The sequence below is a fragment of the Parasteatoda tepidariorum genome, chromosome 8 (assembly GCF_982258835.1).
Source record: "Parasteatoda tepidariorum strain Cologne lab strain chromosome 8, Ptep-v5.0, whole genome shotgun sequence".
Classification (NCBI taxonomy): Eukaryota; Metazoa; Arthropoda; class Arachnida; order Araneae; family Theridiidae; genus Parasteatoda; species Parasteatoda tepidariorum.
In genome coordinates, this window is record NC_141762.1 from 30,000,439 (window position 1) to 30,239,721 (window position 239,283).

At 29.1% G+C, this 239,283-nt stretch overlaps 3 protein-coding genes and 1 long non-coding RNA gene across 6 annotated transcripts; 1 reads left to right on the forward strand and 3 right to left on the reverse strand.

The window, feature by feature from the left end:
* The first annotated feature begins 39,508 nt into the window (after positions 1–39,508).
* LOC107447262 (uncharacterized) lies at positions 39,509–204,425 on the forward strand. Of its 3 annotated transcripts, none has more exons than XR_002376563.4 (4): positions 39,509–40,634; positions 107,710–107,799; positions 197,480–197,573; positions 204,104–204,425. It is a non-coding gene; the product is annotated as an uncharacterized LOC107447262 (long non-coding RNA). The 3 variants fall into 3 exon arrangements; XR_002376562.4 differs by having other exon boundaries at positions 197,485–197,573; XR_015428691.1 differs by lacking the exon at positions 39,509–40,634 and having other exon boundaries at positions 107,654–107,799.
* On the reverse strand, positions 55,239–93,676 carry LOC107441033 (N-acetylneuraminate lyase). Its single transcript, XM_043050258.3, has 12 exons — positions 93,592–93,676; positions 83,978–84,110; positions 80,903–80,958; positions 80,713–80,783; positions 78,847–78,934; positions 74,526–74,583; positions 64,209–64,284; positions 61,054–61,146; positions 59,667–59,812; positions 58,121–58,252; positions 55,729–55,768; positions 55,239–55,639 (listed from the first exon to the last, which is right to left on the reverse strand). The coding sequence occupies exons 2-12, from the start codon at positions 83,999–84,001 to the stop codon at positions 55,482–55,484; spliced, it is 942 nt and encodes a 313-aa protein (XP_042906192.1). The 5' UTR covers positions 84,002–84,110; positions 93,592–93,676; the 3' UTR covers positions 55,239–55,481.
* Positions 123,322–167,764, reverse strand: LOC107441035 (uncharacterized). Its single transcript, XM_043050255.3, has 3 exons — positions 167,681–167,764; positions 149,707–150,688; positions 123,322–125,782 (listed from the first exon to the last, which is right to left on the reverse strand). Exons 2-3 carry the CDS (start codon positions 150,686–150,688, stop codon positions 125,322–125,324), a joined length of 1,443 nt encoding a protein of 480 aa, XP_042906189.2. The 5' UTR covers positions 167,681–167,764; the 3' UTR covers positions 123,322–125,321.
* Tom70 (translocase of outer membrane 70) lies at positions 202,151–219,463 on the reverse strand. The gene is made up of 11 exons (XM_016062136.4): positions 219,175–219,463; positions 215,855–216,028; positions 214,955–215,081; positions 212,175–212,284; positions 211,895–212,025; positions 209,810–210,014; positions 207,957–208,091; positions 207,093–207,317; positions 205,715–205,812; positions 204,421–204,543; positions 202,151–202,656 (listed from the first exon to the last, which is right to left on the reverse strand). Exons 1-11 carry the CDS (start codon positions 219,418–219,420, stop codon positions 202,509–202,511), a joined length of 1,722 nt encoding a protein of 573 aa, XP_015917622.2. The 5' UTR covers positions 219,421–219,463; the 3' UTR covers positions 202,151–202,508.
* Between the last annotated feature and the right edge of the window lie 19,820 nt (positions 219,464–239,283).

The window sequence follows — 239,283 nt, forward strand, 5'->3', positions numbered from 1 at the left end:
ATAAATGCATGCAAATAAGAACTACAATTTTGAAAACCAGATTCCGCTAAACTGCTACCTTATATGAAGGGAAAAATTACCAAATTAATAATTTTAATTCCGCGTATTTCGATTTTCTTTCCAGGATTATGCTTTTTTTACTAGAAAGGTCATTACCATACAATACGATTAATTTTACCAAATTTTTTTTCACCATACAAAAAAAAGATTTAAACTGATTCTTGATTTATAAAAGTATAATTGGGTAAAATTGAATACAACACATTTTTTAATGTCTTAAATATAAAAAAATTTCAATAGAGTCGCAAAAACCAGAAATAAAAAATAAAAATTTCATATCCTTTGAATACCCATATTTCAAAAGAAAAATAAGTCACTTGGATTCTCATGAAACATTAAGGATAAGAAACTTGAACTCAAATCCGGATATCCATCCGGGATATTGCTCAACCCTTGATATTTACTGGAAAAGTTTTTATTTTCCTTTGCTTTTGAAAAACCAAATCACTGTCGTATACACTTTGACACCCAAAACCAAATAAATCCAGGCTACGGATAGTGTTTTTTTTTCTAAAAATATCACACAGAAGCAAGTTATGTGAGAAAAAAGAACTTTTTGATATCTTTCGTATATAATTGGACATGGCAGTGGGTTTGTATTTTTGACCACTAGGAAAACAAACATATATTTCATATTCTCTTTTGGATCTATCTGAAACTTCTATTTTTAATAATTTGTTTTGAAAAGATTCTGAATATTTTCAGATCAAGGATCCTATATACTACAAAAAACTCTTATTTTAATATTCAAATTAATTATGAGTCCCTGATACAAAATATTAGAATAATCATTTCTTTTCATATATGATGGAAAAAATAACTTTATTTATTAGAAATATACGATGCATACTTGCAAACGGTATTTTTTTGGAACTTCTTTTCAATCAAATTGCGATACAAGCTTAAAATTTGCTCATTATTTTAAAAGAAGTTAATAATTATTATTAAATCTCAAAATATTAGAATATTTTGTTTAACTGGTCAAAATTATTAGAATGTAACACGATAATATTTGTTTTTAATAGTTTTACGAGTAGCTCTTTAGAAATTTAGATTAATTGCAGACGATTATTTTAAAAATACTTTTTTTTCGTATTTTATGTTTGGAATTTGTTTAAAAATGAGACGTTTACTTGATGTTCCAGAATCAATAAAACTACGAGCTAAGAACGAACATCAACACGGAAGACACAAATAATCGAAGACTATAGTTTAAAAAAAATCTTTTCCGGAGTGTACGATGTTTGGATCGGAGAAGAAAAGAAAAAAGAATTAATATTTCTAAATCGGCAACATTAAGACGTCTTCATAAATTTAAGTTTCAATCTCTAGTTCTTAAAACAAAATTATTTATGACTGTAAAACAAAAGCTTGCAAGAATTAGATAGGGCAAAACAAGATTTTCAAAGGAACTTGGAGGATTGGAAAAAGGTATTAATTAATGGCGAAAGAAGTAGTACTGTGCATCTTATGGCAATGAGATTATTCATAATAATGTTCTTTGATTTTGAATGCATTATTCGAGTTTGGAGAATGAAACAAGAAGCATTTATTAAATGCGTGCTGGATTGAATGTTCTGTAAATTTGCCTGAATGTTCTGTAAAATTTGCAATCAGTGTGATCGTATAGAGTTATGATAGTAGAAAGAGCGAAATTGACCTGGATAGGTATGCATCCTCAAAGAAAAAGTTAATTCAGAGATTTATAAAGATATTCTCGAGTGCTTCAAGATTTCTTGATCTGAAGACTTGTGTGAGGATGATTTTATTATCTAACAACTTCCCATCATACATCAAAATCAACTAAAATCTGCCTGGAACAACGCAAAATTACAGTGGCCAGCTAATTCCCCAGATATTAATCCAATTGGAAATTCATGGGGTATTGTAAAGAAAAACTGCAAGAAGTTGTTTCTACAAACCAATCTAAGCAAATGCAGAGCATTAAGTCTTTGATCTAATCTAACCAAAAATGAACCCAAAAACTTGTTTATTATTTACAAAATGATTTATATGATGTGGTCTAAGCTGAAGGTGGTGTTACATAATATTAAGTAGCATTATTTCTCAATTTATAATTGAATTTCAGTGTTTATAATGAAATATTGCAATAGTTTAGACCACATAAATTCTATTCTAATATTTTTATTTTTTCAAAACTGAATTGTATAATTATCCTATAATCTATTTTGATTTTTTTAATGTTGAAACATATTCTGAAATAAGTAGGCATGATTCGTTAAATTTATTATTTATTTTAACTAAACAAAAAACAAATTAATAAAGTAAAATGCTTTTTGATGCCAAATTCATAAATCATTTTAATACTTTGAATCGAAGCTAAAAAACCATGAGCGTAAGATAAATTTTGCAGTGATATTTAATTTTTCATTAATTACAAAATTTAAAACCTTGTTAATTAAAAAATTGAGCAAATTTTAAATAATTTAGGAGAACAGTTTTGTTAGGTCAAAGCCTCATCTCATGATTGACAAACGATGTTACATTGTTCATCACGCATTCTCTCCATCTACCTCTTCTACCTCACCCATTACTCATTTAAGCAGTTTGACCTTGTTAATTTCCAATTTAGTCCATAAAGTTCATCTCTTTATATATGCTGATTATTTCATCTTTATATCTTCCGGTTTTTTACTTTGAAGGCTTCAAGAATTTTCTAGATGTAAACAAACGAAAAACGTAACAGTATTTCTCAAGAAATATTTAAACGATTATTCTGTAACTTAGGATATATTTAAATCATGCGATTTTTCATACTTATCAATAAGATTTGAGGCGTTCAAAGGTTTTAGAAACGGACAGTAATTTTAGAAAGGAAACAAGTATTTTTTAAACTCCCTATGACAGAAAATAAGTAATAAGCTTGTAACTTATATAAATTACTTTTATTATTATTACGAATAACTGCAGGAAATTTCGTAAACTTCTCTTAAATATTTATGGATATGTAGACATTTCTATAAAATACTTGTTCATTTTTGTTTTTTCTTAGTTTAAAGTTTTTTTGCTATAAATTTGAAAACATTCGATGAAGTTAGAAAACAAATTGGAGCAATTTAAAATTAATAATAAAACTTTTGTTTTAAAATTTAAAAAATTCATTAAAAACTGCGCAAGATATGAGCATTTAAAATAGTTCTTTTATTCTACGAATGCGCGAAAGAAATTATTATTATTATTTCATAATTTTGTAGTGAAACGTATTTGGCAACTAATGAAAAAAAGTTTAATTTCAATATCTTAAAAATCTAAAAAATGTCAAGAAATTTTCTAAGTAGCTTTTGTACTTTTTAAAAGAAGGATCAATATGACCAGGGGTTTCACACAAATTTCATTTGTAGCTTGCAAATTTCACTATCCTTATTAACCGGACACCAAGATGAAATGAATTTGTGAAAAGCCCATTATCGTTTTGAGCTTTCTTTGGTGACTATTTTTTTTAAGTAAAAGTTGTTCATGCTCAAAAAATTGAGAAGTATCAATGTTGTTTTGTGATAAAATATTGAATTTCCACACTTTGTGAATCCAACCCCTCTTCAGACAGTACTCACTTTTAAATTAAAACTAAATAGAATTGTACTCTTCGATTTAAAAAATAATAAAAATACGATGAAAATTTAATATTTAGTGCATCTTTTTTATGGTTTGATACGTTTGCCTGAACTGTTATGAGACTTGAAGAAAATAAACTTCAGTTTGCTTTATGATTTCTTTATTTAAATAAATAGCTAATAAAATGTCATTATTTATTTTAAATCTCATGTAAAATAAATATTCATCATCTTTTTCATACTTATTCAGGAAACATTCTATACCTAGTGATCAAACGTTTTTAATAAAAATTAAACCTTCTGCTCGCTTCTCCCACCTACTCAAATGATCGATGAAATCATTTTTCCTTTGAACCATTAATTGATTAACATGAAGAGTAAATATCATTCTATTAAAAGATCTCGAAAATTGTGATTGCATTGGCACAAATTTGGTTTCACAAATTAAATTCCCGATTCTATACTGATTAAATTTATTCCTAATCATCTTGTTCGGCTACAATATAAAAATTTTATCCACAAATTTGTTTTTTACTCACTTAAATTTTAGCTACTAAAGAACTTTTTTTTCTTTCGTCCTAGAGATGATTTTGCAACTTAGCAGGACGATTATTCATAATAATGTCCTCTGATTTGGAATGCATTATTTTAGTTGTATAGGTTGGCTTAACACAGTTTTCACAAAATTAATAATTAAGGTGACATGTCTTACTTACTCACAGGGGAAAAAATCTGGTAAAATTACTGAACTGTGTGCTAATGATAATTCTGATAAAAAAGAGAAAAAATCATAGTTTTCATTAATAAAATCGAAACATGTAATATTTAAGCCATTCATTTGACAATTTTTTAATTCAATGGTAAAGGTTTACCGGAAATCCAAGTTTTTAAACTTATAGTTCTTAGTGCCGCACATGTAGTAAGAAATACAAAACTGAAATGCAAATTTAACCGAATGAATGGTTTTTATGGCATTCTTTGAAATATCATTGAAAAATTACCAAATTTTACCACATTTACCAAATGTCATCACATTTCATGAAACTATATTTTATTGCGAATTTTACATAAATCCTTACTAAAGTGCTTTGGTAAAAATTACCTAGCTTTTTAGGGTTCCTATAGAGCCAGAAACACAGTATATTTTCCATATTCTGGTAATTTTGACTAGGTTTTTTTCCCGCTGCTATGTAATAATTATAAAACTGTTTATATATGTTTATAATTAAATGCTGCCTATAAGGTAATAGCAAAGGATAATTTTAATCTGCAATTCGAGAAGAAAACGATCACTGATACACAGATATGTGAACTATGACCTCAGCGCCAGATGAAAATAAGATGGAGAGTAAAAATCGAGCTAATTCTCTAATCATAAATTAGAATGTTAATTAGCATGAAGTTAATAAAAAACATAGCCGTATCGCACGTCAAATTTTCTTAAATATAATTCTTTATCTCTTACGTCTTTTACTTAACTTACATTTATTATTTGTTTGCGTATTTCATTGTAACCGAGATGTATTTGCTTTCATATAACTGGCAATTTTGATGCATAATTAGTTCTTTTTTATGTTCTACACGGCTTCGTGTCAATCTTTGTATTAAGTACGAAATATATGTGAATGTGTCACTTAAGAGAATTGATAATTGACCGGTTAGGCTTACTCGAAATAGAATAGTACGATTGCTAAAGTAAACAAATGCGATTATTCAACTACCAATCAGGATAGACGTCCCCACACTTCTCATCAGGATAAGGTATACCATTTTATAATAAATAAATACCAATTTTAGTTTTAAACCTTCAATTTGGACGTTGGAGTTAGAGGGAACCATAACCTTATGCAAAATCTCTCTAATAATTAACCGCACCAATATCAGAGAAAACTAAATCCCTTTGAACAAGAGACAGATAAATTTTTACAAGTAAAACAAAGTAAACAGTGCATTTATAACTTATGGATATTTTAACATATTTATCGCTAATAACAGCCAAAGAAATCTTTATTTTCAGATGATAAGACTAGATCATACCACGTGATTTATCTGTCCAATAAGAATGCACGGTACGGTCATCATTTTCATCTAATTTTTATGCACGTATAACAGTATATATTTGCATGATACAAATGCATTACTTAGAAATTATACTCTATAAAAATGAAAGTAATTTAATGAAATAAAGATTTAATATCATAAAGAAATAATTAGCATTTTTATTAAATTTAGAAAAGAAACATTTTTACATTTTATATATATTTTACTTTTCTTCAATTTCAAGTTTCATGCTAGTTTATGATCAAGTGTTTTGACAAAAAGGAGAAAGAAAGGAACTTTTTTTTCAAAAAGTTTATTTTCAACACAAAAAATCAGTCCATTTCTAGAAAATTAGAATGTATTTAAGCACCACATTTTTCTTGTATTGAATAAAAAAAACTTTGAAAGCAGCTTAAATCAAGTTTTTTTTTTTTTTTTTTTTTGAAAAAAAAAAGGAATTTAAAACAAGGGCGTACTCACTTGCGAGAACTTATCATAGTATGCTTTAAAAAGACATATAAAATGGAAAAAGAAAAAAGGATTTGAAGAAAATCGCAGAAATAAGAACATTGCTTTTTCTGGATACAAACGCGACTGAGAAAAACACTGTTTGCCATTTTTTTCTGGAATTTCTCTCTAATTCGTAAAATTTTAAGATAGAAGTTGAAGTTGTGAGGAAAAAAATAAAACTTTAAGCAAAAGATTCTGAAATCGAAATAAAAATAAAGTTTCGAAAAGGAAATTTTAAAGTGAATGGATATGGAAAAAAAACTAAATTAAAATTCCTTTAAAAAGAAGAAATAGAAGTTGTAAGCATGTTTTATAAAAATTTCTAACATGCCTTTGTAAGGAAAAAATAATTATTTGAGAGCATAAAAAAGAAATTCTAAGAGATGTTAAGTGTTAAAATCTTAATTGGTAAGTTTGGTAGGCCTACATCTGCACTACTTAGTCTCAAATTAATTTTTTCAAGCTTTAACTTTAAGATGAAAGTAATATACTGTTTTCCGCCATAAGCATTCTTAATAAAACTATTTCATAATCCTTTTAAAAATGGAGACAAAAAAGTGTAAACATCATTTTGAGTCGAAAATAAATATTTAAGAGAGAAATAAAGTACTTACGTATTATCCCATCGACCATTTTTACCAAATCTGAAAATAAATTAGGAAGTGGTTAAAATTTAAATAAGAGGCGAGTTTTTTACGTACGGATCGTTTGAAAATGAAAACAAAACGAAAGAAAATTTTCAAAAAGCAAGTTCATTTTCTGATTATATATTTTTATTTATTATATTTATATATTATATATTCAACACAGTTGTCAAGTTTGTTTAAACACTTATCATACCTTACAACTAGATTTAGAATACCCCCTTAATAGAAATTTTTCACCCGCTGCTACAATCAAGAGATCACGGTCAATTTCATGTCTTCATCATCAGTTGCTACCAAAATGATGTTCGAAATATCAGAAAAGATGACAATCGCTTGGTGCAAGGTCTGGGCTGTATGAAGGGGTAGTCAAATACTTCCCAGCCGAAAGAGTTCAGTTAAGCCCGGATCTGAGTTTCGGAGAGAGTCATTATCATGGAGTAGCAAAATTCCCTGCATTGCAGTAGGTAGTTTCGCAAACTTCAAAAATCAACTGCTGAATGTCTGCAGGTTTTTCGCCGTTTGAAAAAGCATTATTGATCGTACGTCAGACAGGCCGAGTTGTTTGTAAATCTTGAACATTTTAAAGACACAGAACCACAAACACTATCGCCACGACACACGCATCACCTATTAGTGAGCACAACAAAACGATATAAATATATGTGTGTGTGCGTGCGTGCGTGTGTGACAAAATAACATGAATAAATCACATAAATCAATAAATGTATAAGGGCATACTATAGTTTCAATTTTAAGAACAAGAATCTTCACCAGTATCGAAACACAAAATGACAGAAAAAGTAACAAGGCAAAAACGCTACAATAAAAAAAATAGTTTAACCGGTAGGGGCAAAAGGAGAAAGCTTTAGCAATATAATAAATGAAGAGAGATTTGAAACAGTTAAGAAGGGTTTAGGTGAGAGCTCCAAGGTGCAAGATGTTGAATTTAAGACACTCAAACTGCGCGGGTTTTTTTTTCCTTTTTCCTTCACAGAAGAGTTTTGGAGAACAGTTTTAATTAAACGTGATGAAAAAACAGGAAAGACAGAGATACACAAATAATGATGTGTTTAAAATTAAACCAGCTTCGTTTAAATGGAATTTCCAGTGGTGTGATTGATTAAGGAGAAGCTCAATCTTTATGTAGCTTATGGGTTGCTGAGAGTTCAATTTCTACTTCAACTAACGACATATATTGATAGAAATTCGCTCGATGAATCTATCATGATAAAATATTTCTCATTATGCGTTGAAAATATGTGTAATTGTAGACCTACTAGATCTGCTTATAAAAGACTAGTAGGCTCAGTACACTGCTAAAAATTCTGGATCAATTTACGTCATAAAGTGTGGGCAGGTAGGATGCATCATCCCTAAAATTACTATTATGATCTACTTTTACTGTGAAAACTGCTTTTACTGTAAAATATAATACTATAATTTTTATTGTGAATACTTGTTTAACTAGAGTAACATCCTGGAGTGACTTCATTAAGTAGAGTATTCCGTAATATGTTCTGGTAAAAAAGAATTTTGCAGTAAAGAGTTCCGGTAATCTGATTGCTTGTACTTTTTACCATAATTTGATGCGGATTTTTTACATGCAATTCCTAGCCTCCCTCCCAATGAGAAGGAACTATTCCTTACCTTTTGAAGATAGAGAAAAGACCGGGATGCATGTCGGTGTTTCATGTCGGGATACCGTACACAGCTTTTATGTTCGATTTCATAATTTGGCAATTGATAATAAAACACTAACTTTCTCACAACAAAATGCATTTTAAAGCATTTTGATCCTTCAGCTTTGCCCCACTTTGTATTAATTTTCGTTTTATATTATTATACACATATCTTCTTCACACAATTTAGGTTAGAAAAATGTCAGCGTATGGAACACGTGGCAATGACTTTTATAATTTTAAAAAAAAACACCAGCTTAATGAATACCGAACAACGGTATTTTTCCTTAAAAACAGCAATGAAAGAAATACCGAGCAATGACTCTTATTTTAAAAAGAAAACTATTTAAATGAATACCGGCCAAATGTATGCTGAACATTGGTATTTTACTTTAAAAATGTGATATAAATACGATGCATTTCCTTCCTCCTAAACCTGATAAAAAAAGGGAACAACCCACTCCTCATAGGGAAGTACCTCGAGATTGAAGGACTAGCTCTGCATTCTTACCGTTTTGTAATCTCGTGAACTGGATTGAATGGTGTATTAGATGCACCAAACTTGCCTCGACCAGGGCAGAAATAGTTGACTGGAAATATTTTAAACATTATTTAACTAACAACAGCTTAAATATAATTTTAGAATAACATAAATTGCATTTTTCTAATTAAATAAAGGAATCTGAAGTATACTTATGGATGATTTAATGAATCAATTTTATGCTTCAAATTTTACTAATGCTAATTATTTCGCGGAGTAATCAATTAAAATGGCCGCGTCTCACTGGAAAGTATTTTTAAGAAGCTAACTGCAGTATAAATTACGTCTTATAAATTAAAGTTCTTATTTCTTCTCAAACATTCCAAGTACTTACTTCATTTCTTTCAAAAATAAATGCAAATGGGCATAATTTTAATCCCATAATGCTGCTTAAAATTCATTTCAGTTGAGTTCACTTTAGAAATTATGCATTAAAATGGAAAAAATAGCGCGTTTCGAAACTCTAGTTGGTAATTAGAAACATAATCAGATATTAGTTTATTTATGATTCAAACTTGTTATCAAAAGCCAAACGCAATTTACTGGAGTTCTTATCGTTTTTAGTGTTATTTTAGTTTAAATATCTGTCTTAGTACCAATCTATTTTAAATACACATCAGTGGATTAAATCGTTTTCTCAAGTTTGCTAAAAGAACAGTATCTATTTCTAAATTTAGATTTTTATCAGAATAACAATAAACTATATAAACTGAACAAATATCATTGTTTATCATGTTAATCTGCATTATTTTAATTAATGTAAATTAATAAATTTAAAATCATGCAATTGCTTCAAGATATATTTAATTTTATGAAATATTCCACAAAATAGTAAATTGCATTCTTCGGGAAAAAATCGTTTGCTTATATTGTTAATTTAATTTTAAACTATTATTTAATATAAATTTAAAAATAATCATAACAATATGTGAAATTTGAAAAGTTTACTGATGCATTTTGAACTTCATGCTTAAATATTTCAAATTATTTTATTTCTCAATACATTTTTGGACAAGAATTTACAATAAATCTTTAATTAATTATAACAATAAGTTTCATTTTAAAAACTAAGAATTCAATATTATGATGAAGTATACAAAATCATATACTTTAGTTCAAAAATGATTAACTAAAATTTAGTACACTGCTAAAAAAAATACATCGTCCTGAATAACTTCTGTTTTAATGATTGGATTTTCGGGAACTGAGTGATCTTCATGATTCAAAAGAAATGGCCTCAAATAATCTACTAAATTAGAGAAGACGATATTTTAAAGAACGAAATCAAACTTAAAAACGTACTTTTAAAATTAACATAACCTTTTCTAGACCGATTTGGACATTCTAAATAAAGGGATGGGGCTCTCTAAATAAAAGGATGAAATTATGGTTCCAATAGTTCAGTCAGGAGAGTTGGAAAATTTGGACCTCTCTATGTTCCTTTTACATTTTGCGTACATTGCTACATTTCGTATAGTTTTGATTGCTTTCATTTGCCTACATTTCATATAGTTTTGATTGTTTTCATTTGCCTACATTTCGTATAGTTTTGTACTAATCACAAAAAATTTGTTTATTTACGGAGAATTTAATTTTAAAATTTAAATTTATTTATAATGGTCAGAAACTTTTTAATTTATAGGTTTTCAAAAATTTTCACCAAATAAACTAATCAACAAGTAAACATTAAATGACAAAATATAAAATTAGAAGAAAATCAGTCGAATAGCTCTTGATAAATGACAATTCAGAAATACGAATTTTATGAAACTTAATAAATCAGAAACTACTTGACCTATTTCGTACAAAATTTGTATTTTGAGAATTAGAATCGCGTACTTTAAAGTGGTGCAAAAATTTCTTCACCTCACAATATTAAAAAAAATTCTGCCATTTTTCTATCAAATAATGAAAAATAATGAATAATTTTAAAAATTTCATTCACTTTGGGTAAACTAATTTCATAATTGAGCGCAAAAATGTTTCTATTTACTTAAAAACTATCCGAGATGTGTCGAAGTACTGAAAGAGTAGAACTAATCTAAAGAAAAATGAGCCAACTTTAAAAGTTGCATTCCACAACGAGCATGAAATGTAACAAATTTATATTTTTACAAAAGACTCCTCAAAATCATGATATATTTTTTTTAAAAAGCTATTGTATACATTTACAATCGAGTCTCTTACATTTAAGATAGACTTTACAATGAATTTTAATGCGCCATTTTTTAACCGATTGTTGACAAAAGCCGGACACATTTTAAAATTCTTTTGTGATATATAAAAGAAATATAAATGGATTTTTCTTATACAAATATTTAAAAAAAACGTATTTGGATAAGAAATACGCATTTATTTCTTTTCAAACTCTATTTCTTTTCTATTTCTGGAAGAGGAAACATTTTCCATTTGTGTACATACAACCGTCTTGGCATTAATATTTGCGACAATCAAGTTTCTATAACAAGGATAGTACTCTCTTAAAATAGAGCAAACTCGTAGCTTTCACTACAACTTGAATTTATCATACGCATACCTCTTTTTCATAACTTCTTCTACTTTTCTCAACCATGTCAAAGATACCTAAACGATACATGGTAAGTACAGCACTCCGAATCAGCCTGCTTTTAGGGGAGTAGTTTTGAAAGTTAAGGTTCCTCAATTTTGAGACCAGTGACAAGTTGGGAGTGTGGTCAGAATTGTACGGAAGACACCATTTCTTCGGAGACAAACTGGTCAACATCTATCTGAACTAAATGGACTTCAAGTCACCATTTAGGATCGAACTTCGGTTTTTCACAAGGGAGTCACAGTTATGGAGTTGGAATCGGAGTTCGGTAGATTTTTGGATAAAGGAGTCGGTGTCATGAGTCTTTAGAAACACGTATACTTGGACTCCAGACTTCATTAGACAGTTCTAATTTGAGATAAAATTAAAATGAATTGGAAAAAGAATTATGCCTAACTGAGTTTTTGTTTTTATTTATCGACTATATATGTTAATAAATATTTAGCCTTTTTTCTATTTTAATGACATATTAATAAATAAATGTCGAAAAAATAAACTATTTTGCTAGACAATGAGATCTTGCTAAGATTAATATGTGCAGATTTAAAACACCAGTTTTTGTTGGATGGCAAAAACAAATTATAAAGGCAAAGATGGCCATAGTTTAGAACTTTTAATAAGAATGAAATTATATTCAGAACAACTGGAGCATTTAAATCAGGACAGTCAGAGAGCAAATATTATAACTACCATCCTCTTCTAATGATGAATTAGATTTTGAAAAGTATTTGGATAATATTTAAAAAGCTAAGGCAAAGTGAGTGAAAATAAAGAAACACGAGCCTTTAAATGTAAAAATGAAAAATACGAACAAGATTTCTACACAGTCCTTGAGAAAATACAGAAATATGATCTCTCTTGCAAGAAACCTCTTTTAGAGTTTATACAAATCTATTCAGAAAAGTTAAAAGAAGTAACCCTAAAAGTAATAGTTCTTCCTTCTACTCCAGTAAGTGTGGAAAGACTACTCTCAGCTCTGAGGTTCATCAAATTGGATCTACGGTCCTGTATCAAAGATTTTGCCGAAGCTTTGCTGTTTCTTAGAAATTACTAATGTCAGTTTTTCTACTTCATAACATATGCTAATTAGTATAAATAATCTGATATGCTATTATTTTCTTCTGTAGAATCTATTAATTTTTTTTATGTTTTTAAAATGGTTGTAACATATAACGACATGACTTATATATTTACATATAAGTCATGTCGTGGTTCGGTGTTTTACTTTTAGACATAATTTTCCCAAATTGTCAGAAATTAGTGGATATTCAATTTATATCCGGGAATTTTTCCTTATAGTTAACATTTTTGATAATTCAGTTGAATAAAAATTCGATTATTATCTTTTCTAAACATTTAAGAAAAAATCTAAAGAAAATAAACTATTTACAAAACATACAGAGAACCGAAGCCCTTTCAAGATATCTTTACACCTTCATTTTCGAAAGACGAGTGCGCACTGTTCTCATTTACAACATATGGTTATTATTCTTTTCAAGTCATGTGATCCATAATATCCAGACTTCTTTGTTGGGGTTGACACTGTAAGAAATAATCATAAGACCGGATGAAGATATTATTAAAATCTAAAAATATTTATTAAATTTAATGGTATTATGGTTCATAAAAGTTATTTTAGTGCTCAGTGTGGATACATTTTATAAATAAAAATTACATTTCTAACAAATAAGCAATAATTTATACGCGAAGTTATTCTTTGATTATCTAAAAAAGATTATTAAAAACCCTCATCTGTTAGGAAGGGCTAATCTACAGATAAGCTTTAATTCTAATCCGGTTCCGATTTAAGATACCTTAATTCTAGGAAGTGCTGATCTACACATGAACTTTAATTCTATTTTGGTTTCGATTTAAGATCCCTTAATTCTAGGAAGGGCTAATCTACACATTAACTTTAATTCTATTTTGGTTTTGATTTAAGATCCCTTAATTCTAGGAAGGGCTAATCTACACATAAACTTTAATTCTATTTTGGTTTCGATTTAAGATCCCTTAATTCTTGGAAGGGCTAATCTAAACATAAACTTTAATTCTATTTTGGTTTCGATTTAAGATCCCTTAATTCAAGGAAGGGCTAATCAACACATAAACATTAATTCTATTTTGGTTTTGATTTAAGATCCCTTAATTCTAGGAAGGGCTAATCTACACATAAACTTTAATTCTATTTTGGTTTCGATTTAAGATCCCTTAATTCTCTACACATAAACTTTGATTCTATTTTGGTTTTGATTTAAGATCCCTTAATTCTAGGAAGGGCTATTCTACACATAAACTTTAATTCTATTTTTGGTTTTGATTTAAGATCCCTTAATTCTATTTTGCTATTATTTTAGATGTTACGTATATATGAGAGAGTCAGAGGTGGAGTCTGTAAGTTAAACTTTTCTGGTGTTAGAGTCAAAGTCGGTTATTTTCTCTACAGACTCCTAAGTTCTGGTCTGTGTCAATGATTATCTAAGTTGTGTTGTTAGGGCTGAACTTGTGTATAGTTACATGTTTGCAGCATTTTTTGCAACAACGTATGTCTTCATATGTTATTTTTTTCCTATTTTTACAAAATGTGTTTGGTTTCGTTTTAAATAACCCAAAAAACTTCATACTTTACATATTCTAGCAATACAATTTAGCTATAATACTTACATTAGATTTCCTAATGTGTTGAATGTTAAAAATAGTTATTATACAATCAATAAAAATAATTTTTAACACATTCATCAATGAAAAGAAGACAAACTTCAATAAAAAAAATTAAATTATATCTTGTTTAAATAGTTTTTTTCGGATAAAATTTGATTTTTAAAAATAAAATCTTGCTTTCATTATTTAAAAGAGGAAGTTTGAGAATTTATAATGATAGTGCTAAGAATTTGATAGCTTAATTAATTACTCTTTATCGAAAACCTTGTTTAGTTTCATATTTATCGAATGACATGGACGAAAAACTTTCCAGATTTTTTTCAGCAAATTTACGACCTCACACTCGTTAACTTTTTTTACTTGACAACACTACTTTTAAATTTCATAATACAAAATTCTTACTTACATTTTGATGTCTGTTCCGTTTTTTAAAAAAAACTGCGCAATGTTTTCTTTCTCAAGCGTTTGTATTAATTGATTCAAACACACATTTCTTTGAAACAACTGTCTACTGTGAATATTAATAGATTTTGTTTTTAATGATTAATAATTTGACACTGATAGAACACCGGTGTATATATTTTTTTCTAAAAATAAAAAAATATTTTTCGGTATTTTTTAATTATAAAAAATAATCCAATAGTTACTAAAAAATCTGTTAGATTATCGGAGTTATATTTGTACTAAAATATCAAATCCTAAAAGAAGTACTTTGAAAAAAAATTCATTCATAATAAAAAATTTATCATTAAGAGATTTATTAAAGAAATTACAATGATGAATAAATGTTTTTCTTAAGTCTAATAAGAGCAAAGTTGAAAAATTATTCTTTGGAAGTAAACCATTAAAGAAATTTGAACCATTGAAACCATTTGACCATTTGAAACCATTGTAAACCATTTGAAAGATTTTACCATTAAAGTAGAAAAATACACCAGTGCTTCATGCTGTATTTCCTAACCATAAATTATTAAAATGCTAAATATGATATTTTTCACTTATTTTGACCTAAAGTATAGTACATAATAAAATAATATTAAAAATACATTTAATAAAAACTCCACTTCAAAGGGCTAGTTAATAAAATATTCCTTTGATTTTAAGACCAGTTTCACTCGTTCTAAAATCAAATTTTCTAAAATCAATTTAATTATCCCAATACTATATTTAAGCTTGTAAGGAAGCATGAAAATGTTTCGTTCTGCTATAAATTTTTGTGAGTCTTTTCTTTTAGATACTCAAAGACTAACTATGGTATTTTAAATTCGAAGAGTTTTTGGTGCCACTTTTATTCCGTCAAAGTTAAAACAGTTTTTTCGTTTGTTTGTTTTTTAATTGTGGAAAAGAGCCAAGTCTTTCTGAAAAATTCCATTTAAGAACGAGAACCTTTTGTATAACTTTGACCTTATTCTTCCTGTTTTTATTATGCACTCATCGTTGTCCATCGTTTATTCCCTATGCTGATGCGGAAACGCGTCCGAAACATTTTTCTCCTGAAGTTGAAAAATACAAATATTTCTCTTAATTCAATTATTATGATAATATTAATTTAATTAAGAGAAATATACTATAACAATGGAGTAAAACTTTATCAATTATTTATCTTCCATCAAAAATACGTAAATAATAATATTCTTAATCGAAATCGCTTAGATGCAAGAGTTCCCGTTTTCCCGCACCAATGACTTAAGTTACACTACCGTCTCCGACCCATGGTTCAACCATCGGGAAAATGTATTCATTGATTCTATGCATTCATGTGGCTAACCATGTAAAGTTCTCATGATAATCATCTCTTTACTACTCAAATGTTGGTCAGTTTTTCTCAAAACGCCATCAAAGAGACGAATGGATGTCAGCAAATAGATGAAGCAAGCTAGCTTCGATATCAGACTATATCATTTTCATGTCACCTAGATGAAGCTCAAAATTACTGGATGGACTGGATTGTTTACTAAATTGAACACTATAAGAAAAAATGAATGAATATTAAAGTCATAAAAATTAATAAATAATAAAAATTGCATGGCATAAATCATGGCTGATGTTTGTGTCTTTATCTAATGCTTTCCGATACAGAATGACTAACAAATATTCCTTTCGCTGTAAAAAAAATTCCATTTCAAATTGCACTCATCATTGGGGGAATTTTTTACCGTAAAATCTATTTTCATCAGACCGTGCTACGAACAAAAATTTGATATATCATATATTTTACAGTAACTACAGTAAAATCACTGAATAATTCTAATTATGCAACTAGTTTCAACAACTTTTCTTTAAATATTAATATGAAATTTTTGATCAATTTGTTTTTTAGTTTTTATTTATATTTATTTATTTATTTTATTAAGTGTATGAAACTTGTAAAACTAGCAAAAAAAATATTATTATCATATTTAATAAATATCCGTTATTAGATTTAAAAAAAAGTAAGACATTTTCTTCATATACGCTAAACACTGTAAAGAAATTTCTATCGCCTAAAACAAGAAATCCTTTAAGAATATCCTTTAGATAGCTATATTTTAAACTATATTTTAAACTATTATCTTAAAAGCAGGCACATATACTAAGGAGTTAGGGATCAATGTAGTTAAATCAAAATGTTTAAAAATTTCAGCACTTCTTGTAAAAATACAAGCATAAAAATGAAATCCTGCATTTTTCTCTGAGTATGTAGTTCAAAACAAGTGTGCTATAATCATAAATACTTACGAAAAATTGTAGACAATTATTTTAAAAGCAATATGAAAAATCGTGTTTATGGTGATATAAAATGTGAAAAAAATCTGATTTTGAGATAAACATATTCAAAGATTTAAAATTAGTCTATCCACTATTATTCCTTTGCACAAAAACTGCTATAATTTAGTAAATAGTTAGAGTACAAACGAAAGTGAAGTATTTTTCTAAAGCTAAGATTACAGGGTTCTAAATTTATAATAAGCGCAATTTCGAAAATTTTGCCCAAATTAATGCTTGTGCATCAGTTAATAATTATTATTGTTAAAAATAATTATTATTGTTAAAATCCATCCACACCTTAAATAATTATTATTGTTAAAATCCATCATCAACAGTCCTTTATATCGTAATTTGATCAGGAAGTTTTTGCAGTGTGGGGTTAAACGAATAATATGCGCGAGTTCAATAATCAACAAATACCTCATGCTATTTTTTCAATACGTAAAACAAACACAAGTTAGTTTCATCCGAAAATAATCTCCATCCTAATAGTTGACTTTGGAATTCACTTTTTCCCCTTAAAATAGACTTCAAAATTACTATACCGAAGTGAGCTCTTGTTCCCCCCAAATGCAATATGTGGATAGAAAATATGATCAACTGAGCAGTGGTAAAGAATTTTAAAAAAAAATAGTGTTGTTGTTGCTTATCCTCTCTGTCTGAAGGAGTCAGACAAGATCCACGAGTTCGTTGACTGAAAGGAAGTCGAAGACTAGGAGAGGATTGCTAAAGAGATCCTCCTTGTCCCATGCAATCCAAGAGGCGCTCAGGAAAAGCCCGATGAATTTGGCACTTGGTGCAGGTGACGAAGGTTTTCCTGCCCTCGTTGAAAGTGAGGCACTTGATGTGACCGCTAGCAAGCCTTGATAGAAACAGTCCGGGTACGTCTGTCACACGGGAGGTCAAGTGACAAGAGAGGTCAAGGGTTTTGATCCCTTGTACCAATCATGGGTTGGGGATGTTTTAAAAGATTATCCAATCCGAGATCTCCGAGATTATCACCAAAAAAATAGTAAAAATGTTGGTCTAGACAATGATAATATCATCATATTAAGTAACATAGATATGAAATTATTATTATCAAACCTGTTGCATTTAGAGTGGTAGGTAATGATTGTAGAAAGTGAGAAAAAAAATTTTATACTTTGAATCGATTAAACTTTATTTTGCAATGAAATATGTGCAATATGTACACTTAAGTACAATATGTGGATAGGAATATGAACAACTGTGCAGTTAAAAGAATTTTTGAAAAAATAATAAATATGTTGGTCTAGACAATGATAATATTATCAGATCAAGTAACATGGATTTGAAATTATTATTACACCTACTGCATTTGAGTGGCAGGTCGTAATTCGAGAAAAAGGGAAATGGCTTCTTTTTCATACTTAAAATCAATTAAACTTTATTTTTCAATGCAATATCTGCAATATGTATACTTAAATGTAATATTAGAATAAAAGTATGATCAACTGTGCAGTGTAAAAGAATTTTTAAAAAAATTAGTAAAAAAGTTGGTCTAGACCAGTGATTCTCAACCACTGTGCCGTGGCACTTTTGTGTGCCACCAAATTCTTAAAGTGTGCCGCCAAATTTTAGAAATGTATATAGTAAAATTCATAATGCTTTTTTTATTACCACTAGAGTCCCAAAAGATTTTAATAAAACTATTCATAAAATTGTTAATGACCATTTGACAACAATAGAGGAGAGAATTATTAATTGTTTTACAAATTTAGATATAAAAAAATTTTATTGGGTTCGTAATCCATTTGTAATAACGAATACTTCTGTATCTGAATTAACTTTGAATGAAGAGGAAAAACTAATTTCGTTTTCTAACAATCAAGATTTCATTTTAAAATATTCGGTAGAATCAATTAATTCATTTTGGATTAACATTAGATGCGATTATTCCATGATAGCCAAAAAAGCTTTAAATTTATTATTACAATTTTCTACATCTTATTTGCATGAATTTGGATATTCAGTATTAATTATTAACCAACATAAAAACGAAAAAAAAGATAGACTGTTGAATGTAGAAGACGATATGAGAGTTGCATTATCATTTTTACGACCAAATATAAATGAAATTATGAAAAAACATCAAGCTCAAATTATAGTATTATAGGTGAGTAAACAACTTTTAAACTTCTCTTTTTCTTTGTGTGCCGCCAAATTTTGAAATCGTTAAAAGTGTGCCTCGAGGAAAAAAAAGGTTGAGAATCACTGGTCTAGACAATGATAATATTATCAGATAAAATAACATCGATATCAAATCTTTATCAAACCTATTGCGTTTGAGTGGCAAGTCATGATTCAAGAAATTGGGAATAGTTTCTTTTTTATACTTTAAATCGATTAAACTTTATTTTGGATTGCAATATGTTCACTTAAATGCAAAACGTGGATAAGAATATAATCAACTGTGCAGTGTAAAAGAGTTTTTAAAAAAATAGTAAAAATTTTGATCCAAACAATGAAAATATTATCAGATTAAGTAACATTGATATGAAATTATTGTCTAACCTCTTGCATTTGAGTGGCAGGTCGTGATTTGAGAAAGTGGGAATAGTTTCTTTTTCCAAGCTTTAAATCGATTAAACTTTATTTTCCTCGCAATAACTGCCAATTTCCTAAAGACAGAAAAAGCAATATCCAATTGTTCTATACTTCTTTAAGCTTAATCCACTTTTGAAGTGTATTTGGTAGTTTTTACAACAACTAATATTGATTACTTAGTGAAAGACGAGTTGGAATGAGTTATGATAATCATGGTTCTTGCGTCTAGACAGAGTCAACGCGCCTTTCACGCATTTTTAAATAGTTTAAAATATATATAAGAAGAAAAGTAGAAACAATATTTTGCAGAACTTACCCCAAGAAAAATATTATGGCAAGAAAAAAATTAAAAAAGCTTGCAGTTCTTTAAAAAAAAATTTTAAAAAAGAACAGAATTTGGTTAACTACTACCAAAATGTACTGTATTTAAATTATTTATTTGTTTTTGTTTCTTTTTTATTTGTTTTTTTTTTTTCGTTACGGTAATATAAGTTATAGGAAACTCTAGTTTCTAAAATTGTAGTTCTTATTACCTACATATTTATCAAAAATACAACGCTTATAAATAAATTTAACAGGGGAAAAAAATATTTTCTCTCCATAATCAAAAAAAGTCATGATAAAATAACCAGACTATTCGTCAGAACTTACCAGTTATTTGGAAATTTTAAGATTGTAATGAATATTCCTTTTACCAAATGGAATGATAATAAATAGCCTTATAACCTTTTTATTTTGCTTTTTTTTTTAAAAAAAATATCAATTTATTCAAATTGCACTTAAGTCACGGTTATTTATTTATTTTTCTTATATATTTCTTAATTATAAGAGAAGGATTAAGGTCGGAAATGATGCTTTCAAATAATTAGCTGAAGTGTTTTAATGTTAATAAACTCGGATAGATCAAGTCATGGAGTCTAAATTACGAATAATATACGTGTTTACGTAAATAGTGAGATTTAATTAATTATTTATTTTATTTATTAATTTATTTATCTATCTATATATTTATTTATTTTTTTATTTTCTTTATTTTTTTATTATTCTTTATTTCAATTTAATTTATTTTATTTTATTTCATTTGTTTTGGTCTTGTCTTGTTCTTGTTTTGGTTTATTTTTTTTAATTTTCGTTTTTGCTTTTATTTTTATTAATTTTCAATCTTTAATTTTTATTTATTTTCAATCTTTAATTGTAATTTTTTTAAATCAGAATTATTTTTATTTTTTGTTTATTTTTATTTTATTTTCAATCTTTAATTGTAATTTTTTTAAATCAAAATTATTATTTTTTTTTGTTTATTTTTATTTTATTTTATTTATTTTTATTTTATTTTATTTACTTATATTTTATTTTATTTATTTTATTTTATTTTTATATTTTTTATTTTATATTACTCTATTTTTTTATATTATACTGCAATATACTATACTATATTATACAGTTTAGTACAGTACAGTACTCAGTACACAGTACATTACAGACAAACTTTCCTCCAAACTTCCACACTACTACAAACGAGAGGACTTTCAGCTACGACAGATTTAACGTACACCTTACTGCTTATACAAGCCGGTACATTAATCGGCTACCTGCTTATACGAGTCGGTTTTTTAATCGGCTACCTGCTTATACAAGCCAGTTGATTAATCGGCTACCTGCTATACAAGCCGATTGATTAATCGGCTACCAGCTAATACAAACCTGTTGATTAATCGGCTGCCTGCTTATACAAGCTGGTTGATTAATCGGCTACCTGCTTATACAAGCCGGTTGATTAATCGGCTACCTCTTCAAGAAGTAGTACAAAAAGTTATGGTGTGTATCCTGCATTAAAAATGAGTTGTAAATCTGTTTGCCACAGAAAAAATGCTGCAGCATATTGTGGGGGGTATTGTTCAAAAATACGTGGGACACTTTCGAAATGAATAATTATTTTTTTTTTAAATGTATTTAATGTTTTTCGAGTAAACAACTTTTTCATTTTATTAAATTGATTTGTTTCTCCTATTCTGATCTCTTTTAATTGTATTTAATTTAAAATTATCTCAACGCAATAAAAAGATTAAAAGAAGTACTTTTAAAGTAAATGAAAACAATATGTCTTGAAAAATTTCAATAAATCTATTTACTATTTATTCAAAAAGCAGTTGTGTTTAATATTTACGTCGATTGTCACGAAACTCAAACTACGCAAATTACGTTGCTTATGATCTAATCAAACAAAATAATCTTTCGAAATCATCGCTATAACTATTTAACGGCAATTTAATACCATTTAACAGCAATTCATAACAATGTAACTTAATGATATAATGCAAACAAGTCAACATAAATGTTGAACAAGTATTGTATATTCAATTAATTATTTTATCCAGTCGACAAATGTATGTTCCACATTATATATTTACATAACAGTAAAGCATGTGCAGCTCACTAAATATTTACTTGATTTGAAAATGCTCCAAATAATAACTTATTACAGATTTCATAAAAATTTTCGGGTATTCTGATACAATATTTCGCTGCTTGAAACAAATGCAATATTTCTACTCAGTTTAAGGGCATCAATAATTTATACTCATCTCTCAAATATTTGAACTAACTATTACTGAAATATAAATTTTTAACTACAAAGGCGTGGAAATAATTTATTTAAACAGTATTCTGATATATATTTTAATGTTACAATTAAGCATTTAACTAATTAAGCGAGAGCATGTTTAAAAATAGTATAAAATTATCTTCACATTTAAAATAGATCTTTATTCGCATTCATTTTTGAAAAGTTTACTTAATTTAGAATATCTTAAGACTAATTAAAATAGACTTACATACAATAATTTTTAAAACAGTAAGGTGAAATTAGAAGAAACAAATTAGTGTCGTTAGCTATTATAGGCATACAGTGTTACAAACTTATTTTGATGATATCATTGTTTTAAATCTACCTTTAAAAAGTAATATTGTAATTGAGTGTATCATAAGTATTCAAGTCTTTCTTAAGGCTTAAATACACCATTTTATAGATAAATATAAAATGACCATATATTAAAGAATTAAAAGCAAAACTTTTGAATAACACAATGGTACGTATAAAATGCTTTTTTTTTATTTTTTCACATTGACGCATAAATATTTTCAATTTTCTTAAGACCTTCTATTTTAATTATCGGAATTTTATGTGCTAACTTAACAATCTAAGTGATTTGTTTGATTCTTAAATATAAAAGGTAACGGTAATTTCGGAAATACAGTTTTATTAGTTTAATAAAGGGAGTAATTTTGGGACCTTTACTGATTCGACTATGCGTCTATCTTTAACTAATTAAGTAAAGTAACACATACTGCAGCTTTAGACAAAAAATTATATATATATATATATATATATATATATATATATATATATATATATATATATATATATATATATATATATATATATATTATTATTATTATTATTATTATTATTATTATTATCATTATTATTTTTATTAGTATTATTTTCTGAAAGCTTCTTGAAACGCTACATGAAATTAAGTGATAAGATTCATAGATAGCAGCACTGAATTTAAATTTCATATTTCTACCAATTATTTAATACGATAAAGCTTAAAACAAACTTAATTATTCTTTTTTGAGACATAAACGCATTATAAAGAGTAATTTTTAGCTTAGGATAATTATTCTTCATTTCAAAATTTCAAAATAGTTCTCGTAAAGAAATGAGTCAAGAAAAAGATCTTTATGTTATTTTTTTCATAAAAATTTATAGTATTTCTACTTCTTTAATGTTTCCATATATATATATAATATAGAATGTCTCATACGAGTCTTCTATATTAAATCTATATTGCTTAATATTCGTCATTGGTGGTCTCTCCTTTTTCTAAGTAATTGATAAAAATGATGATACACGTTCCCCTTCCCGAAAAAAATATCGCTAGAACTATGTCAGTCGGCATTTTTATCATTTTATGCAAGGAGTTTTATCTTATGATTTTTCATCCGTTGATTTCTGGTTTTACTTTAGAGTATGTGCAATGGTAGACCCATACCTTATGCATATACCGATGTAAAATGTCACGTTTATTCCAACTGAAGATCTCTGAAAGGTTTATTGAATTATCAACTAGTTGCTGTTTTCGTTCCAGCATAAATAAAAGCAGTTTCATCCAAGCATCAAAAACAGTTTTCGTGCCAAAATATTGATACAATATTTTATTTGATATATTTTTGCATGCACAGCGTTTTTATATCTTTTGAGTGTTAAATATGTCCTGTAAATTCGCTTCGAAGCATATATATATATATATATATATATATATATATATATATATATATATATATATATATATATATATATATATATATATATATATATATATATATATATATATATATATATATATATATATATATATACATAGATAGATAGATAGATAGATAAAATAAATCAAACTTCTAAACTAAAACTGAATCTTCATGAAATTTTGATGGGACACCTTCAATGGCTCTGTACTATTTTACAATTACATAATTGGGATATATAATTGGTAACTATGAGTGATTACGAGTAATCATGTGATTTAAATCAGATTTAATTGGATGCCTGTTAGCGACGTCACACGCATGTGCGTCGAATCCGATTGGCTTCTAAATCGACATATGTCACCATTTACCTACGATGACGTCACTTGCAGGTTTTCAATTAGTGGTTCCATTTATGAATCACCTTCAAGATTCGTTTTTTTTTTCAATGTATGTGTTTTCACTAAGCAAGTGTGACGACTAAAATTGACGAAAATAATTAATGTATGTCATTAGCATTAGTAATAACTATGTATTCAATTAAATTACAGATTAATAAAAAAGCAGATTAATTATAGATTAATAAAATTACAGATTAATTAAATTGTAGATGAATATAGTATTGATTGAAAGGTTAATTTCAACGAACATCATTTGTTTGTAATAACCGGTTAAGATAAAAACTACAAAAAATAAAGCAATAAAGCTATTCTTATTGTATAATAACGCATTTATATTGCATATGGAGCAGCATCATAAACTGTATTTTATATTCCCAGTAAATCCTAATGCTTCAAGAAAGAATAAGTATTTATTATCTTTCTTAAAAACTGCTTGATAAGATATTACCAAAGAAAAGAATGTTCACAAATATAGTTTAATAGGATTCCTTAGAGACATACGTAGACTGTAAACTACTACTCAAGGATCATTAGTAATAGAAAAATCAAATGTCATTTCGTCGCCTTAAATTTCGCCAAATACCTCTTTACTTCGTGTTTTGATTTGCGATAGAAATCAGATAAAGAAAATTTTATTTTCATTCTATGAGACTAAATTTATTAGACGACGTGCTCTGTTTGAAGCTCGGCGATTTGCTGATCGCCAAATCCTACCTTTTACAACAAATGAATGAATCCTATAATATTAAATGGGTTATGCCTGAGTTCCTTTTATATAGTTTATTATGCAGGTAATACCTTGGCTATTGCGAAGTATTTTCATTCATCTGAGTGGTGCAATAAATTCTATCGCCAAATAAAAGAGACAGTAAAAAATGTATTGGCATAAAAAGGGCAGTGACATTCAAGCATAAAATGACAAAACTTTGTTTTATCAGCTTTAATTCAGAAAAACAACAACTAAACGGTAAAAAATGATTAAATATGGAACTGACCTTAAAAAAGAATTTTTCTTACTTAAAACTGTTCGAAATTGCCCCATTATCAAATTATATGACAAATTAATGAATTGTACTGGGTTATTCACAAAGATCAAGCTGCTTTTAGCGGAATTTTTCTTACTTGAAACTGTTCAAAATTGTCCCATTATCAAATTATATGACAAATTAATGAATTGTACTGGGTTATTCACAAAGATCAAGCTGCTTTTAGCGGAATTTTTCTTACTTGAAACTGTTCAAAATTGTCCCATTATCAAATTATATGACAAATTAGTGAATTGTACTGGGTTATTCACAAAGATCGAGCTGCTTTTAGCGGAATTTTTCTTACTTGAAACTGTTCAAAATTGCCCCATTATCAAATTATATGACAAATTAATGAATTGTACTGGGTTATTCACAAAGATCGAGCTGCTTTTAGCGGAATTTTTCTTACTTGAAACTGTTCAAAATTGCCCCATTATCAAATTATATGACAAATTAATGAATTGTACTGGGTTATTCACAAAGATCGAGCTGCTTTTAGCGGAATGTTTCTTACTTGAAACTGTTCAAAATTGCCCCATTATCAAATTATATGACAAATTAATGAATTGTACTGGGTTATTCACAAAGATCGAGCTGCTTTTAGCGGAATGTTTCTTACTTGAAACTGTTCAAAATTGCCCCATTATAAAATTATATGACAAATTAATGAATTGTACTGGGTTATTCACAAAGATCGAGCTGCTTTTAGCGGAATGTTTCTTACTTGAAACTGTTCAAAATTGCCCCATTATAAAATTATATGACAAATTAATGAATTGTACTGGATTATTCTCAATGATCGAGCTGCTTTTCAGTAGCTAAACATTGATAGGTCTGAATATATAGGAATCATTGTAAACAAAATGGCACATGCATTTACTCTAAATGAAAAAAAGTATTACTCCAAAATGAACGAATCAAGAACAGCAGTTGGACTTGAATGGACGGGATCATGCTTCATTGGAAAAATGTCTAGGCACACACAATCCAAATTCACACGACTGTAAAACACAAAAACAATGAAAATTCTGTTAGATCTTGATCGGGATGTTTTATCCCATCCTCTACATACACCAATCGTTGTCCCATCCTCTATATACACCAATCACCACAGCTATTCCAATCGTTACAAAACTAACCTAACAGAAAAAGTTATCTAGCTCATTGAAAGAGATAGAAACTCTTTGAGAAATTTCATTTGTTGTTGTTGTTGTTCTGTTCCCTAGCAACTGGAAAAGTTCTGGGAGGACTGAAATTTTAATTTGCCTGAAAGACGGAAAATTGTTGTTGAACAAAATAGCTCTTATGCAATTAAATAACTCTAACTAAAATTTAAATATGATGCATTTTTTTTAAATTTGTACCATGAGTTTTTCGGTGAACCTAATGCAAAAAAATTTTTCAAAATTAGCGATTGTTTAAAAACATAACTAAACAAATTAAAGTGATTTCAGTTACAAATTATAGTGATTTCATAAGTAACATTTAAAGAGAAATTTTGTAAATTACAGAGTTTATATACTGAAATAGTTGTAAGATTATTTGATTTTAATGCAGTTGAGAAAAGGCGAAATATTGCTAAATATATCAGACATTCAGCGATAGTTTATTTATTTAATGATACTCTAATAATTATTATAAAAGACGGGTCGAATGAAAATTAAAGGCACAAAATGTACTTATAATCGATACTTTGGACAATTAAAAATACAAAATGTCAACAAAGAAGCCAGCGCCCTCTAATTGAAATTTGAAAATGAAAAGTGTTTATGATCTAATTTCTCGACTATTAAAAATATTACTAAAGTATCTGGGCCCATAAGAATTTGCAAAAGTTTGGAATTATTGAGTGATTCTTAATAATTTTTACCAGGGTAGAAAAATCTAGTCTAGTTGAAGACATGAAAAAAAAAGTCTAATGATTTTTTTTTAAAGTGTTTAATTTATTTGTCTGCTTTAAAGTCGAAATAATTCTTTACGGCAAAATAATATATATGCTTTAAAACTATAACTGGGCCGGGATAGCCTGGACGGTAGGGAGCTGGGCGCATGTCCGCGAGTTCGTGGGTTCGAACCCCGCCGGCCGAAGACTCCCCGTGTAGTAAAGTGACTGATGCACGTTAAATCTGTCGAGTCGCGAAAGTCCTCCATGTTCTCATAACAAATCAAAACCTCTGGGGGTACTGGATTGGAGATCGATCGTTCTCTGATTCAGATCAAAATTACTATCTGTGGATGAATGAATGGGTGTATGAATGGGTCCGCCCTATAAACAGGTTCGACGTATGGTGTGGCAGAAGTCGAATTCTTGGCCATAGATGGCGCCACTGAAAAAATAAGAAACGCACACTCTGCCTTAAATTTGCTCGGTTTCACCAAAGTGGCAGTAGAACCAACCAAAACTGTAGCTTTGTCTCGAGTATAAGGTACTGAAACAGTGATATATTTACGTTCATCTGAAAACAAGCTTCCAAATGCATTGTTAATTAAAAGGACGTTGGTGAAGGAATTTTGCATATTGTCTTTTTTCATAAACTGCCTCTTAAAGAAAGATAATATACACGGATGCTTTGTTTCCTGTAAACGTCATTAAGAAAGAAAAGTAATTATCTACAAAACTGCCCACTTTTATAAGTTTTTGACAGAGTCTGACAGAGTCATGGCTGTCTCATGTTAACTATAACTCAACCTTGTTTCTTATTCAATATTGCTGCAGGTTGTAGGGATACTCAATGAGACTCCAATAGCGTTAACTTTAGGAAAATCCATTATGCCTAGCAAAATCTCTTTTTTTTCTCCATTGTCATAGAGTGGAATGACATGAAAAAGACGATGGGATTCATGTATGATTACATAGAACGGTTTGACTCTTTTTGAATATCAGCAAGGCAATGTAAGAGAAATACATCATAAGCATTTATACATGTACTGGATACCCATATGCAATGGTGCATTCATTGTTAAACTGGCATGAAAATATGTTACACTGTGCATACATATGTTAAACTGGACTGAATGCGATAATTATGAATATTCCTTATCTATATATATATATACAAGTTTAAGGTATACTTATTTCTTCAAGGCAATGTTACACGTTTTTAATAGCTCTAGTGCTACGAAAATGAAGTGATACTGCTACGAGTTTTCTATGAACTCTACGTATTATATTTTACTCTACGTACATGCACAGAAATTAATAAGCACAAAAATTATTTTATTATTAAATATTATTAAATATTAATATTATTATTAAATATTATCTATGTTTATTAATAGTTGTCTTTTTCCTTAGAATCAATAACCAAGTTGGACAAAAGATATAATAAGCAAAAATTAGCATTTTCTTTATTAACAATTTAAGCAATGTACTCCAACATGCATTAAAATATTAAAATTCAAACGAAATCTTGTTTTGTTGTTTTTTTTAAATTCTAATGTTTTGTTTGAACTAAATCTTAATATCTTAGTTCCTTATTTATACAAGACGAGAGGACATAAAAGAATTTCTTCTAAGCTTCTGGGATTTTAAATTAAATATTCTTGGCTTTTATGCTCGGGGAATCCAAAATATAATATATGCGGACATGGGATGTATTTCCAAGAATATTGATTCTATCCCGGTGTGTCAACGAATGGTTTGAAAAAAAAATGCCATTTCAAAATTGGTTTATCTTGGTTATACAGTTGCTTCAGATGTAAAATTGAGTCGAGTTCAAAATCTCGTTTTTAGTAAAACGAATCTGTTGTGCACGATGCTAGTCTATTCTGTTAAGCTGGAATTTAATAACTTTGATGCTTGCTATATATAAAACCAACTTTTTTGAGAAGAATATGTTTATGCAATTTGTTCGAAAGCTTTTAACATTTTATACGTCTTTTTCATAGATTGCTCAGTCGGAATAAATTATGCTGATTGAATACAGTTTTTATTGTGTAGATATTGGAGACAGAGTTGATGTTTGCAAACATTATCTTAAACTCACTTAAATATATACATACGGAGTTCTTCAAAGTAATATACTTGATTGTATATTATTCATTGTTACTACTCCATGAAAGTTTGTACTTCTTTGAAGCTTACGTTGTTACATATCATACTAACTGAAATTTGGACGAAATTTAATAAAAAATTTAAGGAAATTTTGGAAGTTGATGTAGATGAAAATCGAAGTCGGTGATGAAAACAAGATCATAATCATAATGAAATTTTTGCTTCGTTGCAGATCCCGACATGCAAAAAAGTAAAGAGAGTATTACTATCCAAGTGACATTTTATGTGAAATAATATTTTTTTAATAATATTAATAGGAACATGCCTTGGGAGATAAATATTCCACAACCTGCCTAGTCATAGGCCCATTCAAAATTAAGTATTTAATCGGTGTTTTTGGAGTGTAGGAGACATCCATGATAGGCGCGTTATCGAAAAGGGACACTGACGAAAGTCATGCCAATTCAGCCAACCCCACAATATCCTGTGCTAATATTTAAATTCGGCTGAAGATTTAAGACAAAAAAGTTCGTTACTAAGTACTAATAACGTATTTGCTAATGTTTAATACTGGTGGTTGAAGAAAGAATATATATATGCAGTGCCTACGCTAAGGACTTCAAATTATTAGCCAGTAAATTAGCCACATTTCAAAAGTTTTTGCAAATCTCAATATAGCTTGATCTTGCAAGGAACGTGTTAATCTGTATCTCAAGTTCTTTTTTCTCCTTGTTGCTTTTGTGCTGCTTACATTATCTGAACTTAATCTAATATTAATTAGTTATGTGACATATCTAAGGGAAATTTCTGTAATCGAATAAAATAAGCAAGATTTGTTCAGTAAATTTCATATTGATTTAATTTTCAAGATCAAGGATAATATTCACTTTTCTTTTTGATTGAAAAAATCGTACGCCAATACTTTCACCAAAACAAGATTTATTTCGCCGAATTTATGAATTTTAACGAGATGGCGAAAGCTTAACGCTGGAATATTCCACATTTACACGACGAACAAAAAATATTAAGATGGTAAAAAGTCGACATCTTACAAGCGCTCGAAAATAGGCACCCATTCAAAAAATTTGCTAGACGAGAATGAGGAACAGAACCCTAGCAACAATTTTACTTTGGCCCCAGTTGGGCTCAAAAGTATCTAATATTGGTCCCATAAAAACATGTACCGAGAGACATATATTAGGATATCTAGATTTTTAAATATTGGTCCTAGAATGACTGTCAATATTGGAACAAAAATCATTTCTATCTAGGACCAGTATTGAAAAATCTAGACGTCTCAATGTTTACCCAGTATTATAAGTCTATAAAGGTCCTGCATAGAAAATACTTCTGTTCCATTATTGAAAGCCATTCTAGGATCAATATTACGAAATATAGACACCCCAGTATTGGCTTGTAGGTTGTTGTTTGAGGCACGAGTGTTCAGATAGCGCCTATGGGTGGCTAGGCTGAAGGACACCATTGTGTCTGAACATACGTATATCTATAACAGATTTTTCTTTTTTGCTCATAAGACAATTTCGTTTATTTCACAAGAGTCTAAGTGCAATATAAACATTCACCTTTAGAAGATAAATATTTTTTTTGTTTGTCTATTAAACTTCTGATAGTTCAAATAAAATTTTGGTAAAATAGAGTAAGATTTAAAGAAAATTTTTGTTTAGGATTAATTATTAGGAAATACGAAAACCACTGCTTTGTCATAAAACTCTCACCTAGTGCCGTGATGAATCAGAAGATAGAGCTTTCGCATTCCAGTGAGGTGAACCGGGTTAGAATCCCAGCAATGGTTCGTCGATACAAATTCCTCACCCGGGTCGCATCGAGTGCGAGCAAGCATAAAATATCCTCCGTGGTTGACGTATCATGGGTTAGAGTCCCCTGACAGTCAGGGTAACCATGGGAGGATTTCCCCTCATTGCAATGCAAATGCGAGTTAGTTCCATCAAAAAATCCTCCATGTTCCCTTGCCTTCTGGATTAGGTTCAAAATTACAAGTCTTAAGAGTTGAAAATTGGTAGTCGTAAACCCAGAATTGGGTTGGCTGTTCAACGGCAGTTATAAAATAAAACATTTAAGTTCTGATAGCAGAAAATCCAGTTACCACAGCATTGCATGTTTTCATTTTATTGTAAAAGTAGCACTTGATTATATTGATTGCTATCCTATGTAATGATTAATATGTTATATTAATTGCTATCCGCCCATGAGATTTTAAAACAACTAAATATGATTTTAGAGAAAAGCGGATATTATTTTACCTTTTAGGTGTTATTTTATCACTGTAAAATACCCGGTTGATCGGCCAATTTTAAATAGGGTCTACATTGGATGAATAATGGCTGAAAAATAGTGGATGAACCAAATTCTATATAGGAGCCACATTGACTATATAACGGCTTTAAAATATCGGGGGATCTTGCAATTTTATCTATGGTCTATATTGGCTGAATAACGACTTTAAAATATCGAGTGACCTTTACAAATCTGTATAGGGCCGATATTGGGTAAGGGAAATAAAATATCGGGTGAATTTGACAATTTTACATCGGGGGTAAACATCGGCTGAATAGTGACTATTAAATACCAGGTGAATCGAACATTTTTATATCGGACCACACCAGGACTTAATTATTAAGCCTAAGATCTTCAACAGCGAAAATTACATCTTAGTGAGTAATATATATTTGCCCAAAAGTTATTCAGAAGTTTTTATTTCATTTTTCTCCTGTGCAATGTATGTATGAAACTTACTTTTTGAAGGAAAGATCAACATATACTGTCAATATCCAATACGTAGGTTGAAAGAATTGGTTTTAACAAATAAAAATATTATAAACCGCTGCGACGATATAGAGTAAAAATAAAGATTTAGTTTAAATTAGTTTAAATTTGAAAGCGCTTTGTAAACTATATGTTTATTTAAAGACAAAGTTAAAAAAAATAAATATGTAGATTTATTGAATATCTGGGAAGGATCATTTAAATTTCTGAATTACGAATCGATAGCTAGATACTCTTTCAAGAAAATTAAATTGTGTTCTTTTTTCTAAAATATTTAATGAAATCCCTTTTTATCACTGTTTGCTCCAAAAAAATAATTGTACTTTCCAGCATTAGTGTAGATTAACTTTCTTCTGAAACGTTATTTTAAGCATTATTTTAATGAAAAATACCATTTAAATAATTAGTTCTTGAAAAGTGTTTCATTAAAAGGCTATTCCATTCAGTCAAATATAGAATGCCAAATGGATTTGCAATTTTTTGTTACGAAGGAATCTTTCAAATATTAGAAAACGGTTAAGTTTACCGTATTTTCTGCCTGCATAAGCACACAAAACTAAACTTTATTTTTTCGTAGCTCTTTAGTTTGTCCATATTAACCCTCTCATGCATATGGGCCTCATCTGAGGACATATATATTTTTTGCCTCATAAAGAAGAATATTACATAACCATCACATAAAAACATCACATAATATTACATAACGATACACAAAGAAATATTTGCAATTGAAGAGCAAGCTTTTCTTCCCTTCGAAAACACAAAAAAGAGAGTTTAATTTTCGCCAAACAAGCCAAAATGAAACACTTTAAACCAAAAGTTTTAATTTTGATAGCTCAATAGGTATTCATTACTAATACCATGCTGTAGGTAATGGATAAAGCTCAGGTCATGATGTGGAGCGGGCTTTCTATTCAAGAAAAGGACATTGTCTTTAAACATATAAAAAATGAATCGTGTCAATGAAGATCAGCTTAGCAAATACGATAAACTTTTATTTTGAAAAAACTACACATTTCAGAAGTATACGCTACAATTCATGCACCAAAACCATGGTTCTCACAACAGAACATTTCTTTTCCGTCATGAAAGTTTTGCTCACAGGACTTGAACCCCATCGAAAACGTGTGGATATTCATGCCTTGAAAAGCAAAAGCTACAAATTCTACAAAACAAAGCATATTTTTTACAGATAAAAATTCCGTAGAAGTAAATGTATTTATTTTTTTCTGTTTTTAATCGTTACTGACGCTCTGCGAAAAAAAATCCGTTTTTTTACAGACTTTCTCCGATTTTTTTTTTTACGGATTTTGTGGTTTAAAGTTGCTTTGCACAAAATAGTTTTTCACCCTTATCATAAACGGATAAGAACTGTTAATTCAAATTCTAGTTTTTACCATGCAATTTTGCTTACCGTAAGCACATAAAAACTTTTTCTTACTTTTCGGAAATCATTTTGTGGTCTTAAACGTTCGTTTGAATAAAATTGCAATTCAACTTCATTGTCAAATTGATACTCTATTTGATCATTCTCTGTCTATAGTTATAACTTTTTTTAAAACAAATAAAGATTGCTTAAGATTTTTCTTCATTACCAAACACTAGAGCTGCTGTGAGTCAGGCGACAAATCGCTTAGTCAAAGCCTAGATTCGAACTCTTGTCAACTCATTGTGAGGCGTTTCGGGATCCGATTCCGGCGTCTACTGGTCATGCCAATTTAGTTCTTGACCCACACCGACTACAGTACTGACTTAGTTATTTCATAGTTTTTTTATTAAAATAACAGAGATTTTTGCTAAAACATAGTTTTGTTAAAGTAACATGGTTTGTTAAAACACAGTACTTATCTGCTTAAAAAACAGGCGTCCATTTTTAAATAGCAATATTTTTCCGTGAAATAAACGGCATATTAGCACACTAGCTGACAGTTTTTTTTTCTGTAATGTTCACAGTTCTTTTTACAGTGTGGTTCAAGTAGTTTATCATAATAGGAGACAATTTTCAAATGTTAAGGAACTATGGAATACAATTTTCAATGTCTGGGGAAATAAATCTTGTTATATTTTATTGAACTTGATTGAAGCCATGCCATATCTTATGTTAGAGGTTATTAAACAGAAAGGTAACTCTACACATTATGGTAAAGGTAACTCCACACATAAAGGTCACTCCGCAGCCATGTAATTTTTAACCCAATCCAGAAGACAAGGGAACTCCTGGATCAAGTACTGGCGAAATTTGCCTTCGTGGATGAATCTATTCATTGTCTAGATGAGAAGAAATGAAGACCGAGGTAGCCTGGTTGCTTGGGTGTTGCGCGTGGGCCCATGCCCAAGACGTCGTGAGTTCGATCTCCGCCGGTTGAAGACTCCAAATATAGTATATCTGTCGAGTCACAAAGTCCTCCATGTTCCCATAACAAATCATACCTCTTGGGTACTGAATTAGAGATTGATCGTTCTCTGGTTCAGGTCAAAATGACAATCTGTAGATGAATGAATGGATGCATAGACGTGTCCAGCCTATAAATGGGCCGTGATGTGTGTGTATCTGAAGTCGTATTCTTGGTCATAGATGGCGCCACCAAAAAACAAGAAAACGCAAACTGTTGCCTTAAATTTGCTTTCACCTGGTAGGCTTGCTGGTATTGGCAAATGGCATTAGGAACAACAACAGCAGAAATGAGAGTCTGTTTCATAGAGGATAAGTTTTTATGAAAATATTTTGCGTAAGAAAGATTTGAAACCTTATCTACCTATTTTTGCCTTTTCTCGTTTTCGTACAGTTTTTAATGCCATAACTATGACATTTATTTAGATGCAAAGAATATGTGAAGATTGTCTGACTATATTGCTGTGGCATTTAAGTTTCCACAGTCCTTTTTTTTTAACAATTGTAATTAATTATGTATTTTAAACTGTTTGAAACAGAATGTTTTGCCCCCCCCCCCGAAATCTATGTGATTTATGTTCCTTTGTAAATGATTAAAATAAAATGTCACGTTGTGATAAATGAGCAATTTCGTCAACTCCTTCTCTTTGCCTTTAATCAAGATTTTAAAGCCTCAATAGCTACTTGTAACATTTGTGATGCTTAAAGGGGGTACCTTAGCTGAAAGAGCCACTCGTTATTGGTATACCAAGTTTAAAAGTGGATATTTTAATCTCAAAGATACATCTCGTTCAGGCAGTCCAGTTGAGTTCAATAAAAATAGTTAAAGCCATTATTTGCACTGAAATTCCGGAACTGGCAAAGGAAATAGAATGCTCCCATACTTTAAATATTAAAAAAACACTAAAATGTGGTATGAAATTAGTTGCTCACCCAATAATTTTTCAGAACAGAAATCTCCTAAATAAATAACACTTTGACACAGATGAAACTCCAGAGTCCCTTTTATTTATTTTTTTCTGTCTCTCTAATTACATATTAAAATATATTTTGCTATTTTTTAATCATAAAAAGCAGTCTAATAAGTTACTAAAAAAATCTGTTAGACTATAGGAATGAAATTACTAAAATATAAAATCCCCCCAAAAAATGTAAACATTTTTTTTTATTCATAATCAAACAGTTATCACCAATCGACTTTGTGAATTTAAAGAAATTTCAATTGTGAATAATTTTTTTCCTCAGATATAAATAAATACAAATAAGTGCACATTTGGAAAATTATCGTTTGGAAGGGAGCCTAGTTTGGATGATTTTACTTTTAATGCAGAAGAAGACACATGTGTTTCATGATGTATTTCATAACAATAAATTATTTAAATGCTAAACATAGTATTTTTCATTTATTTTGACATAAATTAATACAAAATAATGTAAAAAATATGATAAATATGTTTAATAAAAATACGGTGGTAAAAGGGTTAATGTCTTATCAGTAGGATAATTATGATTTTAATAAATGAAGTACTATCTATAGTCAGCGAAAAGTAAATTGAAAGATAACTAACATAAGACAAAGCACCCTGTAATTAATGGATTAGCATGTCCTAAAAGCCAATGAATTTAAGAAGATTTTATGTCACAATTCAGCGTTATAATTCTGCGCTAAATTTACTAATAATTGTTTACAATTACTTATTTCAAGTGCACTTTCTTAAACTTATTATACATTAATTAGCCGTATGTGTTGTAAATTTAATCGTTATTCGAACTTTCTCTAAATGTACCTTTTATTTTTAGATGAGAGTGAATTTAGGTACCTCCAAATATGGACACGACTAATATGATGAAGCGAGAAGTCACAAGTTCATCCCCTTTTAGCTAATATGAATTTTTTTCAATATTAAAATGTTTCACCCCCTCTCAAACAATATAATTTAAACATTGCAAAACCATTGTTTTAAGTAACTATTGTTTTAGATTGTTAGTGTCGTCGGCCATTAAGTCAGAAGTGGGGCAATTGTTCTTGTTTTCCAGTGGCGCCATCTACGGTCAAAAATTTGACTTCTGTCTCACCCATACATCGCACCCCTTTATAGGGTGGACCCATTCATACATGCATTCACAGATCGTTATTTTGACCTGAACCAGAGAACAATCAATCTCCAATCCAGCATCCCCAGAGGTATTGATTTGTTTTGGGAATATGGAGGACTCTGTGAAACGAAAGATTGAACGTGTACCAGTCACCATTTACTACACGGAGAGTTTTCAGCCGGCAGGATTTGAACTCCCGTTCTCACAAACATGACTCCAGCACCCTGCCAACCAGGCTATCCCGGTCATTGTTTTAAATAACCACAGTTAATTAAAAATTTAAAGAATTGCTTAAATTTTAATTTTTTACTTTTTAAACTCTATAAAATTACTGTAGAATTTTGGATTTTGTCGTTTGAAATAATATTAAGAAACTATAAAAACATGTTAATCTTGCAATCCAAAATATGTTCGATGTTCAAAAGGAAATGATACAAAGTAATAAAATTACTTTTACATAAAATTACTTTTGGCAAAATGAGTTCTATTAAAGAGAACAAAAAAATATTTAGTTTGCATCCTAATTCCAGAAAATTGGCAAAAAAACTCATATAATAAATAACTAATTAATAATAATTCAGAAGAATCATACCATACCACACTTAATGATTCAATTCCTAACCATACTTAATTTTTCACCTTGAACCGTTAAGTATGTCAAATTATTATATTATTGTAACTTTACATGTCTTAATATTAAATAACATTTTGATTAAAATTTTTAACTTCGAAAAATGAACATAAAACTAAAATTATAATATATTCAGGAAACAATGTCTTGCTCAACATATTAGCTTTTTAAAAATTTTACAGACAAGTTAGTAATTTCGGTCTGAAAATTATGTTTTACATTAGAAGAATTTAATAACTCAATGTTCTTTTGTTATCTTCCCATCTTCTCATTTTCAAAATTTCCATACATCCATTTTAACTTCTGCGCTCATTTTTATTGAGAACAACATCTTTCTTTTAACACAACGCCAAAACTAGTAAATTACATTCCGTTTTCATGTTACGTGAAAATTATTGTATAACTGGATTCTTTTCATTAAAATTTTTCAGTTTGTGACTTAAAGCTAAATTCGGATGGTTTTGCCTGTATGAACGATATATTTCAGAAAACAGTAATCTTAAAATATTTGTTGAAATAGATGCTTTCCGAGAAATGAATTAGATAAGATTTTTGTGAATAAGAACCAATTGTTCGGATTTAAAATTTTGAACAATACTGAAGCGGGATTTTTCATTTAATAAAAATATTTACTCGTACTATTTGCGTAATAAATTTAAATCCTTTTTAGAATTATATTAAAATGTTATCAAATATGCAATAGTAGAAATTTCAACTTGAGCATTTAGCTAAATATTTTAGTACATTGTATATATTACTAGATGCTTTTGAATAAAGTAACAACAATTTTTAACTATGCATGACAGTGGGAGATATAAAAATTAATATAACTTATACAATTTACAGTTAAACAAATATAATTACTTTGTAAAGTTTTTGGTCTAAAATTCTTAAGATAGTAAAACAACGTTTTACTAATTTCTCAATTGATGTTTAACCACAACTTACACTCGTGTAGGAGAATTTTCAGACTTGGTTGATTATCTCTAGAACTACTTGAGCGATTTCAATAACAATCAATTATTGATACATACATACATTGATACAATACAAAACAAATAGCCATTCAACAATTGCAATACACACTCATGATTTTATAACCATCATTGAACAGCTTACCCAATTTTATGGGTTTACGACTACTAATGTTCAACTCCATAGTCTTGTAATTTTGAACCCAGAAGACAATGGAACTCCTGGATCGAGTATTGGGGTAAATTTGCCTTCCTGGAGGACTTCTTGATGGAGTTAACCCGCACTTGCGTTACATGGAGAGGAAGACCACGGGAACTTCCCACGGTTAGCCTGACGGCAAGGGGACTCTAACCCATGACCCATCTACCACTGAGGATATTTCACGTCAACACTGTGGTCGGTGCAAGCCGGATGCGGAATTCATATCGACTGGGATTCGAACCCTGTGCACCTCATAGGAAGGCGAGCGGTCTATCCCCTAAGCCATTGCAACTCACACACGCATGATTGTGAGTTACACTAGTGGAGTCGAAAGGTAGGAAACAGTGGTTGCAGAATAAACAAAAAAATGGGTTAATAGAAGGTATGGTCCCCGCTTACAGATATACAGGATTTGCAGTGAGATTTCATACTTGAAATAAGGCAGTTCATGATTTCCTGTGGCAATTTGCCTGAATTGTCATGTGGCAATTGCTAACCTTCTGACTCCAGCTAGTGCTGTGCATGATTATGCTGTGTATTATAATTGTTGAATGATCATTTGTTTTGTATTGTATCAATGTTTTTACATATAAAATTTCATTAACATCGGTCCTTTAGTTCTAGGGATAATCGACCCAGTCAACAAATTCTCTTAATTTCTTACAGTGTATAAGATTATATTGAGGAACTCGCTTACTCTGCATAAAACATTAACTAACATAAGGACTGAAGGACAGAATCCGTTAAGATTCCAAGCATGAAATGGTCACATCTCAAGTCTGATTCTTAAAAAAAATAATAATATTAATAATAAATTAGGAATTAATAAGGAATTATGAATTTTTAACAAAAGAAAATTCGGGAATAAATAAGAAATTATTAAGAAAATATCGCTATCGGTATCTCCCATTGGGTACTTGCAACTCGAAAAGAAGTCAAGTGATTATACCATGTATTTTAAATCAGATTTAATTGGATACCTGTAAGCGACGTATCGCGTGTGTGTCGAAGCCGATTCACTTCTGAATCGATAAATTCCACGATTTACTTACATGGCGTCACTTGTGCAATACCCGATTGCTTGCTGAATATAATTTCTAAACAAAATTTCTTGATATATTACTTTCGTTATTATAGCGATCGTATGATGTTCTATTAAGCACTGGGTTTCATCAAGAATTTATCACTTATTACAGTTTGGAATATTTTTTTCCACAAACTGACTTACTAATTAGAATAGTTTCTCGTACATAATTTGACATAATTTATGCATAAATTTTCAGTTTTCTATTTACGATTCAAACTCCACCTACAGGTTTTAGATACAGTAACAGAAAGAATAACAATAGGGGACACAAGGAAGAAGAAAACATGTTTTGCAAAAATCAAAGTCCCAACTTCATACAAACCAGAGTGAGTGGTAGAAAGGCAGAATAATTCACGATCAAGTTAGGTCTCACTTATTATTTAATTAGTATGAGTCTGTAGGAGTTTTCATTATTATTCTATTTATAATTATAAACGCGCTGAAGCGTATGGATAAAGGGTTCGAATCTGGTTGTATCCTTGTGCTGTCCTTCTCTAAATTGAACTTGGTGTAATTCAACTTGACAAGGGCTTACAAGCCTTTCTTTATATAAAGCCCACAAGCCTGAATATGTATGTGATCTAGTGAAAATAAATCTAAAGCAGGGACCTCCCTGGCCGAGCGGTGTCTCCCGCCAAACGCTCTGCTAAGCGTGGAGGTGGCGGGTTCGAATCCCGCCGTAGCCTCGAGGGATGTATTCTTCGTGATGTTCTTCTCTGTGTTGTGGTATCTGTCCTTATACTTGATAAAGGTTTATAAACCTTAATTAAACACACAAGCCTGCAAATGTATGTTGTATACCAATAAAATAAAAAAATTTTAAATCTAAAGCAAACGATGTTGTTTACAAAAGGGCAGTAAACGGTATCTGGCTATTGATAAATTTTAATGATGATGTCTTTTGCATGCTGATTCCAAGCTCCAGAAAACTGAAATATAAATAGTAATTAAATTTACCACTCTGGTATGTTAAAAGTATGATTTACATTACTTGTGAATTTTCATCATGCATGAATCTTGTAAACTGGTTTCAAAAGCTAATCAGAAGCTTATCATTTGTGTTTAACATCAGCTGATAAAATAATCAGCAATCAAGTTCAGATTGAAACAGCAATATGTAAGTGCATTTTGAGTTTATTTTCACTAAAAATTCCGATTATAGTTCACTTTCATGGATTTATTACAAGAGAGTAGTTGTCAAACCTATTACCAAATTATTAAGATCTTAGCGCTAAATCAACATTTAACATTTAGTTGTAGAATGTTTAGTGTACTGTTGCCTAGAATTGTTAAAAATTATTTTCCTGTAATTAGTTTCGATATTTTGATTGTTAAATGGCTTTATATAGTACACTTTAGTATAGTATAGTATTTGTGTAAAATTGAAAAATTCATTATTTTGATAAAACGCGCTGAAGAAATGAAGAGTTAATACATTAATAATCAATGTAAACCGCTTTTCTTGTTGGATTTTTAACGATATGATATAATAATCATTTTTCTGACTGAAATGAATTTCTTGATATATTTATTTTCTCAATCTTTATTTCTTGATCTATTTTATTTCCAAAGCTTTCATCGATATCTTATTCTAAATTATAACTATGTAGAGATAAATTGAACAAGAACTTATTACGATAGTTCAACTTTATAGATCTACGTTAAAAAATTTAAAAATATATTACTTTCTAAACAATTAAGATTATTGCAAGATTCAAGATTATACATTTAGAATTAATTGTTATTAACTATTTAAGATTAAAGATTATGCTAAATTTTTCAACTTAATAAATACCAATGTCAATTCTGACTTAAATAAAATGTGATGATAATCATTGTACTTGTTTAACTTGGTAAAAAAGTGAATTGTACATTAATTGTTGTTCAAAATGAGATATGATAAATCAAACACCCATTTTGAATCATTTCAGATGAATTCAAATTAAGTAATGTATATTATACGTTTTTTAAGTGATATCACCTATTTGTATTAATTAGAAGTGAAAAAACAAACACTGAATTTTATACTAATATAGATTTGTACTACTGTTGTTAGAGATAAAATTAAATGTAGTGAGAAACACATTTGTACGCATATGTTGATTAAAAAAAGAGGGAATTACGATAACTTTTCTGAAGTGTATTATATTTTTTATACAGTTTAAAAATATTGCCAGACGAAAACTTTTTGTTAAAGTTTAATTTTTTTTCTAAAAAGTTTGCTACATAATTATTTACAAATATACTGTAAAAGAATTCTTTCAAAATTGAGCAAAAAGTGCGTCAAAATAGCTCCAAAAAATGCTGTAGAAAGTACGAACCCGTGTACTCATATTTGAGTTATTGAGTGTACTCAATATTGAGTGAAATGTGTGATCCGAAAAATGACACATGATGACAAAATGGCGCATATCATCATACCAGACAAAGTTCAAATTTTATTAGTTTATACCGATCATATAATAAAAAATAAAAGGTAATTAGATAAAAGTTTATTCCACTTATCTTAATTTCAAAATTATTTCGCGAATAAAGAATTCTTCCTGCATTACAAACGATTTTAAACATGTCAAAATACTCGATAATGAGTACATGGGGTTTTCAAATTGAACCATATTTATTTCTGAGTCATTTCGACACATTTTTGCTCAATTTTGAGGTATTTTTACAGTGTAGTGTTTGCCAAAACACCTTACAGAAACATAGCGATTTTATGAGCTCATTTCTTCATTTTGTATTAAACTCAAATTCATTTAATTATATAAAACTAAATTCAATTTGAGTAGTTCCCTCAGTCAAAACGAAACATATTTAGCTTCATTTAGAGTTGGACACATTCAATCAAAAAGCTCATACAGTCGGTCAATCAAAGCATTTCAACTTCATTCAGAGTTTCTGTCATGTTTAATTAATTAATATATACAGTAAATCAGTCAAAATATTCTATCTAATTTCATTCAGATTTGGTCACATTCAATCAATAAATTTATGATATCAGTCAGTCTAAGCAATCTATTCAGTTTCATTCAGAGAGTCTGCCAAGTTCAATTATTTCATACAGTCAGTCTGAAAAAATTTAGGAACTTCATTCAGTCTGTAATATTTTATAAATTAGTTGATACTGATTATCATTTTCTATTAATCAGTCTTTAAATCTTTCTACAAAAATGAAAAGTTTCTATTCATTTAAAAGCAAAATTTTCAGCCATTTTATTTAATGACATTTTTCTATAATTCTTTTTACTGTTTTTTGGTTATTAAGATACTCAAATTAAAAATATAGAGAGTATAAAAAATTAAGATAGAAAAAAATATCAAGACATCCCCATTTTATCAGAACTAAGAAAATAGAATAAATTAGTTCGTAAAATGAGTGAAAATAAGAGACTTAACGAACAATGTAAATTTTTTTGACAAAAGCATTGCATTTAGTTAATAAATGCAATATCCAATATATCTCTTAATCAATTTTTTTAACATCTAAGACTAACTATGAAAGCCTTTTTTGTCCCTAAGACAACGCTAATTAATTTTGCTTAAAAAATTAATGAGAAAGCTGGAGCTTGCTATTCAAGCAAAAAAACGTAAAAATAAGTTTTATTTATTTCCATATAAAGAGCTATTTAATATAATATAAATATATAACTTGGCAAACTCTTTTAATATATTGGTAAAGTTTCGACTGATAGGTAATGTTGCTTTAAGTTTTGTTTTATTAATAATTTTAATAAGACACTATAGGAAAAGTTGAAAAAAATACGAAATGTTTTAAAAGAAGAGCTTATGGCAATTTAATGATAAGCCACATTATTAAATTTTATGCTTATGCATCCATAGGAAATTCCGTAAGCATGTCTAGTCCTTATCTGGAAACAATATTAAGGAACAGTTTGGTTGCAAAAATGCAACTTTTTGAAGAAGTGTAGCTTTTGACTATGTTACTTCGAGCATCAACTCGTTTTCTGCGAGATTCTAATACATCGCTGTTGATCAATTTTTAATCCATTTTTGGAATAAAAACAAAGCAAATAGGAATAAATATGTTTTCCAAAATCGAACAATATTTTTTTTTATTTCATTAACGCGTGGTGAATATTTTTTAATTGCAATATATTGTCTATCTGTTATAATAATTACAAAGATTTAATATTAAAATCAATGTATAGTTACCTCTTTCATTGATTTTTCTTGAAATAACTAGAGATTTCCGTTTAATGTCATTCACTCTTCAGGAAAAGTCGACAGACATAGACTTGATGTATGGTTACGATATATTTAATTGTATCGTAACTTGATTTATACTCAAATTTAACTTATTTAATTTAATAATCATTTTAGTTCAAGTGTTTATGAATTGCCTTTTTCTTTTCTTAAAATGGAGAGTTAAGATTAAAAGTATTTCCGACCCTTCCCTTTTTTTGGAACATCTATTTGGGAAGAGTACTGCTATCTGATAATTACTTTTTAAGTCCCAACTGCTGGAAAAGTCCTGACTAAGAAGTTTAAGATAGCGTTTGACCAGTTGGGTTAAATGAGTAAGTGGAGATCGTTTGAGTTCCCTTTTCAGGATTGGTTAGGAATATTTACTTTTGATTGGATCTTTACTTGATTATTCGTTTTTAACTAAGGCTAAATGGGCTGGTTTTTAAAGCACAATAAAAAAAAAGGATTTTTGTAGTTTAGGAACAGAATTGATTTCATATTGTACTGTTAATTTGGTTAAATAGTCGAGAAATAAAATGTATAATGAACTGCACAAAAAAAATTATCCTTCGCACATCTTTCTCGATGTGTGATATTTATGTAAAAATTATAACTCATTTTGTGTATAAGTAATGTAAATCTTATAGACCTTTACCTGCCTATTGATTCTTTTAGAATTTAAATGAAAGATATATTAGTTTCAATCTTCTAAAATCAAATTTGATCGTAGTTTTTTTTTTTTTTATTTATTTACAACCACTTGAAAAGTATTCATTACCGGCTAGGGTTACAATATCTTTTCAAAAGCGAATCTAAATGCTTTGATGTTTATCCGCTAGTAAAACCTTTTATGTAGAAACTAGTTTTTAATTTAAGGCTTAGTCAACAGAAGAACTAGTTGTATATAATAAATATGGATAATGTATGTGACTCGTTTCTCAATCTTTTATTCTTCATGCAATAAATATATAATTTTTGAAGCAACTTTGTCTTAACGGTGCTCTTCGGAGCTCAATCGCGGAGAAAAATAACGAAAAAGCGTCTGTTTTAATTTCTTACATTTGAAGAAAAGCTATAATTTTAAATTATATTGAATATTTTACCCCAAAGAATTTATTGGGCTTTAGAACGAAGCAATAACTCAAATGTATTAAAAGTTAAAAAACATTTTAAAAATTATTCATTTGGCGAGATTTTCTCACTATATGAAAATTATCGAAATCAATTTGAAATCCTCAATTTTTGAAAATTTATGTTAACTCAGATAATGCAGCGTTAGAATAACTTTTTAAGGAGGGAATTTTTTCAAATTTACGTTACTCTACGCTTCTGTACGTAATATTTCAAGAAACTGCTCGTTTTTTTAAAAAAAAATTATAAGTCTTTACATTTTGTTGGCGTGTTTTTACAAAGCTGCAAGCACGCTGTTTATAACGGTTGACTGTTGTTTTTTGTTTAAGCTTCCTTTCGAATTATAAACATGACAGATAGATCAAGAAAAATGCCATCACAAAATGAAAAAAGGCAATTCGTTATAGCAATATGTTAAAATGAATCGTGCGATTATTCAACAATTGGTTGATTTAATAATAAAACAACAAAAAAATTAGCGGTTTGTCTAATTGCACTAGAGAAACTAAATATTTTTTCGTTATTTGAAATAGTAGGATACATTCATTTTAATTATATAATTAAGTTGAAAAAAGTTTAGCTTCCATAATGCTCACTTCTATTGTAAATGTTTGTTTTAGTATTGTTGTGGAAGTTGAAATGATATTCCACCACGTTTGCGTTTTTATTAACAGGTTCTTAAAATCTTTTATTTTAATTTAAGTAAGTTTGATATTTTTTCACGCATGCTCAGTTCACCAGAATTGATACATGCGCACTTCAAGTGCACATATGCAATTACTTCAGGTTTTACCTACGGGAGCGAACAAAATATAACGTAAAAGGGAGAAATCTGCCTATTGTTGAAAATTTGATGACAAATGATTTCCATTTTTATATAACTGCGACTTTTCTTTGTATACATGTTTTACGCCTTTTTCAAAATTATCGTAGAGCGTGCTACCTAAAGATAAGTTAAATTTGACCTTACACGCAGAAATAAATGCTGTTATAAACATCACAGTAGTTATGAAAATAGCATCATATATTCACAAAAAAGCTGTATTTCATGTACCAACATAGTTAACAACATAGTCTTAAATTAAATTTGAGCTATCATAGAGTATTTGAAATGAGTATATCAAGGTCATTAATTTCTTAAAGCCACAAATAAGAACTGAAGTATTATTAGAATAGTATACCAATACAATAGAATGGTATCACGGAAATATTAATAGATGTTAATCATACCAATGTAATAGTATACCAATATAACAAAATAGTGAAACTAAAATATAAAGAGATATTCGAGAATCGATTTTTGCTCATTCCATTTGTATGAAATAGCTGAAATGTGAATAGAATATTTAATCAAGGAAGTTTTTACTTGATTTAGTAGATTCGCATGTAGTTTCGAAACAGTTTTTTATGTTTTTATTCTCTGAGATTCATTAAAAATCGAGTTTTTGAATCTACTTCGTTCTGGAAAAATTTTGCTATTAAAGGTTCAACAAATTTTGAAATAAACGCTGTTCCTAATGCCACTTACCAATACCAGCAAGCTTACTTATTGAAACCAAGCGAATTTAGGGCAGAGGGTGCGTTTCTTATTTCTCAGTGTCGCCATCTGTGGCCAAGAATACGACTTCAACTTCTTACACGTCACAGTCCGTTTGTTGGGTAGACCCTTTCATAAATCCGATCATTCATCCACAAATCATAATTTTGACCTGAACTAGAGAACGATCAATCTCTGGGATGCCTGCAGTTGACATAGTGTGGGTATGTCGATCCTGATTGGTTGTTAAAGCGTGGCATTTGCTCACGCTTGCAACTGTTCTTTCCATTCTATTTCGAGCAAGCCAAGCACGTCAAGTATCAATTCTCTTAACTGACACATTCTATATTCTTACACAAAGATTCTTTCATAAAGATTACAATACTTTCATTATATATTACTGAACACAAAGACATGCATGAAACCATGTAGAACATGAACTAATTATGCATCGAAGTTGCCGAGTACACGAGACAAAAATATATCACGGTTACACGATAAAATACATATGCAAAAAATAAATCTAATTTAAATGAAAAAGGTAGACGAAAAGGAGCTATATTTTAACAAATTCGATGTGCGATACGGAGCTGTATTTTATCGATTTCACGTTAATCAACATTCTGACTCATGTGGAGAAACTTAGCTCAAATTTACCACGCCATTTTGCTTATAAACGAGGAGCTGGAGCTGACGTCATAGAACACATGTGTGGGCATTGTGGTCTTCTTCTTGAAGTATAAGTACCCTTGCAATTACCCTTGTTTTTTTCCTTGCTAAAAGGTAATTTGAGATCCTTTTGTGAGTACTTTTTTTACTTAATTTTTGACACGAATTATAAAAATATTTCAGGATTGTCATGATGAAAAATCTTTATCTCAAAATATTATTATGCACTTTTATATTCGTATTTCACAAACTACATAAATCTTTTTTTAAATAATTTTCAAACCATTCGTAATTAAGAATTATAGATTTTATCAATTTTGATCTCAAATACTTATGCAATAATGACATTCCATAAGCACTCAATGTTCTGATCAAACAAAAAAGTAATTTAAATATATCAGAAAAGGAATTCTTTAATTAAAGAAATGTTTGATTTATTTTTTGCACTTATAATCGCTTTTTCTAATTAGCTTCAATTAGACAAGCCTTGATTGCACTGTTTCGACCCATCTCTCAGATTAAGATCGATGAATACTTGTGGTTTTTATCGTTTAAATTTTTTTTCTTCTCGAACGATTCAGTTCCTGACTTTGTGCTGTAGTAATGACATGACAATCGAATATGCATTATGCAATCAATATTTTTTCAACTCTCATCAGTTTTTTTTCCCTCGTTATAATATGTTGTATTTTTCTTTTTTAAATATTCCTCCATTGTTAATTTTTTAATTTTTTTTGCGTTTTTGATTTCAATGTCTTCCGTTAGTTTTGACACTTTAACATTGTTGTTTTTCTTATCAAGTCTTGTGCAAAAACGTTTGATTTTAATTAATGAGGGAATGATAATGATTAAATTAGTTTTAATTCTTAAAAAAAATCATTTTTCTTAGCTAAATAGACTTTTGAATAGTTTATGGGAGAGATTAAGATCATTGAACTCGGTAGTATGTACACTTTGCATTTAATTAAAAAAATCGATTAATTTTGCCAAAATTAAAAATATTTATTGTCAATTAAATAACACATACTAAAAACTCTTTAAAAAATTGATTAAAACGTTTCAAAACAGATCTCAACGTATTTCATACGTAACAAGAAAAAAACGGCTTGAATTTTTTTTTTTACCTCAGTATCCGCACTAAATTATTACATCTTTATATCCATTGCTTTACAAGCAAAATTCTCTTTTAATTTTTAATAAAAATTCTCTTAAGTCAAGAAAAACAATCAAAGAAGGGCATACAAAAATGATATCTATCATGTTTACTTATTTGTCTCAGAAATAGGCGTTTTCCATCAAAAATATAAAGAATGGTAGCTTTAGAAATTGGCTTTTGGAGAAAAGCCAGAAAAAAATAGAAGATATTTATACGGCTAATCGAATGATAACAAAAGGAATAGATAAAACTCTCTTAGAAACGATGACCCAATCTTTTTCATACACTTGAGTTTGACTCTAGGTCCGTTAATTTTGCTGGATATTACATATTTGTCGCAAAATTGTTTTTCAATCGAACTCTTCATACAGTTATTGCTAAATTACGAGGAACGAAATTCTTTTATACTGTGTGAATAAGAGTTCTTTAGGTACCTTTGTCGTTATGAAAGGTAATTACCGAAGAGCAATAACAAGAAATAATTAGATCAATAAATTATTATGCTTATAAATTACACAAAACTATAATTAAAAAAGCTGCTGAATAACTTTTGCTCCAAATTACAAATAATTCACGATAAATGTTGTTATGTTTTAATAAGGTAAATAAGGTAATTATTTTTTGTTAAAATAAGGTAATTATTTTATAACCAGCGTTGAAAAGCAGACCCAATTCTTAGTTTACCACTATCAATGTTTAACTCCTGAGCCTTGTAATTTCGAACCCAACCCAGAAGACAATCGAACTCCTGGGACCCGTGATGGCTAAGGAGATAGATCAGGGGTTTCCAACTTACATAAGGCCGGGGCCGCAATTAAAAACACCAGTCAAATGGCTGGCCGCAACTTTATAAAAATTTTATATAGGACTCTTTTATGTTTGAAGGAACATTAAATATTACTGTCAGATTTTAATCAAGATGTACAAAACAAAAGTATTGAATCACAAATTAAAATATTTTTTTGCACCGTTGGATTGTTAAATTTCACAGAAACGAAGAAATTAGGTTTTTTTAACGAAAAAAAAAAGTATTTTAAACCCATATAGATTTTTTACGAAAATTGTCACCAAAAAAATGACAACTAATATATTTTAGTTCGCGGGCCGGATGTGGCCCGCGGGCAGCCAGTTATTAACCACTGGGATAGAGCGTTCGCCTTCCAATGAGATGAACCGGGTTCGAGTCCCAGTGATGGCTGATCGATACGATCTACATCCGGCTTGCACCGACTACAGTGCTGACGTGATATATCCTCATCGGTAGACAGCTCATGGGTTAGAATCCCTTCGCCGTCAGGCTAACCGTGGAAGGTTCTCGTGATCTTCCTCTCCATGTAACGCAAATTCGGGTTAATTCCACCAAAACGTCCTCCACAAAGGCAATTTTATCTTAATACTTGATCCAGGAGTTCCCTTGTCTTCTAGATTGGGTTCAAAATTACGAGACTACGGAGTTGAACATTAGTACTAGTAAAGTCAAAAATTTGGTTAGCTGTTACACGACAATTATAAAATGAAATAAAATGGAACTCATGGATCAAGCATTGGGACAAACTATTCTTCGTGGAAAACATTTAGATGGAACTAACCCACATTTACGTTACATGAAAAGGAAAACCTCCTATGATTAGTCTGACGGCAAGGGAAATTTAACACATGATCCATATACTACCGAGAATATTTTACTTGAGCACTGTCATCGGTGTGAGCCAGGAACTGAATTTGTATCAACCAGCCACCGCTGGGATTCGAACCTGCGTCCCCTAAGTGAGAGACGAATACTATATCCCCTGTACTGCCTGCTGCTCTTATCTTAATTTTGAGAAATAGATCTGATTTTTACTAAAGCATTGCTAAACACGTAGCAAATGAGCTATATAATATTTAATTCAGAGTAACAAAATAGGTTACTTACAATACTTTAGTTGTCTAGATAGGAATATTTTTAGTTTTTTAACTCGAATACGTCCCCTTTTGAACTAAAATCAATCAAAAATATAGGCACTTGATATTGTTTGAAAAAATTAGTTTTTATGTGTTTGCACATCTCAAACTAGTCTAGCCAGTAATGATGGTATTAAACGTCTGTTCCTTTTTCTTTATTTCAATACAAAGGATTTGTTAAAACGAAAATTGATATTTTTAATTGCTAAAAAATAAAACTTGTCATCCATATAATATTTTCACTATTTTTTTTTCTGAAATCAGCATCGAAAAATTCAATCAGAATTTAATGTTTTCTAATCACTCCTTTGATCGAATGTATGCGTGAATAATAGACTCCAAGTTCGAAAAATAATTCTAATTTTATTCATGGTTAGAAAATAACAGTTTGGTCTGATAGTCTAGATCTGTTATCATAAATGATTTTTATATTAGATATAAACTGCAGTCGTTAATTAAAAATGAAAATGAAAAAAAAAAAAAAAAAAACATTTCAGTAAGAGCTTTGCAGCTAAAGAGAACTTTTAGGAATTCGCTCTTCCTATATTCTGTGCGAACATTTTTATAATACTATTTTTTCTACTTATTTTATTTATTCTTTTGCCTTGTTTCAATTTTTAGAACTAAATTTTTAATTTTCAGTTCTAGCTATATTTTTAATTTCTATTCTGCTACTTCGAAAAAGTGTTTTCGTAAATGTATTAGAATTTCGTTTTTTTGAAATTATTTTATGTTTAAATATTAAGAATAGTTAAGAGAAGAAATGTAAAACAAAACAATTCTTGATCGGAAGTAATAACAAGATTTTTTTTTTTTTAAATTTCTAAAAAATATATTTTCAAAATTCAGACTAAATAATTTCAGATTTTCTAAATAAAGTTTTATATGTAATCCTCAGTTAAAATAAAATTTTCATAACATTAAGATCATAAACTAATTTTTAACTCCCATTAACTACTCGTTAACTGATCATTTGACAAGTTTGAGTTTAAACATAACTAAAAAATTCACACTAATTAAAATTCACGTTTTTGACATACTTTTTTTTAACAAATCAAGTAATTATATAGCTTAAATTCAAAAATGGGAATTACGATGCATGAATGGAGCATCAACTTTAGACACCATGCACTACCAATTTGCGGTGATGCTTTGGGCAGAAACCAGATTTTAATTAATGCTGTTGCCGGGATTCAAACCCAGAATCTTCCTGATGCAAGGTCAGTTCCCTGACCCCCAGTCCGGTCGGCAAATTTTAATTAATCAAACAGCAGCTTATTTTTCATCACAAATAGGACCAGAATAAAAAGGGGAATTTTGGTGCTGAAGTCCCAAGCTCCCAAAAGAACCCAAGAAAGGATATCTAAATTTTAAGGAGTGAAATTGAATTGTGTAATTTTATAAGAATTTATAATACATTATCAAGCGTTATATTTTACAATTTTTATTTCGAATCATTAAAAATGCATGAGTGTAAAATTAGGTAAAACGAAGAAATTAATGATATCTGACCATGTTATTTCCTTCACCACCACTCACCCAACTCGCTAATTTTATCCGTTATCTTCGTTTGATTTAAACCACAAAGTGTTTGATTTTTCTAATTTTCTATATCCGTCTAAAAAACATATAAATTTCTTGCAGGTGTTTGTTTGGAAAAAAAAAATTATATTTTATAAAAACTGAAAATTTTAATTTGTTTCTTTCAATTTTTAAAATTTGCAAGCTGGATGATTCTTATTAAGTTCTTTTAATACTTAGCATTTATAGTTTCATACATGATGTTTTTGCAGACATAGTCACTTAACTGTACTTTAATGTTTAACGTGACAAATTTAAAATACATTAAAATACAACATTAAAATAACTAATTTTTGAAAAACAAATAAAAATTTCAGAAAACTTTTTCTTTAAGATTTTTTTTTTAAAAGGCTTAACTTGAACTTATTTTCATAAAAAGTTTTAATACTTCTGAATATAAGAAAAGCTTAGCTAATTTAATATAGATGGGTTGCCAAGTTACACATTTGCCCCAGGTCCCTCTATAGTCTAGAACAGGGTTTCTTAACCTGTGGTTCATGAACCCCCTAAGGGGTCCATGAGTTATATTTTGGGGGTCCACTGACTAATCCTAATTTTTAAAACGTTTGGAAGCCTACCCATTGCTTGTAAAGCAAACTATGGTAGCTTTAATTCCGTTTGCTACAGAGCATCTTTGCAAAGCGGGATTTTCCACACTTGTGACAATAAAAATATAACATCGAAATCGATTAATGTTGAACATGATATACACGTTGCTTTGTTGAAAACCGTCCCTCAATTAAATTTATTAATTAAGGAAAAGCAGCAGCAACCTTCACATTAAAAATTTTAATTTTAAAAATTTTGTATACTATTAAAATAATAAAATTAAATGTTTTCTAATAATTGATGTTTCATGCAATTGCTTTTTTCACAGGGGGGTGGTCCGTGAATTCTTAAAAAATTTTAAAAGGGGTCCATTATATCAAAAAGGTTAAGAAACACTGGTCTATACCTTTATCCAACCCTGATCGAAGTTGCAACATAACAAAGAGAGCACAAACATTTAATAAAATGACTTATATAAAAAAAGTTTAAAAAATCGAAAAAGTTCGAGGTTTCACAGTGCAAATGTTTGAAAATTTTTAAAGTTTTTTTCGTAGAGTTAAAATTTACTGATGATAAGAAGATAACTTAGAAGATAAGAAGATAACTCTCATTTTCCAATAAAATTGCAGTTTAAGATGACCTTGTATTATACTGTGTTATAGAAAAACTCTTATAAAAAAATATTGATTACCATAAGAAAGAGGTTTCTGCGAAAATGTTTGTTTCAGTGATATTTTGAACCAAAAAAATCGAATTTGAAAATTAGATTATAAATCATGTAGATTTCCTACAGTGAGGAAGATTTTTTTAACTGGCCGAGCCCTGGGCTGCTGTACCATACATCCCTAACGGCGTATCCAAATATCTTCTTTCAGAAGAAAAAATTATTCAAAGAAAGAGGAAAAAAAAAGAAACTAAAATACTATTTATTTAAGAAATATTTGCATCTTTAAGCAAATGTTAATGATTAGGAATAAACTTGTTTCTTTTAAATATTACTAACTGTATTATTTATTTCGAAAACACTTTTTTCTTTTAAACAGGATCAATATTTTTGTTTTAGGCACTTCTAAAAAACTGTAACTCTATTTTCCAAGATCAAAAAAGATTGTAAGAAAATATTGAAATTTATGTATATATATATATATCTGTTTAAAAAAATTTTAGAACTCCATAGATATTTTACGGTTTTGATAAGGTACCAGAAATATCAAAAATTATGCTTTAAATGTATAATCATAAAATGTATAATCATTTTTAAGTTTTATTTGCATGTCTTCATAAATTTCGCTAGACTTTCTTTTTACATTAATTTGTAAAATTTTTAGTGCTGCCATCTATTGGATTCGTGGCTCACCTCCATTTCATTTAATTTTAATTAGTTGAGACTTAACTCTAAAAGCAGTGGTCATATAAACTACGTTATTTTTCTCGTTAGTTACAACTACTTTATTAAAAATGTAGTTAACTACTGCTACATCTATTTTTTATTTATTGCGGGGACTATAAGCAGCTTTTGAAATGTAGTTACTACTTCAATACTTTTAGGAAATGAACTTTGTTGGAGAACTTTATTTACACCCATGTTCAAAATGATTTTAAATTTAAAAAAAAATGTGTTATTTAAATATGAGGAATGATTAAAAACTATCAATTCAAGTTTTCACGAACTAGTTTGTTATTCTAACCCATTTCTTTTTTGCGAATTCGTTTTTTTAACCTCCAACTTTTCTATGCCTTTGTCAGCAGCAAATATTTAACTAAAGAAACGCTAGGAAATAATCAAATATTTACAATTTTGTAAGTGTTTAATAAGATCTTCTAAAATAAAGTATATCAAAAATTACAAAAAAATATATATGTTCCTTTCCATTAAAATAAAATCAATTCATGAATGCACATTCGAATTTTAATGTGTGACCAAAGTAATAAATTAATTTCTCGTTATGGCTAGTTTTAAAAAATATTAGTAATACGTATTTTTTTTTAACGCTGGGTCACAGGGTCTTCTCATTATGTTCATTAACTGACCCACGAAGATTTGTACCAATCAGGTACGAAAAATTAGTAGCGTTTGAACTGTGTTTCTTTACTAAACTATAACCTTATAATTAGTAACAGAAATGGCTACAAACTACATTATTTTCTGTGTCGCACTACTAACTACACTACTTTTTTCTTTAAAACAAAAAGTAGCACACTGTACTACAAACTACAGAAAAAAATAGCAATTTCAGTAATTTTGCTGTTTTTAGCGCTGTGTTCATCACTGAGTAAAAGTTATATTTTCAGTTCTAATTTTTATAACTCTTTAGAGTGATTCTAATTTATATTCTTTCCTCGTTCATATTGTTCAGACCACAAAATTCACAGTCCATTGAAAATTAAACTTATTTTTTAAAACTTTAAGTAAACTTCCAGTTTTCATCATCTCACAAAGCAAAATAAATAGTAGTTTAACACATGAGAAAATAGAGATTAGCTGCAGCAAAAATATTTGAAGTCTGATATCATTTATTTAAAAAAAAAAATCAGAGCTCCCTACATGTAAAAAAAAAATTTTATTTAAATTTAGTGTTTTAAAAATATTAAAAAATATTCAAACATTTTCGTTGATAAAAAGGAAAAATTTCTATTCAGTTCTTGAAACTCGAGATTTTACCTAACCATGTGATTTAAATCAAATTTAATTGGATGCCTCTAAACGACATCATGCATCAGTGGCTGGCTTCTGAATCAACAAAATGCCATAATTTACCTACGATGACGTCACTTGAAGGTACCCAATTATAGGTATTCAATTAAGTGTCTGAGATAAACTAATTTGCTTTGTGTTGATGCAACTTAGCCTTATCGAAAAAGAAAATGCAATATAATAAATTATGTACTCAACATATTGAATGAAGAGTAAAAGTAATTAAAACAACATAAAACAAAAAACTTTATGTCACTTTTCAGCAATAAAAAATGCAAAAACTATTTATTCACAAGTAAAAAGTAGACAATTTGATGCATATTTTGGGCAACAACAATAAAACATCCATAATTATTGTAAGGAAGAAAGCAACATGCATTTCTAATCGCGGACACTTGGCTAATTTTGAAACCAGAGTTCTAACAATACAATTAAGAATTCAACAATAGCTTTCTGTGCTGATGATGCATTTTAAAAAATCTTATTATTTACTGACAGCTTAAACTCTGAACCAATCTTTCGTTTTCATAGCCTTGAGATCTGCTTTCAAATTAGCCAAACCTTCTGGAGTGAGGGGAACCAGGGGAACTCGAGATGTACCAAAATCCAAAGGTGTGAGAATGTTCATGGCTGCTTTGAAACAAGCAATTGGCATTCCTAAAATTTAAAAATATATACGAATAAGTTTTAGATGCGACGTTTTATAATTAAATTATTAAAACATAGTACAAAAAGCAAATGGTTACCATGTCTGCATATCCGTTCAGTAGCATTCATTATTTCTCTCTAAAGTTGGACAGAGAAAGCAAATATATAAGAAAATGGACATGTTATATTTAAACCAAGCAAATAAACAAAATTTAGTTATTTTTCTGAAACTTTTTGTTTTACGTACAATACTTATTAATGTATGCATTAAATTATACATTTTTTTCTTACTGAATTCAGCATCTCCATGCTAAATATTTATAAAACGTAATAATTTGAACTATAACGAGAAGGAAAGTAAGAGATTCCGCTCATATATTGGAGGACAAAAGTATCCAGCGAGAATATTTTTTTCGCTTTTTGATTTTTCAAAAGAGTGAAAAACAAATAATTTTTCCTTTTATTTAGTATTATAATCACGTTTAAATAATATCACGCTATTTTTCATTTATTGTTAAATTTTGATACACTTGTAAACATAAAAACTAAAATAAATTACAATATTTTCATGTTCAAAAGTATCCGCGACCATATTTTCTTTTTCTGTTTTTTTTTTGTTCGATGTGAAAACAACAGTAGATATGCCACCATAATCTTGTCAATCCTAATTTATATGCCATCATCCAAGGTGGCTCAGGAGATGGAGCGTTCGCCTCCCAAAGAGGTGCTCAGGTTCGAATCCCAGCTGTGGCTGGTTGATACGAATTCTGCTCCCGACTAGCACCAACTACAGTGCTGACGTAAAATATCCTCAGTGGTAGACGGATCATGGGTTAGAATTCCCTTGCTTTCAGGCTAACTGTAAGAGGTTTTTCTGGTTTTTTTCAGTGGGTTAGTTCCATATAAAAGTCCTCCACGAAGGTTAGTTAGTCCTAATGATTGATCCAGAAGTTCCCTTGTCTTCTTGGGCGGGTTCAAAATTACAAGACTGCAGAGATGAACATTGATAAGCGTAAACTCAGAAATTAGTCGGCTGTTCAATATTTATGCCATAAACATTAAGTTTTCATTAACGTAACTCACATTATATGCAAACACGCATATCTTTAATTACGATTTTAAAAAAAAAGGTAACGAAATCATCGTAAGAAGTAAACCGCAAATGATCTGGCTGCTAATAATCGAAGTACATATGGTTTAAAAGTTAGTCTACAAGTAGCAGATCACAAAAACAAAGAGAAAGGGGAACAAAATAGAAAACGCAAATCAGAAAGAATGCAGCTCAAATTGCACTGAAGTTACAAAAAGAAGGTGTTGTAAATGTGCGTCGCAGTACTGAAACAAGACGTTGATATGATATTGTATTGCTAATACAAACAGCCATTAGGAAAACAAAAATTAAAAAAGAAAATCAGAAAGCTAGTTTACAGTTTTTCACAGACCACTAGAACCAGATCGAGAATTGTTAAAAAAAAAATTATGTCTTTCTCTTGTAGACAAATTCAGTTTTGTCGGAAAGTATGTTCAATGCCCGTCAACAACAATAATTATTTTAAACTGACAAACATAGTAAATGCAAAGTTATGGTTTGTTGTCTTTCGGATCAAGAAGTAATGCAAAATGGATAACTTTTGAAATTATGTAACTGCATTATGGATCTTCTTGTATCAGTATTAACTTAACAATCTACTGATGTATGTAGATCACATGATGTCACAAAATTGAATAATAATGATACGGAATTTAGAATTTCCGTTAAACTGTTACCATATGAGCGAAAAATAACCAAATTAATGATATAAATACAATATACAGTCAAACTCACTACTGTCGAACCCTGATTCAACAAAAAATTGGATTTAGCGAAAAAAATCGAAAATACTTCGAGCAGAGTTCGCTTCTAATGAACAACCCCGGTTTGAACGAGAAATATTTTCGCGATTTATAAAATTTCTATGTATCCCCACTTATCCAGGTTAGCTAATCCCTACTTGAAAAAAATTGTTTAGTATTTAGAAGACAATTTAAAGTTAGTATGAGTCGTAAATTCAGTAAACCTGTGAATTTTTTACGAAAACAGGGTTGGCGATGTTTTTCATTTCCATGAGTCTTATCCTAACACAACAAAGAGACAATAAGACAGATCATATCAAAATAACTTACTTCCTTTGTACTGTATGGAAATAACAATTAAAGAAAATATTTTATTTATAACTTAATAAGTCTTGTCCCGAACAGCAGTTCTGCAGTTTTTTTTTAAACTAGCCTGTTTTTTACTAGCACTCGGTTATAACGCAAAAATATATCGGTTGCTTCAGGCTCGCTATAAGCAAGTTCGACTGTATCTGGTTTTATTACCAGAATTATTTTTTTTACCAACACAAATGTTTTTTCCATACAGTAAGGTAATTTTTAAAAAAATTTATCCGTGTAAGAAAATAATTTTTAGCCATAAAACATAACTATTTTTTTTTTCAAAATCAAACTCACATTTGCTCGCCGGGCTTCTTCAATATCACCTCTGTGGTATGCGTCTAGAACACGTTGAGATAGTAGGGCCATCATATTAAATGTACCACCAATAGCTGCTGTTCCGCCGCATGTTATGCATGGCAGCAAAACCTAAAAACAATTAAAATCAATTTATTGAGAAAAATTAAACTAAATATTTACATTTCTGTGCCTAATGATACAATTTCTTTCGACTTTAAACAAACAATAACTTTTAACAAAATTTAACTGAATTCAATGGTAATAACACCGACAATTTTTATAAATTAAGTTACCGGGTAAATAATAATTATTTCGCTTTATTTGATGCCTATTTGACATGCAAATTAAATGAGATAGCTTCACTATCTGTGCATACATATAACAGTAACGCATGTAGCTTATTTTGCTCGCAGTTACTTAATATTATGCTTCATTAACCCTCCAAGCGGTGAGCTCTTGGGCAAAATTAAACTTAAATTTCGCTGCTGTGCAATGATGTCTCATCGAATAATATAGTGAAAACTGATTTTTGATGTAGAAAACTTTGAAGCTGGATGCTGGAAAAAAAAGCAGGATCTTATAAAGGATTAATTGATATGTGTTTTATGTGCACATATGTTAATGTTACAGTTTTCCATTTTTGCTTCGTAACTGCTATGTGTGCACGCAGATTTTTACCTTATATAACTCATATTTAAGACATAAAATATACTAGACGGTAGAATTCTGCTTGATTACATACATGCAACAATAATGCATGAAGTTTTATTTGTACGTAGTTTTAAATATTATACTTCATTAATTTACACTTTTCACGCGTGTTTTCTTAATATGTAATACAATAGTTTTCCAGTTTCCTTACGTTATTTTTATATATACATATTTTTTTGATAATAGTTGTAGTTTTTTTTTCCGCAAGTGTGTTTAGTACTCCTTTTATTTTTCATTAATTAAATAAAAGAATAAATAAAGTTTAATAGGTTGCTTAATTACGTCAACACACAATCGGAAAAGGAAAAAAGAACGAATCACGTTTAATTATTTCTAAGAAACAGATTTTTATGAATAAAAACTCCAAAAGATTAATAGTTTAGAAAAAATTAAAAATATGACTTTACTTTTTTTTTTCTTTTTCTTTTTTTTTAATTTTTATTTCTCAAATAAAATTTTATCACTTAAGTTCCGGATTTTGACACTAAAATGCGTAGTTTAACATGTAGCTTAATATAATAATTTTAAAACTTAAATTCAGTAGTTAAAAATTACTTTTTGAATGTAATATGTAAAAAAAGAAAAAGAAAAAAAAATTGTAAATAAAGAAAAATATTTTTTTAGATTGATGCAATTAAATGTGTAGTTTAAATACGGTTAGTAATAATTAGTTAACCCAGTAGTTAAAGAAGTTAAGCTTAGTTAGTTGCTCTTAATCACAACAAGTGTAAATTTAATTTATTATACGAGTTCCGAGAAAAAAAATCCTAAAATATTTTAATTTCAAATTTTTTGGATCCTTTTGAAGAAAATTAATTTTAGAATACCGTACCTCGTCAAAACCAGTCAGTACTTTGAATGGCTCCCCAGGAAGATTATGACATCTCATCAAATCCAGTACATCAGTTGATGTGAATTTCGCTCCACAAAAATTGGGAATTGCTGCGCGAGCCTTAGGTAATAGTTGACTGACATTGACTGAAATAAATAAAAATTAATACAATAAATTTAAAATATTTTCATTAAGTAGAAAATGTAAAAAAACCAATTAATACAATAAATCTAAAGATTCTCATTGCATAGAAATTGTAAAAAAAAATCTATTTTTAATAGTGCTCTATATTTACAGTAATATTTTTAGAGTTCATAAAAATTTAAAACCTAAAATAATATATAGAAATTGTAATAATAGAAATTGTAAAAAAAATCTCTTTTTTTAATTGTTTTTAATTTTCAGCAATATTTTTAGAGTTTATTGAAATTTAAAACCTAATAAAAATATGTATAGCTATAAAAATTAATGCAAATTTGAGCATTTTCATTAAATAGAAATTGAAAAAAAAGTTAATACAATAAATTTAAAAACTTTCTTTAAACTACAAATTGCAAAATTTGCAATTTAATGAAATTTTATTGCAATAAATTGAATTAAAATTAAATTAATTGAAGAGAGACGAAAATTGTGGAATGAATTGTGGACATGAATGAATTAAATTAATTTTATTTTATTTCAAAAAATCCTTTCTAATATTGTCCTATATTTACAGTAACATATTTGGGGATTATTAAGATTTAAAACCTAAAGATATATGTAACTATTAAAATTAATACAATAAATTTAGAAATGTTCATAAAATAAAAATTGTAAAAAACAATTAATACAGTAAATTTAAAAACCTTCATTAAAAAGAATTTATAAAAAAATTCCTTTTTAATAATACTTTATTTTTACAATAATATTTTTAGAAATTATTAAAATTTAAAACATAAAAATATTTAAAGTTATGAAAATTTATTGATTCGTACAATATTAAATGCATAAATCATTAAACAAATGTTGCTATATAAGATTATACATAAAGTAATAAAGGGGGTTCTATAAGGCATACATCAATAATGCTAAAACTGACCTTTTTCGATGTACCTTTTAAAAGAAACTACTCATGATATCGAGAAATGGTACATCAAAAAAGGTTGGTTCTAGCATTATTGTTATAGGCCCTACCAACTCCCTTTAATGGTAGCTATAAACCAATAATAATAAATAGAAATAAAACATTATTGGGGAACATGGGGATTTATTATTAAATATCACATATAGTTGAAACTTACGCCTACTTCGTAGTGCACCATGGTTGAAATCAACAGAGAATTCACTTTAAAATTGATTTAATTTTAAAAATTTTATTGTTGAAAAGTTTGCAAAAAGAATTACTCACTTTCAACATTTGAATATGAAGGAATGTGGTAGAGCATCAAGGGTAAATTAGGGGCAGCATCGGATATGCCTTTGAAATAAGCAATAAGATCATCTAAAAATAAAGAAGGAAAATTATACACACTTAAACACTCTATAAGCATTTTTATGAACAGTTTCTTAATTCGTTTTATAGAAATAGCTCATATTTTTAACAATAGATGGCAGCATCAAATTTTCAAATTCAAATTTTGGTACTCTTAGTTCCTAACGTATCACTCTACAAATTTAATATAAAATAAAGGAATGATTTACTGACACACATTCTCCAATTTTAAATATAAAATTCTGATAATACATTCGTAATCTAAATTAAAAGTATTGTTTTTTGTCTTAATTTAAATACAGCTAAAAGTTTTTATTCTTTTTTTTTTCTTATTTTGGAGAAAGAGAAATTTAACTAGATACTGAAAGGGTGTATCCTAAACACCATTGTGCTATAGTTTTAAAATCCTTGATGAAATTTAATTCCTGATTTTATTAATTATAAATACCAAGTGCTATCCAGAATTTAAACAATATTAAAACCTGGAACTACAGTAAGATTTAAAATTACTCAAAATTGGCTAAGAGTTTGACACATTAAGTTATTCTAAAAAAAGCAATTAAGTGAACCTTTCTTTCAATTTCATCTCAGATTAAAAATTAGAAAAAAGTTAGTACACTAAATGATCTTGACTAATTCAGATTAACTCCACATTTTCTTTTTATTTCCAGCATTTAAACTATGAAATGTATCATTAAATAAATCAGGAATAACTCAATCAAAAACTTAATGGTGCAACTCAAAATTTTAAAAAAATAAATAAATAAATAAAATGAAAAAATAATAAATTAAAAAAAATAAAGATTTAGAATTCTGAAACTGATTTTAGACTTGAGCCTTTGAAATTTGACTAAATTTTATACATTAAATAAATTTACTATTAATAGTATTTATCGAAACTATATCATTCACTTTCATCCCACTTAAAAGAGAAGATAATATTTTTTCTTTAATCTTTACAAAAAATTACCTCAGAATTCAGATAATAAAATTCAGATAATTTTTTTTTTTTAAGGACGTTGTTTAAATTTGGTTTCACGATTCGTAAACTTATTTGACAAAGATTCTAAAAATTCAAAAATTATAAGTGCGTGGAATATTAAGAACACTTTGTAAGGTGTTATAAATTTTTACTATTTGATAATTTTAATTGTATTCCACTTCGACTAATAATAATGCTGTATTAATTATTAAAATCATTATATGGCATTTTATTCAGTACTTTTTTCTGATGCTTTATAATTCGTCTATGAGTTTCGTCTATGAAAATAATGCGGTTGAATTTAAATATTAAATCAAATTTTGTCTTCTAATCAAAAAGTTTTGACTCTTTATTCACGAATTCGTGATACTATCTATGCATAAGTAAATATTTTCAGATCCTTCGTAAAGAGGGGGTGAGCTGGGCATTTGATCTCGCATTTCTAGAACTCTAAATACCCCGAAAAATATTTTAATAATTGTCAAAAATTTATTTCTAATTTATTTTCTTAGTTAAAAAGTGCAAAAACTTGCTTTTTATTTTATTATATTATTGAAATAGAGGAAAGAAAAGAAAAGATTCACCACATTTTTAGGGTTGCTCTCACAAACACACATAAATTCATATAAATAAACCATATCGAATCCGAAAGTAAGATTTATTTACATATTTTTAGATTATTCTTAAAACTTAAAAAAGTAAATAACTAACTGTAGTATAAAATTTGAAGGCCAAAAAGTTTCAAGTCATTCATTTCAGTTATTTTTAGTTATATGTAACTTTCAATCTCAAAATTCCTACTTTTAAGGGTATATGAAATAAAAAATTAAACTGTAAATTTAATTATAGTCCAAAATTTTCTGGGAAAAAATAAAAAATATTTCAAATGATTCGTTTCTGGAAATTAAACTCAAAAATTTTTAAAAAAAATTTTAGATATATTATTGTTCAACAATATAGGAAAATGTTTTTTTTTTTTTTAAATTTTATTTTAATGACGAAACAACACATAAAAACGCCAGTTACAGCGGTGTGCAATGTGAAAAAAGAACGCTATTTCAACAATGTAACATTTAACATTTTTTTAAACATACTTTTTAAACATTTGAAAATATTTTCTAAAGACCAATATTTCCTTTACTACTTAGTAAAATAAATATTGGTCTTCAGAAAGCTCGTTAAAAATGTTGTAATATATGTTTAAAGAAAAATTATTACATTAAATCTTGGGTAATAAGTGATTCATTTTTCTTAGAGCACCGCAGAAAGAGCTAAGTCTATTGACGATTCTGAATAGTTGAATAATGCGATATTTATTTTGTTGTCATTTTCTAAAGAAGGTTTCATTTGTCGATAATATAAATAACTTCAGTTTGCATTGTCAACGTGTGAATAAACCCATGCGAATGTTATTTCTATTTATTCATTTCATTTACATTTAACCGTGACATAAAGCAGCACTGACTGTTTGTGCATCAGTGATATTTATCAATATTCATCTCCTTTGTAGAACCTTTAACTAAACAGAAAAAGGAACTATTCTGAATCGATTTCATGCAAAACTAGTATATTTAATAAATTTCAATATTCCTTTTCCTCAAAATAAATTGTTAAGAAAAAAACAGCTTTTTTGATAAAACCTTCTTTTACAAAAGTTCAAATCATAAAACATTCGAATCTAATAAAAATTGTCCCTGAACCGCCAAGAAATTGAATTTATTGACCTTGATTTTCAAAAACAATAAAAACACTTGACTTATAGATAACAGATTCTAGACTCGTTCAACAAGATTTAAGATTAAGTTATCTCCCACAGCCATAACCTTTCGACAGAACGTTCTAAACAAGAATAAAAATTTATTCTATTTACCTGTCTACCTGATTCTACATCAATCAAAACTGAAATTAATGCCGGCTAAGAAATAAAATGGTGTTACTTTCCATGCCATCAAAAAGAAAGTCGTTTGAACTTCTCAAAGAAAATTTATCTTAATCAAAATCATTAATCTTGTTCATAATAACGATCATAAGTAAGGATTTTAAAAGAGCCGAAGTTGAATATTAAACAGACGTTTAGTTTTGACCTTACCGTCGCTTTTGGGTTTGTAGAACAAAGGAGGTAACGATGCTAGAGCTGTAACACCAATCTTTTCTGCATGGCGAGCCTGTAGATAGATCAAAATGTATCAGATAGATAGACAGTGAATAGTTTGTCTGAAAATAATTATAGACAATCGCTAACTAGAGTTATTTTAATGGAAGGTACAATGCTAGTAATGGAAAATATGATTGATTAGTATGAATTTCATTTGTCAATCTATCGATTATAGCTGTCAATTTTGTGACAGAATGCCGTAAAAATGGCAATAAAATGTATCAAGAGAATGAAAACCAATTATTATAAAGTGCTTGGGTTTTTTTTTTTTTTTTTTTTTTTTTTTTTTTTTTTTTTAATTCACCAAATTTACTGAGGTATGAAAAATGGTATGGGTTGAAGAAATGGGAATGGTATGGTATGAGGTTATTTTTCTGTTTTAAGTTTTGAAATTCTTTTCATTGCATTTTATTTTTGCAAAAATCAACAAATTTTATTTTCAAGTGAAAACATTTTGGGGTTTTTTTTTTAAATAAAGCGAAATATAAAGCTAAAAAATTAATGAGTAAAAATATTCAGAAAGAGTTTAATTTTCTAAATCTGTCATTTACTAGCGTTTCTACGATAATTTATCAACAACAAAAAAGCATGTAAAGAAATTAGTAAAAAAATCACTAGAAAAGCAGTGGCGCTATGCAAGTTAAAAAACAAACGAAAAACATTCGACGCAAAATTTGGGAGCTTCTTAAAAAGCCTCTAGAATCAAATTAATTTAAAGCAGTGTTTTATATCCAGTAACATTTCATTGTACTTGCTTAAAAGGAAGTAGAAATTGGCTTCATCTTCTCGTGGAAAAACAGTAATTTTAAACTACTTGTAACTCTCTCTATATATTATGTATTATTTCATAACCGGTGTTGAATAGTCGACCAAATTCTGAGTTTATGACTATCAATGTTCAACTCCGTAGCTTTGTATTTTTGAACTCAATCCGGTGGATAAGGGATCAAGCTTTGAGACAAACTAGTTTTCGTGGACTTTTTGATGGAAATAACCTTTATTTGCGTTACATGGGGAGGAAAAACTCACACGGTTAGCCTGATTGCTAACCATGTGAGATTCTACTCTAACTCATGTACCTTCTACAACTGAGGATATCTTACGTCAGCACTGTGATCGGTGTGAGCCGAGAGCGAAATTCATATCAACCAGCCACAGCTGAGATTTGAACCTGGCTAACCTCATTGGGAGGCGAAAGCTATATCTCCTGAGCCTCCGCGATTCTAACTCAATATAGAGTGTTGCATGACGAGAACCTAATATATGTATTTTTAGAATCCTATTAAACATAAAGTAAAACAATTACATTAAACTTGCTAATTGATATTTTAGCGAAGAAAAACAAAAATGCTACATCGAAAACAAATGAAACACTATTGAAGATGGCAGGGCAGAAAATCAGCTGCTTAGTTACCAGAAAAACAGAGATGTAAGAAAAGATTGTAAGAAGTAGCTTAAAGTTTACGGCATCAAACGAAACATGTGACAATATTAGAAGTGATAAATTGGATTGCGTTTTTTCTCAATTTAAAATTTTTGACCTCGAATGTAAAAACCTTTTTGACGAGGATTTTAAAAATAAGTATTTTAGGTGATTATAAAAACACCTTTTGCATTTTAGAATGAGCAAAAAATAAATACGAGCTACAAAGTATATCTCTAAATAAAACTTTAGCTGACACTTTGGGTACTTACTTAGTGAAATAAATTAAGTATATAATGTATAAAAAAAATTTAGAAATAATTTTTCATTCCAAATAGAAAGAAAGCGTTAAGAAAATCAGAGTTTAACGCTCAGTTATTCCAGCTTCCTCCTTAAGTTATTTAAATTTATGTATATATCAAAATAATTGTTCAAAAATTCAAATTTTCGAACATTTATCTTGAAACAATCTTGTATATTGACTTTCAAGTTGAACTTCATAATCATCAATCTGTGAGCAAAGAAAAAGAATTGTAATATATCCCTAGCAGAGAAAGAATTATAATTTTATAATTTTTTTTCGTAGTCACGCTTCTCATAAGAAGTCAATCTAACCTTGAAAAGGCTTATTTAATTTTTAACTTTTTTTTTGAGCTCGAAATCTTAAAATGTGCGAACAGAGAACGTGAATATGCTTAAAAATACAAGATTACAAAAGTCTTGACATCATAGCCTTGACTTCTTTTTAGAGAATATTTACCTATTCTAATAAAGCACTTTATTCACCATTTACATTCTTTCTGATAAAAAGTATAAACCTTCTTAAAAACGTTGTTCATTTGAATTTTGTTAGGACTGTAGATGTATTTTTTTGTATAATACATTTAAGTTTCTTCCATATTTGTGAATTCAGACGATACTTAAGTAGTTAAATGCACTTAAATTTCCAAGGATTAAAAAAAGATAAGCCGAAATAAGCAGAAGGTATAGTTATGATAAAGTGCCCACGCAATCAATTAAGATAAATTAATGAGTCACGCTAAAATGCGAGCTTTTGAACTAAGATAATTGTTTTTGATTTGCGCTAGATGAATAAATTAGATCTTAGGAAAAATGAAGAGAAAATTATTATACGCACAACTATTTCCCTTTAATATAATAGATATTTTTATGACCTACGTGTAATCATCACAGTAATATGAACAACAGACATTCATTAAACAACGTTCGTATTTTAGTTATGATTTGAAATAATCTGAATTAAATCTACTAATTGGATTACATTTGTATCTCATTTATGAATTACATTCGTATTTATAACGATCTAATTTTTTTACTTTTGTATTGAATTAAGTTTTAGCTTATTTATGATTTACCTTTGTCCCACAATTAAGAATTATAACCATTTGAGTAATGAATTACTTCGATTTGTAATAAATGCCTAAACTATAAAATATATCAATTTGAATTAAACTGCCTTTTTTTTATTGAACTACGCTTGTTTAAGCTGTATTCAGTCGTTTAATTAAACTAGTAATTCTACTATGAATTTCATTCATTTTTATGCAATTAAGCAATTACCTGTTTCGAGGAACGTAAAAAAATTACCTAACTATTATTAACTCGAGTTATGCTTAAATTGAGGTAATAAGTACTATTATAATTATGATTGTAGGTAATAGGTACTGTGAAAATAGACACGCAATATACTAATATAGCTAACTAATATAAGTTCTGTTAATAAATGGCTGAACTATAAAATATATCTATTTGAAGTAAACTGTGTTTTTTATTAAACTACGCTTGTTTAAGCTCAGTCAGTTTGTTAAGCTTGTTAATTCAGTCGGTTAATTACACTAGTATTTCTACTATGAATTGTATTCATCATAATGCAATGAAGCAATTATCTGTTTCGAGGAGAGTAAAAAAATTACCTAACTGTTATTAACTCGAATTATGCTTAAATTGAGGTAATAATTACTACTATAATTGTGATTATAGGTAATAGGTACGGGGGAAAACGACTCCCAATATAGTAATATACCTAACTAACATAAATTCTGTTTCATGGAATTAAATTTTTAAGGTTCCCAGAAACGGATAAATACCTATTAACAAGTAAGCAAACTAAATGCTATAAATTTAGCATTAAATTCATTATAAGCCCATTCAGAAAAAAATTTTATCTGGAGCTTGGTTGGATTCATTGCTGTACAAATTTTATTAACCTTGCATCATAGAGAGAAAAACATTTATATGAAATAAAAAAATTATAAAATATATGTATTAAAAAAAGAAGCATACAAAAAGGACAACTGGAAAGATGATAATATATGCAAATAAATGCAAAAAAGAATATTTATATAAAAAAAATTGGTTTGTACATTTAAAAAACAGCAATCAAACTTGACCCCCTCCCCCAAAAAGTCTACAGAAGGAGGGTCGATATTGATGCCATTAGAGAGATTTTTTAAGTTCTAAACAAGTCTGATTTAATTTTTCTTGAGCCTTCACGTATTTTTCAAGATATATCTATTTTAAACAAAATTTACATCATCGTCATTTTTCAATTACATCACCACATATGAACCAACATGCAACAACCTGCATGCCAAATTAAGATGACTTTTTTCTGCAGAATCCAAATCTGCAATAAAAATTAGGAATTCGTGTATATGATTTTAAGTTACCCCCGCCATCCCAGAGGTAAGACCGGGTCGTCTAATCTAAATAATCGTATGAAAGTATTTCATACGCATTTCTAGATTTGATTTGAAAGATTTTTAGATTTGAAAGTTTACTTTTTGGATTCTATGGTATTTCTTGAGTGAGTTGACTGTTGCCACACATTTTAGACATCCTGTATATTTTATCTAAATTATCTAATTTAAATTACAATTTTAAGAACACGACAAATAATTAGGGCAAAAGTACTTTTATTTCTATATTCTTTGAATAAATCATTTTAACATATCAATTTCTTAAAAATTAAGAACTTGTTACTTAATAAATTTTGTTGTTTTAGAATTACAAAAGTCAAAATTGATGCATAAGGCAATAATTGTGACAGAATTAAATTTGTAATTTCTTCTCCTGTCAAAACATGAACAACAGTTGTTTATTAATCTATCAAGAATATTATGGGTAAGAAAATAAATAAGAAATAAAAATGAAAGCAAACTTATGAAAAGAATGACCTTAAACATGAGTCTTGAAAAATATCGGAAGAAAAAAAAATAAGATAAAAAAAAATGATTAGAAAACAGGGTTTCGTTATCTAGAAAACTTATCTTAAAATAATTCAAAAGAAAATATAAATACGTTGTTTTTAAAATTTTACACACAAAAAAAAAATGTATAAAAATTGTCAAAAATTTTTTTAAATTTTACGCACAATAAAACTTGTAAAAAAAGAGATAGGAATTGTTGAGTGTGAAACTAAACAAGCTTATACGTGATATCGCACTATATTTAAATTAAAAAATAGTTTCTTATTTTATTTATTTTTATTCCTATTTTTTCTTATTTTATTCTTTTCTTATTTTTTTATCATTTTAATTACGTACTTCATTTATTTTCCTATTTCTGTTTAAGTAACCCGACCAAATGGGAAAAATATGTTGCAGTGTTTTAGTAAAAAAATTCAATTGAAGTTGTTTTAAATATGAATTCTAATAATATAAATATATCATCTTTAAACAAATTTGCTACTCATAAATTGACCGCTTTTTCTTCGAAATTCTCTTTTAAAGATTTTGCATACACATTAATTTTAAAAGAGTTTTTTTCTTAAGAAAATCTTCGATTCGAAATTAGATTATGGCTAATGAAAAGTAACTTCGGAATTTTAAATCTATAAACGATTATCGTTTCAGCTAAATTTCATAATTGATTTTATAACTAGAAATTAATAGCATTATTTCTCAATATCAACTGAAAAATAATAGGCTCCATAAATTATGCGACAAGGATGTGGAAAATTTTTAAAACTATACGGATAGGTTGCGGATGGCCTAGAAAACAACTAAAACCGAAAAAATCTGGTTGGAAAAAAATGCCAACTTCATTTACTTCTATGCCTTAATTACAATTTTCATACATCAGATAAAGATTTACACAAAGTTACGCAATATAGTCAATGATAGGTTTCTAAAAAGGATTCTTGGAATTCAAAGTGAAAGTAAATTTGCTTGGTAAAAAAAGCCGTTTAAACAAGTTTATCTAAAAGATGAAATTATTTTATGAAAAATTAAACATTGTGTGGTAATTCGGCGGTTATGCGAACAATTGTAAATTATGCATCTTTCTACATCTGCCGCATATTTGCACAGTTTTTACGACCATAAATGTTCTTAGTTTGATAAATGCTTTTAGTTCTTTTCTTTTTATTCCTTATAATTATGTATTAGTTTAGCCTTAACATTTAAAAGTTTAAAATCTTATGATTATTTTCTTCTTTCTCTTATTATTTACAACTATTTCAATATTTTCGCTCTCTTATTATTTACGACTACTTCAATATTTTCTCTCTCTTATTATTTATGACTACTTCAATATTTTCGCTCTCTTATTATTTACGACTACTTCAATATTTTCTCTCTCTTATTATTTATGACTACTTCACTATTTTCGCTCTCTTAGTATTTACGACTTCTTCAATATTTTCGCACTCTTAGTATTTACGACTACTTCAATATTTTCTCTCTCTAATTATTTACGACTACGTCACTATTTACTTCTTTTTCTTATTATTTACGACTACTTCACTATTTTCTTCTTATTGTTTACGACTACTTAAATATTTTATTTTCTCTCTCATGATTTACGACCAATTCAATTTTTTTTAAATTTTGTTCAGAGAATTTAAAAGTACACAAGCTATTCTAAAATTAACGTTCATAATAAGCATCTTAAAATACGGTCTTTACGTTTGTAAATTTCGGAAATTGAAAATTATTATTAAATAGATTTTAAAAAGTTTTATAAAATTGGTCTAATCATCGTTATTCAATAACAAACATTTTAAAAACTTAATTAAAATCACTAGAGTCCCTATTTTTTGGAAGATGAAAACCTAGGTAATAGAGAGAGCAAACAACTCCTAAAAAAAGCGAAGAAAATGTGTCAAACATCAAAAGAAATCTCACGTGATCTGAAACAAAGGGAGTATTATTTGAAACAAACTAAGACAATGAGTAACTTTCAATCACTTCTGTCCCCGTTGCTTTACCTGCTACTGAAACAATCACTACATTACGCACTAAATAAAATTTAAAAGAAAAGAAGAAAAATCAAAAAAAATTCACAAGATATAAACACAAAATTTAAAAAAAAATACATGATAACTCCAGTAAAGTAGGTAGTTTTAAATGCAACAACCATTTTGTAAACAATTATTTTGTTAAATGCTACTGATCCTTGCAGTGACGTGCAGTTGCAAACAGATTTTATAAAGACTCGAAAAAGTAAATAAGACCAAGATTCTGATTAGGAATGCATGGGTATTAAGGAGTTCATTTTTTTTTTTTTTTACAAATTTTTATCAAGAAATGCGGGAATTTCTTATGAGGAGACCGAAGTTTGAACCCAAGCAATGTCTGTCTCTATATACTGCTTCCATAGTGACCATTTTGAAGTAAAATATCACGAGCGTTTGTTGGGTCTTAAGTTAGACTTCCCAGTCTAACTCTTTGGGAAAGATTCTCGACATTTTTCTCTACATTTTCTCTTGTGTAAATATGGGCTAGTCTCATCTTTCACGAAAGCGAGTTATACCCAGTACATTATCTAGGAATTTTGTCTTCTGAGTTGTATTCAAAGTTACAAGGCTACGGAGTTTAGCAGTTAATAGCCACAAACCCAAAAGTTTGGTCTTAAAAAGGTAGTATTAAAAAATTTTTTAAATTTTACCGACAAAAATAAAAAGTTATTAAAAAACAGCTTTTTACAGTGTCTAAAACAAAAAACGAGAACACCTTAATAACTTTTGAACTAATGAACAGGTTTTTACAGTTATTAACGAACCATTAAAATGCTATTTTAATGATTCGAAGACCTATCCTTAATTAAGCTAATTAATTTGTGCAGTTCATAAAATTGAGAAATCAAGCACAAAAACGAATTTTCTTTGAATAAGCATGCTTCTATTTCTATTTAATTTTCTAAATTAAAATATCGTGATCAGTAATTAACATGCATAGTTAAGGTTTATGATATGATGATAACGTATTATGATAATATCTTACAATTAGGCCGAAAGTTATGAAACCCAAGACAAAATTCTTGATGGTTTGATGGATATTTTGATGGTTTATGTTGGTTTCATGTTGGCCCAACTGTATTTGATGGTAACCCAACATCCAACAGTTCCCATCTTGTCGTAATGGATTCTGATGAGCCAACAAACTCCCATCATTTTATGTTGGAAGATGATATTTTGCGATATGATGGTCAACCAACATGTTATGTTGGAAATTTTTGGGCCAATAATTTCCATCATTTTATGATGGAAAATGATGCTTTGCTATCTTTCAAATCTTACATTATATAGTCAATCTTAGAAATGTGGTTTTTCAATGTTTAAATGTTTTCAATGGTTTACAATCATGCATAAAAATTTTTAGTTTAAGATAAAACTTATACAGTTTAATTAAAAAATGAATGATCTTCTCTTACATAATAACTTGGTAAGTCTGTTTTTGTCTTAAATTGCAATGTGACAGGCCCTCGATTATTTGTTTGAATCGTCATATGTTTCTCGCTCTTAAAGGTTCTGTATCTTATTTTACGCACGGTATAATAATTACCCAGCTACCGAAAAACAATTTCAGGAGACCAATATGAATCGAGTTTGAACTTATTATCATTTTAAAGTACACAAAATATTTCACACAAAAAAGAAGGCCAAAAACTGAACAGCTAAATTTTTCGCACGTGCGGCTAAATGCGTACATCCGGAAGCAAATGAACGAATATCCCCGGCAAATTAAATTAGAGTGACAAGGCGTCAAACAAGGCACTACGTAATGAAAGATTTCTCCCCACCATCATTGCATGAGGGACGTTTATAGGATCAACATAGGATAAACTGACGGATGAACCCATGTTTTCTCTGATAAACTGGCACGTGTCTCCTTAGAAGTGGATGAAGCTTGATTGAAATTTTCTCGTGGGATATATGTTTTAGAAGGAAATAAGAAGGATTTTTTTTTTCGTAAATTTAGTAAATTAGATAAATAATTAATTTTTTCAGAAGATTTCATAGAAGGTGATCATTATTCGGTTGCGTATGAAAATCAACGAAAAGGCAAGTTTAAATGTTGTAAATGTATTTCTAAACTGCTGTTTGTAGAAAATGCAACACCATGAAGGAATCATCAGAATCAAATGAAATTCGCAGCAAATGTCAATTATAGGATATTATGCAAATTAATAAAGTTTCAGAGCCATCGCGCGTGCGTGGCGCGCGCAGCGCCCTCTGAATTGATGCTGAAAGCGTATAAATAAAGTGCTGTAGCGGGACGTTGAAAATAGTCTATGATTATTTGTTAGTGGCAAACGTTTAGTGAGACCTGAGTATGCCTCCACGACGGAAGAATAAGAAATTCAAGCAACTTACGGAGTTTGAACGAGGGAGGATAATCGGCCTTCGAGAAGGAGGATTTTCCTATCGCGCAATAGCAGCTCGTATGCAGCGGAACAGTTCCACAGTGATGCGAGTTTGGAAGCAGTGGACCGACGAGCACCGAACAACTCGAAAAACAGGCACTGGACGACAGAAGGTGACGTCAGAGCGCGATGATCGACACCTGCTCCGCATGGCGGTGAATGATCGCACAGCTTCCTCCAGGCAGCTGGCAGCACATTGGTCTACTGCTACAGGTGTACAATTGTCGGCTTCGTCAATTCGTCGTCGTCTGCTGTGCCGTGGATTGCGTGCAAGGGTGCCATTATACAGGATTCCCCTCACGGCGGATCATCGACGGCTGCGTCGGCAGTGGGCTCTTGAGCACAGAGACTGGCGAGCTGATTGGCACCAAGTTGTCTTTTCAGATGAATCACGCTTCAATTTGTGGACCCATGATGGCCGTGTTCGTGTTAGACGTTATGCCGGTCAACGCTGCCTTCCTGAGTGTATTATTGAACGACATAGTGGTCGAACACCCGGAGTTATGGTCTGGGGTGCGATTTCGTATCATGGACGATCCAATTTGATACGAATTGAGGGTAATCTCAATAGCAACAGATACGTCCGTGAAGTGCTACAGCCCGAAGTCGTTCCTTTCCTTCAAGGCATCCCTGGAGCTATCTTTCAGCAGGATAATGCACGCCCACATGTTGCGCGGACTGTTAGAGACTTCTGTTCAGCACAACGCATGCAACTTCTTCCTTGGCCTGCTTATTCGCCGGATATGTCGCCTATTGAGCACGTGTGGGATATGGTTGGTCGGCGTCTCACTCGTGATCCGCGTCCTGCAGTTTCCAAAGACGAACTTTGGTTGCGCATACAAGCGATATGGAATTCTCTTCCTCAAGCAGATATTCAACATCTGTTTGACTCCATGCCACGTCGTATAGCAGCACTTATTGCAGCGCGTGGTGGCTGCACCAAATACTGATTTCGGACGCTTAATTTGTTTCTTTTGTTTTGAAAATTTCATCATTTATTTGTATCAGTACAAGTCGTTTCTGCATTAAATTTCATTTGATTCTGATGATTCTTTCATGGTGTTGCATTTTCTACAAACAGCAGTTTATTTCTAAGGAATGAGATTATAAAATCATTTAAATTAATCAACATAAAAGAAAATTATTAAAGAAAGCCTCACCAATTCTTGGGCCTCTCTTAAGCAGTTTGCGCCAACTTGAATGATAATGAGTTCTAGTCTGAAAATAGGATTTTAATTAATAAGAAAAACTGCATGAAACTACGTACTGCGCTGCAAAAAGATTTCTGTTAAAAAACACAATTCTATAATTCTCCGACAGAAAGCTTCTGTTCTCTGAAACTACAGAAATTGACTATTAAACTACATCATAATCTGTCAAAAAAGACGTTTTTTTCTGTTATCAAATAAAATTACACACATTGTATCTGTTGAGTACAGATTTTTTCAGTTTTGAATATAAAGGACTTTGGTATCAGAGCTGCAACAAATAATTTGATAAATTGAAACAGATGCCGACCTGCTTGTATGATGGTCAAGACGTTGACCTTATACCAGGAGGATAATGGAGCCGGATCCCGCTTCGGAACGTCTAAACTTAATGAAGGAAAAATATAATAATTCAGCGACGATTCTCCAAATCGACGAATTGAAATTCGATATCTCAAAAATCGTGAGAAATCGCGCAAAAATGGAATAATTAAATAATTAGTATCAATTTCAAATAAATTAATAATCATAAAGTTGAAATTGCAATAATTATTTACTTGATGATAAAAATAATTAAAAATGGGTTAATAATTAGTAAAAATGGGTTAATAATTAGTAAAGTCTGTTTCACTTTACAAACCGGAGATATGTACAGCTACCTTCATGACAGATTTTTATGCCGTACAAATAAATCTGGAGCGTACAAATGTTCTGTAATATTCTGTTGCAAGAAATTTCTGTCAACGTGTTTTTTTCATAATTGTGTACGCAAACGTGTTTTTTCCGTGACAAATTGCATTATGACGGGTTTTTTTTTTTTTTTTTTTTTTTTCAATTTGAATAGAATTGCAAGCTGTTAATATTTCATGAATAAATATTTTCATGACTATATTTTTCGAAAAAAACTTATTGGATTGATTAGTGATAAACTTCATGTCACGGAATTAAAAGTCTTTTTTTCATGAAAAGTTAATAAAGTCTGACTCAAGCCATTCCAAAATAAATTTTTAAAAAATATCTAATCCATATTGAGTATCAATAAAAATTTGTATTAACTTAAAACAAGTTGAAATAGCTTTTAGTAACTATCGCATCCCAAGGAAATAAGAGATATCTACTGCTTTCGTTCAAATTATAATTCAATAATATTTTTTTAATTTATAGCTTTTTCATGCTATGCGTTATTTATTTTCACTTTTTCAATTGGATATCTGCAAATGATGTCATCGTGAGTAAATTGTGGCATTTGTCAATTCGAAAGTCAATCAGGTTCGACGCAAAAGCGTGACGTCGCTTACAGGTATCCAATTAAATTACATGGTTAGGCCTAATCACTTCACTTCTTCTTGGATTAAAAGTAACCAATTATACTTCACTTGGTTTTATTTCTTACTTAACATTTTTCATGCCTTTCTCTCTGATGTAAAAGTCGTGCTGTAGTTATTTTAAGTGTTTCTTCAAGTGTTGCTCACCTATTTTAATTTTATATTTCGTGGTTGGCATGTGTCATTGCTTTTCATGTGATGTTGCTACATGTGTTGCTTTGTAATTTTTTAGAGTTCATGTGCGTATTTACTCATTGCCATTAGAGTATTTTACGCATTGCCATATGCTTCTGTTATTTTTGCATTAGAGAACTAATTGCTACATAAACAAAAAAATAACCATCCTTTGACCTACGAGCAAAATAATTTCTTTTTTTAAAGGTGATATTCAAAATCAAAATTGATCTAGCTTTTCTAATTCATATTGTGGATCCTTTATTAAAAAGTAATTATTTAGCTTACAAGAATATGAAATATTAATAATTCTATTTTTTTCCAAATTAATAATATTTCACTCAACTAATCTGTTTGCAAAATCCCAAAACTTTGTACAAAACATCCTTGACTTTTTTTATTAGACTTTGATATTTTAATTTTAGTTATCGTGTATTCCGAAATCTTTATTAAAAAAAGCTTCAAACAGTAATTTTAACATTTGTATAAACCAAATACTAATAATTCGAACAGATTATCAACATTTTTTTTTAATTTGCAAAAGTGTTTGTAAACGAATTCTTTTTCCCATAAGCTAGGAGAAGCCTCACAATTCTAATTTCAATTTTCAGTATCACTGTAACAGGAAGAAACATTTCATAAACCTAAACCTAATCCAGGTGAAAAGTTTCGAGTTCATATTGTGCATGTGTTGAAATGTTCTAATTTGGCGATATTTGATCGCACAGCCTGGGGAATAGGAAGCCAACATTCTCGGATGGTAATTTCCGCCCAATTCATCATAACAGAGGCCACTGGGTAATTCTCATCACTTCTATGGCTAATATTTCGTCATATATTTGGCGTAGGATGAACGGTACTGTTACGCCTACATGATTGTATTTACAATCATTAATTTTAACGCCGCCAGGTGTGGTCTTTGCGGGACACAAAGGTTTTTTCAATCTGTTTTATATACATATCGCTTTCTTATCAAATTGAATTTTAAAAGTAATTAAAATACGCAATTAAAAATAATAGATTTTTTAATGAGCTATTAAAGATAATTAAAGCAGGCTGTTAAAAAATATTATTTTCCTAACTCGGAAAAATGTTATGATGCATTTTAATGTAATGAGCTATATGATTAACCAAATTTCAATTAATTATATTCTTAGGCAAAATATCATAAAATTAAATAAAATAATGTAATATAATAATAAATTAATATTTTAAAATTACATTTGAATCAATGCATTATTTTGGTAATATATTTTATTATAAATACATTTTGTAATTAAAAATAATTCGAACTGAGAAATTTTTGCTAACAAAAAGTACAGTACAGTTTTTAATAAATAAGTTCTAAATATTCTAAATTCTAACAGTTTTAAATAGTTCTAAACTTTCAATTTTCAATAAATTTTAAAAAAAATTACTGATTAAAAATAATTTAATAATACCATTTTTAATTAATGATATATTAGGTTTGCGAAAAAGATTTTTACGGTACTACCAGACCCCCCCCCCCCCCCCCCCTATTTTAGAAATAACATTCTAATTCACGTCGACATTAAACTAAAGCTTAAAGAAACTCAAGACAAATTTAGTTAAATGAACATTTTACAACAAACCATTAAAAGTAAAAATAATAAAAAATTCAAATGTTCGTTTTGTAAGCTGGTCCGCTTAGAATGCTTTTTAATTAAACATTTAAAAAAAAAACTTCATTAAGTAATAATATTGGTTTTATAGATAATTTATTTCATTATACGTACCCATTTATTTTTTTTTAATTATTCGTTAGATAATAAAATTTATCTATAATTATCTAAAAATCATGCCGACCTAAATCAAACAGTTTTTCTTATTTCTAATCAGTTTGACAACCCATTAAGATTTCCAGGTAAAATGTAAGTTTTAATTCAGCATAATTTACTTACTCTGATCCTTTTTCTTTTAGTATATTTTATAAGAAACTGGAAATTTTTTTCCAATCCAATATTTTAACCTTATTGCCAGTATTTTTAATAATGTGTAAGTTTCAACTTATAAAAAAATACTACAAAGATAGACTATTTACTAACAATAAAAAAATTTGCAATAATAGTTTTATTTAATTTCTTTCAATGGCAATTATTAACATTGATTTTAGCATATATCAAATGAAACAAATCAGACTCTAATTTGTAAAATATTAGACTAATAAGTTCTAATGAGGATGTAATCGTTTCATTGGTACTAAATGTACAGACTATACTAATGGCATGCAGAGGTATGTTAATGACTTGTTCAAACTTCCCTATTAAATGCCACACAAGAGAGGAGTGTAACGTGCTAAAAAATGCTAAAGATCTTTTTAAAAAATTCAGTAGAATCCTATATTTTAATAAAACGTATTTTTCATTCATTTAAATGTAAATTAAGGCAGAAATTATTCTGAGATGAAACATTAATTATTTCAAACAAAATGTCCTTAATTTTTTCCTTAGATTGGAATAATGATTAAATTTTAATAAGCAAAGCTTTAATAAGACATTTTCTTAAAAATCACCTTTTATTCTAGATAAGAATTTTATTCGAACTAAATATTTACCGGTGAAAAATCTTAGTCTCATAGAACATAACTTAATATATAATTCTTAATGGTTTTGTGTCGTTAATCAACCATTAGATAGCCCCCTTTGGCTAGATGTTTAGGGGCAATGGCCTCCACCACCCCGCTGAACTATGCTCTCTTACTAGAATTGTTTTAAAACTCCTCTTGTAGAAAAAATATGCAACCTAAAACTTACTTGTTTTTTCCATGTTCAACCCATTTTTCTGCTATCAATTTTCTCTCTTCAACAGTCAAAGAAAGACCTTCCCCCGTTGTGCCGTTTACTAAAATATTTTCATAACATAGAAAATATTAATATTTTAATCTAATATTATCCAACATAGAAATATTCAGACTAATATTTTTTTTAAAAAATATTCTTTGTAACATCTTGAGAAATTAAATTGTCAAATAATAAAAATAATTCCATTGTGGGGATATATTTATCCACCATGAATCGAATTTATTGATCTATGAAAAGGTACCCCAACATAGAATCGAGTTAACATGTCTTATATACTAGTGAATTGGAATTGGAATTTTGTAGTGGTAGACACACTACAGTACTCCCCCACCAGAATTATAGCAGTAATATTCGTTGAAAGGATACCACTAGTTGATTCATTGCTATTTTGTGAGGTGCCGGGGAAAGCTGTGTTAAGATCACCGTAATTTTGAGTGCTGATCGTGAGAGTTGTATTAAGGTCACGGTCGTGATCACTCCTGTGTTGCCTTTAGCAATCGGGTGAATGCGTTGTACGTTGTATGTGATCGAGACTGAGTAGCAAAAGCGCGAGGAGGTGGATAATGTCGCAGGTAGTCACAAGTAGTAAGTAGGCGCAGTCCATCGAAGTAGGCGTGTTTAAATCGAAGTGTTAGTTTCTGTCAAGGCAGGCATGTTCACATCACGTCTGAAGGTCACTAATGTGGGGTTAAATTTATCGACCATGTCAACCTTCATCTATGAAAAGGTACCGCAACGTACAATCGAGTTAACATGTCTCGTATACTAGTGAATTGGAATTGTAAATTTGTAGTGGTAGATACACTACACCGTATTTCTGTATATTACGTTAACATTACAATTATCTGCGGGGAATGAAATAAATACAAACAATAGAAGTACACATCTCAAAAATATCTTTCAAAACAAAGTTAAATAAAAAAGTATATTTGAAAACTTTCATAGGGTATATATTAGCCGCCAGATCTACCACCAGGGTAAAATCTAGCACAATAAAGTTTCAGTACATTTACCTTTAAACTAATAAAAGCTTTCTTGATGTGTATTCATAGTGTAACAGTTATGCTGTTCAGTTTCTACCCATAATGTTCAGGTAGAAAGCGAAATTCTTCTTAAAAACTTAATCGTTTTATAATTAATTTTTAAATTTAAATTATCTTTTTTAAAAAATAATAGATATCTTTTATTTATTAATTAAAATAATTGATAGTTTTAGAAAAATTTTAATTAAAAATTTTAATTAAAATTTTGTAACCTGTTTAATCACTAAATAATGAAAATTTAACTAAAACTAATAGATTATTTTAAAAAAATAGTGATTTCAAATTTAAATTAAAACTTTGTACTTTTATTTCAAATAATCCATACATTTTAATTAAAAAATGAAAAAGTAATAAATATCTATTAATTTTTTTGTTTTAAAAACTTTAATTTGTTTAAAAAAATTAACTAAAAAACTAAAAAATAATGATTTATAAATTAAATAAAACATATTACCTAGTTATCAACCTTTTTTAGAAAAGAAAATTAGAGACAGCATTCTATCGTCGCAACAAGGATTCGAACTTTGGACCTCTCTTTAGAAAACGGAACGCTTGCGTACCCGTTACATAACGAATAAGTAAGTTTTTGTTAGTTTGAAACTAAAATGAACTAAAACTTCAATATGAAATATTTTACCAAAGGGGTAGATCTGACGGTTAATTTGACGATTAATTAATTGAACGATTTTCTTCGTGCAGCCTAAACTTACAATTGTGATGAAGAATTCATGCAGAAGTAAGAAGAAATGAAAATATCTTAAGAAAATAAGCTCACCGAAGACTCCTTTAACACTGTTTTTAACTAAGAAATCAACATATTTTTGTATAATATCAGCATTCACCTCACTAGAATTAAAATAATAATATTTTTATTAGCATTTTCTAAATTTTCATCAGTATTACAGGAGTACTATCACATGTCAAACGTTTGTAGTCAATTCAAGTACTATTTTGAGTTATCTTACCCGTTAGGCTTGAAACCAGTAAAAGGGGCTGATATAAGACCACTGAAGGCTTGAATCTGTAAACAATTCAAAATATTAGTAAACTATTAAAGTTAAATTAAATGATGATTTAAAACTAATGACAATAATTAAGTCTAGTTTTTACCAAAAGAATCAGATGAAAGAAATTTTTATGCATACAATAAGATTTAACTGGTTTTTGACATATAGTGAAACATATAAGCCCAGTGGCTGGGTGGTAGCGCTTCTCGCTCTCGTACCACAGGTCCTGGGTTTGATCCTCGGGACAGACAAGGTTGAATCAGCCTTTCATCCCTTCAGTGGGTTCATAAAATGAAAGCCAAGCATGCTTGGGGACTAAACACTGGGGGTTTCACATTTGGTTGATCACCCAACTGGAACGTCTGCTTTTGCACCGCAGAGCCAAAGGTCAAGAAGACTAAAATGGATACAGTAGACTTTGGCCCTCTATGGGCTGTCGTGCTACTGAGTTTAGTTTAGTGAAATATATACTAAAGATTAAATTACGGTAAAGACAGCTTGTAAAGAAATATTTTGTGTACCCAATCTAAATTTTGCTTAAAAATTTATGAAATTATTATATACAGTCAATTCGCTATAACTCGAAGTACGATAACTCGAATATTACTATAACTCGATTTTTTTATGAGGTCCCGACCCTTTTATCTTCAATTTCATGTTAATTATTCTCGATTACTCGAATTTTACTCCCTTTAACTCGATTTTTTTGGATCTTTTAAAGCAAGAAAAAAAAAATCTAGGAGCTGATATCTTGCCCCCTCCTTTGCAACACACACACAATGTCTTTCGCACTCCTCATGGAGAAGCTAAAGCTGTCCCTCTTGAAGTATGTGAACAGTGGTTAAATGAAACGTTACCAAATTTACTTCAAGGATACAGTTAAAATGATGTTTTCAATATTGATGAAATGGGTTTAATTTTTAAATGTCTTCCAAATAAGACTATGATGTTTAAGGATGAAAACTGCTCAGGGGGTAAAATGAGCAAGGAACGTTTGACTGTCCTAGTTGGAGGAAATGCGTCTGGGACAGAGAAATTGCCCTTACTTGTTATCGGAAAATACCGAAATCCCCGATGTTTCAAGAATGCAAAAACATATCCTTTGGATTACAAGTCTAACAAAAAGTTTTGGATGACATCAGTTTTATTTGAAGACTATGTAAGAAAATTGGATCAGAAATTCTTCGCTAAAAAAAAAAGTGATACTCTTTATGGATAAATGCACAGCGCATAGTGATCTACCTAATGCGAAAGCAGTTAACTTGCAGTTTCTCCCGCCAAACACAACAGCAAAGTTGCAGCCGATGGACCAGGCTATCATAAAGTGCTTCAAACAGTCTTATCGAAATGGCTTGTCAGAAAAATGATCTTAAATATTGTAAGCAATTAGAAGATTTGCAATTAATAAGCATTAATTAAATAATCCGACAATATTTTGAAAGTCCAAAACCGAAACTAACGGTAAGTCGAACTTCCGATATGTCGAAGTTTTTCGTCAGTTCCATCAGATTCGAGTTATCGCGAATTCACTGTATATATATATATATTTATTTATTTATTTTCCTTTGCAAATTTACAGTGATATTTTATTAGTAGATTCTTGAGCAAGAATTTAATTTCTATTAAAATAAGTGAGTGTTTCAAAGAATTCTCGAGCAGGCAAACTTTAGAAAATAGTTTAAGAATATATATTTCTTTTAAAAAAGTGCCCGATTTACTTTTTATATTTTGTTTATTGGTTAAAACTCAATTTGAATGAGGAAAACCCATTTATTAATTTCATTCTTTATAATTTTGTTCGTTATTAATGACTATATGCGAAGACACAAAGAGTTGGCACAAAATACGGTGTTCAAATCATTTATTAACAAAATACCGTTTATTTGTTAATTTAAATTCCGTTAATTAAGTAAATTCCATTAAATTAAGCCCATTAATTATTAATTCTCAAAGATTTAATATGATTTAATGTTAAATCTATTTCTCACGAGTCAACGGATATTTTGAAAGAGAAAAAGGCACAATGCTTTTTTATCTATTTAATTCTTTAAAAAAAATATAAATAATTAAGAATATGCAAACTTAATTATAACTGCAGATTTTGATCGATTTTTATCAAATTATGAAATTAAAGGACTGAATTTAATGGAATTCTTGAAACAAACGCTATGATAGTGCTTTAAACTTTAAAAAAATTTCCAAATGTGAATTTATTTTTAAAGTTAGTGCATATTACTTATCGAATGAGTTTTTTAAAATTCATATTACTTCTATCTCTTAGAAAAGGAAAACAATTTTGAATGTATTTGATTTAAATGAAATACATCAGCAAATAATGTGTATAACTATTTGTATATGAATTCATTGATAAAATTGAATGAATTGAAATAATAATTTCTCTGAATTGAAATTAATAAAAATTAATCGTTAAAGGCTTATCAACTTGCAAGCTCAAGTAATCCGACAATTTTTAGCACTCTAAACATTGAAGCTATTCTCTCCAAGTTCTTTCGTTTTAATGAATACTTTGTATTTTATTCAAGGAAAATCTTTCTTTTAATTTTCAAATAATTATAAAGGCTAGTTTATAAATGTAATGGCTTAAAGGATAAGTTTTAAAGCTATTACAAATTCACCTTTTAAAAATGCATATCACATCGGTAAGTCTAGAACGACGAAATGCTTAAATAATATACGAAACGCATTTCTTATGTACTACAAATTAATCTCATTAATATACTAGCATGAATCTAAGTGTTAAAAAATAGTTTTTAAATATTTAAATACGATATTCTAAGTACATACATACTTAATATCGCTAAAGAAATAATTCATTTTATTCATAAACTACAAAGTTATTTTTCTTATCAACTCTTTCTGTCGTTGCTCACTTTTTGCAATTACACATTTTAAGTACACACATAGTACAAAATAGAAGGCAACTATTTCACTTTTTTATCAATCTAATTTTAAGTGCGTAATACTTTAGTCTGTAATTCTTTACATTAAAAGGAAACTTTTTTAAGAACTTACCTTAGCAATTTTATTAGCTGCCATTTTGAATTACGTATAAAATATAGCACACTCTATAAGTGATCTGTCAGATTTTCGGCGAGAAAATGCATTTTATATATTTTCCTTATCAATTTTCAGATGTCACGATGACCTAGAAGAGAGAGATTATTTACTTAATCGACCCTGAATGAATGAAAGATTTTCGGTTAGATAAGTAAGTTTAAATCATCCGTCAGTAGCAACACATAAACTAATATAAACATTAAACCTAAAAATTTTTCATTATGTGACTTAAACTACAGTTTGTTTCCTAGCAACTGCGTTAACTGTCATAAAATGATATGAAAGTATTGTTTTTCATTATTTCAAACAAAATATGAAGTTTTAATTGAGTTTTCATATTTTTAAAATGTTTTTTTTTTTTTGAGAATTAAATTTTTAAAAAAAACATTGTCTTTTTCTCTTTCCATGGTCACGTAAAAAATCAATTTGACATTAAATCATAATCAGAGCTCGTGATTTCTTTTATTTAAATCTGATTTTTTTTTAATTTAAATCGGATTTTATTTATTTTTGTTCAAATACACTGTAAGAAGTTTGATTTATGAGAATTAAAACTTTATAAATGTTTAATCAAAATTAAATTAATATTAAAACTATATTACAAGAATATTTTAGAAGCTCTAACTACCTAAAACAATTTTTCATTATAATACATACCCTTGAATGCATAGCAACCATTTTGAAACAAATGCATGATTGAAATTTAAAGACTAGATGAAATAAAGAATTTAAAGAATACTTTAACTATTAAAACAAAGTTTCAATTATCAAACCATAATTTTAATTTAAAACTGTGCTTTCTTTTTTTTCTCTTTACTTTTGAAATTACGAAATAAATGTAACAGATTGTGTTTATAAATGTGGTCATTCATCTAAAAATAAATATTTAATCTATATATTTTTATATTAAAATATTCATTTTTAATCCTATATCAAAATAGATAAGTTCTATAAAAAAATATTTAAAAATCTATGTACTCATTGAAATTTTTATTCACAAAATTTCTTTATAGAAAATCTGATAATGTCAAAGATACTATAAACATATTATGAGAAAAAAATGCTTACTTTAATCTGTACTTTCAATCTCAAGAATCAAAATATTTTTAAAAATGTGATTTCAAATGTGTTGGAATTTAACACATACCAAGAAAGAAAGTAATTTTGTTAGCTAAAATTAATTAATTGCAGCAATAAAAAATTTTAAAATTAATGCAGCAATTTATTTTAAATCAATATATATATTTAAAAAAATCAGTTGATTTAAATCAATGATTTTTTTTAAAAAATCCTTTGATTTAAATCATGATTTAAATCGTGATTCAAATCAAGCTGATTTAAATCAACAAACCCTGATCATAATTTTAAATCTTTGATCATTAACATCGTGCAAATTTACTGCAATCTTAATACGGTTTTAAATTGAATCATGTTTCTATATAACTCTCACCTTAGCTATATAGTTTTGCATATCATCCTTGTATCAGCGTAACAATGCATGCTAAGAAACATGCAAAATGTATAAAAGCAAATAAGTAACCAAATTTTTGTGGCACTATTTAGTGATATTTTAAAATAGTAGTAAAAAAACAGAGGAATGTAACCCATACTCGGAAAAATTAGATTTACTTTGAACTATCTAAGTACCTTGAATAATACGGTGCAAATTTACTATAAGGTGTTAGACTGAATAATGTTTTCGTTAATCCATAGTATAATTGAAATCATTGTATAGTGTAATCAAGTTTAAGTAAGTTTGCCTTCGTATAAAAGTTGTATTAATTTTGTACGATATTTTAATTCGGCGCTCTTCAAAATTTCTAACATTGTATGAATTGTTTGTGTAGGAAAGGTAAAACTTTTTGCAACTTTATTTAGGAAAAAATACTTAACCCTGTGTGACAGAAAGCAAAATATCCAGATTTGAAGATGACTGGTGGATTTGTGTAGTGCTCAGTTCTAAAGTACAACATCCCCAGTTGTAGATATAATTATTAATTAGAATCCCCTTTGCTGTTATGCTAATCGTGCACTGTTTTCTTCACTTTGTAATGCACTTAGTTTTATTGAATAGTTTCAATTCATTAGTTCCAAGAAAGTGAATGGACCTCACCAATACTTGATAAAAAGAGCCTTCTTGTTTTCAAGAATGGGATCAAAATTAAAAAGTGGAATTGTACTAGGGTAAAGTGACCACATTTTTATTGAGACAAAGCGGGACAAATGGAATGAAATGAGAATTACAATTTAGTCAAACTTTCAACACGCACAATATATATATAAAAATGCGAATAAATGTTTGCAAAAATATTTTCAACATCAACTGAAAATAAGTCAGATGCTGTTTGAATAGTATAGGTATAGAATGTGCGCTGCACAACCTACTCCAATATTTTTTTGCTTCAAATGTTCGTTAAGTTTCGTAAAAACGTTATTGATGCCTCTTCTAGCTTTTCCACCAAAATTTACGTTAGTGTTATCAGCACAATGGGCAATAATTTTATTGTTTAAATGATTCTTTTTTAAAATATGACTTATTAAATCAAAAATTATTTGTGAAGTTTCATCAGGCAATGAAAAAAAAAATCTAATATTATTCTATTTTTAATTCCTGTTTCTGGGTCAAAAAATCTAACAGCTGTGGGAAATAATTTTAAATCTTTGTGGTTGGAAGCATCAGAATATATGGATATAAATGCGCATTTTTCTAATTCTTTCTGCAATTGTGAAAACGAATATGATGAAAAAACATTACAAATAATTGCTTCGGTTTTTCTCCTTGTACATGCATATTTTTTGTCGTATAATGCGACGTACAATCGACGTACAATCCACTTGCGACGTACAATCCATTGATCTGAAACTTTGATTGTGGTTTATGGTGTGGAAAGCAAATAGCCCTTCCGCTAATGCTAGCTGTTTTTCCGTGTTGCTAAAGCTAGCACTGCGAAAAAACTGTTCCATTTTAGATGAGGAAGCGGCATTATTAAAAAATCTTTTGTGCCTCTTTGTCGCTAGATGTTTAGTAATATCGTTTTTTCCACCATGTGAGACCGAAAATTCAGCATTGCGTTTATCACACCGTACCATATAGTCTATTTTGGTACTTTTAATAAATAGAAATTCTCTGCTTAGCTCTTCATTAAATTTGCATCCTCTTTTTTTACTCATCTTTTATTTTGTGGGTAAATACTGGAAATAAATAAGAAAAATTTTACAAAGGCTAAAAAAGAGTATTAAATTTTACCTTATTGACCGTTACTTTGTGGCGACTATTGTTCAACCTTTGTCAATCAAATAATGAGTCAAACCGAACGTCAAATTGAAAACGACAAACCGCACTGTCTAACGGCAGTCCGCACTTATCTGAATTAAGCCGAGACGTAAAGACAATGATCGCACACCACCGAGTATATCTAACTTGGTACATTGTATCATAATTTAGTTTACTCTGCACACAATTTATGTATTTTTTATTTCTTTATATTCACCATAATACTTAATAAATAGGAATATATTTTTACAGTACATTTAAAATAAGAAATGCAGATATTTTCTAAAAAGCGGGACATTTTTAAAAATCAGCGGGACGCGGGACAGTCCACCAAAAAGCGGGACTGTCCCGCCAAAATCGGGACGTGTGGTCACTTTAAACTAGGGGAGACTCAAAACCCTTCATGTATCGAATATTTTTACAGCCATAAAAAAATTAAAGCGGACTCTTTGTGAACAAACAATTTAATTAAAAGATTCTATACTGCAAATATATTTCGTGTACTGACGTCGCTTCTATAATTATTCTTAATATTTGCAATAGTTTCATTTTTTCCTAATTTTAACTCATAAATAAATTCATTGATCAAACATAAATTTATAAAAAAAGGAGAGACATTTTTATGTTTTTTATTTTTCCTTTGAACAGTAACAATTATGAGTTTTAAATAATTCTATATTTTACAATCACAGATTTATATATTTTTATCTTAAAGCACATAATTTAATATTCTTATTCAACAACTACATTAACGATTTATCTGATATAACAGGCTCAAAATACGCATTATTTAAACGACATCTCTTTAAAGACATGGACGTCTTAGAGTTAAAAAAATGAATTCGAAATTGAATTAGTAAAGCACACTTAATTACGTTTACATGCGTTTAAAATGCTATTACTTTACTATTCCATTTGCCATGACAGAAAAAGAAAAATTCTTTTTTCTTAAAAAAGAGTAAACTGTGATTAATGACTTTTCACCCTCTTATGCCGGGTTAAATAGCAAGTACACCCTAATGTGCCATAAATTTCACGCTATTGAAACAAGAAATAGAGTTTTTTGTTTCCTATTGTTTTCTTGAGAAATGCTAAAGTAGGTGGTAAAGAAAACACATTAGGGATTAGGGGTTATCAATAAATAAAAGAAAAACAGATTACGTTTGGTTTATCCTTTGATACAACAAAGGCTGAAGAAAAAGAACCTCATTTGTTATTCTTTCAGACGGTGTCTCGTTGGATGTGTGTAAGAAATAATTTTCGAATTTACACACCTTAAATTAGATTTTTACTTCATTTTTTTTAATATGTTTATTGATAAATGAGATGTAAATAAGTAGTCGATGAGTATTCTGTAAATTTCAATTAATCTTTTTTGTGTGTGCTTAAAAATCAAGATGCTTTTTTGAAACATGAGAAGTTTGATTTAGAATTAATAGAAACATTTGATTGGAAATTAAAGGCATAGTACATATTGGAATTTAAATTGATTACAATGCAATGATTATTTTTAAAATTTCCATTGTTACGTAATTGCTGGAAGATTCCGCAAATGCTTTATTGAAAAAAATTCGAGTAGTTACCTATATATTGTTGATATTTACCTTGTCAATGTAAGCCATCAACTCGTAGTTTTATTGATTCAGAAATATCTCATAAACGTCGCATTTTAAAAGCATTTCCAAGCCAATTCCATCTCATTTTTAAAATATTTCCCGCATTAAACGCAGCCTTCAAAATAATCGTTTGTCATATTTTTTATATTTATTTAAAGGGTATAGTTCGTGAAATAATGTATTTCCCATATTATTTTTGCTTTTTCTATCATTGCATAATTTTTTCTCTTATGCACTTTTTTACTTCATTTAAAACAGTCAACTAGATTAGTTTTGCTCCTTTACGTAATTGTTCTGATTCATTTCATAATGCAGGTTAATTATATTATTTCTGCTTTTATAAATTGCTGTTCTACTCTATTTAATACTATATCGGTTAACCACATTATTTGTGACAGAGTACGTTGTAGTTCTACTTCTTTAATACCTGCCTGTTATCTACATTTTCTTTCTTTTATACGTTGTTGTTCTACGTTACTTAATATTGTTACCTACATTATTTGTGCTTTTATGCGGGTTTTTTTTCAACTTAATAACTATCTGTGGTTATCAAAACTATTTTCATACGGTATTGTTGTATTTAATTTAATACCTATCCCTCATAACTATTTAATAAATGTTTTTATGCGTTATTGTACTACTTTATTTTATTTTTATTTTATAATCGTCGTTGAACAGCCGACCCAATTTTGGGTTTACGACTACTAATGTTCAACTCCGTAGCCTTGTAATTTTGAACCAATCCAGATGACAAGGAAACTCCTGGATCAGTACCTCCAGAGGTATGATTTGTTAGGGGAACATGGAGGACTTTGAGACTCGACAGATTTAACCTGCATTAGTCACCATGTACTACTTTATGCAAAATATTACCCATTCATGCAAAATATTACCCATTGGCAAAATGGGTGTTGTTTTGGGTTTGATGGCGTGCGTAACTTATTTGGACGTCATCACATTTTTCAACGCGTTCAAGAGTAATAGTAAACAGTGCGCATGCTTCGTCATTGCATGCGTTGCTATGGCGACAACTGCTGCATGATAATTTTTTTAGAATTCTTCTTTTCACTTTTAATTATGCTATCCATTAAGTTGGGGAGTTTATTTTTGAGATATGGGACAGGAGAGATACCATAAATACTTCTTGAGATGTGAATAAAAGAGAATGTCATCATTTGAACTATATTTTCTGTTCGTATTGTTTTATTTAAGAATCAGAAATTCCAACCTACAGTTCAACCTGGATCGTTTTCAATACTAATTCAAGTGAATACACAAGTAAAAAAGAATATATAATGGATAAATGAGTAAAAAAATTAGACAGCGACCATTTTGATAATGGGTAACCTGTGATCGCCTTTCGGTGATAAAATTTTTTTCTGATGATTTTCCAAAAATCTGTAATTTAAGTAAAATACACATTAACTTTTCCAAAATAACTTTTCTAACAACAAAGAAATGATTCCGTCAACAAAGTGCTAAGCGTGACTAAAGGGGTTTTAAAATACACTAGTCTTGTGTAAGCTAGTTTTCTCTGAATTAGATTAGTTCACCAGTGACTCGAATGGTTAGTAAGAAACTAAATATAAAGTTTTAAATGCAGGTTAAGGTCGGAAGACATTTAGGATGTTTGCCAATGCTAAATATTTAACACTCATTACTCCAAACTGAAGACGCATGATAAAATAAAAAATTGAAAAAAGAACTCTTGAAATATTCTTTCTAAAATTTAGAACTGTTTAAAAAGATTTAACAAATTGAATTAAGTATTTTTTAAATTATTAGTTTCTATACAATTAATAGAATATTGACGTTTAATTAATAAGTATATGATATATAATTAAAATAATAATGAATTTAAATATTCACTCTGTAAAACCCCCTCAATTATAATGTATTTCTTTGAACTGGAATTCAAAATAGTTATGAAATTTATTGTTTTCCGGCGAAAACTTTTCAACTCTAACAAAAAAAAATTGAAATTAAAAGTTTTTTTCTTAAGAGAAAAAGGAAAAATGAGAGTTGGTGGTCAAATAACTTATCACCATATATTTGAAGCTTCAAATAAGGCATTTAAAATTTAAATGAGAAATAAAATATTGTATTTTCTGAAATAATTTCAATAATTCGTGAATTCATAAGTTATTGAAATAAACTCTCGAATTATTAAAATGAGTGATGTATAAATCTGAAGCTTTTGTGGAGCATTGATAAGCCATTTTTTTTTTTTTACATCTTAGTGTTACTCAAAATATAGTTTCCCAGTTATGCACTTTACTGGCTATCGAAATTTTCATGCTAATAGTAGTGCTTTTCTCAAAAAATAAAAACTTCTTCCCTACATAATATTTTAAAATATTTGTTTTATGATATGTCCCGAGCCTTTCATTTCAATAATTTTCGATCATCCGTGCATGACTATGCAATTTAAACTAAAATGCTCGTATGAAAAATGCTTGATTAATTATATATATATATGGATCATTCTCACGAAAACTGTCATTTTTCAGTTCATAAAATCCCAAAAAAGTAAAGTGAATAAAAAGCTCTGAAACTTTTTATATTAATAGAAATATGTAATGGCATTATAAAGAAAGTATATATCCTATAAATTATACTTAATATTTAAATTAATTAATTTTTTAAATAATTAATTTATAATTAATTTATTTATAATAATTAATAGTTAATTAATTAATTTAATAAATAAATTAATTAATTTAATAAATAAATTAATTAATTTAATAAATAAATTAATTAATTTAATAAATTAATTTATTAATTTATTAATTTATTTTTTAAATTAATTAATAAATAAATTAATTAATTTCACTATTTAAAAAGTGAGGGAATGACACTAATAGTGAGGGAATGATATTTTATTTTAATACATGTTTTTATCTAAGTTACATCTACCTAAAGTTTGAAAATGATAACATACTAAGTATATCTAATATTTATTATAATTTAGTCTTATGTATTTAATAGTTTTTACAGGTTTGGGAAATAAAATTGGCTGGCACAATTGAACAAAAAAATGTTTTATAATATACTCATCTTGAATCATTCCCTCACTTCAGCCTCATTTCCCCACTTTATACACTAGTGAGGGAATAACAAATTCAATAAAATTTATAAATAACAGTTAGGCCTAATTAATTTCTGAAGTCAATCACATACAATTATATTCATACAAGAAAGCAACATATAATTATCCACTTTCTCGATGAAGTTGTATTTTATTTTACTCTAAAAAATGACATGAGGGAATGACGAATGTAAAAAATTTTACCTGGTTTGATTCATTCAAATTTATTCCACAGCAAAGCTTCTTTAATTCGAGGATGGAAACATACTGCAATTTTGTTCTATGATGCCAGTTGTTAACTGCTAAAGTTTTTATTAAAATATTTTTATTCTAAAAAGATTGCAGATGATAAGAACATAGTTGTGAGGGAATGACGCGAAACACTAGGGACAAAGTTTAAAATAGTGCTGTGTTAATATTTTTATCAGAAATTAAATTTAAAATTGATTTTCTGAATTGTATATTTCAATATTCTGAAATAAAAAACACGAATTTGCAAAAAAAAAAAAAAAAAAATTCAGAAACAATTTCTTTCTTTTTTTAAATCAGCAGTGGGGACAAGTGAGAGAATGACATATTGGTACATTTAAATTACCTAAAATAAATAAAGAATAAAAATTGATAATTTTATTTTTATTCTTTTGTTAGCTTGCATTCTGAAGGACACTTTCCCTGAAATTTTTTTTCATAAGTTCTAAAACAAACATAAAATATACTGGGGACATGAAAATGACTGTTTTTGTGAGAATGACCCATATATATATATAGATAGATAGATAGATAGATAGATATAGATAGATAGATATACCGAAATCAAGGGAATGTCGACTTCCACCGTTAAATGTCAACAATCACATAGTCACTTTAGTGAATGTCCGAAATATTTGCTCTATCCGATTTGATATTAATTTATTCGTTAATATTATTATATTTATTCCATATTTTAATATCTGTTGAGGATAGTTTAGGACAGTGTTTCTCAAAGTGTGGTACGCGTACCCCTAGGGGTACGCATTCTTATGCGAAATATCTTGCAATAAACGAAAATTTCAAATTTTTTTTATTTAAAAACAATGCTAGCCATGAAAATTTACAATTACGTATTTTTCTATTGATTATTTCTTCCAGAGTTGACAGTTAATAATTAGTGGTGTTAACAGCCAGTTGTGATTTTTAACTCGTGTGCAATTTTTTATAGTAAAAAATACATTCATTTTTTTTTTTATTAGTGGCACACAGCGTTACGAAAAATTTAGAAAGGGTACACAAAAGTCATAAGTTTGGGAAACACTGTTTTAGGAGAAACATCAGTGTTTGGAGTACCGGTTAAATACATACCGGGCAGTGGCATTTGACCTTTGAAAAACATTGATTTACGGCATAGTGACTTCATTCAGTACGTCCCATTGTAATATATGGATAATGAAACATTCCATTTAGGTTTACAGTTAAACATCAAACAAGATAAGTGGCAATAATTTTGTAGTAATAATTCTGTTGACAGTTTTCAACAGTTATTAAATTAACCTTGTTTTTCATCTTTGAATTACTTAACGTTGACAACAATGCTATAAAGTGTATTTAGTCTTACTTGCGCCGCTCAATTTTACCAATCAGAAAAGCGCACGTGAGAACTTCCTGAACTCTTCCTGAACGAATCGCGATCACTATTCTCTCTGAGAGACACCATCTCGCTGATAGGAATTAAAAGCTTTTTTATCAAACCTGATTATTTCGATTTCGTAAATTCAATGAATTCTGAGATTTGACGTCATATAGAATTTTCTTTCCAGCTTTACAGTTTGTTGGATTTTGTTCTATTGATAAGTTGTAAGCATTAAATCTCGCGATATCCACAGGATGTGCTGTTTTCTTATGTCACCCGACTGGATGATTTCTAATTTTTGGTATCTACTAAAACTCTGATGTTTGGACTGACAATTGAAAGTTTTCTAATTATTCAAGTTCATTTGAAAGTTATCTGTCAATTAAAAAGAAAACCGCATGAACTTAGTTTTTGCAGTGCGGAAAAAAATACATAATTGAAACTTATTTTTAATTATTGTTTTAGTTTTCGGTAGCTTATAATTTATAATCATTAAAATCCTAATCCTTTGTTATTTTTACTTGAATTATTGCGATGCTCCAAAGAAATTTTAATTTATATATGAGTTGAAAAAATATATTCTGACAAAAAGATTTAATAAAAAAATTATTCCTAGGTTTTATATAGGCAATCAGTTTTTTAAATCAGAATATTCCAATATAATATTTTTTAAAAATTTTAATGATAAAAATGTAGTAATACCGATAAAATATAATATGATCATCATAATCATAATCATTTGTTATTATTACATTATTACTTGAATTATTGTGATGCTCCAAAGAAATTTTAATTTACATAAGTATTGAACAAACTTATTCTGATAAAAGATTAAATCAGAAAATTTTTCTTAGTATTTACAAAGACAATCAATTTTTATTGTCAGAATACTCCAAATTAATATTTTTTTAATGATCCAAATATAATTCGTTGTTTTTCAAAATACTTATGAATTTATTTTTAAATGTTTAAAAAACTAATGTTATATTTAAAAATAATGTGCAGATAATTAATTATTTGTTTTTAATAAACGTTTGATTTATTAAATTAATAAGTTGATAAAATTTTGTTTATGAAATACCGGGATTGCCGTCTACCTGTATTTTCATAAACAAATTATTATTAAAAAAAAATCTAATTTAACTAAACTAACTAAAATCTTTTTTATGTAGTTTATTAAATTTTAAATATATCGACATAAAAAGTTTTAATTTTGAAATTTATTTATTATTATCGTAGAAATTACTGCGTAATTTTAAAATCTTAAACTAGTAATTTTTTTATTTTACTTTTTTCTAATGCCCTTCTAATCTGTTTAAATTTTTTAAAAATTAGTTCAATTTATATAAAATTCTTAATCAGGCGAATCATTAAAAAAAACATTCATAAAGAATCAAGTCATTTATGTTGCAGACATGGCATAAATTTTTTAAACATCTTATAAATTTTCGATTCAATTTAAGTTCATTTTTATAATATTTATCACTAAACAAATCAAATAATTTTCTGTACTGATTCAAATAAATGTAAATAAACGAATTTTAATTAATGCGATAAATTAGAACCAAATTATTCAAGTTGATCACTCAAATCAACTTATTTAAACAAGTGCCAAAATGACTCAACAATGGATCATAATTAATTTAGTAGAAAAAATCTATTCGAATATTCATTCGTAAAATTTATTGGAGTATCATTTTTCGAATATTGGTTCTGAATATTTATTCGGGTATTTAAGAATGTTAAAAATTAAATTATTCAATTCATATCAACTAATTGATACCATGGATTTGAATCTATCTTAAAATGCTAGTTATAACCTGTATAAGCTGTTTCAAACTGATTTCGCTAATCAATCACTGATTCAAACTGAGTTGTTAATTCTCAGACTGTTAATATTTAAGATTGTTTTGAATGTTATTTTATCAACATTGATTCTTATTAGTGTTTCGAATATTTCAGGATGTTTCAAATCATTCAATTCATATCAACTAATCCGTGTCATTGGATTGAGTTATGCTAAAACAGGAGTTATAACCAGCGACACTAATTCAAGTCGATAACCCACTGTACTCTAGCAAGACAATCAATTCACTCCTGAAATTTAACAATTTAAATTAAGTCTAAATGATGCGCATGCATCATTAATTAAATATCCTTTATTAACTCTGGAGATAGTGTTTGTACCTGAGACCAGTGCAGATATGTGCGCCATCTAGTGGTACAATCTTGCAAACAGCTTATAGTTAATACCTGCGACAACAGGTAGGGGAGAGTCGTGTAGCCCAGCTCACTTAAGGAGTATTGCTTATATTTCTGTATAATACTGAGTAATAATCAACATTTTTGTATGTTTCTATTGTTTTATCATCTAATTAAATAATGCAAAAAGAATAAACCAAAAAAAGAATAGCTAAACTTAAAAAAATATAAATTGAAAAAAACATATTTTTCAGCTCTTTTCAAAATGCGTCGGGTAGCCCCGCCCAGTTACAAAAATTGTGTTTTTTTGCTATTTCTTCAGGTGTAAATGAGATTGACCTATGTATCGACAATAGATAAACCTCATTTATGATTTTTATCCCAAAATTATTTTATTTATTACATATTTATATACTTTTAGTGAATTCTATCATTTAATAACAACAAATGTCATACTTTTTATCATTATTAATGTATATTAATATATTATAATATTAATATATATTTATATTAAATATTTAACGAAAATAATTTAATTTAAGTAACAATAATTAATAACAATAGTTGTTTTTCAATATAAACTTATTTGGTTCATCTCTTCTTATAAACTTAATATAAAATACCTCATTTAAAATTACAAATTCACTTCGTATTTTGATTGCATTCAAATGCTTCAGTAGATTGATTCGTTCACAAATAAGTGAAAATAAATAAGTAAGCAAATAGTTTATCATAATATTTATGATTTCTTGATATTAAATTTAATTTGGATATATCAATTACATTTTAAAAATATTTAATTTTTCATTTTTAAATATATAAATTTATGTTTCATATAATATTAAAACATATATTTGTTGTTAAAAATGCATATAACTTTCAAATTTGAAGCAATAAAATAACAATCTTTGCAACCGTACATTTATCGACGAAATAAAATTGGGCGGTGATACCCGACATTCATGTGAGCGGGGCTACCCGAAATCCAATTTTTTTGTAAATTTGTAACTACTCGAACAATTTTTTTACATACAGACTTCTTTCTTTGTGCAAATTAAACTTAAGACTACATACTTTAATGCTGTATGTATAGAAAAAATTATTTTTTTACTATTAAAATGAAGTTTAATCGAAACAGTCAACGAATTTTTCTTAATTTCATGACTACTGTATTCAACATATATTTTAAAACTGTTGTTTACCATGTTAACAGTTGCATAAATACTTGAAACTTTGAAAATAATCTTTTTCTAATATAACAATTAATGCCCGATGGCCCATTGACTTGAAAAAATATTCTATACATCTGAAATTGACAGTGGGAGGGGGTACCCGCTGGGCGGGGCTACCCGACTCTCCCCTACTATCTGCTGTGATGGTGAGTGTTTTAGATCTTCCAAGCTTGTACTTAAAAATTGTTTTTCTAGTTTTTTAGTACTTCTTTCAATAAATTTTGTAGGAAAATAAATCACTCAAGTACTTATATTTGCTAAAAGAAATTACGTAAATGAGTACGAAAATGACATTCTATTTTAGATAAGATAAGGAAAATAATTAGATGTTTTGAGAAAAATAAATTGTTTTCACTAGGCCAGGCAAAATAAAAGTGTTTGCTTGTTGCACTTTGAATCAGTTTGTTACTTAGACCAGGCGGAGTTATATGAGCGAGGGGCTTCTGTTCTCCAATTCGTGAAAAATCTATCCCCTCCGGACACTGCTAGTTATACGCAAAAAAAAATATTTGTGTTTTTAGTAAATCTACAAATTTTTAATATATTTCAGCTAAGGAAGACTTCTTAAAAACTTTGTCAAAAATATGTTTCATTTCGTGAATACCTAAATTCGATCAACTAACAATTTCAGTAGAAGTAAACTCAAACTTAGTTCTTACTTATGATGGTCCGTGGTACAACATCATGTAGATCCGATCTTTTTGTCTGTTTTTAAAGAAAGTGTTCAAAGTATACAACAGAATTTCGTTCTCAAAAAAATTTATTAATAGACAAAAGTATAATGTACTTCAAAAAAAAAAAAACTTTGAAGTCATTTGTTTAAATTATCTATGATACAACACCCTTCCCTATTGTTGAAACTTATATTGCTAAAACAATTCAATGGTAGTATACTTAACAGACCACATCCAATCTAAAAAAAATCATTTATCTAAAAAAAATCATTCAGCATTTTATCATTTAATCGATTTCATTACTTCACGAATTCATTTTCCCCCAGTGCAACTTTTAGCACTTACTGTAACACAGTATGATTTAAAGTAATATTCGTGCCTGAAGATTTTTTGTACAAAAATAGTAGATATCACATTATTTGGCACATTATATTATATGATGTTGCATAATTTATGTTAAAAAAAAGTTATGAGTTCCTTAATGAAAATACCATTCACACATATTAACACATAAATTTTATCTTATAACAGGAATTTCTTATAATTAAAGTGGGCGGTAAAAATATGTCGCGATTGTAAAAAGAAATTGCGTTTCTATCTTCATAAACAGATTTTTTATCCTCAAAACGTGTAACTAATAAAACATTTAAAGAAAAGACAGGTACATTGTTAATGTCAACTAGGAAATTTTATAAAATTGAAATAAATTAGAAAAACAAATTATTGGTAAAACCTTCCACGTTCGTCTCATGCATTTTAGTTTATGCTTCACAAATTTGCAGCACAGTATTGTTCCCCTATAATTGAAACAAAACCAATTTCTCTTAGTAAATGCCAGAAATATTGCAGACCTTTTCTATTTAAAAAATCATTTGCAAATGAGTAATTAGATTACAGAATTAATGTTCCAAAGTAATTTTTTTCAAAACAAAATATGTCATGAGCATCACGCGAACGTCCCACAGAACTAAATAGATAAGAGCAACTTTCTACCAATATTACACACAGCCGACTATAATTTACTATGAATAGAACATCGCAAGAATTTTTTATGATGACAGTCTTGATATCGCACCGTCAAAGTGTTCAAAAACAGAAGCATTACCACGCCATATTCTGGTGTGACACTAATAGCTGTTGAAAGCATCGCAATTGTCGAATAAAGCACCCAGTTTCAGGCATTGGTAGGGGAAAAGACATTAACAGCGCATGTTTTTTTGGACAGATGAGTAAAACCAAGTTTCGCAAAGCATTAACGGGAATATTAAAGAAACTCTTCCGCAAAATGTTAAAATATTTTTATTCCTTCTTTTATCAAAGGTTTATTTTTAGTCTACAAAGCAGGGGGCGTTGTTGAAATAAGTGGCCATAACCTTGCACTCAACGAGAGTTGAGATACTTGAGGGACCCACTATTCGCAAATAGCGGCACTTCCCTCTTCAAACCTTGACTTTGCAAGACAAGCAGAAGGATGCCTAAGTAAAATAATAAAATAAAAAATTGCTTCACATGCAGAAATAATAAAAGTGATAAGTAAACCTGTAAAACTCCCCATAATGGCTTTTGTACGGCTCTGTATTTGAGGAAATATATATTACATAGATCTCAACGAATTACGATCCTTCAGTTTTGCAATATTATTTCCTTTTGCTGCAGCTGTTGTGAAAAAACTACATCAGTCAAAATTGAAATTAATTCTATAATATAAAATTGATTCTATTTAAAAGTTGTTATGCATTTCTGTCTGACAAACAGAGTGTGCTGCATTCATGCATAATAATTATGAATATATATCACTTGAATGAGAGAGCTATAAGCTTACGCAAAGAGCTCGTTGAACTATTCTACAAGTCCCGCAGTGGACTGATTGTTAATACGCGGTTCCCAGCAGATCACCGAAGTCGAGCGTCACTGACTGCGGTCAGTGTGCGGGTGGGTGACCACTTGGATCAGTCTGCGTAGGGACCGAGGGTGTGCGGTATTGGTCCTCGTTAAACTGTTCTACCGTAAAGTGCTCGACTTCGCGTCCAGGTCGTCGGGCTACCGAAGCGGGGGTGCCATCCCCTCTGCTGAGGATCAAAATTGTGGTGACATGTCTTCGGATCATCCTCAGGGATGCTTCCCAGACCGTCGCCAATAGCCCATTGTGCAGCTCTAGTGCGACGTAAATGAACAAATCAAATCAAATCGAACTATTCTACAATCACTTATGTGGCAGGCAGAGGATTGGAATATCTTATTGGGAAGCCAAATATAACAGCATAATATTTGTTTATTTTTTTGTTTTACATCATTAAATTTGATTATTATTAAACATGACTTTTTAATTCTTGAGGACATGATATTCATTTTCATGTCCACAGTGTGGCAATGAAAGTGAGAATTTTTTAAATAAATCTTAATTGCTTATCTTTCGAAGAAACTACAATACAGTTTTTTTTAATGAAAGCATTTTATTCAAGGGAAGATTAAAATTGAATGCTTGGGAAATGTGAAAAAATATTGAAAAAACATTTCACTTAATCACAATAAAATCGGAATTTCAAAATTTTCTGAAAAGAGTTATAGTCTATAGATAATCTAAAGTAGTCTAATAATTTAAAGTAATATAACGAAACTAATTATATAAGAAAGTATAATCAATTACGAAAATATAATAGAAAACAAAAAATATCTTAAACTTATAAATTTAACATCGTTCTTGGATAGATTTATAAACAATCAATCTAATTTTATTTTATGATGTTATAACATTAATTATCATAAAATATTTATTAGACTGTTAATAATTAAATAGTGGCAGCTAATCCTCAAATTTATTCTATAAATAAATTGTAAACTACTTATTTATTACTAAATTAGTTCTCGGTGAACTAATGCATTAATTTATTTATTATTAATCATTAAACTAAAATTTTAATTATTGATAATTTAGTAGCTAAATTTTAATTGCAATTAAGTATTACACTATTTAATAATGTTCAAAAATTATTTTATTATTATTATGAATTATGCGATTTAATGCTAACAATTAAAAACTTATAATGAAAATTGAAAATTAATGCTTAAATTTTTAACATAAATAAACATTAAACTATTTATTAATAGTTAATTATCTGCTATGAATGAATTTTAAAGTAATTCCCTTGTTACTCACTCTGAATAACCAGGTTTAACCTAAAATTCATTAATGGTTAAACATACATTAAATTATTCAAGTACTAATAATTAAGATATGAATTATTAACCTTTAAATTAATTATTATTGAATCTTAAATTATTAATGATTTTTAAAAACTAGACAGAAGACTATTTTTAATCCTTTATCATGAGATGAAACTTTTCTAAAACTGATTCAGAAGAAAACCCTTTTATACACATCATACATCCATAAATACATCAATACATCTAACATCAATAATGTAAGATGCATAATTGCAAAATATACATTTTATGTATTCACAAATAATCAATCTAATTATATTTTATGATGTGAATAAATGTTATTATATTAATTATTAACTTTTTTAATGTTATTAATTAAATGTTGTTAAAAATGTTGTAAATTAATCCTTTAATTTGTGTTATAAACGAATTTTAAACTATTTATTTGTTGTTAAATTAATTCTCATAGGAATAATGCATTAATTTACTTATTATTAATTATTAAACTGAAAATTTTACTAATCAATAATTTAGTAATTAAGTTTTTATTTTAATTAAGTATTATATAACTTAATAATATGTTATAAAATTATTTTAGTTTTATTATAAATTACATTTTTCAATACTAACAATTAATCACTTAAAATAAAACTTGCGAATTAATCTTTGAATTTTTAACATAAATAAATATTATTAATAGTTAATTATCATTTACGAAATCCCGCAGTGGACTGATCGTAAGGACACGGTACCCAGTAGAATACCGAAATCAAGCATCACTGGCTGCTGTCAGTAAGCGGATGGGTGACCACTTTGACATAGGGACCGAGGGTATGCGGTATTGTGTACCTACCTATCAGTTATGAATGATTTTATAGTGATTCACGGGTTACTCATTATGATGAACCAGACTTAATTAATAGTTAATTAACGGTGTTATTATGAATTTCTAATTAAATTATTAAATTACTAATTATTTTCATATTAAATTATTGAATTATATATAAAATTATTATTAATTATTAAATTATTGAATTATATATAAAATTATTATTAATTATTAAATTATTGAATTATTTTAATATTAAATTTGGAAATATTAAATTATTTAATGACAAATAATCATAATATAAATTAAGTTTTAAATTAGTTACTATGGAATTTGAAATCGCTAATAATTTTTAAAAACTCGACAGAAAACTGTTTTTTTTTCCTTTTGAACATAAGATAAAACTTTTCTAAAACCGATTCAGATGAAAACTTTTTTTATACACAAAATAAAGATTTAAACATCAATAAAGCAAGATGTATGGTCGCAGAATATACAACCTGAAAGTAAAAAGAAAAAAAAAAGCAGCATAATTTATTCTTGATGCAGTCATAAGAAGAGCTTTAGAAAACTCAATAGTTTGAAAACATGAGCCATTTTCCACAATCCATCAGTTCTGAAAAGGTTAACTTCCCCTTCCAAAATCCCAAAATCCTCGCACACCTTTTTTTATAGCGACATAAGTGAGCTATAAAGGAAAGAATGAAATTCTTAAGAGCTTATTGTAAACGTCTTTGAGTTTACATTTTTCTTTCTGTAGTACCCCAACCGTTGTAATCGAAGTAAACAGGGGTTGGGTGATTCTTTGGGGCAAAATGGCGAAGATATTTTGTATGGAATTTGTTATTGAAATACAAAGCATTTCTGAAGGCTTTTCTAATCTTTTATAAAAATTGGTTTATTTATAAATGAAACCTACGAGAGAATATTTATAGTACGTTTTTAAAGTAAAGGGAAATTGAAAAGAGAATATTTATTTGAAATTATTTAAAAACAAGTTATCATCTTCAAAATTAATAACTGTGCAATAAAATATCAGCTTATATTCTCTCCGCTTTTAGTGGCTCTTGCAACTTATTGCTTATTTTGTATAGATGTAAGAAAATACTTGTTTTTACTCTGTTTACGTTGAATTACAATATCACGTGCAAATTCTTAGCAACCTCAATGTGATGCCAAATTTAACCTTCTAACTCTTGGTTATGCGATTTTATGCATCACTTTAACTGAAATATGGTTCTTTTTAACACCTGATTAAGGTTGCCGAAAATTCGCATCTCGGAGAGTAATATATGAGCATAAAGTAGTTAAAAATTGAATTGAATGTATTAAATGCAAACTTATATGTTATGTATATGTCCTCCAAATCCAAACGTTAAACCAATATATCTGAAAGTGCAATCTGCGAACTTAAATGAAAAGCTAAGCGAAAGAAGTAAATGACATTTTAAAAAGGAAATAAAATTTCTAGGATTAAGTCTTATTTAACGATTTAGCATTCATTTTTATTGTTAAATATATATTAATTCCAAAGGCAGTCAATGATAAAATGGGATAAGTAACACTATTTGCGAATCACTAATTAAAAAGTAGAAAATAATAGCCTTTAAATTTTTTCAAGATTCAATTTATTGTTTCTGGTTCGCAATACTCTGTGTTTCAGGTATACTGATAAGGTGATAAGAAATAGAAAAAAAATTCTGAGCAAAGTTGTTTTGAAAATAAATGGTATTTCATGCTTATGCAACTTTTCCAGCATAAAGAAACGGCAAATCTATTGAGAGGATTGGCTGTTTAGTACAGGAAATTTGCAAAGTAGTAATCTGAATTACTAAGAAAATTATATTCGCTTAAGTTTTCATGATTACGTAGCTTATCACGATGTAAAAAATACATAAAACTGTTTTTTGAACATTTTTACAAATTTAAAAAAAAAAAAATCATTAAACTGCTAATTTTTAATGAAAAAAACTTTGAAAATAATTTATGTGTTACAACAACTAGACCTAGACATTCTTTGTATTAAAAATAATAAAAAATACTTCTTTTCAGTCTCAGACATTTATACATATTTTTAGATGTAACGTAGTGACATAAAATTTTGACTACAATCAGTCCTACTTAAAACTTTTTAAATAAATAACTTCCGAATTGTTACCAATTAAAGAGATAAATACCGGTTAAATATCTACTCCCCAAAGGTTGAGCTCAGGCTGTCTCTGAATCATTTTCGGGCTAACAAGGCTAAATGAAAATTGATGTCATTTTGCCCCAAATTGAGGTTTGTTTCTTAAATTACATTTCGTTAATATTTGTTATTGCCGAATATTTATTACTATATTTGTTCTGTACAGTGCTGTATTACACTATGTTTTCATTTTTAAACGAAATTAAAATCATTGAAAAGCATTAAAGATGCTCCATGAAAATAACAAAAATTATTAAAAATCCTCCTTTATAAAAAAAAGTTACGATCAAAACAATATACCTCCAAAACTATTTTGAGTTATGTCCTCACAAATATACTAAAAAAAAAAAAGATTAAGTGGAGTAACAAAAATGATTAACATATAAATTTCAAAGCTAATATACTCAAATACAATAAAATGTCTATTTACTTTCTCGACTAAGCTCTTTGTTATTAATAATCAACGTTGAACCTATTTATCTGAAAGCATAATATGTGAGCATGAATGCTATTATTGGTTTAACGTCCAGCTAATTTTTCTAAAAGCAGATTAAGCGAGCAAAAATGCTATTAATAATTGAAAGATGAACCGATTTTTCTGAAATGTAAAGATGAACCGATTTTTCTAAAATGTAAAGATGAGCCGATTTTTCTAAAATGTAAAGATGAGCCGATTTTTCTAAAATGTAAAGATGAACCGATTTTTCTAAAGTGTAAAGATGAACCGATTTTTCTAAAATGTAAAGATGAACCGATTTTTCTAAAATGTAAAAAAGAACCGATTTTTCTAAAATGTAAAGATGAACCGATTTTTTTAAAATGTAAAGATGAACCGATTTTTCTAAAATGTAAAGATGAACCGATTTTTCTAAAATGTAAAGATGAGCCGATTTTTCTAAAATGTAAAGATGAGCCGATTTTTCTAAAATGTAAAGATGAACCGATTTTTCTAAAGTGTAAAGATGAACCGATTTTTCTAAAATGTAAAGATCAACCGATTTTTCTAAAATGTAAAAAGAACCGATTTTTCTAAAATGTAAAGATGAACCGATTTTTCTAAAGTGTAAAGATGAACCGATTTTTCTAAAGTGTAAAGATGAACCGATTTTTCTAAAATGTAAAAAAGAACCGATTTTCTAAAATGTAAAGATGAACCGATTTTTCTAAAATGTAAAGATGAACCGATTTTTCTAAAATGTAAAGATGAACCGATTTTTCTAAAATGTAAAGATGAACCGATTTTTCTAAAATGTAAAGATGAACCGATTTTTCTAAAATGTAAAGATGAACCGATTTTTCTAAAATGTAAAGATGAACCGATTTTTCTAAAATGTAAAGATGAACCGATTTTTCTAAAATTTAAAGATGAACCGATTTTTCTAAAATTTAAAGATGAACCGATTTTTCTAAAATGTAAAGATGAACCGATTTTTCTAAAATGTAATATGGGAGAATAAATGCTTATTATTACCTTTTCAAGTAAGCGGTTTATCTAAAAGTGTAATGTATGAACATTGATTTTAATGATTTTTACTGCACATGAAAGACGTTAAATGACGTTTAGAGAATGGGAAAAGATCGGATTATAGGAGTATTGTTTCATAAAAAATCATAAGGGTGCGCTGAAAAAAATTCTCGATCAAATTACAGTAAAAAAGCGCCAGCACCGTGAGTGCATCATCCGTAAAATTAATTTTTCCGTAAAATCCATTTTTATCGTAAAATTTTATACCCCATGTTTCACAATAATAATTATTTAACTACCGTGATTTAGTGATTTTTCAATAAATATTGGGTAAAAATTCTTTAGATTTTTTTTATTCTACGAAGTTTTACAGTAAAAAGTCCCGGCAACCGGAACCGGTATATTTTCCTGGCAAATTTTGGAACCGTAAAATTACGGATTTTTTTACATTATGATGCACGTTACCTAAATATCAAATTAATAAATAATTAGAAGTCAGTTAAATTTTGTTATCTGTTGGAAACATCGTTTCAGTTAAAAACTAAACAAAATATATACCTGTTCTCTGCTCACCTATGTGTTTGCTTCTAAGGGGTTGAAAACTACTCAACTTACTTTTCGCAGCTAATGCTAACTCTATGAAGAAAATGACAGTTTTTGGTACAAATATTGCTGCAAACTAAGCTCATTAGCTTGTCTTATTAACGCTGCTACATAACTAATTACACTGAAACTGAGTTAACTGGAGTTCGCCACATCTTTTTTTTTACTTCAGAGATTAGTTTACAGCCTGATTTGTATATTTTGATCACCTATAATTTCAAACTCTAGTTTCTAGTACCACTTGATTTGTATATTTTGGGCACCTAGAATTGAAAGATTTATTTCCTAGAACCGCTTGATTTGTATATTTTGCGTAACTAGACTTTCAAACTATAGTTTCAAGTACTTCTTGATTTGTATATTTTGATCACCTATAATTGCAAACTCTAGTACCACTTGATTTGTATATTTTTGAGCATCTAGAATTGAAAGCTTTATTTCCTAGTACCGCTTGATTTATATATTTTGCGTAACTGGACTTTCAAACTATAGTTTCAAGTACTTCTTGATTTGTATATTTTGATCACCTATAATTGAAAAATTTAGTTTGTAGTACAGCCTGTTTTGTATTTTTTTTTTTTTTTTTTTTTTTTTTTTTGAGCAGCTAGAATTGCAAACTTTTTACTTTGAGTTTATCGCAGTCTAGCCTCATTCGCCGTATTCTATATTTAATCCCATTTATTCTCAATTTATTAATTGCCATTGTTTTATAATTTTGCTAATTTCAATGCTTTTTTTTGCAATTAAAAACTGTGTACAGCTTTCTATAAAAAACATTTTACGTGATGTAAGTCATTGTTGAGTTTTACTATTTGAGAAGTAGCGTTTATTCAATCAAAAACTCGGAGTTGGCGTCAATAATGTCAAGAAAATGTTAGACCAGGATATCCGGAAGCTGCAATTCATCATTCTTGATTGGCTCAATGTTTTTTGCGTTGAGAAGGTCACGTCTTAATACAATTCCTTCAATAGCATTGTCTCTAAAGAGAACATGGAATTAAAAAAAGTACCTTTTGATGTCCGAAACTCAAATATAGCAGTGGAATCCCCCTTATAATTCGATTATAATATACTTTGTAGTTCTCTTACTGTTACAAAAATATACAGTGAATAAAATAAAACCTCTGCATCTTAAAATATTCTTCTTGGAGCTTGTATGTCCATTTAAATCTATATAAAAAAGTTTTAAGAAAAGTTAATTATCTAACGAACATGTTACTGCTATACCTCAATAGTCGTCACTGAGCACAATACCTATCTAATCTGAAGATTGATTAGGGTTAAAATGCGAAATCAAGCATTTTTCTCGTTATACCATTATTTACTTATTTGCCATTTTACCTATATATATACAATGTTACTAATCAAGTCTTCCGTTTCTGATTTGCTTCCCTTACTAATTACATTTTTAACGATTTGATTATTAAATTGATGGATTTTTAATTGATTGATTCTATCAACTAATTTGTTGATTGTTTAATTTTACTAACTTAATTCTTTAGTTATATTATCGGCAGATTAATTTGGGTGAAAGGGAGAAGTAAAGTGTTAGTCGCATTGCATCTTTATCTACCTATTTACCATTTTATCTATCTATATAGGTAATTTCACAAATTAGGTCTTCTGTTTCTCATTTCCTTTCCTTACTCCTCACAACTCCCTCTCCTCTTACTCATATCCAGCATTGTATCATTGATAATAATTATTTCCTTAATTGTAATAATATATTTGATTATTTATATTAGGAACTTCTAATAGGTTAATGATTGATTCTATCAACTAATTTGCTGATTGTTCGATTGTATCCTCTTAATTCGCTTGATATCGAGAAAAACGTAAGTAAATTTATTGTTATATTTGTACTTATTTTCACTGATATTAGATCCAGAAAGTAATAGGTAATTTGCAGATTACCGAAGTGATTTGAGAAATGAAACAATTTTCGGCACTTTAACAGTTTACCATAGTTAATCTTCATTTACCAAGGTAATCTGCAGAGTAACTAATTTTTGCCTTTCTGCTATACCTGATATGCAATTAAGATCCGTTCGCCTTCCATTCAAATCCCAAAGATGGCTGGTCGATGCGAATTCCGCATCCGGCGTGCACCGACCACAGTGCTGACGTGAAATATCCTCAGTGGTAGACGGATCATGGGTTAGAGTCCCCTTGCCACCTGGTTAACCGTGGAAGGTTCTCGTGGTCTTCCTCTCCATGTAACGCTAATGCTAATTATTTCGATCAAAAAGTCCTCCATGAAGGCAAATTTCTCCCAATACTTGATCCAGGAGTTCCCTTGTCTTCTGGATTGGGTTCAAAATTACAAAGCTACGGAGTTGAACATTAGTCGTTAACTCAAAATTCTGTTCAACGACGGTTATAAAATATAAAATTAAATTAATGACTCATGGTGAGGGCTATTTATTTTTAAACCGACGGTGTGAGAAACATTTGATTAAGAAGGTTTTGATTTTAACACCATAGAATGTACTCTGTAACTTCTTATTGCTTGAAGTTTTATTTTCAGAAGTTCAGCCTACGATAACACCTTTTTACCTATTATTTTGAATTCTTAAAATATATTTCGTATCACGTTTAAATATATGTTTTCTTTTAAATGATGCTTTCGGATAAAGCTGAGACCTTGTCAATAGGACATGATCGGGTACAGGCTATATCAACTCAAAATCCCACGAAAATTTAATCACTGCAATTGTAAAAAGATGGGCACATAAAATCTTAATGCAGAGAAAAGCATAATCAAAATTACATTTTGTTTGATTTCTGTTCTTGAATCCTACCAACAAACATAATTTATCAAAAGCAAAAAAAAAATACTTTAAATTTAAAACTATATATCATCTTCGATTTTTTTTAAATCAACTATTTGCTTCTCAGTGTAGAAAGTTCATTGAACTTATTTAATGCTATTAAATAAATATTTCAGTTGGAAAAAAATTTTATTACTTTGATTATGTACCTGATAGTCTATCTCAGTTAGAATAAAAATCCAAGCAGTTTTATTCTCGCAGCTATTAGGGGAAAAAAAGAAACTAATGATGCCGTTTTCTGCAACTTTCCTCAAAATAATGTTTATAGACTTTGTAGGGAATTACTGAGGGAGCTCTAGCTCTATCTAAGCTCCATAGAATAGGCGGCAATAGACAGTGAATTTCCGAATAAGTTATTTCATAGTTTTTTATAAACTATAACTTCTTAATAAACATAATTAATTTGATACTTAAGCAATTGCTATAGTGCATAGTATTTTTTTAGATTTTAATAATGAGTGCAACAATTTCTTACTCCACCAATAACATTTAAAGAATTTCGGGCAATAAAATGATTTTACATTTTAAAGTTGCTCCTCTTAGTATTGTTTTCAGATAGGAAGTACTTAAAGTTAGTTTTGGGGATTTCCTGTATGTAACAGCACCATACATGCATCAAACCAACCAGTAATAGATAACAACACAATCAAGTATATTGTGTTTTGAAAGTGGTACAATTTGTAATATTTTAATTATTTTTTAATTTCAATTGCATAACCAAATAATTCAATTATAGTTTTAGTTATGTATTCCAGTGTTGCATACTTAAAAGTTTGTAACATTTTACATCAGTAAGAGTAATTATCAGTGATTTTTTTTTCCTTCAAAATTTCCTCGTGTTTCGTGTGGGAAATATTTTATTTTATTCAAATTATCTGTAAAAGCAATACTTACTTGAAAATTATATTTCATAAAATAAAATTAAATTTCATAAATATAATAAGCCACATTTTCCGAAGATGCCATTTTCACTCCTGCTAACTCTTAGTTTTCGGATGGGTGAAAAATTCCGGAATCTCAACTAGGTAACGCATTGCACAGAAACATCTTATCGCTTACATGGAAATCATGACACCTTAACCCGCTATTTAAAACTGATCTCCAGAACAATTTGAAATTTAACTTGTCAGCATTTCGTCCCAAACCCTTTAATTGAAAGACGAACCAGCAGACTTACAAAATAAATATGTTTGTATCACTATTAATGTCTATGCACTGTTAGTATTTTACACTCGTTAGCTAATCGTTGGATTGTTATATGTACGCAGAGAGAGTGACGATGTTAATGTTTCAGTGTATTACGTCCACTTCATAAGTGCAAAACGTAGTAGATTTTGTAAAATCCAGTTGAGAGGACTCAGTACGCTCAGACATTGACGTCACGTCTTCTGCGCAAGCGCAAAACGTAGATTTAAAGTTCGTTTAATTGTTTATTGCGAACCCACCTTAAGAAATGTATTACTTTGGAAGTAGTATAAGCAATCAAAAAAAGTTTTGATTTTTTTTTCAATTTAGACAAGGGTTTATTTCTGGAATCAACAATAGTTCATTTTATTTGTTGAAAGAAGATGAAACTATCATATTACGTTATTATTTCATAATTGGACATAAATAAATTGTTTTGTTTTTTTTTCATCTTTGCATTTATTCAATTAAATAAAATGTATGTTTTTCTAAACAAAATACATTTTTATTTATTTAGTAATATAACCGTCGATAACCTAATTTTAAATAGAATACTCTTTTAAGAAAAATTGTGAAAAGGAAAAACTTTTGCGTAGCGTAGCTAATATTTATCATAATAAATCAAAACAAAAAAGAAAGAAAATGCACATTCTTCTTAAAGAATATTTCAATTCGTTCTCACTTTATGAATAATCAATCAGTCATACTAGACGTGTGGCTAATGATAGATAAATATTCTCTTCACATCATAAAATGTGTAAAACTTAAAATAAAAAATTTTGCCGAAGTTTACTTAAAGTATTCTTATGATGTATAATTTAAGAATACATCTGGTACTTAATATTTATCATATTCTTAAAAGTAATATTTGTCTCATATCAATTAGTTTTAATTAAAGCTTCATACTAATTCCTTTATTTTTTTTATCTCGTAACATATTTAAGCGTTAAAATGATTAATAACTGATTGTCAGCTAGGCACGTATTACACATAATTGCATAAATCTTAGTACATACGACGTGCATCTTAGGTACAACTGACATGTTAATTAATGAACTCGGCATTTAAAATAACTGATTGTAAATCTAAAGAGAACGCATCTTTTTTTCCTTACTCTACAGATCTTTGATAGTAAAATTATAATTTTATAACCATATGTTCCGCATATCAATATATTATTTAAATCCAGTGCATTTTGCTTATTAGCATATTTAATAAAATGAATATTTTTGTAAAAGCTTTTGAATAATTCTACATACGTCTCACATAATTTATTTTTTTTTTGTTTTAAATGAAAGTATTCTCAGAAAATTCCTATCCCGTTGCTCAATATTACTCGATTTTCCAACATATAATTAACTGTTGCTTAACTTTACCTTATCTGATTAAAGAATCATGGAATAAATCTTGTAGAAACTATGTATTAGGGGAATAAGAATATATGTATATACTTTTTCAAAACTTACTATTGTTTAAAATATATATCCTTTAGTAGAATCCAGTACTTTTACGAAATATTTATTCGCTGATTTTCCTATATAGAAGTACAAACCTACCCTGACTGTATATGGCAAAAGCAACTTAAAATAAATAGTATGGGAATAATGTTTCATGAAAATAAATTTGTATTTGTATTAGTTCACTGGCAATATCATTTACAAAAGATATTCACTGAAGATTTTAGTCATTTTTCGTAATATGTATTTGACGATTTCCTACACAAAAGTATATACATAACCTCACTGTATCGCCAAAATATAATGAAAGAAATGCTAAGAGCACAATGTATCAAGGGAATAAGAATTTTCATTTACTTCAGAACTTTTTTCACCGGATATATTGTGGATGTGATATTTCGTCTCCGAGAATTTATTGAGAAAAGTTCAAGTATTTGTAATATGAATTAATTGCTAATAATAATAATAACTTTTGTTTTAAAACTTGAAAAAAAAACTAATTTCAAATGGAGGTTGAAACTCTAGTATCATGGAATAAATCTAAAGAAAACAATGTATCAAGGGAATAATAATTTATTTTTTTATTTTAAAACTTTTTCACTTTTTATGCAGTCGATTTGACATTTTGTCTCCGTGAATTTGTTGAGAAAAGTAGAAGTATTTGTGCACCTGGAAATATGCCCTTTAACGTACCCGAAGGAAAAAAATGGATCATTTGCTAATAATGATAATAACTTTTGTTTTAAAACTTGAAAAAAGCTCATTTCTTATGGAGGTTGAACCTTTATTATCATGGAATAAATCTAAAGAAAGCAATGTGTCAAAGGAATAATAATTTTTTATTTATTTCGAAACTTTTTCACTTGTTATGCAGTCGATTTGACATTTTGTCTCCGTGAATTTAAGGGGACAAAATGCGAGTACTTTTGTATGTAATGTGTCATAAAATGAACCCGAAAGAAAAACATTTTTCAATTGCTATCAATGATAATAAATTTAGTTTTAAGACTTCCAAAAAAAATTTTCATTCCTTATGGAAGTTGGACCTCTAGTATTCAGTCATTGTCAACAATACGGTGGGCGGAAAAAGAACCTTTTTGGTCTTGAACTCAATGCCCTGAATTAATTTGACGATAATTTGTGGCGACAGCAGATAGAATGCATAATTCTTTTGCGTAATGGTGTTCAATAGACATAATAAATTTTCACTTCCTTATTATTCAATCCTTTGTTGAGTCATGGTGTAAAAAGATCTACCTAGAGAACGTCCAGAACATCGTATTTCACAGACCACAATTCCGATTAGACAGTCACTGTATTGAAAATAAAGAGTTAAATCAGAACTCGAATTTCTTCTTTTTTTAAACCATTTCCTGTAATATTAGGTGATTGCAAAGTTTGTGGCCAATCTGGATTAGTAAGAAGAACTTTAAAAATAGCTTTAAATCAAGTTGGTGCGTCGTTCAGATTTTAGAAAAATGCGACTAACGAATAATCAAATATAAGTAAAATAATGAGAGAAAGTCATAAAAATTACGGAAGGTTCATTGAAAAGTTAATATTGTTTCTTATGTATAAAAATGTATTTTAAATTAGCTGTTATACTGGACAAATTTTGGGGAGATTTCCGTATCGTGATCTGTGGCAAAATAATCGCCAAGTCTTGGAAACTTCCGGGCAGTGACCCGCGAGAAACTAAAAAAAAAAAAAAAACATCACAGAAAGGGACTAACTCGAAAGGTATAACTCGTAGCCACCCCCGGGCAAACATCAACATGTTTTTTTAAAAACATTTGCAAGTTTAAAATCTATTTGGCATCTTGGCGATTGTACTTGGCGAGACAGATCACGATATGGAAATATCCCCCAAATCTCCGTGCCACGAACTTCAATATCCTTAGTTTTTTTTTTTTTAATTTTAATTCCCTATGCATTTGGTGTTCAAATACTGTAGACTTTCAATTAACCGTAATCTGATAATCCGGAGTGATCAAAAAATGTTATCAAGTAATATAACTTCTTCCATAATCGAAAGAAAATATCCCTTTCTTTTCTCTTTTTCATTACCAAACTTAGATTATAAGATAGTTTTATGTTGATAACTTGAGTTCTTATGGTCATTTAAGTTAGGTGATTGTGTAGCTTTTTGAATCTCCCGTATTTTTAAATCACCGAAACGAACTCAAAAATTATAATAATGAAATTCATTTATAAGGAATGTTAAATAAAACAGTTTGCATTAAATTAACAGTTGCCCTATCCAAAGCACAATAAATGACATTGCCAAAAGTAGTATGCATTTTTCTTTTAAAAACACCGGTATTTATAACACCGGTGAAGAGGAGAAAGCTACCGAAAGCCGTAAAAAATAATTGAATGACAAAATCCTATAGTAAATATGACATTTACAGAGATATAATTTATCATAACTCGTAAAATCACTTCGAAATAAGCTATCGATATTTAATTATATAGCAGTAAGCATTAGATAGAGCAATAATTATAGAGTTATCTTTTTTTAACATTCGACTAAGGTTCCTTAAACACCATTCCCATGATCGTAATTATTTTTTATAAACCTATTATTTATTGTTATTTTCTTAATTTAGAACTAATTTATGATTGAACTTTAAAACAATCAGTTTTTCTATTTATTTTTTATGGTAAATAGTTAGGGTAAAGAGAAAAAGTAAAAATTTCATTCGTTTCACATTTTAAGTATCCATACTTTAGTGTAAGGTTTCCAGACTATATGTCGCGACCCAAATTTGAGCCGAGGGATTTTCTGCAGTAGATCTTCGAAATCTCGCGGGAAATAGATATTAAAACATTAGTTTTTTTTATACATGTTTTCTTCTTTTTTTTACATATATTCCTTTTTTTTTTAAATAAATTTTTTATTTTTTTTTTTTTTATTTTTGTAAAATAGTAATGTTGAAACATAAACACGAGATTTAGTTTATGACTATTATCATTCGTTTTCTTCTGTATTTTGTATAGAATATCGAATATTTACAAAATAATGTTTATCTTAAAAGACAATTTCGTTTCCCGTATAAATAGGGAATTTAAGAACTAGGAACTCCTGGTTTAGTGTTAAGCTGAATTTTCAAATGGATTTAAATTATTGTTTTGTCAAGGCCCTGCTTTGCAATCTTTGTAAGAAGCTTACATCCCATCACTTTTATTCAAATTTTGACTATTTGTTGACCCGCATTATAATTAAAGGCCTTATTTGAATATTTTTCCAACTTCTTCTTTGTTCAGTTTGAGATAGATATAGTTCTTTAAAATCTATTTAAGGTATTGTGTTTATATCTAGTTTTAAAATGTGATTGGATAGACTTGTAAAAACATGTACGTAATAATAACTAGGTTTTTCTTTGTTCAAATGAGGCTTTTAATTAAAGTTTCGTCGGCCCAAACTTTTGATTTAGCAATTATTGTATTTTATTCAAAAATACAAAAAATATTTTTTTAAAAATAAAATTCGGATTTTTAATTAAAATAATCTAGCATTTCTATTTCGAAATGAAGAGGGATCCTTGAACTCTACCCCTTCCAACTCAATGGGTTTACCATTTCGTGCGCATGTATTACGTTTCCTCTATTTCTAGTAAATTTTTCATACTACACCACAATCAATATTTTTTGACGTTAAATTTAGAGTATGACAACATTATCAAGGAATTTTTTATCAATAAAACAATAAAGATGTTGAGGATTTATTTCCAACTGTCCGTTACTTTATTCCAGCTTAATGTAGGCAAGCAATTATATATTAGAATCATAAACTGCTTTAATGAAGAATCAAATATGATAAATAATAAAATCTTTTATTTTTGCAAATATGGAGTTTTATCAAAATAAAATTTAATCATCATTTTTAATATACTTACGATACATTCATGTACATTTTTAGTAACAGTCAGTTGGATATGAATGATATCCAACTGACCGTTATTCTATTCTAGTATAATATAGACAAGCAATTATATATTAAAATCATAAACTGCTTTAATGAAGAATCAAATATGATAAATAATAAAAATCTTTTATTTTTGCAATTATGGAGCTTCTTCAAAATATAAATTAATAAACATTTTTAATACACATATGACTTACTAAATAAGAAATTTTATAATTGACCCGGAGGGTGTGGCTGCAGGAGCAAGCCCAACAGCACACTTCCTTCCATCAAGAAATCAAAAATTCTCTGACGGTCATTATTTTATGAACAGCTTACCCAATTCTGAGTTTACGACTATCAATGCTGAACTCAGTAACCTTGTAATTTTAAACCCAACCCACAACGCAAGGGAACTCTTGTATCAAGCATTAGGACAGAACTGTTTGATAGAACCAGGCCGCATTTGTGTTGCATATAGAGGAAAACTACGAAAGTCTCCCACTGTTATCCCGGTGGCAAGGTGATTGTAACCCATGATTCGTCTACCATTGCCGATACTTTACATCAAAACTATGCTCGGTATGAGAAGGGAGCAGAATTTGTATCAACCAGCCATCACTAGGATTCGAACCTGGGACGCCTTATTGGAAGGCAAACGATTTATCCCGAGCCGAAACTGCAAAATTAAATTGGTTTGATAAAAATCAAAAATTTCTAATAGAATTTTTAAAAACTCCAGTAATAAAAAAACGTTCTATCCCTTGACGCTCTAACCCTAAACGCTCTAACCCGAAAATGGACAAAGCTTAACCAAACAAGCATTCGAAAAACAGCCCGTGAGGACACGCAATGTTCTGTACCATATATGTAAAAACCACTCACACATGGAATGGAATAAGCTATTAAGTAGAAATAAACATTTTTTTAATATAAAAAAGCACTTTGTAAAAAAATGATTCATTCATAAATATTTTTATTCCAATCTGGCGTTATCCCAAAATAAATTGTCCGCCTCGTTAATTTTTCTTCTTAATTATGCCAAACAGTACATCGGTTTTGTTATAAACATACTGAAACAAAAGCATCAGTGTCGTTTTTTATGTCTTTTTCATTGCACAGCTAATATGAGTTGGCGATAAATTTTTCCGAGAAGAGTCACTCCAAAACTCACTTTCAGAGGATGATTGAATACTCAAACAGCAACCTAAATATTTTTCTTTATTTTACCCGGAAGTTGTCTAACAGCTTAAGAAGAATGATACTAGTTTACTTATAAAACGTTGTTAATTCTGAAAGTACTTGCTGCAAGCAAAATTAATCAAAAATCATTCATCTTCTAATTATAAATAATGAATCATGCGTCTGGTAATAATCAATAAAAGTGTTCTTTAATAAATATAATAAACTTTTTCTTGATAGTTATTCATTTTTAAAATTATTTCTTTTTTTTAAGACTCCGGTTAATTGCAAAGTTAGAAAAAAATTTTAAGTAAACACCAGAGTATAATTAAAAAATAATGGTTCAAATTTTAACAGGATGAAAAATATTTTACTCATTCTAAATTTTTATTTATTTTATGAAATGGAAAACAGGAGATTTTATATTCATACAAATTTTAAAATAAAAAATAGTGATATTTATATAGGGTGTTTGAACTCAAAATTTTTGTTACAACAAAACGGTTAACGCTTAAAAAATTGTTTCTGCAGCAAAATCATGTGTCAGGGTATAAATTTTTCTTTTTAGAAATCCTGATGTTGTGTCAATTTTTTTTAACAAATAGCACAGCAGATAAAAGAACGCCGAAATGAAAGAAAAATATTTGAAAATACAATTTGAAAATTTCGAAATCTTCTAATAAATGAAAAACCCATTGAAAATTTTCGATGTGTACTGCATCAGCTGCAAACCAAATAACATTCTAAAAACCAGACTACTGAGCAAAAGATTAACTACACACAAATACTCGAATTCGCTATCATTTATCAGAACTCGAACCCACTATCATAAACCCTCATAATACATGATGAAACAATCTATGCATGCATCAGAAAGCAGCGCCATCTGTCAAAAGATTTTAGGCTTCTCACATAAAATTGGAAGAATTATTTTTATTTTTATGTTTTAAACTTTACCGTTTTCCAGCAACGATTTTGAAAACCGTTAATATAATTTACAAAACTTTGAATATAAATAGTTGCACGAAGTAAACATGCGGATCCCTCTTTTTATTGATATTACGGCATTCAAATTTTATTATAAAACTAGTATTTCAATTCGCTTGAATCAATGGATGATAAATAAAACATACAATCGCTTTTGAGCATTAACTTTAAAGAAACATCGGTCTAAAGAATATTTGGAAATAGCCCACTAAGAAAGTGTGATGAGTTAAATGAAAAATCCAGCTTTCTTGCAAATCACATTCTTGTCATTTTGCAATGCACGGGGCTAATTGGGAATGCTTCCAATATTTTCCAAACAATCTAACATATTTTAAGTTTCTTAAATAAGCTCAGATAGATATTTTTAGACTATTTGAAATGATCCGAGATAGATACTTTAAAACTTGTAAGTAATTATACCATTCATTGTTTTCTAAGCTTTATTTGTTTCTAATTATTTAAACGGTATCTGCGGCCGTTTTCAACGAGAAGCAAATACCTTTAAAATAATTTAAAAATGGATCAATCATTGCTCAATAAACCTGACTAACAAAGCCTCAATGCCCCGGCATTTTTTAAGGTTATTATTGAGGTTTATAACAATATTATTATGGAGAGATTCTGGAGCGATATTCTGTTATTATTCATTTTGATAATCGATAATTTTTAAATCCACTGCATGAAAAAAAAATTGTTTGCAATATAATATAATATAAAAATAAACGTAATATAAGAGTTTGTACCATAAAAATAACACAATTTTTGTATATTTCATTTTATTAAGAAATAGTTACGGAAAATCATAATTCTTTGAATAAAACTGCGAAAAGAAAATTTATAACATTGGCGTGCTCATAAAGTTGTTAGTCACTTACTAGTTTGTGTTTCCTCAATTAGTTAAGTAGGTCAATTAACAATGTCATCATAAAATGTCATCATAAAATGCATGTAAATATTTATTTTTAGACAGTAATATTGTGTAAACACTACGATGCAATAATGTAACAAATTTCACTTATCGTTTCTAACTTCATAGCTGTTACACGTTTGAAATTTTGAATTCAATTTTAGTTTTCGTTTCTTAAATGTTGCTAAGATTTGAGATTTTCACCAGAAATATTTTTAGTTATTTTATGTTTAATGTCTGAAATTCGAAACTGGTAATTTTTGTTAATTTAAAGTTAGAATATTTTTTTTCGTTAATTTGTGGGACCGAACCATCTACAGATCTGAATGCATTACAAAGGATGGTTCACGGCCGGATTAAGCGCACGCGGGGCCCTAGGCCATTCGAATTTTTGGGGCCCTTAGATTAAATTTTTTTCTCGTATATTTTTTTTATTTATTCAAATATAAAAGTATTTATATATCTTTTCATTTAAGAAAGCATATTTAAAATTAAAATAAATAATAATAAATTAAATTTTACTTTATTTTATTAAATTAGAACTAAAAAATAATCATAACATTTCGAAAAAATTTGAAAAATCATTGTTTTTATTAATTTTTTTAAATTTATTTTCAAAAAATCCATTTTAAGGGGGCCCCTAATCATTGGGGGCCCCTGACCATGGCCTAGTCTGGCCTAATGGATAATCTGGCCCTGCGATGGTTCACTGTCTTTCAAAAAAAAAAATTTTTTTTTTAGCATATTGAAGTAGTATAGTTGAAAAATAATGATTGCAGTAGTACAGTAGGCAAAAATAAAAAATGGAAGTAAAAAATCGACCATCCTAAATAAATTTTGATCTAATGATCTGATATAAACGTTCTAGGACTCAATCTTAAAGGCTCGAGGGGGTGACTTCAAATATGCTAATTAATTTGTGCCGACGATACTTTAAAATGCGAAATCAAGCAGAAAACTGTACTTTCTCTGAATAAACATTATTTTTTTTCGACGGATTCAGATTTCTGTCTCCCAAAATATAGGGGTTTAGACGAAATTTAGGAATTATGGTCCCCATAGTTTGATCAGGAGAGCGGTCCAACGCTTGGACCCCTGAAGAGCTAATTTCAGTTTTTGAGTATTTTTCCATATCTCGCGAATTTTTTAAGATAATTGAAACCTTTATGCACACAATCATAAAATTCGCTTATCCTAAGATAATTCTATGTAAAAATAATTTTTAGTAAATATTTATTGTTTTTTATTACTTATAATAGTCGAAATTTATTACTAATAATGGTCGAAAAATTTCAAATTGTTAGATACCCAGTTTTTTACATCATTTTAAAGAATGGTATGACAAAATACAAATTTTGAGCAAAATCGGTCGAATAGTTCTTCAGAAATCGAATTTTAAAAATGCGCGTTTTTTCAAAATTTGATATTTGAGATATGGCGAAATGCATAAAAAGTCAAATTAACAGTAAGGAGTCCAAATTTTGAACCACTCTCCTTAGCAAACATTTATACTAATAATTCTCAGTTTGCGGCTACACATATTTTAAGGGTCAGAAATCCATATCCTTTGAAATTTATCCAAATCTTTCGCAATTTCTGGGGTCATAAAAACTTGCAAAAAATGGGAATGATGCATTGACTTTGATAATACTGAAAGAAAACACAAATAATTAAATTCGAAAAGGATAAAACTTCTTTGAAAAAGAAGGATAAAACTTCTTTGATTTCTGCGCTAAGAAGCAGCAGAAATTTCAGAAAAAAGTATCAATAAAAGAAACGAAGGAAATAAAAATAAAAATATGACCACCGAAGCCGACGTCTTCATTGGGTACCGGCCTCGGTAGTCATTAAAAACAAAACCATTTCTAATTGAGCGAGAAGCAAATGCTTAAAATATCTCCCTCAGTACCCCGATGGTTTTGTATAGAGGTCCAGGAAAAACAAGATACATTCAAAATAATTAACAAATTAAGAAAAGAAACTCAATCAAAATCATCAGAAAAATAAAAACTCACTAAGTCACAGGTCAAGCATCAACTTCAAAAGCAAGTAGAAGAAAAGAAAACACTAAAAACTGAAAAAACAACGCCCCCTATTATAATGCGCAGAAGAAGTTTAAAATGAAATGGAAAAGGTCAGGAGAAAGAAATACATTGGTACTGGACTTTGATAATTTTCATATAAGTGGAAAAATTTTGCCAAATTAATGCTTGTTTAGTTCAATAACTTTTAAAATATTTTAGTAATTTGTCCATTCTAAAGCCCAGATAATTCCTTACAGAAGATGGTAAATATAATATAAAATTATAGCCTTGCTTCAAGTGTAAAACATTTCAACTGTGACTTAATTTTACTAGTCTAAAGAACTTCGAAAAACCATGTTTAAACGTATGAAATATAACATTTCGGACTGGACCTTTAAAAACGTTCACTACAACTGTGTGTTCACTATATCTGGAGTTCATTATAGCGGGGTAAATATGCATAATAACGTAAAAATTAAATCATTTAGTATGGCAGATAATTGTTAAAATGTTTCTATATTTTATGGGATAAAATGTATTAACTTATTTAACATATTTTTTTTTTTACTTTGCAAGTGGAATGACACAAATGTTTGGGGTCGTACAGGCAAATCAGGCTTTTATGAAACTCAACTTGACATCCAATGCATATTGAAAAAATTTAACTATTTCTTACTTATAAATTAACCGTAGGCCATTTTAGCAATTGCTTAGCAAATAGATTTCTAAATTTAAAAAAAATTGTTTATAAATTAATATTTTACGATATAATTACTATCGATATTTATACTTCAAAAAGCAAAGCTACAAATCTTATTGTGACTTTATATTATTTTTAGATTGCACCTTCTTTTTAAGTAAACATTGTTTTAGAAAGACGCTTCCCCAAGGGCGCCGGCAGAATAATATATAAGGGGGTGCAACCCTCTTACAAACTACCCTCCCTTCCCCCCGAAAAAAAATTAAAATATTCTGCTATTACATTTTGTTTTGTTATTACATATACTTTCATCTGTTCATTTTTTCAAGATACATTTCTTCATTGTTAGCAAGATATTTAAAAAAAAGTACGAATTTCTTGTACTTGCAAATTTTGCCCAGAGGCGATCGCGCTGGCGCTGGCATAGCTACTGACTTTGAAACGCAAATAACTAAAAACAGTAGTTTCGTATACTAACGTATTTGTGCAAGATTAACATTGGTATTTATTGTGTTGATGAAGTTTTACAGTTGCGAGAAGTCAGTTTGTGTTATACACCTTTGTTAAACTGAATAACTAATAGAAAATAAAATATTATTTACATTTTATTAAATGAAATTTAAAAATATAGCTTGGATATCTGCTAAGTTTGTGAATGCTCAGTGTGCATAAGAAAAGAATCAAAGATGACTCAGAATTCATTGAAAAAGTTATAAACAGATTTGGACAGCAAACAGGACGATTACAATTCTTGTTTGATTAAACAATTTTTTAATTGTTATGTATCAATAATTACTTAATTATTTGTTTTCCACAAAAATATGTTTAATAAAAAAAATTTATAACAAAATTTTTCTGTATCTCTGTAATTGTTTTTAAAAAAAGCCAGGGGGGTGCAAGTGCACCCCGCTGCCGGCGCCCTTGTTCCCTGATATTGATGTACCTTTGCTGTCTGTCTTACTTTGTTTTTCTTTTCGTCTATAATTTTTTGGTTTACTTAATTCTTATAACACCGTTTTATGTATTTATTTTGTGAAGTGAATGTCTTCTGCAGTTGGATCTGTATAGTCGAGGCAGGCTCTTTTGTCAATTAATCACGCTCGATACATATCTCGGGGGGTAGAGAAGAATTAAAGGGTTGGAATATTAGAATATTTAATTACAGATATGCTATGATTTCTGTTTGGTCACCATTAATGCTTATATACACTCTATAACAAAAAAATCAAAGCACCAAGACGCGCAAAATCGACGCTCGATAAGGCTGGAATGATGCCGATTGGGGACGTATAGTCTTCAGCGACGAATCCCGCTTCCAACTGTGTCCTGACGATCATCGAAGACGTGTTTGGAGACGCACAGGGCAGAGGGGGGGATCCTGCCTTCACTATTGCACGCCACACCGGCCCTCAACAAGGCATTATGGTCTGGGGTGCCATTTCCTTTGACACCCGGACCCCTTTGGTCGTCATTAGAGGTACACTAACTGCACAGCGGTACGTCGACGACATCCTAAGACCTGTTTTGCTACCGTTCCTTTTGCAGCGCTCTGGGCTGGTTTTTCAGCAGGCAATGCCAGACCACATACGGCACGTGTTGCTATGAACTGTCTGAAAGCTTATCAAACTCTTCCTTGGCCTGCCAGATCACCAGATCTCTCTCCCATCGAGCATGTCTGGGATATGATGGGAAGGCGATTGCATCTGGCACGGAATGTTGATGACCTCGTTCGACTAGTAGACTCGTTTTCTAGTAGAGGATAGTCTACTTTACTCGTCTGTCAATTAATACTAATAATATATTGGATTTTGATAGTTTAAAATAGTTAAGTAAAAAATGTTACAATTGACTCCACTCTCCCCTACTATACAAGATAATTTTATAAGGTGACCAAGCTGATCGTCAAAGCCGGCTAGTAGATTGGTATTTTTCTGGACATTTTTACAATAATATGTCTTACCATTTTATGAATATGTACACTGAATATTATCTCTTGTTGCACAATAAGAAATGCTTACCTTAAATGTTTGTGTTTTCTCTTTTTAAAAAGAAAAAAAAACATAGGTATAAGTGTAAAGAGATAGTTCATTTTTCAAAAAAAAGAAGAAAACAACAACCAGTTACAGCATTTCAAAATTTAGTTTGTTATTAAGCTCGAACAAAAGAAATGTTACAAATTCAAGCACAGAACGACAAACTTGTCTACTTTATTAAACAAAATATATAATTTTAAAACATAATGATGATGCAAAAGAATTAGCTGCAAAGCTTAACTTTTTGATGATGTAATGAAGAAAAATATACATTTCCATAAAACACTTAAAGGTAAAATTAAAATAATCATGTCTTATGCAAAATTTCACCAAATTTAATACATTTTTTACTAGAAAGTAAATTTTATGACTTCTTTTAAATTCAGTTGGCTATCGCAATATATTACCAAAACATAATGAGAACCATAAATTATTGTAGAATCTTTTAATACTTCAATAATAAAAAAAGTTCAAAAAATAAAATTATAAGATTGAAATGAGAAGTGTTAATAATATAAGGCGATCAGTGGTAATAATATAAAAGAAATTGTTCTCATACCAAATTAGACAATTCTATTCAAAAACTTTGCAAAGGAAATTAACACACTACATTTCTTACATAATATTTTGACTCAAAACCAACTAGAAAGTAGGCATAAAATATGAAACAAAAGACAAAAAGAGCTAACTCAAATTTTGCGCAAAAGAATAATTCATTTTTAATATTTTTAGAGGAATTATTTACAAGCATCACATCAAATAAACTTAAAATAGATATAAATATAATACAAATTTAAAACGAAAGACAAAAATACTCCAAAGTTAAACAAATCAATTTTCTTCATACTATTTGTTATCAATTTTCATTCAATAATATGTAATAAATTTGCAATAAATTAATAATTACAATTATTTTAAATTAAATTTAAAGCAAAGAAAAAATAACTAACATCTAAATTTCAGATATAGAAATACTTTTTTATCAACTTGAAATAAATTACTTGCAATTAACTTACGGTAAACAAATTAAATACAGTTTTAAATTCGACTGATTTGTGTTTTAAATACAATCAAAATCATTTCATACTTAAAATGAACAAAACTTAAAGAGAATAAATACAACGTTAGTAGTTCAATAAATTGCACCTTTGCTGATGACGTCACAAAGCAATAACTACCTTTGTACGAAGAATTAAGTGGCAAATACAAAAAACAGAGCTGAAGCTATTCAGCTTCTTTGTCAAAGAAGAGCTTAGGGGAGGAAAATATTAATTGATTGCTTAAAAACACTGATCTATTTTTTTTTTTCAAATTTAAGAGCATTATAAGCAACAAGTAGTTCATTCAACCAATTCTTTGAAGAAAATTGTTCCTTTTTAATATCTTTAACTCTTTGATGCAGATGGGATATCTGTATCCCTTTTATATATATTTCTTTCTGACGCTCTGATTATTAGCAAAAATATATTTTGGTATTTTTAAATCATAAAAAAAGTCTAAAAGTTACTAAAAAAATCTGTTAGATTATCAGAAATATATTTGTACTAAATTATGAAATCCAAACGATTTTGTTCTAAATTAATGCAAATCAAGGAAAAAATATGAAAAATATATTTAATAGAAATTCTACTTCAAAAGACTGACAAGCCTGTGGCACCCATTCTAAAAATTCATCTCTTTTATGATCAAGAAATCTTTTAAAAAATCTGTGGAAATCTTCGAAGTATGATACCCATCTTTTATCAATGAAGTTAAAAGTCTCAGACCTTTGTACAATCCCACAAAAATGACAATTGAATTACTCAAATGACTTTGGTTCATATCTTTATCAGTGACATGAACTGATACAAATTCCTTTGACAATTCGTTTATCACAATTCAATTTCCAAAATTATGATATCCTGATAAAATATTTTCAGAAATGGTGTGATTCATTCATTTATTCTTAAAAAACAAATCAGTGTCCTGATTTCTTATTAGGAAACCAGATAATTTGTAGGTTAAGAATTAGTAACATTGAGTATAATTCCGCGAATACTGCGACATAATCACAAAGGATTATTTAACGAACTACCATCATGTAAACAAATTGACCAGATTTCAGAAACCTAACTGTTAAGCATTGTAAACTATAATCTCAATATTTAAAAACACGTTCCTTTTCGTTTCCGTACCAGAAACAAAGTGAAGAGAGTCGCTAACATTATTAAATTAAAATCGGCAACAACAGCTTTAGATCCTGATGGACCAGAGTCATTAGTTTCATCACTGTTATCGATAGCTTCACTATCTTGAATAATATCGTTGTTTTCACTGTCAGCTGACAAATCATTGATTGTTCTGTTCTTAGACTTGTGAATTTCATAGGGAACCAACTTGGCAGGTTGCTCTGTAACTGGCCAAGGTGTTGTCGTCGTCGTCGTTTTCTGCTGCTCTACAAACTTGCTGCAATCCATTTTCATTTTATGCGCAAATTGCATGGAAAGCTTTTCATCTTCTGTATGGCACTGAAGTTGCATCAGCTCCTTTGTCAAGTAATAACTGTAATTGTGGTGAATATATGTTTTTACCCAAGCTAGTCTGCAATCGCATACGAAAGAATTATCTGGGAAAAAAAATAAATATGTTAGATGCTATATTATCAAAGCTTGAAAACAATATTAATTTCAAATAAAAAATAATGAATTTCTTCCCATAAAAGCAAATTTCTATTGTTTCTAATAAGCTGACCGTTTTGTGTGGTGGTCAGGTCAAGTCAGAAATATACCGGGTTGGAACCAAGGATTAATATTATTTCCTTCTATTCTCTGTACTATCTGTCGTTCGAACGGTAGGAGCAACGTTGGCAAACCTAATATAGCACCCCTGAGAGAGTGGTCAACAAATCTGATACCAGAATGACAAATATCCGAGTGGGCATTGGGGAAAAAATAATAATTTCTAATAATGATTGAGTGTGTGAATACGTATTGCCGATTTTATATGAATTACAAACAAAAAGAGCACACAGTATTTATTTAAACAAAAAAGGAGAATACAAAAGGAGGACTCGAATTTTATGCTACAGTCAGCTGTTAATATGACCTAATGAATAATCCCTCAAAAAAATAATAATGAATAAATATACCACGGCTTGATATCTTAAAACAACGATTACTTATAATATTTAAGGTTTTGTATCCAGATTAGTTGTAACAGGTTACTTTAATCAGTTATTACGGCACTCCTCTATACTGGGTTGGTAACAACGCTGACAAACTGGCGAATCCCGCACGAAACAAATGGTATCATAATAGATAAGAAATGGGAGGGAAACATATAATTTTTTACGTGTATTTAAATGCATAGTTAGTTTGTAACAAATGATTGCAAAAATCCGACTTCAAAAAAAATTATTAATTATGTCCAGACCAACATTTCATACAATCTTTGTAAGCATTTTACCATGCAACAGATTCCAAAACAAATGAAATGTTCAAAAGCTAATTGCATACATAATTATTTGAAAAATAAAAGAATTTAGCAAAAATAAAATAACTCTAATACTATTTTTGATCGTTTGTATAAGTCTTAAATCTTTCTCGAATTAATTATATTTTCTCGTTTAAGCTGTCGTCTTTGTAGGAAGAGTTCACAAAAGACAAAGGATTTAAGATACTCCCCCACTGGGTAAGAATAACGCAAAGTAAATTAAAGAAGCTTATCTAAATGCAAATTACCTCCAGACTTAATGAGAAAACATTCGTCACACCCGAAGTTAAAGATCTTTTTGAAGTAATTACACGATTTTTAAAAATTGGTAGCATAAGTAATTTTTTTTCCAATTAAATCGCCCACTTCTGGAGTTACAATTTCTGCCAAGGGTGTGTAGTTATTAATATATTTCATCACCTACCAAAGTTCCTCGCCTGTGACGTAAGCTGCGATAAATGATGAAACAGTCCATTGACTTTTATAATTGAAATTTTTATCTAAAATACACTTTAAAGAAGCACGTATATAGACTTTAATTTTTTTAATTAAATATGATTATAAATTAATTTCTTTTTATACCCTTATAGCAAAGTTTAGTTTAATGTGTAATCTCTTACTTTTTTTAATGGGTGATGTATATGTTACCGTTAAAGTATATAATGCAGTTATTTCATAGAATACCTAGTTATTCCATGAAATAACTGATCGTGTCCGTTAAAGTGTGTAATATGTTATTAATTTGACACTTTAACTAGTTATTCTATGAAATAACTAGGTATTCTATAAATTAACTAATGAGAGACAGTTAAAGTGTAAAATAAACAATTTATCAAAAATGAAATAACTAGGCATTCTATAAATAAACTAACGATTGACAATTAAAATGAAAAGAAGTAATTCATCTAATTTATGCAGCGTATAAATGGTATTTATGGAAACGCACCATAAAATCATTTGTTGCAACAAGGATTACTAAAATGACGCTTAGAATTACAAAGAACATTATTTCTAAAACAAAAACATTTTTTGTTGACACACTGGGTTTTACACGAACATTTTTAATTACAATTAGGGGTGGAAGGTAAATGTATTTATCGTGCGAGATACATGGTATAAATTATTTTACACTTTAACGGGCTGCAGATCGTTATTCTATGAAATAACTAGTTAAACCATGAAATACAAGAGAGTTTTACACTTTAACGGACACGATCAGTTATTTCATGGAATAACTAGGTATTCTATAAAATAACGGATTTCATACTTTAACGGTAACATATATAATGAGAAAGCAACACCCAATAAGAGCAATAAGAAATAAATAAGAACAGCCAGATGTTGACCAAAGGGGTCATGGAGGCCATAATTTCGTGATCAACGACATGATTGTGGTACTGCGCACAGACCTATTTCCTTTCCCAGACAAGCTGGTACCCATCATAGATTTATTACTCTATGGTACCCGTTGATTCGAAACTGGATGGGCTTCAAGCCGCCACTGGAGATCGAACCCTAGTTCTTAAGGTGGATAATACGCTGTCAATATTAATTAATATTTCATTAATTAATTCATAAATTCATTCATTAACTCTTTATAGAGTGTCTTAAAATTCACGCAAGATTTAGATTTTATGTCATTAGCGCAATATAATGTTTCCAACAAAGAAATGGAGCAGAAAACGTAAGGGGGCATTTTTTTCATTATTATATTTAATCATTCATAAAATATGTTAAGCCATGGTGGGTCATTGCGTGGCAATTAGAAAGGACTTCGGTCATGCTTTTGGAGATGAGAGCCTTCCCGAGCCCGAGGAATTTTAATTTCAGCCCACCAGAGTCTGAGATACATAGGATTACTTAGTACCTGAGTCTTCCTGAGTTAAATAAAAGTCATTTGACAATTAGTGTAGGCCTCACAAAGAAAAGCACCAAACAGAAGCAGCAGATAGTTGTAAATTTTGTACCTTTATAAATTTTACATTTTTTATGCTTAATAACTCCACCATACGTTTGTTTCAAAGTAGTTAAAAAATATTAGGAAAGTCCGAGCCTGAAAATTTTTTCAGTTAACGGTCGCGAGTTCGTCTCATCTCTAATGCCCATGTAATTTTCTGATTTGTTGATCAAAATTGGCCATTAAAATTATGTGATTTAATTCCATAAAATCCCTTTTTTCTGTTTAAAAAAATTAAAGTCGATGCCATCCGACCTTAAAAAAGGAAATTTAGCTCAGCATGAACAAAATGATCATATTTAATTCATTTATAGTCACATTTAATTACACATTGAGAATTTTAAATAAGAGTGCGTAGTTGTCAAAAAAAGTCCTAGAAACTATTTATCCGATATGCTAACATATCCCTATACTGTATACACTAAGAATCAGTAAAAAAATCAATTATTACTTGAGACTCTGTGTTTCTTATGACAACTTCTTCTAATGATAACTCTCTCTTATTCATTTTAGCTTTCTAAAAATGGTCAAATGCAAGTTTAGTTTCACCCAATTAAAATTATGTATTCAAAATTACTACTGTCAAATTCAACAATGATGAATGAGTGAATACTATTTTTCCGCATGAAAACGAAAAGTAAAAAAAATTAAATAAATATAAAAAAAAACTGATGAGATGAAGTGGGGGGTTTAGTCTCATTCACCATATGCTCCTGACCTACTCCTACCTCGTGACAACTATAAACATTTGGATTTTTTGTTAAAAAAAAGTTTAATTATTGAAAAAATATCTTTCAAGAAATCTTTACTGAATATAGACGTTAAGTTTATAATTAAAAATGCTCTTTACATCTGGAATACAAACACCTCAAAATGAAATTTCAGAAAAAGTAGATGTAATTTGTACACGTGAGCATTGAACTGTAATAAAATAATTTTCTTGTAAATAATTATTAAATTAAATTAATCAAGAAATGCATCTCGCGAAATAAAATGGGAAGCTCTACTTTAGACGATGAACATAAGATTAAAAAATCTCTTTACGACGGGATCATAAATACCTCAAAACAAATAGGAAAAGTACACTATTATGTATACAGCTTAAACATATAGAATATTGAATTGCGATGATAAAAGTTTTTTTTATAAAAATATTACGAGATAAAATTATGTAAGAAATACACCGCTTAGAATAAAACTGCAGGCCTTACTTTCCAATAAGTCTTTTTCTACCGAATATATTAATAAAACTAAAAAATGATATACAATCGAAATAAAATATTATTTAAATGCTTTAAAAAACATTTTCAACCATTTTAATATTCCCTAGTCTAATTAAAATAAGAATACGTACAAGAATAACTACATAAACATTAAAAAAATTACACCTCTCTCCTTTCCATCTTGAAATGGAAATTACACTCATTAAAGCCATGATATCAACGACTTGCTTTCTTAAAAATTATTCATACATCCTTAGAAACGAGATTATTTTACTAGATAATATTCATTAGTTTGCGTGATTAATAACACCCAGTTCCGATTAAAGAGAAATATGAAGCACATATCATTCTATCTGCACAAAATTCGCTTTGATTCAAGAGGTCAACGGTCAGCCATAAAAAGAAATAAACAATCAGGTTCATCAGGTGAGCCATTTCTGCCCTCGGGCAACCTGTCTGGCAACAGACGTAAATTGATTTATATGTTGACCGACTCATTAAATTACAAACAATGACTACAAATAATAGGCTACTGTAAGAGAAAGGTGCCCGTCTTTTCATTGGGAAGACAATAAATCGGTTTTCTTAAAGCTTCCTGATCAAAAGAAATTACATGTTTTTTTGCTTTCCAGGTGTAAAAATTGTTAGTTTCTCTTACTACTAGGTCATTATCCCCGAGTTTAGCTTCAATAGAATATTCGTTCTTTTGTTTAAAATCTATTCATTAGGGGGGACGAGTGATAATAAGTTTTCTTTTGATATAAAATATCAAATTAGGATGATCGCTGGACCAAGATTTGTTATTTATTCTCTATCTTTTCATACCATTCTACCATTTGAAATGTTATTTATTCTCTATCTTTTCATTTTTTTTTACACATTCCCCTCAGTTATGCAGCGTAAAATAGTGGCTGGTAAATTTTTTAGGGAGTAAGACATTAACGATAAAAATTTATCGTTTTCATTGAAATTCGGTTCAACTGATGAAATATTTCTTAGGCGCGAGAAAGTTTAATTTAGAACATTTGATTTTGATAACGAATTTAATTCACAAAATTTGATTTTGATAATGATTTCAATTTACAAATTTTAATTTTGATAACGATTTTGACTTAGAAAATTTGATTTTGATAATGAATATTTCAAAATCAAATTTATTTATTCAAATCAATTATTTATTCAATTTATTTATGAATATTTCAAATTCAAATTTATTTATTCAAATCAATTATTTATTCAATTTATTTATGAATATTTCGAAATCAAATTTATTTATTCAAATCAATTATTTATTCAATTTATTTATGAATATTTCAAATTCAAATTTATTTATTCAAATCAATTATTTATTCAATTTATTTATGAATATTTCAAAATCAAATTTATTTATTCAAATCAATTATTTATTCAATTTATTTATGAATATTTCAAAATCAAATTTATTTATTCAAATCAATTATTTATTCAATTTATTTATGAATATTTCAAATTCAAATTTATTTATTCAAACCAATTATTTATTCAATTTATTTATGAATATTTCAAATTCAAATTTATGTATTCGAGTAACAGAATAAAATAAAAAATAAAAAGAAATTGATCCCAAACTAGTTTCAGAGCTGCTGGTTTCAATTTGCCGTTGGATAAAAAATTTCGCAAGGCAATGTTCCTTAAAATTAGTTTAGATGTGCTATGCAGACAAAGAAAAAAAAAAAGAAAAGAAAGAAAGTAGGAGAAAGAGATTAAAGCGCAGCACATATTTTCTGGAAGGGACATATTTAAATATAGGAAGCTTGATTTCGATAACGATTTGTAAAATATTCATATTCTAGAACAAAGAGAAATAACTGATTGTGATGATTTGCGGACAGGATTGAACTTTCAGCTTGTACGAAGCTGGCCAGAGGATAGTAGCTTATCCATCCTAATCTCGAATAACAATAAGGTGACCAGACGTCCTCAAATCTGGAGAACAGTCCTCGAATTTCTTTGATTGTTCTTGAAACTTTATAACTCCTTGAGGACAGAAAATGTTTCTAAATTTTAATGTACGTCTTCAGATATCTTCGAATTTCTACGAATTATAATCTTTTTATTTACAGTAAAATAGCTAAAAAATCTAAAATAAGCCTTTTTTTTCAAGTAAGATAGTTTTGGCTTAAGAGAATACAAACGAAATGCAAATAATCACCATGATTAAAGATGAAAAATTCATACTCGTCTTAAAGTAATTTCAGAAAAAAAAAACTAAAAATCACGTACTAATTTATTTTACATGCATTCAAATGCAGAATATTATATGATATTTCAAAAATGCTCAGTACCGAAATCAAATTTGATGAAGATGGATCTACACCTGATAATAGTTATCAATTTCAAAAAAAAATTCTTTGTTATATATACAAATTAATATTTTCTATGAATATATAAGTATGGTAAAATTTTTCGGGGACGCTCAGCTGATATGTCCTCAAATCATGGTTTATAAATATGATCACCTTAATCAAAACCTAAAATTTGCCTGGCTTTTGCAAACTGCCAAGTTAACTGAAACGATGAATAGAATAAAATTTGTTTGACTCACGTATCAAAAGAGAAACATTGTATACAATAGTATTCACAGTTAAAAGAATATTAGTCGAATTACAATTCACGTTACATAACATGGCACAATATTTCCGAAAACATAAAAACTAATGCTACAACTATTTATTGAATGCATTAGTCAACAATTAACAACAGAGGAAGGCGTCACATATCCGGCATTTTGTGATGACTATTGCTGAGTACGTCAAAGTTAAAATACATTATTGGAGGAGAGGAGGCTAATCAAATAACCTATTGATTCATTGACATCATAAATACTTTTTTTTCTCTGAATAATGATGTGCTAAAAGTTTCGTTTATTGAAAAATTACGCGGAAATGATGACATGAATATGATTCACGGGGAATATTTGACGTGAAAGTGAAAAGATGATTTCAGCATTATATTTAAGCATCTTGCATTTCAAACATTTTACGTAAGGTTTATAAAATGTGCAGCTTCTCAGCTTAGGCATTGTAACTACCCAAAAATACTCCAAAATTCTTTTCCGATACTTATTTCGTATATTATTTATTCCAACGAAATAACAAAATTATTTATAAACTAAAATTTAAAAAAATCCAAATATATACATTTAAATAAATATTGCACTTAAAATAAAGGAATGGGTATAAATTTAGTTCAAACGTAATACTATTGTTACATGTTACCAAAATCAAGAACCCAAATATCGTTTAGAACTTGTTTGTAGTATAATTAGAAAAAAAGCATACAAATAATAAATGAGAAAATTTTATGAAACAAGCTCTATTCAGATAAATTACATAATAATGGATTATTAATTTAATAAAAATGTATTGTCTTTTGTAGATTACAACAGCTTGTATCTATGTTAAATTTTAAACTTATGTCTAAAATTATAAGTTTTAAATATTAAAACATTTTTTGCTTTACTTTTTGCTTATCTCAGTTTGTACCGTGGAATGGGTAAAAACAATAGTTTAATTCTCATTAGGAACTGTGTTTAATATGCCTGTTATTTTTAAAAAAATTTATTATTAAATTTATGAAATTTATTAAAATTACCAAACACAAAAAAAAATACAAACTTATTTTCAAAGTTTTAACGAATGTTGGTAATAGTATATGAAAGTTATAATTAAATAGTGTCCGAACTCCATTTATTAACCTTACTTCATGCTAAGAAGCATTTATACCTTACTGTCTATCTAAAAAAAGATCTTCCCTCGTCTTTAAATGCATGGCTGTCTGCTGCTATCGAAACAAGAGAAAACATATTTCAAAAAGAGGAGATTTCAAAACCGAGTGTTAAGCCTTATTTTGTAAGCTTTAAAGTTTCAATATAAATGTTAGAATATATTTAAACGAAAAATAGCTATACAGTGAAACCCGTTTCGATAGTTAATATTACCACGGACTAGGATGAAAACCTGCGCTAAATGTTCACACCCATGTTTGAAATAGATTAATCTCGCAACCATAGTCACCGACAATGCTTTAACAACCTTGGTTAGGTAGACAATTTCATAATATAAAAAAACTTGTTAGTTTGTTCATTTATAAGCATTCAACAAATGTTTTTCTAAGCAAAATTGTAAGAAGACATTTTTTATTGGACTCTGACATGCTTTTAGATGTTTACATTTTTTGGTAATAGTTTGCATTACGTTGTTAAATTGCTTGCATTTTTTTATCTTCTTTTTTAAAACAAAAATGGCAATACAAAAGGTTTCCACGCACGATTTTTTTTCAAGTAATTTTCCTGATTATTTCACAATCAGTCCATCTGATTTAAAACCTGCAATGTAAAATAGGAAAACTAACGCACGGTTAGTATTAAAAATAATTTTTTTCATTAAAATTAATAAATAAAATGAAAAATTTTGTTTTAAAACCCACGCGTTGATGTTATAAATGGTTTTAATTCGTGAGGTAAGTTGATGGAAAAAAAAATCGATGCGTTTCTTTCCAAATGAACACGTGGGTTGATAAGTTAAATAAGCAAAGAAAAATTTAGTTGTGATAAAAAACATTGGAAATTAACTGCAAATATTAAAAAAGGAGATGCTGTAATAGCATCAGGGTTGAACTCACTGACCTCAACAGTTATAGACTACTTCAGAGTGACGTCACACCCTTAAGAATCCCCCTCCTTCTGTTACGTTCATGGAAACACTTTAAAGGTAACATAAACGTGTTGGCTCATGAATATCTAACAATAGTTTGTAGGTGAGTAATGCAGAGATAAGAGAAAGTAAATCTATTAAGAAATAAATTTTTTGTTCAAAAAAATTGAATGAATTGATGCGTTATTTCGTAAGTTTTAAGTTTTCAATATAAATGTCCTAATATAATCATGTATAAAAACTAGTTATTCAGAAAAAAAAACGATTAAAAAGTTTTCCCGTTTCAGTATTAATATTCTCATTTGTAAATAACAAAAATAATTACATTTGGAAAGATTAATTTTAAATTAATTTTAATTTAATTTTAAAAAGTGAACATGTGAGGATGTTGTAATTTTGACTTGATAGAAGAAAAAGGAAGACCAATAAATTTGCTTACGTAAAATTTGAAAGGCCGCGAGCATCTTGTGTAATACTACTACTTAAAAAAAATCTGAGAAGAAAAAAACATTTCATTTTATCACCGTCTTTGAACAGCTGACCCCATTTTAAGTTAACAACTACCAATTTTCAACTCCGTAGTCTTGTAATTATGAACCCGATCCAGAAGACGAGAGAGCTCCTCCTGGATCAAGTATTCAGAGAAATTTGCCTTCATGGAAGACTTTTTTTTTTTTTCCCTTTTTGTCAGAACTAACCCGCATTTGCGTTATATGGAGAGGACCACGAAATCCTCCCACGGTTAAACAGACGGCAAGGAGATTCTAACCAATAATCCGTCAACTACTGATGATATTTTATGTAAGCACTGTTGTCGGTGCGAGTTGAGAGTAGAATTCTCATCGACCAGCCAACACTGGGATTCGAACCTGGTATACTTCCTTAGGAGGCAACCGGTTGCAAATACTTCTTATTTCCACACGAGAATTGGATCTTAAGATTTGGATTGTGTGGAACAAGTCTCAAAGAAAATACAATGCGATACAGTATTTTGTACAGTACAAGTTTCGTGTTTAAATCAGCAGTGTATGTGTCAAATTAAAACCATCACACAGGCATCGTATTTTAGAGGAATTCGGAAGCTGGACCCTTTAATTTCTATTTATTAAAATAGAGATGGAAGAGACGACTATTGTCGCTAATTGGCTAAAAATTACTTGGTTAATTTCACTGGCTTAAATCAAAATTCAACTTAAAGATTCGCTTTCAGATAAATAATTCAGTCTGCTTTTGAATATTCGCTTTGAGTATCCTTTTAAAGGATACTTTGGATTGCTGTTCTATATTTTGCGATAAGTACAAAAAAGTTCTTCAATGTTTCCACTTTGAATACTTTTGAAGTAAATGAATTTTCTCCATTGAGAAGTATACCTTACTGCTTCAATTTCTTGGAATTAATCTTTTAATACGCAGTGTTTGCAGAAGCGTTTCATGAACTCATCAGAAGATAAAAATGACGTATTTATAAATGATAATTGATTCATTTTCAATATTAATTTTTTATTTAAAAAACTTTAAGAGGATGGTAAAAAAACATCTTATACAAAATCTCAGGAAATTGCAAACAGTATACTAAAAACTCATTATCATTATTGTTTTATATTTATTTATAAAGAGAAATTCTAGATAATGTCAAAAACAAGTTTCTTCTTTCTATATAGTTAATTTTATTGAATTGCCTGTTTGCACGTCTTAACGTTGTGATTTTCTTTTTGTTATACAATCTACGTTCTATAGTACTACCCCCATAACACAACCCTTCCATTATAACGACCGATGCATAGAGTCTCGTTTACTATCCAATGAATGCGATATTATTTAATATCTATTAAAAAGTTACAAAAAAAATAATTTAAAACAATATTTCCTTTCACGTTGTAACCAATAAATAAATGTAAACATGTATCCCCTTTGAGTGAAGAGTGTTGCCATGACGCCCGAAATTTTTATACTAAGTCCTAGGTGGTCGTAATTTGAGTTCTTTCATAGTCTGTATAACTTCATTTTCACAGAGATAAATACTATATCAATCATACTTTTTTAGCTTGAAAATTATATTCACTTATTTTATGAAATGTCAGTGCCCTTGTGTAGTTTATTTTTAAGTCAAAACATATGGACTTCATAGCATCTTAAAGTATGTTTTTTAGTGAAAATGGCAGAGCCGAAACTGCATAATTTTAATACATTTTTAGCTTATTATTTTAAAGGAAATTTTTAAGCATATATTAATATTAATTAGTAATTTTCGTGTTAGTTACTAAGAGAAAGGTATTGTTTTGTTATAATTGATCAAGCACTTTTTTAGCTATAAGTTAATATACGTTTTTTTTTTTTTTTGTACACTCACGATATAACGACCTTACGATATAAGGTTATATCAAGTATTAACCGTATCACTGTAAGTCGATATTTATTTTTTGTGTCAGCAAATATTAACTTTTAGTGTTAGTGGGTGTTAATTTATAATAAAATGTAAATTTTTTTCGTTAGCTTGACAGTTATTAGTTTTTGTGTAAATAAAGAAAATGCAATCACATTAAAAAGGTGGCAGTTAAAAAAGTCTTCCCTTGATCAGGAGATTTAGTTCAACCTTAATTATTACAAAATTAATTTTTACTTTTTATATAAGATCACCACTTAATTATTCAAGTAAAATCTTCTGGAAATTGATAGAAACTCAAATTTAAGACAGAAAACTTTCTTCGTATCTGACACCAAGAATTTACGACCGATACTTTGTCAATTGAATAGACATACAGTGATAACGGAAGTAAAAATAATTCTACTACCCATCTTCCAAAAACAAGGACGCCTGTCAAAAAGTGGCTCAGGCAGAAGTAAATAGTTACGTCACGTGATTGATCCAGTTGGCATCTAGATAGGCTAATAAATCAGCGTTTTGTTATTATTGGTCAAGTATTCTTTTTAGGTATGAGTTAATATGTACGGTATTTTTTGTGTACTCACGATATAACGACCTTACGATACAGCGTTATATCGACTATCAACTGTATTATTGTAGCAGATATTTACTTTTTGAGTCAACAAATATTAACTTTTTGTACGATTGTATTAGTGTGTGTTAATTTATTATATAAGAAAGTTCCTTTTTTGGCAAATTAGATTTTAAGCAAATAAGAAATATACTATCACATAAAAACGGTGGCAAATAAAAAAAATATCCTTTGAAAAGGAAGTTTCTTAATTACTGCAAAATTAATTTTTACTTCCGATAATATCACTACTTAATTCAAGTTAAATCTTCTGGGAATTGATATAAACTCAAGTTTAGGACCCAAAAAAAACTCATTTTGCATCTGACTCCAAGAATCTACGGCCGATACTTATCTTTCATGTCAATTGAATATACATACGGTGATAAGTACGGTGAAGATAACTCTACTGCCCATCTTCGTCTTCCCATTCAAAAACAAGGACGCCTGTCAAAAAGAGTTAAGTGGCTCAGGCAGAAGCAAATAGTTACGTCACGTGATTGATCTAGTTGGAAGGCATCTAGATAGGCTTTAATTGGAGGCGCGCCCGGCACTTTCTAAAGCCTGACCAACGAAGGGTACTTAAACCGCCTTCCCACGTTCAGATGTTTTACGAGTATTTTAAAGGACTCGTAATTCTTATTGTCTCGTTTAGTTTTGTTTCGTATCATAAATTCCGATGATCTACGCCCATGGTTGGTCCTCGTGATTTAATCAAATGGCTTTAAGATACAAAAGAGTTAATCTTTGAGTCAAGGTTAAATACACCTTAATTTTAGACTGAAAAAAACAAAACTGAAGAGGTAGAAAAATTAATTTATTGTTTAAATAAATAAAAAATCATGTTATGTATTTAGTCATAGTACAGACAAAGGCAAGTGGTGGTAGATGTGAAAAATACCAGGTAGAGAAACTGAATAATGGCCATGCAATGTTTATTTTATCGCCATCGGTACTATTTCTCGAAGTTTACTGATGGGATTAAGATGTAAAAGGGTTAATTTCTGAGTCAAGGTTGAATACACCTTTGTTTAAATTTTCGAAGAAAATAAACTGAAAAGAAAACTGATTTATTAGTTCACATGTTACGGTACGTTTGATCGAATTGCGTGATCGTTATAAGCGAATGAAGGGCTTTCGATAATAAGGATGAACCATATTTTGAAATATTCAGGAGAGGATTTTGGTGAAAAACACAGCTATTTCCACGTTGGCAATAGGATTATTTTGTGCAGGTAGTATAGCGAAGATTCCAAAAACTTGTTAAGCACCTATTTGGAAACAATAATAGTTAACAATTTGGTGTGGAAATATTGCCGTTCAAAAACCTGTGTCGCCCCAGGTCCTCTAAATGAAATATAAAATAGTATTATTCTATTTAATTATTTCAGAGTTATTCGAAGAATCATTCTGCTGCCAGAAAAATGGAAAAAGGTATTGGAAAGTTGTGGTGGCGCAAGGGATAGAGCGTTCGCCTTCTAATGAGGCGAATCCTTGCAAAGGCCGGTTGATTCGAATTCCACACCAGACTCACACTGAACGCAAAGCTGACATAAAATGTCCTCAGTGGTAAACGGATCATGGGTTAGAGCCCTTTTGCCGCCGGACTGACCGTGGGAAGTTTTCGTGGTTTTCCTCCCCATGTAACGCAAACGCGGATTACTTCCATCTAAAATTCCTCCACAAATTTCTTCAAGAGTCCTCTTGTCTTCTGTATAGGGTTCAAAATTACAAGGCTATGGAGTTGAACATTAGTAGTCGTAAACCCAAAATTCGGTCGGCTGTTCAACGACGGTTATAAAAAAAAATTAAGGTATTGGACCATATTGGACAGTACAGGATTCAATAAAATATTTATTCATTATAAGTCTTTCATTTTCATTATTAAAAAAAACTAAATTATTTTTTAAACCCAATGTATGGCAAATTTACTGAGGTCAATTATATTAATCGAGGTTATAATATTATTTCATTATAAAAAAAATTATTCTGGAAAGCTAGAAAGTAATTAAAACATGTTTCAATGTGAATCTAGCAAATCATGTATCTTTTTAAGTTGAGAATACTATTTTATTTTTTATTACTCCAGTTTGAAATCCAATATTTTTCCTTTTATTGTATCAAAAGTTATATAGACAATGTAAATGACAAATCACATAGAACATATTAAGATATATTATAGTAAATTTACGTTTTTTAGGACTGCAATAAAAAAATACCATACTTTTAAAATACTTTTTAAATACTTAAAATGTAAAGAGAGAAATTTCTAATAAGCGTTAATTTAATGTTTAAAGGCTCATCTGAGTCACAAAATCTATCATTTTACAAAATTCTGCGCAGTTAAAAATATTTTAAATTGTTGAACTTTTTGTTGTACACTTCAAGAAGTTAGTTAAATGTTAAAAGTTTCATTATACACTGTTATAAATTTTCTATAGGGTTAAAAAGTTTGTTCTACATTGTTAAAAATTTCCGAGAACTTTGGACCATAATATCGTTCAAATTAATTGCATCCTTAATATGAAGAAGAAAACAAAGTTTAACGATATAATCGCAATTCATAAACTTAATTATACGATATTAAGACTTAACTTATGTTGCAACACGGCTTAATTTAGCACATTTTTAAAGTTGCAGTAAATTTGAATAGTATTATGATTCAAACTGATTTTTCTGACACTTTAGGAAACCCCATATTAGAATGGAAAAGTAATTTTTTTTTTCGGAAAAATATATATACAAAGTTAGACCAGTTTTACGCTGTCCGATTCATACGTTATCTTATTCTTAGATCCATTTCTTGCTGATCCTCGAAAACTGCCTATACCGAAAATGTTGAATTATCCCGGATTTTACATTACCCTCTTTAGAAAATCCCGCTTTATACGTTTTTCAAACAGATCCGACTCTTTTTTTCTTTTTCTTCACAAAATTCGCATATTTTTTTTTTAGTTTTCTTTTTCTTTTTTTTTTTAAAAAAAAGACTTGTTTATAAGGAGCTTTTCTGACATTCGTTACATTCTATCTCATTGTCCTTTTGTCTATGATTGGGAATTTCATCATTTAGTCAAAATCAAAAGGGCGAATTTGCAAATTTAAGTGTGAGTTTTGAGAGGAACATTGTTATAATTGTATCTAAAAACAAAAGACATGTAAAGATTACGCATTTTTCCTAGTAGTTCATTTAGTAAGTGTCAATTTTTTGGAAAAAAATATATATACATTGTTTTACAACCCCAATTTTACGTTAAACCTCTTCACGCGTTTTATAATTCTAGTCCAATGTGAAACCTGAAATCGGAAATCCACTGTATTTACCTAATTTTCAACGATAACTATGAAAGATTACCATTCTTTTTTCAAAATTGCACCATGCCTTAGTTATACAAAAAAAAAAATTCTAGATTCTCCTGTCAACGCATACAGCATTATGAGTGATTTCTCGCATTATAAGCCATTACTGAAATATTCCATCTAAAAAAACACTTTTAATTCCTGTAAAGAAGTTCTCAGAAATATCCATTTGTACAATACATTGTGGGTGGATAAAAACATGTCAACGACCGCCAAAACACTAGTCTTAAGCCAGAATCAGTTAAGAAAAATGGATTACAAAAACAGGCGGTATACGGGAAGAAGGAGATTGAGGAGTTTTTAAGTCATTTTTCCTTGGGTTCACTTTTTTTTTCTTTTTTCGTCGTGTAAAAATAGTTGACAAGAGTGTTCGCTGAAGTTGATACATCATGTTATCTATCAAAAAGTAAAAAATTACTTAAAAAATTAAACAAAAGGTATTCTGTGGGGAATTTCTGACTTTTGGGAACATATAGAAAAGGAAATAATCTCCCAAAATGAAAAAATCTAAAGGGCCACCGACTCCACTGCTCTGGGTGTTCAACTTAACGTCACTATTTAGTTTTTCACGCAAAAAGCATGAGACTTATAAACTTGGAATTACGAAGATATGTAGAAAATGTAGAGTAATTACGATTAAATAAAAATATATTAATATTGAGCAGTTGATTCGAGAATTATTAACTGTTATATTTGTAGCGAAAAAATGCCATTCGGAGTAGAAATTTCACACGCTGAAAGGGCTATAATTTTCTTATGAAACTTAACAGAGAATTGTTCTTTTTTTCTTTCGAAACTCTAATTTGTTCTACTGCAACTTTACATGATTTTTTTATGAATTTTCTCTCACTTTTTTTTTTGTATTTATATTACATTTCAAGTTGCCGCAAAAAAAATTAAAAGAGTTAGATATTTGAAATTAAGAAGATATGCAAAATGAACTACTTTGTTTGTTTGTATTTAGTTTGAAAATTATTAACTGTTAACTTGCAGTAAAAAACATAATAAATAAATAAATAAAAACATGTTTGCCGATCTATTGCCTGCAGAAATTCCATTTGAAATGCATGAAATTACTGCCTATCGTTATATTACCCCCAGATTTTAATATTTAAAGCAAATTTTAAGCTTTAAAACTATTTCTTTCCCAATAATTCAACTACAATACTGATAATATAAACTTACTAACACACTATTTGCTGTTAAAAAATGTATTGATTTTTATTCTGCGAAACTTAAAATATGTAAATAAAAGGAGTTCATACTATTTTTAGAGATATTAAAAATAAAAACTTTCTTCGGCGATACTTGAGTTAAAAAAGATTGCTTTCAAGTTAAAAAAAAATAATAATAACAAGGGAGAGATTGTGCTCAGTAATTACAAGTTCGGGAGGACACAAAATAAAGCCTTATCCAGAGCAATTCTTAATAAAAGTGTCACTTTTGCAGTTCCAAATAACCATATTACAGCAATTTGCCATCAAACTTTTCATCAAAAAAAAAATATCTATAATTACATTCCACTACTACTATCACTCCTCTGGAATCTGAAGGTTGGACTAATGTGTCGTCGAGGTCAATAATTACTATCTATTACTTCCAGGACAAGCCGTTCTGAGGTTAAATTGCAGGCAAAATTGATGATACAACTCATTATAGTGGGTATAACATACAGAAACACCTGACGATTTCGAGAATTGGAAGTCCCCAGTAAATTAAAAACCAGTTTTTCCCTGAATAAATGGGATATAAAGTTAAAATGAGCTTGGCAGATGGGGTCTTGTCTATAGACCACACACAACAATAGCGTGTCGGGTGGAATCAGTGGAAGGACAATGACAGGACAATTTTAGTCTTTTGATGTTGGGAGAAAAGCCACATCAAGGTTAAAAAGCCGAATTGTAAGGAAAAAAATACATCTTTCGTGGGTCGTAAGCTTAATTTAGATAGATTAGAGACGCTTTATTAAGTGACTGATTTTTTAGTAATATTTCTGTTATTTTTTATAGTTCGATTGTATTAGTTTAAAACTTTTGTTAAAACATTGTAGGAGATTTGAGCAGTTCTGAAAAGTGGAAAACAGCACAAATCTAAACTCCGACTGCAATTAAATTTAAATTTAATTCATAATAAAAAATTTTAATTAAATTTATAATTTTGTCGTGAGTCAGGAATTAACATAAATTATCAAAAAGTATGCTTTAAAAAAAATAATTTTTTACTACAAAGGGGCCTAATACGGACGTTCATGATGTTAACTAAACCAAATTAACAAAAAAAAAAAATTTTTTTTTAATCGTGTGATGATGTTTACAAATAAAAATAAGAGTATAGATTTTAAATAAGACGTTTACTTGATAATATCCTTAACAAATGACAACAATAGACAAGTTATATTACTATGTAAAAAAAAGATTTGTAGAAAAAGCTATTTACTGTTTGTCCGAAACAGTAACGTATAAAACCTCGCTATTATTCTCACACAAAATAGATTAAAGTAAGTATTTTCAATTTATTCATTCATACTTAAAATAATTTAAGCATTTTCTTATTTTTTATAACACATTTCTTTAACAAAATGTCACTTTCTATTGTTTTTATGACATATTTCTGTAACTAAACGCCACTTTCTTACGTTTTTATGACACGTTTTTGCAACAGAACGCCACTTTGTTACGTTTTAATAACACATTTCTGAAACAAAACGCTAATTCTTACGCGTGAAATACAAGATCGTCTACGAAATGTTAACATTCTCAACACCGATAGTTCTTGTCATAAATTAAAAAAGTTATTTTCCTAAAATTGGATGGAAAGGGTCATTATAGTATTAATTTTGTTCCCACCCTTTTGAGAAGTGCCCATTTATAGATTTCGCCAATTAGTATCGTAGGTAAATCGCTCGTCATTTGTCGATTCGATTCAGAAGCCAATCACATTCGACACACACGCTTGGCGTCACTTACAGGTATCCAATTAAATCAGATTTAAATCACATGGTTCGGCTGAATCACTCACTTCATCCCGAATTGCAAGAATCCAATCGGAAGCTTGCAGCGAAGAAAAAAAAGATCTAAGAAAGATAATCTTTATTTTTGTTGCCAACGCATAAATTTTAAAATTAATTTATTTATATTCAATATACAACTCTATCAACTCTTTAATTTAAAATATTTTATTCGAACGCCTTTTTTTAAGAGAAAAATTTAACACTCAATGAGACCATATTTCGGTGTTCAATCATGGCTGAAGATTTTTAGGATTCTATCAAGGCTAGAACGATGGTTGTGATCTAGAAATATCATTTTAAACCATAAGCATCAGTTGCTTTAAAGTAATTTATCCAATCATTTATTTTTCTATAAAATTTTTTCTCCACAATTAATTGAATTTGGGTTAAAATTTTGCTTGATTTACCTTAAATCCAAATTCTTAATAGCAAAATTATATCTTAAACTGTAATCATATACATTTACAAATATGAAGCCTCTGAATTTCTAGGCACAGTCACCTTTTAATTATTTAATTAATTATTTTTTTTAATTTGTTTTTAAACAAATTTCTTTAAAAAAAATCTTATAGCGAGCAAATTATTATTATTTTAATATTTCGATGCTGAATCCTAGTATCTTACTATTAGCGACAAATTTTCTGTATTTCACCAGATTTAAAAAAAAAAATTGATTTATTATTTTGATCCAAATCAAATTTATCCAGAAAATATTTTTAGGTAATTACTTTGGACAAATTCATTTAAGTCAATGGTTATCAGTTAACTATCAATAGAACTATAATATTACTCAATAATTAACGACCATCAAAGAAATATTAATTACATTTTAAAGAAATGAGCGTTAATCATTACAAGAACATTTGATGATAAGAATTTAAAAAATTCAAATAATTAAAAAGTAATTTAAAGATAAAACAAGAGAAAGGAAATAATTATTTAAGTTTCAGTTTCAAGTCATCATTTAAAATACTAAGAATATATGATCATGTCATGTTATTGGACAACAAGCCAACAGATTAGACAACATTTTAGAAAATAATTTGAATATATATTCATAGTTTCTTAATTAAAGTTTTATCTTAACTTTAATCTAATCTTACTTACTTAAAATTGAATTATCTTATTAAAATATAACATTTTTATTAAAAAAATCATTCCAAAAACTACTGTAATATTTTTTAAGTTAGTTTTAAAAAATATTTTTCTCAAACAACTGACATTTTTCTGAAGAAAAAAATTAGCATTAAATTATTGTTATTTAAAAGTTTATTTAAGGACTTTATTTATGAAACAAAATGCATAGAGTCCTTAGAAAAAGTACAAAGTCTCTAAAGGAAATAATATATAAGCTTGTTTCATTTCTATTAATGCTTCAAAAATTGTGATTACTTCAAAAAGAGGGGCGAGAGGGATGAAAGAAAATTACGAAAGAAAAGAGTCCCATCACAAACAAGATTTTAAAGAGAGAATTACAGTTTTTTTCTCTTTTTTTATCTACAACATCTCATACATTTTTGGATCATTTCAAAAATAGGAAAACATTTCTCAACAACGACACTGAAAAAATAAATAGAATAAAAAGCTTGGTTGCAACTATTATTACTCCTCATTCTTCTTTGTCATTTAAACGTTAATTATACAAACCTTTTCTAAGAAAAAGCGTTCGGAAATTAGAAGCGGGAAGAATAAAAAGTCGAGAAAGTTTGAGAAGAATGTTGATCTAACTGCGTTTGTCACACTTAAAATGTCTAGTAGGGTTGACGAGAACGAATTTAAAAATAACTCAGTTCGAAAAGTTCAGACCTCCCAGGTGAAGCCAATTATAGAAATGAACTGGTTATGTTCACAAAAGCTTGATAACATCATTTAGATTTTATCAATCAAGTTTAGATAACAGAATATTTATTTAATATGTCTAATTAATCTGTCACTAACAAACCTCTAATCAACAGTTTCTCTCAAAAAAATCTTAGCAAATGAGTCTTGAAGCTACAATGAAAGAAGAAGTTCACAGAAAATCGGCGCTACCATGAAAAAAAATATTAAAAGAAAAATAAAAGTTCACTTTAGAGCCATAATAGCGATGCTTTTACCGATGCCATAATAGCGATGATTATGCTAAATACAATATACTGTAACCTTAATATAGTGTAAGACCCTTAGAATCGCGTAATCAAAGTTAAGAAATGCAATAATATGGTTCAATTTAGCATCATATTAAGGTTGCGGAATATTTAGACGATATTATGGTTCAACCAAAATTTCTAACAATGTAATGTAAAAATTAAAATATATAAACACGCAAGCTATTTTTATGGACATACAGCAAACGAGCATTAAAATTTATATTTATTATAGCGATAGCGAATGGTTTCGTATCAGCTATTTCAATTATATTTTGCTTTTAAAAGACTATTTCGTCGAATTTAACTTAAAAATTATTATCAATATGATTTACTTGATAATTACATGTCTTTAAATAGATATTTAAATCAGATAGTTGAAAATATTTAGAGGTTGTAATTCAAACTATTTTGATTCAATTTAGATAGTATAATCATTTAATACTTTAATCACAACTCGGAAAAATGCTAATAATGAAATGGCTTATGGTGAGAATTCAAAATTCCTCACAAGCTAGAACTAAAAACCGAAAACTACTTTACCCTAAGAAATCCAACAGTTCTTCTGAAAACGTAGAAGGTTCTTCAAAAAAATTCACTTAAGATTTAAATTTTGCGCCATTTCTGTTATGAAATAAGAGGAAAGGACAGGGAGGATGATTCAGGGTTATTGAAAATGGAATTTTTGCACGAAGAAATGAAGTTTTTAATTGGTGAATTACAGATCAGTCTTCTTTTCTGACCATTTGTTTCCTTTTATGGTGATCAGAACTGATTACCTATACTATGCGAATTAATACAATATAATTTTCTTCCTTGAGTTTCAAAAAATGTATATCAGAATTATAAAAACAAGCCCCAATTACACACGCCTTAGAGGAAAAAATTGACCCCTGTTTAACCGAAGTTCAGCCAAATCCATACAAAAGAGTCATCGAAAATTTCATTATAAGGTCCAACTACCTGCATTCTATTCCATAAATAATCTGATTCAGTACAAGAATCATACTGTTTTATTTAAAAACCTGTTTTTCTTGTCAAAATTACATCTTCTGAGAATTTTAGAGGACCCATGATTTAGGATAAATTATGTTCAGATTAACAAGAAACTAATTTTATTTTATTTTTTGGTTAAATAGATAAATACTTTAAATTTTTTTCACAATATATTTTAAAAATCAAATTTTATTAAAAATAGTAAAAATAATTCAGATGAAAATTTCCTCCAATAAATAAAAATTTCCTCTAATAAATAAAATTTAAAAAAATAACACTCCGATTAAAACAAGTCAATGACTTAAAAAGTGTGACAAAACGCGAAACAATACAGTCATAAATTATGGCACTTTCCAGAATGGGATTGGAGTCATGTCTAAAAAAGTAACAACCTCTTTCGAAAAAATGATACAAGCGACAAAATTAATATATTAAACGTATCGATTGCAAATCGTGGAGCTTCAGATTGCTGATTATGTCTTTAAATCATCAATATCTATCATCAAAACCGGATTATGCTCATCATTTATAGATGCCTTCAAGGTAAAGACAATCTTTACATCTATGAGGTTGCCATCAATGGGCTGACATTGCGATGAGAACAAGAATTAATTCAAAGAATTATCGATTAAGTTTGTGTAGCCTTTAATTATTGTTTTGTGTCTTTTTGACATAATAACAGGTTAGCATTTTTATTTATCACATTTTTAGATTTCGAAAATATCTTCCATCAAACTTTTACAGAATTAAAAAGGAAGGTAGATGTTGTTTTTTTTTTAATTATATTTCTAAATAAGAGAATTATTTAATTTAGAATGTTTTAAAATATATATTAAAGATTTTATTAATGATTTAAATAAACATTGGAAATATTTTTCTAAGAAGTATTTTTCTTTATTAAAATTCTATTAACGGTTTTATTAAATAAATTATTTAGATAAAAGTAAAATGAATTTCAGAATAGAAAATTATTAAACATTTTGTGTCAACTATACTCAATAGGAAAAAAACCAAGAGCCGTTATATTACTTCTTTGGTTTTTAACTTTTTTATTTTAGCAAAATAAAATTTTTGTTTCTTTTCTTAAAAAAAAACTATATATTAACATTTAGAAATGAAAAATATACTAAAAAAATACGACACCATGGAATAATATAAATATGGACTATTTTTATTGAAAAAAAAGGCTTCCCGGAAAAAAACCGACTATTCAGCGTTTTCAAAATATCTTGATAAACCAGTACTTTCTTATGATTAGAAATGCTTTCTGCAAGCAAAGCATTCTTTGACCTAACAAATTCAAAGCATCTGTTGACCTAACATGCTGCATAAATATTTTAAAGTTAAAACATAATCTTAATTCTGGCTTGTCTTCCTTTATATATTTTTCTTTTAATTTTTCGATTAATTTTTTTTTCTCACTGCACTAATTTATAGCCAATTACGTAAATATTCCAAAACATTTTGATCAAAAACCATCAACCATATTAAATTTATTAAACTTCAATTAGATGGAAGATATAATAAATAAATTTGAGATAGATGCATTGATCATTTTCTTGAGACCTACAAGATACACTCTTATTTAAAAAGTAGAAAAAAAATTATGAAATATAGCATTCAAATAACATACTATATCATTTGTAGAATGTCTAACCATCTATGTAAGATCTACGACTTCCATCTCTTTATCTTAATTGATGCATCCTGTGGGAGTTATAAAATCCGTTCTCGATAAGAGCCGCATGGATTTCGTCAGATGCCAGATAAACTTGTAAGTTTTTTCTTTAAGGAATTAACTCCATATAACTTAGGAGTAAGATAAGTCACGATATCTTTATTAAATAAAATTTCAAAAGTTCATACGTGATAAAACTGAGAAGGGTTAGCTAATTTAAAGTATGCGAAGCATTTTTTCCCTCCGTTAGTTATAGTGTTTTTATTTTTTTCTCAAAGATGGACTGGCCATGTAATTAAAATATAGGGGGGGATGGCAAAAGCATGGTCTGTAGAAATACGCTTTGATAAAAAAAAATGGTAATAAACGACTGAAATGTTTTCAAAAAATTCAATGATAAACTCGACCCCTCCCCAATCTCTTTGTCTAGTGGTGAGAAAGGAGAAACTTCATAATCCTAAACATGAATCCCTTTTTTTATTGCAGATTTGGATTTTCCAGAAAAATATCCCGATTTCCCCTACAAGTTTTAGCATTTTAGTTCGCTGTAATCACAAAGTGAAATAGGAGTGTAAGATGCTTCTTTAAATAGACATATCTGGAGAAATGCATGTAGATACGTACAAATAGAAAAGTACAAATTTGTATATTTCAAATTTAAAAGAAAAATCCTGTCTAATATCACCAAACGCCCCCCCCCCCCCGTTTCAGGTCAGATGAGATCTCAGGTGGTGCGGCCAAGTTTGGAGGCTGGGTGTCAGGTTTTCTATTATTCGATACGTTTTTCCCCAAAAAAATAACAAACACGTCTGTTCATATTTTCGATCTGACATGTATTTATGTAGATATCTTCATTTGAAACTGATGTTCTTATCGTTTATCTTGATTATATCTACAACAGTTTTGGGGAAGATTGGGAGCAAATTTTACGTCAAACTCTTAAGTAGTAGATCACTTAGCTTACGTGTATAAAACTATCATTGACAGTAACAAGTTAACAAATAAAAGAAACAACACTTACTCGATACATGGAAATAAAAATGAGGATCTTTGACTTTATCCATGTTCTTCAAAACTTCCTCCTGAAGGGTAATCAATTCATTCTTATCCAAATCAACAGATCTCAAGCTTGGTAATGACTTAAAGACGGCGTCCGGAAGCATTTTGATTTTGTTCATCTTCAAATTAAGACTACGCAATTTTTCTAATCCTTGAAAAGCTCGTGGCCCGATGTGGTAAATCGCATTACTATGCAAGTCTAAATCGTCCAGTTTTGGCAATGCGTGAAAAATCTTGTCATTCAAAATCCGTATCTTATTATTTGACAGATCCAAACGAGTCAGAAGACGGATTCCACGGAACATGTACTCGGTGAGATCTTCGATTTCGTTCTCGAACAAATTTAATTCCCTCAAGTTCTGAAGATCGCAAAATGCGCAAGTTCCAATTCGAGAAATGCGATTCCGTTCCAGAAAAAGATTCTCAAGTTCCAAAAGACTAGTTAATGCATCCGCGTTGATTTCTTCGATTAGATTATCACTAAGTGATAATTTTTTTAGGCGTGGTAAATTTGTGATGGCATTTGATTGCAATTCAGAAATTTCACAGTTTTCCAATTTCAGAACGCGAAGAATTTTCAAGTCCGATATTGCATACGATTTCAGCTCGGTCAAATTGGCTTGCTGTATTTCCAAGTGTTCCAAAAAAGCCATCCGTCTCAAACTATCGGATGGAATTTTAGTAAACCTGATAACTCGCAAATTTGCATTCAGTTTTAAAACTACTACATTTTCAACAGAGCTCATTTCTCGCCAAAGTTTATTATCTTCATCCATGTCAGATTGTACAAAACACATCATTTTTGTGTGCAAATAATCTACATCACAAGTACACATCATTTCAGGAAAAAATTCTTCGCAAAATTCCTCATACGCTGCCGTAATTTTAAAAGTCCACAAAAAGATATAAAAGAGTAAGTTTCCAAAGATCCAATACATCTTCATCTGAAAAAATGAAAATATAAATTTAAAACCAATATCTTTTCAAATATTCGTTGATTAATTAATTAACAATCAAACATAAGTTTCTTAATTTATGAAAATCAAAACAAAATTCTAGATAAGCACAACGCTACATTCCAGTGTCAAAAATATATTTAATAATTCACCTTTGAACTGAATGAATCCACCTTAATTTTTTTTTAAAAATCACTTTAATAAAACTGAAGTCCTTTTAATGCATAATTATAATTCACTTTAATTGGTTAAAACCACTCTAAATAAAGCCACTTTAATTGGTCCAATCCACTTTAATGTAAATAAAGCCAATTTAATTGGTTAAATCTTTTTTAATACCAAGCCGCTTTAATTTATAATTCTAATTTAGTATAAATAAATTCGTTTCAATTAATGAAATCAAATTTAATAGGATAAATCATCCTTAAAGTTACTTCAATTATTTAAACCCACTTTAAGAAAAGCAAAACATAGTTGATTTTAAATATGAAAACAAAATATAACAGATGGAAGAAAAATAAGCTTATTATGTGTATATTATCAAATATAATTCCAACAATTAAAACACGAAGTAATTATACATTTTGACAGCTTATTTTGAATTTTACATACTTAATAATATTATTTTTTGAAGGTTTTATTCTTTTCCATGGATTAGCACTAGTAATAGTGATAAGCTTCTCGCAGTCAGTAATGATTATTTATTTTCGTAGTCAGTACAGGTGGTTATTATCACTAATATAGGATATTATTAAAGCAGCCATTAACATATAACTAAAGAATCAAATTAACATGATTCCGGGCATAGGGAGTAGATTTTTTAACTCTTTTTGGTACGTTACATTTGAACACTCTAGCCCGGAAATATCACGGACACGAGAAATAAATAGAGGGCGAAATATCAACCAACTATTTTGAAGGGAGCAAGAAGAAAAGGGCTAAACCAGAGGTCGCCAAAGTGGTCTATATAGACCCCCAGGGGTCTATTTAACAAAAGCGGGGGTCGATCTGAGCCAGGGGGTCGAATGGGGGTCGATCCGAATCGGAGGGATAAATCGGTAAATTCAATCTTAACTACGTACAGTTATAAATTAAATGTGGAGTTTCGAGGGGATTTAAGATTAAAATTGACCAATTTTGAGCCCAATATAGCGAACCTTGCAATAAAACACAGGGCACACCCATCTCATTGATTAAGAAGCAATAAATCTGTAATTACTTTACTTATTATTTCTACTTATTTATAGTTACTTATTATTAAATAAATATTAAGGTATTTAAATTTCAACATTAATATATTTTTCATAAAACTATTGTTACACAATGTACTATTACTCTAAAAAATGCTTAAAATTATAAAATAAATGTACAAACACAGTATCTAATAGAGTTTTAATTTAATCAACAGAAAATTAGTTTTATGGGGGTCGATGGAGATTTCGAAAAATTATAAAGGGGTCTATGATCAAAAAAGTTTGGCGACCCATGGGTTAAACAAAATAACAACTGTCAGGATAAAAGAACACAAATTAAAAATTTCTCGATAAAATTAAAATAACTAATTCATTATAATGGCAATTCGGTAAATAATGTAAGCTAAACTAATATTGAAAAGTTATAATTGAAATTATTTATGCCTTTTATTGTCTGTTACAACAAGGCATTTATGCTAAATCACGATATTGTGGTGAGGTAACAATAAAGAAGGCTGTAAATGTAAAAAATACTATTTTAAATAATAAACAATTTTAATGAATAAATTAGAAGAACAAAATTAATATAGTGGGGATATCAAATGATAATAGTATAATTGTATTTCATTCCATAACAGTAGCTGAATAGCCGACCCAATTTTGGGTTTACGACTACCAATGTTCAACTTGTGATTTTGAACCCAATCCAGAAGACAAGGGAGCTCCTGGATCAAGTATTGGGAAAAATTGCCTTCGTATAGGACTTTTTTATGGAACTAACCCACATTTGCGTTACACGGAAAGAAAAACCAAGAAGACTTCCCGCTGTTAGCCTGACGAGAAGGGGACTCAAACCCATGATCAGTCTACCTTTGAGGATATTTTACTTCAGCACTGTGGTCAGTACGAGCCGGATGTGGAATTCGTATCGGCCAGACATCGCTGGGATTCGAATCCGGTACATCTCTTAGGAAGTCGAATAATCTTGCTATTAATATAGTCGAGCCTACAACGCAAATTCTACTTATTTAATGAGAAATATCAGTGATATTTCTCACTAAATAAATAGCCTATTGACCTTTTGACTATTGGTGATGGAGAAATTTTGCGACAGCGCAACCGCATTTTCATGTAAAGACAAACTATAAGCTCATGTAGCTATTTAACAAAACTAGATACTTGACAAAAAATTTCTACTATCGTAATATTCTCTAATTCTCAGAATTTGCGATAAAACTAACAGACTAAAGCCACCTTTTCCTGCCGAAATACTAGTTTCCTCTTGTTTTATAAATCTTTATAAATTTCCATAGTAAATTGCCCTTTCTTAGCCGTCGGACTAACCGTAAAAGGTTTACACGGTTTTATTTTCTATGTAACGAAAATGCAAGTTAATACAATTAAAAAGTGTCCTCCACGAAGGGTAGTTAGTCTCATTGCCTGATCCAGGAGTGTCGTAATCTTCTGGATTGGGTTCACTATTACAAGATGTAAAGAGCGGGAAGTTGTTACGGAGTTGAACATTGATAGCCATAAACCCAAACAAATGGGTCAAGTGTTCAAAGCCAGTTAAAAAATACAATTAAATCACCCAAATTTGAAACACTGGGTCATTAATAACCTTTTATTAATAGTACAACTAGAGACCTTTGCCGCGGTAGCTTCGAAGCAGTTGCCAGGCTTATAATCCACCGAGCGCGTTCAGTGTTTACAAATTCTTGACATATACAAAATACTCGTCGAGTGCATTAAATTTGATTAAGTTTCTCACGCGACATCCTAAAAGTCTTACAAATCCAAACTGCAATTTAAAAATATCATTTTACTTCCTTTTTCCTCAACACATCATTATTTCACCAAGATTGTGTCAACTGTTCCATTTGCTAAGAAAACAGACGAGATTAAAGCGTAGACAATTCGACAAACGAGTGTTTTGAATTTATAGAACATCGGCTCATTTGAAGAACTTAAAGAGTATTTTTCCACCCAGCGATTTTTATATTACACTAAAAAGATCGATGAGTCAGTATCCATCAGGTGTCTTGGCGTTATATTTGGCCTCAGGAAGTCGTAGATTAACGTGACACAGAGATTTTTTTTTCCCTTCTCTGCAATGAAGATGGAAGCTTTGATACTTTTTTTTTTGTTGTTCTGGATGACTTCCAAGAATGATTGAAGGTGGTAATGTTGAATGAATCTTTTTTTCCCCTCTGGATAATGCTGTCGGAGTGAACTATAGAACAGAGGGGGACAAAAAAATATATAGCAGGTGACGTGTGTATGTCACATGCTGTCATCAAATAGCAACCCTTTTTCTTTTAACAATTATGACAAATATAACGTGTTATGTTTTGGGTTGTTTATGGCTTTACAAAAAGTAGCATCACTGAAGAATAATTTAAATTCAACAGAATTTTTTTTTTACTTTTAAATTAGTAGATTAGTAGATATTTTTAACGTACGAAAATTCCCTAACGGCTATGCTGAGATATGACTAGAAATAGGCTACATAGAGGGAAATATCTGTATTATTTAAACATCGTGTTAACGATATTTTTAAAAGTATGTTCACGACATATTATGAACACGTGTATGTCACATGCTGCCATAAATAGAACTTTTTTCTTTTATCAATTATGACAAATACACTTTTACATTTTTTTCTTTTATCAATTATGACACATGTCGTGTCTTTTAAATTAGCAAATATTTATAACTTACAAAAATTCACAAGAGCCTGGTACTTTGAAGTAACTACAAACAGACTAACATCGAATGAAAAATCTATATGTTTTTAAACATCGTGTTAGCGACATTTTTTAAAATATTTTCACGAAATATGGCGAACGCTTGTACATCCCATGCTGTTATAATAACATTTTTTTTAAATAAAATGTCAAGCATATTGTGTTATGTTTTTTGTTGTTTTAAACTATGTAAAGATGTAAAAGTAGCAACACTAAAGAATAATAGGTATTACATTTATAATTTTTTAATTTTATATTAATAAATATTTAATGTTTACAAAAATGTACAAGAGCCTGTACCGAGGTATAGTTAGAACTGGAATACGTACCCTAAAATATCAATATTCTTTAACATCGTGACCACGGTATTCTTAAAAGAATATCCAGTATACATCGAGAACACCATTTTGTAATATCGTATATATTATACTTATCAACAATAATACTATCATCGACAACAATAAATACCTAATACTATTAGCTAGCAAATATTATTGATATCGATAATTATCAATTACGATAATATCTCGAATATTTTCGATAATCATAATAATCGAATATGCATTACTGGTAAATGTTTATAAATTTAACTTGGATAATGATAATATTGATTAGCACAGAAAAACCGTAAATAAGTTAGATCGAAAATGTATCGTAAAATATCGGCGATTTTTATCTATTTATCGCAAAATTAAAATTCCGATGTCGCTATGCAGTAAATTTTAACATTTATTGTATGACGCCTAGGAAATTTGAAACTTTTTGACATGTTTTTATTATGTGCTAAGATTACTGTCATCGTCCGTTAAGGATTATGACAGTCATATCTTGTTAGTTTTCTTTATGTGTATGGTTATATAAACAGCAATAACATCGTAGAGTGATTTGTAACGTATAGAAATAATGTATTTTTAAATTTAAATAAATTTATAATTAGCAAATATTCATTTGCAATCAATGCCATATACTTAAAATGTCATGTACTTATGTTTAAAATTGTTAAAAAAAAAGTAGAATTCCAAATATTCAAGTACAAGAGACTTTTGAAAATTTCCTCAAAAGCCTTATTTTACCTTTTAACTTGTATAAAAAGATATATTTAAGAATCTGGAGTGCAGCACAAAATACTTTAGTAATATAAACGTTAAAATTTCGTTTAAATCAGTCGAATATAGAAGAAGATCCCGTGGTCGCTGTAATCAAGTTAGCCCATGAAAAGCAAAAAGCGCTGCTCATAAATTTAAACAAGAAGAATTAAGGAATATATTTTTATGCATCCTCACTCTCAAATTGAATGAAAATATAAAATAATTTTTCGAAAATTTCACAATAAAGTTGCCTTTCAAATTTATCATTGCAGTAAGCGGCCTCAATAATTTGAGAAATCACGGAATCACTTTTAAAATTTATTTATTCATTTAAATAATGTCTTACGATATCTATGAAACTCTTTATTTTATCCTAAAAGCTATTCATTTTTACTAAACATCTCCATTGTACCGTAATAAAATGACATCCTACGCATAAGCAATTTTAAAATTTATTAACATTAAATATTCATGATTTCTAGATTACTTTCTAGGAGATACGTTCGAGTAATAATTCAGAAATAAACTATTGCCTATTGTAGAGAAGAATTGTAAAATTGATATTCTAATCTCGAAACAAAAAGGCTACTCAAACAAATGAGGTATTCATGCGAATGTTGTTTCGTTTCGAATTCTGCAAATTATTAAATTTCCATTAAAAATATTTATTATACTTTCGAGGTTTGATACTAACATCCGGTTATATTGTAATGATGAATACAGATAAGAGAATTAATTCTCATTGATATTTTGTTGATTTTGGAAAAACCACAAATTCTAATCATAATTCGATTTAAACGAGCAATAAAACATTTGCTTCTGAGAAAAGACGATTATATTATATTTGAAAGAAACTATCAAAATAAGACGATTCTATGTATAGATTATATTTACAAAACAAACAAAATTCTAAGGTACAATTAAAACAATCCCGATTCCCATAAAAGAAGTATTCTTTCTGAATTTAAAGTCTTCACAAACAAAATTTCTTCTCTAACTAAACTCTTATGGTGTTAAATAATTATTTTTCTTAAAATTTTAGGCATTTTAATGAGACAAAAGAGAAAATGAAATCCAATGAGGAGTGAAAACTTAAACTTGTAAACATTTTTTTAAATATTTAACCTCAAGAAGTTTTTAAAAGGCACTTTTAAAAGAGAGAATTAACGAAGTACTATCTTCCACAAAGTATACTTTAAATAAATATGAACGAAATAAATATATTTATTTATTTCGTTTATATACTTTGAACGAAATAAATATATTTATTTCGTTCAAAATTGAAACATTTTAAACAGTTACTATTTTTTTTAAGATTTCCTTAAGTTAATTTTAAAACAATACCTTATTTTGAGTAACATAAATGATAATAAGTTAATTAAACTCTATAATATTAATCTTATAATTGCAGTCAGCGTTTGAATGAATGATAAAAATTAATCGGATACAAACATCAAGACAACGAAATCGGAGCAACCGAAATGTCTGCGACAAGTTTTCGTATATAATTACATTATATCAATTAAAAAAAATTGGCAGACATAAAAATATTTCTCCTTACAATTAACATAGCTCTACTATCCAATTTCAAATAACAAATTTGCATTTATTTTCACATAAAAAATATAACATGAACGTTTTAAAAATTTTTGTCATTTAGGTTAATTATAAATCAGCCTCCTGAAATTTTAATTTCTTCATTTGAGCATCTTAAAGCATAATAGGTTAATTTAACTTTAAAATTTCCATTATAATTTGATAATTTCCATTGTATATTTGATTTAAAATTCCCATTATAATCTTATAATTTGTGTCAGCGTCTGTATTAGCATTATTGACAGTGCACTACGATCCAATTTGAAATCCGTATTTACTGTCACTTGAAAAATATATTAGGGGCTTCGTTTTAAAATCATTTATCATTTAGGTAAATTATAAATCAGTCTTTTAAAATATTAATACCATATTTTGAGCATCTTAAAACAGAATGGGTTAATTTAACTTTAAAATTTCCATTACATTGCATTTACATAGCATTTGAATGAGTAATGCAAATTAATAAGTTACAAACACCTAGACAACGAAATCGAAACCAGCTGAACTGTCTGCGATGAGTTTCCGGATAAGGTTACCATACTTCAATAAAAACTGACAGACAGTGAAATATTTCTCATCACAATTGACAGTGGACCACACTCCAATTCCTAGTTCGTATTTACTTTCACGTCAAAAAAAAAAAAAGAAAGAACGAAAAAAATTGAGTGATCTTAATTGCTTGTAGCAAGCAGCTAGAATTTCAAGCTGCGAACAAATTTAATCGTCTCTTTCTCGCGTGGTTCATTTAGAGATGGCTATCTTTAGTTTCGCGATGCTCGGCACTTCTGTTTCTTTGGATGATGATAGCTGTGAACCTTTATCAACGACCCGTTGAGAATATTCAGACTTTTAAAGTGGACCTGAAAAGAAATACTCAAAGCAATTAACAGTTCCGAACAGAGAAATGTTTGTTTTTAATTTTTCGATTTACCATAAACTTACAAAGCATTTACACGAAGAAGCATTGATATCACAGTACTTTTTTGGTGGTCTAATATAGCTAAGAAACCAACTCTTTTTCTTAAGTGATTTTGTAATCAAATGTAAATATACTTAAAATTGAATACTTAACTATGCGGTTTTATGAGCGGTTATTAACCTTTTCATTCTTTAAAAAAGACAATAGGTTTAAAAAAACAGTTCAGAATTCAAATTTTGTGTTTTAACCGTTTTAGTTAATTGATTTGTGAAGTGAGTTGAAAAAATTTGAGATTAGATAACACCACCGGATGTGACAAATTTGCATCAAAAGAGTAAAAACTAATCATAACGCGGATTTAAAGTTGAAATTCCAACGGTGCAAGAAACTATGTCTAACGCAAAAATAAATTAGAAGAGACCGAGAAAACGTACAAAAAATAAAGAATGTAAATAAGGCGACTTGTTGTGGTTGGTAAAATTTTAATAAACGTAGAATTTAAAATTTAATAGCACTATATATAGTACTTACTATAGAACTTGTTATATAGTACTCAGCTAAATAAACAAATGACATCTCTTTTAACTTTTATAAGTAGTAACTCTGATTTCAATCATTTTTGCTATGGTTAAATGTCAGTTTTAAGTTTTTTATAAATAATAACAATTAAATGTGTGTTTTTAAATAGATTTCAATAAATTTAACACAAGATAATTAAACATTCGTCTAACAGACTGCCGTCCCCTGTCAGTTTACGAATTCGAGATATTCCCGTTTCACTCACACTATCTCGCTCACAGTAGCGTGAAATAATCCGAAGGAGTCACGTCTGTACTCATGTTACTTGTTTGCCGTAATCGTCGTCTGACAGTCGATAGTTTGGTCGTCTAACAGTCCATCAAAATAAAAATTGAAGATAATTTTAATATTGAAAAGCCCATCGAAGACACAACAAAGAGTGCGGCGAACAAAAGCAGAATTTGTATTTTTTGTCCGCAGAATGACAAAATGCGTAAGCAGCTACATTAAGGCTATTTGTGGAGAACACGCTTTTAATATCCGCCAAGAAGGCAAACGATATTTTTTTAACCATATTTTTAGTTTTGAAATATAATGCTTTTTTAAGTTAGACTAATTCGTTTGAAATGATTAAAGAAAGTATAAAAATACCATACTTGTTTTTAATTAACAGTTTGTTAGTCAAATGATTAGTAACAGATATTTACTCTGATTCAAGTTTAGTTATCTAGGGTTAAAGGGAAATTTTCTCTCATTATGTGAATTGGTTAGTCGATGTGAATAGATTTGAAGTCATTTATACTGAATCTAATAATTTAATCAATTCATGGGAATCTCAGGGGCCCAAATTTTGAAGGGGACGAAATTGAAATACGCAGTCCCAAAAGCTCTGTAAATTTCACTCTCAAGAAAAAAAAAATTACGTTTGCTAAAATATTTGAAAAAAAGTATCGATTATTTTTTTTAAGTTTTCTCCTTTTTAACCTGATGATTTTAAATCGATGATGATTCATAAAAAATAATTTTTATTTGTCTGAAACATTGAGGGTGACTTTTAGAATTTTTTAGAAATTTCTAGTTATGGATGGAGACATATACCACCCAACGAGTACGTTGTTTTAGAACCAAACTTTTCATGACAAAAATTTAATTTTTGCAAATTGTACGAGAGCTAAAAATGCCGATTTTCTTCAATAAAAATAATCGAATTATTTTCTTTGTTTAATAAGCTACAGCTGTAGAACAAGTCAAGGTCAGTTTCACTCTGACAATATTATTTTAATTTATTAAAAGTGAAAGAAAAGAACGGAAATAATTCGTTAGCGCAAATTCCGTACCTGAAATAAAGTGTATTTGTATTCTACTTTCATCTAATAAAAATTTTTAAAAAAAGATTGTAAAGTTGGAACAATATAAAAAATACAGAATTGAAAACAGTACTAAATTAAATATAAAAAGTATCACTTTTGGAAAAGTGAGGCTTATCACCTTTTTTTTGGGGGGGGGGGGATATGGCCGATAAATGGTTTTTTGATAGCTTTTTTTTGGTATTTGTATATAGTGATTTAAATTATTAAATTATAAACATGCCTAAACATCAAAAAATATTGAGTGATTTAAATCTCACAAATGTATAGTTCACGTGTGATTTTGATTTACCCTTGTGACCGAAGAAATAAATAGACATTGCAACATCAGATATGATTTTTTTTTTTAAATCATAATGTCATTTCCTCACCTATATTTGAAACCTTTTTCAAAAAGTCTAGTTAGGAAATAAAACAGATTCATCCGCAAGTTCTTAACAATATGATACTAGTGCCAAGTGACTGTTAAAAAGTAAAGTATAAAATCAGATAGGACCCAAATGTCAACTGCAGGCACACAAAAAAAATCTGTGATAAAAACCACTAGAGCATTTAATTTTTTTCTGCAAGATTCTTTAAGTACGGAAGTATATGCCGATGTTGGAATATAGTAGTAGCTTTAACTAACAAGTAATGTTCTGAATAAATAAATTCTATAGGCGTAATTATCGTCTAATTAAATACTTGTATATTCATTTATATAGTTAGTATTCAAATATGATCTTGTCCCAAGATATCTCAAGAAAAAAAAATTTCGTTTTTAAAAATTTTAATCTTAGACTTCGATTTACAATTTCTTCCTATATGGAATACGAATAGACATTTTCAATAATTTTAGCAACAGCTAATGAACGACTCGATGATTGTTATTCGTCGATTCGGCTAATCACGTCTGAATGGCAAAAAATACAGATTTCTTCATGTCATTGTATCCCCATATGTTTATTAATTTCACGGGATGAGTTTTTCCCAGTGACCGAAAAAGTAAATAAAACTCACGCGTGTAACATCAAATAAAACTTCTTTTTTTTTTATCTTAATCATATCTTTTCCTCACCTACATATGAAACCTTTTCAAAAAGTGTAGGTAGGAAATAAAACAGATACATCAGCAAGCTTTTACCAACCTGAAACTAGTGCCTAGTGAGTGTTAAAAAGAAATAAACACCGCAAGAATATTTAGAAAAAAATTGTTCTGTGAGATTCTCTAAGTTAATCTTTATATAGAGAAATAGTTTTAACTAACAATTTATCTTCTCGATAAAGGAATTTTGTAGTTAAAGTTTTCTTCTGGATAAGTACTAGTAAATGTATTTCTATAGATAGTACTCAAATACAATCTTGCCCCGGGAGACTCGAAAATAACTCTTTTTTTCCTTCAAAAATGTAACTCTTAGTCTTCTGAATGTAAATTCTTTATATGTGCACAGATATTTCCAATGGTTTTTACAGCATATTAAGTTTGCAATAGTTAATGATTGGCTTGATGATTGTTATTCAACGATTAGGCTAATCATATCTGAATGGCAAAAAAATACTGATTGCTTTATGTCATTCTGTCTCCCATATGTTTACTTTTTTCATGTAATGTTTCTCCCCGTGACCGATAAAATAAATAGAATTGTGCAACATCAAATAAAAAAAAATTTTACCTTAATCATAAAATCTTTTCCTCACCTACATATGAAACCTTTTCAAAAAGTGTAGGTAGGAAATAAAACAGATACATCCGCAAGCTTTTACCAACCTGATACTAGTGCCAAGTGAGTGTTAAAAAGCAAAGTAAAAATCACGTGGGACCAAAATGTCAACTGCAGACAGGATCAAACATAAGAATAAGAGCCGCAATTCCCCAGGCTATATCCTAGACAGCACTTGAGGACATCCAAAATAAACACCACCAAGAATATTTGAATTTGTTTCAGTAAGATTCTCTTTGAATACGGAAATAGTTCTCGCTCACAATTAATCTTCTAGATAAGTAAAATATTTGAGTGTTCGTCATCAATCGTCAAATGAGAAATCTTTTTTTTCTGCTTTCCGCTATGAATTATTTGTCCTATGAATGAAATAGAAAGGCGAACGATGAAAAGAAATATTTGCATATTTTTCATCCAGATCTATTTCAAGAATCAAATCATTTATTTCAGTTAATCGCAGCTAGTTTCGTTTTGAAAAAAAGGTATGATTTTCGAACGTAGGTTCGGCTTTCAGGAGATATTTGTTTTCAAAACCTGCTCAATCTTGTCTTTACAAACATTTCTTGTCCTTTTTTTATTCTTCTTTTTTTAACAATTTTCCGATTTGTTTTTGGACGATTCGGATTTTAAAAAAACTTATAACTGGCACAAATTTTTTGAACTAATTAAAATAATTTCATTAACCAAAATAAATTAATAAAATTTTTTAAATTTTTAAACATAACATAAATTTTTAACATAAAATTTTTTATTGATAATAATTATTTTCTTGAATATTAATTTACCGCAAAAATAAGTTTGATGTCATTTATATTTGTTTTCCCTTACGAAATCAACAAACTAAAAATAAATAAATCGTTAGTCATATCCTGAAGCTTCCAAAAGAAATTTTACTCAATTTTTTGCTCCTGTATGATAAACATTGTTTTGAAACTAAACTGAATTAATTAATTTAATTCAGACTTTACTGAATGCCATATTTGTAATGATTCGCCAGATTTTTATGGTATTTTTTTCTCACTTAGAAATTAGTGCCCATTTCCCCTTAATGTATAGTTTTAGAATCCTTGTCAAACATAAGCGTATATACAATGGGAGTATTAATATTTAAGTAACGGAAAAAAATTCTATTAAAAACTGTTGTATATGAGTGAGATTGAAAAAAAATCATAACATGTTTCATTTCTTGAGAAAACAGGAAGGAGAATGGAGATTAATAGATACACTCCAAGTTTCATCAGGCAATCCAACTGTTCTTGTTTTTTCTTTTTTTTTCCTCTCACTTTCTTCAGTAGTTTTTCTACAACATTTTAAATGTTCTTATTTCTCAATATACGAGCCTTAATATGAAAAACTTTTTTACTTCATATTTAACAAAGAGTTTAAAAAGATTAAAAATATATATGAAGAGTGCTGATTACGGAACACCATGAATATTATGAGCAGTGACTGTGAAACCCTCTATATTGCTAAAACGGGAAGTAGATTGGTAGACGATACCTTGTCATTTTTAAGACTATATAAAAATTTTATTTTTTAGCGAACAAAAATGCAAGGTAAAAAAAAAAAATACATAGGAACAATTTTTCTTACTAATTTGTATTTTTATCAAAAAATCTAATTTTAAAATTAAAACTAGATGTGTGGCATTAAAAATGTATTTTTACGCCAGGAACGATGACAAAGTGGCGGTCATTAACTCGAAACGAGCTCGAATTCGAATTAAATGAGTGCTAATGATAGCGACGGAAACAGGTCACAGTTTGTTATTTTTTACTTTCCTTTCTTAATCCCCATCTTAAAACATAGAGTGCGCACAACTTATCATTGTCAAGTAACAACAATTCGAAACTTCAATTTGAAGAGTCACATACTTTTTTTTCAATATAACATGACTCTGAAACAAACTTTTAAGTTAATTAGTTATTTTAAATTGAGTTCTGGTAGTAACTGGTTTGTTACGAACACTTACGTTAGAGCTGGGCTTGCGGGACCACAGCTATTGTATGTGATTCATTTTAGCTTCACCAGTGGTGGGGATAATGACTCCCCACACCCCTCTGCAATGAAGTGATGTGGACCTGTTAGCTTGTGACCTGTTAGCTCATGATTCAGGATGACTTTCGCCGCTGAATCTTTTATTATTATCTTTGAAGATTCAGTGGCGAAAGTCATTCCGAATCGCAAGTCCAATTCTGATGATTCCGACAATGTACATTCTCTTGGCCTCTCCGTACGTCGATGCCATAATTAAAATATTGAATCAGAACATAATGGACCACTAGTTGAGCTCAAGATCAAAGTGGAACCGCGGGATTCGAGCAGTGAACATTCTATTGAATGAAGCGATAGTGGGGATGATGAGTTTGAGGTTATGGAACACAGAAACATGACAATAGATTATCTAGTAAGCAGGGAAGGTTACAATAATGCCTATAATCGCATCACATGCATCATTTTGTAGGGTTACTCTGTACTGATTTCTTGATGGTTTATTTTTTATTTTTGACCCATATGAAGAACGGCTATTCAGCTAATAATTAATATAATATAGTTATATAGTATTACTGGCGGAATTCGTAGTAACAACTGAAATAACAAGAATTTTTCGAAGGTTCAACTTAATAGAACAATCCTTTAAAGACATATAGAAAGCTTGCCTATTTTTTTAAATGTTGTACTCTCTACTCTTTGAAAGTTTTCATAAATTAAAATACTACATTATGAGCATTTCTTTCCAAAAAAAAAACTCTTTTGCGCAATTAAAGGATTTTAGAAACAATTTTTCCAAACGATAAACAACTTGGTTGCTTTTAAAAATAACCTTATCCTCAAAATATTAAATTTTAAATCAATAAAAATATAGTTATAAGTAGTAATTCTTGAAATAAAACTCATTTTTTACAATTAAAAGAGTTCGAAAACAGTATTCCAAAAAAATATAAACAAATAACGCGTTTTATCTCTCTTAAAATCATGCATATTATTCCTTTGAATAATTCAAACAAAACATTCAGCAACAAATAAATGCATAAAACGAGAAAAACAAATAAAACTAATTCCTCAAGAAATTAAAGATTTGATCTTTAAGAATATTACATAAGTAGTTATTCTTATAACAAAACTCATTTTTACTATTAAAGAATTTAAGAAATAATTTTCCAGAACTATAAGCAATTCAAGCATTTTATGTAGCTAAAAATCATGCATTTATTTGAATAATTCGAAGAAAGCATTCCTCAATGAAGACTCAGAACCAACATTCAGAAAATTTCTAAATAAAACTCTAAGGAAGTTTAAACAAATGGCAATCACAATCCTAAAACATAAAACTATTTAAATCAATGTCGTAATGTCACCAAAGTAAAAACATGAAGGGAAGAGATTTTATAGATACGACAAAAATAGATAAAACATAACCCTTAAAAAATCAAAGTTTTTAATCTATTAAAATATAGCATAAGTAATTATTTCGGATAGCCTGGTCGGTAGGGCGCTGGGCCCATGTCCGAGAGTTCGTGGGTTCGAACCCCGAAGTCGAGTCGGCCGAAGACTCCCCGTGTAGTAAAGTGACTGATGCACGTTAAATCTGCGTCGAGTTGCAAAAGTCCTCCATGTTCCCATAACAAATCAATACCTCTGGAGGTACTGGATTGAAGATCGATCGTTCTCTGATTCAGGTCAAAATTACGATCTGTGGATGAATGAATGGGTCCGCCCTATAAACGGGTGCGGCGTATGGTGTGGCAGAAGTCGAATTCTTGGCCATAGATGGCGCCACTGAAAAAACAAGAACAATCGCACCCCTTATGCCTAAACAGGCATACGTCAACAACAACAACAACGAAACTCATTTTAACCATTAAAGGTTTTCAGAAACAATTTTCCAAAAACGTAAACTAATCATTCGTTTTTATCTCGCTAAAAATCACGCATATCATTTATTTGAAAAATCCAAACTGAGCATTCATCAACAAACAATGAGAAAACAAAAAAACTCTGAGAAAATTTAAACAAATGATAGTCACAATCCGATATCATAAAACTATTTAAATCAATATCGTAATGTCACCAAAGAGCATAAACGGAAAACATTCTGAAACACGAGAAAAACAGATAAAACATAAGGTATTTTGAAATTTCTTCTTCAATCTGAATATATGGTTAAAGACAATTGTACACAGTGAACTCTATAAGCTAGATCTAATGCGAGATAATGATAAACAACGAAAGCGAACCGAAGTTCTTTGTCACTAAACATAAGATAATTTGTTACTGTGGTTCACGCTAAGATAAGGTAGTTGTCAAAAACGACCACAAAATGGCAGATGGCCAAAAATCTCTTTCTTCTTTTTTTAAATGCTCAATGTCCAAAACGTATGAAAGAGAAAGAAACACATTAATAACAAGCTCAAGTCAGATATAAGTTAAACATGTAAGTTCTGGGTGAACATTGTTTTAAATTTATAAATGCGATTTCATCTAGATGTGGACACAGCATAAAAGGATATTGGACGAGTTCCATGATGTGTGAATGTTTTTTTCAGATAAAGAATTTTAACTTTTGTTATGAGAAAAATTTTAGTATTTTATAAAACTTTTATAGTAGATAGTTGAAATTTATAGTTGGTGCAAAAACAAAAGATATTTGAATGCAGGTTAGTTTTTAGTGATGTATTAAAGTAGCTTTAATATTATTTCGAATGGGTTTCATATGTGAAAATTAAATTACCGTCTGAAAAAAAATTAATCCCATCCTTAACTTAAGTAATAACTGTTAAATTTTATTTCCAAAATATAATCCTAAATAGATTTTCTAATTTTGGTCATCATAAAAAATTATGGCTGTAAAATAATGCTAAAAATATTTCATTTGCTTAAAAAAGAAACTTCCACATTAGAAACAAATTAGTTCTTTTAGAAACATCATGTGTTTTAAACGTGCACCAAGCACATAATGTTTCTAAAATAACTAATTTGTTTCCTAAAGATTATGAATTAAATTATTAGTAAGTGAAATTTTCAATTAGTTAGAATCTATATCAATAAAGATGTAATTTTTTAAAAATTACTAATATTTTATAACTTTTATTTTTAATGAAATTTTTTAAGGTAGAGCGCCTTTTGCTCCTCAACCTCTAAACTGCGCATGACATGAAACTGCTCCTGACCTGAATGTTTTGTTGAATATTTTCAGTTATAGCAAAATCACTTAAGACAAAAATATTCGTTTTTTATAAAAATGTCCATGTTTTTATAAATATTTAGGCTAGGTTTACGAAATTTTGTGCAATTATTGCATATAATAACCAAAATACTAGTTATAAGTTACAAATTATTACTACATTGTTTTGCATAGGACGTTCAAAAAAAAAATTTCCGTTTCTAATTTATTGATGATCCTTCAAACCTCAAAAAGCTTTAAACTTCATTGATATGTATGAGGCATCGCATGATCTAAACACTTCTAAATTCATAAACTGATTCTCTAAGTATTTTTGAGAAATATCAAAAAATGTGTTAGTGACGAAGAGTTTCCATTATTTTATCCAACCTCTGTATATCATAAATACTGGTTTAGGGACGGACGCAATATTTTATTCATGAGGAAATTTTCCCGTCAAGCAATAAAAACACTTTTGAAAAAATTATTAAAAAAGTCGCCTTGGAAAATATAATATTGTTTTAAGTCTTGAAGATATATTCCTATATTGCCAATATTGCCTTTTATACCTTTAATCCAATTCATTCTTGAACTAATCGCTGAATTTGATTTAATTATTTGCAGTTGTTTTTCATGTTTCTTTAATCAAACGTATCTTTCAAACAGATAAAAAGATATTTCACTTACTTTGAGCTCCGTGTTGAACCATAATATAGTGGAAATTCGTTGCAAACTTAAAAAGGTCACAAGTCGAACTATTTTATCTTGCAACTTAAGCCATCTAAAATTTAATTCTACTATATTATAGTTCTACTAGAAAAGAAACATAGTAAACTTAATTAAAGCAACGGCAAATTATTAAAGTAATAGCAAATTATTAAGGCAATAGCAAATTTGCATAGCATTATAGTTCACGGTTCGGTACTGATATTATGGTTGAACGGTGAACCGATTTCAATGAGAGTGTACAAAACCATGCAAATACTTCTTATTATGATCATATTTGGCATTTTAGAAGACCACGCTTTTGATTCTAAAAAGATGGGCAAAATTTTAGGAAGTGATAGTACACACCCAAGCAAACAATTTTTATCAAAGAATGCATGGTCGAAAACAAAACGCAAAGGTGCTGGCGCATTTGGAAAGTTGTTTCATGCAAACGTGAAAGCTCCATTCCTGTTGCGAGTTACTGCGCTGCGAGTTATTATTTGCATGTTATGGGAAGAAGAAGAGCTCGTATATAAATTTTCGTCACGATTCATACATAAAAGCTGCTGATTCGAGAGTGCATTGTCAATCGCGGTAGTAACGCATCTGAAGATGCTGCCCTTCTCTAATAAGGAAAAAGCCGATATGCATTTTGACTATGCATTTGGTTCCAACAGAACGCAGTACGAGAAATGCGAAGTTATCTGGACGTAACCTTTCCAAACCAACGGATTGGCGAGGCGATCCTACAGCTTGCCCACCGTGCTCGCCAGATCTTTCATGCATCGATTTCTTTTTATGGGGACAGCTGAATGCTCTTATGTATGAGACTCACATTGAATCTGCAGAAGAACTTGTCGGCCGCTGCAGGGGAAGCTCGCGATGTGACTGGTGTGTTTCAGAATGTTCGCCAATCTCTTCTTTGTCGTTGTACTGCGTGCATAGCCAATGCTTGCCATTGTTTTGAACACTTATTGTAATCACATCTCATTAAATTTACTTTTATAACTTAATTTCATCGTTCATCGTGTGTTTTTGTCTCATATAAGAATGTAACTTTTGACGCCCTATAACGGTTTTGTGTTTTGTTTTCGACCATGCATTTTATGTCAAAAATGGTTTGCTTGGGTGTGTACTATCACCCATCTTAATTTTGCCCATCTTTTCAGAATCACCCTGTATCAGAATTCATATATCAATTGAACGAAAGCACAACGCACAAAACTAAAGCGTTGACCATAGTTGGCTCTTTTCTTAATCCCACGCCAACCTTTACTGTTTAAAAAGGCAGGATTTTCGTAAACAAAGCTCTTCTTCATTTGTTGGGTTTTTTTTCTTGCATTTTCTGAAGTTATCAGCACATGACCGTACAAATCATAATTGCGATAATAGCGTCCCATAGATATTTAAAAATTAATGAAGTTAGCGTTGAAGTATACGCACCCACTGTCTCATAACATTCAATAATATACATTCAATAATAGAAAATATAAAGAACTGTTAAATTTTTAAGTAATTTATTTAATAATAATAAATTCTTTATAGAAAACAAAAAGAAATATTTATTGACAATATAAGTGTACTCGTAGCTTACTACATTCGCGTACATTTCGTATCGACGTTCTACAAATTTTTATATCGCAAAAAACAAACTGAACATAACCGCTGTTGCCATTCTTAATTTACAATATATATATATATGCGCTTACAGACAATACTCAATGACATTTTTCTAATATTAAACATCATTACGCTTTTTTTCAATGCAAAATAACTCGATGAATATCCAGATAGAAGTATCTTTAGTAGTTAATACTGAATGACACTTTAATAACAAAAAACAAGATGAGAGAAGAAAAAAATTAAGCTGTCTTTTCTAAGAATTTTCTATTATTTTATGACACTTTTCTTCCATAAGAGTTCTTCCAAAATAAAAACTAAATGAATCCCATTCCAGCAATGTGTCAAAAGCAACTCTTCACTTTGTGAAATACACGTCAAAATGTCAGATGCTGTTACAATTCTCTAAAGATGAAACAATGAAAATAGAAGTTAATAGAGTCACAGAGATTGTGAAGTATTAAAAAAAAAAAAGAAATATATGAAGAAGCAGTTAACTGTAAAATGAAAAATAACTCCACCCGTTTTCAGAAGTGAATTCCGAACGACACAATGAATACTATATTAGATGCATCAAACCAATTTGAACAGTGAAGCATTTTTATTAATAACTTTATTATGCTTACTTCATTGTAGAGCTAATTTTGTCAAGATAATATGGATATACCCACTCATTCATGTCATTTCGTTTCAAATATCCAATTCATTTTTTAAAAAAAGATTCAAAGGTTTAGAAATGTTTGATTGGCAACTGAATAACGCAATTATTTTTAGTAAGAAAAAAAAGGAAAACTGAGGAAGAAAGATATATATATATATATATATATATATATATATATATATATATATATATATATATATATATATATATACAGTAAAGTCCCGATTATCCGAGCCCCAATTATCCGATTTTCCGCTTTAACCGAGCTATCCAATGTATTTCACAGATCTTTTTTTTTCTAGTTTATTTTTTATTTTTAAAACTACCGCCGAAAAAAATTCTGAATTTTATCTTCCAAACACTCAGTAGAACAAGCTGAAGGACAGCATGAGATTACATATGAAATGATAGTTAATATCGTCAGAAATGAAAATGAATCTACCGAAGATGATGAAGACAGTGATCATAAAAATCAACATATAAAAATCTCTCAACATAAAAAAAATCATTATAAAAGCTATCGAAAGTGATATTGAATATATAGAACAACAAGAGGAGGCGACACCAGCTTTCTTGTTTATCCCTCAAAAAATGACAAAACATGCCAAAGTAATGTAAAACAAAAAACGATTAAGGACTTTTTTTCAGTAAAAACTCATTAATCCTCGTTAAGTACGCTTTTTAAGTGTCTTGAAGCAAGGTTTTAATTATAATATGATTTTTAGGTGGTGAACTCGCATAAACTCTGCATTTGATATTACATTTATACCTAATCTTTTTTTCTTTCCATTTTAATACTCTTCCCTTTAACCGAGTTTTTCGGTTATCCGAGTTAGTCGTGGTCCACATTAACGGATAATCGGGACTCTACGTATATATATATATATATATATATATATATATATATATATATATATATATATATATATATATATATATATATATATATATATATATATATATATATATATATATATATATAGTCTAAATCATTGACTTGAAATACCTCATTCCGGTAGTGTAAATGTTAATTATGTTAATTAAATTATAAATTCTTGCTTTTGAACTTGATTTATCATTTTTGTTTGTCTCACAGTTATATTTTTTTTCTTCTTACATTTGTTTGTTTTCAAAGTTGTTTTAATTTTGTCATAAATTATCTCCTCATTAATTTATAATTATTATTATTAATAATAGCAATATTACTTCTACACTGTTAAGAGTTTTCATTCTGAAATTACGGTAAAATAACCGGCAGCAGACCGTCCTTCCGCTTAACCATAAAATGTATGCTTACAGGAACATGTCTTTACCTATACGGTTTTGTAACCATTTACAATCAGCACAGTTTCTAAACCTTAAAAATAAAACTTAAACGGACATTGGAGATCTATGGGTGATCAAATTATGCTCGAACGTTATATTCGTATTTCAATAGTTTAGAGTCACTGATTGAAGAGTGTAGGACGCTAGAAACTTTTCATGTATTGAAGGAATGGAGAATATATTATTGTGATATCAACGTTGGGATTCGAGCCCCTGTTCATCTGGTTATGAGATTGATTGATTGGTCCTCTCAGCTACAGTTTGTACCCTACTTTACGGAACAAAAGAGCTTCATAAGGTGGGCCTAGTAGGCTCGGATAAAATTCTGGTTGTTAAACCGCATTGGGTAACAACAATTAATAAATGTTTTTTCTCTTATAGTTGACAGTTTCAATATCATCTTTTTTAATGGTTATTTGACTGTTTTGGTTGAATGTAGTAAAATGACAATTAAATAAATTGCTATTTAACTATTTTTCTCAAGGAATTTCTAGCAGTGTACAACTTCTATAACTACTTTTACAATTATTATTATCACTTGAAAATGCTTGATCAACTGTTTGCTACCAATTCGGCCTGCTATTCTAGTCCATCAAAAAAATCAAAATTATTTTAAAGAAAAAAAAAGTTAAAATTATCAAAAAAATTTTGTGTAAAGTCAACTAAAACACGAGATAGTATTCTCTTCAAATTATTGAATGACGGTTTATATAATTTCTGCACAAATGAATATAAGTCAAACCCCGCTATAGTGAACACGGTTTATAGTGAACTCCCGGATATAGTGAACGAAATGTTCGGTCCCGTGACTTGCTATACGCGGATAATGTTATTTTTTGTGGATATAGTGAACCAAAAAAGTTAGGAAGTTGGATATAATGAACTGCTTCCTGTCTTCAACTAATTTTTTTTTTTTTGTAATAATTTTGAAATTTCTACTTCAAAAAAAATACATATACCGATTTTCAAAACCATCTATAGAGAGGAATGTAGCGATAAGCATTTTTTCTTGTTTGTTTCTTTTATCTCACTTTCCCATCCCTAAACAAAGAAGGCAGATGTTTCCAACCCTGGCAAGCGATGCCCCGTAAGGAGTCAGTCAGATCAATATGCATTTTATGTCAGAGGGAATGAACAATTACTCATTATTGGTCAAAGGGTTGGACACTAATATGTGTTGATAAGGCCCTCATTTCAACTCCTTTTTGCTCTCAGTTCAGTTTAAAAAATCCTACAAACAAGTGTCTCAAATTAAACTACGGCGAATAGTAAACGTAAAACGTTCTCCATTGATGATAAAATGGGGATAATGAGAAAAATTGAAAATGGATACAATCAAGCTGATATTTGCAGGGAATATAAACTATCCAAATCTGCAGTTTGTAACATATGGAAAAATAGGCAATTAAGAATTTCTGCTCATGAAAAAAATTTAGATGGCAGAAAAAAGTTGAGAAAAGCAGATCACAAGGATGTTGAAGAAGCATTACTGAAGTGGTTCACCAATCGAAGTATCTAAACAAATGTCGATGAATTTGCTAAGCGATTTTATGGGACTACTTTTATGTGCTCGAACGGCAGGTTAGACAGGTTTAAAAAGCGGAATAACAGAAATTCAGGAAAAATTATCTGAGAGTCGGGAAGTTTTTCCATATCTGATGTTGAAGATTGCTCATCATCTAAAGATTACTAATTTTTTTTTTTTTTGTATGCAAGGCAAAGAGTAATGGAAAATAACACATTTTTTGCTACTACATAATATTTTTCAGTCATTTATTTGAACAATGTGTAATAAAAGAGAGGAGTTTGTGAACCAATAGTTAAATTGCCTGCGTAACGGACATAGTGAACTCCCGGTTATAGTGAACAGAAATTTCGGTTCCTTGAAGGTTCACTATAGCGGGGTTTGACTAGTTTGAAATATATCGATCCTAATAGGAAGTTAAAAAATGGCTAGTGAACTTCCTTATTAAGTAAAAAAATATCTCAGAGATAAGTTACGCCAGAGTAAAAGCAGAAAATATTTTGATCACGTCATGTAAATATTTTTAAAAAAAGGTTACAATTTATTTAGAAAGTTTAAATATAATAAATTAGAAACATTTTAAAAATACGAGTTGTGGAGAAATCATTTGCTCTTACTAAAATAAAATAAAAGAATTCATATACTAAATGCCCTTTTTCTTTCAACAGCCATCCTCCTACGTATCTTATAGTAACACTTGAGCACAGAGGTAATAAAACAGGCAAGAAGAACTTTAAAAGATAGAAAAATGCAATTATAGCGACGTTAGCAGCTAACCAAGTTTCATTGTTCGGTATCAATTTTGGAAATGGAATTACACTTGGGAAGAAGTCTTGAAGTGTGTGTTAAAATTTAAGTGTCTCAGTTGCGCAATGTCCCTGATTTATGTCTTGTGGGGACTATAAAATTAAGTTTGCGCAGCATGAATTTTTATTACCTGCGCGACCATGAAGAGGCTCTTCGACGGAAATGCATAAAAGAAAGGAGATTAGATAGAAATGTTGAGTATGACAATCGCAAGTGCTGTTTTTAGACAAAGTAAACTTGCCCGTTTTTCCTCCATCCTAAGAAAAATAAAATTCATCCCAATTATTTGTTTTAAATTCATAACTTAAGATTTGAAAGTGCCTAATGTTCCTACAATAATTGATGATTTGGAAAAATCAATTTAAGTAAGAGAGAAAGAGACAGAAATGTATTATTTTCTACATTTTGCTTAGGTAACTAGAGTTTTGTACTCATCAAATTACGAAATGAGTTACGAAGTTTTTTAACAGATGGCGCTACTAACTCTTAAAACTAAAAAGAAATGTTTTCTGCAGCATGTCAGACAATTCCCGGTGTTCTACCGTTCCCAGTAGAGCACCTAAGTCAAGCATCACTCGCTGCGGTCAGTAAGCGGGTGGGTGACCACTTTGATCAGCCTGCGTAGGAATCGAGAATGCGAGGTATCTGTCCGTATTAAACTGTTCTACCCTAAAGTGCTAGACTTCGCTCGCAGGTCATCGGGCTACGAAAGCAGGGGAGTCATCCCCTCAGCAGAGGATCAAAATCATGTCTTCGAATCATCCAGAGGGATGTTTTCCAGACCGTCGCCAATAGCCCATTGTGCAGCTCTAGTGCCACGTAAATAAAATACTGACGAACCGATCGGCAGAAATTTAGATTGGTTTGCTCAGTTTAATAGCTACGAGCCCTTAGAGTAGCTACAATGATGCAGTTTGGAAATTTAATTATTAAAAATTAATATTAAGATTAGAATTTTATTAATATTAAAAAAATTAATATTAAAGCAAAAACAATCCTCCAATATAATAGATTTTAAAAAAAGTTACCCAAATAAAGCAAACTAATTTATGAGCATTATTACTTGCTAAGAATTATCACAAAAGTTACTACGACCAAACGTGGTAATATAAATAATAAATTAAGCAAGCTTAAACATTAAAAAAAAAAATTAATGAATAAATAAAAATGAAACAGATTCGAAGTCATTTGCAAAATAAAGATCTACCATTTTCCATCTGTTTTTCTAATTATCAGATAATAAAAGGGCCATAACTCAAAATCCATCAAAAGTAGATATCTCACGAAATAAAATAATTCTCTCCTGGATAATTACCGGCACGCATAAATCGCATCTGCTGATAGGGCATTGTTCGCGCGGTGATAGTCTTCAAGCACCTGGCTCATTCAGAAATAATCATTAAGTTCCCAACAAAAATGACCTTATAAGTGAGTTTAATGAAGACTGACCTGATGAATTTAATCGCCGCTCCCCTTTAACTAATTACCCAGAGTGCTTTAAGACCTAGAAAAAAACATTATGCTGTTTGCCGAACTAGACAAGCCACCCAAAATGCTTAAAAGTTGGTGCCTCTATCGGCAAAAAAACTATAACAGCGTAATTTGAGAATTTTTTCAGCAAGACAAAGCAATAAATTAAAATTTCTCTTTTTTATACAACTGTAAAAATTAATTTTTCCACAGCGATACATATCAAAATGGGGAATGTAAAGTTTTTCTTTTAGGATGCTGCGCTCCAGCTGCCGCAGTTTTTAAATTAGAATAAAAAGCAATTTTTTTAATGTGTGAATTAATACTAAAGTGTACAATATTTTTTACTGCTTTTTAATTTACTCAAAGAAATTAAGTACATCGAAAATACGTTTCCTTATGAAAGTGTGATCAAAGTGATTAATTATTAATTTTTCGTAATGACTTCTTTAAATATTAGTTATACGTGATTTTGAATATATAACTTGTGTTAACGTTAAGTTACAGAGACTGAGTCATTTTCATTGCATTGACGGACCTACGGAAATTTGTACCCATCAAATTCAAAAAATTAGTATGGTTTAGAACCGTGTTTCTTTACTAAACTAACGTTAAAAGTAGTTGCCAGGAATCGCCACAAATTATTGTTTTTTTTATGGCACTACACACACTATTTTTTTAATAAAGACACTACACACTACACTGCAAATTGCAAAAGAAAGTTAAAAAAAGGAAAAGTGGTGAAAATTTATAATTTTAATTAATAAAGTAAAAATAAATCTCACTTGAATGACTTGCGATCTAAATTATGGAAATTCGAAATATTCAAGACTCGACATAAATCCCCTTTAATTAAAAATGGTATATATTAATAATATAAAAAATTAAGACCAAAATGCACTTTAGTAAACAAATATTTCTCTTCTCAACAGATTTAAAATCAAAACCCCAGTAGCCGAATTCCAAACTTGAAGCAACTTCAGTATAATTATTATAACAGCATATAATTATTATAACAAAGATGAAAATTTTAAATACCGAAATATTCTTAATAGCAGCCCAATAATTTGAAAAGAGTGTACTAGATGGAGTTAATCTTGTTATAACTAATCTATTAAATTTTATTGATAAATAGATACAAATAATTCTTTCGTGAAATCTTCGAATCGCGAAATGTGCGATATACTGAAAACTTGGCGATTAGATTTGGAAATAATTTAGAGTCATCAGTTTTTTTTTATTATTATTATAATAATTAAAAACCTCTAAACGACTGTTAATTCTGTTTCATGAAGCTCTGTCGCCAAGGAAAATAAAAAAAACGATAGTTTAAGTACCTTATACTTGAAGCAATGCGATGATTTTCAACTATATATATAATCTTGCAGTGAAGAATTATCTGGGCTCTACAACAGACAAATGACTTAAATATTTCAAAAGTTATTAAACTTTTTTTAAAAATCGCCAATTTGGCTACATTTTTTCACCTAGAAGAAAATTATCAAAATCACTGCCGTATTCTCAGTTTTTGCAAATTTTTATGAGCTAGTGAGGCATTGGAGAAAGTTTTTAATTATTAAAAAATTAGACCACAAACGCTTTTCATTTTCATAAAACTGTGGCTTTTCTATGTATTAACGTTTTGCGCCATTTTCAAAACAAGTGTAGGCTGCGCTGGCTTTAGATAGGCTAAACTTAACCTAACACTCAAATGTAACAGTTACAAACCCACAGCAGTTATACAAATTTAGCAAATAATTCACAAAAAAGTATCATTTCATGTTACGACAGAGCCTTCGAGAAACAGAGTTAAGAGCAAATGTGGCTCAATAAATATTAGAATTATATTTATACCTCCACAGCTGTAGTACACAAACCAGGAAACGATAAATAAATTTCAAAATATTCAGCTGAGCTAACTTAACTAGATTGACCACTTTAACCTTGAGTTCTCGCTGCTCAATTTTTAACAGAGAAAGTGGAGATTTAAAAATACTCTGTAGAATAATTTAAACACTCGAAAAAAAATCACATAATCTTTAAATTTCTCTTATGTGACACTATAAACTCGGGTATTTCTCTATCCATTGGCAACACTATAGTTATTATTCATTTTGTTAGACTATCTTAAGTATTTATTTAAGCAATGTAAAAAAATTAGTCATAGAATAAGTATTTATTTAGATTCATTTTGTGTTGTCCTAAGTCTAAGTAATAATTTATTGTGTCGAATAGCTAGTTTATGCATCAAATATTTATATAGAACAATTTTTTTTAAATGTGAAGTAATTATTTATAATTATTTTTTATCCTTACTAACATGGCTGTAGAGTAGAAATTTTAACCATAAACGGTGCTATGAGGCCTCATACTGTCGTACTAATTATTTGTGACGGAGCTTGCCTTTTTCGAACAAGAGCATATATATCATACGAAACTCAAGTTGTGACACCAGAGGTGCGTGAGGCAGTTAGTACAACACGTAATGGAGCTTTGGGATGAATTTCCTATCTTATATCACAACAGAAATGGAAATAATTTTAATACTTCTGCTGCTTACTGCAGAGATGCCAACCTGCTCCGGACAGCAGATAAATATTTTCGAATGGTAGTCTTTTATTATACGATTCTTGATTTAGTAAATTCGATCTATAGGGTGTTTAAATACCACTCCTTCTAAATTATTCAAAGGCTTATGTGATAGGCGACTTTGTTGCATATTAGCCTTGTTAAGGTTTTAAATAAGTCAGTAAAATTAGCCAAAAGTTTACAAATTTCAGTTTGTAGTTCTCTATTTTTTTAAATATTTTGTCTCGTCCGGCGCAGTTGGCATATCTGCTACTACGCTAAAATGCCCCGAACTCACACTTACGATGATTTGTGTGATTTAATGGCTACCGGGGCAGATAGAGTTTGAATTATTACTAAAATTCAATCCATAAAGAACTTTGACGAATTAGAATATTTAAATAAAGCTGTGTTGTACAATCAGCTTGGTTATTACAGTTAAAATTTATATGCTGTACAAGGTAATTTTGAAAGGTGACTAAGCTGGCCCCCATAGACTGCTAATATATTACATTTTTCTGACATTTGTGTTTCTTAACTAATACAAAACTTTCAGTGATGATTATGAGTTCCACAATACCTAAATATGGCTTTAAACCAAATTTGGTGATGATGGGAACTAATTAGTTTTACCATCGTTTAATGACAATAGATTTTATGGATAACAGTTATATATCCGATAAAGACCACCTGTTTAACTCTGTTGTTAATAAAAAATGACAATTGTTTTTCTATATTGAAAAGTGATACAAAATTCAAGTGATTATTAGCTTCAGAATGATACCATATAGCTATAATTCTTAAATTTCTGTGTTACGCCAAGGCATATTAGCACTGAAATTTTGACTTATCTAATCGAAGACTAAGACTGTTGAGCTATTTAGTCATTAGATTATTGCGTCAATAATCTAATCTAATCCTTGCGCTTTGTTCATTGAAAAAAGCTTTATGCATAGAGTTCGTCAAATGCGAAAATATGTGCGCAGAATCACATGAAGTCCGAATCACTTGGAAGTTTTTAGATTTATGTAAATAACTCACAAATAAAGCGAAACATTTTGCTTTTTTTTGTGTGTATATATTAATTTTTAAATATTGTCAGTGTACATTTTATTTTGGACGTAGCTCAAAACACTCATTCAAGAAAATGGATATAGTTTAATAAAGTACATATAACTCCAAAATTCGAGTTAAAAAAAACTAGATACAACACACAAAGCTCCTTTTGAATGTTAAATAATAACCTCGATTTATATGCCTAAGTTCCTTTTTAAAAAGTCTCATATCAAAATCACTATGAAAATTCAATAAATTGAAAAAAAACTACGAATGATTGTTATTTACGAATTTTTTTCTTTTAATATACAATAGTTTTAGAATAAAACAAAATACTCTGCCAATTCTCTAGAGTGACTTCCTGTAACGTTTTGACAGTAACGTTTCTTAATTCCACATTTTGAATTCTGTCCAATTTTTCAAACGTGCATATAAATCTATGTTTATATTCTTAACGAGTAATTTGAGCGACTGTGTTAAAAATAAAAAGCTCACCTACTATATATTCTAGAATCTAAGAACTTTCACAGTAACGTCTAAACATTCCTGTTTCTTTCCTATTATAATCATACTATATATTCTAGAGATCTAATATCTGTCACAGTTACGTAGAAACGTTCCTTTTTCCTTCATCTTTCGATCATACAATAAATTCTACGATATATTCCAGGTATTTAATAACTTTCACAGTAGCGCAGAAACATTCCTTTTTCCTTTATACTATATGTTCTACAAGATATTCTAAAGATATAATAACTTGCACAGTAGCGTAGAAATATTCCTTTTCCTTTCATACAACGATCATACTATATATTCTACTATAGATTCTAGATATTTAATAACTTTCACAATAACGTAGAAACATTTTTTCCTTCCTACTACGATCATATTAAGTTCAGTCGAAATATTTAATGTCTTAATTTGAACATTTACTAAGCTGTTTCAATATATATATATATTTCTAATCTAAGACATAAACTAATTTTTGTAGATAGCTTATAGTTACTTCATATTGCATATATTTTTATTTATATTATTATCACATCATAAATGATCATATAAAACAGACTTTTAGGTGAGTTTTATCTTCAAATGATAAAAAGCAAGAACAAGGGAGACTGATAAGCAAATGTTCGTTTATCATTAACTCAGTGTAGATAAAAAATTTTATAATGCGGTATCAGTGAATGAAAATTCTATCTTGGGCTTGCCGTTTCCGGTATATTTAAGTGCTTCAAAAATATTAAATAAAGAGCCATTAAGCACTGTCTAGTTTTAATGCCAATCAGTTTGAAAAAGAAATTAAAATGTTTAAACTGAAACGTTATATACGACTTCTTATAACTGAACACGACGTTCAAAAGCCAATTATATATTTATCGCTATTATAAGTTAATGTTTAAATAACATTAACATTAACCATAAATGATAAAATTGGAGTTTGTGAGAATTATAACAAACGGATATTAACTTTTAACTGTTCAAATTATAACTTTTAAAATTGTTGGTACTTGTATAATTAGTAAATCTGGAACACTATATAATTATGTTCACCATTAAAAGTCAAATGCCAGATGTTATAAATTATTGACTGTACACTAAGGGTATAAAATTTGAATATAAATGCATGGATAGTTAAATTAAAATTAAATTACTGCAGTTCGAGTTAAAAATAATCTGTCAAATGATTTTTTTCTGCGCAATTTTATTCGAAAAATTTAAAAAAAAATCAAAAAATATTTTTTTTTTTAAATTAACAATTGTATTATTGGTTATTAAACAATAAAAAAGACTGTTTATGTATACTTAGTAACAAATAGTAATGTTTAAGAAAAACATAAATGTCTAATCTCAAAAAACACACATTAAAATAAATAATCGCTGATTTAGAGAAATTTCTGAAATTAATTCTAAAATATGAGTAGGCATTTCACTTGTGTGATAAAAATATAAATATTAAAAAATTAAATACATAAAAAAATTGCTTTTAAGTGCATAAACGATTAAAAGTCAACATTTTCATGAGTTTTTACACACTCATAAATGTTTATTGATAATTTTGCAAACAAATATATTCATACGCTATGAAATTTTAAAATAAACATTGTTATAAGAATAAATATTGCCTGTGGTGTGTGGTTTCGAAAAAATAATTACAACACTTATGTTTACGCTCCTTTGGCTTTTAATGGGTTAATATGTATCTCAATTATGATACGATATCTCAATTTTACGGTAACTTAAACAATAATTTTTTATAACATCAAAACAATACTCAAATTAAAATTATTTTAATTGTTTTTAGTCATGAAGATCATTTTTTTTCGTAGTTATTTTAAAAAACCATTGTGTGATTAAATCAAACAGCTGTCATTAACCCCAACTTATCTTCAACTTACAACCATGCAAGGAAAATATGGTTTATTGTATCCCTCCAAATTGAAAAATAATTAATACAACCAAGGTTACAACTATTCTTATTCTGTTCTATTCAAGCATACCTTCTGTCTATCTATACATACCAAAAAAAAAAAAAAAAAAAGTTTAAAGGGTATGTTAAACGATATGCCGACGAGCTCTTAATGCCCCTACCTGAGAATCGGGTTGCCTACTTAAGTTAACTGACGCCCTAATAAAGGTATAAGAATTGCTTGAAAAGGAGAAGAAGAAAAAAAGAGGAGGGGGGGTCCTACATAAAATACAATATCTGATTGTAATCACTTCTTTAATAATATGTCTGCTTGTATTTCTTGTTCTGATCTGCCTGTCTGCTCATATTTTCTGTTGATCTACTAGAGTAATTAGTGTCTGAGTCTCTGGCAGATTTAGTAATGCAAAATGTTTATTTGATACATTGTTTTTTTTTTTAAGAAAGAGAATATGCATTAGGCTAATATGTTATTTTAATCATATTTCATAAAATAAACTAACCAATTTTATTCTTATTTTGTAACGACAGTTGGTTTAATAAGTAACTATTAAAACTACTATATTGTATGTGTCCTTTAAAAAACAATGCAACATTTAATAGACTCTTGCACTGTACAGTGCGCCGTAAAAAAGGGGTCACTCTGACTAACTTTTGATTTAATCATTGGATCTTCGTGTTCTATGACTCAATCTTATTGGTTCGAGGGAATGACCCAAAATATGCTAATTAATTTGTGTCGACGATAATTTAAGTTACGAAATCTGACACAAAAACGCGCTTTTTTTTAATAAACCGATTTTTTTTTCCTCCTACAATTCAGATTTTTGAAAGCCTATATATAAGGGGTAGCTGCAATCTGGGATATATGGTCCCCATAGTTTGGGCAGGACAGCGATCCAAAATTTGAACTCCCTAATGTAAACTTTATTTCTTAAGTATTTCGCCAAACCTCACGAACTTTTTAAGCGAATTGAAAATCTTTGCACACAATTATAAAATTCGCTTATCCAAAGATAATCCATGTAAAAAATAAATTATAGTAAATACTTACTATTTTTTTATTATTTTATTTAATAACAGTTGCAAAACTTTCAAATTGTAAGGCATATAAATTTTTACATACTTTTAAAGTATCTAACTTTACATGGCGAAATACAAGATTTGAGCGAAATCGGTTGAATAGTTTATAATAAATCAAATTTTAAATACACGACTTCTTTAAAATTCGATTTCTCAGGAACTATTCAACCGATTTCGCTCAAATTTTATATTTTGCCCTTAAAATTAGAGGCTTTAAAATGACGTAAAAATTTTATACCTTTTAATCCAAAATTTTTTTCGATTACTACTGAATAAAATAATAAAAAATAACAAATATTTATTAAAACTTATTTTTTATATGGATTTATCTTTGGATGAATTAACTAAAATTAACATTAGGGGCCCAAATTTTGATCCGCTCTCTTCGGGCAAAGGATATACATTCCTTTCTACATTCTTTGCTATAGGCACAATAATGTCATTGCGGTCCAGATTGCGGCAACCCCCTATATTTTGGGGTCAGAAATCCGACGGGAAAAAAAAAGTTTGGTTATTCAGACAGTACTTTTTTATGTCTGATTTCGTAACTTAAAATATCGTCTGCACTAATTATTTAGCATATTTGAGGTCACTCCTTCGAACGGTTAAGATTGAGTCCTAGAACGTGAAGATCCGATCATTAGATCAAAAGTTATTAAGGTTGGTCTATTTATTTTTTTGAACCCTGAACAACAGTGTTTCCCAAAGTGTGGTACGCTTATCTCCAGGGATACGGGAACAGTTTAGCGGGGGTAAGCGTTCTTATGCGAAATATCTTACAACACAGGAAAATTTCAAAAATTTATATTTAAAAGCAAAGGTAGCCATGAAAATTTACGATTATGGATTATCTATTTTTTGCAGAGTTATCAGTTAATGATTAGTGGTGTGAACAACCATTTGTGGTTTTTAACTTCTGTGCAGTTTTTGTTATAGTAAAAAATACATAATTTTTTTATTAGGGATACACAGCCTTACGAAAAATTTAGAAAGGGTACGCTAAAGTTATTAGTTTGGGAAACACTGTTGTACAATGACGTTTAAAGCTTGTAAATACATTTTTGGTAATAATAATACTTTATTTAATTCGCTCTGAAGCTTCACACTATTGGAGACAGTCTGGGAAACATCCCTAAAGATCACTATTTCGATCCTCTGCAGAGGGGATGGCTTCCCCGCTTTGCATATGGAACCGTGTCTTACTATCACCCCACTAAGGGACACAATTATTTTATTTATTTTGTGTCATTGATAAACAAATAATTGCATAATTCCACAAAAAGTAAATTTAAAACTCTTAGCTCTCTTAAAACTCTTAGCTCCTTTAAATGAGAATATTAGAGCTAAATCCTAATGAAAAATTTAAGCGTAAGCTTTTTAAATAAAACAAAATGGTGCAATATACATCTTTCCTAATTTCAGAACCAAATATAACATAACAGAATCCATGGAATTATTTCTATAATAACGCAACATTTCAAAACATAATTTCTGTTCTACTTTTTAGTATCGAATAAAAAGTATGATCCCCTATTTAAAAAATGCTGTTTGCAAACAATATTTAATAAAGAATTTGACTCTAAAATTTCACGAATGTTTTACGAAACACAATTGGCTTTTGAAATATTAAATAAATAATACGAAAAATATGGTTTGAGAGAAAATGTGCTTTATTAGAAAATTAGAACATCCATTTGTGCTGAATTGGTCGCTCGAGCTCTCACAAATTTTGAAAAATCATTTTAACGTAATTTTATCCCCGGTTTTTTTCTGTATATATATTTTTTTATTAAGCTCCATTTTTAGGTTTCAGTCGTTAATTATGTAGGTTTAAGATATTGTAGAAAAATAAACTTAAAAAAAGACAACACATTGATTTTTGTAAAAAAAGAAGCTTAAAATAAAAAAATTTCACCCAAAAGCTATCAAAGTTGATATTTTACAAAACGCTAGAAAGCTTAAATACGTTAAAGTTATAATTTTTTCTGTAACTTTTTGAAAGTGTTAAAAAATATGGTATGCCAAATAAAACCTATAACAGACATGCTACAGTCATAATTTTTCGCATGTAATTTTTTTTCCTGAAATAATACTCAAATATTAGGATTAAATTTGCAAGAAATTAACTTCAAGCAACTTTACAGTTAGTTGAAAGAAAATTTGAAAATTGACAAAAAAAAATTCTAATTTGAGTTTTAGGCTAACATTTCAGAATGCCACTGGTCCTATTATGTAGAAAGAAAATTGTGGCTTAAAAAATATGATTTTACACTGTGTTTTAGTTTTGTTTATTAAAAAAAACGAAGTTAAAATAAAACGTTGTAATTAAATATTTTAAACCTTTTAAACGATAATCAAAACAAGAACAATGTTAAAAAATAATATTGATTTTTTTCAATGAAATAGCCTAGCAGACTTTTTTATTACTCACCTTTTTCATACGAAAAAATAAACAATAAACTTATATATGACTTTCTCATTTTTTCAACAATTACCTAACCATAGTGTTGAACCACCTGCAACGAAATCGATCTTTTTACAGGTATTCCGAGAAAAAACGTGAAAGTTGTATTTTAATAAGAATTGAAAATTACGCCACTTTTTCAAAGAAAAGCAGAGTATTTATTTCGAAAATGACTTTCCCAAGGATATCATTATCTTTCACTTTTACATGTTCACTCACAATTATATTAAAAACCTATTCTTGGTAATTTAACTTTAGTACACATTGCTAGTTGACATAAAAGAAAATTGACAAAAATAAAGAACTGAATTCATTCCCATACCTACAAAGGTATATGTATTCTTGAATATGTAATTCTTGAGCAAATAAATATTAATTACATAATAATGAATAAATCTGTGATACATAAATTGAATTCCTGTTTATTCGAAAAAATTCGGAATAAAATTAAAAAAAGAAATTTAATTATAATATCACGCAGTTTAGAATCAGGATGTAGATCGACAATCATCTCCATTTTTAGGCAATTGATGCAATTTAATTAAGATTACATTTAAGTTAATTTCAGAAAAATAATATAACTATCAAAAAACAGCATGTAATGCTATACAAGTGGAATTAATAATATCAGTCTATTTTTCCAACTGGGTGAAAATCGGGTAATTCGACGAAAATTTGATTTTTTTTTATTGATTTAATTTGAACTTTTCTTCATTAGTTTTCTAAATCTCTTTAAATTAAGAATGAGGTTTACGATTTCTAATTATATATTGATATAAAATAAATTGTCTAAAAATTTTCGCCAATTGCATACTTTAAACGCATTTATAGAAAAACGTTGATTGTTAGAAAATTTCTTTATGCTAACACGCATTACGAAAGAAGTTTGTTTAAAAATTCAATTGAAACTTAGTAGATAGATTTTGTTTAGTGTTAGCTAAGTTTTGAACTAATATATAAGATCTAAGTGTGAATTTTTCTTCAAGAATTTAAATTTTGAAGAAAAAAATTGAAAACAGTTCTGAAAAAAAATTTTTAATTTTTAAGGTTTATTTTAGATTTATAATTTTAGGAATATTGATTAAGCCTAAATAAAATTAGAGTTTTACTTAAGGCTCTGGATTCGATACAATTTTTTAAAAAAATTGTGTCAACCCAGTCTGATACCTTAAATATTAATTAGATATCAGATCAGCTTAGATATCAAATTATTTATTTTTCATCAAAACTGAACAGCCACTCTAAGTAATGGATTTTAGGCAATAACGTTCCCCTTTGTAACATTACATTTCTGAAACAAACTGAGAAAACAAGAGAACTCATGAGTGAAAGTGTGTGAAAGTTCATCCTCGCGGCCGACATTTTAACTGTAAAAAATCTGTGAAAAAATCTAAAAACCCTCCACGATTTTTTAGGGTTTTACCAATCCGCAACACAAAGAAACTCTAACTCTAAATTACAATAATTGAAAAGTAAGAGAAAGTAAGAAAAAGAACAATCTTTCTTATTCAACGAAATTTTTTATTGCTACACAATACTTATGCAGGCTTGTATACTCATTACAAAATACGACTCATAAGCAGATTTTGATTTCAATCCGTATCTCATCAAATCGCGCTCTCAAGCACCGAATTTATTTTTTAACAGCTTCGAGAAAAAGTTGGTTTAGAAATTTTTTAAGTCCATGCTAGTATTGCAATGTTCACTATTTGAAAAGAATTCGCGCTTAAGAGCAACGTAATTTAATTACTTCAATTTAACTATTTTTGCAGCATTAAAAAACTATTTACTCAGCTCAATTTACAGCAATTTTGTACAAAATTCTGGTTTATCGTATTTGTATCGTTATTAGTTCAACCTGAATTTCATTTCCTTTAGCAGTGCAGGCTGAGTAAATTCTTCAGGAACGACAATCGCTTTGATGTCGGGGGCAAACTGTGCTATTTTTTACAATTAATTACTTTAATTAAACTATTTTTGTTCCGCTAAAATCCAGCTTAATTTGCAGCAATTGTTTATTCAACAATTTCAACCAATTGTTCATTATACCAACATTAGTTCAATGTGATTTCTTTCTTGACAGTTAAGAATTTTGAAGGTTAAATAAATCCTTATGAACCATCATCGGAGTAGTCTTATATATAAATAAATTTGAAAGGGGAACAACAATATCTGAATTGCTTTTTTTTTATAATTTCACCCCTATTTAGTTTTCAACGTTAAAGAAAAACCGTAATATAATTACATTACGAGACCATAAATAACTTCAAACTCAATTTATTCATGGCACGTATTTTTAATTTTCAAACCTGATGCGTGACAAAAACTTAACTCGTTACTTCTTTCAAAATACAAAGAAATTCATATCTGCATTCATCACGTATATTTTCACGGAAAATTTAACAATTTGTTTCGCTTAACGATAAAGTAAAATATTTCACATGCATTCATAAAAAGTATCTAAAAAAATTACAAGCGTTATAAATCAATGGGTTAGTTGCCGGCACGGAGCTTTCGAAGTAAACTGTTCCCACGATGCCGTTCGAAAACTAACAGAAAAGTTTAATCGGTTTCATCGTAACAGAAGAGTGAAGATATTCTATCCTTCACTTTTTGTTTTAAATAAACTGTTTTGTGTAGAAAGCAAACTTTTCATTTGAATACAAAATATTTTCCGGTGCTGCACCGTCAATATTTTTTGCCTCTTTTTCATCAAAATATAAGTACGTATAAAATTTACGTTTAGAAAATGAGATGGTGCATTCTTTTGTTGTTTCTTTATAATAATACTTGTAAGCCGGCAAGCCAGCTTGGTGAAACCAAGCGAATTTAAGGCAGAGGGTGCGTTTCTTATTTTTCAGTGACGCCATCTATGACCAAGAATACGATGTCAGCCATACACATGTTACATCCCGTTTATAAGGAGGATCAATTCATAAATCCATTCCTTCATCCACAGATCGTAATTTTGACCTGAACCAGAGAACAATCAATCTCCAATTCCAGTACATCCAGAGGTATTGATTTGTTATGGGAGCATGGAGGACTTTGTGACCCGACAGATTTAACGAGCACCAGACACCATTTACTACGTGGGAAATCTTCGGCCGGTACAGGATGAACTCACGACCTTTTGGACGTGGGCCCAACGCCCTACCAACCAGGCTATCCCGGCCGATAACTACCTTTCCCTTATTAGTGTTTCGACTGATTTCGATTGAGATTTTGATTATTTTCCTCTAATTCCGAAACCGAATCATTGAAAAGAGAAGTTTAGAATGTATCTTAAGGGCTGTGTGTACGGAACATCCTGCATATTTTTCCAATTATACGAATTTACGAAATGATGCTTCAGTGTTCGTAATTTTTAAAGGTGCACAGTTCCGAAATACTAGGAAAAGCGGTGCGTTAATGGTTAATATGGGAAAAGTTTTAAATTAATTTTAACATGTTGCAAACTGGAAACAATTTAAAAGAAATAATTCGTGAATATAATAAATAATAATTAGTGAATCTAATATAATTAGTGAAAATATTGTATTGCTGACAATGTGTTTAAGAGACTAAAATATTAAAACAATAAAAAATAAATTTTCAATACAATTCCACAGGATATTTCTAATAAAAACTATATAAAAAAATAGCAAACTATTTCAATGAAAATTAACTTATAACAAAGAATCACATAACTGATAGTTTATGGAGTTATTTAGAGATACTGAATGTAGCTTTCATAAGCACAAGTTCCGGAAGTGGCTATGCTGCTCCAAACAAAAACGACATCATCAAAATGATGATGAAAAAATTTAGATTTATTAATAGTTGTTATTAAATTTAGATAAATTACTTGGGGAAAGTATTCTATTGATTATAGAAAGAAAAATCAAGACTATATTTTAGCTTGAAAATTCCAATATTCGACACTACCTTTTTAAAATATAGTTTTGAAAGTTTCAGAAGAATACTCTAACACAATTTTAAATTAATAAAAGTTTTTAAAAAAATCATTCAAATTTTAGCAATATTTAAAATTATTCTATAAAATTTTCCCAAATTCTCAATAAATGAGTTAATGTATTAATGGAAAAATAACAGGCCAAAAATTTATAATTTCCAAACATCATTGATTAATCAAAAATATATTAAGTACAAAAACTATTTAAATTAATTTTAAGAAATTTGAATAACATCGTTTATTGATAGTAAGTTACAGTATTTATCCTTCCTTCACTAAAAGCTTATTGAGAAAAAAATAAAAAATATTGTCAATTTAAATTCAAAAAATTATGCAAACAAAATTAAATAACTAAACAATTTTACTTAACTTTGAATTTATTTTTTTTTTTAAAAATAAATGTTAAAGGATAAAATTATTTATCTTACCTTTAATTGATGCAACAAAACAGAAGATGTTATCACATTTTTAATAGTTTATCATAAAGAAAAATAATTGGTTGATTGATAATATTTTAGTTTTTTTCCTACAAATCCTTAAAAATATTGGCAAATCGGTATCACTAGATCACTCACTCTCCCTACATCCCCATCCCATTCGAACAAATGAGCCGGCAAGCGCGTAACTTATTTGAGGTGAGAAGGAGAAAACATCAGAGAAAGTTTTTTGGCGACAACTTGGCATTCACTTTCGTTGCCAATAAAAGAAAAAAACTCTCATTTTATAATTGACGGAATGCTTGAATTCCTGATCGCAGTTTTATAAAGATTCATTATTAAATTAAAAAAATATCGCACTTTCTATGTTTTAAAGTAATTAAACAGTGCGGTAAAGAAAAGTTTCCTTACTGTAAAATATTTTCAATTGATAAATTCGCTGATTTTGCTTTGGAAGTTTTAAATAAATTCCGATTTACTTATTTATTTTGATCCATGCGAGTGTTATTAAATTACTTAAATATGTCACATTCTTAAAAATAAAATGTGCCATTTTTAAATGAAAATAAATAATATGTATGCATGATAATTATAAATATTATAATTATAAATATTATAATTTTAAATATTATAATTATAAATATGTATTATAATTATAAATATGCATGAGCTTTAATTTTTTTTTTCTGTTCTTTTGAGAGTAAATGAATATTTTACAATTATTTTGGAACGATAAACAAAATTCTGTTATCAATAATAATAATAATATCAATAATAATAATGAATCAATAATAATGAATAATGAAGAATAATATTTTGGAAATAAATAAATGTGCTAAAATATTTAATAGGACATAATTATAAAACCAATCATTTTGAAATTTTCAGTAATTAGTCACAAATTTTAACTATTTTTTATGACTTAAATGATTTTATTTTGCCTTTGTTTCATCAAGACGTCAAACCACGAAAATATAACGTTTTTTTTCCTACAGAAGTTATGTATTTCTATCCAGACAACGCTAAAATCTTTTACTCCTTTTTTACAGAAAATAATGACTTTATTTTCAGAAACTTTTTTTTTTCTTTTAAATTTTATTTTTTGAATATTTCAAAGTTTAAAAAAATGGAGAATTAAGTTTAAAATAGAATATTTTTATCTTGACAATAACTTTTTTTTACGTAATAAAACATCATTATTTAAAAAATTTAAAATAAAAACAGGTTAAAATGATCACCATGACAAAAGGTTTATAAAAATTGATCTGAAAAAAAAATGCATGAAAGTTGATAATTCTACACATGATCTGATTACTTTCAATACGTTTTTCAATAGATTTTGCTATTATTTTAAAGAAAAATCCAACATTTTGACAAGTTGAAAGCAATAGCGAGCACTCCTTTAAAATTCGCATTTTAGCCATCTCAAACTCCATTGTCGTTAGACGTTTTTCAAAATTCCGATGTAGGGAACAGGGAGTCCCAAAAGAAAAAACACATTAAATAACTTTCATTCCAACTATCGGATTTTTCCAAATATTTTAACTAATTGTTGAATTTAGTTACAAAATTATTAATTAAGTTACAAAATCTGTAATTAATGCTTATTCAAAGTTACAGAATCTTACTTTTGTGGGTTCAGCATAAAAACTTATCAAGGTTGAAGAGGGGGACGTGTAGTACCCGGTCTTAACCCTGAGGGAAGCGGTTCTCGAAATGTAACGGAACAGTGCTACTGTTAGACTAAGTCCCTATTTTTTGTCAGTGTATGAATCTTTAGTAAACGTATAATAAGCTGGACATTTGTAATTTTTGCTGGATTTTTGTAATTTTGGCAACCAATAGAGAAGGCTAGTTTAAAAACAAAGCGTTAGAGATCTAACGAACTTATCTATACTAAGGCCATGAATTAATCATTAACACTCCAATATGTTAGGTCCTTCTTGTCAAGAAAAGTAATTTCAGTATTCCTCCACCAGAATTATATCTAAAATGGAATTCGATGAACGGATGCCACTAGTTGATTCATTGCTGTTTTTGTGAGAAGCCGGAAGAGCTGTATTAAGATCACCGAACTTTTGCTGATCGTGAGAGCTGTATTAAGATCAGGGTCGTGGTTGCTCCTGTGTTGCCATTAGCAGTCGAGTGAAAACAGGCCCTCGTTGTGACACATCGAGACTGAGAAGCAACAGCGTGAGGAGGACAATGTCGCAGTCACAAGTAGCAAGTCAACTGTTCAGTGTGGACCATCCAGCGAAGTAGGCAGGCCCGTAGCTAGGGGGGGGACCGTCGGGACAAATCCCCCCCCCCGAAATTATGGGATTCAAACTCTTTAGTCCTTCTTTGAGCCTCTCAGTAAAAAGAAAAACAAAAACTGTCGAATCAAACCTTTTATTAACTAACTTTATTAAGCATATTTCGGAATATTCCGGTTTGTCCTAAAAAAGTAATCGAAAAATTTTCTTCAAATCCCCGTCGCATGTCTTTGTAAACTTTGTTTACAAATTGATTATAATTATTATGTAATATTAATTGAAAACTAATTATTATGTAATATTTTTAATTACTAGTTTAACTTTTGCAAACAACAGAATAAAGAATATTTATTACAATGTTTTCCCCCTCCTTTGCATGTCTGAAACAGTCCTTGCTTCTTACCATATCACCCCCCCCAGAAAAAAAATCCTGGCTACGGCCTTGGAAGTAGGCGTGTTCAAATCGCAGTGGGCGCTTCTGTCAAAGTAGGCTTATCCACATCACGTCCGGGTCACCAATGTGGCGGTGAGTTGTTATCAATCATGTCAAACTTCATCTATGGAAAGGTACCTCAACATGGAATCGAGTTAACATGTCTTATATACTAGGGAATTGGAATTATATTTTTGTAGTGGTAGAAACACTACGTGTACACCTGAAAACAAAAGTAATTTGGACACAATCGAGGTACCCGATCTTACCTTTATTTCCGCTGTGTACATACAATGTACATTGTATATGTTTTCGGTTAGGCAATAATGTATTGAAAATATTTTGCTTATTAGCTTCTGTTGTAGAGATATAAATTATTGAATGTTAAATCAGGCAACTAAAATAAATTCTAAAAAATTGCATATTTGCACCAAAAGATCCGCCTTATAAATGTTGTCACGTTTGCAGGAGAGGAAAGTTGTTACAGTTTATGACAATCCTGGATAACGGTAATAAGAATCACTCTCGAAATATTAACGATTTCTCTTTAGGTTCTAATTCATCAATAAAATTGCAATTTAAAAAAATAATTTTAAAATTCCGAGTAAAGTAAGGGCTTTAAAATTTACAAATCAAAACAATAGAATTTTATCCTAATTTTTAAATTTTATCTTTCAGTTTTAGTCTTTTAAGACGCAAATCAAGCTTCCGATTGGCGAGATAAGTAATACAGCTAACAGTGCTTTTCATTAAAGGGACGAATAAAACTTGGCATCGAATTAAAAGATGTAGTTTTTGATAATTTTATAACATAATAGTTCCTTAACAATAACACAAAAAAGTTTTATTTATTATTTACGGGAAAAAAAACAATCGGTAAAAAAATAAAATCAATCCATTTGGCGAGTGATGCCTCATGTACTTTCCTTGTTAGAAGAATAAAAAAATTTCATTTTACAGCTCTAAATTTTGCACGAAAAAATTATTTCTTCTTTTTCAATTTTCTTTATTATTACGTCCTTATATTATCTTTCATTTCCTTTAACATGTAACAATTTTTAGAGTTTTGTATTCGTTATTTATTTTTCTTATCTGTTTCTTTACTGTGTTGTCTTATTTTTCCTAAAAAAAGGCGCCAAAGATCTTATCTAGTAAAAGCTGGTAAGGTAAATAGATACTTTGAAACAAATACACCTGTGAATGCGAATTCAGAACTTCAGAGTAAAAATACGGTTACTTAAAGACGAAATTAGAATGTTAATTATCAACTTTTTTAAAAGACGAACTAGTTAAAAAATTTCATTTCTTTCTTTTTTAACACAAATATTTAAAACTAATTAATCAATTTCTTAGCTAATATTGAAAAATTATATTTTAAAATTTGCCACACCCTACTAGTTCGAGAGATTGCGTTGTTACTGTAAAAACCCGAAGTCTGGTTTCCTAGGTTTTCCGGGTAACCAAAAAGGATTGGTAACTCCTAAGGTCTTACCGCAAAGGATTGGTAAAAGGACTAAGTAAATTCATATTAAAGCATAATACAAACTTTTGTCAAGGCACTTAGGAAAAAGCTAGGTTTTAAAGATTAAACCTAGGATCTACAAGACTTGGGGTTTTTACCTTAACAACTATAAAAGCCCGAAGTCTGATAAACCCTAGGTTTTACCGGTAAAACATAGAACTAACCAAAGTGGCTTGTTAACTCTTACGTTTTACTGCAAGGTTTGGTTAAAGACCGAAATGGAATCATGTTAAAGTGTATTTCACACCTTTATCAAGCCACTTTGGTAAAAGATAGGTTTTAGCGGTAAAAGCTTGACTTCGGGTTCCTACCGTAATACCGTCACAGAACGTGATTAGCACAAATGAATGACCGAATTTTGAATATTTGTGTTTTCAAAACTGACGAATTACAAAAAAAATATAACAGAAATTGAGGAAAAATATACAATTTTTTTCCAGTTACTACAGATACTTACGTGTGACTCTTTTTGTTCACAACAAACAACTCATCTTTAATCAAGTTTGTTTCACGCATCTCGAATAAGCCTATTTTGTTAGTGAGATAAAGATAACTTTGAATTTGTGCTTTGTCAAAAAATTTTAAAGTTGAAAGCTAATTTTCAAAAAAAAGTAGAACGAAACAGAATTAAACGGATCATATTTAACGCAATGGTCATAAAAGTAATAAATACGTTTAGACATTTTATAAAAAAATGCTATCGGTAATCATAAGAAAAAAACTCCCTATTCTGAGCTCCAAAAACCAAGATGTAAAAAACTGCAATTTTCTGATTGGGTGGATGCGATTTGTATTATCTTTATTTTTGCCATCCCAACTATTTTATCCTACTGATGAATATGTACTATATACGCGTATAGGTTTTAATAAGTTTTATTACTTGTGATTTTAAATATTGTATTTACTCAATCATAATTTTTAACCCAAAATATTACACTCATTATTTAATTAATAAAAAAAATTTTTGACTAAGAAGTCTTTTATCACTTTATAAAATTTTAAGAATGTTTTAAACGAGCAAATCGCTTTTCATCAAGACTGAAATATGGAAAAACAGATGGGTGAAAAAAACAATGTTGCCAATTAAAAAAAGAAGAAATATTAAAATCTAGGAGACTAAAACCCACTGACCGAAAAGAATATAATTAAAATGGATATTGCAAGGTGAAAAAAACCTGCCACTCAATTTGCTTCAAACACATGGCAAATAGAACGCATGGCAACGTCTCTAAAGTGGGGGCATGTTAAATGTATATCCATCGTAGTTAAAATGCTCCTCAATGTGCCCATCGTAAGTCGAATATTATTTTTTATAGTAATTTATAAATGAAGAAAATTTAATTGAGCTATCTAGCGATGACAGCTTAAAAACCCAATTTTCTCGCATTGATCTCGCAGAGATTGGTATATTTGTAAGATTATAGTATCCTGCTTTGAATTTAAAAAAAAAATCTTTTGCTATTTTTACCATTTTGATTCAGTTATTGCTATTCTAAAGAGTCTCTTGAAATTAAATATCGAAAAAGAAATGCGAGTAGTTATATTGTATTTGAAAAGTTATGCAAAGATCATTATTACGTTATTGCTACGTCCCTTATCGCATTAAACGAATTCACAATATTTTCGATCGTGGAGGATAACTTTTCTTTTGTTGCAATTTTTTTCTGACATTAGAAATATTTTTAACGTCATACATTTTATTAATATTGCCTTATAAATTTTTCATTCAAACATTTGAACGGATTTTATGTGTGAGTTGCATAAACAATATTTCCAATCGCACTGAAGATAAGCTTGAGCTTGCTTTTGGAGGTCTGAACCTTTTAGAGTCCGAAATTCAGAGATATACTTAGAGCCCGAGAGGGGTATAGGACTGACTGTAACACCAAGATGACAAAAACAAAAATAAAAAGATAAAATCAAAATTGTAAACCAAATAAAAGTCATTTGACAATTTGTGTTAGACCCACAAAGCAAAAGCACCAAACAGAAATAGCAGATCGCCGCAATTTTCGTACCTTTATAAATTTTAAATTTTTTATGCTTAATAACTGTACCAAACGTTTGTATAAAATTAAAAAAATTATGAAAATTTTATCATTGAGTCTGAGCTCGTGACCTTTCTTTTTTTTTTTTTTTTTCAGTAAGCGAGCGCGTGTCATCTCTAATTCACACCACTTGTTTTTATACATTCTATTTCATTGTCTTATTAACATAAAATATACATTATATCCATAAAATTAATATGATACCAAGAAAAAATATTTTATAGCAGGTGTTCCGTGAGACAATTACAAATATCATAAAGATACTACAATTTGGAAAGGTTTGGGAACCCTAACCCTAGGTAAAACAACCCTATAACCCTAGATAAAACAATATGATAAATTTCATTTTTATCAAAACTTAAAATCTGGGAAGTTAAAATTTAAATTGATAAATTGGGACAGTAAAAGATCCATAGATATTTAATGACTATCAGCGGAAAAAAATATTTTTAAAAGTTAACCGAAAATTATAACTAAATAACTAAACTAAAAAAATAACTAAAAAACTATGAATATATAATATACATATTAACTGTTAAATAATTTAACTGAAAGTTTAGCGTTGGTGTAGTAAGATTTCGTTTAAAAAAAATTCTCAAAAAACGAAGTAAATTTTTAAATTTTTTTCTTATTTTATATTTTTAGATCGTCGTTAGGGACGTCGGGATGGAGAGGTCACTGCGATCTCCCAAACATTTTTACAATTCGGTAAATTTAGCTTGGCCATTCCACATATTTACTCAAATTTATTTTTTCTTATTTTAATTAGAAAACTCAAGTTAAATTATGAACAATACGTTTTATTTCATTTAAATTTCGAATTCATTTGGATTAAAAAATTTTTTTAAAGATCTTAAGAATGGGGAGAAATAAATAGCAGCGGACGGAGCCTTTAACGTAGTCAAAATGAAATGTAAAACAAATATCGAATAAAAATTGAGGTATTAAATAAAACTTAGAAGAAAAGAATTAAAATGAGGCTCATACAAAAACCTTCGATGCTACGAGAAAAAAAGGTAAAAATTATTCGAATCGAGAATTATCCATAGTAATTTTATTCATTTGTTCATATTCTGGTTTTATTTAATTTATTAAATTATTATTAATTACTGTCTTTATATTAACTGGAAACATTAAGCGTAAAGTCACGTACGCTTACTAAATCTGTATCTATTTTATTATTGCTAACTTTTAAAATTCAACAAATAAAGATATTTTAAATAAGTTCAGTAATTGTCTCAATTTACGTAAACTGTCTCAATTTACGCAGAGAATGGTTTTACACTTCCTCTTTCCTCCAGAAATATATTGTTTTTACTCTTTAATTTGAATACTTTACAATTTATATATATATATATATATATATATATATATATATATATATATATATATATATATATATATATATATATATATATATATATATATATATATATATATATATATATATATATATATATATATATATATATATATAATGCAAAAATTATAAATACTTTTGTATTAATAAAACATTAAAACTCTTTCGTTTTCATGAAATGTCTTTGTTAAAGAGTAAGCGTAGAGATATTCTATTTTGGGAATTCAAGGCAGAAAACATACCATTGAATAATAATTAGATTTATATTTCAAAGGAGGAGTTATTTTTAGAATCTTGTTCCTCTTTCACTTCCATATTAGGAAGCATTAAATGATTTTCCATAATGCGTAGAGTTACAAAGGTATGTACGACTGGAACCTAATTACACCAATCTCTGTAGTATTTAATGCGGGACCGAAGGTTTTCGCATGTCTCTTGCTGATATACGTGTTCCAATAAACATCTGCCGGAACCATCCGCAGTCTTGTCCACACCCTCTCCCTTGTGGAGTGGAGATGTGAACTGTTATAACCACCAGCATAACTTTTAATAAACCTTTTGATAACTTATTATGGCTTTTGACTGCATTTCTAAAGATGAATACACCTATGATAACAGGGAGGTAGCCCTGTTATTGTTATTATTATTATTATTATTATATATATATATATATAAACAAAATAATGTAGAAAGATTAAAATATACATATATATAATAGATATTTAACCATAGACATAAAATAACATTTTCTTTTCCTAAGTTTAGAAAGTCCGAAATTCTGCAGGAAGTTGGAAATTCTCATATCTGCAACTGCTACTGATAACACGTTTTCTGTCTTTACTGGGCTTGTGATGGTACGTTTATCTTTCTAATTACTTATACCATTGTAATTTATTTTCCCACATAGGTTAACCTTTCTAGAGTTAACTAAAAGGTAAGAACCTGTCTTGAAAGCACTTTTAAGTAGCTAATTTATGAAGCATTGTAATAATTATATCAAAAGAAATATTAATCTTGGCAGTGAGAGGGGAGTGTTCATAACCCCTACCAATGGCGTAGTTTTAAAGCATGTTCGAGGAGGTTATCGGTTATCTCTTTTATCTATCTATCTATCTATCTATCTATATATATATATATATATATATATATATATATATATTACAAACGGGGGCGGATCCAGAAATTTTTCCTGGGGGGGGGTCATAAACTCAGATCGCCCCACAATAAATTTTTTTATTTTAAAAAAAAAAAAAAAAAAAAAAAAAAAATTATATTTTTTTTTTGAAAAATAAAAAAAACTGGGGTTTTTAATACTAGTCTTCTCATTTATTTTTTTCATAATGAACAATACATAAATACAGTAGGGAACCGATTATCCAGAACGATCGGGACCATCGCTATTCCGGATAACTGATTTTTCCGGTTTTCTGAATCGCTACAAAAAGCTGTTTTTTTATTGTCAAACTCAACTAAAAAATAATATTTGGAAATAATCTTAAAAAGAAGAAAAAACAATGAAGTAATATACTAATGATTATTTCCAAAATGATGGTAAGGTAAACATCTTTCAAAAAAGAAAAAAAATCCTGATATCTTTTGAGGGAAAAAAATTTTTTTTTTTAAAAATGGCGGGAAAATTTATCGAATTTTGTTCCGGTTTTTTGGTTTTCTGATTTCCGGATAACGGGTTCTGTACTGTAATTCAAAATCTTTCAATATTAATTGTAATGCGTTTTTTAGAAACGTTGGCAAATATGTCAATGATTTTTTCAACATCCAAATCAATTTCTCGATGAATGTTTAATAATGCGAGTCCATAGTCCATTTAATCAATCTTTGGTTAAACCTGTTGAAGCGAGCTGGGAGCGCTTCAACATTATTAATGTTTACAATGAAACTGTGACGAATTTCGGAAATCTTTTGGATTATGATTCTTGAAACAGTGAAAAACATAATTAGATGGAAAAAAATCGATTTTTCCGACCTACCCAGGTGTATATTTCCCCTTAAATAATTTTTAAAATATCTTACTTCTTTTGTAAACTATTTAAAAAAAAATTATTTTTTTCCAATTTGGGGGGGGGGGGTCATGACCCCTATGACACCCCCCCCCCCCGCTGGATCCGCCACTGATTACAGAAAATGAATAATGATAACTTTTTAACATCTATATGCTACTCACCTTACAATATTTCAATCAAGTAATGATTAATATCGTAGGGGTTTTTGTTTTGCATGACTTAAATGCTTCTAAAGTTTCAATATAATTCCCTAAGTAGTTCTTAAGAAATGTGAAAAAATGAGTTAGTATAAAATAGTTTCCATTATTTTGTCCAACTCTTGTATGTCATGTGAGCAAGGATTTACACATAGAGTACATGCTTCGTTATTCGGAACAAGAGTTACTCTACTTTATTGTGCTGTTTGAAACCCAGGGGGAAATTTAAAATAATCTTGTGTAACTATAATTTGCGGCATGGCAGCCATGGGCTACAATTTTTTCAATTATTTTTAACAATTTTCATATTTTTCCTAACTAATTCATACAGGCTCAAGGTTTCTATACAAATTTAATTTGTTGAAATTTTGAATGCCCTTGTTTTTAATGACACAGAAAATAAACAAATATTTAAGTTTTTATTGTGCTATAAGACACAAATACATATTTTAATAGGCTTCACTAGAAACAGTGTTGAAGAAATTTAATTGTAATAAAAAATACTTGAATGAAAATACATATATTAACAATGCAAATAACTGTATTTAAGTACAAGAATTATAGCTACAACAAAAGCAGAAGAAAAAAAATCGATATATTCTTTTAAGAATGTTTATTATTAAAAAAATATTTGTAGTAATACTTGTATTAATATTCTCTGATGCAAACAACAATATCCAGTATTATTTATAGTGATGCTAAATATTATTTACTAGATTTTAAGTACAAACATATCTACAAAGTTCATATCATGTACATGCTGAGACTACAGGCATTTCTTATAAATATGATACATATTTATTAATACTAAGACTCACAAGGCAAAATTCTGGACTTTATAACATGGCAGGGAAAAAAGTTGGCCAATAAAATTTTATAAAATAGTTTTTAAATCTAAAAAGACATTTTTAAATTTAAAAACTATTAGTACTTTCTATAAAGTCAAGTGTTTTTATCTGTTTAATACAAGATACAAAAAAAATATATAAAAATTAAATTTTTTGGTTGAATTGGGTCTTTGATTTATTATAAAATACTGACAAAATTATATTACAAGTGTTTCATTATGTTGTAAGAATAGAAAGATTAGAGTAAAAAACAATGAGACTAAAAAATGTTCTTTATTGTTGACTGTTCTTATTTTTGAATATTTATACATATCTCAAACACATTGATCTGAACTCAGATTCAATGTGAATAAATATTACATGTGAAAAGCACTGAAACTGGAAGAAAAAAAGATTTTTTATTCTTTGTTTCATGTTGAATATTTGGATAGCTCAACTTTTTCATTTATCTTATCTTTAGTCAGCTCAGCGCAAATTTTTGTGTACTCTAAGCTTCAAATAATGGATTACAAAATGGATAATTTAGTGCTTAAGTTTAAGTTATTTTCCCAATATTTGACTTCTCTAGAGTATATTCATAAGGTATTTTTGTTGTATTCATGCTTTTATAAAATATATAAATAAATGTAAAAAAATTCTTATAGTTACTAAACAAGAATTAGTTAATTTTTTTTACATTTAATGTATTGACTTTTTTGTTATTGTAAAAAAGTCAATACTTAAATTAATCAGTCAATTCTTTTTTCTGTTATAATATATTAGGTAGTGTTACATCAGAACAATAAGCATGAAATAACATCCCCACAAGTCATGTACAGTGTGGCAAAAAAAAAAAAAAAAAAAAAAACGGTCCACTCTGAATAACTTATGATCTAATGATCATATCTTCACGTTCTAGGAAACTTCCTAATAGTTCAATGCTAATTAATAAGAGCAAACCATATTTTAGCTTACCAAACTAGACAGAAAAACATACTTTCTCTGAATAAACATACCGTTTTTGACGGATTCGGATTTCTGACCAACAAAATATAATGTAGCTGCAATCTGGGAAAGATGGTAACCCTTAACGCTAATTTAACTTTTTACATATTTTGTTGTATTACGAGAAATTTTAAAGTGAATTGAAAATTTTTTGCACACAGTTGTAAAATTCGTTTATCCAAAGATAATTCCATGCAAAAAATAAATTTCAGTAAAAATTTATTATTTTTCCTTATTTTATAAAATGATAGTCGAAAAGAATTTTTATTCGTAAGGTATGCAATTGTTTGCATCATTTTAAAGTATGTAATTTTATATAGGTTGGTCGAAAGTTCCTGTGAGAAACTGAATTTTAAAAAAGTCAAATTCAAATACTTAAAATTCGATTTCTCAAGAACTATTCGACTGATTTTGCTATATAAAATTACATTCTTAAAAATTATGCAAAAAATTTTATACTTTATTACAATTAATAACTTTTTTGGCCAATCTTAAATATAAAAATAAATATTTACTAAATGTTATTTTTTGCATAGAATTATGTTTGGATAAACGAATTTTATAATTGTGTTAAAAAAAAATTTCGATTCGCTTTAAAAGTACTCAAGATATGGTGAGATACGCAAGAGGCCATTAAGGGGTCCAAACTCAGGTTCACTCCCGAGATTGCGGCTACCGCCTATATTTCGAAGGTCAGACATCCGCGAATAAAATGTTTGTTTATTTACAGATAGCATGTTTTTGTGTCTGATTTCATAACTTAAAGTATCATCTGCACTTATTAATTAGCTTATTTGAGCTATTAAGATTGAGTTCTAGAACATGAAAATCCAAAAATTAGATCAAAAGTTATTCATTGTAGTCAGCCAAATTGAATAGATTTTTATTCGTATTTAATACCTTTTGTCTCCCTTTCAACTATCAAATGTTAGATGAGACCATGAAGGGAGGCTTGCTAATAGGTTTGATGATATAAGTAATAAACTTTAGTTTTAAAATTCCAAATGAATTCCTTTCCAACTTCCATTAAAGTGATATTTAATTTGCATAAATTCAATTTAAGGCTAATAAACAAATATTTACATGTTGTATTTTTAAAAAATAGAATATATTAAGAATGCAGTTTTTACAAGAAATTCTTCACATAAATCTTTGGATCTTATCACAAAAGATGGCTTTTCCATCAACAGTAGAATGCCAATTTTCTTTTAAATATAACTTTGATTAAAATGTGCTGCAAATTAGTAATTCTATTGTACATAATACCAAAAAAATTATCCACTAAAGTGGATAATAATATTAAGCTGTTAAATAGCAGTAATGAAGAAAAGTAATTTAAACTATGCATGAGCAAAATGAGCTGTAACAGACAAATATTAGGAACGTTGGAATGAAAATTGTAATTATTAAATGTTATTATACAATAAGAAAAAACATATCACAATAAACAGTAAAGCGAACATTTAATTTCCTTTCATTTTACAACACAATTCATAGTTTGACACCATTTTTAACAATAATTCAACTAAATTATTGCTTTGAATTTAGGACAGGAACTAATCACAAAATATTAAATCAAAATGTAACAGCACTATATTACAACTGCTTTCTTTTCCAGTGCAAAGTTGGCTAAAATCTTGATGTACAATATAAAGAAAAATTCGTATTTGATTGAAAAATAAACTAGTATTATTTTGTACACCTATAAATTTGTTCATTACTTTAATGTATGATGTAATTTAGCCTGCATTAAATCCAAAACTCTCAGCTGTTTTAGCCTGAGCTTTTGCTGCCAACAATAGTGAATACAAATGAGCAAGTTCAGTTTCAGTATGTGCAACTTCAACAGCCTTCTCAAAGAGTTCTAAACCTTTCTTTATATTTCCCCTGAAAATATAATTAATAAAATTTGTTTTATTATAGTTAACAGTACCAATGTAAATTGTAAATAAGATCATATTAATTGTTTATATTTGTAGATTGCCAGTCCAAAAAGTAGATTGCCAGTCCAATAGGATTCAGCTTTTTATAGACAATAAATCTAAATAGAGCAGAGCGCCAATTATATCTGGTGCGGATTGTTTGGGAGTTTCGCAAAGAGATCGAAAAGCAAAACCAAGTGACTGAATTTTTTAAAAATCAGTGACTGAATGCTATTATGTATAAACTTTTATGAAGTATGTTATATGTTTAAAATATATACATTTAAAAATTATTTTTGGCATTTTCACCTTACTTTTAGGGTTTCTTTTTTTTCCGAATTAACTGTTGTGACCTTGCTAGCAGATTCCGTGGATAATCGAGATTTTACTGTATTTGTTGCAAGGAATTAATTGTACACTTAACATTTGAAATTCAATGGGTAAGACAAAAGCTTAATACAAAGGAGCATTTTATATGAATTATGCAAAATGAGGATAGATCTTATGCTTGAGGATTAAAGACTTCAACACGATCGGACACTTAATTCAACCTTGTGAAGAAGCTAAGCTTGATATCTTTGACTCAGAATTTTTTTCTGGAGAATAGATGATGAATTGTGTAAATCTTTTAAGAAATACTTTTAGAGCTTACATAATTTTAATGAGAAAAAAAAACTAAGCAATAAAATTTATTGATTCAAACTAGATTATCTGGTTATAAAAGCAAATTGTAATTATGTATTTTTAAAACAGGAATCTTTCATATTTGTTTTTGTAAAATACAACTTAATGATAAAAAGATATAAGAATGAGCATAGACTTCCATAGACATTATTAATAATGTCAATGGAAGTCTATGTTTTTGTACATTAATTATAACAATTAAAAATTTGAAACAAAACGTTTATTTCACAGGAAAAGAGAGTTAGTTTAGCTTTATTCTTATTTAGCACAAAGTTAAATGTAAAAAATCCTTAATTATGTAGTATAACTGGCATTTCTTTGTTTAACTTTACTAAAAGCCTTTACTTGTCAGAAAGATATGTCTGCCAAAAGTAAATCTTAATTATTCATCGTTTTTACCTATAATTAGTTATAACCTCACCTTATTATTTATAGTTTAATATTTTTGTTTCTTAAATTAATAAAATTTAGCTAGACAGAAGAATTCTAAATTTCATTAACATCCTCAAATGAAATCATATTTTTTTTTAAATATGCTTTGACTTATTAATTGCAGATTTAAAAAAAAAATTGACTTTTTCCTAATCATGCGTTCACTCAAAAACTCTCAATTTCTTCTACTAGAGAAAATTTTTTTTAAACTTCGTAATAAACTATCAATAGCCTGATTTAAGACATGCTACAAAAGGATTTTATAAATGTTGTAATTTGTAAATTTTGTCTTTCAGAGTGACATACAACCCAGTCACCACGAACTATCAAAGTCAACATGGAACAAGTATTCAGAAAAGACAGGTGGCAGCGAGGGTGCCTTTTAAAAATATAAATATTCATCACAAATGTTCCAACATTATTGGATTATAAAACCGGTATGGAAAAAAAAATTGTTTAAGAAACTAAAATATATAAGCATGTTTTTAATGTTACAATTATAAGATCTTTCTTTTGGACAACAAAGATTAAAAGATTGTTATTTAATGTAAATAAATAAAACCTTTTAAATTGCTTAATAAAAAATTTCAGCAGGATAATGCACAAAAATTACCTTTGGACTTCAACAGATCCTAATGTTTCATAGCCAAATTGACATTTATCATCCATTTCAATAGCTTTGTTGAAAAGAACAAGAGCTTTATCAACATCTTCTTTCCACTGAAGGGCTAGAATACTAAAACAATAAACAAATAGAAATTAAGATATTGAACATAATAGGGTATCTAATGACTCTAATTGACACTGAAAATACATTTGACATGACGATAATTTTGAATATACAAATTTTATGTTCCTCTGTCAGTTGGATGGGGGAAAAAGTCAAAAGATTAATACATTAACATACATCACAAAACTTTGCTTGACAAACCAGAAAATTCTAATTATCACTAATTTATTTAAATAAAAATATTTTATTGGTAAATAAAAACTATACCAAAACAATTTACTTAGTCCAGTGACATTAATGTGACTGATACCTACTTTTGAAGTTATCTTGAAGTAACCAATCACAGTAGGCAAGTGGAAGCATATTGCAGTGTATGTAGATAAAGGGTGAAACGGTGTCCAAAGGGATGGGAAAACATTGTAATTACTGATGCAGAAGCAAAATGATTTATCGAGCATCCAAAAGAGCATGATGATTAGCTTTCAGGCAAGGGAAGAAGCATTTCTGAAATGGCTAATTTTGTAAACTGTTCGCCTGCTGCCATGGTAAAAGTATACCCTGTATGCATCAACATGCGTACACATCTGTCCTTGACAACCATGTTCTCCCCATACCGTATATGTAAATTACTTTTCCTCAGGATGATGGCAACTTACAGCAGGACAATGTGATGTGCATGCATATCACAATATACAAGTGTGCTTCAAAGAGCATCAGAATGAAATTACTGTACTTCCCTGGCCACTTAACTCCCCAGACTTAAACCTGACTGAGCATTTATGGGATCACTTCAATCAGATTGCTTGCAACATGGATCCTCAACCGTGTAACCTAACGCAGCTGGCCACAGCACTGGCTCAACATTCACTGAACACCTTTAAAAGCCTAATTGACTAACTGCAAATTCCCCAGCAGTCTGCTTTGCCAAAAGTGGTTATTCCGGCTTCTGACACATGATCACATTAATATGACTGGATGGTACATAACTTTATTAATTTTAAAGTTACTTTCCTTAAAAGATAAAATTTTCTAAGATCCTAGTAAAAAAAATCTTAATAAATAAAAAGGAACTAACTTTTTTGAAAGACATTTCTAAAAAAAAAGTAAGTATTGAAAATAACAAAGGGTTAAAAGCCATGGTATCTAAGAATTTAAAAAAGAATAAGCAAATAATTACCCTTGGTGCACAAACACATTAGGGTCATTAGGATCCAGTTCTCCAGCTTTTTTAAAATATTTCTCTGCTTTTTCATATTCACCACATTCAATCAAAACCTAGTGAATAATTCATAATGTTACTTGCATCAATTTCCTATCATTAAAAATATAACAATGTATTTTTAAGCACTACCTATATGAAAACCTTAAAAATCTACTAAATATATTTCTACTAAATCTACTAGAATCTAATAAATACACTGACTCTACCCCTATAATATTAGAAGTCCATGTATGTAGTAAAGGTTTTTCTAGAAGGTTACAAAAAAAGCTATTTTCCACTCATTTAAAAAACTATTTATCTGAGTGAAAAAGCTAAAATAATATGCAGATAATACAGGCTATACCTGGAGTCACATATCACATGAAATTGTGGGACATGCTGGGCAATTTTATATTCCTATTGAAAAAATTTGCTTTTCGTTGCTATGAATAAAAACAATTTTAAATAAATGAAACAGTTTGTATTCATAACAAATAAGTAAAAATACTGATAAAAAATTTACTTTCAAATTAAGGGTAGAAAAACTACTTAAATGTATTTGAGCCAGCAAGTGATAATTTTGCCAAGGGGTAAACTTGCTTTGATTGGACTATGATGATTAGTTGTTTTATCTTGTTAATTTTTTAGCGGATGCAACAGAAAAACTATAATGGCTAAAAAGAGTAAGATAATTTAATAACAAATAGTTGTAATTTCCTTAAAGCTTTCAATAAAAGTAATTGTTGTTAGAGTGCTGACTTAAAAATTAGAATTTTCAATATTTGCCATTGTTAAATAAATACCAAAACAGCAAACCTAACAATTTCTCATAATGTGCAAACAGTACCTTTAAATACAACAAATATTTTTAAAGCTTATTAAATTATAGTTTGGGTACAAAAATAATGAAAAGCATTTCTGTCTAGACTATTTCAGATTAATTTTTTAAACCATTTAATTTGTTCAGATATTCAATTTTAACAGTTTTGGTAAGAAATGTTAAGTATTTTAATAAAAATATTTTTATTAAAAAAAGTATTTAGCATTATTAATACATTTTATCAGAACTTTAATCAGAAAATATGAAATAAAATCGGATTTAAATAAAAACATGATTATTTTTAGAATAGTAGTACAAATTAACTTAAAGAGTAATTGAAAGTTTTTTTGTTTATAACAGCTGTAAAGAAGTAAAATTAGTTATGAAAAAAAATTATATTAATATATTCAGCTTCTCTAATCCCTGTAGTTTGTTTAATATTATTTCAAATTATAAAAATGAACCTTTCAAATGAAAAAAAAACAATGATACTTTTTAACATCATAAGAGAGAAAGTAGATTTCATTATTCTACCTGAGCATAGAGGAAGTAGCTTTCAGAACAGAGAGGAAAATTTTTCTCAATTTCATCAAAACCTTTGAAAGCAGATGCTTTTTGATTTTCATCATTGAATTGAATTCCGCAACGGTACTGTATATAACATTTTTGTGCTCTTGCAGATGGGAAATTAGGGTTCAGAGAACAACTCTTTTCCATGTCTTTCAAACACTCCTGAATTCGTTCCATAAGCACATATACCTACAATTAATTTAAAAAATATATACATATTAACAAATCTAGGTAACAATTTGATGGAAGTAATTAATTGTTAAAAAGAATATTTGTATTGAGTTACAATTCTTTCAAGTTAAATAAAATTAGAATATCGTAAATATTATTTACATATCACCATTAATTCTAAGTTGCATATTTTTACATGTTTATTACACAAATTTTCGAGGTCATGACAAAATATTCCTTGAGTAGAATTTTCCAAAATGCATTTCTCTGATAAAACTATGCCTGTAGAATCCACATACAAACAAAAGAAATGTATATAAATAATTATCTTAGCTATAAATGTGTCTAATATCTAAATCCATTTAAGTAGAAAAACAAATTGTGTCATAAGTTTTAGTGCAATTATACCAAACAATTAAATGCACTAATTTAAAACATTACTGAAGATTACTGACATGGCTTTAAAAATTAAAAACGAACAAGAAACCTGCTTTAAAAGCAAATTTCTCGATTAAAAAAAATGCATACAAATAAAAAAGTTCAATAAAAATAATAATTATTTAATAATGGTGATGGCAGCAAGGGAAAACAATAGATTTAAATACAAAACAAATAATAAATGGGAAAAGTAAAACGGATTAAAAAAAAGACACATACTTGTCCTCTATGTAAGTAAATATCAGCATTATTTGGATCTAATTGGATAGCTTTGTTAAAATCTTCTAAGGCTTCCTCCATTTGTTCTTGTTGAACTTTTAAAGAGCCTACTTTAATAAGGCAGTTTACTCTCACCTAGAAAAATAAATAATTAATAAAGAATTAAACAAATGACATGCATACAAACCGGAGTTATGATTTTTATAGTAAAACAAACACAGCTTAAACTTTACATTTGGAATTTCAGAAATAGTTTGCACAAAACTATTTAATAATCTTTAACCTACTTAATAAAAAATATGAGATTTAATCAAATGTAAGATATAAAATTAAAAATACATAAAAGATAAAATGAAATGTCTAATTAGAATTCAGGTTTGACAAAGTGTTGGATACAATAAAAAAAAAACTGCAGTAAAATCTACGGTTTTTATGGTGAAATTTACCAATTAATTTTTAAGTATTGTATTAAAATTTCTGTGATACTTAATACTTTCTCAGTAAACCAGTAGGGCTTTTTGAAGCAGAAAAGTCACGAACTAAGGAAACGTAAAAAGCTGGAATTAATGCTTAGAGCAGGGGTTGCCAAACTTTCTTGATCATCGACCCCTACATAATTTTTCGAAATCTCCATCGACCCCCATAAAAGTAATTTTCTGTTAATTAAAATAAAACTCTATTAGATACTGTGTTTGTACATTTATTTTATGATTTTGAACATTTATTAATGTAATAGTACATAGTGTAACAATAGTTTTACGAAAAATATATTAATGTTGAAATATAAATACCTTAATATTTATGAAATAATAAGTAATTATAAGTAAGTAGAAATAATAAAGTAACTACGGATTTATTGCTTCTTAATCAATGACATGGGTGTGTCAGGTGCTTTTTTTTTTTTTTTTTTCAAGGTTTGCTATATTGGGTTCAAAATTGGTCAATTTTAATCTTAAATCCCCTCGAAACTCCACATTTAATTTATTTCTGTTCTTAGTTAAGATTGAATTTACGTGACTGAAACCGGTTTCAACCATAAAGGAACTTGTAATTGCTATCATAAATGGCTGAGCTATTTCGTAAAGTCTTACATATTTTTGCATTATATTTATATTTGTCCAAAATTTGCTTATTGTTAAATTTTTAAAAAGCGTCTTTGCTTCAAATCCCTATAATAATTCAGCAAGCTCATCTTGCAGGTTGATGTCCACGTTTTCAATTTGAGCAGAAAATGGCACAATAATCCAACTAGGGATGTCAATGTTTTCCAAATCAACAAAACGCAGTTTAAAATCGTCGCTCACTTTTTGAAGATTACCTGTATCTATTTCCATGTCTTCTTTTATTTCTAATTGTCACATATCTGAAAAATACTGATAATCCTTCGACCAATCGACCCCCTGGTTCAGATCGACCCCATCTTATGTAAATAGACCCCTGGGGTCTATATAGACCACTTTGGCGACCTCTGGCTTAGAGGGTCAAATGATAGAAATCATAGGTTTTAAGATTCTGTCCTAAGATGTTTTAACTATCAGTATGATAAAGAAAAAAAATCTTATATCTCTTACTAACTCTTATATATATAAAAAAAAACTCATATCCCTTACTAGGTTCTGTAGTAAATGACAATGTCAATTATAAAAATTAGGGAATCACTAAACTACTGCTCTATAATGTATTTGCACCTATTTTTTTAAAATCTATATTGAAGATCTAAATTTATAGATTATGTTTAAATCATAATAATAACATAAGCTACTTTAAAACTAAGCAAAATACGAAGAAAAACAATCTTATAAATAGTAACTGAAAATAGACATTTTGTGAAAGTTAAAACAGAAACATCATACCTTTACATCAACACTTTCTAAAGCAAGTAGTTGGTTTAAATCACTTAAAGAATCACTGATTTGACCTTGAAGAAGTTTGAAAGTACCCCTAACTAATAATGCTTCAGCCATATCTGGACCTTTCCTCTCAATTTCAACATCACAGCATGGCATAATTTCTTCAAATTTTTCTTCAGCAAAATGATGAATGACTAGTCTAAAACCACTAGAAAAACAACCGCTTAATTCAGTACTTTCATAAGCTATACACTATAAAATTGAATTCTTATCTCAAAATCATTATCTTTTAACCATTCTTTCAAGTGCATGATTTGAAGGTTTGAGACACTTTTTTCTTTAAAATAGTGATTTAAATTAAATAGAATATGTTTCATAATTTATATAGAATATGCTTCATGCAAAAGAATATGTTTCATAACAAATCACTATTTAACTGTACTTAGATGTTACCAAAGAAAAACTCGGAATTTCATCTAGATACATAGATAGTTTATAGACAAACATAATCTAGATATATAATCTAGCTATAACTGGCTATATACCCATGATGTGCAAACAGAAAAATTTCGACTTTTCAAAATGCACTGGAATTGGCAAATTTCAGAGAAATGCTGTGCTTTAATAAACAAAAAAAATAAGTACAGTCAAAGCTAATAAAAAAATAATAAAGGGAGAAAAAACTATTCAAGTTATGCAGTAAAATAATCAAACGTAAATAGAAAAGTAAAAAACTGAGATTGTAAAAAAAAAATGCGAGCTATCAACATAAAAACTTACTTAACTACTTGTTTTTAATATTTAATACCAAAATTCTTAGTACTTCATATGACTATATATATATCATAAAAAATGTGCACTATAATAAAAAGCCAATAGAAGAAAATAGTTATAGAGAATATCACATATAATAGAATAAAAAATCATTATATGTTCAATTAAAAAAAAATTAAGCATAGTTTTTTCCCTCTTTTGTTAACACAGCTTATTATTTAAAATTCATAACGGATATGTTTGTTATTATTAAAATTATCTTGCAAGAAAGATATTAGTGGCAGAGTTTTGTAGCAGATAGCTCAAAAAAATTCTGCGATGGGCGGAATATCTTATTCGATTGCATAAAAACTGTAGCTTGTAGAGAGAAATGGATTGTAGATTTGAAATGAGAGACACAAAAGTATCTCTGATCCATTTAGAGAACCCTTGCAACAGGAAATTGAAAAAATTTGTTCTTAAGTATAATTATTTTACAGTGCTCTTACTCAAATTTCTGTGACCATGGACCAACGGACCACCGTTAATTTCCAACCAGTAATATTTAAAGCTCCTTGATAGGACAAAGAAACGAAGAGGCTCTATATCTGACTGTATTAATGTTTGGATCAAGTATTGCATTTAGACAAATATCCATTATCAGATAGACATGTTTTGCAAATGCAATGAAAATGTCGATTGTGTTTTAACAAAACTGTACATTAGCATATAATATTGAGCAAGAAATCTTTTGAAGAATTATCTTAAATAACTTTTAGTGAAATATCAGATTATTAAATTGACAGTTGTAAATAGTGATATATTATTTAAAAAGAGATAAATTGCATCCTGTAAGAAAATAGCTTATGGTAGTCAATTGAAGATGTTTCAGGTATTTAGAAATTTGTTTTTATATAGTTTAACTTAATTTTCTAAATAAAAATTGCTGAGAAAACTAACAAATCTGTACTAATCATATCAACAAATAGAGATTCAAAAATTGAACTTTTTTAGTGCTGCGGCTACAACTTTAACATGCACACTGTAAAATGGGACATATGCACCAAAATCAAAAATTAATAATTTAATTTAGAAACTTTTTTAGTTAAATATGCTAGTTTTTGCTGCCAAATAGTATCGAACAAAAGATCAAGAAACTTAAAACTTAAGCATGAAAATTTATTATTTCATTTATTTTCAAATTAATCATGTAAATACTAATATTTACATGAATTCTTAATGAATAACTATCATCAGTTGGGAAACAATGCAAAACGTTAATTATCAAATATTTTAATAGAACTTCATTTTTTAAATTCTGATTAAAAAAAATACCTCAATTCAGATGGATTTCTTTCCTTCATCTGCTTTTTATATTCCTCTACAGATTTCATAATAGGATCTTCACTAAATGAAATAAAGTAATGACGTATAAAATGCTTGGATGGCAGGCGTGGAATTCTTTTCTGAAACACAAAATTAGATCATTATTTTAGCACAGCAAAATAAAACTGTCATTAATAACAAATTAAAAGTAATTAATAATTTTGAAATCCTAGAAAAAAAAATTTATGCACACATTTCTTAAAATATCTTAGAACACAATGTTACTTACACTGAAAGTTTCTTTTGCTTCAATTTTACTCAAATCCTTTAGAACTTTATCAGTAAGCTTTAAATATGCTTCAGTTCTAAATGCATCAAACATGCACAGAGCAGTTACATCTGAAAAGATTTAAATTATGCTTAATTGAACAAATAAGTCAAAAATTTAATTTAATTTAACATATAAAACAGAATAAATAAAAAATACAACAAAAAAAGATTCAATTTATGATGATTAAAAAAAAATTATAAATAACTCAGAATGATAAAAAAAAAAAAAAAAAAATACATTTAAAATGTAGTAGGACTGGACCTGAAGGTCTAAAAAATTCACTGGAATATCTGAATTTTTTTTATATTGAACAGCTTGAATCCATGATCAAGTAAAAAAAGCTTGAGCAGTTTCATGCTCAAGCTTTTTTGTTTTATAGTGATAACTAAAATGAAATCAGACCTGTTTGATAGAACTAATAATAAAATCAGATTTGAGAAGAGTGATTCAATATTGAGGCATAGAGAAGTCATGTAAATTGAAATATATACATTTTATGATTTAAAAAAAAAAGTGCAGTTATATACACATGAAATATTGACATGGGAGAATAATTTGTAAAAAAAATTATCCAACTCATTAGGCTTATTTCATTTTTTTTTTTATATAAAATTTATTATTTGGGCAGATTTATCATCAACAATAACCAAATCTTTACAATTCATATTAATTTTACAACAAAAAATCTTCAATTCTCGAGTGCTATTAAAGCTTAGCCATTTTTAATTAGATAATGTCATAGAATTTTCGGAACTGATTTGTCATGTATCTACACCTGATGTGTGAATGGTTTGCTTGCCAATCACTTTTGGCTCATTTTTGTTCTTGGGCTTCTAACATCACATTCCAAAACTGGAATAAAATATTGCAACCCAATCAAATTCAGTTGTATTACGGTAATTTTTTAACACAAAACATGCATTCATCATGCATAAAACTGCAGATCTATATCAAATGCTAGCCCCAAGCAATTGTTTCGTGTCTGCATAAAATGCGTATCTTATTTCATTTCTTCACGATACCTTGAAATTATACCAATGAAATTACATAAAGCCTTGTTTTAGCAAATGTACAATAAAAAATTAACTCTATGCACATAATAAATCTTTTCACATATAACAAGTTTACTTCTTAACACACACTCAACTTGCCAGCCATTCAAATTCAAAACAAAATTCTTCTAATTAAAATAAGTCTTGCACTTGCAACACTTCAAGCGATTCGTACTGTTTATCACTTTGAGCAGATTATGCGCATCACTTCAAAAGTAATTTGAATATTCTTTATTTATCTGCGTAATGTAGATAGATTGTAAAGAAAAAAACCTGGAAACTTTAAAAAAACATCAGTGTGGTGGATTTCTGGGAAAACTTATAACTGGCTATTGAGCTTACTGTAATAACAGATTACTATTTTGCGCATCACTCCAAACTCTACTCTAACACTCAAGATTATTACAGTACACAACATTGCCAATGTTGGTATGAAAAATTTTGAAAAATGAGTGCTAACGCATAACAAATCTTAGCCAAACCTTTATGTACATGGTATCTGCTACATTCTAAATTTTCAAATTTATGACTTTCCATGGCTAATTCCATGAACTTTTCATGACTTAACGAAGTTATTATTTTCTCCGACAAAAACAGAATAATAAATTTAAAAAGCATAATTAAAATTATAGGTATAACCAAAATTGTTATACTCTACATCTTCATATTTATTGATTTTAAAAAAAAAAAACAGAGTAAAGAAAGAGTTGAAGCAATAAAATAGCTGAGTGAATATTTTTTTTTTTTCTGCAGAATTATATTCTAAATATACTTTTCCTGTTCATCAGAAAGGAAAGAAATACTCCTGATTTTTCTGTTCTCATTTCGGAGTAAAAAAAGTTTGCCAATGGCTGGCTTGCTTCAGCTAGAATTTTAAATTGATAAAATAAAAAGAATAATAATAATTCTGAAATCACAGAAATGTAAAAGATACTTCATTCTAGAAATAAAGTTTTTTTCCTTCATTTTCTTGAAAGAACACCATAGTTTTTAAAGAGCATGATAAAAATCTTTTCATATTTTAATAAAATATGATTTTGAGTGTTGATTTTGCTACAAATTCAGATATTCGAAACACCGTAAAATTGGGGAGAGGGAGTTAAATTCTCTTTTAAAAATTAGATTTTTCAGTGACCTAAATCCATGACTTTTCATGATTTTTCTTTTAAAAAAATAGTTAAAATCATGACATTTCATGACTTTCCAGGTGCGCGGATACCCTGTATGTAAGACACTCTCCTTACATTTTATAAAGAAATTCAATTTCTTCAAAACACTTCCACTTATTACATTAATTTTGCTAAATGCAATATAGTCTAATACAAAGCTATGTTTGTCAAGACAGGACACAGATTTATGTACGCAAAGAAGAAATTTATTGTGTGGCCTTTCCTCACAGCACAAAAAGTCCAGTTTTTATAATATATTTTGCAGAATTTTTTAAAGATACAAAAGAATTTTCAACAATTTTCTTAAAAAGGAAAAAAATTAAAATACTAAACAACTAAAATTCTTTACATTTTGCTCTTCAATCATACAAACAAGTTATGCTCAATTATTATGCTTTTTATAATTGTGCATAAAAATATATATTCAAAAACTAAAATGTTATTATCATAATTAAAAACAAACCTTTACATTACAGGAAAAATAGGAAATACTTATTTGTAATACAGAAAACATTACCCTCTAAACATTTGTGGAGTTGGGCAGTAGTTTCGTATGCTTTAGCTCTCCTATATAAAGCCTTTAAGTATGTTTTATTATGCTCTAAGGCTTTTGTAGTATCATTTATAACTGCTTCAAAGTTTTTCTAAAATGCAGGAAAAACAAATATTAGAAAGTTTTAATAAAAATAAATTTTTTATAAAAAAATTTCAGTAAAAACAGATAAGTAACATAGAACATTAAAAACCAAAAAATACAGAACTTAATCAAACAGCTCAAATAACCAAAAAAAAAAGTTTTTTTTTAAAATAGAATTATTGGATTTTGATATGAATACATAAAATCTAATTATTCTTTGCATTTTAATCAAAATGTTAAAACAAGTTAAATCTGAAATAAAAAGAAATTGTTTGAGCATGACAATATTTTTTATATAAGATTTGCATTAAACGACAACCCTAAGAGAATTATATTTTTTTCTCTCGTTAACATAAAGAACTTTGATTTATCAAATAATACTTTGAAGAAAAATTTAGTAAACTAATTTAAAATATAAAATGATAAGGAATAAATTTCTGTTATGAATAAATAGTATCTATTTATAAAAAAATTAAGTAATTCTGAAAAAAAAAATAAAAACAAGAAATAATGATTATTATTATATTCAACCACATTTAAACATGTATCAGAATATATTTCAGTCTTAAAGTTTCTAATTATGGTATTTTGTGAGTTTTTTTATTCATTGCCACTAAATATTTAAATTCTAACAATTAAGAAAAGCAAACAACATGCCAACAAAAACTTGATTAACATTTGCCAGGCTATTACTATCAACTTAAGCTAAGCAAAAGGGAAGATCAAACATTAATATTACAATAAATTCAAATCACTTGTCAAACTTATCAGTCTACTTACTAAATTCTCATATGCAGCTGCTCTATTTTGATAAAATGTAGCTAAATCATCAGAATGGTCAGGTGGACACATTTCAATTGCTGAGGTGTAGCATTCAATTGCTTTATCAAACTGTCCTTCTTTAAATAATTTGTTACCCTTATCTTTAAAAGCTTTTGCTTTCTCATAAGGAGTCTATGAAAATGAAAATAACAAAAATTAAAATTTTAAGTAGAACAAATAAAATTATTCATGAAATGTAATCATCCAATTTAAACAAAATCTTTTCCTGTTACTCATATTTCAATTGTTTAGGCATAGGCATATTTGTTCAATTGCTGTATTATAAAGTTAACCACAAGAATTTAGACTTCAAGAAATGCCAGTGATTTTCTTGGCACCCTTGTAATAAAGAGCCTATTGGTATTGCTATATTGCATTAAAAGCTATTTCAAAAAATGTTATTGCTCCTTTTAATTTCTCGATTTTAAAATAAATAAGCTTAAAAACCATATTACCCAACCTATAAGTTAACCCCCTATTTGGTTATGAGTCGAATTTCTAGTAAATCAGGGGTAGAAATAGACTGCTGAAAATAAAAAAAATTCTACAGAGTTCAATTTAAAGCATTGTTTCTAAAAAATCCTTTATACGTAAAGAAAATATACAATAAAAGGCAAAATTAATTTTATAAAACACAGTAAAAAAATTTCTTTTAAGGTGTTTATTGATATATTCATATTAAGATTAGCGCTGGCCAGGTGGCCGAGTGGTTAGCGTGCCTGACTGCGAAGTCAATGGCTGCGGGTTCGAATCCCACTCTGGGCATGGATGCTTCTCTCTCTGTTGTTTTCTGATGTATGAATGTGGCCCACCCTATAAACTGGTGTTTGTGGCGGTGTGGTGTGGGTAATGTTGCTTCGCCTCCGTGACTTTGGTTCACAGACGCCCACCAGGTAACGATAAATGAGCAACACTTTCGGCATCTTCTAAAGCGAAGAACAAAAGTTCAGTGTCTGCCATTATTAAAAAAAAAAATAAAACTTTTAAATCTTAAGATTAGCATAACATACAGAAATGTGCAAACACCATTCGGAGAAAATTTGTCACCATCACAAAATATTTATGTGAAAAAACAATCATGATTCCCCTTTTCTACCTAGCAGTCCATATTTTCTGTAGATGTAAAAATATATATATATATATATAAGACAAGTCAAAACCTAGCTTTATAACTGCCTAATTTAAAGAAATGGATATACATAATAAATCAATAGGTATAGAGTTATATAAAAATTAACTTTTAAAAAATTAGTGACTTTGGAACAGATTTAGTCAAAATTAAGTAGTCATAAAAGGATTGATACTAGTAACAAGAACTAAGAAATTGCTTAGCAAAATGTTGTTTAATTGATATTTTGTGTTCATAGAAAGTACCTATTTTCTCTAATTGGGATAAACTACTGTAACATGCTTCCTTGTTGTGCACCCTGGATAACGCTAAATCAGTCTTTTTGGGAATGCTGGTGACTTTACATGGGAAAAATTTATTGAACTAAAAACTATTATCCACCAGTTGAAACTAAACGTTATTGGTGTTTCAGAGAGTGTGGCTGCTTCAGACTAATGAAAATTTTAATCCTCTTATCCAATATCAGTCCTATTCTTTACCACGCTTAAGACAAATACCTTCTAGGAATTCTATTTTAGTGAAAAACAGTCAGAACACAAAGCTGTTGCTCTAGTCACAATCAATGAAAAATACCCTAGCAACAATTGGGTACATATCTACACAGATGGTTTAGCTGAACAAACTACTGGACAAGACCTAGCTGGTATTTTTTCCAGATTTTTTCAACTTAAAAAGCCTTAACTCAGATAATTTCAATGGAGAAATTTTTGCCATTTACCTGGCTCTTCTTAAGATCTTAAAGAGACCAGAGAGGAATTTTGACCTCTACATTGATTGTCAAGCAGGAATACACACCATTTCAAATTATGATCACATCACCATTGAATTCAATTATAAAACTGCCATTGACACTCTACTATCTACTGGTAAGAAAATAATTCTTCAATGAATTCACAGTGGCGTGTGGGGAAATAAAAACAAAGAAAATCTCGCTAAAGAGGTATCCTTCATGGAATCCCCTGTGTCATCTGCTAAGCTGAGAAATGGCAAACTCCAAATCAAACAAAAAATTCAAACTACGAAGCAACCTACAATAGAGATCAAGTTGTTGCTAAATCTTGGGAGAGCCTTCTAACATCTTGTCTCCCGAAAACGCTTCCTAGAGCCATTATAGTCTCATCCTTGCCATTACTCACTGAACATTACTACCTTCTGGCACACTTGCACTGTATTAAACTTGCTGACAGCATTTTATGTAAGGAACATGTAGATATGAATGGCGAGCACAAATGAAACTATTCAAGCTTCAAAGATGCTTGTAGTTCTTATTTCAAGACCCTCTCCACTTCCCGAGATACTGCTTACTTGTATTGGATTGCAAGACTTCTCGTGCCAGAAAGAGCAACTGACAGACATAGTTAAATTTAAAAAATTCAAGTCTGTTTAAATTTTTCTCGTTTAATTAATTTCTCACGGACCGCTGCCAAATAAAGCCAAAACTTGATTTTTTGGTAAAAGATCTCAAAAATCATTTCATTACATATTAAAGATAAATATATATTGATAATAATATACTGATTAACAGATTTGTAAGCCCGCTTGTTTTATTGTCAAATTATGAAGAATCTCATAACTTTTACAGAAATTTTAGATCATGTACCACCAATGGTTGGTTTTTAACAATGACAATTAAAATAAAACAGCAATAAAGTGCTTGCAACTTTACATCAATTTAATTTAATGGCACACTGCTAGTTTCAATTTTGAGAGTTGAACTTAAAATTATGCCTTTTAAACGATTTATTCACAACTTAAAGTGTTCTTAATATCCATGTATAAATACTGTAAGCCATAAAAAACTCTCATAAGTTAGGCATTAAAAAGGCAATTATTATTTGAATGATGCAACAGCTGATAACACTCTATAGTTGTTTTATTTTCAAGGTGACATTGTTTGGCTAATACAACTTTTGTGATTCAAACAGCAAGAGTCAATTTTTCGAATGCTGAAAAAAATTAATAATTGAAGTTTTAAAAAAAAAGCTATTAAAATAACTTAACACATGCACATAAATTAATGTATACATGGGTTAACTTATAGAAGAACAGTTGCATCAATCATTAAATTGTATATAAAAATTTATTAAGCACTGACATTAAACTGGTGACTCGTAGATGTACAAAATTATGACATAATAATTTAACAAACCTCAGGAACCTTAGGATTGTCCTTTTTAACAGAATTCGACTTGTTAAAGAGGTTTGGTTTTCTAGTGTTGGTATCATTGTTTTGTTCATAAATATCTTCACAAGACAAATCAGAACCTTCTTGATTTTTTCGTTTCTTAAGATACCAGTACGCAATCCCAAATGCGACTGGTGTTCCTACTCCAATAAGTAAAGCTAATTGCCATTTAGAGAGCTGAGGCATATTACTTTTATTGGCGGCTGCCATATTGTTGACTAAATTGATATCACTTGCCGCTGATGCCAACTAAAATTAAAGGTAAAACTTTTTCTGACATTCAATCAAAAAATTATTGCTTATGCTAGCCTTATTCGCGATCGCAACACTCGAATACGCCATCTGGGGAGAGACCGGTTTCATGCTTTTAGCCCTTCTCCCTTCCCTTAATATTTTTCCCTTTTATTTAATAAAAATATTTTTTTAAATTTCTATGATACTTTTCTTTAGAACTATGTTTAATGCAGTTTTCAGTTCCATATAGTTTTTTAAGTTAAAAAATTTTAATCTATGTGAAAATCAAGAGAGAAACTAACGTAGTTCCTTCCTCTTTGACTTTCCACACGCTAATGGGGAAAGCATGTGAAGTGTTGCCATAGGAAAAGAGTTCTGCTCTACGACACCTGCAGCCCATTTCGATCGCCAATAGTAATACTTTTATTTTTTCATTTCAGATTCCATACACTATTATGAAAATAAAAAGAAAGAAATTTTCAGAATGAATATAAAGAATAAACCATCGACATTCATGGCGTTATTGCTTTGGGAAAGCTTGAATTTCATGCGGTTCACGCACGGTCGATCGGAAAAATATTTTTCACCTATCAGGTTCCTATTACCTTTCAACAGCGATCGAAAGTGCATACAAAGAGAATTGCTCTGCTAAACTGAGGGAACAGTTTCACCAAATGCTGTCCCCGCACTTCCGATCGTCGTCAGGAGAAATAGAGAACCTGATTGGTGAATTTCTCGTGGAAAATATTTGACCAATTAGGTTCTCATATCTCCTCGATTGAGATCAGAGGCGTGGCAACAGCATGCGATGAGAATGCTCCTTCAGTTGTTCAGAATAAAAATTCACAATCGCAACGATCAAATACGCCATAACGCCAGGCTTCCTTCTTCTCCTCTGCCTTCCATATTATTTTCAGCATTCAATTGTCAAAAATATTTTCTAAAATTTCTATGTTGTTTTCTTTAACTAGTATGTTTAATGTAGTTTAGAGTTTCATGTAGTTTCCAAACTTAAATTTTTTTTTATTTATTTGAAAATCAAGATAGAAACTATCGTATTTCCTTCTTCTATGACAATCCACATGCTAAAGACATGATAATGTAAGGGTGAAAAGATGCGAAGTGTTTCCATTGAGGGAGAGTTCTCCCTTATGAAAAAATCGAGGTATAAATGAGGTATAAACGAGGTATATTTTGAAGGTATAAAGGAGGTTGTTGTTTAAATACGTCGTAAAGGTTGAAAAGGGTGCAAATGAATACCTCAAAATCAACCTCAAATATACCTTAAATATACCTCCAGAGGTATATATGTTTCAGCCTGAAGTATATTTTTTTACACTTGTGGAAGTATTTATTCAACAACCTAAGGTGTGTCATTTTACACTTCAGGTTATTATAAATCAACCTCAGGTGTATTTTGTTCGACTTCAGGTAATTATTTTTCAACCTCAGGTATCTAATTTTATGCTTGTGGAGGTAGATATTTTTCAACCTATGGTGTGTCATTTTACACTTCAGCTTATTATAAATCTACCTCAGGTGTATTTTGTTCGACATCAGGTAATTGTTTTTCAACCTCAGGTATATAATTTTGTACTTGTAGAGGTAGATATTTATCAACCTGTGGTGTGTCGTTTTACACTTCTGGTTGTTATAAATTAACCTCAAATGTATTTTGTTCTACCTCAGGTAATTATTCTTCAACCTCAGGTATATAATTTTATGCTTGTAGAGGTATATATTTTTCAACCTAAGGTGGGCCATTTTACACTTCTGGTTGTTATAAATCAACCTGAAGTGTATTTTCAACAATTGGAAAGGTTATTTTTAATTAGCGCCATGTGTTCCATGTTCTACCTTAAGTTATTATTTCGTAACCTCAAGTATATATTTTTGTATTTTTAGAAGTATTACATTATCAACCAAAGATGTTTTTTTTTAGCACTTACGAAGGTGAGGTGTTATACGGACCACCTAGTTTATTAATTTTTAGACTCGCTATATAAAAAATATAATATATATGTAAAGATATTATATATATTATATGAAGAATAATGTACATTAAATTTTTTTCACTAGTAGAGATCATTTATCAACCTGAAATTTTTAATATTAAACCTTCGGCAGTAATTGCTTCTTTTGTTAAGCTATAAAAGAAAGTTTCAAATGCATAATTCTTCTATAATTTTAATAGATTGATTTAAACCATCTTAAAATAACACTTATCCAAATTCTACAGTTAGTAAAAATTATTTATGGGAACTCATACTCGTATTTTTAAAAGATAGTTGTCTAAGGTGCTTGAATTTTTAAAGCTATAAAACTACAAATTTAAATAATTAGTCAGCTGAAATTCAAAGTACTTTTATTTAAAACTAAAATTTCACTTTTTTTACAAACCAACAAAATTATTTTAAATACTGTTTCCGTCTACATGTTGAAACTTGTAATTATTGGAACCTAAAAGGAAAAAAAATATAAATTAGTAAGAAAGTCATATTTACAATAATAGTGGCAGGTCTTAAAATATTAGAAAGTATTTTTTATCATTTAAATTAACTGGATGAAATTAATTTTCCCTTTCAGATAAATATCTTCTGCCATTTCTATTCTATCCTCGTAGCTAAAAAGCATGACATGTATCACAGCCACAAAATAAAATACACTGAAGACAGTATTACCATTAACAACATTTACAGAAATTCAAATATACTGGGTGTTTATAAAGTCTCGGACCCATTTTGATGTTTAATAACTCATAAAATAATAAAGATAGATTAAAATGAATAACATAAATGGTTAGATAGACTCAAAAACTTTCATGAACCTTGTCAATGAACTTCCACGTGTGCCCCCTTCGTCGCACGGAGAATATCAAGTCGATAGTCAATTTCACGCCAGGTAGCGGCAAGCATGTCGGCATCCACAGATGCTATTGCGGTTGTAATTCTGGCTTTTAGGCCATCAATGTTCGACACGATCCTCCTGTAAACATTGTCCTTTATAAATCCCCAAAGAAAAAAGTCCAGCTGCGTTATATCAGGTGATCTGGGTGGCCAAGGAATTGGACCTCCTCACCCAATCCATCTTCCTGTAAAATGGTCATTCAAAGAACTACGAACGATGCACCATCTTGTTGCAAAAAGACATGTGGCTGAAGCTCTTCTAGTTGTGGAAATACGAAGTTTTCCAACATGTCTAAGTATACGACTGATGAGATTGTCTTTTCTGTAAAAAAGAAAGCTACCTCTCGTGAAATTGACTATCGACTTGATATTCTCCGTGCGACGAAGGGGGCACACGTGGAAGTTCATTGACAAGGGTCAATGAACTTCCATCTTCCATGACAAGCCATGACAAGAGTCTATCTAACCTATAATGTTATTAATTTTAATCTATCTTTATTTTATGAATTATTAAACATCAAAATGGGTCCGGGACTTTATAAACACCCTGTATAATTCCAATCTTATTATGCAATTTTAACACTTTTTATTTTTCTATACATCTGTAACATTATGGTACTTGTAAGTTTAATAATTAGATTTCCTTCCCTTTCTTTTTTAAAAATCTTTAAACTCAATAAACCTAGTCTATATTTTTCAACTTTTTGTCAGACTTCATGAAACTAGCAGCTTTTTTACCACGTTTATATAAACTTGCCTCCGTGTATGTCTGTCCGGGTGGAATTTTGTAATCGATTTTAAACTAACTTCCTGACTGGCTACAAACTTCAAATTTGGCACATAGTTCAGAATTGGATGACAATGCATGAAAATGAAGAGAAAAAAGACATACAAAGTAAAATAAAATTAAAATTTGAAAAACAAATTATTTTCGAGATTGTCTTTTGTTGTCGATTCCATTATTTCAAATTAGTATTACATGTCAGGAGAAAAGATTTTTATAGTATTTTTATTGGCTGAAAAATCACGTGGTAGGATCCAGTTTTTCTTCATTCATTTCCAGATCGTTTTGGTAGTCATCAGCATAAAACTAATGAAAGTCGTAAAGGTATTGTTTTTCTATTCGCGATCGCAACGAACTATAGGGGGCGTTGTTGTATGAGACGCTTACCTGCGATTTCCATATGAACCGTCATTCAGTTACTCTGGAGACGTCGTTAATGTAGCGTGTAGCATTGCAACGTTCCTTCTTTAATGTGGCTTATTAAATTTAAAAAAGAAAAATGCTTGATCTTCTTTCTTGTACAACCGAAAACAAAATGGTATCTCTTTTTATTAGAGAAGGAATATCCAAAACACATCGGAAAAATATTTGTACATTAACAGAAAAAAAATATGTATATTCTTATAAGAGTTAAAACCTATTGCCCGAGAAATAGTATTACTAAATTTAATGATATAACATGAAAGGCCCATTTAAACTTTACATTCTATAGTTTTAAGAATCATATTAGTTCAAAAATTAAAATGAACAAAAAGTATACATAAGCCTCATAATTTTATGAAATTTAATTTTGTAAACAACGTTTTTTGACAACAATTTTTATCAAAAAATTTCAAGTTTCAATAAAAATCATTATTTAGAAACTAAGAAATGTAAAATAAAGAATGCTGACGAAACAAAAACAAAAAAAAACAATTCTTTTTCGTCGCCATTTTTAGTGCTACTTTGGGATTTGCCAAAAACAAAACAAGATGCAATTTTATTTTTTCAGGAGGGAAATATTTTACCGAAAAAACGAAAATGTACCAATTCCCACAACATAAAACTTTATCTTGGCAAACGTACGTTTTGGAAATGTTATTTCATTTGGAATCTTATTCATCAGAGTTCATATGGCGATATGATTGTTTGGAATCTATGCTAAACTCTATATCGGCTCATTTTCCACCGAAATCCAATTAACTATTTTGATTTTAAATAAAGTGTTTTATTTTATGAACTGTCGCAAAAATTTTAAGTGTAGATTGGCGGCACTTAAAAACCGCCAAATCTGTAGCGGCGGTGGCGTTAACGCGTCGTAAGTACCGAATTTTTATTCCATACTTTTCTGAATCATATTATTTCAAACATTGGAATATACAAGAAGTATACATAAACACATAATGTTATACCATTTAATTTTTCAAAAGTATTTTGAGAAAAAATTTTATCAAAAAATTGTAAACTAAAAAACGGAAAATAAAGAATTCTTAGGATAAAAAAAAACGATTTTAAGAATTCTTAACATTGAAATAAAAACTTTCATATTGTTTCTTTTTTTATTATTCTTATAGTTCTTAATCAGACGTAAAAAACCATTCTGTAGAGAACCATCATCAAATGAAAAAAAAAATATTTACAAGCAAATGTTTTATTGGAAAAATCATTGCACTTACCTGATTTATGATTCCCGGAGAATTCCAAAATGATAAGTTCCTTGTTTGAAAACTTTATTCGCAAATAATAGATACATAGTTTATACCTTCATTACTTTTAGATAACATACTACACAGCAAAATTTTATAATTGATATGAATTTGAATATGTAGCTAAAAACAGAATAGCTGAATTCTAGTTGAACTTATTCTTTCAAAATTAAAAAAAACTTACCAAGAAAACGATTTAAATTAATTAAGAATCAGCACAAATGGCACTATTTCAAGTAACTTGAATAATTTTTTATTGTTGTTTTCCGAATTATATGGATACAGAAATATATACTATTCTATAACGAAGAAGAATATGCTATAACTATTACAATTCTGTATGTTCTGAATTCATATTTATTCACTGGAATGACGAAAGCAATGTTGACTTCACTTTAATTCGTAATGAATTGAAGACAGAAGAAATGCATTTTACCTTAATACACACATCTGTAACAGTATCCGAAATCGGAAGTCATCAGTTGCAAGTTTGTTGATAATAGAAATGAAAAATTATTGAGGAATTTTTCTTCAAATGTTTGGCGTGTTCTGTTCCTGAAAGATTTACTAATATTCTGGAGATTTTTTTCAAGTTCTTCGGCCTTTTCCTTAGGGAAATTTTGTTTCTTATTTGCTGCTAAAAAATGGCGTCTGATTCAGTCAATGACTTTGATGGAACTAAATGAAAACGTGATAAATTAATGTCCGATATTTACAGGCTCCCGCTAGACGGCGTACTCGAGCGTTGCGATCGCGAATAAAGATTTTTGTATCCCTAATTTAAAATGAAAGTTCTATTATTTTAGTAGTGGTCTTGTAGTAGTCTTGACTACTCTTGACTAAGAAAAATAATCTAAATAAAAATATATATTTTTTAAAAATCGCGTTTTTTGTACTGAAGAATAATAATTAAAAAGTAATAATTTTTAAAAAATATAAAATAAAAATTAAAAATTAAGAAAATTATAATTTAAAATAAAAAAATTCGAAATAAAAAGTAATATTTTTAAAAACCACGTTTTTGTAGTGGAGAATATTAATTAAAAAAAATTGAAAAACGAAAAACGTGGGGTGAATGAAATACATAACAGTACATATACGAGTACATATACACATTTTCTTACTCATACACATGCACAGCCACATATACATCCACATACATGCGCATATACGCATACATACGCATATACACAAACATATTCCACATCCACATTCAGATGCAATTACAATTACAGATATACATACACATATTCTCATGAGCACACATACACACACTAATATAACATTACTGCTATGTATTTCATGCGCCCCACGTTTTTCGTTTTTCAAATTTTTTTAATTATTATTCTCCACTACAAAAACGTGGTTTTTAAAAAAATTACTTTTTATTCTGAATTTTTTTTTTAAATTTTTGACGCTGATTCTGAAAAGGACTTATGTTATTGTCAATCACATCAGAGTTTCTTAAAAAATAGTTATTTTAATAATTTTTAATCAATGTAATCAAGAATCTACAATCGTTTAATAAATTAAAATTTTAAAGTTATGTACCAATTTTTATTCTTTTTTTACACTCAATCGAATAGAACAAATTACAAGCTGATAAGGAGCATTTATTTTAAAGTTGTGAGTAATTTTATGTGAGGAAAATGTCTAAGAGAGAATGATTTGAAATAATACTTTTAAAATAAGTTGAGTATAATATCTCCTATATAACTTATAATACCGAGCAGAATAAAACTCTAATAGTTAGTTGTAGCAGCTCTAGTGCGACGTAAAGTAACAACAACAACAACAATATATATATATATATATATACAATATATATATATATATATATATATATATATATATATATATATATATATATATATATATAAACAATAATATAAACTTTGCAACAAATATCCAAACGATAAGCATACAGCTATAGTAGAATTTCAAAGCAAAATTGCTATTTTAAAAATCTTTCAATTTTCAATGATTTATTTACAAGAGAAATTGTGAACATTTTTCTCAATTAATCAACGTGCATACTGCTACGTTAAAACATATACTTTTAAGCAAAATAAAAAGAATAGTTCTATTTGACTGAACTACAAACAATAAAATATACTGTGCATAACCTGCTGTAACGATTCACCAGTAATGTTACCCAAAACAGTGACGAGAAATATTTCGGTTATTCTCTCTTATTGCTAAGCCTACAACGATAGCCTCTAAGCATATCATCCAACTTAAATTATTTAAGATCAGGACGCGTCGTTAAAACAAAAATAATAAAATTTAAGTTTCAAAATTGAAGCATATTTGATTAAAAGTGATAAAACTAAATTAATAAATGTCAAGCACACTTATTGAATTTCGAATAGACTTTCGATTGTCAACACACACGCCATTTGCCGGCTCGCATGGAACTCTGGGAAGTGAGTTAGTTAATATGAAGTGTACTTTAAGCAACCTTAAAACAAGCTTAGGTATAAATAAAATGACTTCAACACCTCAATAAATGCCTCACTCTCTTTAGTTGAAATAAGGTATATTTTTTTATACCTCATAAATACCTCAATATCGTTAGTAGAAAAAAGGTATATTTTTATACCTCGTAATTACCTCACTCTCGTTAGTTGAAATAAGGTTGGTTTTTTTATACCTCATAAATACCTCTTTTGTTACAAGTGTAAGAGAAACAACCTCGTATACCTTAATAATCATCTTATCAGTCTGGATGATTTGAAGTGAATTTAAAACAACCTCAAAATAAGCTTAGGTATAAATAAAATGACTTCATATACCTCAATAAATACCTTTTTATCGCTAGTTGAAATAAGGTAAAAAATTTTATACCTCAAAAATACCTCTTTTGTTACAAGTGTGAGAAAATAAACCTGGTATACCTTAAAAATCTCCTTATCAGTCTGGTTGATTTGAAGTGAATTTTAAACAACCTCAAAACAAGCTGAAGTATATATAAATCAACCTTGTACACCTTAATTACAACCTTTACGAGGTATAATTTTTATTGCTGTTTTCTCTGCAACCTTAAATATACCTCAAAACAATCTTAATACCTCAAATCAACCTTAAATATACTTTAAATTTTCATAAGGGCTGCTTCCGTATCCATTTCAATCACCACTAGATTTGACATACTCTTATCATTGTCAATACTTCACAGACACGAAATCAAAAGTTCATATCACCTGCTCATTTTGTCTCCATAATCACTTCATCGTCAGCTCATAGCATTATATCCCTAACACAGGGCCGGATTAACCTATAGGCACACTAGGCACGTGCCTACGAAAAACTTGGGAGAAAAAAATTTGTTGACAAAAATAATTTAGCTTTAAAAACAACAAGTGTATTTTGCACAAAATTATGAAGATACAAATAAAAATATAATATTTTACGGTAATAAATTATTTTGCAAAATCTTATGATCTAATATATTACTTTTTTGCGATTTTTGGATTCAACGAAATCTTGTATTATGCTGCCGAATTCCAAACTACGCAAAATGTCGGATTCAATAGACATAAGTGCGAGCGATGCCAAACGATCTTGATTCATTGTTGAAAGCAAATAATTTTTCATTAATTTTATTCTGGAGAAAGATCTTTCTCCTTCTGCATTTGATCCAAGAATCGACAAATATATTCTTAATGCAATGTGAACGTTAGGAAAAGTATTCGCAAGTTTATCTTTAATTTGAGCCTTCAACATTTCTTGTGCAGATTTATGTTCATACAAATTTGAAAATAGTAAAAATTCATCTACAAAGTTTTCCTCTAAATCGGATGAGTAAATTTTCACCAAATTTTGCGCTTTTAGTTTAATCTCAGATTCTGACAAATTTTTGTGAACAAGAAAACCGAAATTATCGTACAAATCACTGCAAGCTTTACGCCTTTTAGTCATTTCTGAAATTAATACATCTAAAATGGCGTAATACGTTTCCATCCGAAGAAAATTTTAGCATATATTTTGAAAAGAGGGGAGGAGTGGGGGAAGAAGGGGAGGGCCCATAGACGGCTGTGCCTAGGGCCTACGAAAGATATAATCCGGCTCTGCCGTAACATGATCACTTTGCGGACTTCTCACATCTCTGAAACGATCATTTCATCAACATTTCGTTCCTTTGACATTATCAATTCAATTTTGATTCATACTTTCTAGTTCATTCATTTCGTCGACATGATCATTTCAATGACACAGACATAATCATCGTAGCGATCATTTCATCATGTTGTAAATATTAGCAAAATAAAGGTGACAGCTATTTTAGATTAGTATTTAATAAGAACTTAGAAATAAAAAGGAAAAGAACGATTAGAAAAATTAAACTCAGAATATACAAGAAATAGAAGTTGACAGATTACGAAAGTGCAACTCTACACGATAAACAAAAATAGCGTGAGGCTCGCTGATAGCATGCTCGATTTATAACAGCCTCCTTCGAGCATGAAAACAGTCAGTAGTCAATATTGTCACTCAAAGAACTGCTCTTACACCAGAAGTAATGTCTTTTGAGTATGAAACTGAGGTGCTGGAAGTGCCTTCGTCAGAATGTCTGCTCGCTGCTCATCACTTCTGACGTAGCCTAGTTCAAAATGTCCTTTAGAAAACTCATCTTGAACAAACTTGTATCTTTGATCGATGTGCTTAGTGCGAGCGTGAAACATCGGATTTTTGATGTACTTGATGGTACTTTGATTATCAATCTGGAGGATTGGTAATGAGACGTCGTTGGCTATCTCGGCAAACAGGCGCTTTAACCATATCAGGTCTTTTGTCGCATCCGCTGCTGCCATAAACTCTGCTTCTGTTGTTGAATTAGATATAGCCTCCTGCAATTTACTTCTCCAAGTAATTGCACCTCCTCCGTAGAAAGATATCACACCTGTGCGAGATCTCCGAGTTTCAGCACAACTGTTGTTATCTGCATCACTAAACAACATAAGGCTTCTATCATCTGTATTGCTATATACGATGCCATGTGCAACGGTGGTACGAAGGTACCTGAATGTAGTCTGCACAATTTCCCAATCTGCTTCTGTGGGATTGTCTAATTTAAGAGATACTAAACTTACTGCATAAGCAATGTCAGGTCGGGTTCCCATCGCTAAATAAAGCAAGCTACCTACTGCTGATCTATATGGAATGTGACTGCTAAGAGGATTTGCCTCCTTGATCTTTATCATCCCATCAGCATTCGGAAGTTCATATTCAACCTTCAGATTTGCCTTCTTCACCGGAATGCGCGATGTCTTGGTGGCATCCCCATAACGCTCTAGCATCTTTTTAGTGAATGCTTCTTGGTGCAAAAAGATTGAGCCGTCCTTCAACTGCTCAACTTGTAAACCAAGGAAACAATTTAAGGTTGTCACTCTAAGGTTGAAATGTTGCTTGAGTTCGTTCATAAAGGTCAGGAATGATGCTTCGTCTTGTACAGCGACAATACTATCATCGACATAAATCGCCATCAGCATCTTGTGTCCCGAATCTTTACGAGTGAACAGGCAGTGGTCAGATTTGCTTTGGGTCATACCATGTTTCTTTAGCACGTCCGTAAACTTGATATTCCAACATCGTCCAGCTTGTTTAAGACCGTACAAAGGTCGGAGCATCTTGCATATACGTCCGCTTCCGTCATCATATCCTTCGGGTTGATTCATGTATATATTTTCAGTCAAATCACCATAAAGGAAAGCTGTCTCTACGTCAATTTGAAATAATTTTAGTTTCTCCTTAGCTGCTGTTGCAATTAGAGCTCGAATAGTGTCGTAGCGACAAACTGGACTAAAAGTCTCCCCGTAGTCGATATCTTTCGTCTGCGTATATCCTTTCGTGACTAATCGAGCTTTAAATCTTTCTATAGAGCCGTCTGGGTTAGTCTTCACTTTGTAAACCCAGCGATTTGCGAGAATCTTTCTTCTTTTAGGTGGTTCAACAAGTTTCCACGTACCGTGCTTGTTTTGGGAAGACATCTCTTCGTCCATGGCTCGTTTCCAGTTGACATGCATCGAAGACTTCATAGCTTCTTCATATGATTGGGGTTCTGTCAAATTCAGGATGCTGCTGTAGACTTCATAGTCGTTAAATCTGGGTGGTCGGCGTGTAGTTGATCGGTCACGCAATCCATACGTCGTTATCTGTGATAGTTCATCTTCTACATTGCGAAGATTTTCACCCTCCTGCAAGTCAGTACCGTCGGAACTGCCTGAAATTTCAAACTGCATACCAGTTGATGTACTAGTACTGGCACTAGAAGTCGTTTCTGAAGACAAGGAAGTGGGACCTATCTGCTGCTCGTTGAACACCACATTGGCGCTCTTGATTGTGTCATTCTTTGATGGTATGAAAACACAATAGCCATCACAATCACAATATCCAACCAAATATCCCTTTACAGCCTTGTCGTCCAGCTTACTTCTGTTGACATCCGGTACATGTACAAAAGCAGTTGATACAAAAATTCGAAACTTGTCGATTTTCCTGTGATTTTACTTGGTCCAGTTCGATTAAGAATGTAAACAGCCGTCGATGCTGCTTCTGCCCATAAAAACTGTGGTAAGCCTGTATCTTTGAGCATAGTACGAACTGAGTCCATTATTGTGCGGTTTTCTCTCTCAACTGCACCATTTTGCTCTGGTGTGTACGCCATAGTGATTCTTAACTTGATGCCTTCATCATCAGTCAGTTTAGTCATCTTAGCATTTTCGAACTCACGACCGCCGTCTGTAACCAGTTCTTTCACATTTATGCCGTCCTTATTAGCCTGAGTAAGAAACGATTTAATCTTATCTACAGCTTCATCTTTATGTCTCAGAAATTCCATAATTCGAAATTTGGAATAATCATCTTTGATCACTAGCATGTACTTCTTTCCACCTCTTGACAAAACTGGCGATTCGAGTAAATCTGCATGTATGATTTCACCTGACTCCTTCGTTTAAATCGTTTTGATTTGAAGGTTCGTCGGCACTGTTTACCATACCTGCAAGGTTCGCAAAAGAGTCCATCATCAGTGAAGTCTATATCATTTTCGCGCAAGTACTGTTTCACATATTGTACTCCCTGATGCCCGAGTCTTCTGTGCCAAACTGAAAGTGGCAACTTTGTCGTTGTCACCATTGTTGTATCTGGGTAAGGTGTTGTTACGTCATCGTCGACTAGGTAAGCTGAAGCAGCAGAACCTCCTTCTGGCTTGACCGGTTTTGCACGTGATTCAAAGAGTCCGCTTGATGAACATGGAGCTTCTAAAAGTATATTTTCCGGGTTTTCTTTACGAAGGAAACGACAAACCATGTCATCCGAATCTCCGAAGTTTGAGATTCCTCGTTTCATCGCCTTTGACGCTGATAGTAAATTTTTGCCGATATCTGGTGCATATAATACATCACTCAGCTCAATAGACTTTTGCAAGGTTCCAACAGTTGCGCACATGTCAATTTCTCCGCAGCCGTAAGCTGGTATTGTCTGTTTGTTACCAACTATGATTTTTGCTGGCTTGTCAAAATGACGATACGTCTTGAAATATTCGGCAGAATTTGTGATGTGTGCTGTAGCTCCATCGTCTTTGAGCCACACATTTTGGCTACTGTCATTTTGGCAAATAAAAGCACTACAATGAGTAGTAAGAAAAGTTTCGGTTTTATTACCCGACATCTTTGGCTTGTCTGGAAAATCAGGACAAAATTTTCCCATGTGCCCTGGCTTATTGCACCGAAAACAGTTGCCACGAAAACTTTTCACACCATCATTGGCCTTACTAAGTTTTATTCCTGTAGCTGTTGAAAGTTGAGATTTTCTCGCCATCTGGGACCTTGTCCAATACCTCCTAGATGGAAGAAAGCCGAAGGACGGAAAACGATGACTCATACAGTTAGGCCCAGATTTGCTGATCACTTCTGACGAAGCTTCTCTTTTTCCCTTCTGTTTCTCGACACTTTTTCGTTACTCTTCTACTAATTTTTTACTTTCTACAAATTATTATTATTATTTTTTTTGTCTAGATTAAATGTTCTTAAATTGTGTAAAAATGCTTAATATATTTATTTGTTTTCAGAAATGATTAACAATAAATCAATTCTAACAAAAATAACTGTTGTGTGAATGAAAAAAAATATATTTTTAAGCATTAAATATCAGTTTTATTTTATAAATTGGAAAATTTTATCTAACTTTTTGTTATAAAATGTATGGATTAAAAACAAAGAAATATATTTTTAAAGGGATTTTACACATTTATTATTATTATAGTTTTGACATAAAACTAAGAAAGGGGTCTAATTTTTATAATATGATACTTACATTTTTAGCAGATGATTATTTTGGATTTTAATGATTATGTTTTGCATGTTATTAGAACTAGAGCATACGAAATAAAATAGAAATTGTTTATAAACAATGACATAAAATGAGCTTAAAAAAATTTAGAAAATCAAATGCAGTCTTCAAACAAGGTTTAGATAGTAAAAAAAAACATATCAAAAGCATGATTATAATTTGTATTTTTTTCCTGTGGAAGTGTGATTGTTAGAAGTGATAAACTAAAATTAAAGTAAGCAACCTTAGATAACAAATATTTTATTAAATAGCAAATTCAAAAAACGATAAATAAAATGTAAACACAAATTTTACTGAAATATGTTAAAACTTTCAGTAACATTTAAAAAAGTATAATTTTTACCCATCACACTGATAAACTAAAATAAAGTAAGCAACTTTAGATAACAAATATTTTATTAAATAGCAAAAATTCAAAAAAAAATGATAAATAAAATGTAAACACAAATTTTACTGAAACTTTCAGTAACATTTAAAAAAGTATAATTTTTACCCATCACACTGATAAACTAAAATAAAGTAAGCAACCTTAGATAACAAATATTTAATTAAGTAGCAAATTCAAAAAATGATAAATAAAATGTATTTACTGAAATATGTTAAACTTTCAGTAACATTTAAAAAAGTATAATTTTTACCCGTCACACTGATAAACTAAAATAAAGTAAGCAACCTTAGATAATAAATATTTTATTAAATAGCAAATTCAAAAAATGATAAATAAAATGTAAACATAAATTTTACTGATATATGTTTAACTTTCAGTAGCATTTAAAAATAATTCTAATGTCATTTAATATCTCTTTTCTAATGTCATTTAATATCTCTTTTCTAATGTCATTTTCCTTGAAATGCATCTCACATACCTATAACAAAATGAATACAATATTTATATGAGCATTTAAAATAAATAGTACATACTATATTCATGTATGAAAAATTAATAGATTTTTGTAGAAAAATTAATAGATTTAAATTTCATAATCAAATAAATTACAATATATTATGGTCAAACAAAAATGTTTAAAGTTTGAGCAAAAATTTAATAAAATACTAAAATTATTAATATTTTTATAAAATAAAACTCTATAAAAATAACTATATATTACAATAGTTTGCGATATGATTGATAAGAACAACTTAATTATTATAAATAATTTATCCACAATTTAAAATAATTTACTCTTAGTAAAAATATAATAAAGAAGCATAATTAAATTTTTAAAAATAAAAACAAATATTACTCACTTTAGAATTCTTTGCAACTTCAAAATCTCTTAGCATGGCGGCAAGCCATTTCTTACGTATTGGGAAATCGAAAATTTAATACTTTTGTACCATCAACTTTGTAAAATCCTCTGCAGTTTGGTACACAGCACTCATATGCAATTATTCATAACACTAAGAATTAAATTAATGCTGACATTTATAACATTTGTAGAATAAATATAAATTTTACGAAGAACATTGACACCAGAACACAGACGGTTGTTTACAAATTCAAATCAAAAATATTCGCCAATTGGCTGAATGCCGACACAGGTTATAATACTTGAGAATATCGCCAATGGCTCGTTTGATCAGATTCGGAGTTTTTCGTAAAAATAGCTACCCTGACTGGTTTCCCTCTGGGCCTAACTCTACTACGTCATCATCGCCTATAGTAACCCGTTGTGAGGCTTGATTCCTTTCTAGGAGGTATTGCCTTGTCCCCTTCCTCCATTTCTTTTCTCCGTTGGCACTGTACCTTGCACCGCTTGTTACAAAAGCTGTTGTAGCGTCTTCTTTCACACATACACTTTGCCTTTGAAGGCGCATCTTTATTTGTTCCATAAGTCTCTCGGATGACTTTTCGTATCGAGTCCCACTGTGACTTGAACTCCCTGTATTCGTCATCCGGAAAAATCAAAAATATGCGCGGCATGAGCAGATTTTGAGGCAACTTTCCTTCGCCGCTCGCCTCCTGTTCCCGTTGCAAGTCGACCCATAGCGTACGCAAACGTGCGAGAGATTTCATAACGTCTTCATCCTTCTCTATTTTGAAAGTGAAAAATTGTTGAAGGAGAGTATCCAATTTTACACTCGACACTTTGTCGAAGTTGTTCAGCAACTCCTTCCATATTTCCTGTGCAGAGTTACCATGCATACGAATTAGATTTAAAATATCCGCCGATACATTTGATCGAATAATTATTGCGGCTTTTGCATTCGTCTTTGTGTAGGATACGAGCGCTTTGTTGTATTCGTTGACCGCTTCGGCACTGGCGTCTTTCACAGGTACCGACGGTTCTACAACTGAGCCATCCAGAATTCCAACACAATCATTTAGGACGAATAAAGAGTTGATTTCTAATTTCCAGTCAGTCCAGTTGGACGCACCTTCTAACTTCGTGCAATGTATAAAGTTCTTTCCTTCCATCGCCAAACTGTTAATCCACAAAAATGAGCAATCACTTCACCATTAACGTTAATGAAAAACGAAGTACTACTCACGATTTGGCATACAAAAGTTCATACACGTCGTCAAAAACAGCTATCCACGCAGTAAAACGTTGCTAATGACCCATAACCTGTTGTAAATATTAGCAAAATAAAGGTGACAGCTATTTTAGATTAGTATTTAATAAGAACTTAGAAATAAAAAGGAAAAGAACGATTAGAAAAAATAAACTCAGAATATACAAGAAATAGAAGTTGCCAGATTACGAAAGTGCAACTCTACACGATAAACAAAAATAGCGCGAGGCTCGCTGATAGCATGCTCGATTTATAACAATCGGCATGGTCAATTCAATTTTGATTCATATTATCTGTTAAGCTTCCTTTATTAAGTAAGTTCTTTTTTTTTTTATTCCGAGAAACTATTTGAATTTTTTTAATATTTAAAAACTGTCAAACTCAAAACAAAAGGCCAGGACAATATAAATCAAAAAATTATCATGTCAGTGAAATTAGCTTTTGATGAAATGATCTTGTTGGTTCAATAAACTGACGGTGAAGTGATTGCAACAATAAGAATGCAGATAAATAAAGATAGATATATTTCATAAATAATTATTTTTCTTCACTCTTTATTCTTGTACTAAAATCTCAAATAAAAATAACATAATTTGATTTATTTCATTTCCTTTCATTAATGTAACAGAATTGCATGACTTAAACTTTAATTATGTAATAAACTTATTGGACTAAGAAGTGGAAAGTTGAACAAAATGACGATTTCTTCCTCTAATAATGATAAGGAAAACAAAGCACTATGAATTAAATATTTGAATAGTCACAGATAAAATACTTAGATTTGTATATTCTTCTAGAATTAGTTATAGAGAATTTTATTCCTTCCATACATCAAATTTCTTTCGCATACCCTTCTAGACTACACAAACACCTGCTTTCTTATCAGTTTCTTTAATTGATTCATTCACTTACAGATTACTCCTTCATTGTAAACATTAGGGTAATCAGTTTTAATAATGTATATTTTCAAAAAAAGAAAAGAAGCATTCCTAACCAGAAAAATACACTTTTAAAGGAGTGAGCGAATTCTGGAAAAGATTTTACGTTAGCAGAGCGAGTGATGAACAAAGGACATGGAAAGGTAGAATTATTGAATAAACGGACATGAAAATGTAGAAAAAATTTATTTTGTTTCTTTTCAGTAGAAAAATAATTAAACTGAAATTCCACAACAATCAAGTGCTTTTTAAATTTCAAAGTCTTACATATTGAAAAGAGAAAAATAAGGTTAGACATTAGGCAACTATTTAAGTAATAAATTTTAAAACGAAAATAGCATTAATTTTTGTAAGTACAGTCTACAGGGGTGATTGTGAGCCCAAGTCAAAATTCCGGAAAATTTCTTGAGTTAAAAAAAAGTTTAAATTAAAAAAAATTTAAACAAGTTTATTTTTCCTTTTTCTCAATATTTCTTAGTTTACTTAAAATATATTTACAATTTTACACATACCTATACCATTTACACATACCTATGATGACTTGGAGAAGTAATTAAAATTTACAAATGTCTTTTTTTCTTGAGTTTATGATTATAACAACAATTTACTGATAAAAAATGAATATTAATCACGATTATAAGCTTATAAAGTATCTCTCTGGCTCTCCTTTACAAACAAATAAAATAAACTGTGTTTTTAAGTTCCACCTTTGAAAATTTGATTTCCGGAAACTTCTGTGATCAATGATTTTTTTAAACGTCTGGACCTTCAATCTCCGGATCACTGTTAGCAAAAAATCCGGATTTTTTCCGGAGCACAATCAGCCCTGAGTCTATATATTTCTTATAAACTTAATTTCCTGAATGAATACGTTTCTCATAACTAAATAGGAGAGTAGCTTTTCGATAACATAAAGTTATATTTTACTGAAAAAAGTTAAATGATTACTTATTTTTCCAATAAAATATTTGCTTTTAATGTTTTGAGGACCCATATAATCACTTTTACAGAAGCAACTAGGTATTTTTAAAGTGGTATTTCTTTTTCAGGGTGTGCAGCTAAATTTTTAAACAAAAAATAAGCACCTTTTAAGCACTTTAAAACTAGGCAGGGTTGGTAAGTTTTAGACAATTGACGGTTTTAACAGTCATGTAAAAAAAGCCTTTTGATAATAGTTTTTTATTTTATTTTATAATTGTCATTGAACAGCCGACCCAATTTTTGGGTTTACGACTACCAATGTTCAACTTTGTAACCTGTAACTTTTAATCCAATCCAGAAGACAAGGGACTTTTTAAAAATGCTACGCACTCTGTTTTTGCGAAGTTTCTTTTATGAAAATGTTACTTAAGGTAGAGATAAAAGATGTCTTTGTTGCATTGTTATCTTAATTTAAAGTCATATATAAATTCAGTTGGTAACAATTTTAAAGTCATATATAAATTCAGTTTGTAACAATTTTAAAGTCATATATAAATTCAGTTTGTAACAATTGACTTATTAAGAATCCAGAAAAGTAACAAACAAATATCATAAGACAAAGTTGATTGTAAAAGACTATCCCTCTTCTGTTACTGAACTAGTTACTCAAATCAATTTTTTTTATATTGATTATACTCTTCATGATGAGCAGTAATAGATAAATAAAGGAGTTTCCAATGAGAAAACATGTTAAAAAATGTTCGAATCATCATAAAGCAGATTTTTTCAAATTTAATAAGGTGTCATATTTCAGTAGAACCTCGATTAATCGTTTTGCTTGGGACTGTTCATTGTGTATTACGGATAGAGCAGTCTTTCTCAAAGTGGGCGATAACGCCCCCTTGGGGGCGTTTGAAACCTAGAGGGGGGCGTTAAGTGGCCCTGAAAAAATGGGGGGCGTTGATGTGGGTTAGGGGGCCGATGTATAATTTGTAATTTCATTTACTTTATGTAGTATTTTAAATTTCACTAAAATTAAAACCCACCTACTACACAATAACGAATAATTAGTTTATATTTCTACCCTGTATGATGTTATAAAACTTAAAATACTTAACATAGATTTCGTCGGATAGCCCGCACACCGTACGCAATCAAGTTGTAACAAGTTTCTTCGGACAGATAAAGGAACATGATCGATGATAGTTAAAAAATTAGAGCAATTTTACCTTAATTACATTGCACCAGAAATTATTTTAAATATTAGGAAAAAAACTACCATGCAGAGTTTTAAAATATTATACATACGTAAACTAACATAAATTGAAGTTTTCTTTACTTTCTTTCTTGCTTTTAACATAAGGGCATTTTACAGCATTTTCCTAGCATTTTATAAGAAATTACTGATGTAAGAATCATCATTTTTATATAAAATGGAAATACGTATATAATTATTGTTCAAAAAGTTGTGTTAGATATTTTTTTTACAATTAACCCATTACCGTCCAGTGTCAAATAGTATAGTAAGCCTAAACAGTTCACTTATTGTAAACATCGTTTACTATTTCTATATATTATAAATATTAAATATTACAAATAATACAAACGCTGGCTTAGGCGGCGGTTTTTATTTGAACCAGTTCTATATTATAAACTAAAATTCTATGAAAAATTACCCATATTTATCTATAATACGAAATGATATTAATTTATTATCCGTAGTTAAATAAGTTATT

Bases quoted from the DNA above. Each gene is read 5' to 3' on its own strand.
- LOC107441033 (XM_043050258.3), bottom strand. From the start codon at position 84,001: ATGGCAGCTAATAAAATTGCTAAG. The intron at 61,147-64,208 runs GTAAGGTCAAAA...CTTTATTTTTAG, and splicing joins CTACAAACCCAAAAGCGACG to ATGATCTTATTGCTTATTTC. The intron at 59,813-61,053 runs GTGAGTAATTCT...TATTTATTTCAG, and splicing joins TTCATATTCAAATGTTGAAA to TCAATGTCAGTCAACTATTA.
- LOC107441035 (XM_043050255.3), bottom strand. From the start codon at position 150,688: ATGAAGATGTATTGGATCTTTGGAAACTTACTCTTTTATATCTTTTTG. The intron at 125,783-149,706 runs GTAAGTGTTGTT...TTTTTTTCCCAG, and splicing joins TTTTTATTTCCATGTATCGA to ATAATTCTTTCGTATGCGAT.
- Tom70 (XM_016062136.4), bottom strand. From the start codon at position 219,420: ATGGCAGCCGCCAATAAAAGTAATATGCCTCAGCTCTCTAAATGGCAA. The intron at 208,092-209,809 runs GTATGATGTTTC...TTATTTTTCTAG, and splicing joins TAGAAAGTGTTGATGTAAAG to GTGAGAGTAAACTGCCTTAT. The intron at 205,813-207,092 runs GTAGAATAATGA...ATTATTCACTAG, and splicing joins GCTACTTCCTCTATGCTCAG to GTTTTGATTGAATGTGGTGA.